Genomic DNA, 244,027 nt, shown 5'->3' with positions numbered 1-244,027 from the left:
CACTGGGTGAGGGCTCAGGCTAGACACTCAAAATGTTCCCCACTGGCCATCCCGCCTACGAACCTGCGCGTCATCTTCCCTGCCCATTGCTCCAGCAGCCGGCCCTCTAGCCGTGGAGCTGAGTTTGGGCCTCAGACCCTAGTGCTGCATCTTTGCTGACGGGTGTTTCCTCTATCAGAGCAGCGCCCCCCTACTGAGGGCTTGGCTCAGCCTGCCCTGGCCTGCTCCTGCAGGTATCTAGGTACCGTGGCATCTGCCTTAGGCACCTAGCTGGCCCTCATCACCGTAGTGTCTGAGCGTCTCTCACTCTGCAGTGTATTTAGCCCCGCAACACCCCTCTGAGGTCGGGCAGGGCTGTCCAGGTGGGGAAACTGAGGCACAGCGAGGCTCAGTGACTGGCTTCGCTCGCGCTGCCTCTACACATGAAGCCGCTCATCACAATGCTGAGCACTTCCCGGGGACGGGGCCTTCCATTACAGTGCAAGGCGCTGTCTCAATATCCGCTAACCTAGCTTCATTCCGGAGTGTGGCACGTAAGGGGAGATGAAGCCAGTTCCTTCACTCCACAGCCGCCCTTCGTTTTCAGTGGCTGCATTTCGAATCAGCCCCCACTGGCTAAGTGACGGGGAGTTACTGCAAAGCAGCCCTGAGCCTGGATACAGCTTTTGTTTCCATGGGGGCATGTCCCCCTCGGCTTTCTCCTGCTCTGTGCTGCAGCCTTTTGCGGGAAATCTCAGCCCGGATGCACAGATCAGAGCAGCCCAAGGGAGCAGCTGCTGATGGTTTAGCGGTGAATGGGATGGGGCGGGCTGCTGGGTGGTCCCTGAGATACAGGCTGCAGCATGGGCGAGGGGGCTGTTTTGACTCCAGCCGTGGTTTCGGGGTGCAGGGCTCCCTGGCTCTGGAGCGGGGAGCTGGCAATCAGTGCTCCTGGCTCAGAGGAGCTGCATGGGGGAGGGGAAACAGAGCAGAGGAGCACGGAAGGGGCTTGTGAGCAGCGGGCACTCAGACTGGCATGTGGGCAGAGAGGCTCATCTGGGCTTCTGACTCCCTAAGGACCTGTCTGCACCACGGCAGCTGAGTGCCGCCCCCTCTTGGTGAGTTTAAGCTGCAATACCCGTGAGAGACAGGGATTCTGGGAACGCCAATCAGCTTCCCAGCAGTTACACAAGACACCTGGGGCAGAGCGGGAGCGTGAACCGAGCTCCCCTGAGTCCCAGCCAGGTGCTTTACCCACTAGGCCACCCTACCACACATCCTCGCTTAGCCGCACCTTCAGATTGCCAGGGTTTGCTGGCACCTGGGCAAAACAGCGGTTTTGTTAAGATGCACCCGGGGTTCCTACTCCCAGCTCTGAGTCACTCCCAGCAAGGCCCTGAACTGCCTGCTTCAGTTCATGCGCAAAGCGGGGCTAAGACCGACGTTAGCAGGGGAGATAAAGCCAGTTAATATTTGTTTAGCGCTTTGCAAACGTCAGCTGTTCGTTTCTGTTTGGAGTCAATCTAATGCGAGGAGCCTGTAGAATTCTACACGATGCTGTTTCCTCCAGGTGTCTGAAACGGACCCGTAACAACAAGCGAACATCCCAGCCTCAGGAGGAAGGTTAGAACCGAGAACAATCAGCCCCCGCTTGAGTCCAGGGGGCAGGGAGCGTTTCAAAGGTGTGTTAGGGGGAAATGAACCTGCCCATTATTACATCTTGTTCTGCGGAAGTCAAATCAACCCACCGGGCGCATCACTTTACTCTAAAGCTCGAGGGAGATCCTGGCAGGTCCTTTCATCCCCTTAGAATCATAGAATATCAGGGTTGGAAGGGACGTCAGGAGGTATCTAGTCCAACCCCCTGCTCAAAGCAGGACCAATTCCCAACTAAATCATCCCAGCCAGGGCTTTGTCAAGCCGGGCCTTAAAAACCTCCAATGAAGGAGACTCCAGCACCTCCCTAGGTAACGCATTCCAGTGCTTCACCACCATCCCCTTACAGGCAGGTGGGGTGTAATGGGCTGGTGGGCAGGAGAGATCCTAGGTCTGTATCTTGAAGTCTGCAGCAGGGAGCCGGGGAAGGTTTGAAGCAGAGCAAGGCAGATAAAGCTTCAGTGACCATCCTTTTTCCCTAGAGTTCCTTGTTCAGTGTTTGAAGAAAGTGACTGACTTTTTTAAATGATTGTCACATAACCAGGGGGCCTGAAGTTTGACTCATTCTTCTCCAGTATAAAGAGGAAGAGACTAAAGCCGACGCCACTTATCCGCTAAGCCCGGAGAACAGTCCCAGCAGATGGAGCACTGCCTGCAGAGCTGACAGGGCATCAGGTGCTGCAGCTCTTCTGCTGTGTATGTGGGGGGGGGGGGGGCGTGCTCACCTCTGTGTGTTGAAGGCGTTCGATGGACACTGCAGGCCGGATGCCAGCTCCCAAGCCGGGGGGAGCCTGAGTGATTTTTGCCTTAAAATCATAGAATGTCAGGGTTGGAAGGGACCTCAAGAGCTCATCTAGTCCAACCCCTGCTCAAAGCAGGACCAATCCCCAACTAAATCATCCCATTTTTTTGCCCCAGATCCCTAAATGGCCCCCTCAAGGATTGAACTCCCAACCCTAGGTTTAGCAGGCCAATGCTCAAACCACTGAGTTATCCCTCCCCTCATAAAAAACAACTAAGCTCAGCTAGTTACTGAAGTTTTTATTGGAAGAGCCCAGTACGATGTGCAAGCACCAGTGAGAGCCCATCCCCTCCTCCCTCCATGGAGTTCATCCAACTCTTTGATGATGACAGCAGCTGCAGTTGGCAGAAGAATTCCTCCATCGACCTAGCCACGTCTACACCAGCCCTGAGCAACGTAGCTAGGTCGATCTCAGTTTTAGGCGTAGACTAGGCCTGCACCCTAGCTAAGCAATTCTGACTCTACATAAGGACGTGCATAAAAACATGAAGTATTCAAAGTTCTTCCCGTCTGGCTCAAAGTTTCGGATGCTGTCTCACAGCATCACCCTGAGTAGAGCTCGCATGTGGATTGACAGTTTCCTTTAGCCTATGGACTCGAATACCAAGTTACAGTTCCTTTGTCATGCTCTTTACCAGCAAAATGTCCAGATGGCAGCTGTTGAATGATTTGAATGCATGACCTTTTGCATGTTCTTACAACAGGATGGAAAAAAAACATTTTTTGAATTCTATTGAACCCGAAAAGGTCTTCAGAGATTTTATTCCAAGTCCCAAAGGTTGAGAGACGTTTTTCCATCCCAAATCCTGTTCTCACAAAGCTTCATTAACTTGCTGAGCAAACTGTCTTCTGTTCCAAATTTCACTCGAGTGCTCTGTTGGGAAAAGAATTTGGAGGGCAAGTTTGAGTAACTGGATGAGCCAGTTGAGAGGTGGTGTTTTTTCTTTTTCTTTTGCTAAGCAACATCGTGGTCTAAAGCGTCAGATTTACAACATCCATTACACCTCCACAAAATGAAATCAGGACTTGATTGTTTATTTGTTTAAGGTGGTATGGAAAATACTAGCTTAGATCGACCATCTGAGAGACAGTAGCATGTGGAGATTGCCACAAAAATTGTAGTTTCCACGAGAGATCTGAACTTACAAATGACATAACGACACATGCTGTATGTTCTGAGGGACAAGTAGCGATGGATCATGAATCCTTCAGTTTCCGTATGTGCACCCGGGAAAGTCTCCAAAGTCCATGGAACATTCTCTCTGGAGGACCAGAGTGGGGTTGTATCCTGGAAAGCAACTAAAAATGCCATCATGAGATTCTGTCTTGACATCTCCATGACTCCAGTTCAGACATGCTCGGCCTACAAGACGAATAGGCTGGGATTTCCAAAGCAGCCTAGGAGAGTTAGACATGTTTTCCAAGATGTATCTAAATCCCCTAAGGTCCTTTGAAAGTCTGTCTTTTTTTCTTTTTGAGCCACCAGCCCTGCAGCCCTCACTGGGATCTGAGAGTCAAGCTGGGGTTTTCTGGCTCATGCATCGCCGCTTCTGCAGATTCACTCTTCCATTCCCCCAGCCCCACTTTCTTCAACTGTGTTGTATAATTACACTTGGAAGGATTACGTTTCTATCATAGAATCATAAAATATTAGGGCTGGAAGAGACCTCAGGAGGTATCTAGTCCAATCCCCTGCTTAAAGCAGGACCAACCCCAATAGTAAACGTCAATGTCACCATATACCCACAAGCTGGCAAAAACATATTTCCATTGATGATAGAAATGTACAGCTAGGCAATGTAAGAAAAATGCTGCTTGAGAACTTCTTCGAGTTTGATTTGAAGGCTATTTCGTGTGTATGTTGTGACGTGTTTTACAAGGGATAAAGCTTGAACTTTTTGAATCTCAACATGTACGGTCACGTGATAATTATTGTCTGACCCTCCCCCATTTCCTGCAACCGTGAAAACATTTAAATTGCAGTTGGATCATCAGCTAACAATTTGATTCCCGTGCAAGGAGGATGGAATCCTGCTCATTGCCTGGAGTGGACGTGCAAGGCCAACAAGGGTAAAAACACGTGTCCCTTGTCCCTACACCCCACTCAACACATCTCCCTGCACAGAGGTGAATTTCACCCTCCGGGAGCAGCTACAGCAAACACAAGTGAAAACATCAAACACATGTGACTGTCAGAGCTGGCCCCTCTCCCAACATGTGTACCCAGCTCCGTGGAGTTACCATGTTCCAACGTTTTAAGGAATGAGGCAGCGATTCCCAGGGGCCATAAATCCCATTAAACGAGTGATCCTGGGGCAGATGTTCATTTTGACTCCCTCTATCCTGCTTAGCAGGTTTATGGGAAGCAGTTACTATCTAGATCCTTGTTTAGCTGCTTTACAGGACTGCTTAGAAGTTCCTGGAGGCAGAAATTAGTGGGGTTTGAGGTTTATCTTCACTCGCAGATAGGTAATCTCCTTACACAGATTTGAAACATGAAGCATTTGTGAAAGGCCAAATCAGGTCTTTGCGACATCCATTAGGTCCATTTGCTCCAATTTAATGCTAAAATCAGGCAGTTGAAATACATTTGCCAGCTGCAGCAGTGGGGGAAGCGAAGGAAGATTGGAGCGTAACAGGAATACACTATCCACACGTAAGAGCTGGTCGTGAATCCTTCCTGGTTGAAATACTCTCGTCACTAATGGTAAACACAGAGTGTATGTAATTTGGGGCTCTGGATGAATGAATGGGCTGGAGGTGAGAAGAGGGTATCCCTGCATTTTACATCTACTGAGCTGGAAAATAGCAGGAGTCTCTCAAGTGGTCACAAGTCTTGTAGCTTTCTTGGGCGATGTTCATCCCATGTGCTTCCTTCTCCTTCACGGCAAGTCCCCAAGTTCACTTAGCCTTGACCTAGCAATCATGCCAACCAGTCCTCCCGCGGGGTTGTTTACCAAGAATTCACCCGGAGAAGATCTTAGTGGTTGGCTAATATGAGCATTTCTTAGGAAACAAGGTGAATCAACTCATCACGATACACCTGTAATCAACTGCCTTGAAGAATTAAGGTAGGAGGCAAGAGTTGAGAACAAGGAAATCATTGGAAAACCACAAGGAACCCCTTCATCTCCAGCTCCCTCGGATTCTTCCATGACTGAAGTCTCCATAGGTGGTATTAGACTGTAACATTGGCGTTAGAACCTTGGAGACAGAACCTTGGTCTCCTCTCTGTTCTATACAGCACCAAGCCAGAGATGATCACATTGAGCGTCAGTTGATGTAGATCGGGGCGTGCATAAGTAGGAGGAGTTTGTCTGGCCTTGCAGATAAGGTTGGGGAATGGGGAATCAGGGTTTTATTCCTGGTTCTTCCTGGGTGACTTTGGGCAAGTCCCAGAATCCCTTCATACCAACCAATTTCATTCATCCTAGCTGTCAGTCACCCTTTCCTGTCAAGTCTTAAGTGGCTTGGGCCCGGCTTGTCTGAGTGGCTGTCCTCTCTCTTGGTAGGGTACTGCCACCGCTGTGATCGGCAGACTGGCTGGAGCTGGAGGTGACAGCTGGCTGGGCATTCCCAAGCGCTTTGAGGTGCCTATCTGGAAAGCCGTCCTGCACCGGGAGAAAGAGCTCTGCTCTGTTCAAGGAGGAGAACCCAGCTACAGAGGTTTCTGGTCAACAGGAGCTCCTTACTTTCACAGGCTCTTTGTTGCTGACTGCAGCCAAATGCTGAAGGGTGCCGGGGCCTGGAGCTGCCAGCTGTTCCCACCCTGCTCCCGGTAGTGTGAACAGCCAGGTTTTGGTTACATTTCAGAGACTAGGAGGCTGGGTGCCCAGTTCCACACGTCGGCTCCAAAACGAGTCAGCGGGGAGGTCGGGCATTGACTAGGCTGTGATGCCAGATTCAATGAACACATGGCTCTGAAGGGAGGCAGCTTAACACCGCCAAGCACTAGTGTGTCTATAACCAGAACAAGACGGTAACGCCCGACGAGCTCAGGTGTCGTCGCTGGCTGGTGGCTTTCCCTCAGGCCGTTCTTCCCAGGATGGTGTCTTTAGTGCCAACTCTGCCCTTGGCCCTGCGGAGCTCAGGCTGGGCTCCTTCCCCAGACCGTAGATGAAATGCCAGCAGATGGCTGGTACGGAGCCGTCCTGGGGGTGTGAATGAGAAACACCGGGAGGAAGTGGACTCTGATAGGCCAGGAGGGATGATGTTAAGAGCGAGATGTTTGAAGGACGTTGGCCTCTCCGAGGTGCTCAGGTGCCTGGCTCCCTAGCATTCAGCAGCTCCGCTGAAACCGTCAGCAAGGACGCTGGGGAGCGCAGGACGGTTCACACAGCTGATTGCTCTTGTTATCCACAGCCAGCCAGGATGGCAGCTTCCGGCCCTGGATTCCCCCCATCAGGCTTTAATGAGCCACCCCAGAACGGAGCATCACCTGGCTGGCCGCTCTGCAGAGGAAGGTGCAGGGGGACGTGGAAGCAGATGACAGAACCGCGGGTCAGACACCACCTGCATGGAGACCCAAGTACCGTTTTATGTGCTGGATAAAGACAAACAGCTTCCAAGCAAGAGAGGGGAAGGCAGCAAGCAGCTCTGCTCTGTCATCTGCACCGTGCTGTCTTGGGGACCAGGTCTGGGGCAGTTACCGAGGTGTGAGGGGAACCTCCTCGTGGATTCCCTGCTACACAATCCCCCTTGGTGCACCAAGGGTTGGTCCTGGTAGGTGCCACCAGGAGCAGAGACCTCCCGGACTACAACCGGGGACACTGGGTTGACCCCGTGGTGATCGGCCGGTGGATGGGGCTCTCCACCCTTTGTACCCCCCCGGTGTATACTCCAGGAGGGGAGGGCAGCCTTACTGTGCGCCTCTCCAGTGTTCCTCGAGCAGGTCCTTCAGGAAGGTGTGCCTCACCCCTGGCCCTCTGGACCTCACTATGGGGCCCGGCCCCTCGAGTCCTCCCTTCCCTCCTCTCCACATACCCCGAGCCGACTGAGTCACCCGCAACTGGTCCGTTTCTGGGCCGCACCTAGGAAAGAGCTGTACACGCTCATGCTCCATGCCCTTCACTTCCTCACCCTCATGTCCCTTGACCCCAAGCGGCAGGACCTCCTGCCACCTGTGGAGGGTAAGGAGCCCCGGTGGGCCAGTCTCTAGCACCCTGGTCCTGCGGCCTGCCGGGGATATTGGTTAGCGGCTCCATCACAGAGCTGTGAGCACGGGTTTGTCCCTGGCACGGTTCATCCCCCTCCCTGACACCTGCCCCTTTTGCAGTGCGAGGGAGACCCTGGCGCACGTCTACTTCGAGGGTGCCAGGCTGCAGCCCCTTTTCCGGCGCCTCCAAAACCTTCTCCTCAGGTTTTGGCTGCACCTCTCCCCACCCCTCCTGATCCACGCACACCCCATCCATGGCCCCACGGAGTCGCGAGACTCCTCGTCATCCTCCTCTGGGCGCTGGCCAGGGTGGCCGGCCACCCACCAGGAAGGGGCTGCTGGACGGGGAGGTGCTCTGTGACTGTGAGGCCTATTTCTATTCCTCCCTTCAATCACGCATCCGGGCAGAGTTCCTCTGGGCCGTCTCCACGGGCTCCCTGGCCACCTCCGAGGAGCAGCGGGCGCTGTCTGGGGTTCTCGGCTCGGTGTCTCCCCGCCAGCTCCCTGATTTTGACCCTGTGACCCTCACTCCCATCTCTGTTCGTTCATTTGTTGTCCCACAAACTCATTTCAGTTCTCCAAAAATGTTTGCAAAGCTTCTTGTTCCAGATTGGGGCGAAAAGCCAAAAACGTGATTTATTTTCCTGGCACGAAAACACTGGGTTTTGTTTTGGAAGCACTGGAAGCCGCCCCACCGTGGGAATGTTTTGGTGCTTCTCAGATAAAATATGCTACGGGGGAGCGCCGGCTTAGTGACAGCCTGCCAGGTGAGCTGTCGAGAAGCCAGAAAGCTCCGGAAACCCGGGTTATGAAGGAGAGGGGGAGGCCAGCAGCGAACCAGGCCGATGTCCGTCGGACACGGCATTGCTTCCGTTGACGGTTTAGTCAAAACAGACGCCTTCCCACCTAACATTTCGATTTAGTCAAGTCAGCATTTTCCGATAGAAAAATGTTCCATCAGAGAACGTGTGACCAGCTCTATGGAGTGACTTGCCCAAGGTCACGCAGGCCGGCTGTGGCAGGGCGGGGCCCTGAACGCGGGTTTCCCGGGCACAACACGCATGTGCTCAGCTTTGTTCACAGCATACTGCCCTCCCCTGAGAGCCCCACCTTGCTTGGCACCGCAGTCCTTTCATTCCTCACACCTGCAGCAGTGGGAGAAATAGCTCCATCCTCGGTTCTTCGCGAGGACCGGCCCTTAGAAACGGTTTCTGAGCTGGACGGGGCCCAGTCTCTCAGGAGAAGCCCGGACCTCGTCATTGTCACGGGGCAAGACCCGTCTCGTCGTCAAGCCACCCTCCCTTATCACAGCTCCAGAGTAGCCTGGTGCCATTCTGCTACAGAGCCAGCCACCGCTAGTAAGTGAACCCGAGTGGAGACTCCTTGGATCAGCCGTTCATAAGGCCCAGACAGTACAGCGTGGCTGAGTGGCCTGGAGTAGGGGTGACCTGACTCTGCACGCTGGGCATATGCCAAGGGCCAGGCTGGTGTGAGGAAACGCCAGCCGAGGCCGGTTCCTGATATGGGCCTGAAGAGTCACTGAACAGGGGACTCAGGAACACACGTTCCCCACTTTCCATTCCCTGGCCTGGGTTCCTCAGGTGCACGTGTGTCACTTGCTGTGGGGTAGGAGCAGCTGTTCCCCCACACCTTGGTTTGTGCCCGCCCTGACTTTTCAGAGGTTTATAATGTGCCCTCCCACCCCAGCCTTGCAGGCTAGAATGTAAACCCAAACTGTGTTGTGTGTGACACCACCTTGCACCCTCCCCGCAGCTGTTTTGGAAGCAATGCCCCTGCTACGGTGGGAAGCTTGCTGTGGCCTGGTAGGAAGGAGACTTGCCCTCTCGCCTCTGCCAGCCCCCACCAGCATTTCCATAGTGCTTTTCCCTCGCTGGATCTCACTGCGCTTCACACAAATAGGCGCCACTTGCGGGTAGCAGAAGTTAAGGCACCCCAGGTGAAGCAAGCTGTCCAGCGGGACCTACAAGCACCCCAGTACCAGAGGCTCCCTGATGTGTTGGGGTAAGTCCCGGCTCGCCTGACCGGCTCAGCGCACTCCACGCATTGTTGTCATGGTATTTAACAGGTGTCTTGTAACAGATCACTGGAAAACTAGTAACTCGCTGAGCATTAGTGTTCTTGCGTGAGGGATGGATGGTTAACATACAAAAAACTGGACAGAGGTCCTGGAAATACAGGCCTCAAATGTGTTTGGTGGATGGCGCCTAGGCCCAGCCAGTCCAAGACAAAGGAATGCAGTTCTGCAGGCTTGACCGTGTCTCCAAGGTAAATTAAACCAGGGTGAGACCGCCTTGCTTGTCCACTGATGTCCGGGCTACGAGCAGCTGAGCATTAGGGCAGCAGAGCTGCGAGGCACATGTTGACCGATCCCCTCGCTGGCCTGGGTGAGCCCAAATGAGTCACACATCAACTCGGTAGAGCCAAGACTAGAACCCAGCTCCCCGGACTCTGTCTGGTAACTTGTCACCGCACAAGGCTATTGCCCTATAGCCCATCACTACCTCCAGCCACTCACCCCGCGGCTGCATCAGCACCCGATTCCTCAGTAGCCTGCAGGGCCCTCAATCACTGCACCATGTGAGGAGGGGACAGGTTCACTCCCTCAACTGGAGCTGTCCTGTTTCAAAAGTACCCTCCATTCTAAGCATCACTCAGCCCAGGCGACCCTCCCTCCAATCATAAGTACATTTCTATCTATGCTGCTATTTGCAAGCGTTTTTCTTTTTGCAGCAACAGGCAGTGGGGGAAATGACCTGGAGAGACCTAGTCCAGGTTGAAAGGTACAAAAAGAGAGAGAACTGGAAGCCAGCAGCAGGCCGTGTCTACACTAGCACTTATGTCGGCAATGCTTTTGTCACTCAAGGGTGTGAAAACCCACCCCCTGAAGCGCCATATGTTTTGGCAGCATAGGCGCTTGTGTGCACCGAGGCTCTCCCGCCCCGATAGCTACCATCGCTCGTTGAGCTGGTTTTCTCATATCTCATTGGCATAACATGGCTACACGAGTGCACTTACAGCGGTGCTGCTGTAAGCTTGTGAGTGTAGACATGGCCTACGCCTACTATAGGGCAGCTACTCCTGTCTATAGACCAGTTAAGACAAAAAATAAAGCAGGCGTTGCCACAAAGAAAGCTTGGCAGAGGTGTTCCCCCTCTAAACTCATCAGTGCAGAGTCCATCTACTGCCCTGGCCTACGCACCTCAGGAAGGGACTGCATTTGTTAGCAAAGGGGGAAGAGTGGGCAGGGGACCTTTACTTTTACAAAGCACCCAATCAGCCGGGGGTCACAGCTCTGCTCGTTAGGAGCAATTGGAACAGCCCTGGCTGCTTTCCACCCCTCCCCCGAGTTCTAACCCCCTCCCCCCGCTCCCCCGAGAGTTATAATAGTGTAAGCAGAGTCAGGATGAGCTCTATCCTGACATCTGGTGGTGAATTATGGCGAGTGTGGAAAAGAACTCCAGGGGCTGATCTTGTTTGCATAGGCACACCCACCCGCCTGGCGTGAGACAACAGCAACTGATAGTGGTTACTTTGGATGGGGTGGGAACCCCAGTTTCTCTGTTATTGGGGCAGGAGGAATAAAGTTTTGTTACCCTAATTATGTGAATCAAGGACAATGAAACTGTTTTATGACCGAGGGTCTCACCATCATCTAAGTAGCACTCGCTAGACAAGGGACATGGGTTCCACAACCCAGTGAATTGAGAGAGGATAGAGATAGGTATTTGTACCCAACGGTGAGGGCCTGAAACACCAATTGCACTACTCACTCTCTCTCACACTCGCGCGCGTCAGAGCTGACTTTGATTCCATTAGGAGTCTAGTTACAGACTGCTGAGCTGAATTCACTTTGGGCCAATGGTGCACCAGTACTGGGGCTCCCCTACTATGAGCTGAAATCACAAAAGAGCTAAAGTTACTAAGAGCTGAGATCACTGAGTGCTGTGTGAACTACTGGGGGAGCCTGAAGCTATATTGCTAAGCGGCTGGCGGAGCAGTTTGCAGAGACGGCTGGAGGAGCAGCGAGTGGCGCAGAGCCTTGCAGGGACGGTTGGAGTGGCCAAGGGAACAGCAAGCGGAGCTGTTTGTGGGGACGGCTGGAGCGGCTCACAGGTCGGTGAGTGGAGCGGAGCAGCTCGTAGAGCAGAGCAGTTTGTGGGATGGCAGGAAGTGGACTGGCTCGTGGTGAAGGCTGCGGCGGAACCCCATGGAGAGACGGCCGGTCGGCCTCGGATCACGTAAGATGCCCCTTAACACCCTGCGTGCCCCCCTTTTACTCTGGGGTTGCACTGACCAGGGACAGAGACTTTGGGGGTGTTGGACTTCGGGGACTCTGGGTGATCTTTGGGTTGCTGGATTCAAGAACCAAAGGGAAATGACACTGCCCAATTTGCTGGGGTGGGTCTTTTGCTCATGGTTTGTTTTATGAATCCTGTTTGTGGTGTTTTTTCCAATTTAATGCTGATGTCGTTTACCTCATGTTATTAAACATTTTCTGCTACACTCAGACTCCGTGCTTGCGAGAGGGGAAGTATTGCCTTTTAGAGGCGCCCAGGGGGTGGTATGTAATTGTCCCAGGTCACTGGGTGGGGGCTCGAGCCGGTTTTGCATTGCGTTATTGAAACGGAACCCCTAGATACAGAACCGGCCCTTGTTGCTGCCAACTGAGATGGGCAGAAGGGTTACAATAGTTCGGGCATGAACGGCATTTTCCCCTGCAGTAGGGTCTTTAAAACACAGCGCTGGGCACCTATTGAGGCTCTGGGTTACACCCTCCCACATCTAACAGCCCCTCCCCCCAGCCTAAGCGGAGGAGCTACTGGACCCAGGTCTCAAGGAATTTCGGGGGACAACCACTGAAAAAAACAGGGACGGAAGTGAGGGTCACAGTCGGGGGAGAGACACCGAGTGGAGAACCCCGGACAGCGTCCGCTGCTCCTCGAAGGCGGGCAGGGAAGCACCCTCCCACAGGACCCGTTTGAGGAAGGCCCAAGAGTCGGGCAGTAAGGCTTTCACCTCCTGGAGTATACAGTGGGGGGGTGCCGTGGGTGCTGGGGAGGGGGGAGCAGCCCGGGGGGGCAGCAGGGGTGCTGGGTGGGGAGGCATGGCCTGGGAGGGCCCTGTGGATGCTCAAAAGGGGTGCCACAGGTACTCGAGGGGGGGTTGGTGGGGCTGGGGCAGGCTCCTTACCCAGCTCCTGGGAAGTAGCGACCCCCAGCTCCTAGCTCCACATGCTGCCTCCGCTCGCCCCAAGCCCCAGTTCTGCAGCTCCCATTGGCTGGGAACCGCAGCCAATGGGAGCTGCGGGGTCGGTGCCCGCAGGCGAAGACAGCATGTGGAGGTAGGAGCTGAGGGAGAGGAGTTCCTGTAACCCTTTCGGGGAGCTCTCCCCAAGTAAGCACCAACCTGCACCCCAACCCCCAGCCTTGAGCCCCTCCCTCCCCCAAACTCCTGCTGCTGGGGGGCAGGGAGGACCCAAGAATGTCCCAGCAGCGACAGGTGCGCCTGGCCCAGGGGCTGCCCGAGCTGATCAGGTGGCTCCCGGGCCAGGCACATCGGCCGCTGCAGAAGTCACGGAGGTCACAGAAAGTCACGGAATCCATGACCTCCGTGACATACACGGAACCTTATCTATCACTGATCATTTTTAAATCAAGACTGGATGTTTTTGAAAAATATCTGCTCTAGGAATTATTTCAGGACCGTTCTCTGGCCTACTGGCTCTAAACCTTCCAGACTACTGTACCCCTTGCAGCAGGCTGATTTGTCCTGCGTACCCACAACTTTCAGCTCATTTAAAATCTACTTGCTTAAAAAATCCGATGTAAAAATACAAAAGTGGCACAGCACGCCGGTACTGAAAAATTGCTTACCTTCTCATTTTTACCATATCATTGTAACATAAATCCACTGGAATATAAATAGTGTACTTACATTTCAGTGTATAGCATATAGAGCCGCATAAACAAATCATTGTCTGTGTGAAATTTTACGTTGTACTGACTTGGTTGGTGTGTTTTCTGTAGCCTGTTGTAAAACTAGGCGAATATAGAGATGAGTTGCTGTACCCTCTGGGGTACGTGTACCCCTTGTTGAGGCCACTGCTGGCCTGTGTGATACTAGATGATCACAACAGTTCCTTCTGGCTTTGAAATCTACAAATCTAAATCTTTTCTTACTCATCTTCCAACCTGCACGCAGGAGCACATGGTGTTAGGACACCTGATATTTTTGAGAGCGCTGGCGATAAGGAATGACTAATAAAGCAGCTAATGATTAACAAACCCCTTGCACCATTTCGGCTGTATAATTAAATCAACATTAATTTTCCATCCTATTCACAGGATTGCTCTAATCAGGACAGTCTATAATTGGAACCTAGAATAATGATACTTCCCCTGTTTCTCATCACAGGGTTAACGGCTGCGCTGTAATGGGGTCTTGGCTTAGAGAGGCATGATTATTTTTACAAAATTTGCTACAGGGCACTTATGTATATACACCATGAAGTGCCCTCAAGAATTCCCCCTGGGCCTGGGTCTGCTTGCATTGAAGGCAGGGGGCTTCTAAAGTCTTGGGGTCAGGTCCTGGTTCTGCAAGGGGAAGCTTAGACAAGTCACTTAACACCTGCGTCCCTTGGTTCCCCACCTGTAAAATGGGGCTGTTTGTTACCATTTAATATTACGATTTGGCATCGTCAGCTGGCTGGTGCTTTGGAAACAAGGTATTAACACTCTCTTCGAGAACAAAAAACACCAACTTAAGCTGCTGCGGTCAGCTAAGTCTACACTCATGGCGGAGTATAGAGTCCAGGCAGGACCTGCGTAGCTACACGCGGCAGCGGGGAAAGGCTCTGGCAGGGGGAAGGCAGCCGGACAGTACGTTGCTAAAAATGGTGGATGTGGGAGGCACTGCTTGGGTGTGTAGAAACAGTGTAGGGTACATATCCTACACCACACTACAACATCCCCTGGCAATGAGTTCCGCAGGTTGACTGTGCATTGTGTGAAGGAGTGCTTCCTTGTGCTTGTTTTAAACCTGCTGCCTGTTAAGTTCATTGGGTGACCCCAATACATGTCTTATGGGAAGGGGTAAATAACACTTCAGGTGTGTAGGGCATGTTATATTAATGTAGATATAGTATGTGGGCAGAAGGGGTTAACATAACCCAGTCGGTGTCCAACATTAAAAGTCTGGGGTTTGGTAGGCAGAGACTTGGTACCTACTTGACACCATGGCAAACACACTTCAAATTTAGACCCGAGGTTAGAAATGTATCGGTTGCAACACACACAAAAGGAAAAAAATCAAAAGGAGGTAAACAGTGAGCTGGCAAAGTTTGCAGTCAATACAAAATTACTCAAGATAGTTTAAGTCCAGAGCTGACTGTGAAGCGTTACAAAGGGATCTCACAAAACTGGGTGACTGGGCAATAAAATGGCAGATAAAATTCACTTGATAAGTGCAAAGTAAAGCCCATTGGAAAACATAATCCCAACTACACATACAAAATTAGTTGTTACTACTCAAGAAAGAAAATATAATGCCACCTTATCCACCCATGGTACATCCACACCTTGAATATTGGGTGCAGTTCCAGTCACTCCATCTCAAAAAAGATATAGCAGAATTGGAAAAGATACAGAGAAGGGCAGATAGATGATGAGGGGTATGGACCAGCTGCCGTATGAAGAGAGATTAATAAAACTGGGACTGATCATCTTAGAAAAGAGACGACTAAGGGGGGATATGATAGAGGTCTATAAAATCATGACTGGTGCGGAGAAAGTGAATAGGGAAGTGCTGTTTCCACCTTCACGTAATACACGAACCAGGGGTCACCCGATGAAATTACTAGGCAGCAGGTTTAAAACAAACATAAGGAAACATTTCTTCACACAACGCACAGTCAACCTGTGGAACTCGTTGCCAGCCAAGGCCAAAAGTATAACAGGGTTCAAAAAAAAAAAAGGTAAGTCCCTGGAAGATGGTTCATCGATGGCTATTAGCCAAGATGGGCAGGGACGCAACCCCAAGCTCTGGGCGTCCCTAAACCTCTGACTGCCGGAAGCTGGGACCACATGACGGGATAGATCACTCGATAATTGCCCTGTTCTGTTCATTCCCTCTGAAGCACCTGGCGTTGACCACTCTCAGAAGACAGGCTACTGGGCTAGATGGATACTGGACTGACCCTGTATGGCCGTTCTTATGTCTGCTCAGGCCTCTCTCATTCACTGGTCTCTCTCAGGCCGGGCAGAGCTGGGTGGGCTGCCTTATCTCACCGTGTTGGTGCCATGCTGATTTCAGGGCCAGGTGAAAAGCTGAAAGAGACAGGACGGCAGGAAGATGGGGCAGAAAGGAGCACATGAGGGAGGGAAGACAGAGCAGGATCTTGCAGTTTGGTGTCCTCGCTGGTGCAGCAATGGTGGTACCCCTCCACCCCACCCCAAGGCCTGGCGTCACAAACACAATCCTTCCACCCCAGCCATGGCGATGGTAAAAGTCTCTATTTAAGGGCCCCAAACAGGGTGAAGGGTGGAATAATCCAGCCTCTTTGTATTGTCCACCAATGAAGCTTATTTTGATTCCTTGATTTCCAATCCTCTGCTCCTCTTGTTTACCAGTCATCACCTTCCCACAGTCCGCGAGTGGTACCAGGAGCCCCTCTTCTGTTTACATTCGTTCCATTTTTCTGTCTCCTCACATCGTTTCTTAACCGGTTTGATATAACGGAGCATTGTGACAATTCATGAACCTTTACCCACTTTTCACCAATTGAGCTTACAATTAGGGACAATTCATAGGCCCGATGATTATAATAGGCACTCTACTCCCTCGCCTAAGCCATGACTGCCCATCTACACTGCTATGTATACGCGGGCTAACTGGGCACGCAGTGTTTGTACTGCACATGCCACCATACGTGTAAACATAGGCGCCGACTCCGTGGGTGCTCCGGGGCTGAAGCACCCATGGGGAAAAATTGGTGGGTGCTCTGCACCCACCGGCAGCCAATCTCCCCTCATCCCCCACCCCACCTCCTCCTCCACCCCCTGAGCATGCCGCGTCCCTGCTCCTCCGCCTACCTCCCAGCACTTCCTGCCTGGCCTCCACCAAACAGCTGTTTGGCAGCATTAGCACCCTTTGGGAGGGAGAGGGAGGAGTGGGAACGTGGCGCACTCAGGGGCGGAGGCGGGGAAGGGGCGGGGCCTCATGGAAGGGGTGGAGTGGGGGGGTCGAGCACCCAGGGGAAAGAGGGGAAGTTGGCGCCTATGAGTGTACACGTACCTAACATCATAGCCATGGGCACTGGGAAAGACCTGGGGCCTGACTCTCATTTATACCTTCTGGCTGCAGGAGCCGCTCCTGCTTTACATGGCTGGCAAGTGAGATCAGAACCTGGCGCCCACGGTATTAGATTGCCCACTGCCCCAGGGCCCTGCCCCGGCCAGAGCGCAGGGAATTGGGGCCGTTCCTCAGTGCTGGTTTGGGCCCGTACTTTCTTTGGCCTGTTCTGCAGAGTGCCGTCTGGGGCTCGCATTAACCAGCTCTCCCGCCCATTGCTGTCGGAGATCGTCTGTGAGGCGGTCAATCCGTGATTCAGTTTGTCGCTAAGGGTTGCAAAGAGGCCTGAGCTGCTTGATATACGGCCACATGGGCAAAAAAGTAAGTCACCTCAAGGTGGGGAGCCGAACCTGCGTCAGCATTTGCGCACTAGTTAATACCTTTCCAATGTCCGCCTGGCCCCATGCATCGGAGCACATTCCTGAGCCCTGTTGTTTCGCCGGCACTAATTTTGAAGTGCCCACAGTTCATCGCATTCCTGTTCGCTGCTCTGAATCGCTGACACCAGGCTAATGCTTGTGGCGCCCAGCCGGTGGGCCTGGGAGCTGAACGGATGAAGGGAGCGGGAGGGAAAAGCCGTACTGGTTTAGGAGGCAATAATCCGGGTCCTGAGCGGATAGAAGAGGAGGCCAACGGCCAGGTTACGTATCCCATTGAGGACACCGGGTTATTGGCTCGGGTAATGGCCCAGCAGGGCTGGGATGGCTTTGATGTGATGCTGAATGGCTCTGTGCATTGTGTGGTGGAGCCAGTCATTCACCTTAGACGGTAAATGAATGTCGATGAAGCAGGAATCCTCATCACGGGGCTCCCTGTGCACTGTGGGGGCGCCTCCTTGTGGCCATGTCTGGGGAATATCTCCACCCCTCTGATGCCCCCTTTCGTCTCTCTGTGTCCCCGCTCATGCTCCAGGAGTTACAGTGCTTCCTCTTTGTGACTCGGGAGGCTCCCTCTTCACGGCTCAGCCCTCCGGCCAGGTCGCTAGAATTTTCCCCTTCCGGATATTATTGTTTCACTGGACCGGCTGACCGGGCATCGTTCCCAGCTGGCTTCCACTTCCAGGCTATGCCACTGCCCCCTGACTGGTAGCGGAACCCGGGCCTGCCCACTACTTTGGGTTCCAGCCCTGGGACCCTATAACCAGCAGCCAGGGTCTGCTCCAGCCCAAACCTTGTTGCTATTTCCCCGGACTGCTTCCTATTCTGTCTCTATCAGGCTTCCTATCCACCACCCTTCTGGGTCGGCCCTTCCCTCAGAGCCAGGATCCCAGGGCTTCTGCTCTCCCCGGGTCTCCTCTTTTCCCTCAGTAGGCCCAGAGAGCGACTCCAGGCCTCTACCCTGCAGCTCTTTTCTGCTGCAGGCTTCCTGGCTTTCTACCAGCCCCGCCTGCTCCTGCTCAGCTGGGCTCCATCCTCAATCAGTGCCTGCTCATCAAACCTATCCGCTTACTCAACCCCTTCTGAACCACATTAACCCTTTGTGGGCTAGTGTGGGGGTGAACACCCCATCACCATCCCATAAAGCACTACCATCCGTTACCCTTCTAGTTTAGGGTGCATCAAGGGGTTAATTGAACAGAGGATGGTTCCATGGCGAAGGCCTGGTGTAGACACAGGTGTAGACACAGGTATAATTATGCCAGTTAAGGGAGTGATGCTTTTATCGATATAGTTATACCAGAACAACCTCGAGCATGGAAGCAGTTACACTAGTCTAGCTATGCCCACGGGAAAGGGAATAGCTTAGGGTGACCAGGTGTCCGGTTTTGACTGGAACACCCGGTCGATAAGGGACCCTGGCGGCTCCGGTCAGCACGGCCAACCGGGCTGTTAAAAGTTTGGTTGGTGGTGCTGCCGGGCTAAGGCAGGATAATGCCTACCTGACCTAGCACCACACTGCGCTGTGCCCCGGAAGCAGCCAGCAGGTCTGGCTCCTAGGCGGGGCGGCTAAGGAGTTCCGCACGCTGCCCTGACCCCGAGCACTGGCTCTGCACTCCCATTGGCTGAGAACCGACCAATGGGAGCTGGGGGGCGGTGCCTGTGGGCAAAAACAGCGCGCGGAGCTTCCTGGCCCCCCCACCTAGGACGTGCAGCTGGCTACTTCCAGGGCGCCGTGCAATGTGGTGCCAGGACAGGCAGGGAGCCTGCCTTAGCCCCCACCCCTGCTGCACCGCTGACTGGGAGCTGCCCATGGTAAGCCCACGCCCCAACCCTGAGTCCTAACCCCTGCCCCAGCCCTGAGACCCCCACAACCCAGAGCCCCCTCCTGCACCCCAAACCCCCCATCCCCAGAGCCCACACCTCCAGCCCAGAGCCCTCACTTCCCCTGTACCCCAACCCCCTGCCCCAGCCCTGAACCCTCTCCTGTACCCCAAACCCCTCATCCCCAGCCCCACCCCAGAGCCCACACCCCCAGCCCAGAGCCCTGACCCCCCCTGCACCCCAACCCCCTGCCCCAGCCCAGTGAAAATGAGTGAGGGTGGGGGAGAGCGAGCCACCAAAGGAGGGGTAATGTAGTGAGTGGGGGGTGGGGCCTCAGGGAAGGGGCGGGGCCTTGGGGAAGGGGCGGGGCTAGGGCATTTGGTTTTGTGCGGTTACAAAGTTGGCAACCCTAGAATAGCTAGACCAGGATAGGGCATTTTGTACTGATATAACTGCATCCACGTGAGGGGGTTGTATTGATATAACTATGTCCTTACAGCCCTACAACTGACTAGTGTAGACAAGGCCTAACTCGGAGTCCTGAGTTCAATTCCTGGCACTGCCATAGGTTTGCTATGTGACCTCAGGCAAATCGCTTAACCCCTCTGTTGCCTGATCCCCAATCTCCAACATGAGCAGAATGATACTTCCTCTGTCTGTCTAGGTTGTAAAGGGCCGGGACTCTCTCTTACGCACCCAGCACACCAGCAGGTAAGTTCCAAGCTCCCGGGGAGGGACCTTCTCATGTGTCCGGGTGCCGCTGCCAGTCTCTGACTGAGGGGGAGGGCAGAGGATAGGGTGAGTGTCCCAAGGGACTTCGGGGGTCAGATTTTTCTACCGTGGAGCTTTTCGTATTTTCCTCTGAGTCAGCGGGTGCTGGCCACTGTTGGAGACGGGACACTGGGCTAGACGGACCTCAGCTCTGATCTAGCCTGGGCATTTAGAATCAGTGCAAGCAGAATCGGGTGCCACAGAACTGCATGGTGGTGAAATTGCAGTCACCGTGAAATGAGGGATGGGCCAAGCCATGCAGAAAGAACTGCCCAGTTATGGCGTCTCCCCATCGCATCCCGCGATGCAACAATGCAGCCTCCACCCAACTCCCACAGTGAACTGAAAGCGCCGGGGGCCAGGTTCTCGCCAGGTGCCCCAGCTGTCACACCCGCGCAGCGACTGGGTGCGGAGTGCAGTTGAAAATGAGCCATTGGGAAAAATACGGCATTCGCTTCCCTTGTTGGGCTCCGTTCCCATGAGCCTGGACTCTCCTGAGAGTGTTTCCAGTTCTCAGCTCGGGGCAGCACGGATGATCAAACGATTGATCTGAAGATCTCCTTTTTCCCTTGTCCAAGGGCTCAGTCGGTTCTAACTTTGAATTCAGACCCAAATCCTCCAGCAAAGGGGATCTTGCTGCCCCTCGTAAGCGTCTGGCAGGAATAACTGGCTGGCTTTCTAAGCTCAGGACAAGACTCCGCTTAAGAGGCTTTGGTAGGGGGCTGGCTGGCTCTGCGGGGGTGGGGAAGTGGCCGGTTGCTACTATTTCAGAGTTGTATGAAATGAGTCCTTAGTGGGCAGGGAAGCTGAATGTTGGTAACTGTAGCGGAGTGAGCGCCCGCTCCAGCCCGGAAGGGGTTGGAAAAGCCCTGCAGAGGGCTGGGGCTGGGGAAAGGAGCAAAACCACGGCTGATTGGGGGAAGTGGCTGCAGCTGGGGCCACGCCCCAAACAGACTAACCTGGCCTTATAAGAAAGCCAGGGGAGCCAGAAGGTCAGGAGTCTCTCTCTGCTTCTAGAGAGAGAAGGGCCTGGCTGCTGGGAGCTGAGCAGGGTACTGGGAGTGGAGCAGAGCAGGGCTGGTGGAAGGCTAGGGGAGCTGGGGAGCTCCAGCCTGGAAAACCCCCAGGCTGTGGGCCTAAGACCAGAGGGGCAGCAGGTCCAGCCCAACCTTGTCTGTGATGAGTGGCTGACACTGCAGTCTGCCCCAGGGAGTGGGGCTAGATGGTGCCTGGCAGTGGCCTTACACTGGGGCGAGGTGAGGTTAGTGGGTGGGGGTTCCCCTGGGTGGGGAGACCCAGAGTGTGGGGGTATTGCCAGGGGGGCAGCAACCCAGAGAAAGGGGCACCGGGGTCCTGGGAGGGACATGGGGGCCAGCGGTAAGGCGGATCACCAGCCTGCAGGGGGCGCTCCAGGATGGTGGAAGAGCTAATTCCCATGGATGACCAGCAGGAGGCGCTGCAGGGGTGAGTCCATTCTCTTACAGTAACCCATGCTAACAGGCTCCCTTTGCTGCCTTTTTCTCCCCCCAGTGTCTAGTCCATGCACCCAGGATTGTCTGCTACTGCCTCCTAGCCGATGGACCCGGTCCTCTCACACCAGCAGTAAAGGCTCATGTTCTTAGTACGATAGGTCCTGAGTTCAGTTCCCCCCCATGCAACCAGACATGGGGCATCCTTCCACTAGTCCATATATCAGAGCCCTGGGATGCAATGGGGCTTGAAGACCGTACTGCAGGGGGATCCTTTGAGCCCAGGGCGATCTGACAAGATGTTGCCCCCCTGCCCTGTGGATGGCCAGAGCTGCCAATCCAGTGCCTGTCACCTGCATGTGGTTTTTTACCCAAGATGAGCTTGGGAAGGGTGCTGTGGGCAGCCACAGATTTCTGGTGCTTTCCTGAATTGGATCACTGAGCCTGGCGTGGATAAAATCTCCCTGTTGGGTAACAGAAGGGACTGGGGCAATGCCCTCCTGGAAACAGGGTGACGGCCCTAATTTGGCAGAAACAGCATTTGCAGTGGCATTTCCAAGCTTCAGAAAACGGACTTCTGTATCACGCCCAATCCCCCTGGCTGAAATCGGAGCAGATTAGGGTCTAAATTGATGCAACCCTCCCTTGATCCAGCCTGTTTATTACGCTGCTGCCAGACACTGAGGTGTAACTTCCAACCCCTTCTGCACCGCTGGGGAACTTGTCTAAGCTGCTCAGGGCTGGGGGGGAGAGGCGCGTAGCAGGAGCCGCAGCTCAAAGGGGCAGGTGAGACTGTGTAGGTATTTCAGCCCCCTCCATCCCTTCGGCTTCCCTGCCGCCCGCTCGCTGCCGTGACTTGCAGATCCCCCAGGTCGGAGCCCGTGTGCAGAGCATGGGGATTTATTGCCGGGGATGCAGCTGGCCCCTAGTGCGCAAACCCAAACCCACATACATCCACCCCCGCCAACCTCCTTTCCGCTCAGTGGCTGCAGACCGCTCCCCCGGCCCCCCATCCAGGGCCCCGTTGCTACCCAGCTAGTGTGGCTACAGCACACCCGGGACTGCAGTCGCATTGTGTTTCCCATCCACGCCCTCTCAGCTCAGAGTGAGTCATCTCCAGCCTCTTGGCTTTTGTTTAACAATCACAGCAGCGAAGAAAAGCAACGCGGCCCTGGACGCTCAGAGTTCTAGTTATTCAAGGTCTGTCTCTGCCTGCAAACAGAGCGTTGCCTGGATGTTTCAATGAGAATGGGCTTGGGAGCGATCTTCTTTTTAAATGTAATCTGTCAACGATGGCAAGCTTCATTCCTGTCACTTATTCCCAGGTGCTGGGAACAGACAATTACCTTGAGAATGTCGTTATTGCAATGACACTTTAAATGAAAGACAGTTTAAAAAGTTTGGCGTCGGAAGAGAGGAGATTTCAGCCCCACTTCCTGTTGTGCCTGTAGACTGCTTGCGGCATTGCGACTCTCAGAATCGTAGTAAGAAGCGCATAATGTTTGGCGGTGGCTTTTCTTAAATCCCCAGCTCTTGGAGTCATGTGAGTTGGTGAGATGTTCAGCTTTCATTTGAAACCAGTATTACTATCAGAGGGGTAGCCGTGTTAGTCTGAATCTGTAAAAAGCAACAGAGGGTCCTGTGGCACCTTTGAGACTAACAGAAGTACTGGGAGCATAAGCTTTCGTGGGTAAGAACCTCACTTCTTCAGATGCAAGAAGAAGTGAGGTTCTTACCCACGAAAGCTTATGCTCCCAGTACTTCTGTTAGTCTCAAAGGTGCCACAGGACCCTCTGTTGCTTTTTACAGTATTACTATGGTTGCAAATGAAAGCTCAGAAATGTGAACTCTTAAAGCCTCAACCAGAAGGCCAACAAAAAGACCAGCAAATCTACCTTCTTTAAATCTCATGAAGCAAGAGGAAGACCAAGGACAGGGTAGATCCATTACTCAATGAGGGGGGGGGGGGAAATTGGAAATGATAGAGGTGCTTAATGACTTCTTTGTTTGGGTTTTCACCAAAAAGGTAGGTGGCAATTGGACGTTTAAAGTAGTGAATGCCAGTGAAAATGAGGTATGATCAGAGGCTAAAATAGGAAAAGAACAACTTAAAAATTACTTTGACAAGTTAGATGGCTTCAAGTCACCAGGGCCTGATGAAATGCATCCTAGAATACTTCTAGAATATTCAAGGGGCTGAGTGAGGAGATATCTGGGCCATTAGCGATTATCTTTGAAAAGTCATGGAAGACGGGAGAGATTCCAGAGGACCGGAAAAGGGCAAATATAGAATCAATCTATAAAAAGGGAAATAAGGACAACCCGGGGAATTACAGACCAGTCAGTTTAACTTCTGTACCCGGAAAGATACTGGAGCAAATAATAAGCAGTCAATTTGCAAACATCTAGAAGATAATAAGGTGATAAGTAACAGTTAGCATGGATTTGTCAAGGACAAATCCTGTCAAACTAACCTGATAGCTTTCTTTGACAGGGTAACAAGCCTTGTGGCTAGGGGAGAAGTGGTAGATGTGGTATATCTTGACTTTCATAAAGCTTTTGATACTGTCTTGCATGACCTTCTCATAAACAAACTAGGGAAATGCAACCTAGATGGAGCTACTATAATGTGGGTACAAAACTGGTTGGAAAACCGTTCCCAGAGAGTAGTTATCAGTGGTTCACAGTCCTGCTGGAAGGGGATAACCAGTGGGGTCCCGCAGATCAGTTCTGGGTCCAATTCTGTTCAATATCTTCATCAATGATTTAGATAATGGCATAGAGAGGACACTTATAAAGTTTGCGGATGATACCAAGCAGGGAGGGGTTGCAAGTGCTTTGGACGATAGGATTAAAATTCAAAATGATCTGAAAAACTGGAGAAATGGTCTGAAGTAAATAGGATGAAATTCAATAAGGACAAATGTAAAGTGCTCCACTTAGGAAGGAACAATCAGTCACACACATACAAAATGGGAAATGACTGCCTAGGAAGGAGTACTGCAGAAAGGGATCTGGGGGTCATAGTGGATCACAAGCTAAATATGAGTCAACAGTGTAACACTTATGCAAAAAAAACAAAAAACATCATTCTGAGATATATTAGCAGGAGTACTGTAAGCAAGACACGAGAAGTAATTCTTCCGCTCTACTCCACGCTGATAAGGCCTCAGCTGGAGTATTGTGTCCAGTTCTGGGTGCCACATTTCAGGAAAGATATGGACAAATTGGAGAAAGTCCAGAAAAGCAACAAAAATGATTAAAGGTCTAGAAAAAATGACTTATAAGGGAAGATTGAAACAATTGGATTTATTTAGTCTGGAGAAGAGAAGACTGATAACAGTTTTCAAGTACATAAAAGGTTGTTACAAGGAGGAGGGAGAAGAATTGTTCTTCTTAATCTTTGAGGGTAGGACAAGAAGCAGTGAGCTTAAATTGTAGCAAGGTTGGACATTGCAAAATTTCTTAACTGTCAGGGTGGTTAAGCACTGGAATAAATTGCCTAGGGAGGTTGTGGAATCTCCATCACTGGATAACTTTAAGGACAGGTTGGACAAACGCCTGTCAGGGATGCTGATGCTTGGTCCTGCTATAGACTTGATGACCTCTCAAGATCCCTTCCAGTCCTATGATTCTATAATTCTATGTTGTTGTTTTTCAGAGCCAATCTCATGAACTCTAAACAGTTGGGCTGACAACATTGTTTCAAGTGTACAGCCGTGCTCTGCAACATGACATGTTATGGCTCTAAACCAGGGGTTGGCAAACTATTTGGCCCGAAGGCCACATCTGGGTGGGGAAATTGCATGCAGGGCCATGAATGTAGGGCTGGGGCAGGAGGTTGGGGCGCAGGAGGAGTGTGGGGTGTATGAGGGGGCTCAGGGCAGGAGATTGGGGTGCAAGAAGGTGCGGGGTGCGGCGGGGGTTGAGGGCAGGGGGTTGGGGTGCAGGAGAGGTGCGGCAGGGGGCTCGGGGCAGGGGGTTGAGGTTCAGGAGGGATGCAGAAGGGGGCTCAGGGCGGGGGTTGGGGTGTGGCAGGGGGCTCAGGGCAGGGGCTTGGGGTGCAGGAGGGTGCGGGGTGTGTCAGGGAGCTCAGGGGAGGGTGTTGAGGTGCGGGAGGGATGCAGAAGGGATCTCAGGGCAGGGAGTTGGGGCAGGGGGTGCGGCAGGGGGCTCAGGGGAGTTGGGGTGCAGGAGAGGTGCGGGAGGGGGCTCAGGGCAAGTGGTTGAGGTGCAGGAGGGGTAAGGCAGGGGGGCTCAGGGCAGGGGGTTGGGGTGCAGCAGAAGATTGGGAAGTGGGGTGCAAGAGCAGTTCAGGGTGCGGGCTCTGGCCTAGCACCGTTTACCTGGAGCGGCTCTGGGGTGGCAGCGGTTCACAGCGGGGTTAAGACAGGCTCCCTGCCTGCCCTGGCCCCGCACTGCGCCACTCCCAGAAGCGGCCGGCACCATGTCCCTGTGGCCCCTGGGAGGGGGCATAGGGCAGTTGCCTCCGTGTGCTGCCCTCACCTGCAGGCACCATCCCCCGCAGCTCCCATTGGTCACGGCTCCCCGTTCCCAGCCAATGGGAGCTGCGGGGTGCGGTGCCTGCAGGTGTGGGCAGTGCACGGAGCCCTCTGCCCCCCCTTCCCCCAGGGGCCACAGGGACTTGGTGCCGGCTGCTTCCGGGAGCGGCACAGGGCCTGCGGCGCCAATGGGGGTGGCAATCCTGTGGGCCAGATCCAAAACCCTGACGGGCTGGATCCGGCCCGCAGACTGTAGTTTGCCCACCCCTGCTCTAAACACTGGTTCACATCAGCAATGGAGATAGAGCTCATCTCTTGAAAGGCTTCAAGACTGGATAACATCCCAGGTCTGCACTGACTGAAGGGGGTTATGATCTGATGACTAATAGGGACCCTAAATGAAAAGAGTTTTCATCTCAGTCTAGTTCTCAATGATCAGGTGTCCATATCTTTGTAACCAACAGCTGCCGAAAGGCTCCATGTTCCCACCTTCAGAAGATCCCTTAACAGAGATGGTCTAGACAGCCCTGCACTCCACTTACAGGTGAAGACAAAACCTATTTTCTTCCTGCTCTTGCCATATCTCTCGCTGTTGCACATGCTAATGATTAGGTTTATGCCTTTCGACCCAATCTAGCTTCACGGAAAAACTGAAATGGCAAAAGGGTTTTCTTTCAAAGGGTTCAAACCTGACCCATTTTTTTTCTCCAAAATTTCTAGTTAAATCATTTCTTTCCACCTTTGAAAAACAATTAATTGAAAATATATTTTTGAATCTTGATGGCTATTCAAAAACAATTTTTTACAAAAACTAAACGCCAGCCGTTTTTTGGGGAAGCACCTTGATTTGTGGGGCAGTGGGGGAAGGGCCTTACACATAGAAAACTTTTCTGTCAAAAAATCTGCCCTGCCCGGGTGGTGGTGTCCACTGGCAGTGCTCTGGTCAGCCACTTGATGGCGCTGTGTGTAGAGCGTTCCATATGGGAGATGGTCCCTGGTAAACAAAGGAGACCAAGCTGGTACCAGACAAAGAAACAGCTGCACCTGGGTACAAACTGGACTATAAAGTCTCCAGAGCAGAGACCCATGGTAAGAGGGGAGGCAGTGCGAGGGAAGTGGTGCCATGATGCTGAAACATAGGGTAGAAATGTGTCCAAGTGGATGGCTCCAGATCCTCTGAATGTTTTTTCCTCTTATAACAACATTCATAGGATCACAGGGTTGGAGGGGACCTCAGGAAGTATCTAGTCCAGCCCCCTGCTCAAAGCAGGACCAATCCCAACTAAATCATCCCAGCCAGGGCTTTGTCAAGCCTGACCTTAAAAACCTCTAAGGAAGGAGATTCTACCACCTCCCTAGGGAACCCATTCCAGTGCTTCACCTGCCTCCTAGTGAAAACGTTTTTCCTAATATCCAACCTAAACCTCCCCCACTGCAACTTGAGACCATTACTCCTTGTTCTGTCTTCTGGCACCACTGAGAACAGTCTAAATCCATCCTCTTTGGAACCCCCTTTCAGGTAGTTGAAAGCAGCTATCAAATCCCCCCTCATTCTTCTCTTCTGCAGACTAAACAATCCCAGTTCCCTCAGCCTCTCCTCATAAGTCATGTGCTCCAGCCCCCTAATCATTTTTGTTGCTCTCCACTGGACTCTTTCCAATTTTTCCACATCCTTCTTGTAGTGTGGGGCCCAAAACTGGACACAGTACTCCAGATGAGGCCTCACCAATGCCAAATAGAGGGGACCGATCACGTTCCTCGATCTGCTGGCAATGCCCCTACTTATACAGCCCAAAATGCAGTTAGCCTTCTTGGCAACAAGGGCACACTGTTGACTCATCCAGCTTCTTGTCCACTGTGACCCCTAGGTCCTTTTCTGCAGAACTGCTGCCTAGCCATTCAGTCCCTAGTCTGTAGCAGTGCATGGGATTCTTCCGTCCAAAGTGCAGGACTCTGCACTTGTCCTTGTTGAACCTCATCAGATTTCTTTTGACCCAATCCTCTAATTTGTCTAGGTCCCTCTGTATCCTATCCCTACCCTCCAGCGTATCTACCACTCCTCCCAGTTTAGTGTCATCTGCAAACTTGCTGAGGGTGCAGTCCACGCCATCCTCCAGATCATTAATGAAGATATTGAACAAAACCGGCCCAGGACTGACCCTTGGGGCACTCCACTTGATACCGGCTGCCAACTAGACATGGAGCCATTGATCACTACCCGTTGAGCCCGACGATCTAGCCAGCTTTCTATCCACTTTATAGTCCATTCATCCAGCCCATACTTCTTTAACTTGCTGGCAAGAATACTGTGGGAGACCATATCAAAAGCTTTGCTAAGGTCAAGGAATAACACGTCCACTGCTTTTCCCCTCATCCACAGACCCAGTTATCTCGTCATAGAAAGCAGTAAGGTTAGTCAGGCATGACTTGCCCTTGGTGAATCCATGCTGACTGTTCCTGATCACTTTCCTCTCCTCTAAGTGTTTCATAATTGATTCCTTGAGGACCTGCTCCATGATTTTTCCAGCGACTGAGGTGAGGCTGACTGGCCTGTAGTTCCCCAGATCCTCCTCCTTCCCTTTTTAAAAGATGGGCACTACATTAACCTTTTTCCAGTCATCCGGGACCTCCCCCGATCGCCATGAGTTTTCAAAGATAATGGCCAATGGCTCCACAATCACATCCGCCAACTCCTTTAGCACCCTTGGATGCAGCACATCCAGCCCCATGGACTTGTGCTCATCCAGGTTTTCTAAAGTCCTGAACCACAGAGGGCTGGTCACCTCCTCCCCATGCTGTGCTGCCCAGTGCAGCAGTCTGGGAGCTGACCTTGTTCGTGAAGAAAGAGGCAAAAAAACCATTGAGTACATGAGCTTTTTCCACATCCTCTGTCACTAGGTTGCCTCCCTCATTCAGTAAGGGGCCCACACTTTCCTTGACTTTCTTCTTGTTGCTAACATCCCTGCAGAAACCGTTGGTTTCCCAATCTGCCGCTCAGCTCAGCCATTGCTCGTTGGCTGGTTCTCGTGGGTGTTACAGGAGAAGGAGCTCTCCCCCGAAGACTGGGGCTAGCTCCTGATTTCCTTCTCCCGGGCTTTCAGGCCTCATCTCGATCCAGTGTAAAGACATTGCCATAGCTACTCCAATGCAACTCTCTGACGTAGATGCACTGAACTGGTGCAAGATGGGGCTTGTACTGGTGTGGTGTGTCCTGGTAATTTGCCATGGGAAATGCATGAGTATGGTGGGGGGGTCTGCAGTGTACCCCTGGAGCAAACCCCACCTCCCCCTATCTGGGCAAGCACATAATGGCATGCTGCCTGTTTCTAAAGGGCCCTATCAGCTCTGGCTCTCTTCCCAAAGAAGCATTGCTGTCCTACCCTAAAGTCTTGTATTCCTGTCCATTAGCTGGCCTGTTGTAAAGATAACAGTGCTGCACCCACCCCTAGTGGCATATGTCTGCAGCCAGAGGTAGGCTGCCCGCACACCGTGTAGCTCAAGGCAGGGACTGTATCTTTAAGAAGATTGTACCATAAGAACAGCGACACTGGGTCAGACTTAAAGGTCCATCTCGCCCAGTATCCTGTCTTCCAACAGTGGCCAATGCCAGGTGCCCCAGAGGGAATGAATAGAACAGGGAATCAAGTGATCCATTCCCTGTTGCCCATTCCCAGCTTCTGGCAAACAGAGGCTAAGGACACTGGACCGAGAGCAAGCAGCTGTTCCAGATCAGCGGGTCCATCCCAGGCAGGCGACCGTCTCCAGGATATGACGGTTACCCTCTTCCTCCTGGATGCTTGTGTAGTAAGAGGAGGCCCTGAGATACAAACCTTGGTATCAGAGGCCTGGTATGAGGCCTAAGGCCTGAACTAAAATAATGGTCAAGACTTTGCTAACATAAAGCATCTGACAACAGCTTGCTCCCCTGCTGTGGAAATGCACCGTGGGTGACACGCGGGGTTGCTCATTGACTTTATGCCACATGTGGTATGGAACCAGATGCCCATCCTTGGTGTCCCGGTCCTCGGCCCTTCTCTCTTTATGGAGCAAGGCACTGGCTCTGCCGGTGACTCAGCTGGGACCCAGCTGGGGGAGAAGAAAGGCGCGTAGTTGCCTGGTGAGCAGGGTCTGGGGGTTAATAACCAAATCTCCCCTCTCTCTCCCCACCCCCCCAGTCCAAGCTACGTCATATGACTGCCCAGGGACTAGCCTGTCATGTAGAGCCATGTGCAGTCCCAGGGCCTATGAGCCGGCCAGGGCCCATTCCAGCTGGGGTTTGTAGAGAGCTCTGAGAGGGAAGGGGAGCAAAGGTAGGGCCTGCAGCACAGGGTGGAACCCTTTGGTTATGTTACGGGGGTTTGGATCCCTCTCACACGTGGCTTTGTCCTTGGGAAGCAAGGGCTGGAGGCAGCTCTCGCCGTTCCTGGGGCTCTCGCAGGGCTGGAAGGCGGAGGAGACAACTTGGACTTGGGCAGGAAGCAACTTGTGAACTCGCTCACCCTCAAAAGTCCACTGCTCAGTCAGCAGACGCCGCGCTGCAGCCCTGCCGCTGGGTCTGCGGGTGGAGATTCTCTCCTGAGGCTGCTGGGGACAGCTAGACGCCGGGTCTCTTGGGCTCCCAGGCTAACCCAGTCTGCGCGGTGCAGTGTCACTAGGTACGTTTCTCTCAATCCTGGCCTGGCTGGGGCTGCTACATGCACTGTGACCCCCCAGCTCCAGCTTCGTATGAACTCAAAGCGAGACCTAGCTCATCCTAGCGGACGGTTACGTCAGACAGAGCCCAGTATTCAGATACCCCCCCCCCAGCAGCTGCAGGGCTGATCACCGAGCGGGGTGCATAGAGGGATGCATCGCTGCGGAAAGGCTTGATGGGAAAGATAGCAGCATCTATTTGCCTAGAGGTGTAGGGTGTATCGCATTGTTCATCCAGCTGTAGGTTCAATAAAGTTGGTGTGCGCAGCCAATGGCTTCTTGTGTGTGGATCTTAACAAGTTGGCATGGGAGGAAGAGAGAACTCCAAGCAGCTGGGGTGATATGAAAATAGGAGTGGTGATGGCTATAAAGAGGGGAACCTGGAGATGTAGGTGGGCAGAGCTACTTAGCCACGGGTGTCAAACACTTCTCCCCCTCCCCCCGGCTGTATTTCCCGAATGGCACAGCCCTGTGCTACAGAATCTCAGCTTGCATTTAAAAATCAACACCTGTGGTCCTAGCCCTCCTGCTTACAGCCCTACAGATCTGATGTGCAGCTGATGCTGTGCTGCCTTCCTGAGTCTGCAGACAGGCTCAGACAATGGCTCTGAGCAGTACAGAGTTCCCTGCCCCACTGACTTGGAAGTTTATGGTGAAAACAAAATATTAGCAAACGGGAGAGGGGTGTGGCATTCCCCTTAGTACAATCTGGACAGTTGAACAGCTGTGGCTTTTCAGCACTCCAACCTTTCACACTGAACTTTGCTGTGAGAACAACCACCCCTGGCCTGTTCACACAGCCTCCAGCATGCAAAATCACTACCAGCGCAATGATATAAGTGGTTCTAACCAGCCACTCCTAAATTACATTGCATAGCGACACCAGCAAATTCCCAGTCCCAGACTTGTCCCCAGAAATGTGTGTTTTGTACTGCTCAGTACCCTCCTGGCCAATACAAGCTCATAGAAAGTCCGTTATTTAATTAATAGAAAATGATATGCACAAACACTGTTATCTCAAATGAAGATTCCCAAACACTTCAATCCACACACACACACTGGTTTGGATAAAACAAGTTTATTAACTAAAGAAAAATAGATTTTAAGTGATTACAAGTAAGGAGGCATAAAAGTCAGAATTGGTTACAAAGAAATAAAAGGTAAAACTCAAACGAATACCCAACTTAACAAGCTAAGTGAACTTAAAGCAAAAAGATTTTTCTCACCACATGATCACAGCCGGCTGGCTGGATTTCCCCCCAGTTCAATGATGCTTTCTTTGTCTTTCAAACGTTGTTGATGCTGTGAGTAAAGATGAGGAGAGAACGGTGATTTGTGTCCTCTGTTCTTCCTTCTTATAGCATTTCTCTTCTTTGAGAATCATCTTGGATAAATTTCTCGCTCACACCCCTCTTCCTTGATTTGACACCTGGCTGAGGAACTGGTTTGGGCTGTGTCCCCAGATTTGGAACCTGCTTTAATAACAACAGTATAATCTTATAACTTTACATACAATGTTGCCATACATATGTTACCAGGACAATAATATTCAGTAAATTATGAGTTTTCAAGGGATACCTCACAAGGTCTATGTTGTACAAGATTTATCAGAGTTTTGTAAAAGTGGTGAACATAAGGATTCAGACTGTCATGGGGAAAGTGATGGGAGTTGCTGCAGGGAAGCAAATGCAGAAGGAAGAACTGGAGAGACGCAAAGACAGGGAAGAGGGAGAGAAGCAGAGGAAGGAAGAGAAATAAAGGGCGGGACTAACAACAATCCTAAAGGGAAAATATTTCCCACTGAGTGCTGTTCATTATGACAATTAGGTACTAAAAAGGAAAAGTTCCTATGCAAAGCCCAGATTCCACTTTCTCTGCCTCTCACAGACACAAGTCGCAGCTGCTGTGGATGAGGGGAAAGAGGATGGTGGTTGATGCGATGTGGACTGAGAACCACCAAACCCCATTGGACACTAATTGCTTCCAGCCAGTACCCCGGGGCAGGATTTGAATGTCTACTTCGTAGGTGAAAAGCTCTGCAGCCACATCCAGCCCCTTGAGCTGGCCACGCCCCCCTACTAATCGTAGCCAGAAGCTTTAAAAATGGGATCTTCTAATAACTAGGAAGGGAATTCATGATCCCCCAAGGGAGCTGTTCCAAGGCATCATTTATCAGCCTGTGTCTTTTGGGGAAGGACACTGGGTACATCTCTCACCAGTGGTCCTTGGCGAGTGGTCACCGGAGGATAACAATGCTCGGGCTGTCTAGCAGCTTCTCTACAAATGTTGTCAGGGCCCGGTACTATACAGCTGGGGCAGCAAAGGGCCACAGGCCCAGCACATTCAGTAAAGCCAGGAAACCTATTAACAAAACCTCTGAAATGCACCCCAGAGTGTCTTAGTGTTTGCAGCGTGACTGAAAGGGGATTGTGCACTGGGTTGGGACCCAGGAGATGCGGTTTAATTCCTAGCTCTGTCACAGACTCTCTGGGAGTCCTTGGCCAACGATGAGGCCTGTGACACTCAGTTAAACTGATCTGCTTCCACCAAGCAGAGGGCACCATGTGGACCTGCCAACACAAAGACACATCAGTTCTCTGAAGGATGAATGAACTGAGGCTTGGTGAGGGTCAGCAGAGTGAGCGGGGGCAGCAAGGAGGTGGCTACACCGGGAACGCAACCCAGCAGTGCTGACTTGCAAGGCGGCTGTTTCACCTCTTAGAATGCGCTGCATCTCCTTGTCACTCCAGGAATGCAGCCCCGAGTCTTCCCCAAATTTACACTCCAGCAACTTACCTGCTCTGGCTGGAAGGAAAAGAAACTGAGCCCGGAGAGCTAATTCTCCAGTATGTGGTTAAGGCAAATGCCCTTCCCTGATTCCAGCCCTTCACGGGGACAATTTTCTCCCCGCACGGAGTTGCCATTGCCCAACGCTGGGCTCTTTAAACGCGACAGAGAACAGAAGCGTCATAGGGCGGCACCGAAAGTGGCCTTGCAAAGAGCAGGGTTAAGAAGTCACCCTGTCAAGCATTCTTCCTTCAGAACAGGATGCTACGGATGTGCAGGGGGAAGAGAGAACGGGAGCACGCAGGGCAGTCCGTTAGTGAGGGAACAGCAGGGCAGGGAAGCTGGATGGTTTCTCTTTAAAAAGAAGGCTTCGTTTTCCTCTGCATAGTGATGTTTTTCCCTGATGCCGTAGGGCTAGCTGTGAACTCAGATAAGTCACTGCTCTTTTACGGCCGTCGACACTGAGATCAGGGCCCTGTTGTGCTGGCAGTTGCATAGACGCCTAGTGAGAGGGACTAGATGAGATGTTCCCAGGGTGAGTTGGGATGGGGGGAGGTCACACAGCTGGTCAGGGGCAGAGATGAGAATAGAACCCAGATCTCCTGCCCCTCAGCCTGGCCTTTGATTCATACTGCCTCAGCATCCTGTGACACTGTCTGTATTGGCTAAGTCACCGCGTCTGACAGCCTGCAGTCACCCAGGGGCAGATGAGAGACACGCTATTGTATCCAAGCGGTAGGCCCCTTGGAACGTGGCTGTACCACATCCCCCCGCATGGCTGTCAGGATGTACAAGCATCGGGCCCGGCTCCATGAGCTAGAGCAGGATCTCTGTCTGCAGTATGACACCACGGACCGACAGCGAGCGGTTCCGGCCCATGCTCAGACACACCCGCCCATGCAGTATCATACGGCACAGCAGTGGCGGAAGCTGGCTGATCGATGCACTGGGATGCCTTTCTCTTGTATTCCTCTTTGCCTGGCTCACAGCCGGTTTGGTTACCGCAAGTAAACAGGAGTCTGTGACTTAGCCAAGATCTCAGCCCACTTTATTATAGTGCTGCCCACCCCAGATCTTACAGTCTATGGGCACAGGACGTTCGTGGAACACCAAACGGCTGGTCTAGTCCAATGTCGTGGCCCTGCTTGGAAGGGGGGTGTGATCCCTTCACTGGGCCTCTAGTAATTTAGATTTAGCAATGAAAAAGCCTGTTGGAGCAGCAGCCTCTGCCGGTGCAGGATTGGTTCTCCACTGCACCTTTTCCAAGTGCCCTTCTCAGTGTAACCGTATGTCCCAAATTGCTCTCTAGAACTTTTTCAGCATTTTCCCCCCCCATTCCTTACACGTCGTAATGCTATGTTTGCTCTGTTGCCAGCAGCTGTATGTTGAGGAGCGAGATTTTCATTGAGATGTGGATGATGTGCAGGCCATGTTCCCTGAGTGGTGAGTTGAGCTTATTCCCTCCCAGGTGCATTGCTTTGCACGTGCCAGCACTGGATTTCATTGGCTCTGATGTTGCTCATTCACCCAGCTTGGTTAGGTCCCTCTGAAGTTGTTCAGTCTTCTCCGGTCTTGAGTCACCTAAATAAGGGCTGGATCCAAACCCTTTGGAACTAAAGTGGAGCCTGGCCGTGGACTTCACTTCGCTTTGGCTCACGCCTTAATTCTGTGTCATCTGCAAACTTGGTCAGTTTACTACTTGTTAATAAAATGCAGCCTACGAGGTGGAAGGTGCGGGTGCCGTCGGGGGAGAGACTGGGGCAGGTAATCTTTCGCTGGCCTAAAACTCCCGTAAAAACCTGCAACCCCCAAAGGACAATGGCCCGGGAAGCTGAGCCGCTCCTCATTTTTAGCAGTGTCTGCTCTCTGCGGCCAAAAGTTCTGCTGTGACTTTGGCGGGATGAAATAGCTTTGGACTTAGCCCCAGGTCTGAGGACTTGACGCCACGTAAGGAGGGAGCTGGTGCTTGAAGTGACAATTTGCAGACTCGTCACGGGACATTTCTGTTTCTCAGGCTGGGATTTCACGCCGAGAGCAGCTGACGCTGCTGTGAAATGGATGGCAGCCATCTGTGGGGTGGGGACTGCTGGCTATTTTAGGAGAATACGTTTCCTTTTTTCTGCAGCCTGTTAACCAAGGGAGGAAACATCTTGGCTTTGGGTTTTGTAAGAAGTGAAGACCCTCTGTAAAGCCACAATGGGCATTCCAACCCTAAGCTGTATGGAGCCCCTGGCTCCGGGATAGTTCGGATCTAGAACCAAACTCTGGGGCCTGAGCCGCATCTTGAGACTGTACAAACCTCCGTGGTGCGGTTTGCAGACCCGCACTAAGGCTACGGGGGTGATGGAGCAGGCCTGGGCTGATAAAGGCCCTGTCCCTCAGCAGCTGCAGAGCACGCTCCAGATGGAGGACTTGCTTAGGAGGGGATACTGACGTCAAGCTGGGGGATTGTGAGGGAGAGGCTGTCTGCGGGTAGGAAGCTAATCAGTAGCTTCTGGGACAGAGGAATCCACAGCGGGCCCGGGTTGTGGGTACGGCTCGACCAGGCGCCTGACCCCTTTCCCCCTTGAATTCCCCCCAACAAAGGAATCACGGGCACTGGGACGGGGGCTGGGAAGTGCCGATTGTCTGAATCATTGAGACTGCTTGAGCAACCCTCCGCCGGGCTGTGACCATGCCCCAAACTGAGGGGAGAACAGAAGAGGTAGGAAGTGGCCAAGGGGAGGTTGGTCTGTGGTATCAGCTAGAGGGGACTGAGATCCTCCTCACCTCTTCCCTCTCGGGCTCTGGACTGGGACCTATTGGAGAGGGAGGGCCCATTCCCTTGCCCCTTGTCCAACCAGGGGAACCTGGAGAAGGACAGGCTGTAACTTGGCCACCAGCCCCTCAGATTGCCCGATAAGGCTACCCCAGGATTTGGGATTTTGGGAGTGCCAGCCCCTAACTGAACCCTGCTGTACCCTTGTGTGAAGAGACCTGGCTTCCAGGTTGTATATGAACACACGGGGCTTCGTGATTGGTTTAAAGTTGCTGTTCATCTGCTGCATTGTGACCTGAACACCGGGGCACTGGGGCTCAGTGGAGAGAGACTGGACTGGAAGTTGAGACCCTGCTTCCATTCCGTGGCCTGCAAGTGACTTCAGGCCAGTCACTTGGGGGCAGTGCTTTTGAGATCCAGGGCTGAAAAGTGCTATTCTGGGCACTACAGTAGTGGCCAGAGGCCTTGTTGATCTAGGCACTATGCAGGTGCATAGGAAGAGATGGTCCCCGCACTAAATCTAATTTAAGACAAGACTTGACAAGTGGACGGACCAAGCGATCCCAGGGGAGAGGGTGATGAGAACGCAGGGCTGCACTCAGCGCACTGCAGGTGTCAAGCCAAAGGGTTTCTGTTGTTGAGGGTCTCCGGGTCTAAGCACAAAAGCCTGAATTCGTCTCTCTTACACACAGAGTCAGAGCTCCACCTGTGTGAGTGGAATTTAACCCTATGTTGTTAGGATTAGTGCATGAGAACCAGGAAGTGAAACTGACCGGTCTAGCTTCATCAGCCAAACGGCGTGAAATGGAAATAAAGGAAACAGATGACGGCCGTGGAAAGCGATTATTGATATTACTGTAAAGGGTTCCCAGATAACTCATACACACGCAGCTGGGTAAGGGCTGGTTCTCTGCTCACACCTGATTAATAACAGTGTACCTCTTATGGGCCTCAGCGAGGTCAAGGGCTCCATTGTGCGCTAGGCACTGCACAAACCCATAGTAAATGACAGAGCCTGTCCCCAATTGTTGTATCATTGTAACTAGGCCTGGCTGAAAATTGTCTTTCATGGGAGCTGTGGTTCTTCTGTCAGCTGGGCTATGTTGCCCATCATGCCTCAGAGCCAGGGACTCCCATGATGCAATGTCTCCCCTCTGCAAGAAGGGAGACTGAGGTGCATCATGGGTGATGTAGTCAGACCTGGGAAACTGAAATATTTGGGGTTTTCAGCCTAAAATGTTTGGTACTCACATTTGTGCAGAAAATAAACATCTGTGGGAAGAGAACCGCAGGGAGCTGAGGAGAGTCAGCTCAGGATATTTGAATAGCTTCGACATCTGCCTCAGAAATGGAGATTGTCTCCGGCCTGTGGGAAGGATCAAGTGGCCCCGTCCCCGAACCCTCTGACTTTAGCTAACCACTCAGCTACACAAATAGCCTTGTATTCATTGGAGAGCAGCTCTTCACGCTGGGCTAGCAGTTTTCTGGACTGGGCCACTGCTGTCTTTTTCAAGAATTAAAGCGAGACCTAGAACGTCGGTGACCTCATGGGAGAGAATCAAGAGGGGACAAACCGCAACAGCAATGAGATTTGCAAACAAACAGAATTCGCTACAGCGACGTCCCCTGCTCCCTACACCCTGGAGAAGCTTGTGTGAGGCTCATGTCCTGAAACAAACGGTTGCCTGTTTCCTTCCATCTTCCTCCTCCTCATATCCCCAGCCCTTTAACTCTGCACATCACAGAGTGTGACACAGGAGTTCTGGGTCCCAATCCTCACCTCTGCCACCAACTCTCTGTGTGACCTTGGACAACTCCCTGCGTCTCTGTCCCTGGGATCGCCAGTTGTACAATGGGGGTATTTCTTTTTCCTTTCTTCTGCCTTCTGTCCATTTGGGTTGTAAGTTCTCTGTGGAGGGGACAGTCTAACCAGTGGCACCCGGATCTCAGCTAGGGCCTCTTGGTGCTACTGTAATACCAGGCACTGGATTCGGGGTGCTCTTACATGTGCACAAAGCTCGTTTTTGCATCTCTTGAGGCAACCATATGGTTTGAAGAGGCTCTGGATGGGGTGAGTGGGGTCACTGAGCGTTCTCGCTCTCTGGTGCTTCCCTGGCTGGTTCTTTGCGATGTGCTCAGGGTCTAGTTGATCGACCTGTGTGGGGTTGGGAAGGAATTTCCCCCCTGGTCACATGGGCACTGACCTTTGGGGGTGTTTTTTTCTCCTTCCTCTGCAGCATGTGGGTGCAGGTCACTCGCTATCATCTGGGTATGTCTCATTTAATCATTTCCCCACCATGCCAGGGGCCTTGTTGCACCTTGGAGCCTCCTGTTCTCTGCCTATGGCATAGTCCGGTCTCCTGTGGGCTGTAATACGTTGGTTGCTAATTTGGGTTCCTGGGTTGATATACAGGAGGCCAGACTGGATGACCTAGTCCCTCCTCTTTTCCATTGTCTCCTAAAGGCGCATTGAGCTTGTTCTGTTCAGATGTGGTCCATCACGCGTCACTGTATGGTTTGAAGCTTATCTAATGGGCTCGTGTGGCTGCATCCATACCCACCAAGGCTTCCCCATTCCGCCTACCCCGCCCGTGCCTAGTAAGTGAATAAACAGGCTGTCAGGCCAGCAGGGGGCGTGAGGGGCAGTAGCTCTAGCATCTCTGCTCACCTGTGCAAATGCCAGGGGTCATCAGGAGGGTTTAAACCCAGGCCCTTAAACACCACACCGCTGACATCTGCTGCTTGTGTTAAAGGAGTAACTCCGTCTGCTGGCAGCAATGGTAGGTTGTTCTCACTAGAGGGGGATGTGACACGCTGGGTTCATGTACATTCTAGTATGGCGTGACTGAAGCTTGGATGTGCACCCGAAGCATGAGGGGAGCTCCGACCTGCACCCAAATTAGAAGCCAGTGCTGGTTACAAGGCACCTACTTTCCCCAGGCACAGAACTTTGCTAAGCACTGGGAGGCCGTGTTCTGCGGTAGCCATGTTCCACTCCAGAGGTGGCTGCATTTCAGCTGGTGGGGGGAGCAATTCCAGTCTCTCTTGTCAGTAAAGCCCTTCAGATGCAATGTGCCCTAGTGGAAGATGGTTGTGAATAAGAGGCTGATCGGGGTGAGTTCCGGGGGCAGTGAGGCCGGTTGTGCATTGTCCTGCAAGCCAAGCAGCCAGAGTGGGAGGGGTTCTGCCCAAACCCAGCTGTTTGGCATCAGAAAGAGAAGGGTCATTTCAGAGCATTTCTAGGAGACTCAAACTCCCCTGCGTGGCCAGCTCCCGAGCGCGCACACACTCTGGAGTTCACAGGCCACAAGCAGAGCCAGCCCCCTGCTCTCATGCAGCTCCGGGCAGTCGGAGAGGAGAGGATGATGATTATTGCCTGAGCCTGTCACCACACCGGCTGCAGCAGCTGTGCACGGCTCAGTCCTGAGCTGTGCAAGGCTGGAGGAGGAGGCAGTGTTGCTCAGAGCCGAGCGAGGGTGGATCTCTCGCCATAGAAGCTGTCAGTGGGAGAGATGGAGCAGCCGTGTCTGAGAGCAACCTCCCTCTAAGGGATCCGCTGTGTGTGTGTGTGTCCCTGTGCCTCGGATTTCCGCCCGTGCCCCTAATCTCATGGCTGGTTTTACATCCGTGCACAACAGCTGGGCTTGCTCCATTCGGTGAGCTCCAGAAACAAAGGCACTTCAGAGCCGGACGGACACACGCCCAGCCGCCTTGTTGTTATTAGCCACGGAGGAAGGCGACAGCCCCGCGGAGCTCTCCGCCTCGCCTGCAGCCGGGCTCTGTGTGTCTGTGCGGGGGAGCGCACGAGAAGCCGCTCCTGCCTAAAGAGACCGCTTCCTCGGCTCCACGTTAACAGCTAGTGATTTTCCACCCCTCTCCGCTCCTTCCCCGACAAGTGGCTGGGCCATGGGAGACAAAGGAACCAGGTTGGTTAATATCTCTGTTGACAATGTGGGTTGTTCTGCTGCAGATGGGGATTCTGCCTCTTGCATTATTTGGATGTTTGCTGGACCGTAGACACCGCTAAGGCGCTGTCGCTCAGCCTGCTAATCCCGCTGCATTTGCATCCACTAGGATTTTTTTTGGAGGTGACGGGGGCGGGGGGGGGGATCTAGGCATTTGCTTTGTGTGCAGAGCAGTGTGTGGTATTTAATGGCACAGGGGAGAGAAAGCAGACTCCGAGCAATGCGCTCTCGGATGAGGCGTTCTCCACCTAATGCGCTTTAATAGCCCAATGAATCACCCATTATCCCGGGCTCTCGCTCTCGGTAGGCAGCTGCCGCTAGCCAGGGGTGCCCGGCGTCCGTCGCTGGGAGATGAGACAGCGGAGGCTTGAAAAACGGGACTTTTCCCAAGCGGGTGGTTCCCCCCCGGCCTGGTTCCCCGGGGAAGAGCTGAATAGAGAGGTGGCGGTTTTGCAGTGAGCAGCTCCCGGAATCTCCCGGGCTGTTTGCTGGGGTTGTTGACCTGCTGGGGCAGTTGCGGGGTGGTCACGTTTGGGGGGGGGGGGAGGCTGCATTTCCCAACTGGAGGCATTTTCCCTTTTCAGCTCTGGCTTTGCCTGGACCCAGTCCAGGGCAGTGTGGGCTGCTGAGGAATCCTTGTGCATGTTGATTTCCTTTCGGAGCCAAGCCCCTGCTGGTCTCTTGCCTGGGGGAGCAGGGCTGGCTCCCCTGTTGAGTCAGGGATTGCACCGCTGCTGTGGGGGGGGGGTCTATGGAAGCGAATCGTAGTCGCTTTCCCCCCCTGGGCTCTCCAGAACACAAAGCAAAGGGGATCAGGGCTGGTTGGCTCCAGGCCACGTTTAGATTCATGGCCCGGTCACTGAGCGCAGATGAACACGACGCTGTCCCTGCAATTGGCTGGCCTGCTTTGGGGTTGGGGAGCTCGCAGGGCGGCACTAAGGCGGGGTCCCTTTGGGGAGGGGGATTCATGGTCACCCCCCACTCCCGGTTCATGGCTGGTGCAGCTGGCCTGCTCGGCAATGTTGCGCTGAGGATGAGCCATGAGTCTCATTCAGTAGCATTGGCTTTCGTGGACTACAGCCCACTTCTTCGGATGCACATGCATCCGAAGAAGTGGGCTGTAGTCCACAAAAGCTTATGCTCAAATAAATGTTAGTCTCTAAGGTGCCACAAGTCCTCCTGTTCTTTTTGCGGATACAGACTAACCCGGCTGCTACTCTGAAACCATTCAGTAGCATGTGCAGCGTTACCTAGTTAGTTTTGCCAGAAGTTGGGAATGGGCGACAGGGGATGGATCACTTGATAATTACCGGGTCTGTTCATTCTCTCTGGGGCACCCGGCGCTGGCCAGGGGGCTTGTAGTAGGTGGGTGGAGTCGGTGCTGGGGAGAGTCTCCTGGGGACGGCTATCAGCCCTGGGCAACCTGAACTGCGCTGCCGCTTCCCACACCGAACCTGATGCTCATAGGTTTGGATCGGGGGCATGTTTCAAAATCCCCTCCCAGAGCTGCCCCTCCTCCTCCAGGGAGGATGGTCTAGTGGCTAAGACGCTGCTCTGGGACTTAGGAACTGTTAGTTCAATTCGTGGCTTTACCATAGACTCCCTCTATGACCTTAGACACTGCGCCGCTCTGTGCCTCAGTTTCCTCACCTGCAAAATGCAGATAAGAATCCTCCCTTTTCCCCACCCACCCCTTGCAAGCTCTAGAATAGGGACTGTCTCTTACTATGTATGTGTACAAGAGGGTCCTCATCTCAGAGTGCATAGGTTTTAGGAGGTAGGCCCGTCACAAAAATTAGATCCAGCTTACGGTTTCAAGCCCCTTTCCCTCAGTGGATTATTCTATATACATAAAAATTGATTCACCCATAACTAAAATGCACCTGTTGTTTTACTCATAACTGAAATGCAGCCACTTCTGGGGTGGGATTGTGGCAGCTGGTTAACAGCTCACAGCAACACTACACAACAGTGTGGGAAAAGGAGACCATCCAGTTGAATCTTGTGAAAGAGGGCACCCCGTAAAGCCAGGCGGGACCGTTGGTTCAGTACAGACACAAGAGGCAGAGAGGGACACAACTGTACTCTGATAATGCAGGAGCGAACTGTAGTACACGAATGATTCTCTCCTCTAGCGACTGGCCCAAAGACAGGAGAAGGGACCAAATGCTGGAATTGTAAAGGTCTTTGAGTGCTTGAATCCCTTTAAAAATCTGGCCTTGCTACCGTCATTAGCTAAGCCAGTGGTTCTCGAACTTTTGTACTGGTGACCCCTTTCCCAGAGCGAGCCTCTGAATGTGCCCCCCCTTATAAATGAAAAATACTTTTTTTATATATTTAACAGCATTATAAATGCTGGAGGCAAAGCGGGGTTTGGGGTGGAGGCAGACAGCTCGCGACCCCCCCATGTAATAACCTCGCAACCCCCTGAGGGGTCCTGACCCCCAAATTGAGAACTGCTGAGCTAAACGAACTGGATTCCCTTTGTGGCATCTTGCACAGACATGTTGTTGGGGTTTTAAATCTATGTATTGTTTGGATTTTGCTGCTAACTGTCTTTCATATTGAATTCCCTGATTTCTAAGCCCAGAGCTGCCTGTCTGGGGAGTGCAGTCCAACAGCGTTTCCTTGCTACCATACGTCGCACTGTTATTTATTTGTATTGCGACAGTCTTGGGCCAGAGCCCCATTGTGCTCGGTGCTCTTATAAACACGAGAGGGCCTTGTGCCAGGCCCCGAGAGCAGTTCTGCTGGCGTGACTCTACCGACCTGACAGAAGTGTTAGTTGATGCAACCGAGAAACTGTCAGACTGGATCCTAAAGTTGAGCCTGAGGGAGATTTTCAAGCCACAAATGGAAGTGCCTTTGAAAGTTCCCCCCTTTGTGCTTGAAATAAAAAGGGGTAGACTGGAGACTCTCCTTTCGCTGTTAGCAGTATAGGGCCTAAGACACACACTGGAGCAGTTGTGAGTCCATCCAGCAGAGGGCGTTGGTACCGGCCTGGATGCGCACGCGCGCACACACACTATGATAGCGGTATCTGTTTCCAGGAACTGGAAGAACTAGTCAGCAATGAGAAGGACACGAACTCTGAAAAACTCCCGTGAGTCAAGAACCTTGTGTGAGATCAGATGGTTGCGTTGCTCTTAAAACCTTTGATAACACAGGGCCAGCCCTTGTGGCCAGCCCTGCCGTGCTACTTTAGGATGCCTGTGTGCATACACACACAAACACACACACACACCCCATCCAACCATGGGAGGGAAAGGGTTAAGGCTGTCCAGCTGATGCTTTGTAGTCACTGAGCTAAGAGACTAAGCAGGATTCCTCTCCTGAGGTTTCCCTTTCACCGGGATCCCCCTTCTGCACCGCTGTGTGTGATTAATAATTTAGGCCCCGGGTACTTAAGGGACTGTCTCTTCCCATATGTTCCTTCAAGGCAACTCAGCTCAGCTGGCTTGTCTCTATCCTCCTCTGGGACAAGTTCAGCTGCCCAACCGTCCCCTCCCCTGTGAGGAAAGTGCCATCGCACCTGGGGAAACCGAGTCACGGAGGTTATTGTGCTGAGAAGAACCAAACTCTGCTGCCTGTAGGCCTGGTGCACCCTGCCTCTCTCCCTGCGGCACTACTCTGTGGACTGAATCATTTATGCCCAAGGTACTTAAGGGACCGTCTCACTCCCCTTCCATCCCGCCTCGGCAGCTGGGCTTCCTCTGCCCTGATGTAGCTGATTCGTGTCTGTGCTGGGCCAGTCAGGCTGGGATGTCTGTTGTAACCCCTTCCACGACCACACACAAGGAGGGGTGGGTGTTAGGATGCGCGTGTGCAGGGGATGGGGGTGCTGTACCCAGTGTGTGGGGGGGGGGCGCCGTAGTACCCAGTGTGTGTGTGTGTATGTGTGGGAGAGGGAGCGCCGTACCCAGTGTGTATGCAGGGTGATGCTATACCCAGTGTGTGTGTGTGTGTGTGTGTGTGTGTGAGGGGGGAGCACTGTACCCAGTGTGTGTGTGTATGTGGGGTGATGCCATATCCAGTGTGTTTGTAGGGTGGGGCCGACGCTGTACCCATTTGTGGGGGGGGGCGGAGGCGCTGTACCCAGTGTGTGTGTGTGCGGAGGGGGGGCGCTGTACCCAGTGTGTGTGTGTGGGGGGGGAGGGGACACTGTACCCAGTGTGTGTGGGGGGGAGTGGTGCTGTACCCAGTGTGTGTATATGGGTGGGGGCAGTGCTGTACCCATTGTGTGTGTGGGGGGGTGGCACTGTACCCAGTGTGGGTGTGTGTGGGTGGGGGCAGTGCGATACCTATTGTGTGGGGAGGAATGGCACTGTACCCAGTGTGTGTGTGTGTGGGGGGGCGACGCTGTTCCCAGTGTGTGTGTGGGTGGTGGGGGCGGAGCTGTTCCCAGTGTGTGTGTGGGGGGGGGCACGGAGCTATACCCAGTGTGTGTGTGGGGGGGGAGGGGGCGCTATACCCAGTATGTGTGTGGGGGGGGGCAGTGCTGTACCCATTGTGTGTGTGGGGGGGGTGGCGGCACTGTACCCAATGTGTGTGTGGGGGGGCAGTGCTATACCTATTGTGTGGGGGGGAGTGGCACTGTACCCAGTGTGTGTGTGGGGGGGCGACTCTGTACCCAGTGTGTGTGGGGGTGGTGGGGGCGGAGCTGTTCCCAGTGTGTGTGTGTGGGGGGGGGCACGGAGCTGTACCCAGTGTGTGTGTGGGGTAGGTTGGGGGTGGCACTGTACCCTGTGTGTGTGTGGGGGGGGGCAGAGCTGTACCTAGTGGGGTGGGGGGGTTCTCCACCCTGTGTGTGTGTGTGTTTTTTGGAAAAGAGACCACTAAGGGGGGATATGATTGAGGTCTATAAAACAATGAATGGGGTGGAGACAGTGAATAGGGAAATGTTATTTACCCCTTCACATAACAAGAACCAGGGGTCACCCAATGAAATGAATAGGCGGAAATGCCGAGGGCCAGGTGGCCAGCGGGGCTGAAGGGCTTGGGAAAATCCCCCCTCTTCGCAGGCCCCTTGATATCTTTGTCAAGCGGCCTATGCTGCCTGTGCCTCAGTTCCCCATCTGGGCTACGGGGGTGGGGACACCACCCTGCCTCCCAAGGGGCTGTGAAGAAAAACACACTGGGTGAGGGGGCCCTGTAAATGCCTCCACAGGGATGGGGCTGTGCCTTAGCGGAGGTGCGACTTGCCTGGCCACATGTGGAGAACTGTCCGCCCACGCTGCTTTCCTTTCAGCTGGGTCTCTGAGCTGCCAGCTGACACCGCCAAGTGGCTCCACAGCGCCTCTTTAATTACGCTGTTCTCTTCATATGCAATTCACAGCTCGTCCGGGGTGAGAAACGCTCTCCCCACACAGCTAAGATCCCCAAGTCCCTGCTCAGGGGTAGCTCACAAGTTCCAGTTTCACTCCTGTTTCAGGGAGTGTTTCACGGCCAGCAGCTGGTATGTAACCTACACCCTGAGCTGGCATTTTCACTCCCATTGACTTTCAACCGATAGGCTCCCCTGGGAATCCCAGCCCAAATCTCCTCTGCACCTGAGCAGAGCAGCTGTGTGCTAGGAGCAGGTGAGCCAGAAAGTGCAACGGGTCTCTTTATACCGTCCCAGCAGAGAGTAAAGCAAACTATGAACGGATCTGATAAATATCTGGGGTGCTCGTCCCCACTGGACTATTTGTTTTCTGCACACGGCGCCTTTACATTTCTAAGCCCTCTGCCTGTGTGCAGAAGGCGTGTGACTGGTTTTCTCATTCTCTGAGCCCCTACACACACACACACACACACACACACACACACACACACACACACACACTCTCTCTCTCTCTCTCACTCTGCGCTCTCTCCTGGAGACTTGACTTTCGTTCTTTCTTGTTGTTTCTCCGTGATTTAAAGGCTCAGTGTAATGCAGACAGCAAAGGGAAGTCAGCATAGAGACCGTGATGGCAGTAGGAGGGGATTGGCCCAGCTGTGTTTGGGGTGGACTGGAGCGGGCAGAGACGGGAAGGCGGCAGCAATCATGATAGGGGGGAATTACAATTTAGGGCCCACTGAAATCCTGCCTCACTTTGAGTCCTGCATGGAGAAATCAAAGCCCAGGTGCCACTGCAGCCTTGCTTAGCCCTCAGGCCTTGTGCTAGCGCTTTACACACCCATAGTCACCGGGTTTCCTCCTCACCCCTGGCCCAAGAAGAAGGGAGCTGCTTCCTGCCGCCGGTCCTTGAGGCTGGCTGCCTGCAAACTGGCTTTGGTAATCGCTGCCCATGGCTGAGCGTCGGGTGCCTCTGGCTGCCGATCTCATGTCTAGAGGACCCCAGGGATCAGTCAAACGCCAACACAGCAGCGACACAGGAGTGAACCGGACACACGGCCTCTCTCCCCAATCTCCGCTCCGGTGGCTGCTCGCACGCCCAGGAGCAGATCGTGAAATTGACATGTCCCTCCATGCTTCCCCCCATCATGTACATACGATCAGAGAGGAATAGATAAGGAAACTGACATTCCACCACACAAATCCCCATCATGTACATACAATTTCATGTGTTGTAGATGCGCTCTCTCTCTCTCTCTCTCTCTCTCTCTCTCATACACTCACACACACACACACACACACATGACTAGATTACAAATTCGACATATCCTACCAGACTCCCCCCGTCACGTACATACAATCACACGTGCATGGGTGCGCATCCACAGGCACACGCAGGCGGCTGCTTCGGGCCCCTGGAAAGCAATAGGTGCTTGTGGAGTCAGATGGGATACCCCGGCAGACCCTCTGATTTCCTGCCCCATTCTCCGGCTAACTCTTTCACCGGCGAGAGCTCGGTTTGACACTCTGGGGAGGGTCTGTGCTGAGAACACCATACAAACGCAGCAGCTTGTGTGTGAGCCCACCCTGGGAAGCGGATTTGATATGAGGACGGAGAGAGGGACTTGGAGGGTCTGGTGTCAAGCGGCCTGGAATGGAGCTTGCAGGCTGTGGTGCGCCCCACGGCGGTTGTGGATTCTGCCTTAGCAGCATTCGGTGTGTGTGTGGGGGGGGTGATGGTGATTGCCAAGCAAAGTGGTGGCTTGGGGATGTGCTGTACCAGCTCTGCCAATGCACCACAGCCCTCCCCACGTTCTTCTCCTCCTGTCTTTCCGGTACCTACGGCTATAAATATCTTCCTGGTACGACGTACCACACCATACAGCCCGATTTGCACCACGGTGTCTCCTCTGTCCTATTGTGCCGTCTGGGGTCTACACAGAGCACTGGGTCACAAGTCAGGACTCCGGGGCTCTATTCCCACCTCCGCCAGTGACTCGCTGTGTGATCTTGGCAAGTCACTTAGGCTGGGATTGTCAAAAGAGCCCACCACCTATTGGATTTCCTTCCTAAATAATCCATGCCTCAGTTTCCCTACTAGCATAATAGGAATATTAACCCTGACCTAACCTCCCGGGTGGGATTTGAGGCTTAATTAACATTTGTAACGTGACTGGATGAACGATGCCTGAGAGATCTCCCCTCTGGGTGGGTTTGGAGATGCCGGTCGTTGGCAGGAGAGCGGCAAAGCAAGCCTTACCGAGATATTTGCTGGGAAACCGCAGTTACGACTGCCCAGGCTCATGCGCGGGGAGAAGTGATATTATGTTAGACCTGCCCACACACAGCTTCTTTCTCTCCCTGCATGCCTGACAGGCCGGCTAGGATTGGATTAAATCGACAAATCTCTCTCGCTCTCTCCCTTTCCTTTAATTTTCAGGGTGCGTTTCCTCTAATGTGCAAAGTTTTGGAATCAAATCCCTTGGAATCTTTTTTTTTTTTTAAGCTTTGAGGGGTATTAAAATGTCCATGATTAAAATCAGCCTGTATCCTGCAGAGAACAAGCATGGAAATGATAAAGCAGCCAGACCCTGGAGGGTTCTGTTGATTCGGGGCAGCTTAATTCATGTTTTGGTCTTGATGGTTCCCTAAATTACAAGGCACAGGTGTGCCTGGGAATGTCATTTCAAAGGAGCATGGCCCTGGATTTGCTTAGTTATGAAACCTGACCGGTGGTGGGAGTCCTTAAGAAGCAAATGCTTAACCAATATTTGACATGTCCATAATCTATCCCACATGGAGAAGTTCCTGGATTTCCAAACGCCCGAGTTAACCCTTTGAACGCTAGGGCTGCCCTGAGAGCGTCACGCTTGTAGCTCACCTGCTAAAATCTGCAAGCCTGAAACATGGCTCTTAAATTCTGCTCCAGCCGAGTCTGTCTGTAGCACCCCCAGCTGTTGAGATCAGGAGCTGGGTGGGACGGGGAACTAACTGCTTAGGGCTCAGTGCGGGAATGACTAGGGGAGATCTCTGGCCTTGTATGATGCTGAAGGGCAAAGTAGACTATTGTAATTGTTCCCTCCGGCCTTAAATTCTGAGGGGTTCCCTGGACCAGTATCATACCCCGGCAGGGCCGGCTCCAGGCACCAGCCCAGCGAGTAGGTGCTTGGGGCGGCCAACGGAGAGGGGCGGCACGTCCGGCTCTTCGGCGGCAATTCGGCAGCGGGTCCCTCACTCCCCCTCGGAGCAAAGGACCAGCCGCCGAAGACTGAAGCAGCGGCGGTAGAGCCGAAGTGCCGCAGATCAGGATTGTGGCTTTTTTTGTTGTTGTTGCTGCTTGGGGCGGCAAAAACCCTGGAGCCGGCCCTGTACCCCGGGGTGCCATTGTGCTATGTATTGTACAGACACACAGAGGAAACAATCTACCCTTAGATCTTACAAACTCCCGATCCTGGAGTGAGATCCTATGTGAAAAGACTCCCTTGGGAGCAGGGAGCTTATTGCAGGACCAGTGCCTAAATTGAAGGTGGATTTAACAAACCCCATGGGTAAAAGGTCCGAAAACTGGCCCCCCAGTTATCCAGACCTCCATGTCTACAGAAGCGTGGCATATCCCCCAAGTGCGCCATACAATTAAGGTTTTTAATGATTTCAGAGGAGGGTCCCACGCAGAAGCAGGACCTCTCGGCTCTCAGTGAAATGCTTTGATTTAATAATTACCTCAGTGACAGGATGGATGCAACCAGATTCAGTGTCTGAACACTGCCCATCTCCGCGTCTTTCTCTAACCCACTTCCGGTGAGAGCCGGCAGCGTGCACTAGAGGGCGCTATGCTGCACCCTGTTTCTAAATGCCTATGAGCGGGCTTGGCTTCATTCAGTTTGTTTTTTATGTCATTTATGCTGATCAAATCGATGTTTCGTTTTAAGCTTTTAAAAAAATAATGGATTTTTACATTTTCCCAGTTGTGGGGAAGTATGGGAGGGTCAGACATTGCAGGGGAGGGGAAGTCAGACAATAATTATTTAATGACGTGTAAAATTGTAACGCTTCATAAACGTTAAAAACACAAATTGTCAGCATCACATGTCAAAATATACAAAGTCGATATCCTTCAATCGGACACTAAGAAGTTCTCAAGCAGCATTTTTCTTCCTTGGCCTAGCTGCACATTTCGATGATTGGTGGAAATACGTTTCCCCTCGGTTTGTGTGTGTTTGGTGAAATCAACGTTTGCCAACATTTACTGATAATAATCTAATCCTTCCAAGCCTAAGGATCTCTTTTAGAAAGACATCTGGTCTTGATTTAAGGACTCCCAAGTGATCTAGAAACCTGTCATGTCCCTAGCTAAGTCATTCCTCTGGTTAGTTACACGTTGTTACTGATGGGAATTGCCTTTGCATGTTTTGTATTTCATGTTTTTGTTTTTACCCACAAATTCTATCACTGTGAAATAAAATAGCCCTTGTTTAAGTAGGACCTACACTATTTTGTGTTCTGCAAAGCCAGTATACGGGAGACCAAGTTAACTAACACCCTCCGTTCTCAGAGCAGTGCTGATATCCCAGGGGATCCTGGTGCACAGTCGTGAAAGGGAAAGAACCCCAGCCATGCTGGCTTGTGTTTCACAGGACATGGAGCAGTGTGTATGGAGAAGGGGAGCAGTTTAGGGGCAGGTATGTTTTTGCGGAGTTTCCACAGGCGTAGGGGAGGAAGGATGGTCCAGTGGCTGGGCCAAAGGCGTGGGAGTCAGCAGACATGGGTTCAAGTCCCTGCTTCACCCTGGCCTCTGTGTGTGCGACATGGGGCAAATCACTCAGCTGCTCTGTGTCTGTTTTCCCACTTGTAAAACAGGGTTGACGATAAGAGCTATTATGGGTACTGGTAAAGGGAGAAAGGAGCCTTTTACCTCTACATTGCTGCTTCAGCTTCAGTCCAAGATCATTCCCATCGGGCAGCTGTGGCAAGGCCAGTGTGAACCATGTTGTGGAGCCGTTTCCATCTCTCAGCAGCCCCCGTCACAACTAGTACCCGTGCAGCCCGGAGCCTGGCCGTCTCTTCCCCATGAGGCAGGGGCATTGTGTGGGACACTTGTCTCGCCGCTGCCCTCTTGGTACCTGCTCTGAGGTGATATGTCTTTAAACCATCTGCCACCCGTGCTCCGAAGCTCTGTCCTGGAACTGACGGCAGCATCGCCAAAGGAGTAAACAGCGAGGCAGGAGGCTTCTCCTGCTCATGCGGCCAGGCCGGCGCAGTAAACACTCAAACATGTCACCTAATTATTTGCAGCTTCTCTAAACAAGCATCCCCCGATCCTCCCCCAGCACATGTGCTTGCTGTACCCCAGCCAAGGAAAGTCATTGACAATGAGGCAGCGTTTCCAGCCCTGGCCTGCTTTGTTTTCACTAAGGCTCAGATAGGACCTGGGCTGGGAACTGGCAGGCCTGGATCCTGCAAGGTGTGGAACCCAGCTTGCTTGTTCCGTCCCCCTCCCCAGTGGTACTGATGGAGACCTGGCAAAGGCTGGTGCAAGCACGTCCCTTTTAATTGTCAGGATCAAGCTGCTGCGCCCCATGAGATTTCCTTCCCCAGCCGTCTGGCTAAAGGACCCATAGAGGCTCATGCATTCAGCACCTGAGGCCCCAAGAATAATCCCCGTAGGCAGCTCAGGGGCATCATTACATACACGTGTTATGGGGTGTGTCCAATGGAATCATTTCACAGTCGCTGCAGCATGTTTCCTTGCAGTCTACAGTTCAGCCACTAGATGTCTCCATGTGCTATATAGAGTTCCTGGTAGACAAAGGAGACCAAGCTGGAACGTGAGCTGAGTGGAAGTGTGTTGGTGGTTGTAGTGTTGTGATTTGATGAACGCCTCCTGTTTAAGGAGGACTGTGATTCCACATATCATAGAAGACCCTCAGGACAGTCCTCAGGTTGTCCCAGTCCTGAGTTAGGTTACGAAGGGGAGAAATCAGTTACGTTGGGGGGCAAGGGGGGGAACATTTTGCCCCAGAAATGCAAAGTCCCAGTCATAATGAGGGAGTGGAAATAGCACAAGAATTCCTGCTTTGCAGAGAGATGAGCCTGGCCCACAGCCCAAAGGGGTGTGTCCTGCTTCTGGACCTTTCTGAGGTTTCACCCATTCCTCCCCAAGCGGTGGCACTATATCATTGCACAGCCCCTGGGTGCCTTCTCCATGGCATCTCTCGCACGCTCTCTCTCACACACACACGCACACACTTGTTCTCACTTTCAAAGCCCTTCTCCATCTGTCCCCACGTCACATATCCACCCCAGTGTCTTATCACGCAGTTGACCCCTGTGTTTACTGCCCCTGCGATGCCACCCTAGATCATCTGCTTCTCCCACAAGACTCTTTGTGCTTTCTCCTATGCTGCTGTTTAAACCATGGGAAAATTCCCTGGCAACTTCCAGAACGCCGCGGCCGAGTCCTCCTTCAGATCCCGGCTTGGCTTCAGATATTCCACGGATCTGTCTGACCTCCTGTGTCACACAGGCCAGAGAGCTTCCCTGCATTAATTCCGGTTTGAACTAGAGCCGAGCTTTTCGAAAAACAGCCCATCTCGGTCTAAGAATTGCCTTGTGCTTGTGAGGTCAGGAAGCTCAAAATCCAGAGCTGAAACTGGCAGCTGGCCCTGGTGTCTAACGGGCTGAACCAAAACCCCGATCGGAAATCCGGGGACGTTTGGATCCGGATGAGAGCGCCGAGACTTGGCCCTGTTTCTATTGCCAGACTGCAGGGGCAGCAGGCCTGTCTTAGATACACGGATCCATCCATCACCTGTCCCTGGACTTCCTCCCTCCCCCTATGCTGCCAGTGTGAGCGATTGATGCTTTTACGCTGCCTCACAGCCCTCTGCAATGCCCATCCCGGCCTGTGCAGAGAGCAACTTGTGATGCTCCTTTTCGCTGACGTTCACCCAGCGATATGCTCGGGCTCCTGCCTCAGGGCTGCGGTGGGAACATCAATACGGCAGGGCTGGCGGATCTCACCAGAGGTTGTAGGGCTCTGGCACAGGGCCTGTGTGATGGGGTAACTGAGACGTCAGTCGCCCACACGCACGCGCCAGGTTGTTTTCCTGCCTCATTACGCTGAGTGGTGGGGGAGCCGGGCAGTTTCTGCCATATTAATCCACTGTCATGTTACCGGGGGGAAGTTTAATCTGTGATTAAAGACCTGGCTGGCCACGTACCCCGCACTGAGCCGTCTTTCAGAGAGGAATGGCTGTGTTAAGCTGGGGCACCTGTGTTTGGGAGTGTACAATACAGTGCAGTGCTGGAGAGGGCGGGTGGGGGATGGGGGTTGCTGAATAACCTCTATCTCTCTGCCACAGGAGTTCTCCATCTGGGGCTTGGGAGCCCGCCTTGCCCGTACTGCAAAGTGGGTGCTGGGGCACCACTGGGGCAATGGGGGGCCCACCATGCGCTACAGTTCTACAGCGGGTACAGCCGGGGAAGAGATTCCGCGTGGGATGATCAAACTCCCCTAGCACCGTTTGCAAGGGGCTCCCGCCCAGATTCCAGCCCCGGTGGCTGTTACATCCTCCCTCCCCCATTTTCTGGGTAGTTCCAATTTCTCCTGAACCCTCTCCACTGCCCGAACCTCCCCCAATCCCACGTCAAGCAACCTGCCCCATGCGAGCTGCCCAAGCTTCTGGCTGCCCCCTGCATGGTTCCTCTCCCCCCCCCCCCACAAAGGGCCCCAGCTTCCAGTCTTCAGCCAGGCTGAACTGAGTCTGGCCAAGTAAGGGTTAAACCCGCGGTGAGGCGACCCCAGATCACGGTGAGTGCTGCTGTTAGGTGGCGATGGCTCTCTGGGTTTTCTGGGTCATGCCAGCTGCGACCTCCGCCCCACCCTACATGTTCTCTAACCCACGTCCCCTCAGTGCCCACCTACGTCCCCTGCCCACAGCTCGGTCTCGGCGTCAGCTCAATGGGGCTCCCCCATGGAGCCGGTGCCGGGGCAACGATCGCACAGGCGCTGACTTTTGGTTTTGCCGTGCTCCTCGCCACCCCCTGCCCACAGGTGAGCAGTGGGCGGGGCCTCAGGGGGAAGAGGCTGAGTGGGGTGGGGCCTCAGGGCGGAGCCTCAGAGGAAAGAGACTGAGCGGGGCCTCGGGGGAAGAGGCCAAGCGGGGCAGGGCCTCGGGGCAGAGTGTGAGCAGAGCGGGGGGCCCACCAAAGATTAATCCAGCCCTTTGGGTGCTGAACATTCCCTATTTTTTTTTTTTTTGGTGGGTGCTTGAGCCCCGGGGCACCCACAGAGTCAGCACTTATGAGCTGGCAGCACCGGACTGGGACTGGGGACATGGGTGCTGAGTGATCTTTGGGGTGTCCACGGGGTAGGTTCCCCACCATGTCGCTGCCCCACAGAGCTAGCGAATTGCTCAGCCCCGGTTGGCTCTGCCAGCGAAGGCCATTACCCGAGAGTGAGCGGAATTCACGCCTCCCTTCAGCGTTCAAAGGAAATCGATGGCATTGCTTTAATATCCCGGCCTGGCCACGGGCAGAACTGAACTACTCATCAATCTTCCCAACAAAGATCAAACAAGCCCCACTCAATTATCCGCCGCTAAATAAGTTGCTCGTTAACGCGGCGCATCCCCGGACGTGTGCCTAATGAGCTCATTAAACTACCAAGCGAATCCATGGCCACACACACAAGCATAACCACCGTAGCCCCGCATCCCGTTCTCCATGGACAGGAAAGGTTCCACGTTGCTGTTAGTTAGCGTTGGGGGGTTGCCAGCGGGTCCCCTCCTGCTCTCACTGGGGGCTGGCTGGCTGCTGCCCTCTGCCTGCGGTGGGGCTGGGGGTGCCTTTCAGAGGGGCTGCGTGATCCTCCTTACAGTTAACGTCTCCTCTGCAGTCTAGGCAGTAGCCTCTCCCTCGGCAGCTCCCTCTGTAGGGAGATTGTGCGGGGCCAGTAAGCCACCGGCACTGGTGATATTCTGTGTGGGAGCCAGAGAGAACCCCAGGGTCTGTCCAAGTCCGGCAGCTCCAGTAAAGAGTCCCCTGGCAGAGGCGTTCCGCGGCCTGCTTTGCTCACAGGGCCCGTACCCAGCCTTGGGCTGCCCTGACCTGCTTGCCCTCGGAGGGCCTTTATAAAGGTGGCTTTAGCTGGGCTTCGGCGGCTCTTTCCTCAGCTTTGCCTGGTTGGGTAGGAAATTGGGCTGGTATTTCAGTGATTTTGTTTTGGGCCCTGGGCAGAACTTGGAAGAGCCGGAGCGGGAGGGAGAAGAGTAAAGGCAGGTGTGAGGGCCGGATAGCCTTGTAGGCCTGGCACCCGCTTGGGACTCAGGCGGTCAGAGAGATAGTCAGGGCTCTGCCAGTGATGCGGTGTAAGACGGTACTGTGCCTCAGTTTCCCCATTCAGAAAACAGGGGTAATGAGCCTTCTCTACCTCAGAGGCTGTGTGTGTGTCGGTGAAGCTTGGTTTGTTCACATTTGTCAAGCGCCATGGGCCTCGTGGGGTGTGGGGGGGAGGTGCTGCAGAAAGGCAAAGGGCTGTTAGAAATTCAGAAATGCCACACAACAGTTAAACCGTGTTCCTTCCAAATCTGTGGGGGAAAAACAAGCTCAAGGCTGAGTTTGAGTTTTGGAGGGGGGTGAGTTCTCATATCCAAATAGCTTGGTCTGTTCCTATACTGTCGTTCGTCTCCTGCCGGGGAAGGAGGAAGGTGGAGAGCTGGCCTGGAGCGTGACCCTGCTCTCACGCCAGGAAAACTCAGAGCTCCTCCCTTATCCGGTCGAGCAGGGGCTAGTTGGAGTCTCACCGCCCTGTGATCTCCATTTCTGCTGTCCTGCCATTACGTGGCGATAGATGAGGGCCCAGCTATCTGTCTGGGAGAGTGAAATCTATCCCGGCCTGATGTGAGTGGGCAAGGGAGGGCTACTGCACTGTGGAATGTAGCTGGAGCTCTCAGGGTCCATGTGCACGGCCCGCGGCAGCGAGCCTCCCAGCCTAGGTCGACGGGGGCTCATGCTACCCCGCTGAAAATAGCGGAATAGACTGGGCACCTCAGCCTCTGTCACCTAGGGAGTGGGCGGGCTTCGGAGCCCGACCGCCAGCCCAAGCCGCACCTCAGTTTGAGAGCACGGGACCTATTTCATTAGAAAACGGAGCTCTTCATTCAGCTTGAATTCCGGTCATTTGATGTTTTCGATCATTTGGAAATACAGACGCTCCCCGGGTTACGCAAGACCCGACTTACGCAAATTCGACCTGACGCAAGAAGTTCCATAAGGCATAAATAAAATTTTCGAGTTGCGAAACTCGTGTAGACGCGATAAATCGATCCCCGATCGCTCTGCCGTCGACTCCTGTGCTCCACCGCGGTGAGAGGCGAAAGCAGAATCGACGGAGTGGCGGCAGTCGGTCCCGCGCCACGAGGACGCGAGGTAAGTCGACCTAAGATACATCAACTTCAGCTACGCTATTCTCCTAGCTGAAGTTGAGTATCTTAGGTTGCTCCTCCTCCCCCTCCACCCCCCAGTGTAGACCAGGCCTCAGTCTCAGTGTAGACCCTATTATTTCATTCAAATCATGCCTGTCTCCTCCTCTCCTTCCTCATCTACAAACTAAGCCCATTGTCATCCACCACCAAAATGCAGCCTTCAGTGTGCCAGGATAACAATAGGATTAAGGTAAATACAATATTTTTGTTGTCATTGTTTGTTTTTTATGCTTGCACAATATACATTTCCGACTTGCGTAAAATTCGGGTTACGCAAGGCTTTCCGGAACAGAACGATTGCGTAAGTTGGGGAGCGTCTGTACTTCATCTGAAAGACGTCCTACTTCTCTTTAATCTTGACAGTGAGAGGCCATGTTTCTGTCCCATAGGTCAGGATACCGATCACCAAAGCATTGGATAGCCTCAGCTTTCTCTCGCTATGTAGAAGGATCTATGATTTGCAAAAGATATTCTTGTTGAAATGCCCCATGACTGAGGACACTTTTGTCTCCCATGTTATCTACAGCAGAACCAGGGTAGGTGAAATCACTGACAATCTCGACTGGACGGTCACCCGCTAAGATGCTAGAGGCTGCAACGGGTTCAAAGTTTCTGCCCGGAAGAATTTTGGTTTTACCCCTGTTAATTTTCGGGCCAACTTTTGCCTTTGAACTTTCTAGGGCTTTAAGTGCTGCAATCAGTTCACCTATTGATTCGACAGCCAGCCCCACATTGTTGGCAAAATCAACGTAAGTGACGTTCTTATCATCCAGGCATGTGCCAGAAATTGTTTACTGGTCTCTGGTCAGCGCGTAGTCTGGGATGGCACTGAAGAGTTCTGGGCAGAGACACATCCTTGTCCTGACCTCACTCGGAAGAAGGCGGTGCTTTTCCCATTCACAAGAACGTGACTGGAGCAGTTATCAGACAAGAAACGGACCATTCTACCAGACTTGTCAGTGAGGCCTGTAAGTTTCAAGATGAGCCAGAGCGATTCCCTGTCAACAGAGCCAAGTGCTGCCTGGATATCCACCACTGTAATGCGAACGGGGAGCTTGAATTCTCAGGCCTTCTCAATATGCTGGTGTACTGTAAAAATTGTTCCACCGTGGAACAGGCAGGAGGGAAGCCGGCTTGTTTGGTCTTCTCTTGTTCCTTAAGATATCAGCTGCTCCGGGCAACAAGACGGAAGCTAAATTGTTCCCGGGCCGGATAGAAGAGTAATGGCATGATAAAAACAACAGTCTCATTTGCCGTTTCCCAAGAGGGAAAACATGCCTTTCTCCCGGTCAGATCGGACTGACTCTGTTCTCCAAAAGATACTGAACGCTGTCTGCAGTCACGACGGAATAGCCGGGCCAGAGCTTTTTAACAGCTCTGCAGGAATTTCACAGATTCCAGCTGCATCATTTCCCTTAAACGTCTTTGTGGCTCTGTGGCTTTCGTCGCTAGTTAATTCAGCAGGAGGAATTTGTGTAGAATGGGTCAACTCGGGGCAGTGCCTTTAATGTCAGGGTCCAAAGACATTGGGGCTGCAGTTAGCACCTGGCTGGAATGGCCACTCCAGCGTGCCACGCACCTGGCTTCTGTATTGATTAGCTGACCGGAAGTGGAGTCGGTCATGCTGAGTGAATGATCTTTGTCGTGCAAATGTTTACATAAGGAAGTGACGTCGTTCCTTGCAGAAACGTCCTCAAGTGCGATAGCTTTCGCTTCCACGAAAGCTTTGTGGTCAGTATGTTATTGTGAGCTCCATTTAGCTTACGACACATGACCATACCACCTCTCAAGCGAGCCGGGTGACTCAGAGATCCAGGGCTTCTTTGCTCATTTTCTGGCCCAATGACCGTCACGGTGGCAATGATTATCCGGGTCCTGACGTCTGTCCATGCGGACTCAGCATCCGGATGCTCAGGCAGGATCTCAGACTGTGCAGCAGTTTTGAAAGCAATCCATTTTTAGGTTAGAATACTCGACTTTTGGAAACCCAACTGTCACTTGGCCTGCGCTTTTTAGTCCGAGATGGAAAATCGCAGAGACTAATTTGTGGTTGATGTTACTGAGCTCGGCAGACCGCTAAGTTCTGCAGTTGCTGATGGACAATTTCCAGCACCAGGAGATGATAAGATCATCAGTCATCTTCTTTGTTTGGCTGTCATTGCTCGACCAAATAAATTGGTGAATTTGCTTCCTGGGAAAGCAGATGTTCACAATGACAGCTCGTGAGAACCACCCAACGGCAAAAGGCCTTTGCCATTGCTGTTTAAGGTCTCCGGGGTAACAGGTCCGATCATGTTTTTCCATGCTCCACTCAGATTATCATTAAAGTCACAGAGGAGAGTGACGATGTTGTGATTCGAGACTTGGGAGGCCAGGGTTCAGTTCCCTGCTCCGCCACAGACTTCCTGTCTGACCTTGGCCAAGTCACTTAGCCTCTCTGTGCCTCAATTGCCCATCTGTAAAAATGGAATAGCACGTCCCTACCTCACAGGAGTGTTGTGAGGATAAATACACTTAAGACTGCCAGGTGCTCAAATCCTATGTTAGTGGAAGCCATACACATATCTAATGGAAAGACAAAACATTGCTTATACCACGGACCTATTTCCCACTCAGAAAGAAGCTTGTTTGTGGTGAGAAAAATAAATAAAACTGTCTTATTTTCCCTGGAAAATTGTTCTGTTAATTTTCCATGAAAATTGGACCCATCCACACAATTTACTGGGCTTCAATACAGGCATAACTGGGTGAATTTCTCTGGCCTGTGCTATACAGGAGGGCCGACAAAATGGTCTAATTGTCCTTCCTGGCCTTAAAAATCTCTGGATTCTGCAGCTCTAAACAAAATGTGACAAACTCAAAATGGTGAGTGGCTTTGCCTCTTGATCCTTCCGAGGCCTCTATCTCACAAGAGAAAAGCCATGCGCTGGAAGCCCAGCTCCGAGGAGGGCAAGAACTGTGGGTGCTGCTGGGCCGGAGATGCAAATTCCACTCTGGGATGGCACTAGTTTTCTGTGGTTGCTAGGTGTCAAGTTCCCACTCGCCCCATAAATCAGCCAATGAAAACTTGTTCTGATCACGTACTGCATGTGTCAAGGCTGATTCCCTGCTCTGGCACTTCGAGTGCGGAAGGTGGGGGCCCGCAAGGATTCTAACAATTAATACTGGCCACTCCAGGCTGGTATTAAACTCCCAAGGTTACAGTTTCTCTCTGACCTTGGAGTGGTAGATGCTGCCACCACCCAAGTGCAAAAACCTCTTTGAGAACCTAGGAAGGCGCACTTGGGAATTCCTCCCCATGGGGTACCCTCAAGCCCTTTCACACACACCCTCCGAGGAAGAGCTGAGGAAGAAAAACAAAGGAAATCAGCTGTTGCCACCAGCTAATTAAACAACATGTGTACAAACCTCTTAGGGCACAAAAATCCTGTTCTTAAAACAGGTAAATTTTATTAAAACAAAAAAGAAAGAAAATACATCTGGGAACTCAGGCTATTGCTAGATTTAAAAAGAGCAAATACAAGGATTAAGCATCAAGAATAGTTCATGAGGTCCAGCTTAAAGGTTACAAGCAAAACAAAAGCACCTGGGGTTAGCACAGAGGAGTCCACAAGCCATAACGAAATACAAAGAGATAAACCTAATTGTGTCTTCCTAGACATTCCCTGATCTACTTACATAGCTGGGGTTTCATATGAGTAGTTTCTAGGTATGAGCTGATGATTTTTCATACCCAGCCCAAAGCTTTTTACAGCATCGCTGCTCTGTTCTCTCTCTCCGGAGAACATTAACAGACAGACAAAGGGGACATTATTTCCCCCATTTTTAAAAGTTCTAGCCTTCCCATTGGCTTTTTTGGTCAGGTGCCCACTCCCTTCCTTTTACCTATGCAAGGAAACTTTTTAACCCTTTATAAGCTGTCATGGAGTGTGGGGGGACACAAGGCCCTGCACCCCTGGCTTCCTGCGATTCACCATGACTCTCAGCCAGCCAGTAAAGCAGAAGGTTTATTTAGGGTTACCATATCTAATAAATAAAAAAAGAGGACCCTCCACGGGCCCTGGCCCCGCCCATTCCCCCACCCCGCCCCAACTCCGCCCATTCCCACCCTAACTCCGCCCCCTCCTCCCTCCCACTCCCAGCCACGGGGAAAGGGCTGACCCAGCGCTACCGGCTTCACGGTTTGCTGGGCAGCCCCAAGACCCTGCGCCCCCGGCCGGCGCTTCCCCAGCGCAGCTGGAGCCCAGGAGGGGAAGCACCCAGCCGGGGGCGCAGGATCTGGGGGCTGCCCGGCAAACCGTGAAGCCGGTAGCGCTCGGACTTTGGGCAGCCCCTATGCCTCCGGACCCTGCGCCCCCAGCTGGGCACTTCCCCTCCCGGGCTCTGGCGGCGCAAGGTCCGGAGGCACGGGGGCTGCCCGAAGCCGGTAGCGCTCGGGCAGCCCGGCTCTTAAACAGAGCCGAAGAGTCGGGGAGGAGCAGAGCCGCCGCGGCTGGAGGCTCTGCTCCTCTTCGGCTCTGTTTAAGAGCCGGGCTGCCCAAGAGCTACCGGCTTCGGGCAGCCCCCCCTGCCTCCGGACCCCGAGCCGCGGGCCAGGCACTTCCCTTCCCAGGCTCCAGCTGAGCTGCTCCGCTCCTCCCCTCTCAGACTTTAAAAGCTGAGCTGCCCGAGCCAGCGCTACCGGCTTCGGGCAGCCCCCCCTGCCTCCGGACCCTGCGCCGCCGGAGCAGAGCAGTTGGAGCCGGGGAGGAGAAGTGCCTGGCCGGCAGCTCGGGGTCCGGAGGCAGGGGGGCTGCCCGAAGCCAGTAGTGCTGGCTCGGGCAGCTCGGCTCTTAAAGTCTGAGAGGGGAGGAGCGGAGCAGAGCAGCCGTGGGAGGGGAAGTGCCCGGCCGGCATTTTCCCGGACATCTTTGGCTTTTCGGCAATTCCCCCCGGACGGGGGTTTGATTGCCGAAAAGCAGGACATGTCCGGGAAAAACCAGACGTATGGTAACCCTAGTTTATTTAGACGACAGGAATACAGTCCAAGACAGGTCTTGCAGGCACAGACAACAGGATCCCCCCCAGTTAGGTCCATCTTGGGGTCCCAGGGCATCCCAGCCCCCTTGCGAGGTCAGAGCCCCGTCTGCCTCCCAGCCATTCCACCTGCCAGCTCCTGAAACTCTGCCTTCAGCCACCCCTCCCACAGCCTTTGTTCAGTTTCCCGGGCAAAGGTGTGACCTGGCCTCTAACCCCTTCCTGGGTTCTCATGTTACATACTCAGGTAGCGTCTCTCAAGGCCAGTCTCCCATCCCCCAATGCAGACCATCCTAGCCAACCTCCCCTGCCTTCCCAGCCAACACTCCCCACTCAGCATTCAAAGACCACATTAAGAACAGTCCCAGTTTGTCACACAAGCAAGTAGAGAACAGCTACTAAAAGGGATTCTATAGCTAACTGGCTGGCTGGGTGTCCATCAAAGGGAGCTCCCCCGCCCTCCTTTCATTTATCACAGCATGTCACGTCAACGAGCTGGGGTTTTAAAGAAACTGGACGTGCTGCTCGTTTACTCACTGAATCACCTTAATTTCTCTTACTAAAAACCAGTTGTTATTTTTCTAATTCCCCTCTGGATGCTTCCATAACAGCTGAATATTCTCTGCTGAGCACTCAGCGGCCACCTGACACAATGCACCCAAACTGTACGATTGCATTTTAGCCGGTCATTCAGTCATTTTCCCCTCATCATTTTGCCACAACGCCATTTCACTGACGGAGGGAAAAACAACGCTGTTCTGGCCAAACAGTTCTTTGCCTTTTCAACCAACCAACCAACCAAAAATCCTTCTCTGTGTTTGGCCTGTTTCATTATTTTGGTGTGAAACCTTTTTCCCCGTCTGTCTTGTTCTAACCCCAGTTGACTTGCGGCTCCATCACGTGGTTTGTAAAGCGTTGTTTGTAAAGTTATTTTTGTTCCTTCTGCAACTCACAAATGCTTTGCATTTTCATGGTTGGTTAATGTGGTAGATTTCATGTTAGAAAGGGCTCGGAAATGTAAGTATTATTAGCCTGTCTTCTCCTTAGGAAAATCATGCGTGCTCTGTACTTGATGGTTTAAATACCCGGTGGCGTTTTTGGTTCCGTCTTGAGTTTCATTGAATCATAGAAAGGTAGGACTGGATGGGACCTCAAGAGGTCATCTCACCCCCTTGCCCCCGCCCCCGCACTGAGGCAGGACCAAGTAAACCTAGCCCCTCCCCGACAGATGTTTGTCCAGAGGTGTGTGTTGGCAAAGGGGGTGGGGCTGGAGCTGGGTGTAGTTTGGTTGGAAGTTGGCAGTACTGTTAAAAGTGTCCAGGTGTTGTCAGTCTCAGCCGGCTGACTCCCAGCTCCTCAGAGTTGTTTGATTCTGCCTCTCAGCCCCAGCGACGGCTTGGACTCTCTCCTCAGCTTTGTCATTGCCAGGTCCACAATGTCCCGCTCTCTCATCACCCCAACAGACGGACTCACTGTACCCCTTGTAAACGTAGGAGAGGATCGCAGGGTTTGCCTCAGCACCTTGGCCCAGTGGGCCATCCATTCTGGTTCCCATAGCCGATACTTCACAGAAAGGTGATTCTGGTTCCCATAGCCGATCACAGGAAGGTGATTCTGGTACCCATAGCCGATACTTCACAGGAAGGTGAGGGAACTCCACAGAGCACCTCCCATGTAAGGATCTCAACATGTTTTGCAAACAATAACAGATTAAACTTTCCCAACCCCCTCCCACCCCCAGCCCCCAGTCTGAAAGCACTCTCCCCATTTTACAGATGGGGAAACTGAGGCAGAGAGAAGGAAGCATTTCGTCCAAGGCCCCCCAGCAGTCAGAACAGAATGCAGCTCTCTTAACTCACAGTTCTCAACTCTGCTCATTAGGCCACGCTGCCTCTGACATGCTGTCACCCTCCTGCGGCGACATTGAGGACTTCTGGCTCTGGGACCATTCATGGTACACGTGTGCCCATTAGCCTGTGTCCCCGGGCAGTTCTGAGCACGGGGGGAGGAGTTCTGAACCAGAGCCAAAGTGCAGGCCAGCGAGTCAGTGTGGGCCAAATTCATCTCCCGGCAGTTGGTGGAACTCCACTGGAGTCAATGGCCTTGCCCCCAGGGCCGGTTTGGCCCGGCCCGTCACGTTGGCTGTTGTAGTGGTTCATCGTGAGGACTCTTGCCGAGCGAACGTGACACTGCAGGGTTATTTGCTGAGCAGGAGGGGGATTGTGGGACATTCCAAACCATCCACTCAAGAGATCTTGGCTCTGCGATGGGCTTAAGGTTTGTGTGCAAACTGTTTATACAACCGGCAAAGAATGTAACTCTTGTCATCCCCATGCCGTTCCTCTAAGGCAGAGCAAATAACCCCTCAGGCTCCAGAGAGCCTCCCCGTGAACAGCTGATGGGGTGGGGGGATTTTATATTTTGGCAGGGGAAATAAATTGCTGGTGGCATAAAACTGTCCTACTTGCTCTGTAGCAAAGATAAGACACTTAATCTCTTTGCTCCTGTTCCCCATGCACTATGGATGGCCACTTGGCTCCAAACCTTTCTGTTCATTTCACTCACTGCCGCTCCAGGAAGTCGGGTTGGGTTCCTCTCTGGGATGCCTGGTGATTAAAAGATTAATTGGTCCCAATATTTCCCTTCCCATCCTGCATTTGGTGTATGGGCAGAAAGCAGGAGGGATGGGCACCTGCTTTGACTCCAGCATGCATGAGCCAGCTGCGGGGGCACTAGGAAGCATCTGGCTTCTCATCCTTTTTGGGTCAAACTCTGAACTCGGTAGGTTTTTAGGCCTAAGATTCAGCTGGTACAGATCAGTATAGCAGCACCTTATTCTCCAGGAACTAAGCTTTCATTTTGTAAAGAAAGTAAATCTCCAGCTGTTACGGCTGCTGAGAGCCTGGAAAATGTGACCCCGGCAACTGATGCAGTGACTAGGGTTACCATATTTCAGCAAGCAAAAAAGAGGACGGGAGGAGCCCCACCCTAGCCCCTCCCACTTCCCGCCCCCCCCCAGAACCCCCAACCCTCCCCCCGTTCCTTGTCCCCTGACTGCCCCCTCCTGGGACCCCTGCCCCTAACTGCCCCCCAGGACTCCACTCCCTATCTAAGCCTCCCTGCCTCTTGTCCCCTGACTGCCCCAACCCTTATCCACACCCCCACCCCCAGACAGACCCCTGGGACTCCCACGCCCCATCCAACCACTCCCCACCACCTGACAGCCCCCCCCCAGAACTCCCAACCCATCTAAACCCCTCTGCTCCCTGTCCCCTGACTGCTCCGATCCCTCTCCCCACTCCTGCCCCCTGACAGCTCCCCCCCAGAACTCCCAGCCCCCCACCCCCCCGCTCCTTGTCCCCTGACTGCCCCCTCCTGGGACCCCTGTTCCTAACTGCCCTCCAGAACCCCACCCCCTACCTAAGACTCCCTGTTCCTTGTCCCCTAACTGCCCCTTCCTAAGACCCCCCCAACTGCCCCCCAGGACCCTACCCCCTGCCTGTACCCTGACTGCCCAAAACTTTCTCCACTCCCCCCAAAAAGCCCCCCCCCCGTTTCTTGACTGCCCCCTCCAGAACCTTCCTGCCCCCTGGCCCCCTTACCCTGCTGCTCAGAACAGGGTGTTGGGCTCTGTGCCAGCCGGACACGTGGCTGCGCTCCCCAGCACAACAAAACCCGGTCCCTGGCCCTGCACAACAAAACCCGGTCCCTGGCCCGGACCGGGCTGCAGGGGAGAGCTGCCCTTGTATCAGCACAAAGTGCTCTCGCTCCCGTTTTGCTACGCTGCATGGCAGAAACTGCTCCCAGTTGCAAAAGGGGAGGGCTGCACTTTGTGCTGAGACACTTGCTCAGAATGCAGGGCGGATCCGGCTCCTCTACAGCTGCTCCGGAGTCCAGCCCGGGACTTTCCTGCAGCCCTCCCAGCTGCTCGCTCTGCTCTGCCGGGGGAGGGGGGAAATCCTGGACATTTTGAGTGCTTTACAAATTCCCCCCGGACGCTATTTTTAGCACAAAAAGGAGGACATGTCCGGGTAAATCCGGACGAATGGTAACCCTAGCAGTGACGTCTACTTGCATTTGCAAAGAGCCTGAAACCGTAACTCGGAGAGGTGTGAACTGCCCCATTCATCTCAATAGGGCTAGTTCAGATACCTGATGAGCACAGTGTTAACATGTCAAATATGAACTATCTCACTGCTCATCAAGTGGGGGAAGGGTTCTTACATGGCGATCTGTCTGCACAATTTACTGTGAGTAACGGTTTGTTCTGGAGCCATGAGATACTGTCACTTTTTTCCATCCTCCAATCAGGAAAGAGTCTAGCCTAAAGGGCCTATCAGAGCGCAGCAGGGCCTTCAAGACCCCTCCCCCCTCACAGAAGGGAGCCAATCTCAATGGGGCATGTGTGCCTCACCGTGGAGGAGCACAGAAGAGCCTGTGGCTTTATTTGCACCCCAGAGAGGGGGAGCCGAGCCCCCACAACACCTGTGATCATATTGTGAACAGAAGCAATCTCCTGTGAGTGGCATCTCGTGTGGGAGGAGCTTATTTTGTGGGTGGAGTTGAGAAAAATACAACCATCTATTTTCCCTGCAATCTGACTTTTTTTTTTTTTTTTTTTTTGCATAGGCCTAGTCACATTAATATCTCTGTTAGTGGTGTGGAGGGCCTAGCCAAGCATCGGCAAACAAAGTGTTAACTCCCTGATATTGGCGTAGAGGCCAGAGGGCCCCATGCAGGATCAGCCTCCTGTTGTGCTCGGAGCTGTACACACACCTATAAGACACACAGCCCCAGTCCAGCTAGTTTGCCAAGCACCGGTTGCAGCAGCTGATTGCAAAGGTCATGGGCTTGGGTCAGCTGAGCCAGTGCAGTCTACCCCAGTGTCTCCCCCTAGTCTGACCAGAAGCCACAATCTTTGCAGATGGCCCTGCTGGCTGGTTGTCCCCAATGCAGTGCATGTGGCAATGACCTAAAGGCCTCTCTTCCTGGTAGCACTATGAGGAGTGGAAGTGGAGCATGAGGAGCGGGTTTCAGAGAGGCAGCAGGAACGCAAGGCCAGGCTGCTGCCACTCAAACAGTAGATGATGATGATTTATGTGGGTTTCCATAGCGCCTCGGAGTGCCAGTCACGGGCCCGGACCCCATGGTGCTAGGGGCTGTACAAACGCAGAACAAAACGACCAGTGCGCCAAGAGTCCCACAATGCACTGAGGCAACCACAGCCAGGAATGGACAGGCCAAAATGCTTCTGCCGTTGGGGTGGGGGGCACTCAACACCCGTCTGCTTCATGCCATCAGTGCCCCTGCCAGGGTTCCCTGAGCGTTTCTCCTTGCTCCCCGGCTGCCTACAGGCTGGGCACACTGGCCTCGTGGTGAGGTAGCTTAGCCCCCGTGCAGCAGTGAGCGTGTGCAGCCAGTGAGCTGCTGCTGGTTGGCAGGACAGTTGGAGGTTCCCTGCTCGGTCGGATCAATTTCCACGGTGACTATCCTGCAAAGCCAGAGAAATGGTTCTGTTCCCCGGGGTGCAGTGGCCACGTGGCAGGTGCAGTAAAGGTGCTGGCTGCAATGGGATCCTACACAAACCCCAGCGCTGTATGCCCCGTATATCTGCAATGGGCTGAACCAAGACACCCACCCGGGATCCTCACAGCCCCTGCCTGGATCCAACCCCTGGAACTCTGGGGCAGTTGGGCCCATCTCTAGTCCTGAGAGCTGCCACGCTGCTCCCTAGATGTGTGGGGGAGCCCAGAGCGCAGGGTTTAGCAGAGGTGAGCTCGGACCTGACACTTCGTTACTCCAGGCCGGGAGTTACACGGAGAGGTTAAGGCCAGAAGGGACCATCGTGATCATCTAGTCTGACCTCCTGCAGATCGCAGGCATTTGACTTGTGCCCCATGCTGCAGAGGAAGGCGAAAACTACCCAGGGTCTCTGCCAATCTGACCTGGGAGGCAAATGTGGCAATCAGTTAGACCAGTGGTCCCCAACCTTTTCCAGGGGGCGGGCGCCGGACGACTAGCCACCGAGGACTGTGGCTGTCGGACAAGCAGACGCTGAAATGCTGCCGTGAAGCGGCAACGTCAAGCGGCGTCGCCACCGAAATGCCGCAGTGAAGGAGCGTCATCAAGAGGCATCACCACCAAAATCCCGCCAAAATTCAGCGGGATTTCGGTGGTAGCGCTTCTTGAGGTTGCCACTTCTAGGCGGCATTTCGGCAGCTGCTTGTCCGGCGGCCAGTAGGCGGCACACATGGATGCCCTGGCAGGCGCCATGACACCCACAGGCACCGTGTTGGGGACCCCTGAGTTAGACCCTGAGCGTGTGGGCAGGACCCACCAGCCAGAGACCTGGGAGAGAATTCTTTGTAGAACTCAGAGCCCTCCCCAGCTAGTGCCCCATCTCCGGCCACTGGAGATATTTGCTAATAAGAGTTGCAGACGGGCCATATGCTGTTGTAGGCAGTCCCATCGTACCCTCCCCTCCACAAACTTACCAAGCTCAGTCTTGAACTCAGTCAGACTATTTGCCCCACTGCTCCCCTTGGAAGGCTGTTCCAGAGCTTCACTCCTCCGAGGGCTAGAAACCTTCATCTCATTTCAAGCCTAAACTCGTGGACGGCCATTTATAGCCATTGATTCTTGTGTCCACATTGGCCCTTCACTCCAATAACTCTTCTCCCTCCCTGGTGTTTATCCCTCCGATGTCTTAGTCACAAATCAGGCAAAGCTGCTCTAAAAGTGAGACGTGGGTGGGGGCTAGACTGGGACAGCAGGGGGGTGCCGAAGGTGGGTGCGGGAAGTGGAATCACTTAACAGGGCTCTGCTGTTGCCTCCAGGGGTTGAATCCCAGCTCCATTGAAATCAGTGACTTCCGTGTGGTTGGGATTCCTCCCCAGGAGTAGAGAAGCAAGGGGTGCTGAAAGCCAGGATCGAGGTGCATTGGCAGAGCCGGGTGCTGGGGTGTGGAATAGCTGGGCATGCTGCCGGCTGGGGGAAGGGGCGTTGGCAGAGCCGGGTGCTGGGGTGTGGAATAGCTGGGCATGCTGCCGGCTGGGGGAAGGTGAATTGTCAGTGTTGCAGGGGGCAGTGGGTAGCTGGCAAAGCTTGGTTGTGTTATGCTTGGGTGAAGCGACAGTTTTCATCAGCCCGTCTCCTTCACCCCCCTCCCATCTGCCCATGCTGAAGCCTCACTTGGCTGTGCCCTGTAGGCGCTGGTACCCTGTATGTGCTGCCGTGGGCTCTGAGCTCTGGCCGAGTGCACAGGAAGGAAGGGCGTGGGTGGTCCCTGAGGGCGCCCATCTCCTTCCCCTGCAGCGCAGAGCTGTGATGGGCACCAGCCAGGGGTGTCAGGGCCAGGAAGGAGGCAGCAGTGTTTGTGTGCACAGCTCTCTCGCTACCTCCAGATGTTTCCGCTGATACGCTGGCACCCTGCCAGCCCGCTTCCCATGCCGCGCTCCGAGCCTGCCAGGGAAAACTCCGGCTGGAGGGTCCCCGGCTCTTGCAGGACATTGTTTCAGAGAAGTCTGTGCCCCAGGACCAGCGGGCTGTGCACCCGGAGGAGCCAGAACGCCATGGCCCCTCTCTGCATGACTCTACCCATCTTCCTTAACCAGTGTAAGTGCTAGTCTTGTTCTCCAAGGGACCTGCTCCAGCTCTCACCCTCTCAGTGCATCCGAGCACCTCCCCGTCGGGAACGTATGTAGCTTCCCGGTGCTCATCCCCATGGCAAGGTGGAACCAGAGCACACAGAGGCTAAGGGACGTGCCCAGGTCATGCAGGAAGCCTGTGGCAGAACAGGAGACTGAACCCACCTCTCCGCCTAGGACCCCGGCCCCGGGACCATCCTTCCTCTCGAGGGGGGAGGAAGTGCACCCCACCACAGGAGCTGCATTGCCCACCCCCGTTTTGTGTTGAGCGGTGGGAGTTTGAGAGCTGTGGACATTGAAGGCATGGGTGGTCTAGGCAGCAGTGGGGCTGGCTTCCCCCACAATGGCCTGCTGCAGCACTTGCCCGGAGGGGGCATATCTCAGGTGACTGGGTAGTCCAGGTGCTGTGGGCCAAATGTTCTTAGCCTCTCTATGCTGGGACACTAGTTCATCCACAGCCACCCACTTGTTCCCCAAATTTAAGACAGATGAAAGGAAACACTTTTTAACCCAATGCACAGTTAGCCCATGGAACTCCTTGCCAGAAGGACTGTGGCCCAGGAAGGAACTCCCCCTTCGGTCATCCCATATCTGCCTACGTCAGGGTTGCATTTAGCTGGCTGTGTGCTGTCAAGAGACACGATACTAGGCAGGCCCCTGATCTGAGCTAGCCTGGCAATACTGGGTGATCCTAATGTAACCCAGAGGATAACATTGTCCTGGCTGGTGAACTGTTCTGTATCCGCAAGTTATAACAGGGACATTTTCCAGTCCCCTAGCCAAATGACCACTTAGGCAAATGCATGTACTCTAGCAAACTGTCAGAGTGTGTGTGTGTGTGTGTGCGTGTGCGCATCCTCTACTGGATGGAATCAGAACTGGCCACTGTGTGCCACAGCTCCGTACTGTTAGTGGCTGAAGGAGATTCTCCTTTAACTGCAGCTGTGCGACAGGAGGATCTGAGAGTTTTCCCTTCCATTGCTGCAGAGTTCCAATCGCCCGTGGTGTGCAGCCTCCTGATTACTATGATGCTTCTGGGTGGCTGCCGACTTGTGACACCGCCCCCAAAGAGTTAATCTGGGGAGCTGCCCCTCAAGTGCGGCAGCCTCAGTACAGCAGTGCGTAATTGCGGCTGGGAGTCAGCCTGGAGGTTGCAGATGTAAGCAGAGTCAGGATGAGCTCTACCCTGACATCTGGTGGTGAATTATGGCGAGTGTGGAAAAGAACTCCAGGGGCTGATCTTGTTTGCATAGGCACACCCACCCGCCTGGCATGAGACAACAGCAACTGATAGTGGTTACTTTGGATGGTGTGGGATCCCCAGTTTCTCTCTTATTGGGGCAGGAGGAATAAAGTGTTGTTACCCTGATTATGTGAATCAAGGACAATGAAACTGTTTTATGACAGAGTGTCTCACCATCACCTGGAACGGCCTTCCGAGGGAAACGGTGGGGGCGAGGGACTTGTCTGGCTTTAAGATTAAGTTAGATAAGTTTATGGAGGGAATGGTTTAATGGTAAAACATAGTTGTCAAGGAAAACCAAGCAATGGTAGGTAAATAGCATAATGGCTAAAAGGGGTCAGGATGGAGACTCTTGCCCATATGCTCGGGGTCTTACTGATCGCCATATTTGGGGTCGGGAAGGAATTTTCCTCCAGGGCAGATTGGCTGAGCCTCTGGAGGTTTTTCGCCTTCCTCCGCAGCATGGGGCAGGGATCTCTAGCAGGAGGGTCTCTGCCGATTGAGGTCACTAATAACAGGATTGGGGACTTCAGCAGCAGAGTCCAGGGAAGGGGCGGGGACGGTTTTATGGCCTGCAGCGTGCAGGGGGTCAGACCAGATGATCATAATGGTCCCTTCTGACCTTAAAGTCTATGAGTCTATGAGTCTATGACCTACGTAGCACTCGCTAGACAAGGGACATGGGTTCCACCTCCTAGTGAATTGAAAGAGGATAGTATGGGTCTCCTTTGAGTGATTGAAATACCAATTGGACCATCTTCTCTCTCCACTGTTGAATGTCAGAGCTAACTTTGATTCCATTAGGAGTCTGGTTACAGGCTGCTGAGCTGAATTCACTTTGGGCCAGTGGTGCACTAGCACTGGGGCTCCCCTACTATAAGCTGAAAACACTAAAGAGCTAAAGTTATTAAGAGCTGAGATCACTGAGTGCTGTGTTAACTAGTGTGGGAGCCTGAAGCTATATTGCTAAGCGGCTGGCGGAGCAGTTTGCGGGGACGGCTGGACGAGCGGCGCAGAGCCTTGCGGGGATGGCTGGAGCAGCCCAAGGAATGGCGAGCGGAGCCGTTTGCGGGGACGGCTGGAGCGGCTCACAGGTCGGTGAGCGGAGCGGAGCAGCTCGTAGAGCAGAGCAGTTCGTGGGACGGCAGGAAGTGGACTGGCTTGTGGTGAAGGCTGCGGCGGAACCCCATGGAGAGACGGCCGGTCGGCCTCGGATCATGTAAGGTGCCCCTTAACACCCTGCGTGCCCCCCTTTTACTCTGGGGCTGCATTGACCAGGGACAGAAACTTTGGGGGTTGTTGGACTTTGGGGACTCTGGGTGATTTTTGGGTTGCTGGATTCAAGAACCAAAGGGAAAGGACACAGCCCAATTTGCTGGGGTGGGTCTTTTGCTCATGGTTTGTGTTAGGAATCCTGTTTGTGGTGTTTTTCCAATTTAATGCTGATGTCATTTATCTCATGTTATTAAACATTTTCTGCTACACTCAGACTCCGTGCTTGTGAGAGGGGAAGTATTGCCTCTGAGAGGCGCCCAGGGGGTATGTAATTGTCCCAGGTCAGTGTGTGGGGGCTCGAGCCGGTTTTTGCATTGCGTTATTGAAACGGATACAGAACCCGGCCCTTGTTGCTGCCAACTTAGATGGGCAGAAGGGTTACACAATGTGCGGCTCTCTCATAATGTCTCCAACAAGGCAAGCGCTTACTGTATCACATGTCAGCTTCAGTGTCCCCTCTCGCTGAGCGGCTCACACCTGAACAGGAGCTCTCTTTGCATTCGCAAGTCTGATCAGATAGCTGGGAGAGGGAGGAAGGTTCTGAGTTAGCAATGCCATTGGAGTAGCTTCCCGTCCTGCACCATTGTCGCCCATAGAGTGCCCTGGCACGGATTTGACCCCTGGGTGCCAGGCAGCTCCTGGTGATTGGGACGTCTGACCTGCTGGCGTGATTATAACCGAGTTGCCCACAACTGGAGAGAGATTTTGCGAGAGACCTCGGCACCCATTCGGACACCGAAGGGAGGGTCAGGTTATCAGAAGTGTCGACCCCCAGCATGCGTAAAATCTACCCCTTAAATCTGACCCCAATGGCTAACTAGATCGATCTGTCACCATCTAGTGGCCGCAGCCCCCAGCAATGAGAAATCCTAATGCTCCTATCCCAAGCATGAATCTTACGCCGCTAGTATAAAATAATCCTATAACGTCACAGAAAGCACATGCCAGGGCTCCACGTTTAATGCGTCCTGGCACAAAGCCCTGCCCTGGGGAATACATTTGCAAGGAACAGCGCTGCACCACTAGGCTGGGGAAAGGCGAATGGGCCCAACGGGTCTTTTCAGTCTCTGACGTCAGTGACTCTGAAAGCAAAGGTTGTCTTCCCCAATTATTTTCCCGTGGAAGCAACGTAACCCAAACGTACCTGTCCTGTCTTGGGCACAATGTAATGCAGACCCTTGGGTCGGCAGGCGATGGCTGCACCCAGAAGAGCAGAGGAATGGCTGTTCCATCAGAACAGATCTCACTTGGATTCTTAATCGATGTCCCAGGCCCAGATGCTGGGGTGACGGGCACTTTAGAAATGCTGCTTGGTAGACGGGTGGGACTTACCGCTTGATTTTCCAGAGGTGCTGAGCACTCCTTGCTCTCACGTCTTCGTGCCATCCAGAATTAAAGGGCCCCTGAACTAACTGGGCTTACAAGGCTGAGTCTGTCTGGCAATAGACCAGGCCCGTAAAGCCGTTGTCTCTTCATCCTGCGGCCCAGCAGGTAAGAGGAAGAGGCTGTCAGATCTGAGGTGCCCATCACAGGTCAACCAATTAGTGCCCTCGGCCCTGTCTGTCTGCTCTGGTGCCAGGACAGTCAGCCCTTCCCAAACTCAATCCAAACCTGCGTGAAGGGTCAGAAGGGCTCGGTGAACGCTCTGGGTTCTAGCCCCAGCTCTGCCACTGATTTGCCGGGTGACCCTGAGCCAGGCTGGCTCACCTGGCTGTGCCTCAGTTTCCCTCACTGTAAAACAGGGCTGTTCATCCCCACCTGACAGTGCAGATTTGACCCGGTGCAGCTGGTGTATGTTCAGCTCCCAGTGTGTGTGTGAGGAGCTGGGGCTGCTGGCAGACCTACAGATGGGGTCTGCACCTCGGCCCGCCAGCCCTAAAACCACAGAGCTCTCCCGTCCGAGAGCATCTTTCACTCACAGAAAACAGCCGACTGCAGTTACGGGGAGCTATGATCGCACTCACTGAGTCTGGGTTTTACGGGGCAAGTGGGAGGGGCATGTGCAGACCCCACTTTGCATGCATTAGAGGAGGAAATCTGGGTTTGAGAGCTGCACCACAGGCTGCCTGGCAGATGGTTGGTCACAGGCGCTGTTGGTGCGACAAGTCTCTGACAATGTGGTTTCTCTGCACTGGGACACCCCTGGACCATTTCCGCATTGACAAATGGGCATTTTCTGATGGAAAAAAAACATTTCACTGGGAAATGCTCGGCCGCCTCTAAAGGTGGAACTCTCCCCTGCGTGGGCACGAGGCTGGATTTGAACCAGAGCACTAAAAGTGACTGGCCTTTGCCAGTACCCAGAGCCATTCATCCGCTATCTGCATTGCCTTTTCCACACCTAACTTCATGGTCAATCCAACAATCTGGCTTCCCATCTGGCCTTTGATTGCTTCTTTCAAGGAGCTGGCCCTGCCGATGATTAAACAATCCCAGTTCCCTCAGCCTCTCCTCATAAATCATGTGTTCCAGCTCCCTAAACATTTTTGTTGCCCTCCGCTGGACTCTTTCCAATTTTTCCACATCCTTCTTGTAGTGTGGGGCCCCAAACTGGACACAGTACTCCAGATGAGGCCTCATCAATGTTGAATAGAGGGGAATGATCACGTCCCTCGATCTGCTGGCAATGCCCCTACTTATACAGCCCAAAATGCCGTTAGCCTTCTTGGCAACACACTGTTGACTCACTGGTCCCTTGTCCCTTAGGTTAGGGTACATCTAATGCTGCATTTAGACACCCACAGCTGGCCCGTGCCAGTTGATTCAGGCTAAAGTGCTTGGGCTAAGGGGCTGATTAATTGCAGTGTAGACGCGCAGGCTTGGGCTGGCACCCGGGGTCTAGGACCCTGCCAGGGGTGAGGGTCCCAGAGCTCGGGCTGGATCCAGCCTGAGCCCAAATGTCTGTACTGCAGTGAAACAGCCCCTGAACCCAAGTCAGCTGGCATGGGCCACCCGTGGGTATCTAATTGCCTTGTAGACGTACCTCATACACGTGGGCCTGATTCAAAGCCCATTGATGTCAGTGGCCTGGGTTTCCCTACAAGAGCAAAAAAATTATGGCTGCAGCCAGCTGCAGGGTGGGGGGGGGTGTTCTGCAACAGCTGCCCACCCCCTCCCGGCCATGCCTCACTTGGGGAAATTCACAGGCTCCCAGCTGGACGGGCTGTGGGGTGCAGCTGCCGGTGGAGCGCACCGAGCTCCTTCTGCAGCACCTGCCGCTGGGCCTGGGCCCTGGAGGATACGTGGAATCCCTGCAATCAGTGGCCCGGCCCGTGCGCCTCACCCCCGACCCAATACACCCAAGGGGAGAAGAGGAGGTCGGTTCTCCATGGCTCAATTGATCCTTGGCCGCTCTGCTGGGCTTACGACCACGAGGGCCGGGTTTTGTGACCAAACGGCTTATAATAAAACCACAGCAGAGTGTAATACACGGTGTGCGTGTGAGAGAGAGACACGCTACCCTCGGCACCATGCCCAGAGACTACAAGGCCTACAGTTCTTCAGCTTGCGTGGTGGGCTTTGATCCTGGCTGATGTCTGTATGAAGCCATGAGTCACTGCGATAACATACTTAGACCGTTCTAGCCACACTGGGATTTTTATTTAAAAGCTATAAATTGGCACAGTTAGATCTGGTACCAAACTGGTACCTCCGATCCATCCCCTTTGAACTCGGATCCGGCTCTGTGTGGGGGGATCCGGCTTGCAGCTCAGGCTTAACTCTTAACAATGTCTAGTTTCCACCCCACGTGATGTAGTCAAGTGCTAGGTTTTTGACCGGAAAGTCCAGTTGCTGACATTGTCCAGTCAGATCTACTAACCGGATACCCAATGTCCAGTTCGTACAAGCGGGGCAGGGGGAGGTGCCAGGTCATCACCCGCGCCAGTTCTTACTCAGCCGGGGCCTCCTCCTACCTTCATCGGGCGGCTGCAGCTTCCAGCCCTGGCTCCGCGGGCAAGTCCCTCCTGACCAGGGGGAGGAATGGGAGGGGAAAAGCAGCAAGCGACAAGGAGGGGGAGGGAGGCAGGAAATGGAGTGGATGGGGGTGAGGCCTCAGGGGAAGAGGCAGGGCAGAGGCTCGGGGGAAAAGGTGGGGCAGGGGCAAGGCCTCGGGAAGTTTCCAGCACTCTTGCTGGAGTGTCCAGTTTTTAATATTACCAAGCTGGCAACCCTAATGTGATGTGTGATTCATTGCCCTCCTTTGTGCCAACAGGGACTGATGGGACAGGGGGTGAACTAGTGTGGCATTAGTTCTGTACAGCGGGACTGGGTTTCATTAGTTCTGTGTGGCTGGACTGGGTGTCAGACACATAGAAAAACATAATTTGTCGGGGAAGAGTCAACATGCCTCACCAATCTACTAGAATTCTTTGAGGGGGTCAAGAAGCATGTGGATAAAGTGTACTTAGATTTTCAGAAAGCCTTTGACAAGGTCCCTCACCAAAGGCTCTTAAGCAAAGTAAGCTGTCATGGGATAAGAAGGAAGGTCCTCTCATGAATTGGTAACAAAGGGTAGGAATAAATGGTCAGTTTTCCGAATGGAGAGAGCTAAACAGTGGTGTCCCCCAGGGGTCTGTGCTGGGACCAGTCCTATTCAACATATTCATAAATGATCTGGAAAAAGGAGTAAAGAGTGCGGTGGCAAAAACTGCAGATGATACAAAACTACTCAAGATAGTTAAATCCCAGGCTGCAAAGAGCTACAAAAGGATCTCACAAAACTGGGTAACTGGACAACAAAATGGCAGACGAAATTCAGTGTTGATAAATGCCAAGTAATGCACAATGGAAAACATAATCCCAACTATACATATAAAATGATGGGGTCTAAGTTAGCTGTTACCACTCAAGAGAGAGATCTTGGAGTCATTGTGGATAGTTCTCTGAAAACACCCACTCAATGTGCAGCGGCAGTCAAAAAAGCGAACAGAATGTTGGGAATCATGAAGAAAGGGATTGATAATAAGATAGAAAATATCATGTTGCCACTATATAAATCCATGGTACACCCACATCTTGAATACTGCATGCAGATTTGGTGCCCCATCTCAAAAAAGATATATTGGAATTGGAAAAGGGCAACCACATGATCAGGGGTATGGAGTGGCTTCTGTATGAGGAGAGATTAATAAGACTGTGACTTTCAACTTGGAAAAGAGACGACTAAGTGGGGATATGATAGAGGTCCATAAAATCATGACTGGTGTGGAGAAAGTGAATAGGGAAGTGTTATTTACTCCCTCTCATAACAGAAGAACTAGGTGTCACTGTAATGGGGTTCACTCACCACTGTGATGCCCCCTGCTGGCTATCTTGGGAATTAGCTCTGCATCCTCTTCAGGTGATGTCTTGCCGCCGTAACTCCTGCTCTAGGACCCACATCTCTCCAAGGATTGATCGCGGAATCCTCTTCAGTGACACAGCCCTCCGGCCATGCTACACTCTGTGTTCCCCCCTTCCAGGGGATCTGCAGTCCTCTGTTCAGGCTCTTCCTTTAGTGGCTACTGCAGTGAATTGTCTGGCCCCAGCAGCCTCTTTGCCCTTGCCTCAGGGCTTCAGCCTGCAAACTCCAGCAGCCAACCAGGAGCTGTCACTTGCTTCCCTGGTCCCTGCTAGCAGCACTGCTCTGTCCAGGATGCTGGCAGTTCTCTCAGCCCTCCAGAGACATAGTCCTTTCTCCCTGGGCTCCCAGCAGAGAACTGCCTTCCTTTGCCCTGCAGCTCCCTTTTTATATAGGCCTTCTTGGCCCTGATTGATGCTCCCTTCAGCCCTTCTCTGATTGGCTGCCTCCTGCGCAGCCTCCCTAGGGCTCTATTAACCCCTTAGAGCCCAGTGTAGGGCAGGCACCCCGTCATAGTCACCAAATGAAATTAATAGGCAGCAGGTGTAAAACAAACAAAGGGAAGTATTTCTTCACACAACGCACAGTCAACCTGTGCAACTCTTTCCAGAGGATGTTGTGAAGGCCAAGACTTTAACAGGGTTCAAAAAAGAACTAGATAAGTTCATGGAGGATAGGTCCATCAGTGGCTATTTGCCAGGATGGGCCGGGATAGTGTCCCTGGCCTCTGTTTGCCAGAAGCTGGGAACGGGCGACAGGGGATGGATCACTCGATGATTACCTGTTCTGTTCATTCTCTATGGAGCACCTGGCATTGACCACTGTCAGAAGACACGATACTGGGCTAGATGGACCTGTCGTCTGACCTAGTATGGCTGTTCTTATGTTTAAACCCTAGGAGAAGTGTGTTTGGGAGCCCCATGCTAGTAACTGGACGACATTAGCCCGCATCACAGATTCATCCCATAATTCAGAATGATTGGCAGCATCTGACCTGAGCAGCCGGTAACAGGAAAGGCAAAGGGTATCGCAAGTCTAGCCTGGGGATCAGTAGCAGGGCTCTGTGCATGAGTGGGGGGCCGGCGCCTGCAGGTGGAGCTGGAGTTGCATTGGCAGAACTGGAGTGGGGAGCCCGGGACTGACGTAACATCAACGGAGCTGTGTGTGGATCCAGGCCTGTCTGTCTACCAGGAGCCCTTCATCATGCTCTAGTTAAGCAGTGAGGGGCACTGACAGAGCTGTTTTGAGGGCCCAGATCTCCAATGGAGGTGCAGCAGGTTGAGAATAAGGCCTGGTCGAGGGCCCAGAACTGCAGCCAGTCAGGACTGCAGGTCACTGGACATCTCTGTATTTATATTATGCTGTTCAAGAAATTGCAGGTCCTCCTAGAGAGTCTGTGCCTGTCCTTCCTCAGTTTCTCCTCCCAGAAAGTACATGTGCAGGGCGTGTGCGTGCGTGGGAATTTTGTCCAGCAGCTGCCTGGCCCTCCAGTGCTACTAGGACTCATTTCATGAGTGCTAAAAATGTATGAAATTCTCCCCGTAAAGGAAATAAATAAATCAGCAAGGTGATGAGAGAAGGGGCCTCCTCACGCTCTGAATCCCATACGCGTTTGATCTATAGAAAATAATGAAAAACTTCGGTTATAACGGCCCTTGGGGAATAGTCTGAGCCTTGTGGCTGGGAATGCAGTGAAATGTATTAACAATTAATAACACATGAAAGCAACAGTCTGGGCCATTTGATGCTTGTAAAAATTTGTTGCCGAGCTGGATTTGTTCTCGTTTTGCCCGCTCCAGTAAGAGGTGTGGAGGTGCTGCACGATCCCCATTGGTTTGCTGATGAGCACCTCTCTTCAGCGATCGGTGGCTGAAGATGGCTTAGCTAAGCCTTTGGAGTGAGCAATGCAGTCATCTTGAACGCACCACAGGGCAAACTTTACAGTATGTCGTATCATCCCTTACATTTCCTAGGCAATACTTTTCTACACAATGCATGATTAACTTGTGGAACACACTGCCACTAGACGGCATTGAGGCTGGGTGCTTGGCAGGAGTTAAAACGGGATCAGAAGTTCTCAGTTACATTTGACTGGATAAAAACACAGGTGGAAGGAACATAAATCCACATGCTTCAGGACATACACCAATCTGTAGCTGGTGGTGGTCAGGAAGAAACTTCTTCTAAGAGAAGGTTATTGCAGAATTGTCTGTTTCAGGATTTCTTTCACCTCTGTTTGAAGCATTGAAATCAGAGAGACCGGATACTGGACTAGATGGACTACTGCTCTCTTCCAGTGGGGCATTTCCTATGCCCCCATAAACACAGCCGGCAATTGCAATTGATGCTAGAGCTGTGTGAAAGTGGAAAATGTTGACATTCCACTTGGAGGCCTTCCGTCTCATTTCTTCATTCCCGTTTGAAGGCCTAAGGTGGAGTGTAGTTTTGTTCTTTCGTATCAAAGCCTGGAGAAAATGTGAATAATCTACAGTTGGGTGGGGGGGGGGAGGATTATTCCTTGCACATCCGTGAAACGATCAATTCCACCTTTTCTTCTCGTGGTGAGTTGTTCAAAAACAGATCCCGGTTCCTATGAACAGTGCCCAGCACAATGGGGCTCTAGCCTCCAGGAGCTACCCCAATGCACTGGATAAGCCTAGGAATGCATTTTACCTTCACAAGCATTTGCCAAAGAGTTTTTGTGAACACATTTTCAGCCTACAGGTCATTTGCAAACTGTTTACTTCTCTGAGGCCCATGACAATTTCTTGTCCAGTAGTCGTGGTGTGTGACTGGTCCTAACAAGAGGACGTGAGTTGTAGCCAAGAATTTCGCGGGAGTCCAGGAGGGATTGGCGGGATTTAGGTAAGGAGAACATCCAGCATTCTAGCCATTAGTGCTAACAAAAGGCCTGGTCCACACTAACCCCCCACTTCGGACTAAGGTACGCAAATTCAGCTACGTAATAACGTAGCTGAATTCGAAGTACCTTAGTCCGAACTTACTGCGGGTCCAGACGCGGCAGGGAGGCTCCCCCATCGATGCCGCGTACTCTTCTCGCCGAGATGGAGTACCGGCGTCAACGGCGAGCACTTCTGGGATCGATCCAGGATCGATTTATCGCATCTAGACCAGACGCGATAAATCAATCCCAGAACATCGATTGCCTACCACCGGACCCGGAGGTAAGTGTAGACGTACCCAAAAGAATATTGACAGGGAAATCAAACCTCATGTTTCAGGGCTTAAACCAATCTCTAATGATTAGGAATCAGGAGGAGATATTCATGAGGGGCAAATTATCCCTCAGCTGCTGCTGCAGGTCCTTCCGTCTTCCTCTGACACATGGCTTGCTGGCTGCTGTCGGGACAGGACACTGGACTGGGTGCACTGATGTTCCTCTGAGGTGTGCCCATCATATTTCTCTGGGGAAGAAGGTATCTGAGCCCTTGCAGTGGCATCTGAGCCCTTGCTGTGGCCGGCCACCTCACCAGCCGCTGTTCCTTGCCACCTGGCTGCCCCACCAGTTGCAGTTCCTCTCTGCTGGCCACCCCGCCAGTCACGGTTCCTTGCTGCCTGGCCACCCTGCTAGCCACTCGTTCTGCTCACCGCCTCGCCTGCTGCTCGTTCGCCGGGCGACTGACAGTCACCTTCTGCTGCCACCTGCCTCTCTGCTGTGGCCTCTGCACGTCTGTCTCTTAGTGATTTTCAGCTCTTTGCGGGCTGGGCAGAAACACTGCCCCATCTCAAGTGATTTCAGCTCTCTTTTGAGCACTTCAACATAACAAAAGTCTCCTAATAGAGCCTATTTAGCTCTATCTTTGATCAGTGGGGGAGGAACAGATTAAATCAGACTGGGGACACTTAGGGGGAGTTGATACCTGCTGGCTGGGACACCTCTCCCCACCCCTTTGACTTTCACAGGGCTCTGGCATTCAAGCCCCTGGCTTAGCAAGTTCCTTTCAGCTGAGGGTGACCCCTCAATTGGGACAAGCTCAGCACAGTTCTGCTCCCCTTTAGTCAGACAATGAAGTTAACAACATTTCACTCCCCCTGCATTCCATACTAATGTGATTTGTAACCCAACACCAGCCAAAGCTGATCACTGGAGCGACACAGCTCCTGTCTGCTAGATACCTACGCAGAGTAGGTGTGTTCATGTAAATACAGTTTGTTCCTGAAGTCTCTCCCACTCCCGAACTAGCTGTCAGGGGAGAATTCATTCAGACCCTGCTTACATCCAGAATTAACTGTTTCCAGGAACAAAGCGACTGTACTGTACACGCCCCCAGAAATCCCAGCCTAGGGTTTGGGTCGAGTGGGGTTCCGTTGTGTGGAGGCTCCCAGGCAGTAGGATTGGCTAAACTGGGTACCTGGGCCGGGTAAACTCTGCAGTGGAGACACCCTCAGAGGCCTATTTGAAGTACTGTTTCAAGGCTTGAATTCCCTAAGGGCTGGTCTGCACTGAAAACTTACATCTCTGAAAAGTCCACATCCTGGAGAGCTGCAGCTATGCTGATCTAACCCCAGGTGTAGACAGCACTAGGTCTTCATAAGAATTCTTCCATTGACCTAGTTACCACCTCTCGGCGAGGTGGATTATGGACAGTGTGACAGACCCAGATCAGTGGGGTACAGGAGTCTGGTAGAGGGCAAATATACTGGTCACTGGATGAGTAGTTTTCTGTTCCCTGAGTGACTGGAGCAGGGGCTGCACTAGAGTAATCAGGAACCTGCTAGAACCAGTTAAGGCAGGCAGGCTAATTAGGACACCTGGAGCCAATTAAGAAGAAGCTGCTAGAATCAATTAAGACAGGCTAATCAGGGCACCTGGGTTTTCAAAGGAGCTCACTTCAGTTTGTGGTGTGAGTGTGAGGAGCTGGGAGCAAGAGGCACAAGGAGCTGAGAGTGAGAGTGTGCTGCTGGAGGACTGAGGAGCACAAGCATTATCAAACACCAGGAGAAAGGTCCTGTGGTGAGGATAAAGAAGGTGTTGGGAGGCGGCTATGGGGAAGTAGCCCAGGGAGTTGTAGCTGTCGCGCAGCTGTACCAGGAGGCACTATAGACAGCTGCAGTCCACAGGGCCCTGGGTTGGCACCCGGAGTAGAGGGCGGGCCTGGGTTCCCCCCAAACCTCCCAAGTCCTGATCAGACACAGGAGGAATTGACCTAGACTGTGGCTTCTACCAGAGAGGAAGGTCTCTGGGCTGTTTCCTGATCCACCTGGTGAATCTGTGAGGCAAGCAAATCCGCCAATAAGCGCAGGACCCACCAAGTAGAGGAGGAACTTTGTCACAACAGTGACAGGAGAACCCCTCCCGGCTCTGTAGTGAGTGTCTACACTGAAGCACTACAGCAGTGCTGCTGTAGTGTTCTAAGTGTAGACGCAGTCTTAGACACCTGTATAGTCCTCATCAGGCACACAAACTGCCCCACGGAAATCAATGGGCTTGCTGTTCCTCTCATTTACAACGGTGAGGCTCCATTAACTTCAAAGGAGTGACTCCTGATTCACAAAGGAGAGCAGAAACAGACCCAACCCGGAAAGAGGTCAGCAAGACTTTGCAGGGTTGGTCTCTTAGATCTGCAAGCTGTTAAAAGCTGAAGCTGTGAGGGCACAGAGGAGTCATTTGTGCTGAGACAGGGGTCACAGGAGCTTACTTGGGTGTGTGTCCAACTCTACAGCTCTGTTCTTTCACAAGCACCCTCCCATGATCCCTGTTCAGAGCTGCTGTGGGAATGATACTACACACATGTCCCCCCTTCGCAAGCATCTGGAAGGCAATGTTCTTTTGAGAGAGCCCAGCGAACTCGCTGCACTTTATGTTAATTGTTTCCCCGGCCTGAAGTGCAGGAGATAATCTTCCAAGATAGCATTACTAGAATTGAAACGCAAGCACAGATTATCCAAGGACAAACCATTATTTGTGGCCTAATGCCAGGGGAGAAAGTTAATAGCATTATAAATCAGGAAGCACAAGGAGACGAAGATCTTTTCAGATCTCCTGCTTTCCTGTCTCCCTTTTGGGTGGGGATGGATGTGTCTCCGTGATCACAGCTGGGAGCTATCCCTGTAAAATATTCCTGGTGGACGGCTTTACAGTTCAGACCTAGTTTTAAGTGGTCAGTTTCTGTGGTCAGTTACACCACTGTCGATCCAGCACTTAGACTGCTATGTCTCTGGGGCAGAGACCACCTTTGTGTTCTGTGTTTGGAGTCAGAGTCCCTGAGCAGTTGTACCAGTGTAACTCTCTATTTGAGGTACTTCTATGGTTTCCATGGCTGTAGTGTCTGAGCGCCCCTCAATATTTAATGTATTTATCCTGGCCACCTCTGTGAGCTAGGGTAGCGCTGTTATTCGGGTGGTACAGATGGGTTCCCTGGCACAATGAGACTAAGGCCCACATCTTTAAAGGTATTTAGGTGTCGCTTCGCTAAGCGCTGCAATGCCTAACTGACTTAGGAGCCTAAGTCTTACCGAAAGAAAATGGACCTTAGGCTCCCAATCAGTTAGGCGTCGCAACATTGAGTGGAGAAATGTCCAACCCAGGACTCCCCTGTCCTAGTTGAGCACCATAACCACTAGGCCATCCTTCCTGCCACAGAGGAGAACTGAGTTCCTCGTCTACAGACTCCTTGTTGTTTTTGTAGATACAGACTAACACGGCTACCCCCTGATACTTGACATAGAAGAGTAGAGCACAAGTTTCTGACAGCCTGGTTTTCAGACTTTCTGGGCGGCCCCAGCTCCCACTGACTTCCGCTGGACTTGTGAGTGCTCCGAGCTTCTGAAAATCCAAACCCAAGCGGCTCTCTTCGGCTGCGTCTTCCCGAGGATAAAAGATGTGTTCTGAGCTCGCATTAACACCCTTGTGGAGACAAGGCAGTTTGTAGTTTTCACCTGTATTCAAGCCTATGGGGAAACTGAGGCTTTAACTCACCTCCTAATTAGGCTTGGTCTGTACTGCAGGGTTAGGTTGACATAACCTGCCTTGCGTCGACCAAGCTGTGGAATTGTCTGCAATTAAATTTTTGACATAAGGGCCTCCCTACGCCGATTTACTAATACCACCTCTCCGAGCGTATACACTGCATCGCTTACGTCGACTGTTACTGGCTGTCAGGAGCCAACCCACAATGCCCCACGCTGACAATACAACCGATACAAGCCCTCCTGGTGTGGACGTGCACTGCCACCACAAGGAGCCAAGTGTGCAACCCTACAAGCGATTTTATAACTGCAGTGGCTGTGTGCCAATGTACATTAGGTCGACGTAATAGTGTAATGTAGATGTGGCCTTAGCATGAAAACCACTAACTGCCTGGTCTGCCCTAGACTTTTACCTTGAGTTGAGAACACACCCTTTTTCCTTAGGGTTTATAAGCCCACAGTAACTGGTGCGCACTAGCTGCTCTGCGCTAACTCCCCATGCAGACACACTTACTGTGCATTAAGCGTGCATTTGTGCACATTAGCTGAATGCACTTCGGAAGCGTATTAAGCTAACCCGCCTGAGGGCACTCACCGTGCAGTAGGATTGTGGACATGGGGAGTTAGTGAGGAGTAGCCAGTGTGCTGTGAATGCACACCTCGGCCCACTGCACGCTAACTTCCCCATGTAGACAAGCCCGTGGTTACTGCAATAAAGGAGTCTAGGGGCTCAAAGCCTGATTCAATGCTCCTGCAGCTACAGTATTACCTTTCACTCCCACGGATCCCAAAGTGTTCGCTAATGGATTGTACACATTCAGATCTAGCGCAAAAGCATTCCTATAGCATCTGCCATTCAATCCGAACCTTCCACCAACCTGGTGTAGGAGATTGCTGTCACTATCCCTCTTTTACTGTTGGAGAAACTGAGGCACGGAGCGGTTATGTGATTTCCCAGTGAGTGGGAACTAAACCCAGGTCTCTGGACAGAATGTTCCACCTCTAGGGCAGAGGGGTGGCGTGCGTCACAGATGGATGCTCCCAATAAGGCGGGCGCATGCTGCCTAATGCACAGCTGCTCTCACTGCACCTCCTTCCCCAGGTGGCTGGGTTAGGAGAGGAGGCTGTTGACGCGGGGAACCCCCCGATCAGCAGCGTGTCACGCGGATAGTCACCGGAGACAGCGGTTTGAGGCCAAGTTCCAGCTCCACTGTTCTGGCAGTGCAAGCTGTAAAGCCGGTGGGCCTGGCCCCAGTGCAGGGGGGGGTAGGGGGCATATCCAGGCAGCCCCATGCCCTGGCGATCTCCAGCTGCCAAAACACCACTGGGCAGCCAGACTGGCCCCAGGGTTGGGAGGGTGTGAAAGTGGCTTATGGACCTTAATGGTCCCCACCCCTCTGCCCTAGAGGTGGAACATTCTGTCCGAGGGCCTAGGCTGGCAAGGTGCACCATTAGTGGGCATTAAGGAGGCTCGGGATTCCCCTGGAGAGGTTGGCAGGGGCTGGGGCTGGGCTCCCAGCTGAGACACAATGGCTGGGGTAACACATGGGATGCTCGCCCTGCTGCTACCACCACGCATTCTCTCTCCACTCTGCGGGGCTCTTGGTCTGGCACTTTTCACCAACCATCCGCAGACGCAAAATGTCACGAGCCGCTCGCTGCTCGCACCAGGGCCCCTGTATTCTGTTCGTGGGGGATTTCGTGCTGCGCCGGACGGAACCTAAGGGCTGTTGTAATAGAAAAGAAAACCGGACCGGAGCGAAGTGCGTGTTCTCGTCAAAGTCAAAAATACACAGGTGCTCGCGGCGAGCTGCTCAGGATAGATCGACAATGATCAATACACGCTCGTCACTGCTTTAACTCAGGGAACAGTTGGGCCGACTATCCTACAGCACAGCACTGGGGGCAGCCACGGAGGGTCCACGGTGGAGCAGTGTTGAGGACGAAGTCCATATGAAAAAGGGTTTTTTTTTTTTTTTTTAGTCCTGGTCTTATTGCCTGCTTCCTGGGAGGGAATTGCTGAGACACGCAAGTGTGAGCCCTCATCTCAGGTGATCTCTTGTGCCTTCCATTGAGGATTTCTCTGGCCATTTTGTCCCATGTGTGTTTAATCACACTTAGCACCACTCATTCAGCGCTTGATGCAAGCAAAGGCTTCCCCCACGTTAGCTAAATAACGCTCCCTGTGATGACTGCACCGTTGGGAAGGGTTATAAAATTATCCTCATTTGACACATGTGGGAAAGCAAGGCAGAGCAGTTCAGTGTCTGTCTCAGGTCAGAGATATGAGTCAGCGTCAGAGGCTGGATCCTGGCTCCCAGACCTGTGCTCGGCCCAGCTGGTCACATTCCCCTCCTCCTCTCCTCACCCCTCTGTTAACCCTTTCCTCTCTATCTCACAGACCTCCAGACCTCCTAGCATGCAGCACCCGAACAGCAGGCTTGTAACAGCCTTCCATGTGTTGGCCTGGGGGAGGAAATCTTATCAGAGCCTGATCTGTAACAGCCTCCCATGTGACTTCCACATGGCATAGGTCCCTTCATCCATCTCTCTTCCCCTTGTCCTCCTCACCTGGCTGCTTCTCATCCTGGCCGGCTTCCCCAGTGGAGGAGAGTGTCTCTAGGACTTGGGAAGGGCTAACAGAAGGAAGCCGTTCCCAGGAGCCGGATAACTCCTGGCTGTGCCTCTGTGCAGACAAGTCAGAAGATGTGGTGGGGCGAAGCAGGGCATTCTGGGAAAAGTGAGTTGACATCTGGAGGAAGAATGGGAGGCTCTGTCAAGCAGGGTGATACAGGCCCAGGGCAGCATGCGGAAGGAGGGGTGGAGGCAGGCTATGAAGTGGGCTGTGGGTTATGAGGCATGGGGAGTATTGCAGTAGCTTCAGCCATGATCAGCTTATTTGTACTAAGTGCTGGCAAACACCTAGGGAGAGACAGTCCTTTCCCCAAAGGCCTTCCAGTCTAAATAAAGAAGACGAAGGGTGTGGGGAAAACTGAGGCACGGAGCAGGGACGTGACTTGCCCAAGGTCACCCAGCAGGTTAGTGACTGTAGCAGGAATGAAACCCAGGTCTCCTGACTCCCAGTGCCCTACACACTGGCCCATACTGCTCTGCAAAACCGCCCACCACTTTAGTTCCTTTCGGGCCCGGTAGAGCCTTTCCATTTGATGGCTCTTCAGTGTCTTATGGAAAAGACATTGAGCTCAACCTGGTTCCCGAAGGCCAGGTGTTCCCACGGCAGCAGCTGGCCCCGGCAGGCTCACGCCGGGATTTGTTCTGGTTCACTGGCAGCCGAGAAATGCGAGTAAAGATGGAAAAACAAAGTGAGTAATTTTTCACCCTGTCAGCTCCAATGTGAATGAGGCTGGAGACCGACCTCCCCCGCACCCAGCGAGCGGTCCCGCCAGGTCAGCGCTGAGCCCGTTGGCAGGGGCCGATGCGGGAGAAGTGCGGGTTGCAGCCTGTGCTGGGCCTGCATGGTGGAGCTGGACGGCAGAAAGTTCTGGTCTCCAGGGCTATGGACCCAACACCTTTCTCCAGCCAGAAATTTACACTGGGCCTGATCAAAGCCCATTCCAGTCAATGGGGAATCGTTCCGGGATCTTAAAGGGAACAACGCTGGGCAGCTGTTTCTGGACCCATCAGCTGTTGCATGTTAATATTCCCCTGAGCTCATCAACATTTGAAGTAACCAGACTAACACCAGCGTCCGAGAGATCGTATCTGGCCAGGGGATAGCACTGGGATGCTCTCTAATTTCAGAGTGTGCGATGCCTGCTCTTTGGTCACCAACCGTCATTAAGTCATTCAGTTGTTTTCTGAACAATGTCCAGGCTCTTTTGAAATGCACCACGTGTGTGTCCGTGCATGAGTGGCTCTAGGAATGAATTCCCATGGTTGGTTTTCACAGCCCAAAGTCGGGGCTGCCTCCTGGATCGTCACGTCATTGTGCCGCATCCCGCCCTTTCTCTCGCTGGCTGGCACGTCCGAAAGGAGCGGAGAGGGTGTATTTCAACAGCCGTCGTCTTCTTCCTTTGATTGTTTCCTCTTTGTCCTCGCTAGCACCGGTTCATACAAAAATACCCTTTCCTGGCATTTGTGTGGCCGATGGTTCCATAGATCCCTCTGCTGGCTTTTCTTTCTCTTGTCTTCCCCTTTTCCTTCCTACGTGTTCACGTTAACTCGAGATGCCATTATCGGGAAGCTTCTTGAATAGCAAGTTGCTCCTGACCAGTAAAGTGTCTGCGTTTTGCTGTGCTGTGTCAATGAAGCTCTGTCTGCATAATGAGCACCAAGAATATTGGGGGGGGAGAGGTCCCTGTTCCTATTGAAGTCAGTGGTAAACTGCTTCTGACTTTATTCAAGGTGCAGCACTGGGAGGTTTGCTACCCAGGCTTATATGGCCCCTGATATCTCTGCTGAGTGCCAACATAGGTGCAATTGTGATCTTTTCTGATGGGGATCTCTTGTACGGCACCGGGGTGCAGGCAATCTGGCCTAACGGTCACAGCTGGGCTGGGGTAGGCGGTGAGCAGGGGTCAGAGAAATCGCTAGCGCCAGGGTCAGAGTCGGGCCGGGGTCAGAGATGAGAGATCAGAGGTAGGCCCAGGCTGGAGTCACGGTCGGAGACTGGCAATCAGGGGACAAGGTGAAGTCTGAGTGATTGCCCAGATACCTTCCTGGGGTTAACTAGTGTGTGGGGCTGTCAGAGGCCTGCAGGGTGCTGTCACGATGGGTCCTTCGAGAGGTGCTTCCTGCAGTGCCCACTCTCCGCAGGGCTCCCTGGCTGCGGCTCTCTCTTGTTTTACACCCCTCCCCACTGGGAACGGGGGCAGCTCCTTTGGTACGAGTCGCTGAACAGCCGTCCTGTCCTATAGCAATGGCTTGTGTCCGCTCCCGGAGCTGACCTGGGACTCGAGAGGGGAAAGGTTCTGCAGCCTGTTACAAGAGCTGCTCAGAGGCCTGGGCGCTCCAGGCTAACAATGAATAGGTTCCAAGGAAGAAGATGGGCCGTGTGGTTCAGGCACTGGATGGAAAGCAGGGTCCAATTCCCAGCTGTGCCTCAGACTTTCTGTGGGTACCTCAGGCCAGTCCCGTGCTCTCTCGGTGCCTCGGTTTCCCCGTTTGTAAATGTTGCCGGTGTCCTTCCTTGTCTCCTGGGGGGCTGTCAGCATAACCCAGCTGCTCAGATGTGGGGTTGGGGGTGGGCATGGAGAGAGCCTTTTATTCTCCTGTGATTGCTTGTATGTGTCCATGTACATTGCCTCTTGGATTCGTGGCGCATTCGGAGTCCCAGTGGCGTGGGCCAGTGTGATTGACGGGGAATTGTCTGACCTTTTACTAATCCTTGTTTGGAGAGGTTTTGACCATGCTGTTTTCTGCCTTGCTTCTCAGTGGTAACGAGACGGCAGCCTACAAGTACAGGTACCGGCTTTTCTACCCGCGGGTCTGCATGCCTCACGGAATGCTGCATTTCGCCCCCTGACATCACGCCCCTGGCCAACGAGGGCTGGACCATTTGCTTTTTAACCCATTCACTGCTGCACCCCCTCCCACCTCCCGCCACTGAGCTGCCTCTAAGAGAGAGCTGGATTGTGCCGGATGCATTGGCAGCGCAGCTAGTGTGTTCTACCTGAGCATACCTGGTCTATTTAGTACCACTGCAGGTGTGTTCTACCAGCACCCACTTAGTGCATTTCGTTGCACTGCAGGTATATTCTAACCTTGCATACCTGGTAATATTTTGCAGTGCATCTGGTGCATCTGCCTGGTCTATTCAGCCGCAAAGCTTTTAATTGCATCGTAACTATTTGACTAATAGTCTGGTGTTTATTCGGACGCTGGGTGGCCTTTTTGCCAGCACGACACAGTTCTCGAGCTCGATCTCCCCTTCGTGATCCCACCGTGCGCTTCATTTGTTTCCGTCTGTAAAGGGCTTCGGCTGCAAACAGCCTGTGCAGATGGAAAATCCCATCCGTCAAAAGGCCCCGCCTTGTGCTTTCTACCCAGCAAAGCCGTGTGAAAGGTTGGGGTTTCTGCGAGGCCTAGGGAACGTGCTGCCGCCGCCGGAGCAGAATACAGGGTGACGCGCGGCTCCAGCGCTGTTACTTGAAGCTTGATGGATCCAACTGGGACACTGCAAGCATAGGCTCTCTCACTCCTGCAGAGGTCATGGTGTCCTGGCAGAGTCCCCAGTGATTGGCTGAGCCGGCTGGTCTGGAGCAGGCCCTTCCTTAGACAGTGGGTAGCACAAACCGTAGAGGGAAATGCAAAGGGAAACAGACCCTTTCAGAACTGTGGCTAGGGTTGCCAGGCTGGCGGTTCCGGTCGGCACTGCGGACTGGGCCGTTAAAAGTCCGGTTGGCAGCGCAGCGGGGGCCTGGGGCTAAGGCCGGCTCCTAGCCTGCCCTGACTCCATGCGGCTCCGGGAAGTGGCCACCAGGTCCTCGCATCCCCTAAGCGCATGGGCAGCTAGGGAGGCTCTGCGCGCTGCCCCCACCCCTAGTGCCAGTTCCGCAGCTCCCATTGTCTGGGAACCGCGACCAATGAGAGCTGAGGGGGCGGCGCCTGCAGGCGTGAGGGCAGCGCACGGATCCTCACTGGCCGCCCATGCACCTAGGGGCTGCAAGGACCTGACAGCCGCTTTCTGGGCAACAAAATGGCAGATGAAATTAAATGTTGATAAATGCAAAGTAATGCACCCTGGAAAACATGATCCCAACTATACATAGAAAATGATGGGGTCTAAATGAGCTTTTACCACTCAAGAAAGATCTTGGAGTCGTTGTGGACAGTTCTCTAAAAACATCCACTCGGTGTGCAGCGGCAGGCAAAAAAGCAAACAGAATGTTAGGAGCCATTAGGAAAGGGATTGATAATAAGACAGAAAATATCATATTACCTCTATATAAATCCATGGTACCCTCACACGTTGTGTGCAGATGTGATCACCCCATATAAAAAAAGATATATTGGAATTGAAAAGGGTACAGAAAAGGGCAATAAAATGATGAGGGGTATGGAACGGCTTCCGTATGAGGAGAGATTAATAAGACTGGGACTGTTTAGCTTGGAAAAGAGATGACTGGGGGGGATATGAGAGAGGTCTATAAAATCATGACGTGTGGAGAAAGTGAATAAGGAAGTGTTATTTCTTTCCCATAACACAAGAACTAGGGGTCACCAAATGACATTAATAGGCAGTAGGTGTAAAACAAACAAAAGGAAGTATTTCTTCACTCAGTGCAGTCAGTCTGTGGAACTCATTGCCAGGGGACTTTGTGAAGGCCAAAACTATAACTAGGTTAAAAAAATAATCGGATAAGTTCATGGAGGCTAGGTCCATCAATGGCTATTAGCCAGGATGGTCAGGGATGCAACCAGATGCCCTGAGTGTCTCTAGCCTCTGACTGACAGAAGCTGGGAGTGGACAACAGGGGATGGATCACTCAATGATTGCTTGTTCTCTTCATTCCCTCTGAAGCACCTGGCATTGGCCACTGTTGGAAGATAGGATACTGGACTAGATGGACCGTTGGTCTGACCCAGTATGGCCGCTCTTATGGTCATATGATCCAGATGAAATAGCATAACAAATTTGCAGTCACCTAGGACATCATGGTTGTCAGTATACTGGACACCATAATGACTCAGAGTTTAGCAACAGAGGCTGGGCTAGAAACCAGGCCTTCCTGTTCCAAAACGCTCAAGCTCCTGCCGCGTGAGTGAAAGAAGAATCTCCTAGCACTATAGGCCCAATAGCACACAGCTGCACAACTGTGGGTGACACGTGTATTAACCAGTTTATTGGGAAGACAGCCAAGTCTCAGAGCAGTGAAATGACCTACCCGGGGCCACACATCGAGGCATTGTCAGAGAGGAGGTCAGACCCCCCAGCTGGCACACGTGCCTTAGCTAGCACACGGAATGTGAACAACCATTAGGGTAACTGGCAACTCTGTCTTGCCCTGCAAGGCCAGCTGTGGAAGTGTGTGGAATTGTTGTCTGAGGAGTCCGGGATGAATTTGACTTGATCACAGATTGACCCAACGGACTCAGAGGCAGAAAAGGGTTGTCGTATACTCAGCCACACTCTCTGGCCAGCGTGGCACTGTCTCTAATTCTCCACTGCCTTTGTCCACTCTCCCCTTGGGAGTCTATTCCACTGCTGAAAAGAGTGCACGAAGTCATCATGTCCAGTCCCCTGCACTGAGGCAGGACCGAGTAAACCTAGACTATCCCTGACAGGTGTCTGTCCTGTTCAGCCTAGACCTTTAAATTAGGCTCTGTTGAACCCCCTACACAATTCCTTTCACTCCTTCATATTCACCCTCTCGTCTCATCCTTGGAGACTCATAATTGTATGTCCTTTCGTCACCGATCTGCTCAGCCTAGACAGTGTGGCCTGGGGATAGTGCGCTGGCCTAGATTCAGGAGATTTGGTGTCTATCCCTGGTTCTGGCCTGACTGGAGAACTTGGGCAAGTCACGTCCCTACTCTGTGCCTCAGTTTCCCCATCTGTAAAATAGTGATAGTGACCTCCTTAGAAAGCACTTTGAGAGCCACGGATGAAAAGTGTAGTTATATAAGTGCTGGAGAGTATTATTATTATTATCATCACCCATTTCGGACGTCTAATATTGCTTTGCACAACTCAGCCCCTCCAGGATACGGCACAACTCATGCACAAAGCAATGGTGAGAAGAAACAAACCAGCAAAGGGATTTTGCAAGAGCAAAAATGATGGTAGTGATTTCCTGATCTGGGGAAGAATTAGGCTGCCCGGCTGGATTTATTTCTCATCTACTCGACCGCGTAGCCAGAGAGAGAGGCCAATTAGCAAAAAAATAACCTGAGTTAATTTCTGCTCCTATTTTATGTAGCCTAGGGTCTTACATGGAAACTATTCGAGGGCTCAGCTGCAGAATTAAGAGGCAGCAGGTTTAAAACAAACATAAGGAAGTATTTCTTCACACAGCGCAGTCAGCCTGTGGAACTCATTGCCAAGGGATGTTGCGAAGGCCAAAACTATAACAGGGTTCAAAAAAGAATTAGATACGTTCATGGAGGACAGGTCTGTCAGTGGCTATTAGCCAAGGTGGTCAGGGGCCCAGTCCCATGCTCTGGGTGTCCCTAGCCAGAAGCTGGGACTGGATGACAGAGGATGGATCACTGGAAATGACCTGTTCTGTTCATTCCCTCTGAAGCACCTGGTGCTGGCCCCTGCCAGAGACAGTATCCTGGGCTAGATGGACCATTGGTCTGACCCCCTCTGGCTGTTCTCATGTTCTTAGATTTCAGACCCAGGATACAAACACCCTCAGTGTTTGAGGGTGCCCAGCATCTGATCTAGGGGTTGGAGCCATCTGGCCATCCTTGCTTGCCATGCCCTGCCCATCACTGTGATGTCTAAGTGCTGCTCGGATATATGTCAGGTGACCAAAGGTCTGGGCGGGTCTGTCTATACTACATGGAGAGGGTGCCTCCCAGCCTGGCTAGACAGACAGATGCTAAAAATAGCAGTCTGGACGTTGGGGCACGGGCTACCCACCTGACTCCATGCCCGGCCATCCCTTTGGTCCGAACTCAGGTGGCTAGCCCGAGCCACCACCCATACTGGCTGGGAGGCCAAGCAGAGCCTGTGTCTCTGTCTCTCTCTCTCTGAGGCGAGATTACGGTTGCATTCATAGAATATCAGGGTTGGAAGGGACCTCAGGAAGTCATCTAGTCCAACCCCCTGCTCAAAGCAGGACTAATCCCCAACTAAATCCATTGTCCAATGTTGTTTCAAAGCCGCGATTTGGGGGGGCTACTGGGTGGGAGGGTCAAAGATGGGCTCATCCTGCCCGAGGCAAGGGCAGTTCATCCGTGCTAGTCATGTTGGACCCGTCTGTGGCATTTGATCTGCTGCCAATCACCCAGTTCCCCTGCCTCCAAGGAGCTGCAGGGATGTATGGAAACAACCTGACATGGCTAAGGTCCTTCCTCTCCAACAAAACCTCCAGGGTCGCTATGTTCCTTTGCCTCCAGCATCGCACGAGGCTCAGGCCTCTCCTCCGTGTCGTCCAACATCTGAAGGAAGCCGTTGGGGGTGCTGGTGAAATGGCACGGGCCCAAGCGCCCTCAGTACACAGGTAGCACCCAGCACGCCCCACCCCACCCCAGCTCGTCCAGTGCCTGGCCAAAGTCAGCACCTGGGTGGGGAGCAGCTGAAGGCTGAGGGGTGCTGCTCGTATGAGGACTGTGGACCTCCCATTGTGCAAGCTCATCCCTTCGGCTTAGCTCCCTCGTCCTTTGCACGCTCCCGCACGCCCAGCCGCCTCACCGCTCGTCACGCTGTTATGCCTCCAGCCCGGGAAGGAAGAAAGAGGGAGATTGTTGTTTTGATTTTTAAATATTTGGAGGCACCCAGCACTCCTGAGGCTCCCGTCAGGCGGAGAGGGTTATCTGGTTCTTCCTTCCTGAATCCAGACGCCGTTGCAGCCCCAGGGCTGGTCGAAGCGATTCTGATATTTCTCCCGGTCATTGGCATGAGCCCTTTGGCAAGTGCTTTGGGACCCACTCGGATGAAAAGCCCTGCACAGATGCAAGACCCTGATCGTTGCCAGTCCAGCACTGAACGATGCAATGCACCGGAACTTCTGCTCCTTCCCACGGGAGGTCGTTTGACAGCCCGATCGATTGAATCTTAAGGGGAGCCTTCCCAATACTGATCACATTTTTCTTTGCTTTATTAAACAACAACAACACTATCCATCTTCAAAGCATGTCGCCAGCTTGTACCGGTTAATGCTTCACACCCCTGTGGATGAAGGATGTACTGTAACAAATCCATCACCACCCAGGTGAAACAAGCCTGGCTCCTTGGAATGTCATGGTGACAGCGAGGAACCAAACCCTTAAATCATCAGTTGCTACAACTTGAGCTGAAGGAGAATCTGTCCATTAGCGGTTAGCAATCTAGGGCCTGTGAGACACCCATGCGCTAGAGAGGGGGCCGTGGAACATACACGCTAACCAGGGGTGACGAGGTGGGGTGTTCTCCAGTGAGTCTCACTGTCCTGTACTAATACTGTGTGCACCTCAGTTTCCCTGTGTACTGCACCAGTGCCTAGGTGGGAATTGGGAGTGCGACTTTTCCTGCGGCTCTCAGGGCAGGTGAGGCTGCCCAGTTGCCTGCATGTAAACTATGGCTGATGCCACTGTTACCAGGGCATGGCTTCGGCCTTCCTGTGTCTGACCTCAGAGCATTCAGCATCCCCATTCGCTGTGCGCTTCCCATAGCAAGTCCACCTGAGTCCTGACTGGCTTCTTTTGGAGCAGTTTCAGAGCATCGGCCCGGTGACTCCACGACACCAGGTCATTACAGTATTATCCACATGGAGAAACCGAGGCACAGAGCAGTTATGTGCCTTGTCTGGGGTCACAAAGGCGAGTCCCTGTTAGAGCTGAGATTAGAATTCAAGCACTCCTGCTTCCTTTTTCAGGGACGGGAGCACAGATCTCCAGCTGCATTCAGCGTGCGTACGCGATCGTGGACAGAGAGACTGGTCTCCATCAGATCTCTGGACTCGTATGGGCTTGAGGAATAAAATCTCCTAGCAAGTCTTCACCAAGAGAAGAGACATAGTTTTAGGAGCCAGTGGTTTGTGGGTAGCTCCAGCCATTGTTCTTTGCAAGCTGGCTGTAAGCCACCCAGGGCAAGATTTTGCTAAGCACCTTGTCAGCACGATCCAGTGGTTTCATGGATTACCAGAAGGTTGAGCATGCCCCTTTAAGGACACCCACCCCGCTCCGAACGCTCAGAGGTATGGATTGTGGTTTGTGGCGAGATGGGCCAAAACAATAACAAGGGAGAGAATAACGCTGAGCGATTCTTTCTTTCTTCAAGGAAATCGTTCATTAACAAAAGCTATTCCCCAAGCTCCAGTCCAGCAAGAGCCATGAAACCACTTACGGGGCATCCAGGCAGCCCTCTTCATTGTGCTTTCAATTTGTTCCCCTCGGTCTTTCGCCCACGCCCTTTGGCACGCTCTTTCTCTCTCCTCCTTGTCCGCTGTGGCTCAACTTTTTCCCTGGCAGAGGCTGTTTGCTGGGGGCCCCACGCGGAATGAGTTGGTGGCCTTCGGTTCTGTCCCACGCCACAGACACCTCCACCAGCAGCACGGCCGGTGACTGGTCCCGGCTCTGTCTGCTGAACAGGGGGGAGCAGGCTGTGTAGACTGGAGTGAAGCGTGTTCAGTGTCATGTCTGCTAAGGGCATTTGCGACCACAAGCTCTGCTTTAAACTGGCTGCTTGTTCAGGCATGGCTCCAGGGGGTAGTGTAGCAGGGCGACAACTGACCCGGCGGCACCTCCTGCTGGTCGTCCTGGGAATTAGCTCTGTCCACTCAGGAGCACCCTCTGCGGGCCTTCTCTCGGGGTTCTGCCCCCTGCAGTCTCGCTGGGTCTCCCCTCCCCGGGGAACCCCCAACCCCCTATCCCCACCTCGCCTCAGTCCTTGGCTACTGCCAGTCACCATCTAGCCCCCGCTCACTGGGGCAGACTGCAGTGTAATTGCCACTCATCGTCGACAAGGAGGGTTTGGACCTCCTGCCTCTGCCTACCCTTGGGCTGCCCCCTGCAGCCCCAGTACCTTTTCCGGCCTTTAGCAAGGCCTGCAGCCTGGAGGGTTTCCAGGCCAGAGCTCCCCAGCTCCTCTGGCCTTTCCCCAGCCCCGCTCCAGTCTAGGTACCCTGCTCAGCTCCCAGCAGCCAGGCCCATCCCTCTCAACCTCTAGAGAGAGACTCTCTTAGCTCCAGCCACGCAGCCCCTTTATAGCCCCTGAGGCTGCTTCCCCAATCGGCCTTTCTCCAGGGCTGGTTTTACTCCTTCAGGCAGGAGCGGGGTGGCCACCCCGCTACAGTCTCACAGCCAAGCTTTTCACGGGTGATTTGGGGTGCCACAACTTGAAACACCTCACAGAGTCGCTAAGGATCCATATGACCATCCAGTCTGACCTCCTGCGTATCTCAGGCTGAACCGGAGCGCAGCGTTTAGAGAGACGTCCAGTTTTGATTGTAAGAGGCCTGATTTTCGGAGGGTGGGTGCTCGGCAGATCCTAAAGTCCCCTTGTACGATGTCTCAAGCCAAGCACCCAAAATTTGAGGCACCTAAAGCCAGGCCAGGCCTTCACCGCTCTGTGCCTCCATTTCCTCAGCTGTCAGACAGGGTGATAATGCAGCCTCACCTCACGGGGCGGGGGAGGGGGTCGGTGATAATCAGTTCATTACTGATCATGGGGCACTTAGATCCAGTGGTAACGAGGGCCGGGTAAGTGTCTAGCCCCCCGTGTGAGAGATGGACTCTTAACTGTGCGTGCCAGCTCGCTCAGAGCTAGCGTGGGTATGTCTCCTTGAGCTGGGAATTCCCCCTCCTGCTCCAAAAGTAGACGGACCCTTAGACTGGGAAAAGACCGTTAGGCATTTGCCACGTGTCCATTTCCAGCCCAAATGGAAGCGCTCCGTTCCCGAAGGCGACACTGACGTCCCCAGAATGGCTTCGTGCTGTCAGCTGCACTCACAGGGAAAACATCTCAAAACGCTCGCCTCCGGGAGGCAGAGGGAAAACTCAGAGCCTGGTTTTCTGACACTGATCAAGAGCGACAGTCCTGGCAAACTCGCTGTCCGAGAAATTCCACTTGGTTCTCGAAGAACTTTCTGATTACAACTAAACTCCCTTGGAACAGTCTAACTTTCCCGCGCCCTGGAGCAGTGACGGATTCAGACGAAGGGGGTTGTTTATTCTCTTTCCAATAACAGAGTGAAAAGTTGTTTTTTTTCTCTCGCACTGAAATATTGGTTTGTAATCCAGACAGTACAAACAGGCATAAATCAGTCACTTCGGTAAATACAAACTGTTCCTCACATCCATCAGTATCATAGCAGCTTACGTCATGGTTAGTGCTTTCCTTCCTGCTGGAAGTTCTGATGGGACTTTAACAACCAGATCCATTCAGCCTGCTGGCCCTTGTTATTGGTATTATGGTAGGACACTGAACCCACAACCAAACTCAGGGCCCTGTTGTGCTAGGGGCTGTAAAAAGAGACAGTCCGCTGCTGCGAAGAGCTTACACTCAATAATGAGGCAGATGACGGGAGGGGAAACTGAGACCCAGTGATTTGCTCAAGGTCATACGGCTCGATCCTTGATTAACAAGGTCATTGATCACTCGGTGATTGCCTGTTCTGTTCATTCCCTCTGAAGCACCTGGCGTTGGCCTCTGTCAGAAGACCGGACACTGGGATGGATGGACCATGGGTCTGACCCAGTCTGGCCGTTCGTATGTTTTATACAACAGGTCAGCGGCAGAGCTAGGAAGGGAACGCCCGTCTCCTGATTCCCTCTCCAATACAATCTCCACAGGAGCACGTTGCCTCTCACTGCCTTTGGGCCTGCAGCCGGGGGCAGGGCTGCCCCTTCTCCAGTTTCCCAGCAATACCACTTCTTCCATGGAAGAACTTGGCCAGCTCGCCCCTCCACCCAGGTTGGTTCCCTTCCAGGGAGTGGCTTCATTTGCTCCGTTCTTAAGTTTACTATTGACACCATATGATCAAGGTGTGAGAGGCTGGCCTGGGTCACCTGAGATGGGTCAGGGTCACAAGAAGTGAATAGTCCCTGTGACGTCCACTCACTCCAGTGGCTGCTGTCCACACACCTGGACCCTGCAGAAACGAGGCACGGGTTGTGGGTGGCTGTTAGCAGGCGTGGGCCATTCCCTCTCTCGGTCTGGCACTGGCGGGCACCCTGCGGAGCAAACTGCACTAAACCCACCTTCCTAGAAATGCCATGAGCCGTCCCAGAGGCCCTGGCGAGAGCCGAGTCACAAGGGTGGGTCTGGCTCTGGATTCGGAGCCGTCCCTCCCAAAGGAGCAGGGATGCTTTATCGCAGGACTTCTGTTGGACCCTCCCCCACGGCCAGAGGACAACAGAGGTGATGATGGCTCCTGATGGGACAGGCGGATGTAGGAGCTAGCTATGGTGGCTCTATGGCTGCTGGGGATTTCCCCATCCTGGGGAGGCCACAGTCCTCACTGGGATTTAAATGGTGCCAAGGCTTCACAGGGGGCGAACTTCACCCCAGTGCAGCGTGAAGTCTCTTGGCCTCTGCAGCCCTGATCTGCCTGCTGGCCCCTCGTTCTCCGCCTGTGCTTGAGGTTTCCCGGCGATCCTAAGCTCCCCCTGCACAGTGTGTAGCCACAGCTCAGTTGCTGGTGTGGAGCAACGCACCAGGGCCTTGCCACAAGAGATCCTGGCTTTGCAGCCTCTGCAGTCAGCTTGGGCTTGCGCAGTGGCCGAGAGGGGCTCCTGGAATATCCAGGATCCTATCGCTCAGGGCGTCCCAAAGGCTGTCAAATCGGAGGCCCTCCTGGCCAAGCCAGCCTTGGAATGCCGAGAGACCCGCCAGAACGCCCACAGACCATCGTGTGGGCCTGACATCACGACTACGCGCTATCCATGTGGCTCCGGATCCTTTCACAGGCACGAGAGCCACGCTCAGATCAAAGCCAGGCTCATGTCTCCCCCTTGTTCTGACTCTGCTCAGCACCAGGGGATGGGCTTGGGGCACACGCTGGGCTTTCTCATCTGCATCCTGCTTACCTTTAGAAACCACCCGGATCCCTTCCACAGCAACTGAGCCAGCCCCACGCAGCAATTCCCAGCTAGTTCTCCCCTGCTCCCTCCCTCTCCCCAGCAGCTGGACTCCTTCTGTGGGCTTTGATCGTGAGAGGCCGGGCTGGTAACACACTTGCAGTGCCCGGCACGTCGATGTGTCCATCAGGAAGGTGCGAGATGCAGGCAGGCTGGTGAGAAACTGCTGACAACGGTTCCGGTTTCCCAAAGATTTCATACCCTCAGTTTCCTCTGGCTCCAGAAGCTCCTGTTACGATGTCTTGGTCTAGTGACTGGCCCCAGTGATTATAACGACCTGCTGCTCAGCCTGTGCATACACTAGAAAGGCTGGAGTGCTGTAATGTAGACACTTACTCCAGCAGCAGAGGGGGTTTTCCATCGCTGGTCTAGATCCGCCACCTCTCCGAGAGGCAGCGGCTAGGGTGATGGGGGAATTCTGCCATAGCTTGAGAAGGTGGCACACTCTTAGCCTGGCAAGCCAGTTTCCAGTCGCGGGCCATTTCTTCCATGGCGGCCTGCTTCAGGGGCTTGATTCCTCATTGCCCAAAGTGCTGTCGTTACGTTCAGCTGCCCCTAGGAGATCTTGCTGTCCCAGCCGTCCCACTGCGCTTGCTGCTAACCTTGCTCCTTGGAGCCCAGAAGCTGGGAAGGCAGCTCTGATTGCCTCTAACAAGGAAATATCTAACCTCTTTACAGCTGCTGTCTGCCAGCAGTAAAGAACAACATCTGTGCTAATGCACATAGCTTGGCTGCCAAGCAGCATTTCCAGAATGCCATTGGCCATTCCAGGCAATGCATCAGAAGTTTTCAGCAGTGAACAGACCGCAGCGAGAGCCAAGCCAGCCTTGGGCTGCTCCCACTGGCAAGAGCTCTTCGGTTTTGCTATGAGGCCTTTCCTTGCATTGACAGGCAGCTAGTAGAAAAGGCATTAGGTGGCTCTGCAGGAGTATGGGGCGTTGGAGAGCGTTGCAGTGACCGGATGGGCTGCCCTCTGAGGTGCTGAAGAGACAGTTGCCTTGGTGCAGGTGAAAGGGGCCAGCTGGAGAGGCCTGGAGAATGAACTCCTGTGTTTATCCCCAGGACGGGTACAGTGTGGGTACAGCCTGGCAAGCTTTTCCCATGGGATGGGAACTATCAGGGAAAACGTCTCCTGCACCCCACTGCAGGCCTTTCCAGCGGGGAACGGCTTCCAGAGGCAAGGCTGTGCAGTGCCGAGTCACCCCCGACCTAGAGCCTGATTAAGTCACACGCGGTGATGAGTCATTCCTGTGCTAGGCTCCAGCCAATCCGCAAACCAGGTGCTGGTCTGGTGACCCTCAGGCCAGGTATATAAGCCCATGGGAAGAACAGCAGCTCAGTCTGCCCAACGTCACTTTATGGCTTGGGACTCTCCCCTGCCTGAGAGTGGTGACAGACACCACAGGCCTCAGCCCTGCTCCAGCCTAGCTCCCAGCCCTACTCTTCCTTTGTTCCACACCCACTATTGACTCCTGACTCCAGCTTTGATTTCTGGCTCCGGTTCCTGGCCTGGCTGCCTCTGCACCAACCATTAGGCTCAACTACCACTGCTCCAACACTAGGCTTGGCCCTCCATGTCTTGGCTTCTGACAAAGGGAGTCTAACTCTCCATGTGCAGCCCAGCTCTGATCCCCTCAGTGGAGCTGTGATGGGGTTAGCCGTAGACTAGAACTGGTTGGCAATTTTTTGATACAATGTTTTTTTGCCAATAACGCCGTCTCATCAAAACCGAAACCCTTCACGAAACAGCGTCGATTCAAAGACACACCCGACGCAAAACATTTTTTTTTTTTTTTTTTTGTAAACAAAAAGTTTGGCGATTGTTGAGCTGGAAAGGTTGTGTTTTTCGAGACGAAATGACTTTTCGCTTAGAAATGTTGGTAAATATTCACTAGCAGAAGGCTGAAATCGAAACCGAACATTTGGAAATGATCAAATGAAATGGTTGGAGTGACCCAGACTCAATTTGGGCTCATCTTCCTTTCCTTGACACCAGCATCTTTCCACTAATGTCGATGGGGTCAGCCTAGATTAAGGCCTGGTCCCCACTAAGCCCCCACTTCGGACTAAGGTACGCAAATTCAGCTACGTTAATAACGTAGCTGAATTCGAAGTACCTTAGTCCGAACTTACCGCGGGTCCAGACGCGGCAGGAAGGCTCCCCCGTCGATGCCGCGTACTCCTCTCGGCGAGCTGGAGTACCGGCGTCGACAGCGAGCACTTCCGGGATCGATCCCAGAACATCAATTGCTTACCGCCGGACCCGGAGGTAAGTGAAGACGTACCCTAAGAGAAACTGGTGCAAAAGGCTGGGTGGACGTTTGTTTCTGTTTCAGTCAGGCTCATTTCAATGTAGTGTTAGTTACAGGTGCTGAGTTTTATTTTTCCCTGTGGGTGCTCCCCACCGCTCCCCCCAAGATCCTGCCCCCACTCCGCCCCATCCCCGAGGCTCTGCTCCTGCTCCACCTCTGCTCCGCCCCCTCCCCTGAGGCTGCCTGCCCGCTCGCTGCTCTCAGCCCTCCCCAAGCGCCTCCTGCCAGCCGCCAAACAGCTGATCGGAGGCCCCGCCCCGAATAGCTGATGAGTGACCCCATGCTGAACAGCTGTGGCTGGTGGGTGCTGAGCACCCACTTTTTTTTTTCCATGGTGCTTGAGTCCCGGAGCACCCATGGAGTCACCGCCTGTGATGTGAGTCAATTACTTAAGCTAAACCAAAGTAAGCCACTCTTCACCCCAAAAGAGAGTGCACACTGGGTTTTGCACCAGTTCAGTTAAGCCAGTGCACTCTTGCGTGTAGACAAGCCTAAGTGAGAGGAGAATCTGGCCACCCCCCCATGCCGAACAATCATTAAACTGTTACAGACTTGTGAGCAGTTTTGATTTAAGTAAAAAAATCAAACCCAGCCACCCTCAGACAAACAGCTGCTTTGCAAAGGGGTTTTGCATGTTGTTTACACATGCATATGAATGATCCCGTTTCAGGAAGCCCGTGCGTCACTGGGGAAGCTGCTCCCAGCTGGGGACTCTGTGGTTTGGACGGTGCAGGACGGCGCTGACTTACTGCGGCCATTGTTCTTTAATTAAAACGCCGCAGTCTGACTTCAGCTGAGGCATGAGGCTTTCCACCACGGTTCTGGGCCATGCGTGCCAGAGGGGAAGGGAGAACAATGGATCCAGAGAATGACCCATGTCTAGATGAACCGACCCCCAGGGCAGTCTTCTCCCTATTTTTTCCATTAATTTTCTTCTTTTAAAAAGCAATGACCCACAGCCTCGTGCAGAGGGGCGTGGTGCCAGGCACCGGTGTGGATCAAACCCAGGACCTTCAGCACTGTTCCCGGCACAGAGCTAAGCGACAGCTCTGTCAGATGTAAGAAGCAGGTTGTTATAATCACTGAGGCCAGCCACAAGGGGGCGATATGATCCCATATACTAAGCTGTTGTAAGATGCCTGGTCTTCTGACCGCCATAACATGCCCATGGAAGCCCCCAAGGACGGGGAAACATATGTGAGACAGTCCAAACAGCGCAGGTTGCAGGAAATGAGCAACATTCTCCCCTGGGGGAGGAAACGGGCAACATGGAAGGGGGCAGGGGGCCAAGGCTCCACGGGGACTGATGGCCCCAAAATCTGTGGCTCATGGGTCATCCTCGGCTGCTGGTTGGACAGCCCGTGCTATCTAATGGTCTCAGGGTTTTAAACAGCCACCCATCACCATAGCATCTGGGCGCCTCGTACGAAAACTCAGTAGCAATAGGAGAGTCCCTAGTGAACTTCATGGAGTCTCTGGCGCTTTTCCCTTTTCAAGGTTCAAACTCTGCTTGGGTTGGGGTTTGGGGCGGGGTGGTTGGGGACGGAGTTTGGTAGGGGGTTGGGAATAGAAGGGGTGTCCGTATTGTGAGTTACTTTTGGTGGAAAGGAAGGGTCTGCAGCATTTCCCAAAGATGGTTAGACTCAGTCTATTCTCCTGTGGAAGTTCGTTCCACAGCCAGATCCCCTCGGCCGAGAGTGCTTTGAACCCAGCTATCATGTGTTCCATCCTGGGCTGAGACTTGCTCCTCCCCAGGCCTGTGTGTCAGTTTCTTGCCGGCGGCTGAACCCACACAGTTTTAACGAGCTGCAGGACTGTGCAGCCAGCCCTGTAAAGGAGGGGGGATGGCTATGGCGGGTGGAATGGCTCCACCCGCTCTGAACAGCCATGCCTGCACCACCATATGTAGATGTGACAGCGGACAGCTTTCCTTCGACCGCTGCTTACAAGGAGGGAGCATGCCAGCCAGCTGCCTTTCCTCTGTCCACACGTGCCCCAGCTCCAGTGCTGCGTGAGCACTGTGCGTCTGCTCCTAGCGAAGCAGAGAGCCTCCAAACTCCAGTGTGTTGCTGGACAACACTAGTCTAACCAGGCGCCAGGTGAAAGCACTGGGAAGTAAGAATGAAAAACAAGAAAAGACAGAAGCGACTTTGTCTGTACAAAGTGCAAACTGGTCTCCATATTGGAAGAGGAGGTTCGAGGTCTGGAGAAACGAGTATCGACTCTGCGTTGCATAAGGGAAAATGAAGATTTCCTGGACAGATGTCAGGAGATGCTTCTACGGCCGCAATGTTCTGAAGATTCAGAGCAGGCGCAGCAGGGACAGAAGGATGGTGAAGAAGTTTGGCAGCATGTGACCTCCAGAAGGAGAAAGAGGAGCGTCCATGTACCAGCAATGGAGATACACGTGAGCAATTATTTCCATGTTCTCTCTACAGGTACTAATGTGGAGAGTGGACTAGATGACCCATCTGAGGGAAGGGACCAGAAGGAGACTCCACCGATTGGAAGGCAAAAGATGCACTGTCCTAGGGATGGGGGTTCCATGACCACCACTCCCAAGAGGAGGAGGAGGAGGAGAGTGGTGGTGGTCGGGGACTCCCTCCTCAGGGGGACTGAGTCATCTATCTGCCGCCCCGACCGGGAAAACCAAGAGGTCTGCTGCTTGCCAGGAGCTAGGATACACGATGTGACGGAGAGACTGCTGAGACTCATCAAGCCCTCGGATCGCTACCCCTTTCTGCTTCTCCACGTGGGCACCAATGATACTGCCAAGAATGACCTTGAGTGGATCACTGCAGACTACGTGGCTCTGGGAAGAAGGATAAAGGAGTTTGAGGCACAAGTGGTGTTCTCGTCCATCCTCCCTGTGCAAGGAAAAGGCCTGGGTAGAGACCATCAAATCGTGGAAGTCAAAGAATGGCTATGCAGATGGTGTCGGAGAGAAGGCTTTGGATTCTTCGACCATGGGATGGTGTTCCAAGAAGGAGGAGTGCTAGGCAGAAACGAAGAGAGGGAAGAGCATCTTCGCCAACAGGCTGGCTAACCTAGTGAGGAGGGCTTTAAACTAGGTTCACCGGGGGAAGGAGACCAAAGCCCTGAGATAAGTGGGGAAATGGGATCCTGGGAGGAAGCACAAGCAGGAGAGCGCAAGAGGGGAGGACTCCTGTCTCATACCGAGAAAGAGGGACGATCGATGAGTTATCTTAAGTGCCTATACACAAATGCAAGAAGCCTGGGAAACAAGCAGGGAGAACTGGAAGTCCTGTCACAGTCAGGGAACTATGATGTGATTGGAATAACAGAGACTTGGTGGGATAACTCACATGACTGGAGTACTGTCATGGATGGATATAAACTGTTCAGGAAGGTCAGGCAGGGCAGAAAAGGTGGGGGAGTTGTGTTGTATGTTAGAGAGGAGTATGACTGCTCAGAGCTCCAGTATGAAACTGCAGAAAAACCTGAGAGTCTCTGGATAAAGTTGAGAAGTGTGAGCAACAAGGGTGATGTCGTGGTTGGAGTCTGCTATAGACCACCAGACCAGGGGGATGAGGTGGATGAGGCTTTCTTCTGGCAACTAGCAGTAGTTGCTGGATCGCAGGCCCTGGTTCTCATGGGAGACTTTAATCACCCTGATATCTGCTGGGAGAACAATACAGCAGTGCACAGACAATCCAGGAAGTTTTTGGAAAGTGTAGGGGACAATTTCCTGGTGCAGGAGGAACCAACTAGGGGCAGAGCTTTTCTTGACCTGCTGCTCAGAAACAGGGAAGGATTAGTACGGGAAGCAAAAGTGGACGGGAACCTGGGAGGCAGTGACCATGAGATGGTCGAGTTCAGGATCCTGACACAACAAAGAAAGGAAAGCTGCAGAATACGGACCCTGGACGTCAGAAAAGAAGACTTTGACTCCCTCAGGGAACAGATGGGCAGGATCCCCTGGGAGAATAACATGAAGGGCAAAGGGGTCCAGGAGAGCTGGCTGTATTTTAAAGAATCCTTATTGTGGTTGCAGGAACAAACTATCCCGATGTGTAGAAAGAATAGTAAATATGGCAGGCGACCAGCTTGGCTAAACAGTGAAGTCTTTGCTGATCTTAAACGCAAAAAAGAAGCTTACAAGAAGTGGAAGATTGGACAAATGACCAGGGAGGAGTATAAAAATATTGCTCAGGCATGCAGGAGTGAAATCAGGAAGGCCAAATCACACTTGGAGTTGCAGCTAGCAAGAGATGTTAAGAGTAACAAGAAGGGTTTCTTCAGGTATGTTAGCAACAAGAAGAATGTCAAGGAAAGTGTGGGCCCCTTACTGAATGAGGGAGGCAACCTAGTGACTGAGGATGTGGAAAAAGCTAATGTACTCAATGATTTTTTTGCCTCTGTCTTCACAAACAAGGTCAGCTCCCAGACTGCTGCACTGGGCAGCACAGTATGGGGAGAAGGTGACCAGCCCTCTGTGGAGAAAGAAGTGGTTCGGGACTATTTAGAAAAACTGGACGTGCACAAGTCCATGGGGCCGGATGCGCTGCATCCGAGAGTGCTAAAGGAGTTGGCGGATGTGATTGCAGAGCCATTGGCCATTATCTTTGAAAACTCATGGTGATCGGGGGAGGTCCCGGATGACTGGAAAAAAGCTAATATAGTGCCCATCTTTAAAAAAAGGAAGAAGGAGGATCCGGGGAACTACAGGCCAGTCGGCCTCACCTCAGTCCCTGGAAAAATCATGGAGCAGGTCCTCAAGGAATCAATTCTGAAGCACTTAGAGGAGAGGCAAGTGATCAGGAACAGTCAGCATGGATTCACCAAGGGGAAGTCATGCCTGACTAACCTAATTGCCTTCTATGACGAGATAACTGGCTCTGTGGATGAGGGGAAAGCAGTGGATGTGTTATTCCTTGACTTTAGCAAAGCTTTTGATACGGTCTCCCACAGTATTCTTGCCAGCAAGTTAAAGTAGTATGGGCTGGATGAATGGACTGTAAGGTGGATAGAAAGCTGGCAGGATCGTCGGGCTCAATGGGTAGTGATCAATGGCTCCATGTCTAGTTGGCAGCCGGTTTCAAGTGGAGTGCCCCAAGGGTCGGTCCTGGGGCCGGTTTTGTTTAATATCTTTATTAATGATCTGGAGGATGGTGTGGACTGCACTCTCAGCAAATTTGCAGATGACACTAAACTAGGAGGCATGGTAGATACACTAGAGGGTACGGATCGGATACAGAGGGACCTAGACAAATGAGAGGATTGGGCCAAAAAAAACCTGGTGAGGTTCAACAAGGACAAGTGCAGAGTCCTGCACTTAGGACGGAAGAATCCCATGCACTGCTACAGACTAGGGACCGAATGGCTAGGTAGCAGTTCTGCAGAAAAGGACCTAGGGATCACAGTGGACGAGAAGCTGGATATGAGTCAACAGTGTGCTCTTGTTGCCAAGAAGGCTAACGGCATTTTGGGCTGTATAAGTAGGGGCATTGCCAGTAGATCAAGGAACGTGATCGTTCCCCTTTATTCGACATTGGTGAGGCCTCATCTGGAGTACTGTGTCCAGTTTTGGGCCTCACACTACAAGAAGGACGTGGAAAAATTGGAAAGTCCAGCGGAGGGCAACAAAAATGATTAGGGGTCTGGAGCACATGACTTATGAGGAGAGGCTGAGGGAACTGGGATTGTTTAGTCTCCAGAAGAGAAGAATGAGGGGGGATTTGATAGCAGCCTTCAACTACCTGAAGGGGGGTTCCAAAGAGGATGGAGCTCGGCTGTTCTCAGTGGTGGCAGATGACAGAACAAGGAGCAATGGTCTCAAGTTGCAGTGGGGGAGGTTTAGGTTGGATATTAGGAAACACTATTTCACTAGGAGGGTGGTGAAGCACTGGAATGCGTTACCTAGGGAGGTGGTGGAGTCTCCTTCCTTGGAGGTTTTTAAAGCCCGGCTTGACAAAGCCCTGGCTGGGATCATTTAGTTGGGAATTGGTCCTGCTTTGAGCAGGGGGTTGGACTAGATGACCTCCTGAGGTCCCTTCCAACTCTGAGATTCTATGATTCTATGAATACGTCTGCAGCTTGAAGTGTGGATGTCCCCAGCCGTAGAAGGAGGATAAGATCCTGCCTGGCCTCACGGGACTGTGTCCATTTAGATTGCAGGCTTTTTGGGGCGGGGACTGTGTCTTTGTGTAGTACAGCACCTGGAACAATACAGCCCTGATCTCACTGGGGGCCTCTACCTGCTATTGTAATTCACATAATAATTGTGCACAAAGGCCTCGCTAGCACAGTAGGTGTAACAGGAACATCCCTGTGCCAATGTCACTGACTCTGGGTCTGTATTCGAAGGGGTTGCTCATGCACAGGGCATTTTTGCAGCTTTCCAGCACATGTGAGCAAATATTTCCCTCTGAAGTAGCTGTTTAGCCACAGTTGCTTCTTTAAACGGGAGAGAGTGTGTCCTAGTGGTTAGAGCAAATACTAATAGTTGAGCCTCCTTTCGTGTAATCCTAGCACTGCCACCAACAGCCTTGGCCAAAGTTAGATTTGCGAACTTTGCACAGTTATATTTTAGCTCAGTAATCAAAGGGTTAATTAGTCCAGCGTGTAGTCTGATATGTTGTCGCAACTCGTGTTCTACTCTGCCTTTGGCACCCGAGCAGTTCAGAAGAGGAATATTGGGAGCTGCTGATAAGACCTATGTGGCATTTAAGGCAATGTTAAGCAAATCCAATCGAATGCAGCTTGACTTTTCAATAGGCAGCACCTAGGTAACAGCTGCTCTATGCCGCAGCTGCTCTGTGCCTCAGTGTCCTCATCTGTAAAATGAGGACACTGCTTTCTTGTTGTGAGCCAAGTGGCTGGGAGTTCCTTAGATCAAAGCCACTGAGAGCTGATAGTGAGATATGTAGCTGGGAGCACTATTGATTCTGTCTGCACACCATGTGGATATACAGACACCACTGTCCAACCTATGAAACCCTGTTAGAATGCATTAAGCTCGGTATAAAATCTGGAGTGGGTTCTCCTTTAGCTTTCTCCGAAGACCTGGTCAGGAATGTGGAAGGGAGCTCAAAGCAGTGTTGTGAGGCTTACTACGTCTGTAAAGTGATCTGAACAGTCTGCTGTGGAATTAACCTGTGGAACTCATTGCCACAAGGTATCAGTGAGGTCAAGAGATTACTATGTCTTTTAAAAATGATATTTATATGGATAATGAAAACGACCCAATTGGCCATTTGGGGAGTTTCCTGCACCTTTCTCTGAAGCACCTGGCACTGGTCACTGTCAGAGACAACATGTTGGACTGGACAGATCATGGGGTCTGATCCAGTCTGGCAGTTGCTCTGTTCCTAAGCACTATCCTTGTGGGTCTAGGGCATCCTTGTCTTCTGCAGGACCGAGCAGCAGTGGAAGCGGCTGAGTTCTGAGCCTGCTTTAAACGAAGTGCCTCAAAGGAGGATTTTGCCTGGCTGTAATGGGGGCAGCTGTCGAATGTATATTAAATAGCAGTTGGTTAACAGAGAGCATTTATCGAGGCCTGGCAAGTTCAGGGAGAGACCATAAGTCCCAATATCACATTCACTTCAATAGCCACGCTCCCGATGAAAAAATGCAGGGCTGCTACCCGAGTGACAGGGCAGCCTGTATGTCCTTCAGCCTTGCTTCACCACTGCTACGGGGACTGATCCCAAGGCACCTTGGCACGGGATGCAGCACAGAGACAAGACGGTCTGTTAGGTGTAGAAGCACCTTTTGTGCAGGGCTGGAGTCATGAGATCCAGAAAGCCAGGGCTTGCCAGGTATAAGCATTTTGAGGCCCAATCCGACAAGGCACCAACTCTGTGATTCTCATTCACTTAAGAGGGATAGGGCCCTTGTTACCACCCTAAAGGTGTCTCCAGTAGGTAAGGAACAAGAGACCTACAGATAAAGAACCCAGGTGGTGGTTACTGTTTATATGTCTAGACGGGGAGCTCTTTGCGGAAGGGGGCAGCATCTCTTTATTGCATGGTGCCCAGCACACTGGGGCCCTGATCCCTAGCTGGAGTCCCTCGCTGCCACCACAATGCCAATACTAAATAGCCATGCCATATTATTATCGATCCACGCCATCGTCACACTTGGGAGTCCCAGCCAGGCACCAGGGTGCCTGAGTCTGTTTCCAGTAGCACCTGCTGTCCACACAGATCAGAAGGCGCTACCCTGCCCTACACTCCTGGCCAGCCAGTAGCAGAGATGTGACGTGATGGGACACTCACCCCACCTGAGCCCTGGAGGCAAGAGAGGCCAACTGGCCCTCGGCTGCACCTGGAGGGGGCTAGGACCCAATGAGGCTTAGATGGGGATGAAGCTCACCTGGGCAAGAATAGGCCGGGCTTCTCGCACCAGGGGAGGAGGTCATGGTGACCCTCTGCTGCTCTGCAGTGAGGAAGGGAGAGCAGCTACCAGCAGCCTGTCATAGGCAGTGAGGGCTGCGCGAATAAAGACCAGAGCTGCTGGGTCACGGGTCCCTGGATTGGAAGCCAGTGTAGGGGGCTGGCCTGGGTTCCCCTACAGCCTAGTTGGCGGTTGCTGGGGACTGTTTGGAAGGGGACTTTGATAACACCCCGGAAGCGGGGGAACATCGGTGTGACTTGGCCAGAGGAGCAAAGCGCGGCAGCGCCGGGAGCGTGAGAGAGGCCATGGAGCGAGTGAGTGGGACTACCGCCGGAAGGGGTGTCAGGCCGTGTGGTGAGCTAATCCCCTGATGGGCCAGTGGGAGGCGCCAGAGCGGGAGGAGAGCGGCGCCCTGTCACACTTGATCACGCAATGCTTTGGTGTTCACTAGCTACGTTGGGCCCGATTCTGTTGTCCCCTACACCGGTGTAAATCAGGAGTAACCCCACTGTAATCAGGGCAATCCCACCGGTGTGAGGTCAGAGTCAGGCCCACTAATTTCCCCCTCCCCCACACCATTCAGAGGTGATGAAAGTTATGCGGCGGTAAGGAGGGGTCGGGGGAGCTAAACGGGCCCGATTCTGCTCTCCTGCTTGTTTGGCGCTCGTTGGAGTGACTGCGGCCAGGCTTAGGTCCCTTCCCCCTCACTCATGCACCTACCCCGCACACAGCCCCTCGGAGTTTGGCCTGGAGTCTGGCGACAGCCCCATCGCTGGGAGGGGACTCCAAGAATCAGTGTTTCAATAAGCAAACATCTGGATTCCCCTACATTTACACTCATCTGGGCCCAGGTAACTCCACTGCAGAGTCAATCCTGGTGTGAGTGGGAGGGAAATCAGGCCCTGCTCTAGCTGCAGCGTCCAGGTGTGAAATCTCAGGTCGTGTGTTCAGGCCAGAGAACCGACATCTAAACCTCTAGATTTATTGAACCAGTAATGCCATCAAGGCAAAATGGTGACTCAATTATTGATTGAAAAATAACCTGCACTTTATTCAGGTCGTCCTTTCTGGGTCTGCCTTCACTTGGGTTCTCGGTGTGGCCTCTCTGAACCAGACACACGATAAGGACCTGTCATCATGGGATCCCTGTTACACTTTGCTCACGAGCATGTTTTCATGCCCGTCCTCAGACTACTTCATGCAGCGGGTGCCTTTTCTTTAACCCACATGGACCCCTAAGGAAATCGCCGCTGGACTGATCTAAACCTCCTTAAACAAAGTCAAGGGGCCTCTTTCACCATAAGCCTTGCTATGCTCCTGGCTAGTTCAGTTAATGTCAGTCCGGGATCCGATCTCCCCCTCCTCGCAATGGTCTTTTGGTGCCGACTTCCCATGACACCAGCAGAAATGGAGATTAACCCTACCACAGGCAATGCAGCAGGGGTCAGAAACCACCTTCCTGGCAGCTGATACCTTGAAACTTGAAGGCTCTTCTTCAGAGGGTGAAATTCACCCCGGGCAGAGGGCTGCACCCATTAAGTCCCATTTAAATGCACCACAACGGCTTGAGTGGGGTATGGGCTTTGTGCCAACTCAGTCTATTTCACTGTCCTGTGCTGAGAGCTGGCACAAGGCCCTCGGAACAGCACGGCCTGCCCCTTTAAAGGCCAGGAATAGGCCTGGGGCCAATCAGCGGTGTTCGGTTAGCCCCGCCCCACCATACCCGTGGAGGGGGTGGGGTTTAAAAGGAGGAAAGTCGGGCAGAAGGGTGGGCTGGCTGGAGACGGGCTGGGTGGCTCTGAGGACAGCACAAGGCAGGGAGAGGCGAGTGGGAGATGCCAGGCAGGAAGGCCTGGCAGGGGCTGCCCAGGAAAGCGAAGGGAGCAGGAGCAGGCGGGGCTGAGGAGAGAGGTGGGAAGTCGCCCAGGAAGGGCGAAAGCTGAGCTCGCAGGGTGGGCAGAAGAGTGTCTGAGATTAGAGGAGAGACAACAGATCCCTCGGGAGGGAGAGGCTGGGCCCGGCTGGAGACTGGGGCAGAGACGCTGCATTTTGTTCGCTTTGCACTGAGATATCCTGCTGGGCTCTTGTGAGGGGCTGGGCTGGAGGATGTCACCAGGGCACAGGCTCGGTGCTCTGCAGCAACTCTGAATCAAACCCAGGCAGGACCCCCTTCAGCGGGACCCCCTCAGCTCACACCCTCACTAGGGTACGTCTCCTTGGCTTCAGCACCTCCTGGGACCGACCTCAGAGCCTTCAGCACCCCTGTTTCACGCCACGAGCCCCTCGTAGTGAGGCTGCCTGAATCGGAGCCCGGGGGAGGCTTTACCACCCCCCCAAGGGGAGTCATGCACCCCCAGCTTCCACCGCCAGCAGTGACTCAGACAGCAGTGTAAAACAGCCGGGTTCATTGGTTGTCTGGAGCACAGCGTAGGCACGTTCTTTGTTAGCTCCGAAAACAAGAAAGTACAGCAAAGTTCACCTGGGTCAACCCCAGAGCCCAAAGTCCTGGCTCTCCCCCCGACCCCAGAACAGGACAGCGAGATGTGCTTCCAACAGCCGACATTCAGTCATGCCCATGTGCCCCTCCTCCATCCTTTGTTCCTCCTTCCGGACAAACAGGGTCACCTGGCCTCCACCTCGACTCTTTGTTCTCCAACTTGTCGCAGCCCGCTGGCTTCTTGCAGAGGGTGGGCTCCCCCCAGCCATCAGTTGTAGATCAATACCTTTGTCTCACCTCCTGGTTAATCATGCAACACATAGGGGAAACTGAGGCACACACACGATTCATACAAAACAGTCACAGAAGACCAAGGGGAAACTGAGGCAAATGTGTGGCAATGCCCTGCTATGCTATGAGGGGGCTATCTGGGATATTGAGTCTCTTCCCTACCTAAGCCTTTTGGGTAGGGTCTAGTGGGTCATGGTGACCCTCTGCTGCTCTGAATACCATGCTGGATTCCCTGGTGTACGTCAATCTCTGATGATGCAGGAGCCAGAATATACTCTAGCTCCCTCTCCTGTAGGAGCTGTGCCAAGCCCCAGCCTGCCCCTGCCTTGGCCCCCACCTTGCCTCAATCCAGGTAAGCCGGTTGTGACCCTGGGCTCCAATTCCTGGCCTCTGACATGGACATCTGGCCTCTGACTCTGTTTCTGACCCTGGGCGCCAATTCCTGGCCTCTAACATGGACATCTGGCCTCTGACTCTGTTTCTGACCCTGGGCGCCAATTCCTGCTCTGACCACTAGGCTGCCTAACTCCTGCTCCAGCCACAAGGCACGACCGTCCACGTCCTGATCACTGCCAGCTGCACCAATTTATGGAGGCGCACACGGACTACATTGGAAGGGAGAATTCTCCCCCCGCAGGATGGACAGGGCTGAAGACCAAGTAGGAGTTGGGGCTGCTTTATTTTGACCTGTTAGCTGCTTTTCATGTGTCAACCCCCTCCCATCCCTCTGCATGCCAGATACAATTGTGGTGTACCCCACTGATACCCCGATCGGTGCAAGTCACACAGCTACTTTCTGATCTCTTTATGTGTGTTGTATGGCCTCCCACCACCACCGTTCACATCGCCCCCGAGCCTGGCCCAGACCATCTGGGGGGAGCTGTTCTGCCGAGCTCTTTGCAGGAGTACCCTGTTCTCCAAGTTACCCCTGTGTTCACTCCTTAAACTAGTGCTTTGCTGAGGGTCTTCCATCCATTCGTGGCAGGAGAATTGTTTTTCTTACCTGAAAAGGAAAAGGACAGACCATATAAATCAAGAGGGGAAGGAAGTGACAGGGTAAGGAGGATGATCTAGTGGCTAGGGACCAAGACTCAGGATGCCTGAGTTCAATTCCTAGCTCCGCCACAGATATCTTGTGTGACCTGGGGCAAGTCACTTAACCTACCCAGTGCTTGAGTTCCCCATCTGTACAATGAGCGGCCGGGGCTGTCTCTGTGTTCTGTGTCCGTACAGCACCTCACACAACAGGGGGCTGGTTCATGACTAAGGCTCCTACGCATGACGGTAATGCCGATAATTATTGGTAGTAGTAATAATAAATCTCTTCAGTCATCCCGGCCCGCAGTGCATGCTGGACATTTTGCCCCTTCTTAGCCACAGAAGAAGGGCTGCTGTTAGAGTCTTCCCAAAGCTCCCATGGACAAAATACAACTATCTTAGCGGCTTCTGGATCTAGGATATTGCAGCATTTGTGCCTCGCCGCCTTCCCTGGATGGGTTGGACTATCTCAGCTGGGAAGAAGAAGGGCCGTGTGCTCTGTTCTCCCTGCTCTGTTGTGACCTGATCCCTCTGTGCCTCACTTTCCCCCTCTGTGAAATAAAAATAATAGTAGCCCCTTACCTCAAAGGGGAGCGAGGAAAAAATTATTTAACGGCTATGAGGTGCTTGGCAGCTGTGGTGGGCAGTGTAATAGAAAAGCCTGTTTGGGTGGAGAAAAGTGTCATAGGCCCTATACAGCTAATAGAGATTCTCCTTTCCCTCAAGTGGAGGGAGGGGGCTATGCTGTTGGAGCAGGAGATATGGGTACTATCCCAATGGAGTTCTGCGAGCTGTAGGGTACAGCCTACAGCATCCAGCCTCTTTACATGGGCTAGGCTGGTGCTGCATTGCGATTTGCTGCTGTTCCCGCTACCCATCGGCTCACTACGCCCGTGTGACGTTATGAGTGTAATATAGTAGCTCATTGAAAGATGACAGGGCCAGAAAGAGTTAATTAACTCACCGACTGACCTGACCTATGGCCGAACTAGACTGGTTAGGAAGATAGGTAAATGAATAGAGCTTTGAACAGTAAGTCTGTATTGTTAGAGGTAGACGGGGAGATGTTTGCTCAGGGCTTGTGATGTCAGCAAACAAGTCTTGTCTATTGCTACAGCTTTAATTCAAAGATCAAAGAAGGAATATTAACATTTATGATGATACTCGAGGGAAATAGTATTATTGTCTCTATATCTCTTTGAAGGTTGTGGTAACCTGTATCTGAACCGTTTAATGGATAAATTACCCTGTGCTAATTGCCAGGATGTTTAGAAGAAGGAAAGTTGAGCCTGTTGTTTTCTCAGGCCAAAAGGCTGCTGGAAATGTATAAAAACCTTGGGACACGATCCTGCTTCATCTCAGATCTGCTTTGGGTTTCAAGAGGGGGAAACCTTAAGCCACAAGGATTGAGATCCCCAGTCACTGACTGGAGTCACCCTGAATATGGACATTGGACTATAACCTCCCGGACTATTTCTAAAGGGACTTTTGGCAACTACAAGCTCACCTCTGCTATGTATCTGAACCTCAAGAATTGAATTCAAGTCTGTCTGTATATTGATCTTTTAACCAACACTCGCTCTCTTTTCTTTTTTAATAAATTTTAGCTTAGTTAATAAGAATTGGCTATAAGCGTGTATTTTGGGTAAGATCTAAGTTATAATTGGACGTGGGTATGTGGCTGATCCTTTGGGATTGGAAGAACCTTTTCTTTTATATGATGAGATAAGATTTTCAGTAATCATCATCATATCTGACAGGTGTGTCTGGGCGGAGGCCCGAGGCTGGGTACTTTAGGGGAACTGCGTTGTTTGGACTTCTGAGTAACCAGTGAGGTACTATAGAAGCTGTTTTTTGCTGGCTTGGTAAATCTAAGTATTGGAACATCCACCAGTGTTTGGGGTTTGTCTGCCCCGTTTTGTTTGCAGTTCACCCTGATTGAGTGACCTCAGCTGGCTCCCAGGGACAGCACCGTCACAGCCTGTGAATGGCGCATGGGGCTCGTCCGAGCTAACACATGTTCTGCTATCGTTACCCCGGCCTCCTTCCTTCCTGGGGCTGCTTTGTCTCACCTGCCTTGTCCTTTTCCAAACCTTGTGTACTAATGGTAACACGGCTCGGTCCCAGCCAGGATCAGGGCCTCACAGTGCTGCACATACACATAATGCGAGGCGGTCCCTGTCCCAGAGAACTTACAATCTAAACAGACAAGCCAGAGGCAGGAAGCACAATCCCCATGTGACAGCAGGTTTTTAGATTCAGAGATTTTTTTTTTTTAAGGTCAGATCCTGGTCTCATCAGGATCATTCAGTCTGGCCTCCTGCATAGCCCAGGCCAGGGAGTGTCCCCCAGCAATCCTGGCAGTAAGCGTCATCATTTGTGATTGAAGAAGTGGGTGGGGAAGGCAGGGAAAATGAGACACAGATGTTAAGAGAATTGCCCGGTTCAGATTGTGGCCGAACTCAATTCTCAGGAGTCCTTGTTCTGTGCTTTAACCAGCAAGCCCGTCTCCTGGGCCTTGACTTAGTGCATTTCTAAATTAAGGCTCCGTTTGTTTGCAGAGTTTTTTAAGCCGGGGTAATGTTCTCTGGAACACTAAATAAAAGGCTCCGAGGAGCTCTCCGATTCATTTGAGAACAGGGGGGCGGGGAAAGAACCCCAACAAGCTACACCAGTGCTAAATCAACAAAGCATTCCGGGCTCTTGACACAGCTTTCCATTACAGCTCCCTGCAAAGGCAGACGGACGTGAATCCAATCTCGGCAGCCGGGAGGGATGCTGAGCTGCTTGACCACAATTTACAGGGTGGCATGACTCCATCGGGAGCAGACTCGTTTATCGACAGTCCAGCGTAGAAATCTAAATTGGACTTTGCCGACGCTCCCCACGACCCGTGGATTAGGAGCGTTCTGTATTTCTGCCTCTCCTCTAGCTAAGCGGGGAACTATATTTCGGGATGGTTCTTCGGGGAAAGAGAAACAGCAGAGCAAACCAACCCAGCCGTCGTCCTGTCCGTCATTTCCTTACCCCTTGCTCTGCGACGGCTCAGACGTTTGTCCCGGCCAGATATTTCAAAGCAATTTGGGCCTTGAGACGGACAGACCCCAAGTCTATTGACTCCTACGATGGAGTCCTCTCCACCAGGCAGCCCTGCCCCGCTGAGTCCCTGAGCAAGAACAGGGATCTGGTTTGGGAGAAGAGGAATGTAACCTATCAGCTCCATGCGGCACAGAATGGGCGGGAGGAGGGAGTGATGTGCAACCTGTGTGGAGGATCGGAGGCCCTAGAGATGCACAATTCTACTGGCCCATCCAATCCCAGCTAATGCAACATCATTCCCTACAGACTGTTCCCTGGTGGCTTTGATGGGCTCTGTGCCGTTAAACAGCAGCCGGCGCCGGGTGCCCTGCAGCGCTGAATTAGGGAAGGTCCCAGGAATGGCAGCGTGAGCCGAGAACAGGGCTCAGGCCTACAGTGGTGCTGAAGGCCGGTGCGGCTTTGTGATCGCACTCCAGCATCCTGTGCTCGGCCAGTGTGGCCAACGCCTCGGACCACACGCCATGCAATGAGTTATTCAAGGCTGTGGCTGGGTCTATTAATCGTGATGAATATTAATACACGGTTTATTGGTGGAGCCTTAATTTAAGCTCTGATTTCACACACACCCTCTTCCCCTGGGCTGCTTGGGGAGTGCTTACCAGGCAGATTTGGGCCTAGCTGAAGCTGACTCAGTGTCTCATTGTAAACACCTTATCTGGCTTGATGGGAGAAATCAGAGCCCCCTTCTGGGCATCTCACTTAACCAAATCTCTGCTAGCCCAGGCAGGGCTGACAAGAGGTGGGGAGAAATTGTCAGCTGGAGCCCTGAGTTCATGGGAGGCCCCCAAAACAGCACATTTAGCTTGACGGGCTGGATTGCAGGGGCCTCAGGCACTGGGGCAAACTGTGGTTTAGTCTCCTGAAGCCTGTAATACTTTGGTCTCATTTCAGTCGTTGGGCCTGGTGTGTGTGTGTGTGTGGGGGGGGATCTCAGTGATCCAACCTTCCTGAGCTGCAGGTTAGAGAGAACCCTGAAGACATCTACACGCCCCCTGCAGGGCCTGGCTGGTGTCCTGTTACTCTTCCTTTGCACCCATAGAGTCATTGCGTCGCAGGATCTCAACGCGCTGTACATAGGTGCGGGAGTTTAGCCTCTCGATCCCTCTCCAGCAGGCAGGACTCCAGCTGAGCGGCCTGGCTGGGCTGTGCTTTTTCTCTCTTGGCTGCATCTGTTGCTCCAGAATCTCAGCTTTCATTTCAGAATGTTTCTCGGGGCGTTGTGGCGGCAAAGAGAGCCTTCGAATGCTAAGCCGATGTCTGCCTGAGTCTGCCGAGAGCCTGAAATGAGAGGTGGGAACTGGTCCTGCTCGTTGCAATGGGTTGTTGGTTCTGGTAGTGCCGAAGGATAACTCATATGTCATTATTGTTAATCCTTTAGCTGCTGATCAAAGCATGCCCGAGAGAGACTGTCGTAATCGGCAGATCTGCACAGTCTACTGAGAGCGATCTTTCATTTTGGCAGCACAATTGGGTGGAGTTGGGAGAAGCACCACCCTTCTTTTCCGCCAAATCAGATTCCTGGACATAGGGAAGTATCCTGTGATCTCCTGGCTCTCAACCCGGGGCCTTTACTACCTCCCATGCCTAATTAGTGCCTAATTTAATTGCACAGTTACAGCTGATATCCAAGATGCGGGGTGACAGGCAGGACAGAGCACAGGTGGATTAATATCCTCTGAGCTCCCATTTCCGCCATTGTCAGGAGAGGTGGCTAACGCCTGAGCTCCCGTCAGACTGTCTCACAGGCCTTGGGGATCTTTTTGAGCCTTTCAGCAGCCCTGGCTAACCATCTCGCCTCCCACTGCTCCTGGTGCCAGCTCAGCTCAGCCTGTGCAGCAAGCCGAAGAAAGGGAGATAATAGAATAAGGAGGAATATTAAAAAGGTCAGGATCATCCCAGGGCAGCGCTTTGATTCGCAAGGCCCGTTCGGCAGCAGCAGGCTCCCACTGCCGCCCGTTCTTATCCAATCCTGCAAAGCTCCCCTTGGCCAGCCCCGGCCCTGCTGCGCCGGCATGACTCCATTGACACAGAATCTGAGAACTGTCGGGCTTGAAATGTCGTCGAGTCCAGCCCCCTGCGCTGAGGCAAGGCCAAGTACACCTAGACCTGCCCTGACAGGGGTTTGTCCAGCCTGATCTTAACACCTCCAGTGACGGGATTCCACAACCTCCCTCGGACGCCTGTTCCAGAGCTTAACTGCCCTAAGGGTTAGTAAGTTTTTCCTAACATCTAACCTAAATATTCCATGCCATCGCTTAAGCCCATGACTTCTTGCCCTACCTTTAGCAGAAATGCAGAACAATAGATCAGTCCTGTTGATAACAAACCTGAACAGATCTGAAAACTGTTCTCAGGTCCCCCTCAGTCTTTTTAACCTTTCCTCACAGCTCAGGTTTTCTCAACTTTTTATCATTTTCGTTGCTCTCCTCCGGACTCGCTCCAATTTGTCAACATCTTTTCTTAAGTGTGGTACCCAGTGTAGAGGAAAATTTACAGAGGGCCTTTAGATCTTTGGTCAAGTTGGTAGGCCTGAAGTATTAGCGGAGCTTGCTTTTGTGTGCAAGGGGCATGAGGAGGAAAAGTGGAAAGTCCCCAAAACAGAACAATGGCTTTCTGTGTATAGGGGGCATGAGGAGGCGAGGTGGAAAGTCCCCAAACACAATTAGCCATAGCCAAGCTTGTTAAATATAACCACAATGGAAGCGTTAGAAAAGTCAAACCGCAAAAGAACGAAATTGGGAATAACAATAACAGGAAAAGCCAAACAAGGGAGATGATTGTTTCTTTTCGCTTTTGACCTGTATTAAATTTTGCAATGTATTCCAAATAAGGTAATTAATACAGAAGTATGTGTAATTTAAGCTTTAAAAGGCTTGCATGTTCCTTGAAGCGGGGAGCAGCTACTGAGAGCTGTTCCCCCCCTGCACGCTTGTAATCAATAAAGGTGCCGCAGGCTGATCTGATCCAAAATCAATCATGTGGTCGATTTTCCACAACACCGGAACTGGACACAGAACTCCAGCTGAGGCCTCACCAATGCTGAGTAAAGCAGGACAGTTACCTCCTGAGTCTTACATACCACACGCCTGTTAACACAGCCCAGGATGAAATTGGTATTTTTTTGCAACAGCATCACCTTGTTGACTCATATCTGAGAGGTGATCCACTGTAACTCCCAGATCCCTCTCAGCCGTGCTGTAAATGGGGCATTTTGACATTGTTGGAACGTTTTTCTGGTTTTCTTCCAGAATGAAATTCTAGCAAGACTGACCCTATTTCACAAAGTGTTTCAATTCCAATGGAACTGCTTATTCTGATGGAATACGGTCCTGTTGAAATGTCTCAGACCAGCGCTAGGCGATCATTTTACTGCCAATTAAAACTGGGTTGGATGCCGTCATGAGACTGTTTTCTCCATTCAGCATCTTTCGTCTGAGGACCTCAAAGCAGCGTCCAAATATCAATACCCTTCCCATCCCTCCCACCCCGCCATGAAGTGGGTAAATATCAGGAGCACCATTTACATATGAGGCACAGAGAATCTAATTGACTTGCCCACGATCGTACAGAATGTGTGAGGCAGAATTGGGAACTGAAACCAGGAATCCGGAATCTTCTCCCCGTAGTTAACCACTCCACTGTGTGATGGCAGCTCTCGGAGTCTAGAGGTGCTGACCTCTGCTGTGTGACCGGAGTACAATGCTTTGTAACCCTTTCCAGCGTCAGGTGACTGGGGCTTGGAGGGAAAGTTCAGTCTCTTCCCGGCACTTCTGTATCACACCCCTGGTGCCCGATGCGCCATTTGGCTAAACAGTTGCCATTTGTGTAACAGGCTGGTTAGGTGTGGAATGTCCCCCTCTAGTGGCTGTTTGCACAGCATATAGGGGTTGCTCAAGTGATGGGCGGCTGTGCTTTTCAGTGATGGAGATGCCAGGTGCATTCCCTGCTGATGGCATGTGGTGGTGGGAGCTCTATGGATTCGTATGTTACTGGGAGCGATAGCAAGGGAGTGAGAGAGACAGAGAAAACCGAGGGCTGGATCCTCAGTTAGTGTAAATCATCGTAGCTCTATTAAAGTCAATTGACTATGATGCTTTTCACCAGCTGAAGATCTGGTGCAGTATTCTCAATTCTTCCTCTCCTCTCAGCATCACCGCTAGAAACCAGGGCCCCGTTGTGCTAGGCACTGCACAGATGTGTGTGCCAGGAAAGCTCCAGAAGGGGCGACAATGGAAATCAGATGGTTGAGCAGGAAACAGACGAGAGAGGATAGGTAGAGATCATCGATTCATCGATTTCAAGGCCAGAAGGGACCGTTGTGATCATCCAGTCGGACCCCCGGCATAGCACCGGCTGGAGACCTGTCCCCAAATAACTCCTAGAGCAGAGCTTCTAGAAAACCAGCCAGTCTTGATTTAAAAATTCTCAGTGATGGAGAATCCACCACGACCTCTGGTAAATTGTTCCAGCGGCTAATTACTCTCGCCATTAAAAATTTGCACTTTATTTCCAGTCTCGCTTCCACTTCCAGCCATTGGACCGTGTTCGATCTGTCTCTGCTGGACTGACGAGTCCCTTATTAAATATTTGTGCCCCGTGTAGATCCTTAGACTGTAATCGAGTCCCCCCTTCTCTTTGTTAAGCTAAATAGATTGAGCTCTTTGAGCACAACAAGGCGGGGTTTGTAATCCGCTCCTGAGCGCACACGTCTGAGGCTGGATGTCATGGGGAAGGAGGATCTGGGGGCAAGTGAACAGAGGTTGAGGAAGATGCACAGTTTCTGTCAAGTGGAGTAGACATCCCGTGGCTGGCAGACGGTGTTGTGGATGGTCGTGGCATGCGGCTCCATTCAACTCTGCCCTGCAGCCCTGTCCATTCTCATTCCCCTAACTCCTCGCTGCAGCTTTTCACGCTGCACCTAATTGCTACTTGACTTTTTGAGCGCCGTCCCTGGCCAAGTGCCACAGCGTCTCAGCATGACGGAGCCGACCGGTGATCTGTCCTGGCCCTTCTTGCTTGGCAGTGGCTGGAGCAAATCTGCTGTGAATGGGGTTTGACTTGATTACATTACACTGCCCGCTTTGCCCTTTGTGAGCGGAGAACGTACCAACTCACCTGCAAAGCACTCACAGAACAGCAGAGCCAGACCCTTGTGACCCTGCACCCCTCTAACCTGGTCCTCAGAGGTGGGTGAATCTTCCATGGATCCTTCCGACCCTCCCACCCCCTGGATCACTTTGAGCCGTAAATTGGGTTGGACTCTCCACCAGAGGGAGTGTGCCATATAACGGGACCCTGCGGCCCGCTGAGCACCCTGCGCTCGCAGGGAAGTCAGCAAGAGCTGCAAGTGCTCAGCGCCTTGCAGAACCGGGCCCAGAGAGAACTGCAAGCACTCGATCTCTCACTGAACAGGGTCCGCCAGGGGGACCTGTCTTTGGTACTTACCTGGCCTCCATCACCAGAGCATCTGAGCACCTCACAATCTTTAGCCTCACACACCCCAGGGGGCAGGGCAGGGCTGTTATCACCATTGCACAGATGGGGAACTGAGGCACGGAATGGCTAAGTGACATGCCCACGGTCACACATGAAGTCTGTGGCAGAGAAGGGAATTGAACTACCAGCGTTTTCTCTACTGGCTGGGATATCCGACCTGCTCCAGCGTAGCACTATATTGCCCTCTGGTGAGTGGAGGCCCACCCAGGCCACGAGCGCTAAGACAGCTCGAGCACCAGGCGCCAGCATCTCTGGAGTGGGAGATCCTGAAATCTACACCTTCCCCTCCCCGCTTGAGCGTAGGGGAGGGTTTGTGTGTGTGCCAGCTTGTAGCAGGAATGCTGGGAGCAGGTCGTGCCCTGTTTGCTAAGCGTTGCCTGCTAGTGCTCTATTGGATCGATGGGCCCTTCCTTTCACCCGGCCTGTGGTTTTAACCCTTTGATCCCCAGGCTGCTGAGCTCTCACGAGTCGTAGGCATCCTTTATTTTTCAGCAGGGCCTGGCTATTTCTATCCCTCCACGACCCTCCGCTGAACGGTTAGTGCTGAAGAAAGGTTGGCCCCTTGGCTCCTCCGATCCGACTCATTAGCTGCTGCTGCGTGGAGAAAGCATTGGAGATTTATGATCACATAAAGCAGAGAAGAGAGAGATGGTGCCATTCCCAGTCCATTAATGTAATGTAGTAGCTTGGTGGGGCCTCCTAGGCCAGGGTTAGATTAATAACTGGAAGGTGGCACCTTTCAGTAGGGGAGATTTATGGGAAAAGCTTTATTGCGGGGGGTCATTACACCCTGCCAGACCTCTGTTATCTGCCGGAGGCCGTGATCGTGTGGTGAGGACTGTCTTGACTGTGCAATAAATCGGGAGCTGGGTTTGCGTTCGGCTTTGCCTGTGAGGTCTGCATGACTCCAGTGCACGGTGCCTACGAATGAGGCTGGCTGCCTTCGGGCGTCAGAGCGTGGTCCGCTCCTAACTCAGCAATATCCCCTCCAGGTTCCTGGCCGGGACTGTGGAACAGCCAGGAAGAGACCGCCAGACCCACCGCCGCCTACCACCCCTGCAAACCCATCCCCGGTTTTATGCTCGGCCCAGTGCATGCTGGGACAGATCAGTCAGCCCTGTGTGGTCAGGGCAGACGTTATCATTGGTGCTACAGCACGGGGTGTTCTGCCCCTTTTGGGGACAGCCTGGTGCACACAGCCAGAGGCACCTGGGGCAGTCAGGGAGGGGCCGGGCTCTGTAAACAGGAACAGGCAGTTGAGTAGGGGAGGACCAGAAGCTGAGCTGGGTGCTACAGCTTGCGAGCCCTCAGTCACTGCCTGAGCAGGGCTCCAGGGACCTGGGTTTCTGACTCTAGGTTTGGTGGCTCTAAGGCTAGGGCCATATGAACAGAGTTAAGCGGCACCTTCCCCGACCTGCTGGTTGGTCCTCTGCTGGCAGGGGTCAGTCGGGAGGGACACGCCTAGAGGGCCTGACTGAGATCAGGGCCCCATTGTGCTGGACTCATGCAGTAAGGGAGAATCTGTCCTGAAGAGCCTGTGCTCTAAACCTACAAAGGAGTATTGTTGTGTCTATTACACCACTGGGTAAACTGAGGCACGGAGCTGTAGTGCTGCAGCGAGTCAGTGGTAGAGCCAGGAATTGAACCCACACCTCCCAGTCCCAGGGGTCTTAACCGCAAGATCATCTAAGTGCGTCAGCGGGAGGAGGAACTAGGAACTGGACCGTAACACCAGGAGCATTAGCCCCACGGCAGCTGTTTGCGCTGCATACTTCGGGATTAGCTCAGCTCCAGATGGCTTCCATCTCCAGCTCAGCACAGCCTGGCTCCGTAGAGGCCAAAAGGGAGTTTTAGGTATTAGGGAAAAAGTGTCCAGCTCGAAGGAGAGTTATGCATTGGCACTGATTCCCGAGGGGGCTGCGATCCCCGTCACGGGAGGTTTTTAACAACAGGTCGAACACCTGTCAGGGCTGGCCTAGGTTTACTTGGTTCTGCTGACATTGCTCTGGGTCTCAGTGCAGTTCCCGAAGCCAACATGGCTCTGTCTCAGCCTCCATCCATCACAGCTGCACCATCTCAGAGGCAATTTGCTCAAGGTCTTACTGCTCCTCTGACGGTACTTCCGAGCGGGAGGGGGAGATCAGACAGCTGCGTAGAAGGGCAAATGGGCAATGGCTTCTGGAGGAAGGAAGCAGAGGGACCCTGGTTGTTTCCACGCTGTGGGTCTGTCCCTAGCAAAGGAACGGCCCAAATACGAGGAAGAATCACTAACTAGCCAAAGGGTAACAGCAGCATGAGCGCTAAGCACCGGGGCCACGTGAACCCGTGTCGTGTCTCGGGGCGAATTGCCCAATGAGCGAGTGAAGGCGGGAAGTAGCAGACCCAACATAGTGTTACCATGTCTCTCACGATCTCCCTTGGTGAATTAATTTGAATTGATTTGGGGAGAAACACTGGTTGGTGGATTGAAAACTGGCTTCAGTGCTATAAATGGAGAGGCAGATCTTGTCCTGCTGCGCTGCTTTCCTGGACCGGGGAGGAGATCCCGTGGGTGTGAAAATCTCCAGGTGGTATAGAACTACTGAAGCAGCTCCTACCCCACCTCCACGACCAGCCCCAGGAATAGGGGGCATGGAAGAGGTGTCTCTATGCCCTTTTGGAGCCACTGGCAGCTTGTGCAAAGTAGAGCAACCTTGAGGCTGCTCCGCTTTATGCCAGAGATCACTTGGGTAACTGGTTGGACCCAGGACTGACAGATGCAAAGATAGCATAAGTCTACCCTTCTCCCTGCCCCCTCCCGCCCCCCAGCTCTCTAAGCTGTGCTGAACACCGCTCCCATGCAGCCACGGATCTGGGCCAAAGTGTAATGCTAAATATCAGTGGTATCTGTTTGGGGGAGTTGCCTGCTGGCACATAACTCAGGGATCAGGGTTGGGTTTGGTCTTATTTACCATTGCCATGAGTGATCTGGAAAAGGGAGTAAAGAGCATGTCCGTGTGCAGCTGACACTGACTTGTGAGGAGCTGCAAACACCAGGACGGAGAAAGAAGCCAAAGGGGGTGGGAGAGGTTAGAAACTACTGAACAGAGATTGGCATGAGGAGAAATGCAGGCTAATGCACCTGGGGGAAGCCAGGTGAAGGCAGAGGAAGTCGGTGGGAGTCTCCCGGGAAGGTGTGAGGCTGAGATAGTGGGGTGAACGTGCCACAGATACAACCAGGGCGAGCAAAGCCAAACAGCAGCAGATAGGCCCGGTGGGGAGTGAGCTGCGTCCGGACAGGAACAGCACCTGGGGTGACGGTTCAGTTCTGGGCAGGTTGGGAGCGAGGGAGCCAGGAACTGGAAACTGTTCAGAAATGAGCAGCAGAACTGAGCAGGGGAAAAGATGACAGGAGCTAAGTGCCGTGGGCTCCGTGGTACTGGTGCGGACCCGTGGCGATCAGAGCACGTACGCTGGGGTCGCAGGGGGCAGAATGTTGCCCTACGTGTATAACGTGGGCGAGAGGAAGTTAAGTGATGGCGATTTGGCTTAGGGGGGGGGTTCGCTAGGAGTGATGGGATGAGTCCAGGGAAAGTGTACGCTGAACATCAAGGGGGAGGGACTCGCAGGGGAGCATGCCTCGGGGGGGGCACGTATGGCCCAAAGCGAGCGCTGAGTCTGATCCGCAGCTCCCAGGACTCATCCCACTTGCCCCGGCATGTCGCTGCAAGGAAACATTGTGAACGTTGTCAGCAGGAGCCTAAAAACCTCTGCTGAATCGCGGGTGTTGGTCGCGACCCCCGTGTGTGCTCCCCTCTCTTGCCAAGCCCCCCCTCTGCTCCAAGATTGTAAGTGGCTCTGGAACCTGGTCGGACTTGCTGGCACATGCAGCAGCGTGAGCTGACCCAGCCGCATAGTGACCCCCCTGATGCCCTGAGCGAGCTTAGATCTGGGTTGGACCCAGCAGGCCTCTGAATTCTGCCTTGGCAGCTCAGGATTTCTTTGTTTCCAGGGCCATTTCCATTGTAAAACGCTGCCCTTAATTGGCCCGTAGACAGGAAATGGCAGAAGACAGCTAGGGCCGCCATTACAACATCAGCGCCCCGTGTTCCCCTGGGAACCGGCGCTGCAGACGCCTTTGCAGCGGCTCGGTTTCCTTTCCTGTCCGCTCCCCGGCCAGAGCCGCGAGGCGGGCACGCGCCCTCAGTCACGCCTTGACTTCTGTCGAGGCCACATTGCGCCGAATTGAAATCCGTCCTATCTTCCCGAAGGGGGGAGGGGGAAAAGGAGGAGGGTGGCAATGAAAAATTCATGGAGGCATGACTAAAATATGAGCCTTTCCAGGAAAACGGAACGCGTTTTCATCTCCTTTGCCTGGGGCGGGCTGTAAAACACGCCGGGGGCCGGTTTGAGATGAATAATGGGTAGGCCGGGGCAGGTGCTAATGGAATCAGAGCTGCTAATTAAAGATCTACAGCACTGGGTCATCTCTGACCAGCTCCCCTGTTAGTCCCCACGGGCCCATTCCTGTAGTGCTCCCGGTCAGAGACCACCAGTCCCTGGGCGCTGCAGAGTGCAAACTTTCCTGCGTTGTGCTGGGAACTGCCTTTTAATGCCGGCTCAGGTTGCATTTCAGCGCCATTTAAATCCCCAGCGCACACCCCACTGTTACCTGAACTTAAAGAAGAAACTCCATTAGCTGGCAGCAGTAGGTGGCTGTTATCCTCTGTGCAGACTAGCCGCTAGAGGGGAACATGGCATACATGGGCCGTATTTTTCAGTACTCCCTCCGGACCTGGTTGCTGTACACACCAGCTCGTCCTGCCGGTTGGTTCTTTCTGTGCACGGACTCCGTGCCTGCCCCTGGAATTCGCCCGGGCAGGTGGGATTGTAAAGCTTCTGGACCGTGACTGTCAGTGCGATCTGCACGGCACCTCGTGGGACGAAACGGAGACGGTCGCACTCTGCCCCGGATTGGTGGGCTTGGATTAGGGTAGTTCAGTGGTTTGGGGAGCCTTCTAACGGGGAGCAAAATAGCGCTGATTAGAGTCAGTCACTGCCGCAACCAGAGGTTACTAGGAGCTGGGTGCTCCCTGCGAAGGTGATGGGAGCTCAGGCTGCTCGCTGGGCCGTAGGGAATGCTGGCAAGCGGGCGCATGTGGTGTGCAAAGGCCTGGCGCTAGCTCCGCGCTCTCTCCGGGGAAGGAGCTGTGTAGCTAATTGCTTGTGACGCAGCAAACTGGGTCAGTTGCTGCGAAGGAGAGGGGCGCCGCCAACTCTGGGTACGGCAGGCCAGGGAGGAGCTGGAAATGCTTCGCTGTCCTCAGGACATGACACCGAGCGGGGGGGCGGGGCTGAGACTGAAAATGATCAGGGGGCTGGAGCACAGGACTTGTGAGGAGAGGCTGAGGGAACTGGAGTTACTTAGTCTGCGGAAGAGAAGAATGAGGGGGGATTTGATAGCTGCTTTCAACTACCTGAAGGGGGGTTCCAAAGAGGATGGATCTAGGCTGTTCTCAGTGGTGGCAGATGACAGAACAAGGAACAATGGTCTCAAGTTGCAGTGGGGGAGGTTTAGGTTGGATATTAGGAAACACTATTTCACTAGGAGGGTGATGAAGCACTGGAATGCGTTACCTAGGGAGGTGGTGGAATCTCCATCCTTAGAGGTTTTTAAGGTCAGGCTTGACAAAGCCCTGGCTGGGATGATTTAGTTGGGGTTGGTCCTGCTTTGAGCAGGGAGTTGGACTAGATACCTCCTGAGGTCCCTTCCAACCCTAATCTTCTATGATTCTATGACTGAGCAAAGCAAGGCTGTAGAGGGCTGGGCTATCTCTCTGTGTTTGTGGGCACGTGCGGCTGTGGTTTTGGTGCTCAGGTGGGCATGCATCTTTCTGGGTGTGTCTGTGTAGTGCCTCTGTATGAGCAGTGATTTTCCCTGTGTCAGCGTCTCCGTGTTCTGGGTTTGGATTCACCTGTGTGTGTGCTTCATTTCCCGGCCTGTGCCCGCCTGCTCCACTTCCCTGCATGTGCACAGCGAGCTCTCTGCTTCCCTGGGACCCGACTGCAGAGGTGCCCCCAATGAGCTGGGAGCAGAGGCGCTGGCCTGGGTTGGCACCTCGCTGGTTATCTGCCAAGATGCCCCCCCCGCCCCAAGGAGTCTGGCAGATTGGCCAGAACGCGCAGGGAGCCAGAGGTGCATCCCCAGCGTCCCCACTTGCCTTTCTCGCAGCTGTTGCTGGGCCAGAACAATGAGCACGGACCCTCCCGCTGCTGCCTCTTGCCGGTTCACGCCTGCAGGCTGCTGCCTTTGCCCTCGAAGCCCAGAGGATACACAGCGCCATAAACTGGCCAGCGCTCGCTTTGACGAAGGAGACAGCTTGGCTGAGGGGCTGATACCACACACCTGCACAGAGAACCTCTTTCTTTTTCAATGGCTCTGAGCTTCCCGGGGTGGCTTTCCCCCCAGAATCACAAAGCTCTGGAAGTATTAATGAACTAAGCTTCCCAGTCCCCTTGCGAGGGTCTGGTACACCCGCTTCGTAGCTGGGGGAACCTGAAGCGTGGAGACACCAAGTGATGTGCAGTCACAGAGCGCGCCAGAGCGAGGACTAGAACCCAGGAATCCTGAGCCCTGCTCCTGTGTTCTGACCACTAGGCTACACGGTCACTGCAGTAATACACCCTGACCCCACATGCCTTTGCCTTAGGATGGAGGGGAAGATGCCACCCTCCAGCAGTGAAATGGAGAGCGCAGATGTCACTGCACTGCCTTTGAAATGACAGAGCAGCTGGCAGGGACGTGAAAGGGAAGGGAAGTAGCGTTCCAATTATGCCGCGATTCTCTGAGCAACTGTGAAGCTGCTGCTGCTGCTGTGTAGCGAATGGGGAGCGGAACAGAAGCACAAAGAACCTCTCTCCAGCTGCACGGTGTGCAAACAATAACCCCCAACATCTGAGGGGAATCCGGCACCCAGCCCCTTTGGGAGAACAAGAGCTGAAGATGTAACGCTGGGCAGGGGAGCCTGGGGTCACCGAGATGTTGACACTTCTTAGAGCTGGGAAAAGCTTCGACACAAAGCATTTAGCTGCTGCTCAATCAATAAAGCAAGACTCGGTTTGGGTTTCGGCTTGTCAGCTTCTCTCTCCCCTGCTGGGGTTGTTTATTAGCATTACAGCAGAGGCCCTGACTCAGATGGGGACTCCATCATGCTGGGTGTTGCATAAACCCACAGAGAGACAAGCTCTGTATCTATATAGCCAACACAAACGGTGGGAGGGGAAACTGAGACGGGAAGTGGCTTGCCCGTGCTCACCCCGTGGCAGAGCTGGGACTAAAACCCAGGTCCCTGACTCCCAGGCCAGAGCCCACCCCACTGAATCACGCTGCCTCCCAGTGGCTGAGTCTAGGAATCTTTTCGGAAGGGTGGATTAGGTGGGCAAGAGCTGCCCAGGAGGCCTCGGAAAGGGGAGGGAGAGTTGGTGAAATTGACACACAAAGGCAAGTTCAGAGGCAATGTATTGTGCTGCGTAGAGGTCGTGTTGTGTCGGGTGTGAGACAAGAAAAGGCAGGTCTCCCAGAGAGTGTCCTGATTAATGCGACAACCTCCCCTTTCAAACAGGGGACATAGGGCTGCGTCCCATCAACTGTGGTGGACCAAGAGCAAACGAGCTCTTATTCCCTTGAGCGGTGACTTGGCACGGACCCTGGGCCTGTCAGTTCACTCCCTGCCTCCGTGGCATCCTGTGACATGGGGAACCTCCTGGAAGGGAAGTAGGTGGCCAACTCCCATTGAATTCCAGCGGGTGCCTAAATCCTTCCGTCCCTTTCAGAATCTCAGCCAAAGTTCCCGCAGTGCTGTGAGTGCCCCCCGTAAAGGGCAGACGTTTTTCTAACACAGAGATCCCGTCTTGGGCTGGCTGACCTGGTCTTCGTCTAACCCGGCTTCTGTTAAAACGGTTTGGGGATATTGGATCCAATGGAGATGAAAGAGCAAATCGCAAGCCCTGCCTAGCCCAAGGCAAGAAGGCCGCGGGACTTGGGGCCCTGTACACTCCTTGGCATGTTTACCCATTGTTACGGAGATTACTTGGAGAGAAAACTCTTTGGGATAATCCGTACGGCACCGACGGGGTCCTGGCCCCCGACTGGGAATCCGACGTGCTGTTCCAGACAATGAATCATAGTAAGAGCTCACGGGCGATATTGTGACACAGCCTGTGGAAGTCCTGGCAGATCGTCTCAGCTCCCAGGAGCTGCCAGGCTGGATCAGACCAACGCCCCACCGAATCCAGCAGCCTGTCTCGGAGCATGGCCAGTACCACATACTGCAGCGGAAGGTGCCAGAGTCCAAATCCCCGCAGTGGGCAGCGAATAGTTATTTATGAGTGTTAACGTCTGCTGGTGCTTGTGCAGTGGCTGGTCCCTGGGCTGACACCCCGGACACGGAATCAGGCACTTCCAGAGCCGAGGTTCCCCAGTTATGGGCTGTCACAATTTATAACCTCTGTGGATCAGGCACAGAGGGTGACTTGTAACAAACTCACGCGTGGGTTACTCTTGCATTATGAAAGGGTAAATAGGAGCGGCTGATTGCCCTTCTCTGCACCAGTCAGTGTGTGTCCTATACCTTATCATGCCTCCTCTCCTTCGGCTTCTCAGCTACACAGGGCCAATCTTTTCAGTCTCTCCGGCTGTGGGTTTCTCACCAGGCCTCTCTAATTATTCTCACAAGCTGCCCCCGTCTTTCTGCTCCATCTTTTTGGAGATAGGGTGACCAGAACTGACCCTGGTACATCTAGGTAGCATAGCACAGATGGAGAGAGGCTCTCCGGGTTTGTCCCCCAACTGGTTACAGTTATGTCAGATCCCAGCGACGTATGCCACAATCTCAAATTGTTCCTCCCAAGGCCCCTCGCTTTGCATTTGCCGACACCGCCATCACGGTGCCCATCCCCCTACCTCTGCTAGGTCCCTCCAACGTTCCTCTCTGTCTTCTCTAGCCCTGATGAACCTCAGTGACTTTGTGTCATCTGCACACGTCCCCTGGCCCCGTTCTCTCCCTCTTCTAAAGCCTGAAGAATTACGCTAACACCAGCCCTCGCATGGAGCCTTGTGGCAGCTGCTCCCTTTAGCCATGATGAAAACTGACCATTTGACCCCAGATCTTTGTTTCCTGTCTCTTAGCCCGTCGTGAAGCCAGGGCGACACTTCACCTCTCGGCCTGTTAGTTTCCCTAATAGCCCCTCGTGAGGGACTTTCCAAAGGCTTCTTCAACGTCCAAATAAGCGATATCAGCCATAACTAATCTCCTTTATTCCCTGTGCTCAGAGAACTCGGACAGATTCAAGAGACACCAGATTCCTTTCCCGTCTGTCTAGGTGCAGATATTCTAAGCAGGCTGAGCTGGGTGCAATGGACGCTAGCCCCGTAGGGGGTCCCAGGTGATTTTACCCCACCTCTATCCATGGACTGGACGTAAACGTCCGTTTAAATCAAGGGACCGACTCCCTTTGGCTTCAATGGGCGTTGGATTAGTGCACAGCTTCCTGGAGTCAGGCTGCCTGTGTTCTCTCCCAGCTCTGCTCCTGACGCTGGGTGACCATGGCGGAGCTGCTCTGTGGTTACTCTGTGGGAGGCGCTGGGGTCCCTGGGCGATGAGTCTAGCCAGACAGACGCTCTCGAGTGACATTTCCTGCAGCAGTCCTACTGAGGAGGACGCAGGGAATTATTCCCGAGTTGCAGTAGCAGATCCTCTCTCCCAGCTCGGCACAATTATCACTTCACCAACCTCCTTAAAGAAACCCCCAGCGTTTGACTTTCTGACGGCAGCCGGGATGTGGACGTGCAGCGGCAACACGGGGTCCATTGCCAAGCACCTGGCAGTCAAGTGAGCTTGCACGGCTGCTGCCTCTGCCGAGGGATTGTCACCTTCCTCAGCTGCATGATGCTAACGTATCCACCAGGGAGGCAGCTCTCAGCCCAGACTTCCTCCCTCAATGCCCCCTGGTTTCTAGCAACTCCAGAACAAATGGAGCAGCCGCATCACAGAGCATCAGCTTTGCAGAGAATGCTTTCTAATGCGACAGGCCTAGGGTGACCAAACATCCCATTTTTGCTAGGACACTCCCCTTTTTTAAGCCCCGTCCTGGACATGCTGACTTTTGGGGGGGGCAAAAATGGGCCTTTGTCCCGTTTGTTCTTGCCTGTTGCAAGTTGCTCTGATCAGTTGGCAAGAGCAAAGGGAACAAATGTCCAGTGGGTTGAGCCCCCTTAGGGGGGCGTGGAGGAATGTTTGGGGAGGCCAGTGGCGACACAAGGCGCTGGGCGGTGCCGGGCTCGGGCGATCAGCCCGGGGCAGCGCAGGGCTCAGGTAGTCAGCCCCAACCCCAGTCCCAGGCAGCACAGGGCTTGGGCGGTCAGCCCAGGGTGGCATGGGGCTCAGGTGGACAGCCCCAGTGCCAGGCGCCGTGGGACTCAGCAGTCAGTCCGGGGCACGAGGCTCAGGTGAGCAGCAAAGCCAAGTGGCGTGGTACAGCCCCATGCAGGGTGCAGGATGTCTCAGGTGAGCTGCAACACCAAGCGGCTCAGGACAGCCCCGCATGGCATCCTGCTTGTGGAGGGGAGGGATAGCTCAGAGGTTTGAGCATTGGCCTGCTAAACCCAGGGTTGTGAGTTCAATCCTTGAGGGGGCCATTTAGGGATTTGGGGCAAAAATCTGTCTGGGGATTGGTCCTGCTTTGAGCAGGGGCTTGGACTAGATACCTCCTGAGGTCCCTTCCATCCCTGATATTCTATGAAATCTGGTCACCCTATCCAGGCCCCGACTGAGATTGGGGCTCTCTCACTGGTGACAGGCCCCTTTAAGAGGGAGCAGGGCCCACTGCACTAGTGGCTGGCCAGCTGTCTCCCAGCTGGGGTTGAGAGAAGGCACCAGGCCTGTATAAAGGAGAGCTGTGTGAAAACAAACTGAGCAGGGAAGGATTGAATGAATGTCGCAGGAAGGCTCATGCAGTGGGCCCCAGGGAATGAGGGGAAGAACCAGTTTGGCAAATGCAAGCTAGGCCTAGAAGCAAGGGATGGACTCTGGAGGGGGATCCCCCAGAGCAGGGGTAGGACCCTCCAGTGAGGAGGCCTGGGAGTGGGCTGCAGGAGAAGGCTCACGGGGAGACATGGGTCCTGGAAGTCTCAGGTAGGAGGCGTGGAGAGCGGGGCGCTGGCAGAGGAGCTAAAGGAAGTGGGGCAGAGGGGTTACACAGTGAAGCGCTGCAGTGTTGTGCCGGGTTTTCCTTGGGGAAGAGCTGATTTTTCTGTAAGGGGTCTGCTGGCTGTGGCACTTTGTGAATAAAAGGATTTGAATTTTCTGCTGAGAGAGACAGTATTCCTTTGCGTGGGTGACTAAAGGGGACAGAGGCAGGCATCCTTGGGGTGCTGGAGTCTGCCAGAGGAGGGGCTACCCTTAGACACAGGGAAACTGAGGCACAGGGGGAGCGATATGCCCAAGGTCACACAGAGCTGGCAATATAACATGAGTGTCCCCAGCTCTAGCCTGGCACCCCTTCTGCTAGACCTTGCTGCCTCCTGTTAGTTAGCTCGAAATAGTGAGTGTTAGCTGCAAAATGTGCTGCCAGAATTCAGTCTCTGCTCCCATCCCCACCCTTGAGACGACCGCTGGCTTTAAACAGACTCACAGTCACGCTGCCGCTGATTTCAGTGCGTGGCTTGCTTGAGTGATGGCTGCACTCCACTGGGTTTTGTCCAGTTTGGAGAAGGAGTTAAAAGATCAGCTAATGCTGATCAGAGCTTCGAGCAAACTTTAGGGACTCTGGTACTACAGGGTTAAGCACGGGGTAGACAGACAGATTATATCAAAATCCGTATATATAGATGCCTAAATAAGCCCCGGGCTTGCCTATATTGCGTTTTGGCTCCCCCGGTTTAGCTATGCCAGTACGGCTGCATGCCCCTGTGAAGTTCACCCTGGTTTCAAAATCTCTCTTCTCTTGTTGCTAACAAATCTTTCCCTTCCTTGTTTTGCAGAGTATTTAAGAAAGCGAGTCCCAATGGAAAGGTGAGTCCATCATCCTTGTATCTTTGGGTTTTGAAAGCCAGGAGTGTGTGTGTGTGTGTGTGTGTGTGTGTGTGTGTCAAAAGCCTTTTTTTCAAGCGTGTCCTGTCAAAATTCGAGGGCCCCTTTTGTGGCCATGATGTGACAGTGTCTGAATGTGCTGTGAAATGTGTGCACGAGGCTTAGTGAAGGGAATGCGGAAGTAAGTCACCTGGCCAATAAGGCATTTTTAAACTGCAAAATGTACAGTGCTTTGTCCCACAATAGGGAACTTTGCTCTTCATTTTATGCTACCCAAGCGTCTGCTAGATGGTTCTTGGAAGACCTGGGAAGCAATGGCCCCTGCCTCACACTGCAACATTCAGATCTGGATACAGTCTTGCCAGCCCCGGGTGTTCAAGTCTCATGAGTTGGGTCCAAAAAAATCTTGAGATTGGTGTAAAAATAATGAGGGTTTTTTAAATAATGCATTTTGAGTTCTTTTTTATTTGCCTTTGGTTTCTGAGCTATAAGGGTTTTGTGATGGGTTCCCCCCCCTCGGGGTGCTGCCTGGAACTTGGGTACCACTGAGCCCCCTGACCCACCAGCCTGGGCTTCCACTCACCCTGTAATGCTGTGACAAGCTGCAGACACGCTCCTGGTCTCACACTTTCACCAGCACACAGGTAGGGATACACCCAGCTGCAGCTACACACACAGGTGCTGAGATCAGCTCTGCATGGGAAGGCTCAGCTAAGGCACCTCCCACTTCCTAAGGCACCCCCCCCCCAAGTGTAAACCCAAAATTATACCGTCTTGCACTTCACAGGAAACTGTACGGCATAAGCTCATGAAAGTCACCTCCTCCCTCAATGTGGAGAGAGAGATGCAACAGTGTTCTGCCCCCCCAGTTATGATTTCCACCCACTGGTTTTAGACAAAACAAAAACAAGTTATTAACTACAAAAGATAGATTTTAAGTGATTATAAGGGATAGCAAACAGATCAAAGCGGATTACCTAGCAAATAAACAGAATGCAATTTAAACTTAATATACTAAATAGGTAAGATATAAAGTAACAAATTCTCACCCTGAGTGTTTTTAACAGGCTGGCAGATTCTTAAGGCACAAGCTGCCTTGGCTTTCCCAGGTTTTCATACTCAGGCTAGCAATCCCTTAGCCTGGGACCAGTACTCCCCCCTGGTCAGTCTTTATTCCTCAGGTGTTTCCAGGTGTGGTGTTGTAGGGAGAATGAAGTACCATCATGATGTCATTGTCCCCCTTTTGTATCTCCTTCCCACTGGCTGGAAAGCTCTGTTGCTGTGGCCTGGGTCAAACAGTTCCCATTGTGCAGTGCTATCTCTGAGAGGTTTCTATTGTACACAGTTCCTGAGGTAATCCTTGTGCTTTTGTGAATTTCCTCAATAAGCCATTAACGTTGTTTGGCCTTTTTACTGTTGCGCCGGAAAGGCTGCTTGTGGGTGTTTTCAACCTCACAGTATGTTTCCGTAACACTTACATAGCCAAACTTCAAAACATCACATACGACGATAGCACATTCAATCCAACGAGATATTAATGTCTAGCAGATCAAGACTTTTAGAATGACACCTCACAAGGCAGACTTTGTATAAAACATATCCTAATTACATGACTGGTGAATATTGGGGTGCCTGGGTGTCACAGGGTGCTTGGGTCATGTTTTCAAGCTCTTCTCTGCAGCCAGAGGGGAAGAAACTTGTTTTAAAAAAAGAATGAGCTGAAATTGTCATGCAATCCCATGAATCCAGGAATGTCATAACTCAAGATAAAATTGTAAGTCGGCAAACAGTCAAAGTTCAGGAGTGTCTAGAGCAGGGGATTTGTTTTGGCCCAATGTAAAGCGCCATCAATCTGCAAAATGAAAATCTGGCTTTTAATTCACATCCAGGGCTTTGTTAAAGCTCCATCTCTATTCAGCCGCAAATGAATCAGGGAACAGATCTGTTCCCCTGCAGTTGACAGGGGATTAAGAAACTTCTCTGTAGCTCCCTGGGCGGTTTCCCTGTCCTAAAAAGGCGCATTCTTGCTGAGAGTGGAGACTTGCAAAGTGAGACCAGCTGGGTCTGTTTGTCAGTCAGTTACCCAGAATTCTGCAGGGAGGATGACATGGCATCTGATTGGTCAATCCAGGATTGAGGTTTTATCTACCATTGGGAGGAAGAGTGTTTACCTTGCCTGAAAACGAAACAAACTGTAGATTTGCCTCTCCCTGGTGGTGAGATGATCTCACTTTGCTGGGAAAATTAGGAAATCTGAAATGAAACTCGAAACAGCAAGCGGGCCCACTAGACTAGGTTTTGGGATGAATGGATTAGTGTGTATCAGTACCACTTCCCCCTGCTGGATGGAATTAAGACTGCTCTGTGTGTCATAAGAACCGTACTGCTCATGGAGACTTTCCCCAAGGTCGGGGGCCTGTGCTAGTGGAGCTGGAGGGTCTCTGTCCTCGTCACAGTGACACTGTGGCCTTTGAGCAGACTTGGTGCCCATCCTACATGCTGCTAATACCACAGGTTTGTCACAGTATTTTGCAGCAGGCTGCTCAGTTAAGGAACCTGTTTGTCGCAAAAAGAGATTAAAATGCTGGATGCAAGGGGAGAAATCTGTTGGTGATTGAGAAGGGGACTTATTAGTAAACTGGGACAGGAGGGTGGGAGGAAGCCATTGCACATGTGACTGGTCAGCTTGCCCCCAACTGGGCTTAAAAGGGCAGCTGGAGCCTAGAGGGAAGAGACATGATGAGTCAGAGCCGCCTGAGAGCACAGACTGGAGGGGCAAGGAAAGGGGCAGGTGAGAGCTGTCTGGGAGACAGACTGCAGGGAACATTAGGATGTAAGAATGGCCATCCTAGGTCAGACCAAAGGTCCACCTAGCCCAGTATCCTGTCTTCTGACAGTGGCCAATGCCAGGTGTCCCAGAGGGAATGAACAGAACTGGTCATCACCAAATGATCCATCCCCTATCGTCCAGTCCCAGCTTCTGGCAAACAGAGGCTAGGGACACCATGCCTGCCCATCCTGGCTAGTAGCCATTGATGGACCTACCCTCCTTGAATGTATCTAGTTCTTTTTTGAACCCTGTTATAGTTTTGGCCTTCACAACATCCTCTGGCAACGAGTTCCATGGGTTGACTGTGCGTTGTCTGAAGAAATACTTCCTTTGGTTTATTTTTAAACCTGCTGCCTATTAATTTCATTGGGTGACCCTGAGTTCTTATGTTATGCGAAGGAGTAAATAACACTTCCTTATTTACTTTCTCTGCACCAGTCATGATTTTATCGACCTCTATCATATCCCCCCTTAGTCGTCTCTTTCTTTTCCAAGCTGAACAGTCCCGGTCTTTTTAATCTCTCCTCATATGGAAGCTGTTTCATACCCCTCATCATTGTCGTTGCCCTTCTCTGTATCTTTTCCAATTCTAATATAGCTTTTTTGAGATGAGGCGACCAGCTCTGCACACAGTATTCAAGGTGCTGGCATATGTACCATGGATTTATGATATTTTCTGTCTTATTATCTATCCAGTGGTTCCTAACATTTGGTTAGCTTTTTTTGACTGATGCTGAACATTGAGCGGATGTTTTCAGAGAGCGGAACGCTCTGCAGGCAATCCCTGGGAAGGAGGAGGAATTGGCTAGGAGACTGGTAGAGGGGATAGCCAGCTGACCTACCAAGTAGAGCCTCTGCCAGGAGGCTGCAACGGGCTGAGTTGCTGGAATCTAAGTAGAAGCGACATGAGACTGGTCACTGTCAGGTGGTGGCCTGAAGAGGTGGCTGAGCAGAAATCTCACCTCTCAGTGCTAAGGATGAGTATTTGGGCACCATGAATTAGGGTTATTTGGACTATAGAACAAGGGCAGAACAGAACTAGGAACCAAGTGTTGGGGGATTCATGGATGAGGGAAATGGACAGTCATGGGAGCTCTATATATTTTATGGTGTGAATCGGGCGAGTGGTTGTACCAGGAAGGTTTTATGGACTATTGAACATATAAATGAATAAATTACATCTGGGGGCAGGCCTTGGTATCGGACAGCGAGAGACTGTACTTGTTTTAATGGCTGGCCCAAAGGGAAACGGGGGCAGATGCACTTACTTCATGGCTTGCTGCCAGTGGGTGCTCTACGACAACAAGTTGATATAATAGATATGGACGAGGCTCCGGAGCCTTCTCCTCTGACTGAGCCAGTTCATCACAACAGCTCTGGGTCAGTAACAGCTTCACAGCAGCTATGAGAGCAACATTAGCCCTGAGACCAGAACTCAAGTTCAGTTCCCAGCCCTGCCACTGTTTTGCTGGGTAGCCTTGCTGGTCACTTTCTCTCTGGGTGTCTCTCTTCCCCTTCCTGCTGATTGTCTGTTTAGCTTGTAAGCCCTGTTTCTCCCTATGCATTTACAACCCCTTGTGCAATGGGGCCACAGTTGAGGCCCCTGTGCAGCACGGCACTACAAATATAATACATTCACCTGGGGGAATTCTGCACTACTGGGCATGCGCATAATTAATGAGCCATTCATATTTTTAATTTTCTGCGCAGAAGAAAGCTTCTGCTGGAATGTTGCTGCAGTTCTGCCTCTTGCCCACTAGAGGGTGCTGTGGTGCTAGAACAGAGCAGCAGCTCACAGCCAGCTAGGAAAGAGAAAGAGCCTATCTTCTTCGCAGCACCTCTCAGGCCAGGTCAGGAGACAGGCTATGGGGAGACAGACAGCGTGGTGTGCTGGGGGGTCAGACAGGGGCTCATAAGGGCTGGTGGGGGGAGGACAGACTGGGGCAGGGGCTTAATGGGAGTGGAGGTGCAGGGCCACAGGGGGGAGGGAGGTGCAGGGCCACATGGTGATGGGGGAGGGGTTGCAGGGCAACATGGGGATGGGGGAGTGGGTGTCTGAGTGGGGGTGGAGGGACACATGGGGACAGGGCAGATCTGTCTGACTGAGTGGGAGAGGCTGGGGTCAGCCAGGGTCTGATGGGGGGAGATCCCTAACAGTCCTTCCCTGCGCCCCCCGCCCCCAAAAAAACCCTGTTCAATACTTTTCCCACCCATACCCGACAACCTTCCAAGTTCACACCCAGGCTCCTTCACAGCAATTACTTTCCTCTCCCTCAGCTCCTCCATTACCCCGGACTCCCCCCAGCCTTTGCACTGCTTCTGAGGGGTGTGGAAAATACGGTTCCGGATTGTAGTTTAAATGAATTATTACTCAGAGTTCTGTATTAATATGCCTAGTAAAGAATCTATTTGTCAAAAAAAAAAAATTCCTGAATCTTTTTTGTTGTCTGTATTGTTACAGACACATTTGCTGACAGGTATTGTGAAATAAATCACCAAAAATAACTGAAACTGGTGTGATTATATTGTGTTATTTTGACACATAAAATATGCAGAATTTGAAAAATTGTATGCAGAATTTTAATTTTTTTGTTGCAGCATTTAAAATGTTTTGGCGCAGAATTCCCCCAGGAATGACTATACACTGGAAGCCATTTTTGAGGGGTGCGTGTACAGAATTTTAAGTGTTTTGGCGCAGAATTCCCCGAGGAGTAACTATACATTTTTGAGGGGTGTGTCTGTACCAGAAACTATTAGCCGCTTGGCCTGAAAGTCAGAAGTTTCATGTATTTGCTAACTCAGAAATGGCCTGGGCGATCTGCTGAGCAGAAATCTCACCTCTCAGTGCTAAGGATGAGTATTTGGGCACCATGAATTAGGGTTATTTCGACAAAGTCAGAAGGGAGCAACTGAAGGGCTTTGAATGGAATGGATGTTGCATCCTTCAACATGGAGCCAACTCTCTTAGGTGCAGACCCAATGGAACATTGAGAGACTGGATCGTAAGGAAATGTGCTTCCACTTGCGTTACATTTGCACCCATGCAGAGAACCAGTGGAGCATTTTGAGCAGAGAGTAGAAAACCTGTGATCGTATTGTCAAATCCAGGGAGTGCGCATGCAGCACATTTTACACTCTCATAACTTGGCCAAATGAAAATGATATTTTCACCAGACCACGTCTGCAATGGAAGGACCATGCCTCTGCTAAATTTCAAGCTTTGTCTGTGTCCTACTGAGGTGCTAGAACTATGCAAACGTTCTCCTTATATGGGTCAAAGAGCATACTCTGCTTTCTTTGTCCTCAAAAACCAGCGCCCCCTTTTGCTCAACCGTTTCAAAGCACTGTCAGGGGACATCTACACAGCAAAACAAAACAAAAAAAGAGAGACGCCGCAGCGAATCTCAGCACAGATCAGCTGACTTGGGCTGGTGGAGCTCCCAAAAGCAGTGTAGATGCCGGGCCCGGGCTGGAGCCTGGGTTCTGAAACCCAGCAAGTGGGGAGGATCTCCGAATCCAGGCTTCAGCCCGAGCCCGAATGTATATGTTGCTACTGTTAGCCCCGCAGCGCCGGCGCCTCTAGGACGTGCTGCTGTGGGGCTGGTTTTGCTGTGTAGACATACCCTTAGATGGGAGCACAGCAAATTTCAGCCCCATACATCCAAGTTTGACAAAGTTAGAAGTAGAGCAGGTGAGGGGAGAAAAGGAAAAAAATTATGACACCCCCCCCCCACACACACAATTTCCCTCCCACCTTTTTTAGGTTGAAATTTATCGACTTTGGAAAAAATTGAGATTTTTTCCCATTTCAGAACATTTCAACCAGGTTTGGAATTGGGTGAAAAACGAGGTGGGAAATGTCATCAAAACATTTTTCAGGTTTATTTTTTTTAAATTTAAACATTTTATAATGTTCATAAAAAGCCGGCTCTGGGTGAGACACGTCTGAAAGGAGCCCTTGAGAATGGAGATGCCCAGGCAATCTTAACAAGAGGTGTTGCTTTGCATTCCACCAGCACCAGACCTCATGTGTCCACTCCCCACCACCCAAACATAAGTCTTTTAATATTCAAAAAAATAAAGCCTTTGAAGAGACAGGCCTATGTGCACCCCCTTTTCCCAAAGGATTCCCTGTCTCCCGATCAGATTATTCCCCATCCCCGTCAAACCAAAACCAAAATCTGACGGCCAGCAAAGCTCTGCGTACCCATTGACACGCTAGCAGTGATCTGTTTCCTATCCTGCGCTTCTCTGCCCCTGCATTCAGGCAGGCACTTACAAGGGGTCAGATTCCCCTTTGTGACAGATTTAACTCCATTGGGTGGCATGGGAGTGAACTTCGGATTTGCACCGGTGTAAGTGAGCGGAGAATCGGGCCCAATCTTTATAGCAATCCAAATAAAGAACACAAAGCTAGAAGATGCCCTTGCTCTGCAGTTGTAAGAGAGGCCTCTAGTTGAAATAGTTACTCCTATTCATTGCACACCAGTTGGTTAATGAAGTCCTATTTATTGTGACTACGTAGTCGTTACTCAGCTGTCTGGTCACACTACATAGGACTGCAATAGCCCATAGTACAACTGTTCCACCAAACTTAAAGGATGCCCTTAGACTCCAAAGGCTAGATTTCTTCCAGTCCTCGGCATAGGTCAGATTTTCAAAAGGGCTCAGATCCCATAGAGGCGCCTAAAGAAGGGTAGATTCTCGGCACCCAGCAGCTCCCTGTGTGACACCGATAAGCAGTTTCAAAAGAGCATCCAATGGGCTGAGCTGCTGCAAATCAGTCCCCTAAATGGCCCCTAATGGAAAGTGGGACCCTTTGTCATTTTGAACTTCACTGTTGTGGCCTGAGAAACTGGTATAAGAGGGCTGGAGCTATCCAAGGGTGTCGGAATAACTGTGACTGCCTTTGATACTGTGCCTTTCATCCAGATAGCCCAAAGCACATGAAAAATGTACAGGTACTCTCTAACTCTCTACTTCACCTTGCACAGGAATGCAGCCATCTCTGGGGTGGAACACAGCATCTGCTTAACAGCACACAGTGACACTACTCAATAGTTTAGGATAGAGGGCATGATTCTCAGTCACAACAAGGACTCTTCAGGCCTTGACTGGCAGTGTAAAAGACTCTTCTAGCAGTGTAAAAGAGCCTTAGACTGGGTGGAAATAACCCCCTGAGAATCTCTCATGTGCTTGAGTCCTTCCTGGCCAGTGCGGAGCTAGTGTGGCCAGAGTGCACTGCAGAACAGCTATTCTCTGCTTACTAGGGCCAACAGGTGAGACTATGGAAAGCACAGTGTGAATTAGGTCATCCGAAGAAGTGGGCTGTAGTCCACGAAAGCTTATGTTCTAATAAATTTGTTAGTCTCTAAGGTGCCACAAGTACTCCTGTTCTTTTAGTGTGAATTAGAGCAGCCCTGAGACTGCTCTAGCTTATGCCAGGGGCTGGGAAAACCCTTTCGTGACCCCAGAATACAGGGAGCACAAAGTATCAGAGGGGTAGCCGTGTTAGTCTGGATCTGTAAAAAGCGACAAAGAGTCCTGTGGCACCTTATAGACTAACAGACGTATAGGAGCATAAGCTTTCGTGGGTGAATACCCACTTTGTCAGCTGAATGTAGGGAGCGCAAAGGTAATTTAAAGCAACCTCCAACCCCGTTGCCTTGATCCCAACCCCAGATGCAGTGACTCGGCAGAAATGTGCAGAAGAGGGAAGAGAGCTACTGGCTGAGTTGCCAGCCCCACTCCCTGAAGCGCCCTGGATTCAGGGGCAGGACTGCTGCCCAAGTGCCCCCCTCGCCTGGCCCTGCTTAGCTGAGGAGATCATGACCCAGTGGTAAAGAGACCAAGAAGGGAGAAGTGTGGAGTGAAGGGAACACAGGGAGGGGTGGGGAGGAGATCCAGAGCGAGGGAGAAGGGCGGGGTATGCGGGGTTGGATAAGCACCATTCCTTCTTGTTGCCCCCTGGGCCTGGAGTCTCCCAGCGGTCCTGGCTACAAGGGAGAGTCAATGCAATTGCTCAGATGGTGCAAGCTAAGCCTTGAAAAGGGCTTGCCCTGCAGGGAGAGGGTTGAAAGCTGACAAGGGTCTCTTGAGCGCCCTCTGCTGCTAGTCAAGGAGTCCCACTCGGTCACCTGGCTGTGAAATGTGGCGCAAGGGGTCTGCGCAGAGAGAGCCTAGAGATGGCAAGGGGAGACTCCAGGTGGCTGACATATTTCAGCCGTGAGGCTAGGACGTGCAGGGACAGGCAGGGAGCGGGGAGAAGAGCCCCCCACGAGTGTGGATGAGAGGGTGCTTGTGTGGGGGTGGGGAGAAGCTGCACAAGGCATTGAGAGTGTAAGGATCTACCTGAATAAGCTCATAGCAGCTGGTAACAATGCTAGATACATCCATCAGAGTCTTTTCTCTGGGGATCTAAGTGGTAACCCGGGGAAGGACAATGCTAGCAGTGTGACCTGGCCACTAAGGGACCTGCAAAGAGTGATTTTGAGCCAGCAGGTGCGTGGGTGAGAATTTCGCTCCAGAAGCTGGAAGGAATCCCCGAGGGGCTGGACTCTTGGTGATTCGACGCCCAGATCTGAGTGATTGCTTATTAGCGGTGTACAGTGCAAATATTTCCACCCTTCTCCTAAACTGCTCAACCCGCAAGGGCCTCCCAAGTGCTGATTTCTGACGTCAGAGAGCCCCTGTGCAACCGAAATGCTGCTCCCCTTTCCGCTCACTCGAGACGTTGGTGCAGAGAAAATCAAAGCTGACGATTGAATAGCTGCTGGGCTTGGAAGCTTTAAAGCAATTCAGAGAAATAGATTAAAAAAAAAAAAAACGTTTCTGCAAATGCCACAAACACCTAAGCAAAGTAGAGCTTTCCATCCAGAGATCTCCAAGTGCTTTACAAAAAGGGAGGAGGGGGAAGTCTCATTTATTGCTATTTTAGCGGAGGGCAGCGAGGCACAGGCAGATTAAAGGACTTGCCCATGGTCACCCACCAAGTCAGTAGCAGAGCCAAGGATTCATAGCATTTAAGGCCAGAAGGGAATATTAGATCATCTAGTCTGACCTAATGTACAACACGGGCCACTACATTTCTTGGGACTTTATTTTTAATTGGACCATGCCCTCTTTCTCCCCCCCCCCGGCCCAGCATGATGCAAACCAGCCTCACCCACCCCCGCGCTGCTCTCTAATCCCTCCCTCCATGAGATTGGCTGCTTTGGAGACCATTTCGTTCTGACAAGCCGTGGAGCAGACTCTAGGCCAGGGGTTCTCACAGCAAATTTGTAGTGACCTCAGAGTGCGGCCACCAACTCTTGCTGTGGGCCGCCTTGACGATTTCCCCTAAACTACTTACTTAACCGTAGGATAATGAAATACGTCTGCACGTCCAAGTGCCGACCTGTCTCTGTCCCTGCAGCCCTTCAGTGAGAGCCCGCCCCGGGGAAGGTGGCTCGAGAAGTCAACCTCTGCCTGTGGAGTTCCAGGCTCTCTGGGCCTCGGTCGGGCAGGCGCGGGGGAATTGCCCAGGGAAGGGGAGCGCCCCGGCGACCGAATGCCACAGCTGCCGCCACTGACAAGAGCTGCCTCAGGCACCGCGCACCCTGGCCCCATGTGTCTCCAGCGACGCTGCCGGAGCCCCTGAGGAGGCTGCGTGGTGCAGGGCGCCCATCCCTGCTGTCAGCACCAGTGCAAACACCAAGGCGGCGCATCTCGCTGCCCTTGGTAACAGCGATTCAGCAGCAACAGCTGGGCGCTGCAGGAAGGGCCACCGTTTTCCAGGAGAGGAGACTGAGGGCAAGGAGGGGGGGGTGACACCAGCTGTTTGGGGGGGTGGCTGAACCTTTAAACTGTGCCCCCAAATCACAACATATAATGGAAACACGGCTCTAGGCGTTAGTTAAGGGGCCTCACCTAAAACATCTTCAATGGAGGGCTTGTTCACGCCTCAGCTTGGGAAAGGTGCGAATCTAGCTCTGCGGATGCTTCCATGCTGCTGGGTTATTGTTAGCAGCGGGCGCTCAGCCTCTGGGCGGGCACTGGGGACCAGGCCCCGAGAGGGCTGGAAAACCCAAGGCAGCGGCTGACTGGGACACGACTGCTTTGCATAGCGAGGCGGAGGCCATGAATACGCATACCTGGGCGTGCTCCGCCGGGATGGGCTCTGTGCAGAGCGGCTGTGTTCACTAGTGGGCGTTTGTAGCCATGCAGCGTAACTGCAGAGAAGTCACAGCCACTGCTTTGCAAGGAGTGGTGGCACGAGCTCCAAATGCCCAGAAATCGAGGCGGCACAAAAAAAGCGACTGCCGGGGTAACGAATCCAGGAGTTGGACAGAAGCTTGTTTGCTGAATGTCTCTGTGCGTACAGCTGGCCGGTGAGTCATCCTGCCGGCTCGCCAGCGCCCGCGCTCTAAATGTGATTGAGATGGAAGTTTATTCAATAAGCTAATCGGATGAATCTTGGGGTCGGAGAGCTAATGAGTTGCATCTGGAATTCCAGGGGCGGTGCGGGCGAATTCCAATCTGATTTGTTCTGACGGCCAATCAGACATCCGAGCCGGGGCGGCAGGCAAGGCGGGGGATGTGCGTTCTCATGGATAATGAAGAGGTAGGCCTGAATGCCGGGGAAACAAAATGTAGGGGCCAATCCAGCCCTGATGTGACCTATTGACTGCGGTGAGTTTACATCAGGGTTAATGTGATCCTTACGTTGGTTCTTGTTGAGGAACAGATTCTTCTCTCTGTTAAACCAAAGAAACTCCAGTGATTTCCACTGGGATGCCCTCGATTTACATCTCTGTAAACGAGAGAACCATTTGACCCACACTGACTAGCAGCCCCTAACAGATCTAATACATTAGACGCAGAGGAATGTTGGCTGGTAGTTGAAGCAAAAGACTAAGGGATTCCTGGCTTCTATTCCTAGCTCCGTTGCTGATATTAGTAAAGTCACTTAGCCGCTCTATGCCTCAGTTTCCCTTCTGGAACATGGGGATGACAGCATGTCCTCCTGGGGGGTTGTGGGGCTTATTTAATGTTTGCAAAACGCTCTGGGATCCTGGGGCTAAGGGTGCCGTAGAAAAGCAAATAGCGCCACTAATATATTGGTAGCACCGCGACTATATGAGGCAGCCCCGGGGCAGGAATAAGTCACCTGGACATGGCTGAAGCAGTGCACCCATGAAAGCAGTCAACCTGCACTCGGTCGTTCTACGGAGGGAGCCCGCTCCCCATAAAACGCAGAATGATTTCCAGCAGGGTGGCCGATGAAGGTCCTTAGCCCACTGTGAGGTGTCTGGATTGTCTGTCCTATCACCGGAGCCCCCATCGCTGAAAGTTCTGTGCACTCTGGTGAGGATGTAGCCCTTCCCATGAGTGATGAGCTATGGCCAACGAGTTCCTTTTCAAACTAGCTCCTGAAATGAATAAGCCAGCAGATCTGGAGCCAGGGATGGGCTTCCTGGTGTCGCCCCCTGGCCAGTGTGTTATGAATGCCCCTCTGTGCCCAGCCCTCAGAGGAGACGAGTCAGATACAGCGCCCAGCTCGGCAGCCTGGCTATTTAACTCAAGCAGCAGACTTGCTCATTCTTTCAGCTCTGGGGATGCCTCGTTAGATGCCACGTGTGTTGGCCGAGATGGAGGTTGTCCCATCTGCTCAGGCAAGCAGGTGGCGGGAGCATCTGGCCTGTGCTGGGGCGTGGGGAGCTGGACCGGCCGGGAAGAGGCGATGAGGATAGGGGCAGAGATGGACTGGAGGGAGTGGCGTGTGTGCACAGCACTGCTGAGAACGGGGACGGATTTGTAGAACCCTGCAAATCTGCGGATATCTGCTTTATATCTGCAGACCACGCTTACGGGTTGCAGGTCGGATGTGGATACAGATTTTGTATCCATGCAGGGCACTCCAGATTTGCAGGCATAGAGTAGCTAGGATCGGGGAATTTCAGGGCCAAAGTTTATTTATGTTTAGCCATAGATTAATATTTGGTAAGGGCTCCCCCTAGTGGGTGAAATTCACCCTGTGCAGAGGGCTAGCCCAAAGCCTACGCACCATTTAGGACCCTCCTAACTGGTCTGTACCACAGCAACCATCTCCAACTTGCCACTGTGAATGTCTAGAGCACGCTCTTAGAAGACAGGTTTCAGAGTGGGAGCCGTGTTAGTCTGTATCAGCAAAAACAACGAGGGGTCCTTGTGGCACCTTAGAGACTCACAAATTTATTTGGGCATAAGCTTTCGTGGGCTAAAACCCACTTCATCAGATGCATGGAGTGAAAAATACAGGAGCAGGTATACATACATGAAAGGATGGGAGTGCTTTACCAAGTGTGAGGTCAGTCTAATGAGATAAATCAATTAGGATACCAAGGGAGGAAAAATAACTATTGAAGTGGTAAGAGAGTGGCCCATTACAGACAGTTGACAAGAAGGTGTGAGTAACAGTAGGGAGAAATTAGTATTGGGGAAATTAGGTTTAGGTTTTGTAATGACCCAACCACTCCCAGTCTTAGAAGAGGCATTTTTACGGCTTTTCTATAGGAAAGCTGCCGGCATTGCTGCTTTCAGTATATAACACACACACCTGCCGCTCCATCCTCCCCAAGAGCCGGAGCATCTGGAGAAATTCTCTGTGCGTTAAACTCATGCTGTCACGGAGGAAGTTTCTGCAAGGACTGGCTTTGGTTTCTTGCGGGTCCTGGTTGACTGGCCCTGGGAACGAAGAGCGGGCCATGGGCAGATGCATCCGTTGGCACTGACGGCTCTAGCCAGCATCAGTCATCTGAGGACAGGATCGGCTGTTACGCTGACGCTTAGAAATGACACTTATCAGATGGAGTTGCTCTCTGAATGCGTTCGTGGCGTGAGCTCTCGTAGTTATTGGAAGCCTATAACTGGATCGGGGCATTGTACTCTGGTCTGGTTCTGCTTCTGTGCTGCTGGACAATGATGGCAGACCCTGCATACGCATAATACCGGGCTCTTAGACGGCGCTTTTCAGCCATAGATTTTAAAGAGAGGGTACCATATCACAGCCTCAAATTGCCTCGGTTTCCCTACCTGTACAATGAGGACAATGGTGCTTATCCTGCTTTAAAACTTAGGGATGAATATCAGGTCAGCCACATGGGAAGTGGGTGAACCCACTCAGCCTGACCCCCAAGCTGCCCTGGCTGCCCCAGCCCATTGACCAGCCCCCTGGCTTTAGGGGAGAGGGGGAGTAAGTGCAGGGCCTCAAGGTGGGGCCACAGTCTGTCCTACAATTCCCACTGCCCACGGCCATCCAGCAGTAGACCTAGTAATAGAACCCAGGTCTTCCGACTCCTAGGCCAGGGCCCACTAGACCACACTATCTTCATCCCCCAAAATAGCCAAGATTTTACCTGCTACACCCTCCTTTAGCCTAAAGGCCCCCAAAGGGGTTCAGCTACAGAGCCAAATCCGGACATTCTTAATCAGCTTCTCCGGGGCTAGTCTGGCTTGGCGCCAATGTTGCTAAATCAAAATCTGCCTCACATACTCCCTTAAGCCACAGGTTCAAAACCAGAGAGCAACATCTTGGTCCCCTCCTCCTGGTGGGGGAGATGAATGGAGCACCGTGCAGTTTACTAGGGGTGGGTCTTACTGGGCGAGACCTTAAAAATGAAAGTCTGGCCTGCTCTCTGTTATTCAGTGATGTTTCTATCAGGGTAGCGTCCAGAGGCACCACCCAGATTCAGGGCCCAGTTGTGCTAGGCGCTGCATGTACACATCAAATGACAGTCCTGCTCTAAGGGGTTTCTTGTCTAAGAGGCGTGCTCTATAACCAGTTTTCCTTTGCTCGTTTTCATCCCACCTAGTTACGACCCTTTGGGTCCCCCTGTAGAATTCTTCCCCCTCCTTATTATTTCCCAGAAGGTGAGGACTTCAAATGGATTGATTAGCTCTGACCTGGGCACTGCGGTATAATAGCTGGTGTTGGTGTGAGCACACTGCCCTCTGTAGGGCAAAGCGTCAGAGCAGCTCACAAGATGTGGGAGCGATCGTGTCGCCCGCTAGTGGACGCAGCTTAATACACTTGCTGCAGATTGAAAGCTGCCTCCGTTCCTCGGCGGGCTGTACTTTTGGAGCAGAAAGTCTTGTAGGTCATTGCCGGTTTGGTGCGGAGCATAAGGTGTCACCACAATTCTTGGTGTGGCTGTAGAGGCTGTTACACCAGCTCAGAGCCAGGCAGCTTAGCGTCTCTGCCTGCCGCACAATCCGGACTCAATACAGCCAGCCTGGGGGTCTCTTAAAGGGACAATAGCACGGCCATTGTGGCTACCCTTTACTAGTGTAACGTAGTATCACAGTGTGCATCAATTCTCCCTCGAGTGGCCAGTCCGCTAGGAGAGAACAGCCTACTGCTGCTACTAGCTAAAGGAAACGCTCTTGTAGCTCAGGTGGCAGAGGCCTGTGCTGTGCATCTGCAGGTTGAGGAGCTGACTCCTCCTGGCTGTTTGACTAGCTCCTGGAAAAGCCCTTTCCTTCGTTGGACAGCGAAACGCTTTCCCCAGGCTGTTTCTGCCCCAGTGCTGTGTCGCTAGCCCTTGGAGCTGTACCGGGAGTGGACGGGGACCCTCGACTGGCTTGGGTCTGATCCTGAATACGCTGGGGTGGGGAAGCAAGTCCTTTGTAATACTGACATCTGCAAATCTGGGGACTCGAGATGAAAGCCAGGACACAGCAGCCTTTATTCCCTCATCATGGATGCCGTTCATTACAGCGCTGAATACCGGCTGCTGGGAACCCTGCTGGTTTGCTTTCTCCACACAGAATGCAGTGGTGTTTAATTGCCTGCAGCTCTCAGCACCTCGGTGCGTCTCTCCGCCGAGCGGCATCCTCTTTGCTTACCAGACAATGGCTCGGCTGGCACCTCCGGCAGGCATATAACAGCCGGGGCTCATTTTTGCTCGGCGGAGGACAAAGCCCTCGGCTTGCTTGTTTATCTCGCCCTGTGCAGGGCATCAGATGTGTGGCTTGAGCAGTGCTCTGGGAGAGATTGCTCTCTTTGTTCCTGGTTCCACCGGGCTCGGCTGGAGATAAGCACGGCACAAGAGGCGCTTTGGCAAGGCCTCCAGATAAACAGCGGTGTTTCGAGTTAATTCCCGGCAGGTGGAAGATGCCACATCAACAGCCTTGAAGGATGAAGTCGTCTGTATCTACAGAGCAGGCAAAGCCTACAGCCTACTTCACCCAGTGTCAGCCCCTGCCCTGTCTCACTGGCCCCACTCCTGGGGTCTGTTCCAGACGCTGGGGAACATCCAACATCCCTACGTCCAGGCTCTAGTTCATTAAACTAACTCAGTTCAATAAACCGAAGGCTGACGTCCTGCAGCCTCTTCTGCTGTTCTATCAGAGGCCTCTGAATTTCCCCTGAAGGGCCTTTGCTTGCCCTTGCCCCTCACCGCAGGTCATGCCACGCAGGCCTTTCCTCTGGCCGGGTCACATGCCTCCTGTGGGTCTGTCTTTGACAGCACTTTGACTTCAGCAGAGCTGGACTTACTCTAGTGGAGAATTTGGCCCTATATTGTTGCTTTATTTATTATTTTACCAGCGTAAGCAACCCCCTCTTGGGCTGACAGCAGGATTCGAACCTAGGACCTCCAGCACTCCAAGTGCCTTGAGTGCTTGAGTTACAGGAGCAGCAGAAACCGCTTCTACTCAGAAACCTCTTCTGTTATGTACGCTCCTTGCGTGTATGTGCAACCGTACCATCCACGCCGTACCTATCGACTAATCGCTGTGTGATCCTGAGACCCCTGTCAGTCACAGCTCCTTCTTATGCCCATTCAGACTCCCTTATACCTACCGGCACCCACAGGCGAGGAAGGCTTAGCTGCTGCAGCTTGCTCACCAAGGAGCTGGAAAAAGATGTACGTTAATGCAGCGGTGCCTTAGAGTTACTGTTCAGGATGCACAGCACCCTTCTGACCACCAGGGGGCTCAAATGCACTGCCCGCCAGACATGCCAAACCCGCGGAAAAAATGCAGAAATTGGGCTTGGTTTTGGCTTAATTGCCTTGTGAGCTGTTTGTTGGCTAGTGTTTGGCTTGTAACTTGTTGCTTCTTTTTTTTTTTGATTGGCTCCCGGCAATGGGGGACAAAGGGGGAAGAGAGTCGGGGTGCACAGCGGACCCACCACAGTCCCAGACTGCACGCCGGGGGGATCTAGTCACATCAAGTGTTGGGGTTCTTAGGGATTGGCTTGTTGTGAAATGGGATTAGCCTGATTTTTGGCTTATTGTGAAAGTCGGGTCCTTATTTACCGCGTGAAAGTTGGCAACTGTGCTCAGGGCCATCACTAGCTATTTTGGTGCCCTACACAGCCCCAAGCCTCTGCAGGAGGGAGCGGCTGGGGATGACCTCTGGCCTCAGGCCTCTGTGGGGAATGGTGGGGAGTGGGGCTGGCCACTTCCTGCGGGAAGTGGAGTGTCCCGGCCCCAGCCTGCTCCACTCCCCTGGCTCCCAGGCTTGGGGGGAGGGGGGAACCGGTGAATGCCAGGCCCGACCCCTTCTGGAGTCCTCAGGGGAGTGGGGGCGGGGCGGGGGCCCTGGGGAAGAGCTGGAACAGGGGCTGGAGCAGCACGCAGCTGCGCAGGGCACCAGGAAATTTGGTGCCCCAAATTTCCTGGTGCCCTACGCAGCTGCGTACTTTGCATATGAGTAAGGACGGCCCTGACTGTGCTGCCCAACAGAGGGGAGTGACTATGAAACAGCACAGTCTAGTCATGAGGGCACAGGGCTGGGAGTCTGGAGAGCCAGGGTCTAGTCCTGGTTCTGACCTACTGTGCTCCCCGTGACTTCCCCTTTCTGTGCCTCAATTTCCCCCTGCATCGTCTTGTCTATTTAGCTACTTCCTCCCCTGAAGAGTTGACACTACCTTACTATGTGTAGGCCCAGTGCTTAGCACCATGGGGCCCTGATCTCAGCTGAGCTTTGGGTGAGGGATAGCTCAGTGGTTTGAACCTTGGCCTACTAAATCCAGGGTTGAGAGTTCAATCCTTGAGGGGGCCATTTAGGAATCTGGGGCAAAAATCTGTCTGGGGATTGGGCCTGCTTTGAGCAGGGGGTTGGACTAGATGACCTCCTGAGGTCCCTTCCAACCCTGATATTCTATGAGTTCCTATTGCAATGAGGTAGTGGTCATCAAATATGATGCTTGGATTGGCACAGAGCAAGTGTGTGGTACCTTTATCAGCCCCGAGGAAAGGCAGTTTGATTTCCTGCCCTACTGCCTTCACAGAGAAAGCACACGCTTAAAGCGGGTGCAATCAGTGTGAAATACGATTGGAGCTGTGTTGCTGGAATTGGTGTAACCCAGGGCTTAGCTGGAACTGACTTAACAACTGCAGGGAGCATGAGCTCACCCCGCACGCCAGCTGTAAGCCTTGGAAACAAGGATGCTGCGAGGCTCAAAGATAGACTTGACGGAGCGATTTAATGGGCGCTTTGCTACAGAATGTCCCATACGTGGACGCTGCTGCAGACAGGAACAAATATTTTAGGGGGGCTACATGGGGAGAATTAGATGCATCTTGGGGCCTAGATACCTCGGCCTGGCTGCAGATGGAGCCAGCTTTTAGCCTCTTTATGAACCTCTGAGCTGCTGAGTCATAACGTCGGTATTTTCTCAGCTAAAGCAGGAATGGGAGTGCCTAGAAAGGCAGCGTGGGCTTGTGGCTAGGGTGTTGTACTGGGAGACCTCAGTTCTGCCCCTGACCCCACTCTGGGACCTTGGCCAAGTGACTCGGTTTCCCCAGCTGTACAATGGGATTGCTGCTACTTGCCCACTGCTGCGGTGGCTTTGAGAGCTCTGTCGCGTGCTACAGAGAAGAGCTGGGGGTATGACGTGGGTCTGTAAGGCAGAGACCATCTCTTGCTGTGAATGTACAGTGCTCTTGATCAAGGTGCTACTATCATGCACATAATAGTAACATTGAATCTCAGCTGTCCGTCTCCTGGGAAATGTATCCCCCATCCACTCATCTACCCCCCATCCTGCCACGCAGAGCTCCGTGTGGGAGAGAATGAGGCCGTGTAGCTGCAGCGCCCCCAGTGGACATCAGCTGGATCAGCAGTGCTCAAAGACGCCGCGCTACGTCTGCCCTTACAGAAAAGCCCCGTAACATTTAGCAGGGTTGGATGGAGACCTGTGACCTGAACAGGGAAGGAGATCCTTTCCCCAGGTGGCTGTTGAACCAGGGATACAATGCCCACTGAAGTCAGTGGAAAGACTCCTAGGAACTTCCTTAAATCAGGGCCATAATTCTCTCTCCGAATACTGTCGCTTGACCCACAGAACCGGCAGCGGGACATCTCGGGGCACTGCCGTCTCTTGGGCTTGCCCACCAGCGTGGAGTTTGTTCCGTACTCTTTGCCAGCTGGGCACCAGACACGGCTCTCAGCTTGGGTCACTCCAGTGGAGAGCGGAGCAGGGCACTCTGTGTGCTGTCTGCACGGCTGAGGCCTAGCTGGGTCCCTCCGGGCAAATACGTGAAGCTGGACTCTGCTGGGAGCTGGCCGTCAGCCTCTGCAGATCTCCCCGCCAGCCCTACAGCCTCCCTGGCCACTGCTGCCAGTGCTGGGCAATGGGTCCCAAGGCAGCTGGCGGAGATGCTCCATCCCGCCAGTGCCAGGCAGCTGGCTACCTGCTGCCGACAGCAAGACGCAGCCGGGGATAAAGTGCAGCTCAGAGACTAGCGGAAGGCCGCTTGAGGGCACAGCTTTAATTGGAGCCACGCTGGCAGCGAACATCGGTCCTCTTCTCTCATGGCAGAGTCGTGTGGAGCCGGCTGCTAAGGAAGAGCTTGTAATCCAGGCCAATGATCTCTTTATGCAAAGCAAGCTGGGGCAGCACCTGTAATTAAAGCAACACAGGTCTGCTGGGAGACCATTAGAATTGAAACCAGCTCTGTTTTCTTCCTCCCTTCCCCTGTCTCCAGATGAACAGCTTGTCTCTCTCCCTCCTGCTTGCTTCCACTTATCCAGAGGGCAGAGCAGAGCAGGCTGGGCCTGCCGGCCGCAGGAAGCCTGATCTGAATTTCAACAGCTCATGAAGTGTGTGTGTGTGGGGGGGGGGGGGGGGGGGGGTGACTCATCGCGGCAGCGTCTGCAGCGCAGCGGGAACCGTGTGCATCAGTTCCCCGGGGCATGCACGGCGCATCCTCTCTGCTCCCTTCCCACCGGGGGGAGATGATGTGGGGCGCGCAGATGGCTCTGGGAACAGGAGGGCGAGCCTAGCCTTTTGGCGTCAGGTCAGCAGCCAGCCTGTCCAGGTAAACAAGGACGTGACTCAAACTGTCACCCACCCCAGACCCGTGCTGAGGTCTGTGAAGGGCCCCGGGGGCCATATTCCAGGCTCTTCTGGCAGTGATTCTAAACTGACCCTGCCCGGGAACATCCAGGCGCTGCCAGACGAAGCCTGTTCTCCTGTTCTCGGTCTTACAGTAGCTGACAGAGGCCCCCGCCATGATCAGGGCCCCATTGTGCTAGGCTCTGTACATGCACAGGGTGGGAGTCCCTGCCCAGAGGAGCTTCCAGTCTATATAGACAAGACAGACGACAACGTGAAGGTGAACAGAGGGGAAGTGACTTGTCCAGAATCACGCGGCCGGGCAGAGGCTGAGCTGGGAATAGAACTCAGCTCTCCTGAGTCCTGTCCAGTGTCCTAGCCACTGGCCCACACTACGTCAGCCCAAGCAGGGCTCGAGAGCCGTCCTAACATGGGCTTGTCGCCCCCGCATGGCTAAGCAGGGGGCATGTGGCTGCTGCTGCTCATTAACCTGAGCAGGCTTGCTTCACTGTCTCCCTCCCCAGCATTGTGTTACGGGGGAAACTGAGGCATGGCAGATGCCAGAGCCTCCTGGAAAGCCACTAGGCTCTTTGTTATTGCTACTGATTTTACAGGGAAGGTGCCCAGCCGCTATGGCGGTGGGTGACAGAATCAAACCCTCGGTGGGCGTTGAACGCAGCACCGCCAGAACTTGCACACCGCCGACGCTGCTCGTTCGCTGTGGCGGGGTCATTTCTTTGCATTTGCTGGAGTCCCTAACGGAATCGGAGCTGCCTTGCTCAAGGTGCGGAGCAGACCCGTAGCAAGAGCCTGCCCCTGCCTGAAACAGGCGAAACGACAAGGGACCGCTACCCTCATTTTACTAAGGGGAAACTGAGGCACCACAAGACAACAGCGCGGACCCTCAGTGGTATTTAGGTGCCTCCCTCCCAGTGGGAGTTGCAGTGTCTACAGTGGGGGGTTTGAATCCCAGTAGTACCTACTCGTGGTTCCATTGCCGCCTTCCCGGTTTGTCTGACATGGAGACAGTCAGCTCTGTGGGGCCAGGACGTGTGTGAGCAGCACCTACCACAGCGGGGCCCGGACCCCCGCCTGCCGTTCTCAGGTGCTTCCACAATCTTAAGCGTGCAATTCACTGGGCCGTAGTCATCCAGCCCTTGCCAGCCACATATGCCTGTGCCATGCCTCAGCTCATCAGCCCTGCCTGTTACTCCGCATGGCAGTAGGACGCCCTTCCCGTTTCCTCTCCCTGCGGAGCGGAGAGCCGGTGGACTGTGCGCTGGGAGCGTGCGTAGGTGACCTCATTCTGTACCACAGAGCTGGGCACAGGCCTCCTGGCACCTCCCGTCGCGGTCACACGGCTCGTTTTATGGGCTGCTAACGATCGCATGTGTTTCTACAACCTTCTTCTTCCAAGTGCGGCTGACAAGTGGGCCCACGCGCGGCCAGGGCTCTGAAGGGAAATGGAATTAACCAGGAGATTATATGTTCCCAGGCCAGGCTGCTCCCTTCCTTTCAATCTCATTGTCCTTGCCCTTGATGCCCTTCTGGGGCTGTTTGGATTAACCCCCTGCCGCAGGGTCTGACCATGCACACAGCCTCTCCCCACAGAGCCCTGGGCTGGCCCTTGGACTGTCCCGCTGTATGGCTCGCTCCCCGGTATCCCTGGGGCAGCTTGGTCCTAGGGCTGGGGCCTGGGGGCTAAGCGGGCGCTGGTCTCTATTGGGAAGACTTGAGCTTGGAGGGGAGGGAGTTGACTGCAGAGAGGGGGGGATGGCTTTAGTGCGGGATGAAATTCCAGGCACCAGGGGCAGGCGAGGGGGTGAGAGCAGGAGAAGGGATAGGGTAGCAGGGACGGAGGAGGGGGCAGAGGCCTGTAGGGGGCGGTGTTGGGGCTGGCTGGGGAAGGCCGGAGGAGGGGGCGGAGGCCTGGAGGAGGCGGTGTTGGGGCTGGCTGGGGAAGGCAGGAGGAGGGGGCGGAGGCCTGGAGGGGTGGTGTTGGGGCTGGCTGGGGCAGAGGCCTGTAGGGGGCGGTGTTGGGGCTGGCTGGGGAAGGCCGGAGGAGGGGGCGGAGGCCTGGAGGGGGCGGTGTTGGGGCTGGATGGGGAAGGCCGGAGGAGGGGGCGGAGGCCTGGAGGGGGCGGTGTTGGGGCTGGCTGGGGAAGGCCGGAGGAGGGGGCGGAGGCCTGGAGGGGCGGTGTTGGGGCTGGCTGGGGAAGGCTGGAGGAGGGGGCGGAGGCCTGGAGGGGTGGTGTTGGGGCTGGCTGGGGCAGAGGCCTGGAGGGGGCGGTGTTGGGGCTGGCTGGGGAAGGCCGGAGAAGGGGGCGGAGGCCTGAAGGGGACGGTGTTGGGGCTGGATGGGGAAGGCCGGAGGAGGCAGTGAAGGAATCTGGAGGGAGGAGCGATGTGAGAGGAGGGGGCCAGCGCCGCTTGTTGGAATAGACCAGGGGAGAAGCCGGGCGGCATGCAGGAGTCAAGGCCGCTGGGTCGGAGGAGGAGGAGAGCCAGGAATAGCTGTGTATTAGACACACTGGGGACTGGTGCTGCATTGAGAGCTCTGGAGAGCAGTGGCTTCTGTGTGTTCCTCACCAGGCTGTTGTGCTGTTGCACCTTCGCCCTGAGCTGGAGTGACGACTTCTGGGTGGGGACCGGAGCTCTGTGTCTACGGCCCCTTCCGGCCAGGGAAGGGCAAAGGCTCCGTGACCCATTCCCAGCCCCACCAGGGAAGGAGACTGGTTAAGGGAGCCTTGGTTATATTCATGGCTCTATCACTGTCTCCCTTTGGGCCCTGGGGCCAGTCACGTCTCCGCTCTGTGCCTCAGTTTCCCCATTGGGACCATGAGGGTAGTAATGCTGCTCATCCCCTGTGCAAAGTGCTCTGAGCGCTACACCCTTCCAGCCAAAGACGGTCGTGCCCTTTCCCATTCAGGTTTGGAGCCTCCGTATTAGTCGCTGCTATCCTCACTGCCATTAATGGAGATGCTTAGCATGTGTGCACAGCAAGTTGCAGACCAGTACCGGTGACAAGCCCCTGCCCAGCTAAGCTGCCCGTCCCTGCTGTGCTTTCATGGGTGGAGTCCCCCGGGGTCTCTCCTGGGGGTGGTGGGTTCAGCTGCGATGCTGCATGTGCTGCTACCGACTGGCTGGAGCACGTTACAGCGCAGTCATTTTTTATTAATTATAATGAGCGTTTAACTGCCCCCCAGAGAGGAGCAGACGCGGCCCAGCAGCTGAGTCAAAGGACGGGAGCCAGAAGAGTGGCACAGCGGCATCAGCCTGGCGCCTCAGACCAAGTCCCCTTGCGGCCTCCGAATCCCATGCCCAGAGCTGAGACAGCCATGTCGACACCTTCCCTTCCTGCAGGGGGCAGCACCACGGCCTTGCTCCTTCCCATCCCCCGCTCCTAGGGACTAGTGCAGCTTCATGGTTTAAGCCCAGCTCTGGGTGTCTTAGTCCATCCCTTGTGGTGCACAGCGAGTAACTGCTTGGCTGGCACACAGCCGGGCCATCTGGTTAGAGAGCGGCTCCCCTGGGGGATCCTGCCACACAGGCAATCTCGGCGCGCTTTGGCACGGACACATCTGGGGAGCTGGCACCCGGGAAATGTTTACAGCACAGCACAAAGCGAGCAGCCGGGTGGCCAGCTGGTTCTGAGCCGCCGCCAGCTTCGTTAGCGGGGAGATTGGCAGCTGGGCGCTTGCTGCCGGTCGGCTGCCGGGAGGCTGGGCGCTGCGCAGGAAAGGAAAACCTAGGTAATGAGAAGGAGAGGTCTCGTCAAGCTTGCCCGGGGTAGGGTTGCCAGCTTTCTAATAGCAGAAAACCGATTGCCCCTGCCCCGCCCTTGCCCGGAGGCCCCACCCCTTCCTGAGGCCCCATCCCTGCTCACTCCATCCCCTCCCTCCGTTAGGACCACACATTAGCACAGCTCCAATGGGTCCATTAAAGGCCCACTCCTGAAGCCCAAGTACAAATCCATAGAGCACAACCGCAGAAATGCACCTGTCCAGATACCTATATCAATAAATCTGTAGAAACTGACTCCCACTCCTACATGCAGATACACACGTATATTCATGTGTACACGTCTGGCATGCACTAGCACATATACTGCAGTGAGGGGGATGGGGTGTGGGGGGTTGGGACAGGGAGGGATGCAGTGAGGGGGGTGTGGGGGATGTGATGGGGAGGGATGCAGTGAGGGGAATGGGAGTGCGGGGGATTGGGACGGGGAGGGATGCAGTGAGGGGAATGGGGGTGCGGGGGGATGTGACGGGGAGGGATGCAGTGAGGGGGATGAAGGTGCAGGGCATTGGGACATGGGAGGGATGCAGTGAGGGGGATGGGGGTGTGGGAGGTTGGGACAGAGAGGGATGCAGTGAGGGGGGTGCAGGGGGATGTGATGGGGAGGGATGCAGTGAGGGGAATGGGGGTGCGGGGGGTTGGGACGGGAAGGGATGCAGTGAGGGGGATGAGGGTGCAGGGCGTTGGGACATGGGAGGGATGCAGTGAGGGGGATGAGGGCGTGGGGGGTTGGGACATGGGAGGGATGCAGTGAGGGGGATGGGGGCGTGGGGGGTTGGGACGGGGAGGGATGCAGTGACGGGGATGGGGTTGTTGGGGGTTGGGACAGGGAGGGATGCAGTGAGGGAGGTGCGGGGGGATGTGACGGGGAGGGATGCAGTGAGGGGGATGAGGGTGCAGGGCGTTGGGACATGGGAGGGATGCAGTGAGGGGGATGGAGGTGTGGGGGGTTGGGACGGGAGGGATGCAGTGAGGGGGATGGAGGTGTGGGGGGTTGGGACGGGGAGGGATGCAGTTAGGGGCATGGGGGTGGAGCGCTTAGGATTAGGGTTAGGGCACTGCTAGGTGTCTGGCTTACTAGCTGTTTGCTGTGTCCTAGTCCTTCCCATGTAGATGGACAATGGGTCTAACATACCATAGCCTGTGACACAAACGCTGGTGACTCATATCTCTTTCTTCAGTGCTGTGTGGGGAATTAAGCTTTCAGAACTTCTCATTTAAGCAGATGATTGTCTTCCAGGCAGGACTTAGGGGCCAAACCGTGATAAAATCGGATGCCGACAAGTATAAACCACTGGATTTATTAGGGGCTTTGTAAATCTTATTTTAAAGCCATGTCAGATGGATGTGATGTATACAAAGTTGAGCTGCAGTATTCCAGATCATCTAAATGACCTTGTAAGCTATCTGATACCATCTGTTGGCAGCATGTACATCTTATCGCTTGTCTCAGAGGGTCCCTTGGACAGCCGTATTACACTGATTCCAATCTTCGCCCTTCTGCTTTCCCTGCTCACGGGTTTCTTTTGGAGATGGAGCCAGAGAGACCCCACCCATGCAGATACTGGGGTGACTAACTGACTTCCCGCGGGACGTTCCTTCGGCCACAGGGAGAACTGGAACTATGTAACACAGGCAAATGAAGACATGAGGAATCCAGCCTGATGCCCCAGCTAACCAAGTCGGCTGTGCCAAACAGAGGATTTTCTCAAGCTTGTTAATGCATTTAAAATAAGCAGATTAACTCGAACAGGGTTTCTGGATGCACCTGACTGGTTACTGTCTAGAAAACCGTATGTTGATGATCATTGCCCTTGGGAATGCGAGCTCGTGAGAGGAGAGTATCTGCCTAGCTAAACGCCAAATAAACCCCAAATCGAGGCAACATTCAGCCCAAATGGCCACGTTTTTCCTAGTTCTGAGGTGAAAGCATGATGGACGCAGAGCCTCTCAGATGTTTCCTGCTTGAAACCATGAATTTCATCTCTTGCTCCCAAAACCTAACTCGGTGCCGGCCCAGAGTGTTATATTGATTTGCTTGATACTTACGCTGCATTCAGCAAAGGCTTGGTAATGTAACGACTGCCATCTTGGTCATCACCAGAGACTGACCCTGAGAACTCCAGAGCGACGCAAATCTGCCTCTACAGCTTGAGGCGAAGAACAAAGTCCTTAGCTGGGAGTTGTGGCAGCTTCACAACCTGCGCACACCAGGCATGTGGGGGGGTGGGGGCGGGCAAAGGAGGGGGAATTCATAGCAAACACTGATTTGCGGGTTGCCATAGCATCAGAAAACCTTTCATCCAATGAAGCTTGAGTTTCAGGTTTGTATTGCATCCGGGTCTCCCCTTTAGGAAATGATCAGGAGACCCAACATGAGGGAAACAGCTACAGCTCTCTGATCCAGAGAGCATCCACCATCCGCTGGTGGGAACGGGACTGAGCAGAGGGTAACTGAACATGGAGTATTCTAGCTATCCTACCAGGCGAGAGCTGGACGATTCAACTGCACTTAGGGACTGTCCCATGGAACAGATATACACAGCAGCCGAAAGCAGGCACCATAATGGAAACAAGACCCAGGCACAAACTCGTAAACAAGCTATCATGTTTAATGGGGTTATCCTGTATATTAAAAGAAAATCATTCAATAAATAACCAGGAGGAGCATAGGGAGAGACCTTCCCCAGAGTAGGGTCCTTTACCTCTTCACAAAACACTGAGGATTTTCTTTATAATATTAATTCTTGTCCTACTTAAGGACCCTAATGGTGAAAATTTGGCAAACCCAGTGGTTTTAATGGCTCATTCTTGGCCAATCCAGCCAAATGGGGGACCTGGGGTTGACTGTTTAGACCTGGATTAGACCATAAGAATGTCCAGACTGGGTCAGACCAATGGTCCATCTAGCCCAGTATCCTGCCTTTTGATGGTGGCTGGTGCCAGATGCTTCAGATGGAATGAACAGAACAGGGCAATTTCAAGTCACACTTCCCCTGTCATCCTATCCCAGCTTCTGCCAGTTAGAGGTTTATGGAAACCCACAGCATGAGATTGCATCCCTGACCATCTTGGCTAATAGCCATTGATAGACCTGTCCTCCATGAATTTAGCTAATTCTTTTTTTAACCCAGTTACACTTTTGGCCTTCACAACATCCTGTAGCAATGAGTTCCATAGGTTGACTGTGTGTTGTGTGAAGAAATACTTCCTTTTATTTGAGTTAAACCTGCTGCCTCTAAATTTCATTGGGTGTCTCCTGGTTCTTGTGTTATGCGAAGGAGCAAATAACACTTCCTTATTAACTTTCTCCACACCAGTCAAAATTTTATAAACCTCTATAATATCCCCGCTTAGTTGTCTTTTTTCTAAGCTGAAGAAACCTAGTCTTTTTAATCTCTCATTGTATGGAAACTATTTCATCTCATCGCTAATCACTTTTTTTGTGTGCCTGTCTTTGCACCTCTTCTAATTAGAATGTCTTTTTTGAGATGGGGTGGCCAGAACTACATGCAATATTCAAGGTGTGGGCAAACCATGGATTTATATAGTGGCATTATATTTTCTGTCTTATTATCTATCCTTTTCCTAATGGGTCCTAACATTGTTAGCTTTTTTTGACTGCAGCTGCACATTGAGTGGATGTTTACAGAGAACTTTCCACAATGACTCCAAGATCTCTCTCTTGAGTGGTAACAGCTCATTTAGATCCCATAATTTTGTATGTATAGTTGGGATTATGTTTTCCAGTGTGCATTATTTTGCATTTACCAACACTGAATTTCATCTGCTATTTTGTTGCCCAGTCACCCAGTTTTTTGAGATCCCTTTTTAACTCTTCTCAGGCAGCTTTGGACTTAAATATCTTAAGTAATTTCGTATCATCTGCAAATGTTGCCATTTCACTCTTTACCCCTTTTTCCAGATAATTTCTGAATATGTTGAATAGGACTGTATCCACCAGATCACCTTTGACCACATGTTTGACCCCCTCAAAGAATTCTAATAGATTGGTGAGGCATGATTTCCCTTTTCAAAAGTCCTATTGACTCTTCCCCAACAAATCACGTTTATCTATGTCTTATAATTTTGTTCTTTACGATAGTTTCAACCAATTTGCCCACTACTGAAGTTAGATTTACCAGCCTGTAATTGCCTCTGGATTGCCTCTGGAGCCTTTTTATAAAATCAATGTCACATTAACTATCCTTCAATCATCTGGTACAGAGGCAGATTTAAGTGATAGGTTACATACCACAGTTAGTAGTTCCACAATTTCATATCTGAGTTCTTTCAGGACTCTTGGGTGAATCCCATCTTGTCCTTGTGACTTATTACTGTTTAATTTATCAGTTTGTTCCCAAACCTCCTCTAGAAACACCTCAATCTGGGACAGTTCCTCAGATTTGTCACCTAAAAGGAATGGCTCAGCTATGGGAATCCCCCTCACATCCTTTGCAGTGACGACAGATGGAAAGAATTCATTTAGCTTCTCCGCAATGGCCTTATCGTCCTTGAGTGCTCCTTTAGAACCTCGATCATCCAGTGGCCCCACTGACTGTCTGGCCCCCGTCCTGCTTCTGATGTACTTACATTTTTTTTATTTCTGTTAGTTTTTGTGTCCTTTGCTAGTTGCTCCTCAGGTTCTTTCTTGGCCTGTCTTATTAGACTTTTACTTGCCAAAGTTTATGCTCCTTTCTATTTTCCTCAGTAGGATCTGACTTCACATTTTTAAAGGCTGCATTTTTGCCTTTAACTGCCTCTTTTTCTCTACTGGTTAGTCATGGTGGCATTTTTTGGTCCTCTTGCTGATTTTCATTTGTTTGTTTTGTTTTTAATTTGGAATATACCTTTAATTTGAGCCTCTATTGTGGTGTTATTAAATAGTATTCATGCAGTTTGTAAGCGTTTCACCCTTATGACTGTTCCTTTTCATTCTAATTTCCATTTAATTAGTTTCCTCTTTGTTTTGACATTAAATGCTATTGGAGTGGGTTTGTTATGCATTTCCCACATACAAGAACGTTAAATTTAATTACATTATGGTCGCTATTATCGAGTGGCTCAGATAAATTCACCACTTGGACCAGATGCTTTACTCCACACAGGACTCAATCAAGAATTGCCTCCCCCCTTGTGGGTTCCAGGACAAGCTGCAGAGGGGTGTAGAGATATAGAGTAAATTGTGGGTCTTGCTGTGTCCACCTCCAGGGCTAGAGGAGCACAGTGGCTTCATTAGCTACGCTCCTTGTTGGTCATTCTAAAGCATCCATGACAAACGGGGCAGTGAATGATCACTGATGGCCAAAGAGGCTAAAATCTATTAAAGAATTGTTACCAAAGCGCTGCTCCTAAAACTGGATACTATGTCCCACCCCTCTGCCCGGCGACGCCAGAGATCACATCTCATCACCGCGCAGTACATGTCCTGACCCATGACCCAGAGACAGCTATCCCAGAAATCACATCCCACCCCACCACCCCACAGACCATGTTCCTTCCCCCCGCCCCAGAAACCATGGGCAGAGATCATATCTTCTTGTGCCATCCCAGAGAACGTGTCTCATCCATCAGAGAAGGCCCCATCCCACCACCCTAAAACCCAGAGACCACGGCCCACGTTACCAACGCAGCGGTTACAGTCTTGGAGTGCCACCATCCTGGAGACTTTAGATATTCTGCTTTGGTGGAACACTGATTCCCCAAATCCAAAGGGGAGCATTTTTAACACTTTAAGAGTAGTCTAAATTCATCAATAAAAAGCAAACAGTCCTAGAGGTTTTAACTGGAAGTGAACTGAAACCACACTGAAAATAAAAGGCCTCGTACCCCATGTCGTCGGCCTGGGAGCCACTGCCTTTGTATTCTGGCCTCTCTTAAACACAAGCAGTGTTGAGGAAAGGTGAAATTACGACAATGCTTTGTCCTGCCTCTCATTCCCTTTGTGTTTGTCTCTTCTCCTACCAGCTCACCGTCTACCTTGGGAAGAGGGACTTTGTTGACCACATAGATGTTGTGGATCCCGTTGGTAAGTCAGCGTTCGGTTTGGCTTAGCGCAATGTAACAGGGACTTGGTTGAATTCGCAGGGCAGACATGATGTTACTAGAAAACGCTGCATGCTGGTAGAAGGTACTTTTGCTTTGTATTAACTCCAAGTACAGCACGTCCAGAACTTTGTTCTTTCGTAACAGGTTTGCTGTACGTTCCAATTAGACATTGGATTTAGAGGTTTTCCACAGGAGCATGTTCCCTCTGCTGCTAATGGGGTTTGTTCCAATGCCAATTTTAAGCATGAGGAGAGAATGTTCTCTCCTCTAACTGCTAAATGACTGGATTCTACGCTCCTGAGATCTAGCCGTATTGTTACGATAGCACCCAAGGGGTCAGGATAATGGCCCCATTGGGCAGGATGGTGGCAGACAGTTCATGCCTCAGAGAACTCACATTATGATGTAAAGGCCAGATGCAAGTGGGTGTAGGTACTGGAAGGGGGATCAGGGTCAGGTTACTAAGAACGTGCTGGCCAGGCATAGTGTCAGGGCGATTAAGTACTATTATTAAACACTTGGATTGCCATAAATAATAAGATCCAGATAAAACAATACAGTAGATGGGAGCAATCCCAGCTGGCTAGAGGCTTCACAAGAGGGTCTTCAGAGGGGTTTGGAAAGAGACAGGACTAGTTCTAGCCATAATGGTGCAGACCCCTAGTGTGGACATGCAGTGCCCGCATACAGAGGGACCTGCAGCTCATGGTGTATACGTCCCCTTTGACCCCGCGTCAGTGTATCAGCGGCCTGGGTTTCCGTCGCTGTGGCTGTATTGTTGTGGCCGCTCAGGCGGGCAGACGCCCGCTGCACACGAGCCCCCAGTGACCAGGCGTGCTCTCGCTTGTCCAAATCGGTGGCAAAACTCCCCATTACTGTGGTGTCTGCAGGACTGGGCCATCGGTCAGTGCCAAAGTGTGCTTCTGACCCAAACTCGGCAGGCAGAGACACCCAGGTTTGGCGAACGCTTCCTTTTGAACTCCCCTCCGGTTGGGAATGAGCCGGTTTCTGTGTGTCTAGGCCATGCATGTGCCAGGATAACAGTTGCACTAGCTCTGGGGGGAGGTTTATTTTTGTTTCAGGTGTGAAATTCCGAACGCGGTTTCTGATTTAATAAGAGGAGTTCTGGCTGTACATCCCCTGCAGCCTAGTGTCCCCTTTGGAAAACAACAACAACGTTTTGGGTGCAGTGACTATTTTTTAGGAGGATCCCCGTGAGGGCTTGTCGTGTGTGCAGCTCACGTGCATGCGGCGCACTGTCAGGATTACAACACAGCACACAGCCCCCAGGGCTGAAGTGTGCTCCTAGGAGGGTTTGACACAATGGGATTCTGATTTGTGGAGAGGGAACTAGTCCTGCTCCGTTCCCAGACGAGGTCCCAGGTTACACTGGGAGATCATTTCCCAGGATTTTACTTCGTATTATTTATTATTTGTAGTGAAGTTGCACCCAGAAGCCCCAGCGGAATCATAGAATCAGAGAATATCAGGGTTGGAAGAGACCTCAGGAGGTATCTAGTCCAACCCCCTGCTCAAAGCAGGACCAATTCCCAACTAAATCATCCCAACCAGGGCTTTGTCAAGCCAGGCCTTAAAAACCTCTAAGGAAGGAGATTCCACCACCTCCCTAGGTAACCCATTCCAGTGCTTCATCACCCTCCTAGTGAAATAGTGTTTCCTAATATCCAACCTAAACCTCCCCCACTGCAACTTGAGACCATTGCTCCTTGTTCTGTCATCTGCCCCCACTGAGAACAGCCGAGCTCCATCCTCTTTGGAACCCCCCTTCAGGTAGTTGAAAGCAGCTATCAAATCCCCCCTCATTCTTCTCTTCTGCAGACTAAATAACCCCAGTTCCCTCAGCCTCTTCTCATAAGTCATGTGCCCCAACCCCCTAGTCATTTTCATTGCCCTCCACTGGACTCTCTCCAATTTGTCTACATCCCTTCTGTAGTGGGGGGCCCAAAACTGTACTCCAGATGAGGCCTCACCAGTGCCAAAGAGAGGGGAATGATCACGTCCCTCGATCTGCTGGCAATGCTCCTACTAATGCAGCCCAATATGCCATTGGCCTTCTTAGCAACAAGGGCACACTGTCGACTCATACCCAGCTTCTCACCCACTGAAATCCCCAGGTTGGAGATTGGAGACGCATTGTGCTAAGCACTAGACGCACACGTAAAAAGACAGCCCGTGCCCCAAAGAGCTTAAAATTGAACCAGACCCCAGCCCTGTTATCCTCTCCAGTTCCCAGCTTGGGGACTGAGTGCAGACAGATCCAGGGACTTGCCCAAGGTCACACCGGGAGTTTGTGACAGCCGGCGATTGAACCCGCCTCCCCTGAGCTGATGCTACAAGTCCAGCCTTCCTTCTCCTGCCCCTGGGTAACATTTCGAGCAGTGATTTAGGCACCTACATCTTTTGAAAGACCACGTAGTCACTTTTGAAAATATTCCCCCTGCTGCTGCTCTCTCTCATTTGTCTCTGTCTGGGCCTGATCCAAACCCCACTGACGTCCCTGGGAGCCTTTCACTGGGCTTCGGGCTCTCTGAGAATGGGAGGCAGCAATGGAGAGACTAACTGTAAAAGTGCCAGTCAGGGAGGAGTGGCTGGCTTGGGATTAGAAATCCGGCTCAGTTCAGCAGTAACCAAAAACTGGTACTGGCTGAGGGCAATTAAGAACATAACAGCCAGACTGGGTCAGACCAAAGGTCCATCCAGCCCAGTGTCCTGTCTTCCAACAGTGGCCAATGCCAGGTGCCCCAGAGGGAATGAACAGAGGGAATCATCAAGTGATCCATCCCCTGTCGCCCATTCCCAGCTTCTGGCAAACAGAGGCCTGGGACACCATCCCTGCCCATCCTGGCTAATAGCCATTGATGGACCGGTCCTCCATGAAATTATCTAGTTCTTTGTTGAACCCTGTTAGTGTCTTGGCTTTCACAACATCCTCTGGCACACAGTTCCACAGGTTGACTGTGGAATTTTGCAATTCCCCTGTCATAAGAATTTTGCATTACAAAAACCAGCCCATAGTGGTACAGGATGGGGTGGTCCAGAGAGTCTGAACTAGAGCGACCACCAAGGGAATATTTCCATCAAGGAAATAATAGGCAACAGTTTGGAATTGGCCTGACTGAGGGCTGAGTAGGCAGAGAGCCAGGAGCAGTGGTCTCTTGCTATGTGGCTGAGGTGCAACAGGGCCTGGAATATCGTGTTTGGACCCTGGTACCAGGTTGGCAGAACTATATTGCCAAACAGGTGGGTGTGCAGAGAAGAGCAACAGAAAGGATCAGGAGAAAGGAGGGTTCCATTTGTAAGGAGGTGCCATAGGGTGACTGGCCCCTTGAAGGGGAAATGGGGCCAGCCCTACCTGTCCCATAATTAGTGGCCTCCCAGCTTAAACGGGCAGGACTAATAGGGTCTGATGAGAGCCCGTAAAACACCTGAGCAGAAAGACTTAAGGGAGCCCAGAAGACAAGTGGAAGAGGAGCCCCAAAACTTTATTATTTGTTCGGACTTTGGTTACCCCGAAAGGGGACTGGACTCGGAGCTATCCAGCTGGTGGGGTGAGCCGCATGAATCCCTGAGAGATGGAGCACCCTAGTGATGGGGAAACTGAGGCAGAGCTGCAGAGCCATCCTAGGCCACAAGGGGGTGCTCGGCAGGTGGCTGCCCGGCCACGGGAGGACAGATTAAAAGAGCTGGAAATGTGCAGGTTGGCAAAGTGACCGCTAAGGTGGGGAAGCACAAGTGTCCAAAGACTTGAAGCCCGTGAACAGCAGGAAGCGGGGAGAAAGACTGAGGGTGGTACCTGGAGGTAGAACTAAGCGGAGCAGGGTGAAATTAAGGCCCAGGTTCAGCAAAGCACTTAGACACCTGCTTGAAATAAATGGGACTTAAAGCACATGCTTAAAGTCAGGCACACGCTGAAGTGGGTTGCTGCATCTTTAGAAAGGGAAGATTGTGGTTGAATATCAGGCAAAACCTTTGTGTGACGCTCCTCACCACTCCCTGCCCTTAGCGCGAAGGCGTCTTTTCTGTGCCTGCCGTGGTCAGCTCCCTGAAGCCACCAGCCTCTGGCAGCACAAGCCCTGCCTGCCAGGCCCCCGCAGGCCTCGCCCTCTCTGAACCGGGCAACGAATGGCACACGCCAACACCCGCGGCCTCGGAGCGTTCCCTGCAGTGCCCAGCCCCTTCTCACTGGACACTCACCGAGCTGCCAGGCCGGCTGTTCCCAAAGGAACAGGACATGCCAGCTAGTCAGATTCAACCCGGGACCAGCACTTTGCTCCACACCACAGCCCTGAGCTAGATGCAGAGTGAAAACAAGAAGAAGTTTATTGTCAAAGATCCGAGGTTCAGGAGCTAGTGGATGAGGATGTTGGAAACCAATGGTTACATCTCAAAGAAAAACATGCTTTCTAGAGACTAAACTTAACTACCCGGTGACCCTCCTGTCGAAAGACATTTGCTCCTCAAGAGTCGTCTTCGGCGTTTTCAACCAAGGCTGGCTGAGACTGGTTTCATGAATGCAAACGCACCGTGCCTTTACTTCCGAGGTGCTGGATCAAGGGGTGTCCTCTTTGCCTTCTAGAAATACCCCCCCAAGTTCATTGCCTTTACTCAGACACAGGATAACCTCACGTGGCTCGTTTCTTTTTCTTTGTGCTCCTTCCCTGTGGACTTCACATCTCTTTGTTAACATTCGACTTTGTATCTAAACAGGCATCCACTAAAAACACTATGCTCACTGTGCCTATTTTAAATCCCGGCCAAGAGAGAGACATTTCTGGAGGAAACCCTGTTTTTTCACCTGTGCTAGTGACTAATACTTTGATACAGATGCTAAACATGTGTTTTCAGGATAGACACATAGCTCTTTACACAGTAAAGTCAGAGTCAAGTTACACCGTTTGTCTTGAGACGCTTCCTGTCCCGTCACCAATACCCGGGAACGTGCACTAGAGTCAATTTCTAATTATCGTTATTATTTTTATTATGCACTTAGCTTCCCCGGATTAATTACACAGAGTAGCAGAGAGCATTGCTTCTCCATTTTCTCTCCTCTTGCACGTGGTGGCTTTTTAAATATTTAATTACAGTCCTGCCTTTGATTACTTTAGCTAGGGAAAAAAAACCCTTTTCAAATTGCTAATTTCTCCTCCCTGGGAAGTCGTAAACCTGACTCATCCATGCGTCGAATCTAACATAGCTTAATCCAATTTAATGTTTGCTGATACAGATTCTTCTGCTGTGGTTTCATGTAGCTCCCCTACTCTTCCCCCCAACAAACTAATTAATTTCAGCACATGGCTGTCCTTATTAGTCACAGATTGGAGCACAAGGTCTTCGCAGACTGACATGTTTGTTTGCTTTTGTTCGTGTGCGTTGCAACACTTTCCTAGAATGGGTAGTGCCAGATTGATAGCCCGGAGGTATTCCGCAGCATCTCCTGGCGGTGGGCATCAGCCGTTCCCTGCCGTGTCCATCGTCACCTCCTCCGTCAGCACCATAAACACGCATAGGACTTTACAGACAGGCCAGGCTATGATCCTGCCCCAAGGAGTTTGCCGTCCTGCTGGGTAAAGTGCTTAGCACACCTGGGTGAAGCTGCTCGAAGCAGCAAGCCCTATGGCTGAGATTTCTGATGAAAATGGGGAAGGGGGGGCAGGAATAGTTTTCATCAAACTATCAGAGGGGTAGCCGTGTTAGTCTGAATCTGTAAAAAGCAACAGAGGGTCCTGTGGCACCTTTGAGATTAACAGAAGTACTGGGAGCATAAGCTTTCGTGGGTCGAAGTGAGGTTCTTACCCACGAAAGCTTATGCTCCCAGTACTTCTGTTAGTCTCAAAGGTGCCACAGGACCCTCTGTTGCTTTCATCAAACTGTTCAGCAGAAAAAATGGACTTTTCATCGAAAACCCGAAAACACTCCGGTGGTTGGTGGTTTGATAAAAAATCAAACCTCTAGGAAAGAAAGCAGGTGCTCCCTCTGCAAGGCAAGCCCAGTTTGCCAGCCAGAAAGGTACAATGGAATGTCTTGACCATCCCTACCTCCAGCTGAGATCAGGGCCCCTTTGAACTGGGCACTGCACAGATACAGAGTGGGAGACAGCCCCTGTTCCCATGGAGCTTGCCGGCTAAGCAGACAAAATGGACAGAGGGTGGGAGAAAAGAAGGATCCCGGTCGCTGGTTTACAGCTGGGAAATTGAGGCACAGAGCGATGAAGGGACCTGCTCAGGGTCTCACCCAGGGAGTTTGTGGCAGATCTGGGAACGCTCTCCTGAGTCCCAGTGCAGGGCCGTGACCCAAGCTCCCCTGCACTTTCGGCTCGTAGGCTTGGGCCCTGTGTGGAGATAAGGCACACCAAGGGCTGGTGACAATTGACCCTGGTGGGTTCTGCGATTCCAGCTCTCGCGGGAAGAGGCGCAGAGGAGATGAGCTTGGCTAGCTGTGTGGCTCAGGAGAGGTTTCGAGGGAGGAATGATGAGCGCAGAGAGGGACAGGGCCAAACCCCCAGGGGGGATGTTCTGAGGACACTACCACCTTTCCCAAACCACAACCAGCAAGCAGACGCCTTCACGCCGTGAATCTGTCCCAGAACTGGAGGGGAAGGTCTCTCTGGGTTGTGTCCCTAAGCCCTCCTCCCAATTCAGCCTGCTTGTCCTCACCATCCTGGCATGGCACAGATCGGTCCTGCCTACATCTCACCGCGTTTCTTCCCAGGCTCCTGCCCTCCGTTAGTGTCCTGCCCCCGCCTTCATCCCCAGCAGTGCTTTGTTAGGAGTGAATTAAGGAAGGGGCAACCGATTTACAGAGGAGACAAGGCAGGGTTTGGGTGCAGTGTGTTAACCCAGGGAACCTGCTGCCGCAGAGTACTAATGAGACGATCGTAGGAACCAAACAGCCTGCCTGGGTCCTGGGTTCTCTAGGGCTCTCTAGTCTAGCAGAGAAGGTGCGACTGTTTAACAGCGATTAACCACTGGAGCAAATCCCCAAGGGAAGGACTGGATTCGTCTCTTGACGCCTTCAGATCCAGACTGGCTGCCTGTCCAGCCCCAGTGACTGGGCCCAAGGCAGAGGGAACTGGGTGAAATTCTCTGGCCCGTGTTCCGCAGGAGGTAAGACAAGAGGATCTAATGGTCCCTCTGGCCTTGGGATTGGTGGACGATGATTTGACGGTGTTCTAAGTTAGCCGGGCTCAAAATGAGGAAGGCACAAACGGATCAGCTGCAGGGCTCAGGGAGAAAGCCTTCCCGTTGCACCTGTGCAGTGTTGTGTAGCTAGTGCATATCTAGGACTGTTGTCCCAGGGCCTGATCCAAAGCCCGCCGAGGCCAGCAGGAGTGTTTCCTCCCTTTAGACCAGGCCTGCAGAAGGGACACCAGGCCTGGATGGGCTCTTGTTCTGCTATGGCCAACCCTTTCCCCCCAACCCTGCATTCTGCGGAGCTGTGAGGGCAGTTGGCTCATCTCTGCTGCTGGGAGGAGAGCAGTTGTCCGGTGGGTGGCCTCAGTGGGTTCATTCGCCAACGGGACTCGATTCTCTTTGGGCCAAGTGCTCGCAGCTCTCCGTGTTGTGCGGGTGGGAGGGTAACTTTCCCCCCCGGCTGGGGAGCAGAAGCTCAGTAAACAAAACTTGCTCGAGACAACATTTGTCACCCGGCTTCCTAATGCCCATTAGCAGAGAGGACCCTTTTCTCTACTCCGGAGCCGCCCCTTTATTCACTTTGGTCCAGATCCTCAAGATACTTAGGCACCTCGCTGCCACTGATACCAATGGGAGGTGGGCATGTAAATACCTTTGGGGATCTGGGCTTTCCTGTTTAGTCTTTATGCACCCCTCTGTTCCGTGTGTGTTACATGTCCCCCTTGCTGCCTGGTCCACAGAGGGTATGACGCTGCTACAGGTCCCTCCCATGGACTTACAGTCCTTTGGCTCAAGCATTAGCCTCTCATGGTTCTCGCTCAGGAAGTCCCAAGTTCAGTCCTTGATGATGACCAAGATGATGGTTGGTGCAAGCTCTCTTGGGTTTCCGTGGTAGCTCTGGCCTGCTTCAGACCCCCAAGGCCTGGCCTGGTGTGTGTTTAACCATCAGTAAAGTTAGTGAGAGCAAGGAGAGGGTAAACGCCCTCAAGCTCACGAGGGTCATGTAGAGGGACATTTTTCCTGGAGTGTTCGCTATAAAGGGGGTTGGGCATGTAAATCGCGGTGCCTCCGTCACGGGCTGTCCAGCCTGCAAGGAGCCTCGCACAATGGTAGAATTGGCAGAAACCTGGGAAGCTCAAGAAGCAGCCCTGGTACAACTCACAATGGGAGCTGCCTCTGGGGAGCAGCCATCCTCCGTTTGGTAGGTTGCAGCCAGTCCAGGGCCCGAAGAAACGGGCTTGAATCCACAGCCAAGAAAGAGGCGGGCCATAGTCTCCTAGACGAGCTACTGCAGAGAAACGCCTCTCGAGGCACTCGCCAGTGAGTACAGGGCTGGGTGTCAAAGGCTCCTTGGTTCTAATCCCAGCTGTGACTTGTGAGACCTCTGGCAAGTCACTGAAGCCCAGATCCTCAAAAGTATTTAGGCTCCTAACTCCCAAAGAAATCAATGGGAGTTAGGCACCTAAATACCACTGAAGATCTGGGCCTTAAAAAAAAAAATCTCCCCGTACCTCAGTTTCTCAATCTGCAAAGTTGAGAATAATACTGCCCGTCCTCACAGCCTGTGAGGCCTAATGCTTGTAAAGTCCTTGTGGATCACTAGATCTGGTTCTGGTGGGGTGGAGAGAGTTGGACCGAAGGGGAATGAGCTGGATCAGAGACGGGGCCCATGCGGGAGAGAGGGGGCATGACAGAGATGGATGGAGATGGTGCGTGAGGCCGGTGGGGAACAGGCAGACCCATCCTTTCATAATCTGTAGGACGAGTTGTTGTGGGACGCCAGGGAATTGTGTTTACGGGACACACCTGAGATATCTCCCGCCCCAATGCAAGGGAGACCAGTTGGTGCTCTGAGTTGCCCTCCTAATTCTGCCTGTCTTCTCTTTCAGATGGCGTCGTGTTGGTCGATCCAGAGTACTTAAAAGAAAGGAAAGGTAACTGCTTAGCCCTTTGGTTCCAGCTGACTCTGCAGTGTTTAACTGGGGCTTCAAAACCCACATGGGGAAAACAGCCTCTCCCCTGTTCTGCCAGGGCATCCTAATGCGCTTTTCCAGTCCCCTTCTCCAAGCCCGCAGGTTACACTGACCAGCAAGGAACAGGAGCCCCATTGAAAATGTGCTTGCTTTAAATGGCAACAGGAAAACACAGACACGGTTCCTAAATATCGCTGGGGGGTGCAGGTCGGTCAGTTATCTGCTGTGCCAAAGCAGGAACCAGGGGTCTCCCGAGAGCAAGGAGAGCACCCGGTGCGCAGGGCTCATTCGGGATTAGCAGCCGAGTTCAGAACCCCGACTAGAAGAAATCACAGAGAATCTCAGCCTAGCAGAATAGGGGTGTGTGTGGGGGGATTGCCTCCAAATAACCAATCTCCGAAAGGTCCCATGTGGCGACGGGAGGAAACCTCAAGACTAGAATTCTGTTCTCTTAGGGGGTCTTGATTGTGAAGACTGGCGAGTAGAAAGCATTTCATTCAGCTGGAAAACTGCGCCCTGGGTCACAAAGAAGGAGGCTGGTTTGGTTGTTAAGGCACTTGACTAGAACTCAGGGGAGAACTGGGTTTGAGTCCCAGGTCTGCCAGGGACTTCCCCTGTGCTCCTGGACAAGTTACTCAACCTCTCACTTTCCTGTCTGTGAAACGGGGGTGTGTGATGGGGCACGCTTACCCTTGGAGCGCCCCCTTGTGTCTCTGTGTGTGTAATGTCACTGGTGTCCTTGGCCCTAGCGCCTCCTACAGGCTGCCTGCCTCTCACTGGGTCTTCTGGGGCTCGGCCCTCCGGCCAAGTCACAAAGTTCAGGGTAACCAAAAGGTCCAAATGAAAGTCCCGGCAAATCCGAATGATCCTTCCACTCCTTGGGGCTGTGGAAGTAGTTCTGTGTCAAACCCCCAACCCTGTCTCAGAGCTCCCTCCCACAGCAGCCTACCCTGCTCCCTGGGCTTTCTTTATGTAGGAGCGTCCTGCCTTGTTTGCTGTCTCTGCCTGGATCTTGCTGCCACAGGATTAATTCTGTCCCTGCACCCTGCCTGCCCCAGGCCTGTCCCAGCCCTACCTGTACCAGATGAGCACCCCCTCTCCTCCCAAACGGGGGGATTTCTTTAAAAGGGCTAAGAAAACTCTGTGTAAAGGAGGAACTGCAGGCAGCATGTTGGGTGCCCGTGGAAGACCCTGAAACAGGGTCGGGGGGTGGGGGTTGGACTCAAGGGAAGCAGCCGGGGAGTCAGCACTCTTCCCAGAGCCCAGAAATGCAAAGGTAGCTCAGAACGGGCTGGGAGCTGAGCCCAGAGGGAGGGTTGATGAACCCAAGTGGATCAAAAGAACTTCTTGTTTGTTTGGACTTTTGCTCCCCAAAAGGGAACTGAACTTGGAGAGCTGAGCCCTATGAACCCCACAGGAGAGCCAGAAAGCCTTGTGGAGGAGGAAACTGAGGCAGGGAGTGCCTGCAGCACCACATTCAGCCAGCAGGGGGTGCTACAGGACAAGGGAGGGTATTTCCTTTTAACCCCCTTTTATGTGTCTTCTTCCTCTCTGCAGTAGGGACTGTCTCGTAGGACGTGCATACAGTGCCTAGCACTAGTCTGTTCTCTTCAGGGTCTTACACAGCGTGCCCATCTCCAGAGTATCTGAGCGCAGTGACTAGCACCTGGGGTTTGTTCTTTCGCCCTTCGTGTTCCCGGATTGTGCGGGGTCCGTTTTATATTGCATGGCAGCTGGGCTCGGGGCTTTTGTGGGCAAAAGGCAAGGCCGACGCAGCGCCCTCCGTCTCGGGCTCTCTAGCCATGACTGTAACAGAAACACTAATTGTGCTGGAGCAGAGATACCGAGCACGCAGCTAGAGACAGTCCCTGCTCTGCAATCTACGAGAGACAAGAGCAGTAGAAGGGTGGGGATCTAATGTCCAAGCTAATGAACAAGGTGGTGTTGGCCCAGCTTTGCCAGTGACATGTTTGACTGGGGAAGAGACTGATCTAGGGGTCGAACTCATTCCGAACCCTCCTGCCTCCCACCGTCACCCGAGCGGGACAGCGCAGCAGGAGAGTCTGTTATGTAGGCCTTCGGGCCTTGCTGCATGCGGCAGGGCCGGTGAGACTGTAGACAGCCGCCCGGATTTGGAGCGCAGCGGCTGGGTCCCATCCCCCTAGTCTGAGTCATTTCTCCTGGGTGCTTGGTGTGATCGTGTCATTGTCTGCGTGTGGCTGTGGTACTGCGAGACGTACGAGGCGACGGATGCAAACGCCCCTCGACTCGTGGAATTAAATCCAGGCTCCCGCCCTTGTGTCTCGACTGCCAGCTCCGTCTGTTCCCCTCCTCATCCCCCCACCCCCGCACACACATGAAAGCACGTCTGCACCCAAATCTGTCATCAAACCCACGCAAACGTGCCATGCTAGCAGCTGCCCGTGGCCCTGACCCTCCTCTGTTACACCCATGGGAATCAGGAGAACCATCCTCATTTATGGGCCTGCTCTTGTGGCTAGGCCAGTCAAGTAGGCGGCAGGAGATGTAGGCTCTAATCCCAGTTGTGCCACATGTTGCCTGTGGGCACTTGGGCAGAGCAACTTGTCTGCCAGTTGCCTGTCACTGATGCTAGCGCTGGTGAGAGGGTTGTTGCTGATCTGTCCCGTTTGATACCTTCTGTCCCCCGCAGTCTTTGTCACGCTGACGTGCGCCTTCCGCTATGGACGGGAGGATCTGGACGTGCTGGGATTGACCTTTCGGAAGGACCTGTTTGTGGCCAACATCCAGGCCTTCCCCCCAGTCCCTGAGGAGAAGAAACCCCTGACGCGACTCCAGGAGCGGCTGATTAAGAAGCTCGGCGAGCATGCCTACCCCTTCACTTTTGAGGTAGGAGTTTTTCCCATTTCATTCTCCTTTGTCTCCCTTCGTCTCTCATGCCCCTTGGGCGGTGCCTTCATCCCAAGCCAAGGCAGGGCTGGACCAGATCGGAACTTGGATGAGATATCTCCATAGAAATGCCAGATCACGGCAGGAAATGGTCCTGGCAACATGGTAGGTGGCGCTTTGCCATCTGTGCTGGGGAAAAAAATGGGACCACAAGTATCACCCGCAATGTGCTAGGAGCTGCACATACACAGGGAAGGTGCAAACTCCTACGATCAAAGGGCCTGATCCAGCAACAATGGGTCCTGAACCTGTCCATTAAGAGCTACTCGTGCAGTCTAAGAACAACGGCTGTATTGAGCCCATACAGGTCTCTGGCCTGGGTTCTGCAGGAGGTCAGACTAGATGATCACAATGGTCCCTTCTGGCCTTGGACTCTGTGAATCTATATTTACATTTTGGACCTTAAATTCTCCCAGTAGTTTCAGTTGGATACAGGATTCATGTCCCCTTCTTGCCCCAAGCTGCTGGGCAAGGTTGCTGCTTGCTTTCCACCCCGAAGGTGCCTGCGTTTTGATGATGGTGTGAAGTGATCCCTTGATAATGCACAATTTTTAATCTAAGTTTGTGGAGCGCTTGGCTGAGAGCCACTCTCTAAATGTCCATCGTTATTATCAGCTCAGCAAGTTCAAACAGTTCCTCTGCACCGAGTGGTAATTGCTCCGAGCTAAATGAGCTCTCCCTGGTGTCTGGAATGCAGAAAGGAGCGGCTTGCTGGGTGTTTGGAAAATGTTGTCTAAAATGTAGAGAAGCAAAGAGGCCTGTCCTTCGACCTCCCATACTGATTAAAAGTAACCAACGAAAAGAAAAATATCCAATTATAATGGAATGGTCTAACATCTGCTCCCGTTGCATCGCTACCTCCCCTGATCCTGGGCAGGCACTTTGCTGTACTGATCTGGGAGTCACAAGATCTGTCTCTATTCCTGCCTCTACTGCTGACCTGCTGGGTGACCATGAGCATGTCACATCGCCCCTCTGTGCCTCAGTTTCCCCTCCCATCCTTTGCCTATTTAGACAGCTCTTTGGGGCAGGGCGTATCTCGCACAACATGTATATACAGCATTTAGCACAATGGGGCCCAGATTTTGTCTTTTCCTGGGGCGCCCTGGTCATTCCTGGTTTGAGTCAGGTTGAAATCACACTCAGAAGAGCCTTTTCTGACTTAGGTCTTTTGATAAAGAATCACGCTAGAACAGCGTTTCGGCAATACTGCCCAGTTATAAACGTTACACAGAGCCCAGGGCTGTGCACAGGGCAATTACAGATTACAGCTAAATACCCCACCCACAAGTCATCCAGAATGAAACGGTTCTTTAAGCGCTCTCACTCGCGGATTTGACATGACAATCAGGCATAAATCCACGCAAGGCCGCAAATCTCCTAGATTTCTCATGCTTCTCTGTTTCTGGGTTTATATACTCTGTTTTCCCCTCTACCCTTTGACCAGCCCATGTGCGAATAGGCCAAACTGAACAGCGTTCAACTGGAGCAAGTCCCAGGCATCAGACTAGGGACAAAAATAAATAAACAAATAAACGTTGTGCTCTATTAAAGCCCCACCCACAAACTGATGCTCCGCCCACCATCCCAGAATAGCTGCACATTTCTGCCTTACCAGCAGTGCTGGAAAACAAAAATGGGACCACAAGTATCACACGCAATGTGCTAGGAGCGGCACACATACAGTGAGATAGTTAACAGTGTTGATATTATGCTCGTTTTGCATCAGAGCAAATGCCCCATTATAGTTTGTGCCAGTCGTCAGAGCTGCTGTTGCAGGCTCTCTGCAGATTCAGGAAGGCCGCGCTGCAGTGGGCCGCATAGAGAAAGCTTTCTTTGCACCCCTTAGCGCTAGGAACTGTTTGTAACATAACATTTTTAATTCCGCAGACACTGATGGGACCTTAAAAATACCCTGCAGCAGTGGGGTACTGCCTCACATTGGCTCAATACATCTAGTCTGGCCCAAGAGTGTTCCCTGCAGCATATTCTCCAGTGCTATATTTAGTCTAGCTCAGAATCACTCAGTGGGTGAGGTTTCTGCCTCTTCCATGGGGAAACTATTCCACAATCAAATAGATCTCACAGCTTCCAGTAACCAGACAGACATCCCATTAGAGCCGCTAGAACATGCCCTGCTGTGAGAATCCTGCAGACGCAACAGAGGAGAGGCAATCAGGGAAACTTTAATTTAACCAGCAACTCTTCTGCTCCCTGATCCAGGGGATAAGGAGGCTGTTGAGTGCCGCTAAATCAGGGGTGGGCAAACTTTTTGGCCCGAGGGCCACATCTGGGAATAGAAATTGTATGGCGGGCCATGAACGCTCACAACATTGGGGTTGGGGTGTGGGAGGGGGTGCGGGCTCCGGGGTGGGGCCAGAAATGAGGAGTTCAGGGTGCGGGGGGGGGGTTCCGGGCTGGGTTGGGGAAGTCGGGGGGGGGGGTGAGGGTTCAGGCTGAGGGGCGCAGGCTCTGGGGTGGGGCTGGGGATGAGGGGTTAGGGGTGCAGGAGGGAGCTCTGGGCTGGGACCGAGGAGTTCGGAGGCGGGAGGGGGATCAGGGCTAGGGATTGGGGGGAGGGGTGCAGGCCCCGGTTGGGGGTGCAGGCTCCGGTTGGGGGTGCAGGCTCTGGGGTGGGGCTGGGGATGAGGAGTTAGGGGTGCAGGAGGGTGCTCTGAGCTGGGACCGAGGAGTTCGGAGGCGGGAGGGGGATCAGGGCTGGGGATTGGGGGGGGAAGGGTGCAGGCCCCGGTTGGGGGTGCAGGCTCTGGGATGAGGCTGGGGATGAGGGGTTAGGGGTGCAGGAGGGTGCTCTGGGCTGGGACCGAGGAGTTCGGAGGCGGGAGGGGGATCAGGGTTGGGGATTGGGGGGAGGGGTGCAGGCCCCGGTTGGGGGTGCAGGCTCTGGGGTGGGGCTGGGGATGAGGGGTTGGGGTGCAGGAGGGGGCTCTGGGCTGGGACTGAGGGGTTTGGAGGGCGGGAGGGGGATCGGAGCTAGGGCAGGGTTTGGGGCGCAGGGAGAGGCTCAGGGCTGCCGGCTCTGGGCTGGGACTGAGGGGTTTGGAGGGCGGGAGGGGGATCGGAGCTAGGGCAGGGTTTGGGGCGCAGGGAGAGGCTCAGGGGTGCCGGCTCCAGGCGGCGCTTACCTCAAGCGGCTTCCAGAAGCAGCGGCATGTCCCTTCTTTTGGAGTGCCAGAGGGGCCATTGGAGTGTGTAGGAGCCTGAGCAGGGCCATGCCACTGCTTCCAGGAGCTGTGTGGTGCCGCCCTTGACCCTGTGCCCCGGCTGGAGCTCTGGAGCGGGACAAGCCCCAGACCCCGCTGCCCTGCACTAAATGCTACAGATTGTACTGGCCGGTGGAAGTGGCGAGAAAGCAGTGCTTAGGTACCAGTGATATATACTGCGTAAAAATCTATAGCCGGCTAGAGAAAGGGCTTGGTCTAAGGGTGAGTTATTATCTGTATTACTGTAGTGCCAAGGAGACCCAGTCATGGATCAGCACTATGGGCGGCAGGTACCGTAGGCAAAGGGAGGCTGTGCCTCCCCAAATTGCCTACCGTGGCCCTGCCCCCAGGCCAGCCTGCCTCCTGCAGGGACTGGGGGCTGCCAGGGTGGCTGGTACTGGGCTGGGCTGCCTGCCCGGTGCTCTGGGGCTGGCTGCCCGAACACCAGGACTGGGGGCCGCCGGGGGCACAGCGACCGCATTGCCCAGACACCCAGAGCCCTGGGGCTGGGGGCCACCTGGGGCTGTGAGCGCTGAGGCTGTGGCGCACCGGGGCTGCTGGGGCCAGGGGGGCGCGCTGGGGGTGCTTTGGGCTCCAGCGCAGGAGGGGGAGGTAGAAGGGGGGGTAGAAGGGGAGGGGCGGGGTCTCGGGCACAAGGGGAGGGCCCAGGGGTTAGCCTCCCCGGGCGGCCGGGTGACTGGCCGCCCAGGACCAGGACCCCATTGTGCCAGGCGCTGTTCAAACAGAGAACAAGCTGATTCCTGCCCCAAGCAGTTTACAATCTAAGTGTAAGCTAAGAGAGGGAGACAGGCAGACTGTCAGGGGAGTGTCAGGAAACAATGAGACCGTATTGGTCGGCAGGACAAGCCGTGGTCTCTGCACACCAGCAGCCTGACTGTGGCAGGCCTCCTGGCAGAGTGTGGAGGAGGACAAGGAGGGAGTGGTTTACGATCGCAGGCTGTGCCCAGCCGGCGAGCACAGGCACATTGGACTCCACCACAGCAGAGCAGAAAAGCAAAGCAGCATTTCCCATGCGTCAGCTAAGCTCCCGGGGCCACCAGATCTGTAAACACTCCCATGTCCTTGTAAAGCAACTTTAATCCCTCCAAATCCCATAGATTTCATGTGTTTCTACATTTGATAACCTCTTGGGTTTGGGATAGTTAAAGGGCCACTCGCTTTAAACTAGATCCTGAATTGGTGGGGGGGGGGGTTCTTTTTAAAAGTAGGGAGGGTTGCAAAGCCTAATCTGAACAGAACGTTTTTGATGGTTTCTTCATTTCAGTGAAAATGGTTCTCACCCCCTATTTAAACCTGACAGTTTCCCATTGCGTACTCTAGTGCCTGAAAACCAGTAAGTGAAACTGACTAGAAATTGACTAATTGTCATGAGGATGAGTTAGTTACAGTAATGCCCAGAGCCCCAGTAGGAATAATGTCCCCATTGTGCTGGGCGTTGTGCTTAACATTTTCAAAAGTGTCAAAGGGATTTGGGAGCCTAAACGCTATTGAAAGTCAACAGGACTTGGGCTCCTTAGTCAGGTAGGACTAGGGTGACCAGATGTCCTGTTTTTATAGGGACAGTCCCGGTTTTAGGGACTTTTTCTTATATAGATGCTTATTTCCCCCCCCCCCCGTCCCGTCCCGTTTTATCACAGTTGCTGTCTGGTCACCCTATGTAGGACCCTTAGAAAATGTTACCCTGTATCTATATAAGACAGTCTCTACTCCAACAAGCTATGGAATTACTGAGCAAGGATAGGAAGGACAGCCCAGTGGTTAGAGTGCCAGACTTAGAGTCAAGTCCCTGCTCTGCCACAAACTTCCTGTGTGACCTTGGGCCAGTCCCTTAGCGTCTCTGTGCCTCAGTTTACCATCTGTACAATGGGGACACCGGCCCTGCCCTGCCTCCCAGAGGAGTGAGTGAGGATAAAGACATTAATGATTGTCAGGTGCTCAGCCACGAGGGTGATAGGGGCCATGCAAGAACTGAGGACAGGAGGAGGTTAGGGTGAGGCAGTCGCTGCGATTTCAGGACTGTGCATGCTACAGAGAGAAGGCTGCCTCGACCTGGTTGGGGAGGTCAGTTCTTTCAGCTTTTGCCACTGGTAATTTTGTTTTGGTTCAGCCTTAGCCACTCTGACTTTCGAGTCCCATGAAATTGTATCTAGAGAAGTGGGTTTGTTGTCGGACTCGTGGGAGAGGCTGCGGGAAGCACAATTCACTGCATCTCTTCAGGGATGGCTCAGCTTCATTCTTATACAAGGGACTTGTAATCAGCAGCCCCAAACGAAGACTCCTGGGATGCGTCAGTGTCCCTGAGAAACCTGGGAGAAGGGCTGCATCGCGGAAGCGGGTGGCATGAGGGATTGTAGGCAGGCGACAGGCTGGGGACCGAGAGGTGGCCCAGAACGCGACACAGACCATGACATGAAAAGACGCGGGGTGTGGACTGAGCCGTAGCACAGCAGGATGTGCCAACGGGACATAAAACGAGGTAGAAATGGGCGGGAACCGAGCAGAGAGGTGTAAGTTCCAACCAACCAAGAGCCACCCTTCTTTCTGTCCCTCACCCGCTTACTGGCATCTTAGCAGCCCCTGCAGGACTCGTCCCTGCACCCACTAAAGGCTGTCCTTGTGAAGAGAGACACCAGATAATTTATATTATGCTAGCGCCTGGAGGCCCAATCAAGGCCTCAGTGTGCTGGGTGCTGTACACACACACACACTCTGACTGAAAGCTCTTTGGGGCAGAGACTTTCCTTTGGTTCTGTGTTTGTGCAGTGCCTGGCACAACGGGGGTCCTGGCCCGTTGACTAGCCCCCCCTAGGCGCGTGCAGACGACAAACAGTAATAATAAGACCAGCGAGAAGAGTTGACAACAGAAAGACGGGGCAGCGCCAGGGAACAGAGACCGTTATGCTCAGTATAATCATCAGGCACAACACGCCAGCTGAATGGCTGCTGGTTGAGAGTTTTGTAGGAATCGCGGCGGAGGTGAGATTTGAAGGAGGATGTTGTGGAGACTGAAATCAAATGGAAAGGGAAGACTAGCACCTGCGGGTCCCGGGAAGGGCTGACAATCCAGCCGCCATCGTCTCCTCTGGAGCCGGTGCCACCTCTCGCCAGCAAACCTTTGTTCAGGGGGGTTTTGTAACGCAGTGCACTGATCTGACACTGATCTGGCGAAGTAGCTTTGTTGGGACTGTCGGTGCAGCCGCTCGTTCTGTGCCGTGTGTGCGCTGGGCTGGATGGGAGGCAGGACTCCTGGGTTCTGCTCCTGGCTCTGCACCGATATCCTGGGTGACCTTGATCACTTAGGGACAGTTTCAAAAGTGGCCTTTATGCAGGGGTGTCTCTGGTTGCCCAGGGCCTGTTTTACTCTCAGCTAAGCGGGCGTGAGGTAGATCAGTACTCGGAGGGCAGGTCTGTGAGGAACATCCAGGGTGGTGCCGGTGAGTCAGTAGGGGGTGCTCTTCCCTCTGAGTCACGGCAGGACCAGTGCCCTAGTGTGGCACTAGGGGGCGCCATGCTTTGGAAGTTCTATCAGACGAGCCCGGGCACTGAGGTCTTGCTATTCGTGCTCATTAAATATCACATGGCACATTTTGTAAGAGATTTGGATCCAACACCCTGGATAACGTCTACTCGGGTAATTCTGTTCTGCCTGTGTACATTTCCCCCTCTCCCATCTGTGCTTTTAATTGGATACAGCATTCTTCACTCAGCTGTTACACATGTGCTGTGTTCCCCCTCCGAGGTGGCTGCATTTCAGTGGTGGGTGAGATTCTCAGGGGTCTGGCTGGTGGGACTCGCTCACATGCTCAGGGTCTAACTGATCCTCATAATTGGGGTTGGGAAAGAATTTCCCCCCGAGTCAGATTGGAGGGGGTTTCGCTTTCCTCTGCAGCATGGGGCAGGGTCACTTGCAGGTTTAAACTAGTATAAATGGTGGATTCTCTGTAACTCAAAGTCTTTAAACCATGACCCGAGGAGGTCAGTGACTCAGCCAGAGGTTCAGGGTCTATTACAGGAGTGGGTGGGTGAGGTTCTGTGGCCTGCGATGTGCAGGAGATCAGACTAGATCAGGGTTTCTCAAACTTTATTTCACCGTGATCCTCTTCTGACAACAAAAATGACTCCACGACCCCAGGAAGGGGGACGGAAGCCTGAGCCTCCTCCGAGCCCTGCCGCTCCGGGCGAGGGGGGCAAAGCTGAAGCCCAAGGGCCTTTAACCTGAGCCCCACCGCACAGGGCTGAAGCCCTGGGCCCCAGCAAATCTCAGCCTGCCCTGGTGACCCCATTAAAATGAGGAGTCCCGACCCACAGTATGATAACCGCTGGACCAGATGATCATGATGGTCCCATCTGGCCTTAAAGTCTATGAGCCTATGAGACTGCTATGTATCCTACAGCTTGCTCATGGGGATAATCTAAGAATTAGAGTTGAGAGCCTTGGATGGAAGGGGAACTACTGGGCCAGAATCTCCATTTACTTCCATACAGCTACTGTGACTGATGCCCACGGGGGATCTGGCCTGCTGTTGTTAAATTGTGGATCATTGTGCCCCCTAGTGGCTGACTGTTGGAACTGCTGCTGTAGGTCACAGTGCTTGTCCACACATCTCAGCTGGAGCAAGGAACAGGTCCTCCCCTGGGACAGCCATCGCAAACGGAGAGGGGCCTGCCGCGCCTGCGTCTGTCGCCTTTCTGCTGGCATCGCCCAGCACGCCCGTTAAAGGGGCTGTGCAGTTTAACTGCTGTTGCTGTGATGCCGTTTCATTAGCAGCCCCTAGAGGCGAGCGAGAGCTGGGCACCGGGCATTTGAAGCTGCGGCCCCAGGGTCTCCGTCTCATGCAGAATATTCACTGTGATGCTTCCCGGGGTCGCTGCCACCAGCCGTTAGCATGAGGAAGCCTGTCTGTGCCTGTCGGGGGTCAGCTTCTCAGCCCCACGGGCAACCCAAGCCCTCCCCTCTAGGCCTACGCAGTGACAGGCGCATCCCAACCCCCGAGTCCTTCGTCCAGCCCCTGATATGCTGATTCCAAAGAAGCAGGATACCCCAGCTTACCAGTTCCTCCTCAGGTCACTGCTCCACTACCACCCAGCTCTTAGATAAGTTTACAGTGAAAACAAGAAAAAGTTTATTTACCAGTATAGAGACTCAAGTAACCGCCAGTAGGAGTCTTGGAAGCACATCGTTACATATACAATCAAATCACAACACGCCTCCTAGAGCCTAGACTTAACTAGATCAATGCTCTTCAGCTGTGATCTCCCATTCCTGAGACAAGCCCTCCTCAATGAAATACCCCAGCCATCCAATGGCTTTACTCCTGAACTCTAATCCCCTCCTGCTGGTTGTTCTCCCTGTAAATTCCCCCCCTCGAAGAGTTCACAGTCTGTTCACTAGCGCTTGGCGCAGTCTGTAAACAGGTGTCCGTTGTGAGACGTGCACTGCCCAGTACATGCGACCAGACAGAGAGAGACGCAGCTGTTACTTCCTGGTTTCCTGCCTTAAGAACAGAATTTTCACTGGAGACACATAACTTCTAAATACGCACATTTCACAGTGATTACTGTGACCCGTGGCTTTCTGGGCCTTGGGGGAGACGTCACAAGCCACCCTTTAGTGAATTATCCTGCCTCTGTCTGAGCCAGAGGACCCTGTAAAACTCTCTGCACCCCCTGAGCCTTCGCTAGCTGGCACCAAGAGGTCTCTGGCTCACACTCCCTGCTCGCCCATCACCCCGGCTTAGCCAGAGAGCTGTTTGCACACTGAGGTGCAGGGAGAGTCCGTGCAGGTCATTGGGGAGAGCAGCAGGGAGGAAGCAGCCCACGGGTATGCGTGTGGGACTGCTCTGCAGAGCATTGGGGAACATTCAGGAGATGCCAGAGCTCGCTAAGGAGCCGTCTGACCCCGGCTTGCCGGGCCGGCTGCAGCAACCCTCAGTAGCCGGGACATGGATGCAGGCCGGGTTGTCTCTTGCTTTTGACGCCAGTGCTCCAAGGGGCTGGCTAGCTCCGGCGAGATGCCAAGCACCTGCCCTTGGCCAGGGGCCGGGAGCGCACAACATCCTGCCGGAGGCCTCAGCACCTTGCAGGATTGGGCCTCTCAGCACCGGGGCCAAATTCCCAAATTCCTAACTCACCCTTCGGGCCCCCAAATTCAACCCTGCTCAAACCTGGGACGCTGAGACACCCTGGAAGTGCGGGTTCAAATCCACAGGAGACCAGCTGAGCCCTTCATCCTTCCAAGGTAGGTCACTAGAGTCCCATGCTGCAGTAGAGCGAGTGTATGTGCAGCAGGTGGGTACTTGGGCTCTTCCGTGGGCTACCCCTGGTTACAATCCAATCCTGCCCTTCATTTCTGTTTCAGATCCCTCCCAACCTGCCGTGCTCCGTCACTCTGCAGCCTGGACCGGAGGACACGGGGAAGGTAACTTGGTTTGTGTCCTCTCTGTCGGTCAGTAGCTCCCAGCTTCTCCCCTGCTCCGCAGAGGCATGGCGATCGCTCAGCCAGACTCCGCCAATCCTGGGGGTCGCTCCAGAAGGCCTGGGCTGGCTCAGACGTTCTTAGTGCCCCAGCAATGGGTGGCAGCGTCTCAGACCGATGACGCTGTCTCGCGCTACTCGGAGCTCTTTGGGTGTCTGAGGATCCTGGAGCGAATTCCATGCAGCTCCCAGGGAATGATGAGGTGGCTTTAAAGAGGTGGTTCTCCTCTGAAAAGGGACTATAAGCCAACGGCAAGGTGGGGGGCTCCTTATTTATTGTGTCTCAGTCCTTTCCAGACCAGGTTCAAACAAAAAGATTTCTGCTACGGGATTCTCAGTACTGGGATTATCACCCTGGCCCAGCTGTGCTGGTGGAATGACGTCGAAGTCACTATGCAGTACAGAGATCCCCAGTACTGCCAGCTCCCCCGGGATCTGAGAGTCAAGCTGGGTTCCTCCCTTCTTATGCTTCATAACCAAATAAATGGTTCACAGGCCCAATGACACCCTTAATAGCAAGGGGGTCATGTTGGGTTTTCCATGGACTTGCAGAATGGCCCTGTCAATGGAGCACCGTGAACAATTCTGTTGATGCCCCCAAAAAACAGACTCCAGCTTCCTCACCCAGAGCCCTGCTTGCTCTGCAAGGCTAAAGGGGGCCCAGACTTGTGGTCACTAAAGCCAGCAGCTCTGGCTCTCACACACACACTAGGCAGATCTGCTGAGCAAGGAAGGGCAATTTCTACAAGAACAGCCCCTTACAACCCAAGCTTGTCCTGTCTCTGTATGAATATTAATGCTCCCATAGTAATAAACTCCATTAAACTTAGCATGGTAGCATTTGCCCCATTGTCTGTACCCCTGTTTTCACCCTCCACCAGCCTGATTTTCAGGTGCTTCTTGCCTGCCACCCTCCAGAGCAGGTGGAAAACTTCTGCCCAGGGGAAAAGTCGAGTTTTCTCCACTCGCTCACCATTCCAAACCTGCTACGGGGATTCTGCTCCAACTCCCCCACATTCCTCCCTCCCGAAAAATGACCCTTTGCACTGAGACCAGATCCGGAACATGTCAGCCCAGAAGAGGAGCTTTGTGGAAGGGTGGGAGCATGTGGAAACGGGAATTGGTTACTTGGTCTTAGCGATCGCTACGAGACCACAGCTCAAATGTAGACGTTGTAATATCTAGGATTCATAACCAGGCTAGCCGCTTGGAACTTGGTGGTAATACTCGGACTAGAACTCAAATCCTTTTGTTTGAAAGGCCCAGACCCCTGCCACATGAGCTAAAGGAGAATCTCCATTAGCAGTATGGGGGCTATGATAAAGCTGAGCATTTCTGAGGCCTTCAAATAGAGGATAGTGGTGCACGCAGCCGGTCTAGGAGTGCAGAGTGGCGTGCACACACGCTCCAGCTGGCACTTTACCGTGTTCGGACATGTCAAAGCTGTTAGATCCCTGCTGGGGAGATAAGGAAGGGCCAGGAGAAATGATTTCCCAGCTTCCTACCCCACTTTGTTCTGTTTGTAGGCCTGTGGCGTTGACTACGAGGTGAAAGCTTTCTGTGCAGAGAACCTGGAGGAGAAAATCCACAAGAGGTAAACGGGGCCGATGTTTGTATTGACGCCGCCCGGCGGCACTGGGGAGAGAACACAGAGCCAGGGGACGGAACGGTTCAGCCAGCTGTGAACAGGCCTCAGAGATCAGCTCTTGGGGAAGCCGGTGCCGCTGCCCTGACGGAGTCGAGGATGCTGACACCACAGGCTGCACGTGGAGCAGAGTTGCTGCTCAGTCCCGTAACGGCGGCTCCACAGCAGCTGGTCGATGTTAGCTGGAAATAACAGCGGCTTGCCCTATACACCCCATCCCCACAGCCATCAGTGGCCTTTGTGGGCCTTCCACACGCCTTGTTCTGATCCCTAGCCTGCCGCTCGCTTCCTTCCACTCGCTCACAAGGCCAGCGGTTTCCCCCAGCTGGGGCGAAGAGCCAAGTTCCAACCCCAGCCTGGCCTGCCCCTCCGGGAGCTGAGGTCTGGATCCCAAACGCCCGCATGGGCTCCAGCTGCGCTAGGCTGGTAGCGTTCCCTACGCCAGCCCCTGGTCTGTCACGCTGGGGTGGTTGGTTCCCGTTCGTCCGCAGTGCTCGCGGGTGGGAAGGGACTGGGAACGTTCGCCCTCTCCCCAGAACAGCCGTGGGAGGCTAACTCCATCATCCCCTCGAGCAGCTTGTCGCCCAGCCCAGTGCCCTTTGACTACAGCTTGTGCAGCTCCCCAGCCCGCAGACAGCACAGAGGGACTCTGGGCGTGTCCTGCTCTGGGGTAGCATCTAGCCCCTCCGAGGTCTCCATGCAGGCGGGGGCAGAGCCCTGTACTAATCCCTCACAGGCCTTGTTCGATCGCCCAGTGGATCGCTAGGCCGGAGATTTCCCCCACTGACAGGGAGCACAGCGTTTGGGGCCCGCTGGGGGTGGGTCGTAGAAGTGCTAGTCAGAGAGCTCCTGTTAGGGGTACGGTGGGGACGGAGCAGATGCGCTGAGGGAGAACAGCAGGTGAGCTTCAGCGCTGGCAACCCACTGAGTGGCACGGAAGCTGTTTCCCCCTCGGAAACATGACTGGGTTCACAGCCCCCCCGTGTCACAGAGTCATTAAGCTCAGGTAGTAACTGTCCAGGCCTCCCTCTCCGGAGGTTCTAGGCTCTGGTCCCCACTTGTGGCATGGCTACGCTGCCAGACAGATCAGTATTATCCTCCTTGTTATACAGGGGAAACTGAGGTACCAAGAGAGTAAATGACCAGACCAAGGAAGCCGGTTACCCAGGGAGGGGTGCGGGATGGGTTAGCACTTGTGGCACATGTGTCAGTAGTAGTGGGGGCCAACCCCACTGTAGTGCGTAGGAATTGGGTACTAAGCCTTTAAATATTTTGAGCGCCCTCTACTGGGCCGCCAGAGCCAATGGCGAGGTAGCTAGTGTGGGTGTTTGTACGTTCATTAACAGGCTGAGCTGAAAGCCCGCGGTGCCCCTGTGCTTTCCTCATGCTCTCAATTAGGCTTGGCAGAATTCGATTTTTCATTTTTTCTCATTTGGATGGATATTACTGGTGTTTCTTTCCAAGCATTTTTCCCGATTTTACTCTATTTAAATTCTCACAGTAACAGGGAATTCTGGGGGATCCGACAATAGTTATGTAACGCCAAGCGATGCGGAGATTCCAAAACGTTCAGGCTTTAGGCACATGAAAACCCAAAGCGTGTCTCCAGCGGCCTTTTCTTCCTTTGCCTAGCTGTAGGTTTTGATTATTGCCGCCTGGAAATCGTTCTGTGTTCGTTTGCGTGTTTACAGTGAAATCGACATATAAAAATCAAAACCTTCCAGGCCAGCTGTTAATGTGTGAAGAGCAAAGACACAGGCCCCTTCCTCTCCCACCCCACTGTTTCATCCCCCCGCATGTGTGGGTCTATGTCACTTTGTGTGTGGGGCTCACTATGACTGGCTGTCGGTGAGGTTGGGTCAAGGTTAGCTGCTGTGACAGGTCCAGGGGAAGTCTGGATGAACTGAGTCTCACTAGAGCCAACGCTCAACCTGGCTCCTGGGGGTTTCCAGCAGCCTGACCATGTGCTTGACAGCGGGAAGGAAACGGTGCATTCGCTGACTCCACACAGGGTTGGCCCTTGGTGAGCAAACCAGGTGCACCATCTTGTGGTCAAAGGCGGAGTGACTCGCACGGATCCCTCGGAGGCTCCAGCCTGGCTTACCTGAACCTACAATGGGGGAGTTCCTGCTGGCCCTTTTCGATGGGACCGTTTTGGTGTTCCTGGGCCTGTCCTGTCAGGAGGTGACAGGGAACCTTGTATTTCATTCGCCCCGACGTGCTATGACAGTGGAGCGTGACTGACGCGGGGATTTGACCTGAGACAAGTCAAGTGACTGAGTCACCTAGTGGTTAGAGCTGAGTGTGGGAGCCAGGGTCCTGTCCTTAGCGCTGCCTCTAAAAAGTCACTTCACCTCTCTCCCTGCGGCTGGCTAAAGGCAGGATCCAAGGAGCTGGCCCGGGCTGGGAAGGGGCTCGTGGAGCCCTGAGGTGCTACCAGGAAAAAGGGGAGCAGGCGAGGGAGATGGGGGGCCCCTTTGATTTGTTGGTGCCATGGCAGGACTGGATCAGGTCCCGCGTCATTCTGATCCCACCCCTGGCTCTGGGTCACAGGAAGAGGTGGTTAAAACGCCCCCCACCCCCGAGGGGGGATGGCAAGGTTTATTGGTCTGTCTGAGTTTGGGGTGCCAGGGAAGCCTGCTGGCACCCCGGGGCAGATCCCCGCCGGCTCGGGCTCAGCCTCTGCCCCCACATGTGCCGGCAGGAATTCCGTGCGCCTGGTGATCCGCAAAGTGCAGTACGCGCCGGAGAGACCGGGCCCCCAGCCCATGGCGGAGACCACCAGGCAGTTCCTGATGTCCGACAAGCCACTGCATCTGGAGGCGTCCCTGGACAAGGAGGTACGACACACCCCACTTCTCCCTGGGGCTGCTGTGTCTCTCTGCAGTGTGGGGCCCTCATGCCAGTGCCTAATGGTTGCCCTGAGCCCGTAGAGTGAGGAGCAGGTCCCAAGGGAAATCCCCGGGAAATATCCTGGAGCCCAAATTCAGAGCAGGTGCAAACGGGTTCCACGCCATGGCCGGCCTCCAGCCCCACCACTTAACTCAGCGCCGAGTGCAGCCCTGGGCTGCGGACCTGGTGAACTGACACCGCAAAGGGTTGGCAGAGATCCCAGCTGTTTGATCCCCGCACAGCTCTCACCGGGGGGGAGACCTTCTGTGCGTTGTTAATAAACATTGGTGTGAGGGTACCCCTCCCCTCCGAGCCATCCCCTGACTGGGGGGGGTACCCTGACCTGCACAGGCAGGAAGCCCCCTCGCACCTGCCTCTTGCTGACACAGGCCGGGGCCCTTGTTCCTGCAGATTTACTACCATGGCGAGCCAATCAACGTCAACGTCCATGTGACAAACAACACAAACAAGACGGTGAAGAAGATTAAAATCTCAGGTAAAGGGGGCGCCCGCGTTCCCTGTATCGGCCGCGCACAATGGCAGGAGGGGACCGTCACAGGCTATCGCAGCTGGGCCACCCCCTCCTTCCATTGGAGTCCCTTTAAACCCTCTCCCCAGCCTTCCCTGACCCCCAGCAGCTGCCCTGACCCTCCCCCACATGCTGAATCCCCTTCCCACACCCTCAACTGCCCGACGTCCAGTATCCCCTCCCCCATCCAACACCTGATGGAGCCCTTCCTCCCTTATCCATCCCCTGACATCTTCTCCCAACCTGCCTCGCCCCCTGGCTGGCTCTTTTCCTGCACCCCCGAGATCTGCTCCCACCCGACTCCCCTGGCATGCTCTGGGAGCATCCAGTTGTGCAGAGTCTGGCTGGGTGACCTCACAGGGCTGAGAGCAGTGGTGGGCCAGGGAGCCGAGACCGCCTCTATTCCCAGCTGTGTCACAGACACCCTGGGTGGCCCAGGGCTGAGTCACTTCACCCCTCGGAGGCCCAGCTGGACTCCAAGGGACCATCGCTCTCGATACATGGAGCACTTTGGTCCTCAGGACTATCACCCCAGCCCCTTCCACCAGCGCTGCATTCCCAGAGCACAGGAAAGGACGTCCCTCCCACTCCAGGGACCAGCTGGACCATACGGTGCTGACAGAGGTGTTTTCCCAGGGGGCCCTTGAGCCAGACGATTACAGAAAGATGCAGCCGCAGGCTAGCAAGGAAAGGGGGCTGGAAAGGCGAGATCTGAGAACGGGAGATGAGCCCATCACCCTGCTCAGCAATGGAGGAGGGGCATGGAGGGGGAAGACACCTGAGAGCTGTGGCTGATGAGTGAGGTCAGGGTGCTCTCGTTCCCATGGGACCGTAAATGGGGCGGAATGGCCAACGCCAGTAAGGACTGAGGAGCAACACCCAGGGCCTGGACACACTCAGCGCCCGGAACAGCTGGCTCGGGCTCGGGCTTGGGGGGCGGGGGGGGGGGGGGGGGCTGTAAAATTGCAGTGTCGATGCTCGGGCTGGAGTCCAGGTTCTGAGACCCTCCCCCCCCCCACATGGAGTCTCAGAACCCAGGCGCCAGCCCGAGCCCAAATATCTCCACTTCAGTGTTACAGCCCCACAGCCTGAGTCAACTGACCCAGGACAGCCGTGGGTCTGAGCACCCACAGAAAAGAATAGCGGGTGCTCAGTACCCACTGGTAGCCCTGCAGATCAGCTCCTCCCCCTCCCCCCAGCGCCTCCCCCCCACCAGTGGGCCCTGTGGATCAGCTCCTCCCCCTCTCTCCCAGTGCCTCCCGCCCTCCATGATTAGGGTAACGAGATGTCCAAATTTTATAGGGACAGTCCTGATTTTTGGGTCTTTTTCTTATATAGCTCCTATTCCCCCCCCCCCCCCCGTCCCGTCCTGTCCCGATTTGTCACACTTGCTGTCTGGTCACCCTATCCGTGATCAGCTGTTTCATGGTGTGCAGGAGGTGCTGGGAGGGAGGGTGAGGTGCAGGGGCAGGAAGAGGCAGGGGGAGGGGGCAGAAGGGGGCAGGGCACAGGTGGGGTGGGAAGAGGCGGGGCAATGCTGGAGCAACAAGGATTAATGCGATCCTCGTATGTATAAACCAGGGCATAGTGAGGAGGGAGGCGATTTTACCTCTGTATACAGCGTTAGTGAGACCAGGACTGGAATATCATGTCTAGATCTGGTGTCCAAATTTGAAAAGGGTGGTGAAAAACCGGAGAGGGTGCAGAGCCACAAAGCGATCCGAGGGCTGGAGAAAATGCTTTAGATGAGACAAAAAGAGCTCCGTTCGTTTGGTTTAACAAAATGAAGGTTGCGAGATGACTTGATGACAGGGTATAAGTACTTTAATAGGGAGAAAATAATGGGTGCGAACGGGCTGTTTGATCTAGCTCAGGGGTTCTCAAACTGTGGGTCGGAACCCCCTGAGGTTATTACGTGGGGGTCGGCAGTACATGCACGAAACAGAGAGCAACTGCTATAAAATATCTAATTTAAATCGAAAGCATTTTAGAAAATTACACACACCTTTCCCTTGCAATGTAGTGCATTTACTTCAAAAAGTATTATAAACATCTCATGCAGGGATCGTTGTTCCTCAACAATATATATGTTTGTATTATCACCACATGAAGGAAATTGGACTCTGAGGACTGTAGTATTGTGTTGTGCAGGTTTGTGGTCTTGAGACTAAAAAGATGAGACTGAGGCAACATGAGAGGGCCGATATTAACAAACATACAAAGATCACATTTCACAGCAGACCCGCTAGCTAATAAGCCTGCTGTGAAAAGTCATCTCTGTATATTTGTTAATATCACTTTCCACGGCCTCCCAGCTAGCTAGCAAGTCTGCTGTGAAGTTTGTGCTAGCAAGTCTGCTGTGAAAAGTGATATTAACAAACATACAACTATAACTTTCCACGGCAGACTTGGTGCCCCATTGCCCCCCTTACTTCTGCACTGCGGCTGCCAGCAGCAGCACAGCAGGAAGGGGGGCAATGGGGCGCTAAGTCTGTTGTGAAAAGTGATATTGACAAAGTTTCTTCAGGTGTCCTCCCCCCCCAGTATTAAACAATAACTATTAAAGAGAGAACTTTTCTGCTTATAACGATAATTCCATAAAAATGTGTTTTAGTTGTAATTTCAAAGCGGTGAGAAAAGGTCAATTCTTTTTAAACAATAGGATTATAAATTTAGCATTTAAAATAGTGTTAAATATAAAAACTGTTGTTTTTAATTTATAAGGGGGGGGGTCGCCCTAAGAGGCTTGCTGTCTGACAGGGGTCGCCAATACAAAAAGTTTGAGAACCACTGATCTAGCTGACGAAGGCAGACCAAGAACCAGTGGCTGGAGGCTGAATCCAGACGCATTCAAATTAGAAATAAGACTCAAATGTTTAACAGTGCAGGTGATTAGCCACTGAAACCAGCTCCCAAGGGAATTGGTGGATTCTCCATCTCTTGATGTGTTCAGATCCAGACTGGCTGCCTTTCTGGGAGACGTGCTTTCGCCAAACACAAGTTTAACTTTGCTCAAACACAAGTTACCGGGCTCAGTAGGGAGGTAACTGGGTAAAGTGTAATGGTGTGTGATAGATAGGAGGGCAGACTAGAGGATCTAAAAGTACCTTCTGGCCTTAAACTCTGTATATTCTGGACTAAATGTCCGGGTGTCTATTCCTGTCCCCATTCTCCCGTATCACTGCTGGGCTGCGGTACCAGGAATGGGGTGGGGGGTGGGGGTGGAGGGTGTTGATCCCTTATGTCTCACTGTCCCCAGAAGTGGTGCTGAGACCAGCCACCGCTGCCTGTGGTGCCACCACGTGTCCCTGACTGCCCAACAACACGGCACAGGCTGGCCGGTGCTCTCACGCCTGCTGCACTGAAGCACACGCTAACCTTGGCCTTCCCTGTCTGTCTGTCTCTCATCCCCAGTGCGCCAGTACGCGGACATCTGCCTATTCAACACTGCTCAGTACAAGTGCCCCGTGGCTGTGGAAGAGGCGGAGTGAGTATGCCCATTCGCTTCCTTTGGTGGTATCATGGCTGTGGCTCGTCTCCAGAGACCAGGCCACATCTCCCCACCGAGCCCAGGCTTAGCAGGAGAGCTCGGATTTTCATGGCTCTCGTCTGCTTCCTACAAGATCGAGGACCATTAAAGAACCGATCTCCAGGATTATGCAAAACTGGTCTCTTCTGACTCACAGCCCTGCCCCCCGTGGGTGCGCCAGAGTCAGAGCAGCTGAGTTTACTTACTTAAATAAGGCTTATGTGATGGGGTGAAGCCCCTCTGGAACCAGGAGGGAAAGAACTGATTGGCTAGACAAACTGCCAATCAACCAGAGAGACAGGCGGGATTTCTCTTTAGCGCAAAGGGTTCTGGGTCAGGAAGCCCTCTATAAATCCTCTGGCTTCCTCCCAGCTAGGGAGTCAGAGCTGTGGGGTTGGGGAGGAAGGCCTGTTATGAGGCATAGGAAGAACTTTGACTGGGTAAGTGGAGTGATGGGATGGGATGGAAAGGGATCCGCTGTTCTTTTGCTTTTCGGTTTTGTTTAAAAGGAAATGTTGGTACCGTTTCTTTTCCGCTAACCCCCTCTGAACTTGGGCCCGCTGACCTGCCATGGCTTTAATGCTTTTCACTCCGGTTGGCCATGTTCTGAGTCCAGGATCTTTATTGTTGCGGGTGTATAAAGACCCCAGCTTGGCTTGTAGGGCCCAGGCTGAGTTTGGTGGAGAAATATCTCTTGACGTGTGATCTGGAGTCCGTGAGACAACAAACAGGGAGGCCCCACAATGGTATTTTTTGAACATCCCTTTAAGTAGCGCTGGATTCATATAGTGCTGTTGCATCGCCATGTCATGACACAGCTCAGCGCTGTGATATTCCGTCACCCCGGGGGAGGTGGCATCAATATGTGATGACTCTTCGTCGCCGTGGAAAGCTGCAAATGTTGTAACGCAGCGTCGGTGCTGCACACAACAGAGCGATTCTGCTCTGCTTGGGGCCATGGCAGCCTTGTTCGGCCTGGCTTTTGATCACATCTCAAAACTCCGAGTGAAACGCAATCAAAACCACTGAGCGTTCCATGGCTCCTGCCTGAACTCTCTTGGTTGGCTGGCAACTTGCTCCGAGTTCCCCCGAGAGATGGGGGGTCATAGATGAATTTAGGCTTTCGGGTGTTGTCAGGAATGTGCAGCGAACACCATATTTTGAGATTGTCCTGTGACGAATGAGGTGGGCGTGTTCAGAGCCCCACGGGTAGTTCTTGCATTAGGATTTCTCTGTGTCACAGAGAGGAAGCCACTTTCCAGCTCCACGACAGGAACCACCATGATGGTGTCAGGCATTCACATGATCCCCAGTGGGATTTGCCATTGCATTGTGCTTCAGATGTTTTCCTTTCTCCTACAGAGATGGGAGCTCTGGGCCCCGATGGGGAGGTGCGGCTCTTGGTTCGGTCCCATAACTTACATCAGTTTCATTCTCCCACGTTGTTGTCCTCAGTGACGTGGTGGCTCCGAGTTCGACGTTCTGCAAAGTCTACACGCTGACCCCCTTTCTCGCCAACAACCGGGAGAAGCGGGGCCTGGCCCTGGATGGGAAGCTTAAACATGAAGACACCAATCTGGCTTCCAGCACGTTGTGAGAGCTCCTTCCTCCCTGCCCTGCATGTCTGAGTGGTTTGTTTCTCCCAGCAATGCGGATGGGTCACCTAAAGAATGACTGTCATGAAGAATCCCTGTGCTACAAACACCAGCCAAGGCCCCAGTCCTGCAGAGCACTTGGCCTTAACTCTAAGTACATGAGTAGCCTTGTTGATGTCAATACCAGTTGGCTTCAGTGGGGCTACCCGTGGGCTTAAACATGTGCTCAAGTGCTTTGCTGCATCGGGGTTGGAAACTCAGTGTTGGTATCAGGATCAGATGTCGTAGAAGGGAGACATTTAAAAGTGCTCTGGCTAGGGCCTTGAAGGATACCCTATAGGGGGCAGTACTGTACTGCCTGCCTTGCAAGGGATGGCACGAGAGACCTAATGGTAGCGCTTTCTATTGCTAATTTCTGGGATTCTAAAAAGATGATAACCAAAACTTTCACACCTGGCTGCTTAAAGGTAGACCCCCCAATATGCCACTCTAGGTTCCCACCATGGATTGAGGAGCCTGCACACCCAGGTTTGAAAACTTCAGCCAAAGTCCTTAGCTAGTCACTCTGGGTGGGATTCACAAAGTGATTTAGGTGCCTAGCCCCCCTGGCTTTCACTTTCTATTGATTTTCCTTTGTGCGTGTCTCTCTCCATCCATCAGGCTATCAGAGGAGAGCCTGAGAGAGCCTCTGGGCTTTTTAGAGAGAGGAGCCCATTTTCACTCCCAAAACTGTTTGGCTGATTTTCACTTCACCTATTTGTTGCGGGTGAAAAGGGTGTAATTTTCCAAATTTGACATCCCTTCCCAGTTAGTCACTTTTCCCTTTTAAATACGTGAAATTTGAAAATGTCACCTGATTCCCTGGGGAAACTGCCATTTTGCAAAAATGTGGTGAGGTTCGGGGAGTTGGGAGATGGCCCGGTATTGTGAGTCTGTGTTTGGGGTACTTTGCGGGGAAGGGGAGCTACTATTTTCACCCGGTTCTAATAGAAATTCCTGGCAGTCGTTTCCTTACAAATCCCTCGTCTGTTCTTGCTTCTAGACTAAGAGATGGAGCCAATAAGGAGATCCTGGGAATTATTGTCTCGTATAAAGTGAAAGTGAAGCTGGTGGTGTCTCGGGGAGGGTGAGTATCTTCTTACTTCTGCAGCCAATCACAGCCAAGAAAAATGAAACCAGCCTTTCCTCTGCCCCAAACGAAGGCAAGGGTGACTCGATGCAAATTTATCCAGTCACTTAAATCTCTACCCTCATAGACCACGCCCTCCAGCACATGGCCACGCCCCATGACCACGCCCTCCAGCACGTGGCCACGCCCCATGACCACGCCCTCCAGCACATGGCCACGGCCCATGACCACGCCCTCCAGCACATGACCACGCCCTGTGACCACACTCTCCAGCACATGGCCACGCCCCATGGGCATGCCCTCCAGCCCGTGACCACATCCCCATGACCACGCCCTCCAACACATGGCCACGCCCCATGGGCACGCCCTCCAGCACATGACCACACCTCCAGCGCATGACCACGTCCCCATGACCACGCCCTCCCGCACATGGCCATGCGCACATGGCCACACCCCCCAGTACATGTCCATGCGCCCAAAGTTTGAGAAAGACGCTGCAAGGAGCTTTCAAACACTCACAAAAGAAGAAACTTTTGCAGTGTTTTTTACATTGAGGGTTTGTTGAATCTTCTTTTGTCTGGCCCTGAGTCGGGATATTGTTCACAGGGCTGGGCTATCGGCTTCTTGCTTTGGCCCAACAGCATGTGCTGGTTAACTCTTTGCATGGCCGCCCAATACATGCTCTGAGTGTACGGTCCCTTCATTTGTGCTTGTGTTGCTCTAAACCTCACTCTCCTGGCTGGAGCAGCTCCAGCTCTAGTGCAGGTGAATGCTAATGGGTGGCAGTGTTTGCTCCTAGTGACTTTGGTGAGCTTTGGCTCAAACCCTCAGTGCCTTTCCTCTGCGGATCTCAAAGCACTTTACGAGCACTGGTTAATTCTCCCAACACACCTCTGAGCAGCTTGCCCAGGGCCATGCAGTGAATCAATGGCAGAGCCAGATATGGAAACTAAGAGTCCCAATTTCTCGTCAACTACTCCTCTTCCCTCAGTTTGGTGTGTGCGCTCTGCTGCTGCTGTTTGGCTGAGCCTTGAATTGAGTCAGGGGACAATGACCCCCTTGACGCTGACTGCAGCTGGGAAGAAGGTTTTGGAGGCAGGAGACTTTGTTTACGGCTGAGTTAAGCATTCTGCAGCCTAGACTGGCAAAGCCCCAAAACATCCTGCCACCGGGCAAGAAGACTTAGCTTTGCCAGCAAACTTTGCTGGCAGGGAGTGACACATGGCAAAAGCTTCATGCAGTCTTAGTACTTCCTGCTATCCAGCCTACAGAGAGGCATCGGTTAGCCAGTCACTTCGCCCACCGGGTGAAAGCTCCTGTCAGTCGCTCCGAGTGGGAGGGCCAGGGGGAAGGGGCGAGGATTGTAATGATTTTTTCAGATATGTCAGTGGAAGAGGGTTTGGTGCAGGCTCCTTAAAGGCAGGCTAGAGGCTCAGCACAGGCCTGCTGTGTTGTGGTGAAGAATCTGAGGCATTCTGGGACTTGTAAAAAGAGCAGGAGGACTTGTGGCACCTTAGAGACTAACAAATGTATTAGAGCATAAGCTTTCGTGGGCTACAGCCCACTTCATCGGATGCATAGAATGGAACCTCTGTCTCCGTGCCAGGCTGAATGCTCAGATTCGCAGCCCTAGTGTCGGAGACGGACATCCGTCATCTCTGTCCCAAATCCATCCCTTCCCACCTGTGGGGAGGGACCTGACCAGGAGGGGCCAACTCAGGTGAGATCCCAGGGCGATGGCTCCTTCCTAGGTAGGGGCGTGAGGTATCTCGGCTTGTAGGGGGGAGGTCTCACTTATCTGTTGTGCAGCCTTCCCCTGACGTTATCTGCTGACATCCTGCTTGCGGGTCCTGGCAAGTCACAGGTCAGGAGCCTTTGATGGGCAGGTGCAGGGGGCTGGTCTAGGTGACCTCTCGAGGTCCTTTCCAGTCCTGCATTTCTATGATGCTGCCAGCTGCCTGGTGGGGAAAGCCAGTTGTTATGTCCTGTCTCTAGCCCCCACTTCCCCAGTTCCTCCTCGGGCCCTGGAGCACCCCATAAACTGCTCTGCTGGTTCCCACAGATACGGCAGGAAGCGGCACATGTCAGAGAGGCCCGCTTGAGAGTGGTGTAATGTGGGACCCCAGCAGGACCTGGGCTAGACACCCACGTTCACATGTAGCTCAGGGTGATGTGATCAAGCCAGGGACTGTGGAGCCGGGAGTTGATCTCGGGGCTTGTTCCTGCGTTCAGATCTGTGGGCTGCCTGTGCTTTTTCTTTTTCTAAATTGGTGACTAATCCTCTTGTCTCCTTTGACCTGTGCCAGCCTGCTGGGAGATCTTGCATCCAGGTAACGCTTTCCAGCTCTGCCCGCTCTGGCGGTGCCACACAGACGCCAGCCACCCAGCTTTTTCATTCGTGATATTTCAGACCCCTCCGTGGTTCTCCTCATCCTGGTCACCCCTCGCCAGCTTTTCATTCGCCCACTTCGTCTTTGCTTTTGCCTTCTATTCCTTCTCCACCCAAACCCCGGCATGTCTTCCCGGCTTCCCAGCTGGAGGAAGATGACAAACTCTGCAGATAAACCATTCATTCAATTCCTTATTTGCTGCCTTTATCAATCCCTAGACTGGGAAGGTGCTGCCCTCTGTTGGTTCAGGGCCATTGGCTATATAACTGCAGGATGGTTGTAAGAATTTAATTTACCAGTCGGGACGTGTTGTGTTTGTCACCCAGGTGCTGTTCGATGCTCTGTGCCGGCAGCAGCCGTGTCTAGGGGTTGCAGAGTGAGGCGACTCGGGGTGGCTCCCAGCATTCTCCTGCTGGCCCAGGGCAGGTTGGCCCTGAGTGAGGGAGGGGAAGAGCTCGGAGACACTCGCTATGTGCTCGTGTGGCAAACCAGCAGGTCTCTGAGCTGCTGTCTTGTTCCTCAGCATCTCTGCTGTCATTTAAAATCTCTCCTCCATTGTTGTTTTCAGTGGTGCTGCAGCTCCACTGAAAGTCCCAGGAGATGAGAGACACAGGGTGGGTGAGCAATTACTTTTATTGGACAAACTTCTATTGGTGAAAGAGACCAGCTTCCGAGCACCTCAGAGCTTTGTGTAAAAAGCTTGTCTCTTTCACCGACAGGCGTTGGTCCAGTAAAAAATATTACCTCACCTGCCTTGTTTCTCTCATTTAAAAACAGTACGTCTCTGGCCAGGTCTGCACTACAAACGTACATCGGTAAAACGACGTCGCTCAGGGGTGTGAAAAACCCACAGCCCTGAGCGACGCAGTTCCAGCAACCTGCCCCCTCGTGTAGACAGCGCTGGCGAAGGGAGAGCTTCTTCTGTCAACATACCCACCGCCTCTTGTGGAGATGGACTGACTGACCAATGGGAGAAACTCTCCCATGGGGGTAGTAGCATCTTCACAAAAGTGCTATTGCGGCAGTGGAGACTCTGTGAGTAAGGCGGGATTTATCCAATAAATTGTTCTCTACCAATAGGCCCCCAAGAAAGATTTGGCATGAAAGTCTTTCCACAGAGTCGGTCTCAGCAAGTGACGAACCACAAAGCTGTTTGGAGCCCAGGGAAGGGAGGTGAAAGGAGAAGAGGGAGGGAGCCAAGTGGAACTGATCTTCTGCCAGCTCAGTGGTGCTGAGCCACCAAGAATGGAAAGCGATATTTCAGTGAGAATAAACAAATGCTGGTCAGCCGGCGGGGCTGGAATTCCCTTTCATCCCAATCCATGTCTTCCAAGTCGTCTCTCTATCTAAGGCTGGAGGAAGATGTTTTCCAGCTGGTTGTTTAATTTGCAACTAATTAGAGTCCGTTTTGCAAATGTCCCAGACATCCAAAGGCTAAACTGCAGAGCTTGTCAATGCAGCGCAGAACTAGAAGTTTTGTGCAGCCTTCCTGTTGCATCCTTTTCTCTGTCCTCCTTTCCTGGCCGCCCTGTCAATCGCCGCCTGGTCTGGTACATTGCACGTTCCGCATGCCCTGACTTGTGTACCTGTGCTGGGAGGAATCGGCTTTACTGAGGCAGAGAATAACTGGTGCTAATTATGGGGACCGTGCAAGGGCATGAATCGAGTCTTTCCAATCAGAAATGTGTATGTCACGCAGCGTGATGGCTTTATCACTTATTAAACTCTGCCTCACACACACTACGTAGGGCAGTGAGGGGAGCTTTGTGCCATCTACAGCATGTCTGGACCCAGCATCCTTTAAATGAGAGACAGGAATCACAACTAAAGCCGGCGTTTCCCTCCTGCTGGGTAAGCTGCCAAAAACGTGTTCCCAGGCTGAGCGCAGACCGACTGCCTGGGCTGACGTGTGCCACGACTGATCGCTGCCTGTCAGTGTATATATGATTTTTCCACCTCGCTCAGTAGCCCGTGATCACTGTGCTCATGCCTCAGGGTCTGGCTTAGTGTGACTCAGCGGCTCAATGCTGCAGCGAGAGGCACTCTAGTTAGACCAGCTGCAACGCATGCGTATAACTACGCGCTGGACGTGTTTCTGAGATGGAGGGTTTGAATTATGTCCCCTTCTCAGACAATCTCCCGCTCCACCATTGAAACCGGCTTCTCTCCTGTTGTTTCATGATGGGGAATGGATGGCTGCTCGGGTTGGTAACAGAGAGAGCACCTGGCGTCTTGTGGCTGCCAATTCAGATTTAGCAGTGGTCAAGAGCTGCTACCACCTGACAGCTGCGCGTTGGCCAGGGGTAGGCAGCAGGTGGCCTCAGTCCACTCCATCAGAGACAGGTAGCCACAAAGCTGTTCTCACATTTGGCTCATTGTTGGCAGCCTTTGGTGGAGAGGCCACGGATTGACTGGGTCCTTGAGCCTGATCTCCCCTCTCACTCGTAGAGGTGGGCAGTGTGGGGGAAACCCGCCCAGGCTCTGCTGATCCCATATTTATGCTGTGGCTAAGCCATATGTCAGTCGGCAAGGCCAGCTCCTTGCACCAGCACTGAAAACCAGGCTGACTGAGCCATCCTTGTTTTCACAGGGTCTAGAGGGGCAGCAGTCCTGCAGCTAATCTCAGAGTAAACTGGCTGCAGGGAGCTTCTCTGACTCTAGCCAAATGCAGAAGTTCCTTAAGTAGAACTGCAGAGCTCAGCTTTCCGAGTCTCTCCCCACATGCTTCTAGGGAGATGACTGGCAATTCGCGTCCAGGAGTAGGGCTCTCAGGCTGTTATAACAGACAAGGCAACGGAGCCTGCCAGAGGAAGGGTAGCGAGGAGACACTTTCATTGCAGGGGTATAATGCTGGTCTCGTTAGCTCCAACTTTACTCTTTGAGACTCCATTGACTTCAGTGTCCACGTGTCAGCACGTGGCTTAGTGTCGCCCGGAGCGTAGCTACTACAGTGATAGGTGCTCCACTGACTTCAATGGAGTCCCACCTGCCTTAGAATCATAGACTATCAGGGCTGGAAGGGACCTCAGGAGGTATCTAGTCCAACCCCCTGCTCAAAGCAGGACCAATCCCAACTAAATCATCCCAGCCAGGGCTTTGTCAAGCCGGGCCTTAAAAACCTCTAAGGAAGGAGATTCCACCACCTCCCTAGGTAACCCATTCCAGTGCTTCACCACCCTCCCAGTGAAACAAGGGTGTGAGAGGAGAATCGAGATGGCGACTATAAATCCAGGTTCAAAGTGCGCAGGATTTACACTGATGTCACAGAGAGCAGACTCTGGCCTCCACGCCAGACGACATGCTTCTTTTGCAATTGGAAAAGCACTTCAATCTGTTAGGGCCACCAAAATACTCAAATCCGCCAGCAGGTGGCACTAGGGAGCTGCTTTCAAAGCCGTCTCTAGGCAGCAGTGTCATGTAGACACACTGCAATGCTCAGAGTCTATCCGGAGCCTGCTCTGTGGGCGTCAGTGGCAGAAGGTCAGTTGGGGGCAGGAATCGGGCTCTTCCCAGGGCAGGAGAGTATTTAATTAAAATAGCTGCAGTGTCATTCTGGAGCCAGCTCTCAAAGCCCCCGCAGGCCTGGTCGCCCTAATCCATCGCTTCTCATCCGGGTCTCCGGGTCTGTTTCAGTGATGTTGCTGTGGAGCTGCCGTTCACACTGATGCACCCCAAGCCCAAGGAAGAGCCCTTGCACCGGGATGGTGAGTTTACCCCTTTTCTAGTCCCCTCTTGGCTTCGGGACTTGCTCTGCTGGTCTGAACCAAGCCTGGTGGGCGGGGGTGTCGCTGGTTGGGTGGGTTTGTTAGTGACAGAACTGGCCTGTGCCGGAATTGAGGTTTCAGACACCTCTTGTGTTCGAAAAGGAGTCTGCGTAAACACTCACAAGCAGAATACTCGGGGGGTGGGGAGGTGTCAGATTAGTAGCAGCTGAAAGTCCCATAGTGTGTGGGCCCCTGCTGGTCCTGCAGATCCTGGACTCGCCTAGAGACCACGTTGCATGTGCGGTGACACAGTTGCAAATGCCCCTTTGCCTGTGTAAATGGTGCAGTAGAGGTGGTCCAGGCCCTTCATCCTCGTGAGGCAGATACATTGACCTCCATGTGGCTTGCCATAGAAGAACTAGCTGGCTGCTCCATGTGGGTGGTAAAGATCCGCGGTTCTCGTTACATGAGTCGGGGCGTTGATTCCAGCGTTATGGCTAAAGTATCCTCTCCCCAGTGCTGCCACAGAATCCATAGGCCTGGAAGGGACCTCGAGAAGTCAGCTAGTCCAGTCCCCTGCACTCATGGCAGGACTAAGTATTATCTCAGGCCATGTATGGGTTGATTGCCACTCTCCACCCCAGAGATGGCTGCATTTCAGTCCTGGTCTGGTGCATTTGAGGCCAAATCCCATTCCCATTGATTTCCAAAAGGAGTTTTGTGCAAGCAAGGATGGCAGGATTGTGCCCAGAGCTTGTGGTGCTGTGGGATGAAAGAAGCTGTGTAATGGTTATTTATTATTTTGTCAAGTAACTAACCATGTGCAATAATTCCCTGTGTTTAGTTCCAGAGAATGAAGCTCCCATAGATACAAATCTCATAGAGCTTGATACAAAGTAAGCTAAAATCATCCCAGGGCCTATATGGGAATGTTGAAACATTTGCATATGAACTCAATCAGTGATCAACTCATTTGCATGTAACTCAGTAACCAGCTAACTCATCTAGACGTAATTCCGTTAATATCATTTCCATGTAACAGTCAATGATTAACTCATGTGCACGTAACCTTTAATGCATGGGGTTTCTTTTCTTTCTTTTTGGCATGATAACCATCTTGCATGTGTTTTGCAACAGGAAAAGCACAGTAAGAAACCACCTTCTCTGTCTCTGAGTTGTATTTTGCTCTGTTGCATCCATGTCATTGTGTTGTCACAGCCGGACTTCACACAGTGGAATCTGCTTTTAGTGAGTGTCGCTGGTGGGAGACGTTAAGTTCTATGGATCAAATCATAGGCCACCCTTGGGTGCCTAAAGCCAAATCCATAGTCACCTAATGTTAAGGGTGGCCTGATTTTTCAGAGGGGCTGAGCATCTACAGCCACTCTCATGGACTTCACGGAGTCCAGCCCCTGCTGTCGCAGGCCCCCCAGGCACAAGTCAGGCGCTAACGGACAAATTTTCAGAAGTGGCCACTGATTTTGGGTGCCTCAAATTTTGATGTAACGTGACGTGGCACCACCAAGCCCCTGGCTCCTCAGAGAGGCACATGCAGCTCTTGTTGCCTTCAGTGGGAGCCATGGGCACTTGGTGCTGCTGAAAACCAGGCCTTCGGGTTTTCAAGTTGGGCCTAGAAATTGGGGGGGGCCCAGATCAGTGGTTGATTGAGATTTTGGGCTGCACGCATCATAGCGCACCTCTGAAAACCAGGCTTCTAATTGAGGTGCTGAAATATGGTTGCTGGGATTTGAAAAGCTCCTAAAACTTAGAGGCTTTGGAAAATCCCACCCATGGGTGCCTGTGGGTGGCCACCCTGAGTGCCAGCCAGATTTCCAAACTCCATAGTCCCTGGATCCTAACGCGTTTACCCCTTGCCTATAAATATGAGTGGGGGTTTGGGCCGACAGGGTCAGAGTGGAAATGGTTTTCTGTGATGTTGTCCAAGTCGAGAAAGGCTCTTGCGCCTTTCTGAGGCACCCCCAAAATCTCCAGTACTGAATGTTAGAGAGAATTATAGAGTGTGTAATAATCTGGCTGACCTGCCTTGGTACGAAGATGCCTGTTAGAAACCCAGTCATGGCACTGTGGAAATCTGGCTTCTCCGTACAATGTGATCCAGGGAGCTCGCTGCCCCCAGCACTCCTTTTAACAGAATTCCACTGTGCTGACCGCCTCAGAGTGAAAATGTGTTTAATTTGGGGATTAGATCAAAGCCGGTTCCCAGCTGTGTCGTGAGCTGGTAAATTCTCCATGCGGAATGGAAATTCAGGGCTCTGTTCATCAGAATGTGTCTGGTACCTGTCTGCTGGAAACGCTTCCTAGTTCTTTCTGCCTTCCCTGTGCCTTATTGCATATTCCACGTCCCTTCCACCCTATCTAGCAAATTGGTAGCTTGGAAGCCAAAGCAGCTGTATTGATGATACCGAGTCTGCGTCACTCTGTAGGGATTTGCTTCTATCCACCCCTGTTCCGGTACATGGACCCCCCTGACCCCGCTGGAATTTTGGGATCCGGTTCCAGCAGTAAGGCTTTGAGTCGACAATTCACTGGAAGTACCTTTATTCCCCAAAGGCTGATGGGCTTTTTAACCAAAGGAAGTACATCTTGTACGCTGTGCTCAATGTCACTATAAACCTCTACTATGCTAATGCTTCCCTAAGACTAAGCAATACAGTAGAGCTGGAAGGAGGACCCATCGCATCATCCAGGTGTCCCCTGGTCTTGGGTGTCCAGTGCACCTTCTGAGCTAGGGTGTGATGCACAAATCCCCCGTTTAGATTCTGTACCCATGTGCGTCAGTCAGTGGTTTGCGTCCGCCTGTCTCGGACACATCCTCTCGCAGCGGCTGCAGAGAGCGGATGCCGCCAGCTCGATCGATTTGTGTGTGTTAACACAAAAACAACCCCCTTTAAACAGGCTTAATCTGCCTAACAAGAGGAAAGCTAACGCTCTGCCTAGCAACTCAGCCCTGATTATTTTTATAGCAAGCGCCATCTTGCATCACCCGTATTCCTTCGCCCCTAGGACCTCTCTACATGCCACACATGTAAAAGACCCTTCATTCCTCTTCAGCCCTTGGTTATGAGGGTGAAAAAAGCCCAGAGGATTAAACAGGTTTAGAGGGTGATCTGGGAGCAGAGATCAAAACCCTGGGCCCAAACAACTCCAAACTTTGGGAGTTATTTGAAACTCAGACACTGCGGGTTCAGACCATGGTTAGTTGGCTGGTGCCAATATCTCCTCCTGCTGTGCCTAGAGTAACACCCCCACTAAAAATCACTCCGGGCTCGCTGGGAGAACCAAGAGATGACTAGACCTCTGTTTGTGGCTTTGATGTCAACCCCGCTCTCAGGTCCTGGTCCCTTGCACGATACGATGGCGTGAGGTTGTTTCCAGCTGTGATGTCTCACTTGGTGCCTGGCAGGCCCGGCCCTCGCAGAGCCTGTACTGAGCAGCGACGGCCTCTGAGGTTCTGATCATGGCAGAAGGCGCCTTTCAAACCCTTTGCCCCTGTAACTGACATCTGATCCCCACTCCCCACCCCTTACAAAACATCACTGTGACTAGATGTTTCTTTAGCTCAAGGGGAGTTTCTGCTGTTGTGAGGATAGGATCCCCATACAGGATACCCTATATATACTGCGTCTCCCCCTCTCTGCTCCTCTGGCACTCATTTCTCAGTGGCTGCTTCTGCTTGCCGCTCCCTTGGTCCCTTTTTCCCCACAGCGAACCCAATAACAGCAGAGACCAAAGGAGCCTTCCCAACCTGCATGATCAGGTGAGGCCAGAGCCAGCCCACCTGCCCCTAGTGGTGAAGCAAGGTCCTAGCACGGGCACCAGGGGATGCCGTTGCCTCCCACCCGTTCCACTGTAACTTTCTCCTTGTGTCTTCTGCCAGTGACGACGACATTGTGTTTGAAGACTTCGCCCGACAGAGACTGAAGGGCATGAAAGACGACAAGGAGGAAGATGAGGAGGGGACAAACTCGCCGCAGCTGAACGACAGATAAACGGGATTCTTTTAACCAGTTTTGTTTGTTTCCAGTAACACCTCTGCATTAGGCTTCTTATATTTTGTATGATTTTTTTTTTCTACATGTACCGGGAGCCTATGGATCACCCAGCTGGTGACGGCAATTATAACCTTACAGCTGTGCCATATTTATCACCATGCATCTAGCTACCTAGGCTGAAGTCTCGTCAGCTGTCTCGAGAACGAACACAGGGTGGTGGGCCAGATCCCGAGGGGGGTTGCAGCAAGCCGGTGTCACCGACGCTCAGCACCCCTTAGGATTTGGCCCCCTCTAGTCCCTGGCTCTGTTTTCACTCTGGAGCAGCTGCTCTCAGCCCTTTCGTATGATCTGCATCTTTTATGCATTTTGTATAATCCAGACAAGACAAATCTTTGTTACGGGGGTGGGAGGAAGGGGTGGGGTGGACAACGCGTGTGAAAGGGGTTTATTTTCTAGGCACATTGGTTTCACTGCAGATGGGACAGTGGGTGAAGTGGGCACAATGCTACACCCTGGCTGGAGAACAGTTGTGACGCCGATCAGCTGACCACACTGAGTCCCGGGCTGTGACCCGCCCTCCCTGCGGTTCACAGCCTATTGGCAAAGCCTGCAGATCTATGCACAGCCCATCTGGGCCAAGAGCCTTGCCGACCCTTAGCACAGAGCCCACGCCCCAACCTCAGCACTGCTGGGCCCCAGCCCCTGTCCCTCATCTTGCTGGCTGATGGCAAGGATCTCCCTCGCTCGAGGGCAACTAGACTTCCCAGTGTGGGTCCCACGCTGGCCCTGCTTTGACCCCTGTACCCGCACCAGGATCCTAGCCCCCCACAGGGTCTTGCAGGAAGTGGTGGAGGACTGGCTGGGCCAGGGTGCTCCTGCTGGCCACTCAGGGAGGCTGTGCAGAGCCTCCTGTTAGCTGCAGGCAGTGCTGGACAAGGGTTCCTGCCTGAGGAAGCATCCCCTTACGTGATCCCTGCCAGTTCCACTCAGCTCCTACAGAGTCAGGAGAAAGGGGCCGCTAGGGGATCGACCCCAGTATCTTAGTTTCTTCTGCAACACACTGTCCCCCTAGTCCGGCGTGTTTAGAGGAGGGATGACGAGAAGCGGCTTTTGTGTCTGTCATCGGAGAGAGAGACAGTCACCAGCAGTTCAGACACATGTGCTGAGAGTGCTGGCTCCCAGGGTGGAGACCGTAGGGTTGGGGAACCGCTGCTCTGGGATCTGCTGTCTGTCTCCCATTCTGCACCTTGCGTGCCGTGCCATGGACTTGGGCTGCTCGTGATTGCAAGCTGCAGCCGTTCCGAGTGAGTTCCGATGCCTGCTGGCGCATGGGAGGCAGTGGGCACCAGCCGGCCCAGCCTCAGCCTGGCAAAGTGGCACTGTTGCTCTTTAAGGACAGGACTGGCTGCATTTGGACACTGCCAGGCAGTGAGAGGTTCTGTGGCAGCCGAGAGGGGCAAGCTGCAGGAGGCAGGAATCAGTCAGTCAGGCTGATAGTCTATGGCGACTGCTCAATCCGTTAACACAGGGACACACGTGCCTCACTGTGAACACAGCCACCTGCTCTCCTGCCAGCCGGAGCGCACGGCTGTGCGTAGACCAGGCCGTGCGCTGTCCCACGCTGTTCCGTACCCCACAGGCCTGGCGTGTGGCTGGGGGGCTGTGAAGCGCTGGGATCCCTCGGGTTAAGGGAGGAAGGTGTGAGTGGCAATTTCCGGGCCTAGGCGTGATGAGAGAAACAGGCAGGATGCTAGTCCCAGTCCCTTCCATCGCGGGAGCAAGGGAATGGTCCTAGGGTGAGGCATTAGGAGATAACTGCCTACTAGGCTTTGCCTTTGTAGTTCCTCCATAAAGGCTATGGACGAGGTTGTTTGAATCGTAAGGGACCAATCCTGGAGGCCATGCCGAGGCAAAACGCTCTGCGGCCTGTATGAGTTTTGGCTGGGTTTGGCCTCTACGACGAGTCCCCACAGAGTGGCTGGAACAGGGTGGTGAGCTGCACATTTGGTGTTTGCATTTATTCTGTTGGAGGCAAACTCTGCTTTGGGCCCCCATCAGCTTCACGGCCGCACACACGCCTGACCCTAGGAATGCAGGAGAGAAAAATCCTGGAGAGGTCAGTGGTGTTTGATTTGCAGGGCCAATGGGATTGGACAAGGCTGATCCTGTGACTGAAGATAACATTTTGAAGCCAAAGTATCGTTGAGTCTTGGAAACCCGTAACGTTTTTATCTTCTGTGCCAGGACTGCATGTATATCACACACACACACACACACACGCACGCCTGTTAGGAGACTGAGGACTCAGACAACCTCCATCTCCATGCTCTGTGCTGAAGGAACCTGTTCTGCAGCTCCTGCTGCCCACTACTGATTTTCTCTCTCCTTTCCACACAATGGACAAAAATCATCCCTGGTGCAACTCCAGTGACTTCTTTGGGCTTCCCTCAGGGCTAGATTTGGTCCATCTTTGCTCCCCTCTCTTCCTCTGCCCTCGAGGATTATTTAACTGTCTAAATGATTTGAGAGCTGGGTTAGAGGAAAGATGCCTCTTGGGATGAAGTTCTCTTCTGGTGAGCTGCATTCATGCAGGATCTTCTGGGCGCATGAGAAACCATCTTCTCCTGTCAACCCCCAGAGAACCCAGGGTGAGTGCGCTCCACCTGATATATTCTCCATGCCTATTCTGGGTACCCCGAGGCCTGCTGATACTGGTGTTTGCAATGTTGTGGCTGTGTTGGTCCCAGAATATGAGAGCGACAAGCTGGGTGAGGGAATAGCCTTTATGGGGGGTGGAAGAGCCAAGCTTTTGAACTCCACGGAGCTCTTCTCCAGGTCTGGGGCTGGTACTCAGGGGGTCACAGCTCAGTGCAAGCTGGGACAGGTTGTTAAGCATAAGGGAGTAACATGTTGCCAGAGACCAGTTACAGTGAAGTGGGAAATTAACACCTCCGCAATCGAAGGACAAAGGCTGGTTAGTAGGTTACAAATTGTAACACACCATAAAACCAGGACCATGCTTTTTGGTGTCTAGCAACGTTCTCAGTTTAAGTTCCCAGGCTCATCTTTTGAAGGCATCGTGAAGGTTTCCTTTGAGGAGCGGGAGTGAGAGAGACGATACAGAGCAATCGTGTTGTGAGAAGTGTTCGCCGTGGTGATGGGGTGTTTTGGTCTCATCATTTTGCTGTGTGAGTTCATTCAACAGTCTGGTTTCACCCACATAGTTATTGTTGGGGCATTTGCTGTAATGGGTCATGTACATCACATGTTGTGATAGGCACATGTAGGGCCCATGTGTCTTGAAAGGCAGGTTGGGGAGAGTGCTGGTCATTGTAGCAGCGGAGAGATGTCTGCAGGTTTCACATCTGTTGTTCTGGCAAAGTCTGGTGCTGCTTTGAGTTGATGTCTTGCTTTTGTGGATGAGGTTTGCAGGTTTGGAGGGTTGTCTGAAGACCAGAAGAGTGGGCTCAGGAAAGACTGAAATGCTGGGTCTCTTTAGAGTGGAGATGAGTAAGAGAGGGCATGAGGAAGGCATACAAAATAATGGGCTGGAGAAAGGAAATCAGCTGCTCTTATTTACCCTTTCACAACACAAGGACAAGGGGGCACTCTGTGAAACTGAACCCGATTATAACTGATTCCTTACACACACCACAGAAAAACTTGTGGAACTCACTATCACAGGACATCCAGGCACAGAGTAGAGTAGGGTTTAAAAGAGGATCTGACAGTCAGATGTGACAACAGCCACAATTTCAGGAGAGGGGATAAAAATTATATTTTTAGAAGGGATCAAAACCTGCAGGCTTCAGGCATTAGCCCACTACTAACTGGTGCAGTGGGCGGGGGCAGGATAGGAAGACATTTCCCCTATGGCAAGAATATTCTATCCAGTGGGAAGCTCCTTGCACCTATCTTGGAAACAATGGTGAAGACAGGACCCTGAGCTAGTTGTCTGACCCATTGGCTGATTGCTGCCAGGTGGTCACTCCCTCACAGGCAGAGCCCAGGAGGACTGTAGAATGGAGGCAGTGGCTGGGAATGTCACTGACTGTCAGGTGGGGCTCAGGACGTTCTGTTGACTCTGGTTCGAATCCAGCACTGGCTAAGATCTCGCAGGGAAGCACATATAGTAACGGCAGCCTTGCGCGACGGTTCATTTGGGCACGCGCTAGTTTGGGGGAGGGGTGGGGAGTAGCCAAGGAAAAGTCTCCCATTTAGTAAATGCTGAGCAACACCTCAGAGCCATACCTAACGGGGTAGGGAGGGGGAGGCGGCCATGTGTGCCCTGGGGATAGGGAAGTTATGAGTGGTTGAGACAGGGAGCAGCGTGCCAAAGAGAGGTGGAGTCAGCATGGTGTCTAGGTCGGGGTCGGGGGGCTACTTTGACAGCTGCCTGTCACCTGCTTTCCCAGCTATTCGCCTCTCTTCTGGTCCATCGGCAAGTTTGTTTTACCAGCTTAGGCTCCCTTAAACTCAGTGGGTCGGAGGCCATAGGTGCTGGAACTGGGAGTGCTGGGGGGTGCGGCAGCACCCTGTGACTTGAAGTGGATTCCATTACGTACAGGATTTACAGCTTGGTTCAGCGGCTCTCAGCACCCCGCTCAGATGCTGATCTCATTTGCTCCAGAATAGCACCATTGACCCCCCAACAGCGCTGCTGCAGAGATCACCAGCATAACTCAGCTCAGCATTATGCTGTGTGGGCTAAAGTCATTCCTGGTGGAATTGCATTGTACCAAGCGGAGTGACCCCAGGGATTAATGTGCCCCAGTGAAAATTCCCTAGGGCCTGAGCCAAAGTCCATTGAAACTAATGGGCGACTCATTCAGACTCCGCTCGACTTTAGAGGACTTTGGATCAGGCCATTAACAGTGTGTCACTTCCACCACCAGGTGTGTGAAATTTCCCTGCCAACAATGTGCTGGATTTGGGGCAACTGCATGTGCCAGTGGGTAATTTACCCCAGTTACAGGCGCTCTCCCAGCCAGCTGTGCTCGCTAGCTTGGCCAGTGGTCCTGGCTCTGGCTAGGCCCAGCAACGTTTCAAGGCTTGCCAGTTGGACGTTAAGCTCTGTAGCGTTACACCCAGTGAAAGCAGTAACAATCCATCCTCTGGGAGAAAAAAATAACCCAGACAACGGTGGGTGAGGAGATCATGTATAGTCAGACAGCGCCTTCTGTCCCATCCCCAACACACTCATTGAGACAGTAGCGATCTCACCGATGAGTTAGTTCTATTCAATAACGATCTTTGCCCTTATTCATTACTCACCTGCATTCAGCATGAACGTTTGGAGACCGCGCATTGACCATTCGATCTGTATATACGCACGTCGGGCGCGCTAGAGAGAGACAGAGAGAAAACCAACCATTGTTATTTTTAGGTAACCTGACTGGGCAATGTGGTACTTTTTGTAAGGTGGTTACTTTGTACTGTTCATTGAGAACTTGCTTCTTCGGTTTCTCCCCTGTATCTGTGACGTTTCTGTGTTCTGTCAAATAAATTATTCTAGTTTATTAAACTCAGAGAAGAAACCACAGCCCTGCCGTGTCTGAGGCTTTGTTTTGTAGTTTAAGGGTGGTTGGGTTCACGTAGTATTGTGTCCTGGGAGCCGCAGATGAAGCCATTAGGGGCAAATGCTGATGTGGTTACACTGGTGTAAAGCTGAAAGAACCCCATTCCGTGATTCCGAATGTGATGGGTTGGGTCACAGAAACCCCCCGGGACTGCCACTCGATGTGCTGGGACTACCTCTGAGCCCGTTTTCTCCGCCAGCTTGGGACTTCAGTGCCCTGCCTGGTTGTGCCAGACACGCCCGTCTGCTCCAACGCAGACCCAGGTCTGAACCACGTCCCCCACAAGCTGCAGGCTTAACTGAAAACAGTTTAAGAAGTGTTCCTGTCTCCCGCACTCAGATACCCAGCTCCCAATGGGGTCAAAACCCCAAATAAATCCGTTTTACCCTGTATAAAGCTTATACAGGGTAAACTCCAGGGAGGAGGAGAAGACAAGCCGGGGTGAGGCCTAGGGGAAGGGGCTGGAATTGGGGCATACCCCCTCCAGCCCCCTGCATGAGCACCCCCTGACACCAGCCCACCTTAACCCCTGCACCCCCCCCAGCCCCGTGAGCCCCTGCCCTGACCCTGCACTCCCCTCACACCTCCTCAGCACCCCCACTCACGGATTGTCTGTGGTGCCTGGGAGCAGTGACAGCAGGACTTGTCAGTGCTGGCTGCCACGCCCCCTGCCAGTGGGAATGCCCAGAAACTACCTCCCTGCACTCTAGGGAAGGGGCGCAGCCCAGTTTTGGGGGAAAGGGGCAGTTGTGGGGCAAGTCTGGGTGCGATGGGGGAGCTGGTGGTGACCCCGTGTGGGGGGTGTAGGAGAAGCAGGGTGTTAAGGTGGGGGTTGGTGTGGCAGGGGGCAGAGGGAGGGAGGGAGGGAGGGAGGGGAGAGTCTGGGTTGAAGGTGGGGGTTGGCTGGGGGTGTGTGTGTGTAGAAGGGGGGTAGTAGAAGAGAGGGAGGTGACAGCCCTGGGGTGAAAGTGTGTAGGCAGTGGGCATAGCAGGGAGACTGAGGAGAGCCTTTGTTAGGGGGTTAGTTGTGTGGGATGGGGACAGTAGGAGGGATGGGAGGAGAGCCCAGGTGTGAAGATTGGGGTAGGAACTTGAGGCTGGATTGTGGTAGCCTTTGTGGTAAAGTGTGTGTGTTTCAGTGGCCATTTCTCCCGGAGTGGTGTGCTGCGGCTCACTCCTCCTTGCCCCCCTCCTGCCTGCAAGCCTGATCCAACTGACCAGCGGTGGGGGGGGGAAGAGGAACGTAGCACGCTGAGGAAAGAGGCGGGGGAGAGGCCTCATCCCTGCCTCTTCTCCTCCTCCTCCCCCTGGACTCAGAGCGGCGCGCTGCGGCTCCCTCCTCCCCCCGGCAAGACGCACGTAGCACGCTGGGGAAAGGGGTGGGGTGGGGCAGGGCAGGAGCCGGGCTGCTGGCAGAGGCTGGCACGGAGCCGCAGCAGCCCGCAGCATCACGCTCTGACCCCACGGGGGGCGCGGAGGAGAGCGCGCCGGGGCCCCTTTCGACTGTGGGCCCGGCCCCATGGCATCGCCCCTGGTTTCAGGGAGTACAGGACCCGACCCCCTGGACTCTGCCCTGCGCTGTCTGGCCTGGGAGATTGGGGGGCAGCAGGGCCCGAGGGCCAGGCAGAGGCACCCCCAGCACCGTGACAAACCGATTCAGAGAGACAATGCAGGCCCTGCCTCTTTCCCTGCAGCCACAGGGCACCCGGCTGGAAGGGGGTGGTAACGGGCTCTGGGGCAAGGTGCTGCAGACACTGGGGAGCAGGAGATTGTGACTTTTCCTACAGCTCCAGACCTCCCAAGAAGGTACAGCCCACGGTAAGGCTGGTGTATACACCACCCATCTGGCCATGTCTCCCTCGGCCATTTGGCTTCTTCTCCATCATGCTCCTCCATGCTCAGCTCAGGTTTTTTCTCACTGCCTTGGAGAGAGGAGGGAGCCGCTATCTGCCAGCACATCCCCTCATGGGACAGGAACTCCTCCGTTTGCTCAGGCTTTCACGCCTGACTGAGTGGGGCTGACACAAACAGGCATTGCTGGACTGGCCCAGTCCTGAGGTTCCTGCAGCCGACACCCGTCGCTGAACCACAGACACCAGGTGCGCCAGAGGCAGGTGTAAGAGCCCTGCAGTAGCAGCTCTGGGTTAATCTGCCCCAATCTCCCTCCCAGAGCTTGCACCCCTCACTCCTGCACCCCAAGCCCCTGCCTCAGCCCAGAACCTGCACCCCCTCCTGCACCCCAACCCCCTGCCCGGTGAAAGTGAGTGAGGTGGGGGAGAGTGAATGAGGAAGGGAGGGAGCGGGGAATGGAGTGAGTGGGGCGGGGACTCGGGGAAGGGGCGGGATAGATACTGGGTTGATCTTAAATTCAAAGTGATCTTGTGCGTAAAAAGGTTGAAGACCACTGTAGACTACTTTTAGTTTATAAAGCGGTGCTAAGCCCAACTCTCCTCTACAGCTATGAGACTTGGGTTACTATAGAAAACATCTGAAAAACCTGGAACGCTAGCACCAGCACTTTCTTGGGAAGATCCTCAACAAAGTGGGAGGATCATCGCACTAATGTCAGTGTCCTCCCAGAGGCCAACATCTTCAGTGTTGAGGCTGATTATCCAGCACTAACTGAGGTGGAGCGGGCACTGTGCACACATGCCTGATGTACGCTTACCAAAACAACGGCTGTACACCCAACTCACCAAAGGAGAAAGGAACTGGGGAGGCCAAAAGAAACACTTTAAAGACACTCTCAAGATAAACATCAAGAGATGTGGCATCGACACCACACACTGGGAGGCAGCAGCCCACGATACGGATAATGGCGAAGCTTTGTCAGAGAGGGAACGTCCATTTGTGAGGAAAATTGCCTTGCTCTGGTCACAGAAAAATGCCAGAAAAGAAAGGAAAGACAACAGTCACGCAGCAATCGCGGCCCAACTCTGTCATCCAACACCACCTGCAATGTCTGCCAACGAGCCTGTGGCTCAAAGATCGGACTTCTCAGTCACCAAAGGACTCATGAAAAATAAAACCTGTGAGACCATCCTTGACTCATAGACTTTAATGTCAGAAGGGACCATTATGATCTTCTAGTCCAACCTCCTGCACAACACAGGCCACAGAATCTCACCCACCCACTCCTGTAACAACCCCCTGACCTATGCCTGAACTATTGAAGTCCTCAACTTGTGGTTTAAAGACTTCAAGGTGCAGAGAATCCTCCAGCAAGTGACCCGTGCCCCACGCTGCAGAGAAAGGCGAAAAACTCCCAGGGCCTCTGCCAATCTGTCCTGGAGGAAAATTCCTTCTTCACCCCAAATATGGCAATCAGCTAAACCCTGAGCATGTGGGTAAGACTCACCAGCCAGACACCCAGGAAAGAATTCTCCGTAGTAATTCAGATCCCACCCCATCTAACATCCCATCACAGGCCATTGGGCATTTTTACCGCTAATAGTCAAAGATCAATTAATTGCCAAAATTAGGCTATCCCATCATACCATCCCCTCCATACACTTATCAAGCTTAGTCTTGAAGCCAGATATGTCTTTTGCCCCCACTGCTTCCCTGGGGAGGCTGTTCCAGAACTTCACTCCTCTGACGGTTAGAAACCTTCGTCTAATTTCAGTCTAAACTTCCTAATGGCTAGTTTATATCCATTTGTTCTTGTGTCTACATTGGTACTGAGCTTAAATAATTCCTCTCCCTCCCTGGTATTTATCCCTCTGATATATTTATAGAGAACAATCATATCTCCCCTCAGCCTTCTTTTGGTTAGGCTAAACAAACCAAGCTCTTTGAGTCTCCTTTAATAAGGATCGATGGAAAACAGCCTGTCAAACTAAGCTGCTCTCTTTTTTGTTATGAGATTACAAGTTGGTTGATAAAGATAACAGCGGTGACATAATATACTTTGACTTCTTTAAGGCATTTAACTTAGTGCCGCACATTTTAATTAAAAAACTAGAAAGGTATCAAATTAACATGGCACACAAGTGGATTAAAAGCTGTCTGATGGGTCTCAACATGTAATTGCGAAGGGGGAATTTTCATTGAGCGGGTGTGTTTCTACTGGTCCTGCAGGGATCAGTTCGCGGCTCTATGCTAGCTAATACTTTTATCAATGACTTGGAAGAAAACAAAATCATCACTGATAAAGTTTGCAGATGACACAGAAGTTGGGGAGAGACAAATAATGAAGAGGACAGGTCCCTAATACAGACTGATCTGGAGCGCTCGGGAAGCTGGGCATAAGAAAATATGCATTTTAATATAGTTAAATATAAATGTATACATCTGAGAACAAAACGTGCAAGCCATACTTACGGATGGGGGACTCTCCTGGGCAGCAGTGACTCTGAAAAAGATTTGGGGGTCATGGTGGATAATCATCTGAACATGAGGTCCCAGGGTGACACTGTGGCCAAAGGAGCTAATGTGATCCTGGGAGGCATAAACAAGGGAATCAAGTAGGGGTAGAGAGGTTGTTTTACCTCTGAGTTTGGCCCTGGTGCGACCGCTGCAGGAATCCTGTGTCCAGTGCTGGTGCTCACAATTCAAGAAGGATGTTGATAAGTTGGAGAGGGTTCAGAGAAGAGCCACAAGACTGATTAAAGGATTGGAAAACCAGCCTTATAGTAACAGACTCAAAGAGCTCAATCTATTTAGCTGAACCAGAGAAGGTTAAGGGATGACTTGATTACTGCCTGGTAAGTAGGTACACAGGGAACAAATATTTAATAATCAGCTCTTCAGTCTAGCAGACAAAGGCCTAACACGATCCAATGGCTAGAAGTTGAAACTAGACATGTTCAGACTGGAAATAAGGTGCACATTTTTAATGATGAGAGATCATTTTTAATGATTTTTAAATCAAGATCAGATTTCTTCTAAAAGCTCTGCTCTAGGAATTAGTTTGATGCAGGTCTCTGGCCAGTGCTTCACAGGAGATCAGACTACATGATCACAATGGTCCCTTCTGGCCTTGGAATCAGTGTATGCCCTCTACTAGTACCCACATTTTCAATATATACACAATACTGTGCGGGGTGTGTCTGGAGTGCCAGCTAAAGCTTAATCCCCTGGACTCTATCCCTCCCCATCACCCCAAACACAATCGTGTATGTGTACTCAGTACCACAAGCCAAGCAGGGAGGCAGTGATGTTGCAAAGGACAGGTGCCAACTGCTGCTGAAAGAAACCAAGGACAGGCCATGATCCCATGGGAGCAGAGTTACACACAGCAGGAGGAAAGCAAAGACTGGCTGGAGACAAACATGCTTAAGAGCTGACACAAAAAGAGCAGAAGCAGCTGAGACCTAGGCCAAAATGGAACTGAAGTGATGCCCAGGACCTCTGAACAGGAGTGAATTCTTGTCCCCTGTGAATCTAGCTACCTTGCTCTCCCCCTGCTCACATTCACTTTCTTCATCGAGACTTTCAGCAGCCACCTCCTTTGCATGGCCTGACTGTAACACAGCACTTTGTGACGCACACACACTACACAAAACCCTGCAGTTAAACATAAGCCAAACTTCAACAGCATATTGTCACGTGTATTTGTTACAATTCACCCTGACGTCCTCTATCATAAGCCCTGGGCCTACAATTGGAGCCTGTATGCTCACAAGGTGTTCCATTGAAGTCAATGGGGCACTGCTCAGACATACGTGGCTGCAGGGTTTAGGCATTTGAGTGTAAGATATTTGGGGCAGGGATTTTGTCTGTAAAGCATTACGTGCAACTACTAACTAGCCTCCAATTCCATTCTGTGTTTAAGAGCCTAAACGATCAGACACTTATCCTGATGAAAAGTGCTATGCATGAGCTACGAGGTATTATCCACACTTTCTTGGCCTTAGTTGCACAAGAGAGGTCAAAACGCCCTTCAAAATTAAGCTGGGTGTATTAGTGTTGAAAGGCTGCTGTCTACATCACAGGAGCCATAAGCGTGGATTGCCTGGTGCACTACAGTTTCATCAGTGGAACTAGTCTCATGGTATTAAAACTACTGAAACGTTGCTGTCTTAGGGCAGGTCTTCACTACAGGGGGGTCGGGGGGGGGGGGGTCGATTTAAGATACGCAAATTCAGCTATGCGAATAGTGTAGCTGAATTCGACGTATCGGAGCCGACTTACCCCGCTGTGAGGATGGCGGCAAAAATCGACCTCCGTGGCTCCCCGTCGACGGCGCTTACTCCCACCTCCACTGGTGGAGTAAGAGCGTCGATTCGGGGATCGATTGTCGCGTCCCGACGAGACGCGATAATTCGATCCCCGAGAGATCGATTTCTATCCGCTGATTCAGGCGGGTAGTGTAGACCTAGCCTTAGGTTGCAGATTTTCCCCGGCGGTGGGGGAAGCCAGCTCACAGCAGCTTTGAGAAGCAGTAAGTGACACAGGCCACATGAGGGCAGTCTGAGGGGGATGCAAGAACTAAAAAAGGAAAAATGGTGACAAATGAAATAGATGTTTAAAATTCTTACTGTTTTAAATAATCCAAAGTGTAAAACTTATTCTGAACAATGATCTTCAGTCTAGAGTGTCCCTTATACACAGGGTTACACGTGCAAGGGCAGCAGATTTCAGAGTGTAAATACAGAAAAAAATCAATCAGTCTGAGTTTTCATAACAGGAAGACAGATCAACTGTTCTTGTGAGACTCTGCCCAGTCCCAGACATGCAGGGAGCCATCACTTGCTGCTGATAACAACATTCTTGGTTTCCACGGATGCCAAGCATGTGTTGTAACCAGGGGAAAGTCACCGCCGGTGTCCATGCCACTGAAGATATGTCCTTTGTGACTAAACAGCGGCTCTGCTTCTCCACCAGACACAGGCCAGTTCCGTGTGTCATAGATGTGAACGGTCCCATTGAAGCCTTTGTTTAAAGAATAAAAAAAGAATGTCAGACTATAGAAATGGGCGACTGTTCGGCTTGGTCCAGGAGCCCTAACTTCCACTTGCCCTGCAGGACGAGCTCCACTCAGGAACACTACGCTCCAGTTCACACATTCCATCCGGGCAGGACAGGTGGGATTGAACAGACTACAGCCCTGGAGTCAGAGACCCCAGGTATTTATTCACCACTGTAAAGAATATTTATACCATCCCTGTTGAGACAAGACCTCATACTCATAGTGTCCCAACAGGAACACTACCTGGTATCCTAAATCTGTGTATATGTACATGGTTGGCACTGTTGAACAGGCAGCATTTACCAACAGCTTCCACACAGTTATCAGAGGGAATTTATGTTCTAACTAGAGGAGTCATAGGGCTGGTCTACACTGGGGGGTGGGGGGAGATCGATCCAAGATACGCAACTTCAGATATGCGATACGGCGGGTAGCAAAGACATACCCAAATACAATAGGGTGACAGCTATTGGCATATACTACAGCATAGAATCATAGAAATGTAGGGCTGGAAGGGGCTGTGACGTTGTGCAGTCTATAGTTTTATAAAAACATGATAATAAGTGAATATAATGCAACTGGGATATGCTTCGTGCAAAAGGTCTCTTGTAAGGTATCATTACAAAGCTCATAATCTACTGAGTGTGATCATCCTATTTATAGAAATGTACCACTCTTGTATCTAAAACTAGAAATATAAAACAACTCTGAGGGCCTATTGCAATTATGCAAAGTGTGGGCCATTAATGATGGTTTGGAATCTTGATGACTCCCATTAACCAGGACCATTGTCTGCAGATGGCTGTGTTTACCTGTTAGTCTTCCTGTATATGTGTGTGCTGGCAAGTGGGTAATGAAGTCTTGCAGTGACATGTGATCATGTCACCTGAACTGGAATCCATCTTTAACCTGGTGCTTTTCCAGTGGGGGGGGGGGGGGGGGGGGGGGAGGGGAGGGGGTGGAAACCCAGAGGGACAAAGGGTTCCCGCCTTATGCAAAAGATATATAAAGGGTGGAAGAGAACAAAGGGAGAGAGGAGCCATCATGAAGAATCCCCTAGCTATCACCTGAGCTGGAACAAGAGTTGTACCAGGGGAAAGAATTGTGCCCAGGCCTGGAAGGTGTCCAGTCTGAGAAAAAACTTACTGAGGCATCTCTGAGGGTGGATTATCTGTATTCAGTTTGATTAGGCATAGATTTGCGCATTTTATTTTATTTTGCTTGGTGACTTACTTTGTTCTGTCTGTTACTACTTGGAACCACTTAAATCCTACTGTCTGTATTTAATAAAATCACTTTTTATTTAGTAATTTACTCAGAGTATGTATTAATACCTGGGGGAGCAAACAACTGTGGATATCTCTCTATCAGTGTTATAGAGGATGAACAATTTAAGAGTTTGCCCTGCATAAGCTTTATGCAGGGTAAAACGGATTTATCTGGGTTTAGACCCCATTGGGAGTTGAGCATCTGAGTGCTAGAGACAAGCACACTTCTGTGAGCTGTTTTCAGGTAAACTTGCAGCTTTGGGGCAAGTGATTCAGACCCTGGGTCTGTGTTGGAGCAGACGGGAGTGTCTGGCTCAGCAAGACAGGGTGCTGGAGTCTTGAGCTGGCAGGGAAAACAGGAGCAGAGGTAGTCTTTGCACATCGGGTGGCAGCTCCCAAGGGGGTTTCTGTGATCAACCCGTCACAGGGACCTCAATCGGTCATCTAATCCAGTCCCCACCACTCAGGCAGGACTAAGTCATAACTAGACCATCCCTGACAGGTGATTGTCCAACCTGCTCTTAAAAAACCTCCAATGACGGAGATTCCTCAACCTCCCTAAGCAATTTTTTTTGCAATGCTTAACTACTCTGACAAGTAGGAAGTTTTTTCCTAATGTCTCACCTAAACTGTCCTTGCTGCAATTTAAGCCCATTGCTTCTTGTCCTATCCTCAGAGGTTAAGAACAATTCTTCTCCCTCCTCCTTGTAACAACCATTTATGTATTTGAAAACTGTTATGTCCCCCCTCAGTCTTCTCCAGACTAAACAAACCCAGTTTATTCAATCCTATTTACTTCAGACCATTTCTCCAGTTTGTTCACATCATTTTGAATTATCCTAGCCTCCAAAGCACTTGCAACCCAAGCCAGGGCTTGGTATCATCCGCAAACTAAATCATTGATGAAGATACTGAACAGAACCAGACTCAGGTCCAATGCCTATGATGACTACTACTACGAGACAGTATCTAAAGCTTTAGTAAAGTTAAGATATACCACAACTACAACTTCCCCTCCATCCACAAGGCTTGTTACCCTGCCAAAGAAAGCTATCAGGTTGGTTTGACATGATTTGTTCTTGACAAATCCAAGTTCACGGTTACCTATCACCTTATTACCTTCTAGGTGTTTGCAAATTGACTGCTGGATTAATTGCTCCATTCTCTTTGTGGGTACTGAAGTTAAGCTGACTGGTTTGTAACTCCCTGCTTGGTGAGTGCTGACTGATGCTACAGCAATGTGCAAGAGCAATCTGTGGACCCTGAGATGAATTCAGGTCAGCGTAGAGCATTGATGGAGCTGGGGAGGGATGGAGAAGAGGTCTTTATTATTTCACCTTGGGCCTGATTCTCAGTAACTGGAGACCCAACTTGCACTTATGCATTTGCTCAAGCAGTAACTGCACACACTAACCAGGGATCTACACGCACACCGGAGTTAAGCGCATGCACAAAAGCAGGTGCCGGCCTGGGGCTGCACTCCGAGCCAGTGCATGTGACTGTATTTGGAGGAAGCTGCACCCACTTGCCATCTTGTCCCAGGCTCTGTGCCAAACCCCACCCTGCTGTAACTCCACTGAAGTCTATGGGGTTACACCAGGGCTGAGTCTGGTCCATCACATTTTGTCGTCATTTTAGCTCTCTGGGAGATGAAACACACAGCTTATCTCCACGCTAAGCTAGGGATCCTAGGGATCGTGGTCCTAGGGATCAGCAGTCACATGATCTCCCTCCAAACTGACAAGCCATACTATAACACACAGCATCATGGGTACATAGATCGCCATGGGACCAGGCTTTCAGTGCAGACTCAGTCAGTTCTGAAAACACATGGCAAACAAATCCCCACCTCCCGAGAGTTACCTGAAACGGCGAGGCATCCGTCCAGAACAGGAGCCCAGGAGACGCACAGGAACTCCGCGCTTTGGCTGGCAGCAGAAACTTTGCACCTGGCTGATTTCAGAGGCTTTGGGATATTTCTCAAGTCTGTTAGTGTGAGCTGTCCTCCGGACGAGAGGCGGGCTATGGCGGGTGCATTCACATCAGAGCCCTGCAGACCAGAACTGACACCCATGCACCACTGCTCCCCACTGAGTGCCGAAGGAACGGATGTATCGCCCAGGGGACTCTGCGGCTGTCGAACATCCGCCAGACACAGCTGGCCCTTCACGCAGCAGGCCAGCAAAGTATTACAGTCCAGGAATTCCAGGCCGCTGACCTCATCGCTGATACTAGAGGCTAAGAGAGGAGGAAGAAAACCTCAGACTCCACAGGATGCTCAGCTACAACTGCTAGGTTCAGAAATTGCAGGGGTGACAAACAGATCAAACACAGGGTTAAACACACTCCTTTCTGTGGAAGCAGACTTGGAAGCTGCTTTAGAAAGAGGAAGGGTCAGTTTTCGGGCAGGGAGCTGGCGTATGCCCTAGGTCTACAACGGTACAGCCTCAAATGCTAAGGGCCACATTCTGCTCTTGCTGGGGGGAGTTGACCCCTGGGCAGAGGATGTGCGCAGGTGAATCTACTGCAACACAAGGGTAGTCCCAAACCCAAATCCCCCACTCATCAAACTGCATATGAGTAAGGCTACAAGACCTTCATGACACCGGGGAGCCCCGCAGCAGCCCAGTCTCCGTGGGCAGCAGGAGACCCTCCTACAGCTGACCAGCTGCCACGGAGGGGGAGGGGTGGGGTGAAGGGGAACAAACCCTGCAGCTCCCACCAGTGGGGACCCCTGAGCTGTCCAAGGGACCCCCTGCAGTTGCTCAGCTGCTGCAGCCAGCCAGCTAGCCCCTCCCCCCCGCGGCAGAGGGACCCCGGAGGTGCTTAGCTGACGCAGGTGGTGGTGCCCTCTTCCCCACCCCCACTCCCATCCCCAGCTCCCAGCCACTGGACAACAGGGTCCCTGCAGCTCCCGCCAGGGATATTTTTAGTAAAAGTCAGGGACAGGTCACGGCTTCTGTAAACTTTTGTTCATTGCCTGTGACCTGTCCCTGACTTTTACTAAAAATATCCATGACAAAACCATAGCCTTACACATGAGCCCCCAAGCTATATCTCGTCCTCACCACGAAGAGCTCCGCTACTGACAGAAAAGCAGCACGTTGGTATGGTATCACGGAGACACAAACGCACAACGCCAGCTACTTTTCACTATAGACGTGCACTTCCCAATGCCCCCTCAGTACAACCAGCCCCAGCTGCTGACATCTGAAAGCCACTGGGACTGGTAATACAAGTGTTGTCCCTCGGGTGTTGGATCTGTTGGGAGTGAAAACTTATTTAGGCTTGACAGAAGCCTGCTGTGGATTTTAAGAGACTGTTCTGATAGCGTTTAACACAGAAAGCATAAGGAGAACTGTGTATGTGTAGAAATTACAGAGTAATCCTGTTTGTGAGGACAAGATAAAGTAACTAAAAAGCTAGAAAAGACCAGTGTGAACTAACACTAACCCTGTACTGATGGGAGAGGAGAGTTAACTGTGGTGAGATTTTCCTGATGAGCTTCCCACTGGTGAGTAACTGAGCACTACTTGCTAAATGTTTTGCCTTAAAAGATATTATGTAGACCCATCTTCTGAGTAAGTGAATATCAGTCCAACAGGACTGGGAACCCTGATCCTGGAATGTGGAATTATCCAGGCTTTGGACAGAGTTAGGGTAACATTTACAGAAGGGGCTAAGATCCACTGACTTTCAATAAGATTTAAGTTCCTAAATCACTATGGCCCCTGTGCAGCAGAGTTCAAAAGTGCCAACAGACAGGTCATTCTAAGAGAACGTTGCACTGTGGGATTGCAGCTGGGGGACTGCTCATACTGGTACAGGAGTATGTTCATGCCGTCACTGTGCCAGCAGAATTTTACCAACTGAGAGCTTGTGTCACTCTGAAAGGGGGAATAACTATGCTGGAAGAAATGGAGGATTTTGTCAGTAGGAGGAAAAAATAAGTGTGGACATGCACCAGGCTGTGCTCAAAAAAGGGGAGTTTTGCTGGTACAATTTTCTAGCATAAACCACAGCCTAGGAGTCTCTGAAAACAGTCCGCTTGGTCTACAGCACAGGCTCACAAACCTGGGTTCATGGCATTGCAACCACCATCCGTTCTTCATGGCTAGGTAAGAGGAGGATGCCAAAGCTATGTTCTACTGCGACATGGGGTCACCGTGAAGAAAACTTTCTGTAAGTGCCTAAAGGACTCAGGTGCCTAAGTCTCATTGGGATTTAGGCGCTTTTGAAAATCTTCCCCTGAAAACCACTGGTTTAAAGAGTGTACTGCTTAGGTAGTCTATTGTGAAATCTCCCTCCACCCCCAGCCCCAGCTTTATAAAGGCAAACAAGACCAGGTTTCTCTTTAAATACCTGCTGTGTAGATGTTTTTCTTTGATTCAATCTCTGTAATTTGGACATTGTTGACTCTTGAGCCATGAAGGACACAGGGGGTTCTGGCCAAAGTGGTTGCAATTTTAGCCCAAGGTTTCTTGCTGTCATTTCCCGTAGGGATGGTACTTACAGATTTAACAACATCTATTTGAAAGAGATAAATAATGAGCTATAACAGGGCAAATACTGAATTAGTTACATTTTTGAACTGTTTTGTGAAGCTGTATTACAATTCAACCCACAATTGATATTTTAAATCCTCTTCCAAGGGCACAAATACCTTTCACAACACTTGGTAAAATGGTCTATTTAGAAATCTAGATAACCCAATTTAAAAGTGTTAAGCAGGTCGCTTGTTTTCAGCAAGTGACAGAATAAATAAAATAACTGCAATAAATACTTAGCACTTCTCTTTCATGGACTTCACAGTGCTTTACAAAGTGGGGGTCCCCATCTGACAGATGGGAAACTGAGGCACAGAGCAGTGATGTGATTTGCAAAGGGTCAGAGCGTAGAGCCCTTGTTCATACTGCTGAAAACTCCTGCTTAGGAGAGTGATGCCAATGAAGCGAATGGGACAACTCCTGTGAGCATCTGCTTGCAAACAAGACTAAGGGATTTACAATCCATCCCAAAGCGAGTCAAAGGCAGTAAGGAAACAGATCTGAGGTGTCCTAACTTCCAGTCTGACTGGGCTGGGCTCCCGCCCTAGTGACAGCAGAGCAGACACCAGTGGTTAAAAACATGACATTGTCCTTTCAGCTAAACATCTCCGAGGCCAGAGGCAGTGCAGGGGATTTGGCCATGTGACTAGTAACACTGAGTGAAGATCAACTAAATGCATCCACAGACACGTGCTGAAAATGGACTCCAGGACCTGTAACCTGCATGGTGTAGCAGAAGCTTCCCAACAATGGAAAGCTCAGATGGTGGGTCAGAGCCGGCGAACTGTGGCTCTCTACACAACAATTTCACATTGACATACAGGACAAAATTTCCAGGGACTAGTGATTTTGGGCGCTCAATCTGAGACACCTTAAAGAGGCCCAATTCTCAGAGATGCCGCTCACCCGCTCTTCCAGAGGGTCTCCGTTTGGGCTCCCGTAACACCCAGCCATTTTTGAGAGTTTAGGCCATAGAGCCTTTTTTGTCCTCCATAATTGCAGGGCACTTCAATAAGAAACGTTAACACTCTGCCCTTCTTTAGCACCTTCCATCCAGGAGCCTCCAAGTGCTCCACAACTAGGAGAGGATTAATTCACACGACCCCCCCCGCCTCCTGTGTAGTAGGGAAGCTCTAACCCTCTTGGGTAGCAAGGCTGAGCAAGTTGCCAATGGTACTTTATACGTCAACCGTGCTGCAGGAGGACTATGCAGAGAGGAGCTGGCGGCAGACTGTCTACCTACCAATTTAAACTTGTGTAACAGCTGCTCAGACATGCACTCACCAGTGTCCTCCGCTGCCAACTGCCACACCTGCAGGGAACTATCTGGCGGGCCACTTGTTACCAGCAAGCTGTGAAAACAAGGAAACCGGATGCAAGCTCTTCATTAATGGAAAGTGGCCTTTCCCCTCAGGACTGGTACATGCTGGTGTTGACAGGCATGTCTGTTCTCTCTATTTCCTCCCATTATGCCCAGGGTTCAGGCTCAGTTTCTCCCACCCTGCACCTGGGGCATTAAGCTACGCTATGGCCGCCTGCATTTGGGGACCTCGCAGGAGTCTGCCTGGTTCCCCCTGTAGTTAGAGCAGCCCCAGGGAGGCAAACACTGAGGAAGGGAGACTAGCAGAGGGATGTGTGCGCATGGGGTGGGGAATCTGCTGAAGAGGTGGCGTGAACTGGTAACAGAAGTTGGCTGTTTGCATGGCCCTCAAATGGCCATGAGAAAGTCCTTGCAGAGCCTCCAGTATTCTCCTTGGCAGGAACACTCCGGCCCAAGAGAGGTGAGATAAGGTATAGCAGACGGTGCCAGTTGCTCAGGTCCCAATGGCTCTCCAAGGACTTAACAGACACCAAGGGCTGCTTTGCCTTTTCATTCCTGCCCTGCTTTAATGTCAGCAATTGAGTCTCTGCCGCCAACACTAGACTGGGCAAAGCACTGGGAATATCCAGGGAATGATCTGTGGGAGCTTGGGGAGAGGAGAGGGAAAGGGGAGAGAGAGCCTCCCCAGGTCAGTGAAGGAGGCTGTTTGCAGGAGCTGCCTCCTAAAAATTCCACCACCAGGGCAGACCTTTCAGTGGTTTCCCACCAGGAGGGGGAGCTGCTAACACTGCCTCTTCTCTACAGCCGCTCCCTTTCTGCTGGCTCCTCTGATCTCCCCTCCCCTGCATGACACAGGACAGCAAGAGTAGAGCGGCCAGCTGCCCCAGGCACCCCACAACACAAGCTTGAGCACTTCTGTACTGGGGAGGCAGGGGAAGGAGATATCCCAGCGGGTGAGATACCTAAGGCACCTCTCCTGGGCGAGGCCATGTAGAAAACTCCCAGAGAGGGAGGACCGCCGGAGGAAGAGAAAGAGGTGGGCCAATGGAATGCACAGGGGACTATACACAGGAGCACATGGGGGAGGGGCCAGGAGAGGCATCACCACATCAGAAAGTGCGGGGGGGGGGGGAAGAGATGGTGAATTGAGGCAACAGCAAGTGAGAGAAGAAATTGACCTGGCACTGAAGGGAGAAGGAAGAAGCCAGAGCCCTTTCCGCTAGGGGATTTTCACATACGTTCCTGTCTTACTGGACCTCCCTTGGCAGATAGCCTGGCTGAGTGTTTAGGGGGTGGGGAGGGCTCTTTAGAGCCCTTGTTACATTCATTTTGCTGGCCAGCTATGTTAAAAGCTGGCAAGTCTTGTGAGGTGGCTCAAACTGGACAGGGAATGGGGAGTTTTCATCGAACAAAACAAATCCAACACATCCATTCAACAGGAACCAGAAAGTCCCCATCTACATACCTAGTGTTTGGCACATGCCGCAGGCTGTACACAGGGCGGTCGGAAAATCCACCACGTTCCACCTTGAAATCTCTCTCGGGACACAAACCCTACAAACCAGAAGCAGACAGATGCTGTTCTTTAGCACATAATGCCGCTAAGTTCAACATTCCTTCACTCTTTCAAGGTAACTGGGCAGCAAGTCAAGGTCTGTAAGGGCTGAAGTCCTCAGGTACAGTTAATACTGTCAATTTATGCAGTGTTTTTTATCTGGGGGGATCCCAAAGCACTTTGAAAACAAACTGATATGCAGGGAGAGTTTCCGCACCCTGCTCTGGGGAGAAGCCAAGCACATGCCCATTGCACAGTTTGAGACAAGACACAAGGAACACTATATCCAATACAACGGCAGAGGATGACCAGAGCGGAGGTGTGGCCAAGCCCCAGGGTTTAACATTCCTGCTCCTGGAGTCATTGGAGGTTCCAAGGCATTTCTCACTAGCAGCCATGACTTTGGATTTACAACTCACCTAAAAGACAGGAACTCCAACAGCAGAGTTCCCTGTTCCCGCACGCTGGGGCACTGGCCAGTGGGGAGCATGCCACCCAGTAACAAAGCACCGTTTTCTGCAGCACTGGGAAGCTCGTCCATTTAAGTACTAACTTAGTCTGCTTCCACTTTGCCTGGGTGATCAGCGGAGACCACAGCACAAGATGGTACAGGAGGTACCAATACAAAAACGTTTGCAAGGGGGGTACTATGGTGTTTGTTATAAGTGCAGGGAGATGCCAAGGGTTCCTTCAGAAACCCAAGGGTGCGAATCTGAAACACTGCCAGATCACAAAAGTTTCTGTTCTGGGGGTGGGGATGAGAGTCAGTCAGAACTGAGCAGAGCTTCTCAAATGAAGACATAGGGAGCAAACTGGCAGTGTGGTCTGATGGACAGAGCACTGGATTGGAACTCAGGAGATGTGGATTCATTTCCCTACTTGCCACTTGCCTGCTGGGTAACCTGAGACCAGTGGCTTTGCTTCTCTGTGCCTCAGTTTCCCTCTCTGTAAAATGAAGACAATGAAACTGATGTCAGACGTAGAGTGCTTTGAGATCTACAGAGAAAAGTGCTAGAAGAGCTAGTGTTCTTATTCTGCATGAGGTTTTGCATGCAGGGAGTCTGCAGGATTGGGCACTTAGTGAGGTAGATGAGTTGAGTTCAAATATGACTGCAAACGGATTTAAACTAGCTGAGTAAAGAAAGTAACAAGCAAAGCAGCCCAGGAGTCTGCACGAACTAACTCCAGAGCAGCTGGTGTCCGCACATTCATCCACACTGCCCTGCGATAGGAACAACCTCCTAAAACTAAGGGTACGTCCAGACTACCCGCCAAATCGGCGGGTAGTAATCGATCTATCAGGGATCGTCTAGATGCAATATATCAATCCCCGAACCGCGCTCCCGTTGATTCCAGAACTCCACCAGGGCGAGTGGCAGTAGCGGAGTCGACAGGGGAGCCACGGCCGTCGATCCCGCGCCGTGAGGACCCGAGGTAAGTCGAAATAAGATACACAATTTCAGCTACGGAAATCCGTAGCTGAAGTCGACGCATCTTACATCGACACTCCCCCCCCCCCCCCCCGTGTAGACCTGCCCTAATTCACCAAGCCACTTCTCTCTCCTCATTCAATTCCTCCTGAAAACTTACCCCAGCCCTACGACAAGTCAGTCCACACTCACAACCACAACAGCATACTCAGATGGAAACGTCAAGATGCATCCATGCCTTCACTGAGTGATCTTAATGTATCTCTTGTTCTACCTTGTGTCAAGTATCAGGGGGTAGCCGTGTTAGTCTGTATCTACAAAAACAACAAGGAGTCTGGTGGCACCTTAAAGACTAACAGATTTATTTGGGCATAAGCTTTCGTGAGTAAAAACCTCACTTGCATCCGAAGAAGTGAGGTTTTTACTCATGAAAGCTTATGCCCAAATAAATCTGTTAGTCTTTAAGGTGCCACCAGACTCCTTGTTGTTTTTGTTCTACCTTGTGTATCTAACCAGGTCATGTCTACATGCAGCCTATAAATTCTTCAGGGGGTGGACCCTGTCTTTTTGCGGGTTTCTGTAAAATGCCTGCTGGCTGCACACATTTGGGGGAGATAAAGAATTTGAAATGAATACCACACTTAGTCACCATCACCTGCTTCTCTTTCACATACAGTTTTTGAGGCAACAGGAGCTGGAGAATTTCATTTCTTCTGGAGTTCTCGTATCCCGCTACACAGACACCTAGAATTACAAAAGAAACAATCAGGAGAGGAGTTCAGGATGAGCCTGCTCATTCACTAGGAACAATTTTCTGAAGGGAATTTAAGGATTAGGGTGTTCGCTGTACTGTGGGAAATCTGTCTCAAATCACAACGTGCTGCCATTGGATCAATTTACCCCTCTCCTCTACATCTGCAGGAGACTCACCCTTCTAAGCCGTTTCTTCCTTCTACTTTGGTATTTTTTACCCCAACAAACTTCTCCTTCATTGTTTTCCCATTCCATTTTACTCTCCACAGGATCACACCACTGTCTCAGCTACAGCACATAGTATTTGCCCAGAGGCAACAACTGGAGTTGCTGACACAGACCTAATAAATTTCACTCAACTAATCCTGCTGGATGAGGTGCTATGTGCAGGAATCCCAGGGGTGAAAGGTCACAGTAATGTAATGTAGGAGAAGCACCACCATACAGCAGCATTCCCAATCCCCTTCAGCAGCCGAGGACTGAACTAGTGTCTGGGCACCTGTACATAATGCTTCCCCAGCAGAAGGAGCTTGACAAGGATCCTATCCCTCTCTACTGCTGCTCCTGTTAAGGCCACTGGGAGGGTGTTGCGAACACAAGCAGCACTAGAAGCACAATTTTCTTAGAATGAGGGAAGGTTGCAGAAACAATAAAGGCTTTTATGGCAACAGCACCTTTGGTTAACCAAAACACTAGACTCCAGACCTTGGCCAGTTTCCTGCTCCCTCAAAAAGTTCTGGACTGTGGGGTATGTATACAGAACATTTCAACTAGCGGCCAGTGATTAAAAAACAGCTCACAGGAACATAGAAACTGCCACACTGGAACAGATGAGCAGTCCATCTAGCCCAGTATGCTGTCTCTGACAGTGGCCAGAACCAAATGCTTCAAATAAAAGTATGAGAACTTTTCAACTGCAAATGTATAATAATCTACCTGAACATAGGCCTCCTCCTGATCTCTAATAGTGATTGGCTTAGACCCTGAAGCACAATGCTTAAATACCTGCCAAATTTTTGTAATTAATTAGAACACTGAATATGCCTGAAGCGCCTGATCTACCTTCTCTAGAGAGCATTCATTATTTTAATACACTTTTATCATGTCCCCACGGAGCAAAAAATAAAAAAACAAAAACAAGCGGGCGGCGGAGCAAAACAAAAAAAACTGCCGGAGCACAGGAAAAACTGAGAACCCACCGGCAGCTCCACACCCCGCCCCCGACCAGCTGGCCTCTGCTCCGTCTCCACCTCCCCCCTCGGGGACGGAGGAGGGCAGCACGCAGAGCCCCCCCCCGCCAGAGGGACCTGCCAGGGAGCCAGGTGAGTCCCAGGCAGTGCTAGCCTTACCTGGAGCGGCTCCCAGGGAGCATCCAGCAGGCAGGTCCTGTCCCTCTGGCTCCTAAGGTTGCTCAGGTCGGGTCGGGGGGGGTGGGGTGTCGAGAGGCTCGCTGCCGGCGCCTACAAGCCCCCCCGCCCCTGCAGCACACAGTGGAGACCTCCTCGCCGTCTCTGTGCGTGCCTGGGGAGTGGGGCTGCAGCACTCTGCAGGCTCCTGCTGGCCGGCCTGCAGGCAGGCGCTAGGAGTTCAGCTGAGCTGCCTCAGGGCCCAGGAAGAAGAGGTGAGCGGCGCTGGCAGTGCCAGCTTGCGTCGTCCACCAGACGGTCCCCCGATATCGGGACAAAGTGCGTCCTGACCAATGTAAGGTCGGGACGTGGGACAAGGCCCCTAAAATCGGGACTGTCCCGATAAAATTGGGACGTCTGGTCACCCTAGATCTGAAAGTGTGTACCTTCCACTAACAGAAGCTGGTCCAACAAAAAATATTATTCACCCAACTTGTCTCACTCCAGATTAATTAGCAGATGGCCCATCCAAAATCTTTCCATGGAATCTTCTGGAAATATATGCTGTATTTGCCAGTGCTGTACCTATTTCTGTGGACTGACAAGAGTTCATCTCTCCAGGGCTGTTAAACGGGCCACTTTCACCAGCACTAAATTCACCCAGAAATAAATACGGGAGCCACTGAGTTCTGAAAACAGCTACTAATTTTGCCAAGCAAACACAAGTGAAATGACTCACTTTTTTCTCCTATCCATTCAATGACTCTTGTTGGCTCTTGGAGCTCAAACACATGCAAATCATTATATCTGAAAGCAAAAAAAAAAAAAGCATTAGAACTGGAACAATTTGTATAGTGGGGGTGCTAAGAGCCATTGAACCAATATGTAAATCCAGTACATGATAGAAACCACTTCAAACCAGAGGGTGCAGCAGCACCCCCAGCACCTATGCATTAGACCAGCCCACAGAGAAGGCAATTTCTCTCACAGGCAAGTCTTTAATTCCATGGGTTATGGATGGTGCTGATAACGATCGTTGCTTATCTCTGCTTCCCGTCTGTAGCGCTCAACGCGCCATACCACCGAGGTCAGTATCATTGGCCCCGTTATTCACATGGGGAAACTGAGGCACGGAGCAGTGAAGTGACTTGCTTAAGGCCAGTGTGGCCCGGACCCTGACCCCGCACCTGGCCCGCACCGGGCAGGTTGCTCTGGGGGCGGGGGCAATGGGTAGTCCCCTCCCGCTCCCGGAGACGGCGCGTGACCCGACCGGGGCTGACGTGCGAACGGGGGCTCGAGCCCCGGGCCGGGGGAGGGGGGGGCAGGGCCCGGCCGGGATCTCGGGGCACTCACAGCCGCAAGGACTCCAGCAGCCAATCCTCCGCAGACTCCTCCGCCATCCCGAGGCAGGCGCGCACCGCCCAACGGCCACAGGGTCACATGACCCCTCCCCTCCACGTGACCGACTTTTCCAGGGCGGCAGCGACGCCAGTCACGTGATAATCCAACACGTGACGCGTCTTGGACCCCAGGATTCCTTCTCTGGCGAGGACGTCCCGTGACAGAGGAGTTCTACCCCCTCCTGCTGCATGTGGGGGGGCTACCGGCTCCTCCTTCGGCGGGCCGCCCCGAGCGCGCCCACTGCGGCTGCGCAGCCGCCGCCACGCCCAGGCTCCTTCCACTCCCCCGATCTCAGCCGCGAGGACGGGGTCTGCGCGGGCTTCCGCCACTCTACGCATGCGCCCAAGCGGCTCCCTCCCCCCGCCGGGCTGGAGCCGCCTGGGCGCGCTCCGTGCGCGGGGCGGGGTCAGGCCCAGGGGGCACCCAGCCCCGTAGCCTGTGGGACGCAGGCCAGTGCCCAGTGACAGGGCAAGCGACTGCGCTCCCAGCTGCGAGCAGGCAGCGGCTCGGGGCACCCGGGGCGGGGGGTCGCGTCCCTCAGCAGCTTCGCTAACAGCCGTGGCTGGACCTGTCCCCCAGGACAGAGCGAATGGTTTTAACCAAACTATAGTTCTGCGTTCGCACTGTCTGCGGGCAGTGGGTGCCTCAGGCTGGCTGCATCGTGTGAATGTTTCGGAACATACCAGCCAGACTGGGTCACTCAAAGGTCCAGCCAGCCCAGTATCCTGTCTGCCGACAGTGGCCAATACCAGGTGCCCCAGAGGGAATCACCAAGTGATCCATCCCGTTGCCCGTTCCCAGCTTCTGGCAAACAGAGGTTGGGACATCATCCGTGCCCATCCTGGCTAATAGCCACTGATGGGCCTGTCCTCCATAGAATCATACAACTGGAAGGGACCTTGAGAGGTCATCTACTCCAGTCCTCGGCACTCATGGCAGGACTAAGTATTATCTAGACCCTTCCTGATAGTTGTTTCTCTAACGTGCTCTTAAAAATCTCCAATGAAGATTTCACAACCTCCCTAGGCAATTTATTCCAGTGCTAAACCACTGTGACGGGCAGTTTTTCCTAATGTGCAACCTAAACCTCCCTTGCTGCAATTTAAGCCCATTGCTTCTTGTTCTATCCTCAGAGGTTGAGGACAATTTTTCTCCCTCCTCCTTGTAACAATCTTTTATGTACTTGAAAACTGTTATCATGGCCCCTCTCACTCTAATCTTCTCCAGACTAAACAACCCATTTTTTCCCCCCAATTTTCCCTCATAGGTCATGTTTTCTAGACCTTTAATCATTTTTGATGCTCTTCTCTGAACTTTTTCCAATTTGTCCACATCTTTCTTCAAACGTGTCACCCAGAACTGGACACAATACTCCAGTTGTGGACTAGTCAGCGCGGAGTAGAATGGGAAAATTACTTCTCGTGTCTTGCTTACCGCACTCCTGCTAATACATCCCAGAATGATGTTTGCTTTTTTTTGCAACAGTGTTACACTGTTGACTCATATTTAGCTTGTGATCCACTATGACCCCCAGATCCCTTTCTGCAGTACTCCTTCCTAGGCAGTCATTTCCCATTTTGTATGTGTGCGACTGATTGTTCCTTCCTAAGTGGAGTACTTTGCACTTGTCCTTATTAAATTTCATCCTGTATACTTCAGACCATTTCTCCAGTTTGTCCAGATCATTTTGAATTATAATCCTATTCTCTAAAGCACTTGCAACTCCTCCCAGCTTGGTATCGTCCACAAACTTTGTAAGTGCACTCTCTATGCTATTATCTAAATAATTGAAGATATTGAACAGAACTGGACCCAGAACTGATCTCTGTGGGACCCCACTGGTTAGGCCCTTCCAGCATGACTGTGAACCACTGATAACTACTCTCTGGGAACGGTTTTCCAGCCAGTTACGCACCCTCCATATAGTCGCTCCATCGAGGTTGCATGTCCCTAGTTTGTTTATAAACTTACCTAGTTCTTTTATAAACCCTGTTATAGTCTTGGCCTTCACAACATCTGGCAAAGAGTTCCACAGCTTGACTGTGTATTATGTGATGAAATACTTCCTTTTGTGCATTATTGTAAGAAAAACTTCCGTTCCTTATGTTTATTTTAAATCTGTTGCCTATAATGTCATTGGGTGATCCTGGTTCTTGTGTTATGTGAAGGAGTAAATAATTCCTTATTCACTTTCTCTACACCTTTCACACTTTTATAGGCCTCTATCCTATCCCAATTTAGTCATCGCTTTTCCAAGCTGAAAAGTCCCAGTCTTATTAATCTCTCCTCATAACTAAGAGGAGTATGATGTAAGATGATAAAATATTTCAGTTGTCTTTTCCAGACTAGGAACCTTCTAAGAGCCTTTGGGAAGCAACAATGTCACATTCTGCAAGCAGTTTGTTGCTTATGTATAGTCAATATCAAAGTTTCTTCAAGTCAGTTGTAACTCTTCTGCCAGGTGGAGCTGGCAGCTACCAGGGCCAGGTTCAGTATCTAGGGGTTCCTTTTCAACAATACAGCACAGAGCCAGTTTCAGACCCCACCCAGTAACCTAGGAAAACTGCACACTATCCCTGGGCGTCTCTGAGAGGCAAAACGTCTCTACTTGCAAGCACAGAGTCTGAGTGTAGAAAAGAAACTTTTAAAGAAAGGAGGGAAGTCACCCGACATTAATTAGGGAAAATGTTGCAAGTAGGATTCATAAACAAAACTATGAGCAGAACACCCACTCCAGAGTGTGTGAGGCAATGCATTCTGCCTCATGTTCTTGAGTTCTACAATCAAAAGTTCCTTTACTGTGCCCCTCTCTGCTCCCTCACCATACCCCACTCACAGTGGTTGTTCTTGGTCAGTGAGGACCCAGGTGTCAGAGGTGCATCTGTGTGAGTTCACCTTGCACCTGTGGAAGAAGGTGCCTTGCTTGCTCTGCCATCTGAACACTGGTTCTGGCTGGCTGGCCACTCCACCAGCCGCCATTCCGCTCCACTGGTCACCCTGCCAGCCACTCGTTCGTCTCCGCTGGCCAACTCGCCAGCTGCCTCTCTGCTGTGACCTCTGCAAGTCAATCTCTTGAGGTTCCACACAACTCAGTGATTGTCAGTTCTTAGTGGTGAGAACCTGAAGCAGGCTAGGAGGAAATGCTGTCCCACCACAAGTGATTTCAGCTCTATTGAGCACTTAAAATAACAAAAGATTCCTAATAGAGCTTATTTAGCTCTATCTCTGAACAGTGGGGAGGAACAGGTTAAACCAGACAAGGGACCCTTAGGGAGAATCCACAGCTCCTAGCTGGGACACTTGTCTCTACCCCCCTTTTTTTGCATAAGGCTCTGGCATTCAAGCCCCTGGTTTAGCAAGTTCCCTTCAGATGAGGGTGACTCCCTCATTTGGGATAGGTTAAGCACAGTTCTGCTCCCCTTTACTCAGACAATAAAGATTACATTGATAACATCTCACTGCCCCTGCATTCTGTACTAAAGTGATATGTAACCCAACAATAGCCAAAGTTGATCACTTTGAGCAACACAGCTCTATTTGCTGGATATTTTGGCAGAGTAGGTGTGTTCATGTAAGTACAGTTTGCTCCTGAAGTCCCTCCCCCTCCCAGCTAGCTGTCAGGTGAGACCTCATTCAGACCCTGCTTACATCATGATTGTGGCCAGCTACCGTGATGGGCACTTAACACAACCAAGTCCTGATTTCCACCTAGTTGCTTTACCAGGCTTGAAGTGCTAGGAACGGCCAAGTATTGTAAACAAACAAACAAACAAGGAACAATACTGTTTCTGGGGAAGTCCTGCCATCTTTAATCGAGCAAGACTTCTATCACAGTCAATAGGGATTTTGCCTAAGTCGGGGCTTCAGGATTCATACTGTAAGTTTATCTAAATTATTAGTTTCACACAGTTCATTGTATAGTATTAAAAACTAGGGTAGGCATTATTTCTTTCCCAAACATTCCCTTTGTTGCTAAGACCACAGTGAGTATAATTACATAGCTCTTGGAAGTGAGCCTCTCAGCCTGGCTCAAAAGGCTTGGGGTAGCTGGGCTCCCACTAGTGCTTTAAAAATAGCTCTGTAGACAGCGCTTTGAAGGTGCAGCTTGGGGTTTGAAGCCTAGAGAGAGAGGTGGACAATAAATCTGTCAGCCTGGGCTGGGAGGTTTGCTTCAACAGGCTGTGTAGACATGCCCTGTGACTTTCCAAGCATGGCTGTTATCTGCTCACTCACTCAGCTTTTTGGAAGTTTTGTCTTCTCCGTGCACGTCATTATGGAATTCACTGCCCCTGGAAGTTCTGAGTCTGAGCCTTATGTTTGAAGATTGCATTAAAGACCTCTGTTTAGTTCAGCAGCTGGTTGACTGGTTGCTGTAAACCAGCTCTTTTTATTGTAAGGTGCTGAGGAGATACGTGAATACAGAAGAGAAGCACAGATAAGAACAAAACATGTTTATTCGAATAAAGAAGTAGAACAGAAGAACAAAATAAAACTGACCGTTTCAAAAAAATGAAACTCCCCATGAATTTTGACACCAATATCTCAGCAGGATTCCATATGCTCTTTCAGCGGCTGATCTGATAAGAAAAACACTGCTTTTTCAAACTGCCAGTATCCTGTGTTTTGTTGAAGAAATTGCTTCCCTTCTACTTTTTAGATCGAATACTGCTTTTTTCCCCTCAGGTTCGTCTAAAAAACCCAACAGAGTAAAATGAGTAAAGCATAATCAAATGTAACTGCCAATCTTTATATAACCATATCTATCCTGTCATCAGGATCTGGCATTCAGAATTATAAGCAATCATGTTCCCTTGGGAAAAGAGGAGCTATTTTTAAAGAAGTAAAAGTTTGTATAACCCACTCACATTTCCAGTTCTACTTTCACAAAGAACTCCTATTAGGCACTATGGCCTTACTTGCTACTGGCTGATTTGAAAACATTGTTTGCTAAATCCACCATTTTCCATGTGCTAGGTATTCATGCCATCACAATTAAAAAAAAAACAACAACTCAAGAATCTTGAAGTTGCACAGCTAAATCCTGATGTCAGGAATTTTCTCTCTCTCTTTAGGATTATTTTAAATCTCACTATGCATTCATATTATACCGTAGGAATCTATTACAAAATTAAAATACAAATCATGCATCCAGGATTACTTACTGCACCCTGGGATATAAATAAATATCCACTGATAAATACAATGGTAAGAAAATAAATCCATTGGCTTCAAGCCTCAGTCAGTTGCACATGCAGCCATACTCTGCCCCTTGTGTGAGTGCTTTCGGATACTCTATTTACATGCTCACATACTGTTTTTCAAATTTAATAAATTATACAATTTTTCTATAACTCTGTGTGTGTGTGTAGCATCTTGCAATGCATTTTCACTCCTGAATACTTACACTGGATCTTTGTAACAACTAAATCACTGTATCTTTATTTACCCAGGCCCAATTCACAAACAGCTCCATGTTGGTGAACCCCACTCTGCTGTCCCTGTGGGTGCTCCACTCTAGGTGAATGTGTAGCAGTACCCACTATGGTTGGTGGGACTTTGGAGATGCGGCAGTGAGTACTGTAGATAGTACTGTATGGCCTACTATGGTGTCTGCCGTGGTGTCTTGCGTAAGAGCATAGTGCTTTGCAAACGTGCGTTCAGATGACCATGTAGCTGCTTTGCAGATGTCAGGAATGTGAACGTTGTGTAGGAAGGCAATGGATGTCGACATAGCTTGAGTGGAATGAGTTCTAATGCCTTCGGGCGGTTGAAGATTTTGCGCGTGGTAACAGAATCTGATGCAGTCAGAGATCCACTTGGACAGACGTTGTTTAGAGATAGCCATCCCTTTCGAACGTTTGCTAATGGAAACAAAGAGTCGGTGGGACTTATGAAATGGTTTAGTCCTGTCTAAATAAAAGGCGATTGCTTGCCTGACGTCGAGAGTATGCAGGGTTGCCTCTTGCGGAGTTTTGTGAGTTTGGGATAGAAAGTAGGTAAGTATATAGGTTGGTTGAGGTGGAAGGTAGATACCACCTTAGGAAGAAATTTAGGATGTGGTCTCAAAGTGACTTTGTCTTTGGAGAAGATTGTGTAGGGAGGGTGGGCCATCAGGACACTCATTTCACCTACTCTCCTTGCCGGCGTTATGGCAACTAAGAAAGCCACCTTCATGGACATATGGAGATGAGAGGAGGTAGCCAAGGGCTCGAATGGAGGTTTCATGAGAGCGTGAAGAACGAGGTTAAGATTCCATGCAGCCGCCGTTGGGTAAATTTCAGGGTAGAGATTTTGCAGGCCCGTGAGAAAGCGTTTTATGGTGGGGTGGGTAAAGAGTGATTAACCCTCTAATAGGTCATGGAAGGTGGTAAGCGCTGCCAGGTGCACTTTGATGGAGCTGAGTGAAAGTCCGTCCTGTTTTAGTTTCAGGAGGTAGTCTAGAATGTTAGGGAGGGTCACCATATTGGGCGTTAAGTGATTACATGAGCACCAGAGGGCGAAACGCTTCCACTTCTGCAGGTAGGTTTTACGAGTGGAGTCTTTCCTACTATGCAGGAGGATGTATTGGACTTGCTCGGAACAGGCTAGTTCATGGGTTTGGAACCATGAAGGAACCAGGCTGTGAGGTGGAGCTTTTGGAGCTGAGGGTGAAGAACCCATCCGTTGTCCTGGGAAAGGAGATCTGGCCTGTTGGGGAGAGCCTGTGGGTGACGGGAGGACATGCGGAGTAGGTAGGGTACCACGTCTGTCTTGGCCAAGCCGGGGCAATAAGGATGACCTGGGCCGTGTCGTCCGCGATCTTCCGAAGAACCCTGTGTAACAGAGGGATTGGTGGGAAGGCATACAGGAGGGAGTTGTTCCACGGGATGAGGAATGCATCTCCTAGGGATGCAGTCCCGAGTCCCGCTCTGGAGCAAAACGGGACATTTTCGATTCTGGGTCGTGGCAAAGAGATCTATTGACGGGGTGCCCCAGAGGGAGAAGAGCTGTTGAAGTATTGCAGGGTGCAGCTCCCATTCGTGTTCTGTCGAGAAGTGCCTGCTGAGTGCGTCGGCAGTAGTGTTGTGGCAGCCTGGTAGGTAGGAAGCAATGATTTGTATTCGATGTTGTATGCACCAATTCCATAGACGGATGGCTTCCATGCAAAGGGAATGTGATCGGGCTCCCCCTTGTCTGTTTATGTAGTTCATGCATGCTATGTTGTCTGTTAAGACCCGAAGAGATTTGTTCTTTATGAGGGGAGGAAAGTGAAGGCATGCTCGCCTCACTGCTCTGAGCTCTAAGAGATTTATGTGTAGGTGTGTCTCTATTGCGGACCACCGGCCTTGTGCCCTGTGTCCCCCTAGGTGCATTTCCCAACCGATTAGGGAAGCGTCCGTGGTGAGCATGAGCATTGGGGATCGTTTCTGGAAGGAAACCCCTGTGCAGAGGTTTTATGGTCTTGTCCACCAATGTAGGGAAGCTGTAACATCGGGAGGAGGAGTTAGCAGCATCCCGAAGGTGTGTCTGTTGGGTTTGAAATTGGAATTGAGCCAGCCCTGGAGACATCTCATGTATAGCCTGGTGTGCTGAACCACAAAGGTGGTGGCTGCCATGTGACCAAGGAGCTGTAGGTAGATTCTTGCCTGTGTCCTGGGACAAATAGAGAGCGTGCGTATGAGCTGCGTGATAGCGAGGAATCTGTGATATGGGAGCGAGGCCCTGCTCTGGATTGAGTTGAGATGAGCTCCAATGAACTCGATCTGTTGTGTAAGTGTCAGGGTGGATTTTTGGATGTTTATTTGGAGGCCTAAGCTGTGAAAGAGGGAGATGGCAAAGCGGGTAGCTTGAAGTGTCTTGCCATAGGAGTTGCCCTTGATGAGGCAATCGTCCAGGTAGGGGAACAGCGTGATCCCATGTTTGCGGAGGTGAGCCACGACCACGGCTAGAGTCTTGGAAAAAACTCTCGGTGCTGTGGAGAGTCCGAAAGGAAGAACTCTGTATTGAAAGTGGTCGTGACCGACTGTGAATCGTAGGAAGCATCTGTGAGCTGGATGAATTGATATATATGAAAATAAGTGTCCTGTAGGTCGAGGGCTGTGAACCAGTCCCCTTGATCCAGGGCAGGTATTATTGTGCCCACTGTGACCATCTTGAATCTTTGTACCCTCACGAATTTGTTCAGTCGACGTAGATCTAGTATAGGCCTCCATCCTCCGGTCTTTTTCTGAGTCAGAAAGTAATGGGAGTAGAAACCTGTCCCTTGATGTTGTGTTGGCACAGGTTCCACTGCACCTAGTTGTAGAAGATGCGCCACTTCTGTGTGAAGTAAGTGGTCATGAGAATGATCTCTGAAGAGGGACGGGGAAGGGTAGGAGGGTAGGATATAAAAGGGATGGAGTAACCGGACTGAACTATTTCGAGGACCCAGCGGTCCTGTGTAATCCGTTGCCAGGCACGTTGGAAATTCTGGAGGCGGTGGCCAAATGGGCAAGTAAGTGGTGGAATCAAGGGGTGGTCGTGCAGACCCTCAACCAACTTTTCAAAACTGTTGTTTATTTCCCAATGGACAGAAGGTGGTGGCTTGATTTTGATTTTGTCTGCGCTTAGGGGGTCTAGCACGATTCCTAGTTATGTCATATGGTCTGGGTTGAGGACGATAGTACTGTTGTGTGCGTGGTCTTTGGTAGGGCTGGTATCATTGTCTCCTGGGAAGAGATGGGTGAATGCCCAGGGTGCGCAGTATTGCTCTAGAATCTTTCATGGTGTGAAGGAGTTCATCAGTTTTTTTGGAGAAAAGTTTGGCCTTATCAAAGGGGAGGTCCTCCACTTTGGTCTGTACTTCTTTGAGGATGCCAGATGCAGAGAGCCATGAAGATCTGTGCATAACCACAGCAGTCGCAGTAGTACGGGCTGCTGTGTCCGCCGTGTCTAGAGATGCTTGTAGGGCCATTCTGGAAATCAGTTGGCCCTCAGTCAGGATTGATTGGAAGTCTGCTCTCCTATCCTCTGGAATGTAGGAGGCAAATTCAGAAACTTTATTATAATTATCAAAGTCGTAGCTGGCGAGGAGAGCAGAATAGTTCGCTATTCTGAATTGTAGTGTGGAGGACATATAAACCTTGTGGCCCAAGACGTCAAGGTGTCTAAGGTCCTTGTCCTGCGGGGTGGGTCGATATTGTGATAGTTTTGTCCTCTGTGCAACTGCATCCGTGACAAGAGAGTTCGATGGTGGGTGAAAAAATAGGAAGTCAGCGTCCTTAGCAGGGACATAGTATTTGCGTTCGGCCTTTTTGCAAGTTGGTACTAAAGAAGCTGGGGTTGGCCAGAGAGTGTCAGCTGGCTCCAGGAGTGCTTCGTTTATAGGGAGCGCGATCTTTGAGGGCGCAGATGGTTGAAGGATTCTGAGGAGTCTGTGTTGTGTCTCCTGAACCTCTTCTAAGGGGATATCTTGACTGAGTGCCACTCTCCTGAAAAGTTCTTGAAATTGTTTACAGTCGTCCATGGTCTGTGGAGGCGGAGGGAGGTGGGCTCCGTCTTGGGCTAATGGAGAGTTAGGGGTCGGTGAGTCAGGATATGGTGCATCACTCACATACTCAGGAGGGGGCTCAGGCACCCTAGAAGTGGCCAGAGCAGGAGATTGAGGCACAGAAGGAGGATGATTGGTAGGAGGATGTTGCCAAGGGTACCACTGAGGCCAAGGCATAGGGTAGGAGAACCCAGGTGTCCCCCATGGGGGGGCAAAGTAGGGAAACTGAGGCTGGTGACCTTGAGCCGTGACCTGAGGTGGGAGAGGAGGAGGAGGAGAAGCAGGAGGGGAGAACTCCGCTTGCTGCTGTAAATCGAGTTTGCTGGCAGTGAAAGCCATTTCAAGTGGAGAGAGTGGCTGGTTAAAAAGTGAGCCCTCTGTATCTAGGAGCAGAGAGTGAGGCTCAGGTGGCACAGGTCACATTGGTTGAGAAACTGTTGCTCCTGCTCCCTGGGCTGCGCTGAGCCTGTTCTGTGCTCTAGCGTATTAGCAGGAGAAAGTGAAAGTGACAGCAGTGCTGCAGACTGCTTGGAGGTGCCCTGCAGGGGGTCCGCTGCCGGTGCGCGGGTGGAAGAGAGGCTCGGTGCCGACATTCTTCTCGATGCCGAGGAGGGTCCTGCTGCCGGCACCGCGTCCATTTTAAGTGCTGAGGAGGAGCGCGCTGTCGGCACCGCATCGGTTTGCGGTGCCGAGGGGACTGGTGCCACGAGGACCTTCCCGGCATGGGAGGTCGGGTCCCTGCCTCTGCGCTCTGTCAGAGCCGCGGCTGAGATGTTAGAAAAGGCTGAGGCACCTGCCTTTGGCGCTGTCAGCACAGAGGATAGGGATCTCGTGGGAGGCCCGCTACCCTTGTTGAAGTCTCTCTTCTGAGACTGTCCTGCTTCTTGCCTCCGCTCCAGGGAGGGTGAAGCAATGCTCCCAACTGGTTCTGATCTGGCCGGGGAGCGTGTGGGAGCGGGTTTAACTTTCCCCGTCTCCGAAAGCGGCTGTAAGAATTTTTCCATCATCAGCATTTTGAGCCGCAGGTCCCTATCCCGACGAGCTCTTGACTTGAGGCTTGTGCAGTGGAGGCACT

The 244,027-nt window shown here is 52.5% G+C and overlaps 2 protein-coding genes across 11 annotated transcripts; one reads left to right on the top strand and one right to left on the bottom strand.

The window, feature by feature from the left end:
- The first annotated feature begins 39,475 nt into the window (after positions 1–39,475).
- Positions 39,476–212,873, top strand: LOC101952224 (beta-arrestin-1). Of its 6 annotated transcripts, XM_065596396.1 has the most exons (18): positions 39,807–40,067; positions 88,756–88,785; positions 134,102–134,132; positions 164,054–164,114; positions 173,175–173,219; positions 175,930–176,126; positions 185,790–185,849; positions 187,432–187,499; positions 190,255–190,390; positions 190,854–190,938; positions 194,386–194,458; positions 195,956–196,093; positions 197,138–197,221; positions 199,531–199,554; positions 203,248–203,318; positions 204,163–204,214; positions 206,671–206,787; positions 207,217–212,873. In XM_065596396.1, the coding sequence occupies exons 1-18, from the start codon at positions 40,048–40,050 to the stop codon at positions 207,326–207,328; spliced, it is 1,404 nt and encodes a 467-aa protein (XP_065452468.1). In that variant the 5' UTR covers positions 39,807–40,047; the 3' UTR covers positions 207,329–212,873. The 6 variants fall into 6 exon arrangements, with proteins under 6 accessions (XP_065452477.1, XP_065452496.1, XP_065452475.1 ...); XM_065596403.1 differs by lacking the exon at positions 88,756–88,785 and having other exon boundaries at positions 39,561–40,067; XM_065596405.1 differs by lacking the exons at positions 88,756–88,785; positions 199,531–199,554 and having other exon boundaries at positions 39,476–40,067.
- WDR73 (WD repeat domain 73) lies at positions 212,542–233,782 on the bottom strand. Of its 5 annotated transcripts, XM_065596437.1 has the most exons (9): positions 233,397–233,782; positions 232,783–232,850; positions 230,600–230,688; positions 228,425–228,513; positions 226,923–226,990; positions 225,454–225,618; positions 222,955–223,329; positions 222,211–222,391; positions 219,373–219,786 (listed from the first exon to the last, which is right to left on the bottom strand). In XM_065596437.1, the coding sequence occupies exons 1-9, from the start codon at positions 233,441–233,443 to the stop codon at positions 219,759–219,761; spliced, it is 1,110 nt and encodes a 369-aa protein (XP_065452509.1). In that variant the 5' UTR covers positions 233,444–233,782; the 3' UTR covers positions 219,373–219,758. The 5 variants fall into 5 exon arrangements, with proteins under 5 accessions (XP_065452522.1, XP_065452509.1, XP_005292259.2 ...); XM_065596450.1 differs by lacking the exons at positions 219,373–219,786; positions 222,211–222,391 and adding an exon at positions 212,542–212,675; XM_005292202.5 differs by lacking the exon at positions 222,211–222,391.
- Positions 233,783–244,027: the final 10,245 nt, after the last annotated feature.

This window comes from Chrysemys picta, chromosome 1 (assembly GCF_011386835.1).
Source record: "Chrysemys picta bellii isolate R12L10 chromosome 1, ASM1138683v2, whole genome shotgun sequence".
Lineage (NCBI taxonomy): Eukaryota > Metazoa > Chordata > Testudines > Emydidae > Chrysemys > Chrysemys picta.
This window is presented reverse-complemented; position numbering and strand designations above follow the sequence as displayed.

Coding starts and splice junctions, on each gene's coding strand:
- LOC101952224 (XM_065596396.1), top strand. CDS start 40,048: ATGGGAGACAAAGGAACCAG. Junction 88,786..134,101: donor ACGGCAGCCTACAAGTACAG/GTACCGGCTTTT, acceptor CTTGTTTTGCAG/AGTATTTAAGAAAGCGAGTC. Junction 185,850..187,431: donor GACCGGAGGACACGGGGAAG/GTAACTTGGTTT, acceptor TTCTGTTTGTAG/GCCTGTGGCGTTGACTACGA.
- WDR73 (XM_005292202.5), bottom strand. CDS start 233,443: ATGGCGGAGGAGTCTGCGGAGGATTGGCTGCTGGAGTCCTTGCGGCT. Junction 232,851..233,396: donor CTGCTGGAGTCCTTGCGGCT/GTGAGTGCCCCG, acceptor TTTTGCTTTCAG/ATATAATGATTTGCATGTGT. Junction 228,514..230,599: donor TGTATGTGAAAGAGAAGCAG/GTGATGGTGACT, acceptor TCTGGTTTGTAG/GGTTTGTGTCCCGAGAGAGA.